Genomic DNA, 231,799 nt, shown 5'->3' on the forward strand with positions numbered 1-231,799 from the left:
CTCATGGGGATTAAAAATGTCCCCACAAGGACAAGGATTTCGGATATTGTCATCTTTGTGTGGACATTTTATCTTCATAACTAATCTGGACCACCCACACACACACACACACGTTTATTTGTGTGTGTTTATTTGCTCTAAAGGTATACACATATACAGTAGCTACATAATAAGTCCATTCCATCCATAAGGGACAAATATAGTGGAAGACAACTTACCTGATACAAACAACTTGTTTACCTTATACAAATAGATCAATCCCTTACCTTACCTCTGACCACATGAAGATGCTCTTCATCACACCGATGGCCAGATAGCCAAGAGCACAAAGGATGGGTAGGCTTACTCAACCTGAAACTAGGAACACTTTCATTCATAGCATTGAATTCTCAAGGCTAAACTGAGAAGTACAAATGCATTTTTTTTCTTCTTATGAGTTGTTTGTAAAAATACAACAAGCAGAAAAGAAGCAAGTTTAATGTTTTGTTTGTGGAAAAAGCTGCACATCTTGCTTCTTAAATTGTTCTCCATTCTTTTCACTTTCATCTACTTCCATTCTTCTCCTCTATTGTCAGTTGACAAATGTTTTTCTTGCATAGAAACACACACCACTGAAAATGACCCTTATAATTCTGGCTGTCAACGAAACACATTTCTCAAGAGCTATGTCCTTCAACCAGGCATGTGAAATTTTCACAGCATTTAAAAGATGCTCGCAAGGAATAACTCACACAATCCTTCTCATATGCTTCCTCAATTGTGCAAACCATCCTCTTACAAATATATACATCCTCCACTGAATCATTCACCTTTATACAAAGTCCCCACTGTGGTGAAAATCAAGCTTTAAATGTTGTTTATATGTCTATGTGGTGTTTTTAATATGCTTTAAGACAAACCGAGTCAACACCATTTCTGAGTATAGTCCTTAAAACTGCAGTGAACCAAAGACAGTCTCAAAAACACGGTTTGAAAGCGCTGGTGTTTCTGATGTCACAAACTACCTTGTAACCAATTATGTCAACGTGATCGTCAACGATTGGATCTCTGAGCTGGTGTGAGTGAGTGGAGGCGGGGCTAATTTGCATATTCATAGAACTGTGTATACTAAATGAGGCAGGGGTGTAGAGTTACATTCAAGCTGTTGTAAGGCATGATGCACAATTTTTTTTGAAAATGTGTCATTTTGGTGATCAAAGATGAGTCTTAAGGGATTATTGATTACAGGAAGACTTTAAATGTCGCTTTGGTTGTCCATATTGGATGAAGATATCAGTAAGATCGAATGCTAAACTTTTAGCAGCAAGGCAGAGAGCTAATCCATGGAGGTAAAGTCCTGCTCTGCCAGATCATTCTCTTTTCAATTTGGTGTTTAAAGGTGCAAACATGTGATAATTTGTCTTGGAAGGAAATCTCTAAATGTGTCAAGCGGTTTCACCTCCTTCCTGCTCATATTTGCACGGTATGATGGGAGGTTTAGCTTCCTGCCTGGGATGCCTTGCTCTTTATTGGCCACATGGTGACTGAAACAACCACTCAGAAAATAATAATAATAATGCAGCAAACGAAATAACTTCATCTAGAAAATTACAGCAGCTTCACTTTACATGTTTAGCAAATAATTACAGGTAATTCACGGTGGTTAGATATTCATTACCAGATATGTGCTATAAATAAAACGTAAGCCAGAGCAGCATGGTTCTTTTGGAGAGTTGCTGCCAACTGTGAATATTGGCTGTGTTCTGTCAGTCATGCCTGTGAGAGGTGCCAGTGAATTCTGGGTTTGTGTTAGAGAGGGCGATTGAGCATAAAACACTCACCTAAAAGCACACAGGAATAAAACAACAATCACTCAGGTCACTGAGACAGCCTTGAATGTAGTTTCTTAAGTGGGTGGCTTCTGTAAAGCTTTTGGATGGAGGCTAGAAAAGAGAACAAGCATCAGAAACACAGTTTATACTGCGGAAGACTTTAAGATAAAGGTCTTAACTTATTAAACTAGTAAATATTTTGAGAATAAAGTCAAAATGATGAGAATAAACTTAATACTGCTTTTTACTTAAGTATTATATTATCAAAGTTTATATTTTGAAATATTTATTAAGATTTAACTTCAATCTGGCCATTTTGATTATATTACAAAATTGCAACTAACATCTCATAAGGTTAAGACTTTATTCTAATAAAAGGCCCGTTTTAGTCAATTTGTTCAGTCAAATTTTATTTTAATTTTTTATAATTTGAATACCTAATTCTGTTACTGGGCTATACAGTTAAACCTTATGAATTATGGACGGCATAAATCAGAAAGGTCGCCATGCAGGGGGACTTTTGTCAAGCTTCCCTTGACAACAAATACTGAGGGATAGTCTTGCTAAAAGCCTGTCTGTTCATACAGTAGTAGGAAGCATTTTTTTCTCCTCCTCGAATTGTTAGATTTTTCAAAAGACTTAATTAGAGTCTAGTCATTCATCTGCTTTAAAAGGATTTTGTGTATTTAGCTGAAGCCAACTTTTGGGATTCTGGTAGATCTGACAAAGTCCAACATTTAATCACAGAATTATTTTTAGACTAATTACTGGTTTTCTCCCGTTTAGACAAAAATCCACTTTCCAGATGATCATTTATCCACCTTCTGCTATTTCTTTGAATCTGTTCAGTTCTGGGCAGGTGCATTTCCCTTTCTCTCGTCCATTCCTCCTGCCCCCTACGCTGATTTGAAAGTCTGTCCTGGCCTTTGGGGGATCCAGCGATTTGACCATATTTTATTTATCTTTTTTTTTTTTTTTTTTTTTTGTAAAAGCTAATATTCAGCAGCTGTGATCTATAGCAGAATTACAATTTTCAGGGTCAAGTAAGATTCTGATATGGCGAGGGATGCGTACAATTGCTGTTAGAAAAAAAAAAAAAAAAAAAAAGAAAAGAAAAGCAGAAAGGAAAGAAAAGAGGTAAGGGGAAAAAACACGAGCTTGTCTTTAAAAATAAATGAGAAAATCGGTAATCCCAGAGTCACTGCATGGGAAAAAAGAAAATCAATACTTCTCTCAATTCACCTGGGCCATCCAGAATCCTTGAAACGAACAAAAGTTGTGAAATTTGTTGCCAATACCATACATCTTTCTCAGAACATCTTTAAAAATAAACTAGCTGGTGAGAGAGGTGGGTGAGTGTGTATTTACACATCAGGATATGATGTGTTTGCGTTCCACACAACAACAGTTTCTAATTGGGTGCAGAGTCAGTTTTTAACCTTCTCGTTTCTGAAGCAGCCGTTGGTCAACTCTCTGGTCATCTTTCCTCTTCTGATGCAGGGGCAGGCGAGCATGGAAGAGAAGAGGGACATCATACAGATTCTGTAACCTTTGAACCATCTATTCAATTGACCCTGTATGCCAACCTGCAGGGACCCCCATGCATGAATCTGCCTCCATTTCCTGCCCTGGGAGAAAACCGCCAGACCAGCGCTACCATTGGATGCATGCTCATGAATATTTAATATATTCCCCCAGCTAAGGAGGAGGTATCGCCGAGGGGGACTGAGAGACAGACATGGGGGGGCCCACCGCCATGCCCTTTTCCAGGCATCGCGTCAAGACAATGAAACACACACACACACACACACACACACACACACACACACACACGCCTCTCCCCACCCGGGTGTTTACAGAGTACCATCACACACAAGCTTCATCCACAGAATCCAGTGCTCCCCCCTTCAGTCCGGGCCATCTACATACGGATGTGCTAAGCGATACCCCCCCCCCCCCCCAGTTCATTAGTGTGCTCTTCAGTAGCCTGTCATAGAGGATGTGCTCCATCAAAGCTGATTGACTCTCGTTTTCCAGAGAGATGTCGCAGGGTATCACCGCTCGCTCAGATCTCCTGCTATGGGGAACATGAATGGCAGGCTGCCTTTTGAAGACAGTGATTTTCCACTGATGCCTCCCAGTTGGAAATTTAGAATCTTGTCTGGTAAGACACCATATGCAAAGTAAGTCATGCCATGCAACCCAACAGTCAGGCCAAGGCACCCATCACATAATAACTGATCTCTTTCTCTACTTCTTTCATACACTTTCATAGTCCATTGTCTGTCTGTCTGTATAGTGTTTACATACCACAATATATACACACTATATATTTATATGGTTAGGTAGCCTATATAGCAATTTCGACATACTATATGTAAATTAGCCTATCTGTCTCTATATCTACACCCATCTAAATATATAAACGATGTTTATATCCATCACAATATATGCATATACTATACCTATATTTATACAGTCTATCAAAATAAATACATATATCTATCTATCTATCTTGAGAAAAAATATTTAGGCCCTTCATAGATCTGTAACGTTTAAATTTTGTTCACTTTATTTAAACATTTTTGATAAGGAGAAATATGTATTATTTATATTTAATAAGTCTAGCATAAAATATTTAAATAGTGACATCTTTGACATTTATTTAAGTTTGATCAAATCAATTTAGTTAGATTTGGAAAAGGGGAGTGCCTTCTGTGCTATCTATCTATTGTATCTATCGATCTATGTCTATCTATCTATCTATCTATCTATCTATCTATCTATCTATCTGCCTATATATCTTTCTATCTTTCTATCTATCTATCTACCTGTCTGTCTTTCTATCTATCTACCTGTCTGTCGATATATCTATCTGTTGATCTATCTATCTGTCTGTCTATCTAGCCAGCCATCCATCAACCATCGAGTGACTACAATCAGCTATTATATAACAATTTTAACATACTATACTATATACAGTGCTATGCATAAGTTTAGACACCCATGTTAAAGTTGACTAAAAAGAGGAATAAAAAATCATATTTTGGAAACTGAACTTAATGCCTTAATTTAAAAAATTTGGAAAAATCCAACCTTTAAGGACACCAATTTTCTTTGTGAATGAATAATGTATCGTAAATAAATAAATGTTCTTCCTTAAAATACAGGGTGCATAAGTTTGGACACCCCTATGTTAAATTCCCATAGAGGCAGGCAGATTTTTATTTTTAAGTATTTATTTTTATTTATTTTTTAGGATACTATGCATCCTGATAAAGTTCCCTTGGCCTTTGGAATTAAAATAGCCCCACATCATCACATAGCCTTCACCATACCTAGAGATTGGCATGGGGTACTTTCCATAAGATCATCTCTCAATGCAAATCAAACTAGCTATTAGGCTAACTGAAATAAAACCATGCCAATCTCTAGGTATGGTGAAGGCTATGTGATGATGTGGGGCTATTTTAATTCCAAAGGCCAAGGGAATTTTATCAGGATGCATAGTATCCTGGATCCATGAAGTAACTGGCCTTTAAAAATAAAAATCTGCCTGCCTCTATGGGAATTTAACATAGGGGTGTCCAAACTTATGCACCCTGTATTTTAAGGAAGAACATTTATTTATTTACGATACATTATTCATTCACAAAGAAAATTGGTGTCCTTAAAGGTTGGATTTTTCCTAATTTTTTAAATTAAGGCATTAAGTTCAGTTTCCAAAAGATGATTTTTTATTCCTCTTTTTAGTCAACTTTAGTATGGGTGTCTAAACTTATGCATAGCACTGTATTATATACTAGTAATTATTTATCTATCTATACGTCCATCACAGTATATGTATATACTGTGTAGATATACAGTGTCTATCTATCTGAGTGACTAACTTGCTAAAAAAATCCAGCATTGCTGGTCACCAGCATAAGGCATAATTTGCATGTTCGGACCACCATGTGATGCTGGTTTGTTGTCACCACCATGGGGAGAATATATTCAAATATATACATACACTATATATCTATATGTTTGTTTTCCAGTATTTATGTTCTAGAAACTTCTCTAAAAAGAAGCTTTTAAGTGAGAGTAGGTCAGTGTAGCAGAAGTGCAGGGTGGAGGTGAGGGTTTAGATTATGTGATATAGGTCAGGCCTGCTCCTTTTTTTTTAGGGTGTAACTTCTGCCTTCACACACATACTTACACTACAGCAGCACAGAGGAGACAAAGGGAGAGAGTGAGTAGCACATGGCTAGTGGTTTGACTCTGATTAAAAGTAAAATATACTGTGATTCTTCTCCATTCGTCCACAAGGATCCTTTAAGACATCAGCCAGTGAACTGGGCTCAAAAGACAAAATGTCAAGAAAAGTGTTCAACACTACATGCCTAATGAAAGCAATGACATGCTGCATGGTGAAATGCAATACTGCTTTAATGACAGTGTTAAAACTAGACAAACATGTATAAATAGTGTTTTATGTAGAAAAGTAATCACCATTTGAACAAATATAAGATTATTCACATATAAGCAGTCAGAGGGTCCTGATCATTGCTAGGCCTCCGGTCTGGAGCAAACATCCACATGTAAAGTCACACCCACTGACACACAATAGTCCACAGTGCAAACAGTATCAGATCCGTGGTTCCCACTGATGGGTATTCACTCACATAATGGGACACACCAGAAGAAAACATAATTGATGGATGTCATGTCACATCAACTGCATTCATTATTCACAGGAGAATGAGGATATTGTCATGTGCATTTGTGCAACAAGTTTGTACAATTGCACACAGTTACCCAGATAATAAATTAAAATAATAATAAAAAGGAAATCTATTATCCCACTGTGCTTAACAAGAGAGGCCAAAGATCTTCCTATAGTAGCGCGCACACACACACACACACACACACACACACACACACACACACACACACACACACACACTTGGATTATCTATAGGGTGAAATATTATCCCTGGATGTGTGAACGAGTAAAAATAGAGAGAGATGCAGTTTAAATGTGGACCTCCTATCATGCTCTCCAGCAACTCAGAAAAAGTGCAGTCAGCAAACACTGGTGATCATTTCTGCACGCTGCATCTGCTAATGTGACATCAGTTTTAGTGTCAATTTAAACACACTAAAATTCAAATTTGAATTACTCTTTCACTAAGCCCACCTTGAAACTTACTGAAAAAAACGTACTCAGCCATTGTTGCCGTTCACCATATTACTAGACTTATTCATGCAAGTCCATGGATGTTCTGGGTGCTTTGATAGTTAGATGATTTTAAGAAAATAAAGAAATTACTCAAATATGATAAAACTTTGTTGCAAAGAACTTTATATTTACTTTTATTTTACACTGATTCACAGATTCACAGCCTTTTAAAGTCACAATACTGTATAATTGAAGGAGTTTTTTTTTTTATCACTTTGAGCACATTTTACAGAACATAAAAATTAACTGTTCACATAAATCTCCAATTCTTTCCCATGGAATGTTTTATAAAGCTCCTCTGACTTAGCAACCGTTGTCAAGGGTTACTCAAGGGAGCTTACAGGGTTACTCAAAATAAATCACGATGATGCTTAATGCAGATACACTGAACAAAATTATGAAAACCGAAAACCAGTCAGTATCTGGTGTGACCACCATTTGCCTCAAGCAGTGCAACACATCTCCTTCGCATAGAGTTGATCAGGTTGTTGATTGTGGCCTGTGGAAAGTTGGTCCACTCCTCTTCAATGGCTCCGGAAGTTGCTGGATATTGGCAGGACCTGGAACACGCTGTCGTATACGCCGATCCAGAGCATCCCAAACATGCTCAATGGGTGACATGTCCGGTGAGTATGCTGGCCATTCAAGAACTGGGATGTTTACAGCTTCCAGGAATTGTGTACAGATCCTTGCAACATGGGGCCGTGCATAATCATGTTGCAACATGAGGTGATGGTCGTGGATGAACGGCACAGCAATGGGCCTCAGGATCTAAGGATCACGGTATCTCTGTGCATTCAAAGTGCCATCAATAAAATGCACCGGTGTTCGTTGTCCATAACATACGCCTGCCCATACCATAACCTCACCGACACCATGGGCCACTTGATCCACAACTTTGACATCAACAAACCACTTACCCACATGACACTATACACGCTGTCTGCCATCTGCCCTATACAGTGAAAACCAGGATTCATCTGTGAAGAGAACACCTCTCCATGCAGAGCATGCAGATGAGCTTCCCTGAGACGGTTTCTGACAGTTTGTGCAGAAATTCTTTGGTTATGCAAACCGATTGTTGCAGCAGTTGTCCGAGTGGCTGGTCTCAGACGATCTTGGAGGTGCTGTGAAGATGCTGGATGTGGAGGTCCTGGGCTGGGGTGTGGTTACACGTGGTCTGCGGTTGTGAGGCTGGTTGGATATACTGCCAAATTCTCTGAAACGCCTTTGGAGACGGCTTATGGTAGAGAAATGAACATTCAATTCACGGGCAACAGCTCTGGTGGACATTCCTGCAGTCCGCATGCCAATTGCACGATCCCTCAAAACTTGCGACATCTGTGGCATTGTGCTGTGTGATAAAACTGCACATTTTAGAGTGGCCTTTTATTGTGGCCAGCCTAAGGCACACCTGTGCCAATAATCATGCTGTCTAATCAGCATCTTGATATGCCACACCTGTGAGGTGGATGGATTATCTCGGCAAAGGAGAAGTGCTCACTAACACAGATTTAGACAGATTTTGAACAATATTTGAGAGAAATAGGCCTTTTGTGTACATACAAAAAGTCTTAGATCTTTGAGTTCAGCTCATGAAAAATGGGGGCAAAAACAAAAGTGTTGCGTTTATAATTTTGTTCAGTGTATATATATGTGTGTGTGTGCTTATACATATATATACATATATATATACATACATACAATGGTAGTCAGAATTGATGGCACCCCTGATAAATATGATAAAAAATGGCTGTAAAAAATAAATCTGCATTGTTTATCCTTTTGATCTTTCATTCAAAAAATTCACAAAAATCTAACCTTTCATTGAAGTAAAAGAATTGAAAGTGGGGGGTAAATAACATTATAAAATAAATGTTTTTCTCCAAAACATGCTGGACAGAATTGTTGGTACCCTGTTATTAAATACTTTTTGCAACCTCCTTTTGCCAAGATAACAGATCTGAGTCTTCTCCTATAATGCCTGATGAGTTTGGAGAACATCTGACAAGAGATCAGAGACCATTACTTCACACAGAATCTCTCCAGATCCTTCAGATTCACAAGTTCATGTTGGTGCTTCTTCTGTTCAGTTCACTCCACTCATCAGGTCAGGGAACTGGGACGGTCATGGCAGAAGCTTCATTTTGTGCTCAGTTACCCATTTTTGTGTTGATTTTGATGTTTGTTTTGGACCGTTGTCCTGATGGAAGATCCATCCACGGCCCATTATAAGATTTCTAGCAGAAGGCGTCAGGTTTTGATTTTTTATCTGTTGGTATTTGCTAGAATCCATAATACCATGTATCTGAACAAGATGTCCAGGACCTCCAGCAAATAAATAGGCCCACAACATATAAGATCTAGCAGTATATTTAACCGTAGGCATGGGGTACTCTTCATCCCTGTTTGCACCAAACACATCTGGTGGGCTTGCTGCCAAAAAGCCCTTTTTTTTGTTTCATCTGACCACAGAATCCGGTCCCCTCTGAAGATCCAGTCGTGTCTAAAAACTGAATATGCTGGAGTTTATTTTTGGAGGAGCGAGGAGGATTTTTCTTGAAACCCTCCCAAACAACATGTGGGGATGTAGGGGTTGTTTGATCATTTTTTTTAGGCTTTCTGACCCCCAAGACTCAACTAATCTCTGCAATTCTCCATCTGTGATCCTTGGAGAGTCTTTGGCCACTCAAACTTTCCTCCTCACCGTCCATTAAGACAATATAGACACACGTCCTCTTCCTGGCAGATTCGTAACATCTTTAGTTGATTGGAACTTCTTAATTATTGCCCTGATGGTCAAAATGGGGATTTTCAATTCTTTAGCTATTTTCTTACAGCCACTTTCTATTTTGTGAAGCTCAACTATCTTTTGCTGCACATTATAACTATATTCTTTGGTTTTACTCATTGTGATGGATGATTAAGGGAATTTGGCCTTTGTGCTTCCTCATATTTAAACTCCTGTGAAACAAGAAGTCATAGCTGGACAATTTCATGTTCCTAGTCACCCTGGTGTGCTAAATAAAGGTAAATATTAATGAGAATATCCTTCAGAGATATTTTTCTTATAAAAAATTCTAGGGGTATCAATAATTGTGGCCAACGTGTTTTGGAGAAAAACATTTATTTCGTAATGTTATTTACCCCCCAATTTCAATTCTTTTACTTCAATGAAAGGTTACATTTTTGCGAATTTTTTGAAGGAAAGATCAAAAGGATAAACAATGCAGGTTTATTTTTTTACAACCATTTTTGTTTATATTTACCAGGGGTGCCATTAATTCTGACCACCACTATATATATATATATATATATATATCCTGCATCTATCCAGCAAGATGTCTGTAAATAAAGAGCAAGCGCCCATCTCTGCCATGACCGCAGTGGGTCTTTCCTGCCTCTTCGTAGCCTGTTCTGTGATAGGAGCTAATCAGAGTCTCTTTCTCACTAAAGGCCTGCTAGCTGAAGTCACTTAGCAGGGTTAACGTCAGGCATAATGAAATATTAAAGTCTGTCTGTAACTGCCACTATTGTTGCCCCTCGGAATAAGATATAACCCATTTTTGACAAGTTTTCATCCTCCTCACATAGAAGACACTACACGCAAACCAAATCAGCTACAGAGAACAGGGTAATGAATAATCTATTTCATATTCCAAAGGCACCCGCTGCTTGGAGAAGGAGAGAGAGAGAGAGAGAGAGAGAGAGAGAGAGAGAGAGAGAGAGAGAGAGAGAGAGAGAGAGAGAGAGAGAGAGAGAGAGAGAGAGAGAGAGAAAGGAGGGAAGGAGACAGGGAGACATAGAGGGTGAAAAAGAATGAAAAGAAAGGAAGAGAAAAAAAAGAAGGGAAAAAATAGATGCAGCAGATGATACCGCCAGCCAGCCGAAGGCGTCACGTGACACCTCTAATGTTTAAATAATAAAAAAGGGGATATAAACAAATCATTAGCCCCCCCGAAGGTTGTTTAATGCAATTTCTTAATGAACATAATAGCCACAACTAATAATGAAAGAAAATAAAAACATCTAAATGGGCCCCAACTTATCGTCAGCGCTCAATTATTTCCTTGTCAAGTTGTTATGATTTAATGAGCCCCAGTGGGACTGACGGCTGTCAGTCAGCTCTGACTTTTTGACACCATTACAACTTCAAATAGAGCCGCAGCCACGCTGCTTTTCCACCAGCCACACGCTGCTGAGAGGATCTGACAGGCCCAAGTAGAGAGAGAGAGAGAGAGAGAGCGAGAGACAGATAACGCACACACAGACACTGAGCCAGCAAAAGACACCAATACACATCCAAGTCATTACATGTACAGCCGACTGATGTCTCGCATACACACTCGCAGGTGTGGGAAACACGCATGTGAGGAAAACAAGGACAAACAAATCTCATTGCTATCGTACTTAAACGCACACTCTCTTTCTCTTCGCCATTTGATGCAAAACCCAATCACAGAGGTCATTATCTGATGAGGTTTGTTAAACTGGCGGGATTCAGCTCCCCCTCATCCTTTCTCTTCCTTCCTCAACTTAATGATAACTCTCAATAGGTTGGCCCCACATGGGACACGCGGAGCCGCACTATTTTGTTGGCCATTAATTTGGCGCTTTGAAGCCATAGCTGTGAAGTAGAGGCAGAGAAAACCCCCCACCAGGCTGCTTCCAAAATAAGACAATCCACCGGCCTGAAACAGAATATCAAATGCCGTCTGCCTGTCTGTCTGACAGTCCATCTGTCTGTCCGCCAGGCACCTCGATTGGCAGAGGTGTGTGCGCATGCGTCACGTGTGGCAGGGCTGTTGAGCTTGAGGTGATAGGAAGAGCTGTGGCACGTGTGTTAAAACCTAGTTCCAAAACCTAGTGAGTTGCCTACGTAGGCATCATCACAGGAGCGCTCCCCGTGTGAAGGCCAAGAGATGAAGGCCTAATAATATGCTGCCTTTTAAGACACCTTCTTTGCCCAAATTTTAAGGCAGCATAATTTGTGGGGAAAAAAGAATTCACAGAATGCAATGTGACAACTCTGAAAAAAACAAATTTAAAAAAAATAAAACTAAGATGCAGGACGAACTAAGAAAAATGTCCATTATATAGCTGATTCAACACCAAAAACAGCTGTACTTCATTTTACCTAATGTTTTTTTTTTAAAGATTTAATTTTGGCCGTTTTATTAGGATAAGACAGTAGCTAGACAGGAAGTGAGGTGGGAGAGAGAGAGAGAGAGAGAGGGGGGGGGATGGGATCGGGAAAGGTCCACGAGCCGGGACTCGAACTTGGGTCACCCGAAGCACAACGGCGCTACATGCACTTGCCCACGAGGCTATCGGCGCCTTCACAAACATCGATTATTTATCCTTCGCATTGTAATTAGATGCTAATAGCGAACTTTAAAAAACTATTTATTAAAAAAGGACAAATAAAATGAAATGTTGATAAACATAATATAAAAATATATACAATATATAACAATATACATAAAAATATAAATATAAAATTGATTATTTGACTTTATGTTTAACACATTATGCCATTAGCTTCACAACATGCTAACAGCTAACTCTTCAAAGTCGACATGAAATGGAAGTTGAGAAATGGCTTCTTGAACAAGACGTCGGACGGGACTTGATGTTGTTCGACTGCATCGATTCACTAAAAGCGTTTGACTCATTTGCAACATGTATTCGAAAATGTTTACCTTTAGCTTGACAGCAAACTCTTTCAAATAAATATTTTTTGTAGTCTGTTCAAAGTTGCTGACAATGTAAAGGGTCCCAAATCAGTTATTTATGAGGTATAATTTCAGCTAGTGATGCTGCTTTGGACGTCAGCTGCCTATGTAGGCATTAGACATCAAGGGAACTCACTGCGTTTTGGAACTGAGCCGGAGTGTATGGCGATACACACATAAATATATAAAAGTACACAAACTGGAATCCTCACATAAATAACAAACTAACTGAAATGAACTATTAGCACATAGTTATCTTTACCTTCTTTCTTCTACCCTAATACGCAAACAGCAGGTGAAAGCCTGGAGCAGACTCCCAAATTTCGCATATTTCCATACTGATGCTTGCTAGTTGGTCTTCCTATAGGAATAATGAAGTACATTTGCAACATTGCACAGTAGAGACAAATGATGTGATTTTAATGTCAAACATTGATGGCTAAAACAAATTCCAGATAAATTGAAAGAAAGATACAGCGAAAAATACAGTACAATTCATCTGAAATGACAAATAAATACAGGAAATACATTTCTTATTAGTACGACTGACTACGGTTACTATCATGCTGTCAGATTTGATTAGTAAAGGTAAGAGTGGACATGGATATTTTCTTGTTCAAAGCAGTCCTGCTGGTTTAACTAAACACATGCGAGGTCTTTGCTGACCTTAGAGGAACAGCGTGAGAAGCTACTAATCCTGGATGAAGGGGGACTGAGAGACGGGCGTGTGACCTTTGGGCTGTGTGTAGTGTGTGATTCTGCACCGTGTGCTAAATGGTACTGCTCCGGGGGCCTTGCCTTGTGTACGGCTCACACACACACACACACACATATACCTGATGGATAGGAATTTCCAGTACCTTTTGGCTCTCATGCCCTTTTCCCGTCTACAAAACCCCCCAAAACTAAACATTAAACAGCAGGTTATGACATAGGTTGATGTTCGTCTTCCTGTTCTTCATCCATCTGATGTTCTCATCATGGTCCTTGTGTCCACACATCCGTGCCGGGTTTCTCTCTGGGTCGGTAAGTTTAAAAAGTAATGGACGCAGCATAAATATAAGGAGAGAGAGGGTAGACACGGTCCCGCTCCGCTCGAGAGCAGCGAGGAGAGGCCCCCTGTCACTGCCCACCAGGAATGATTCATGTGAACAATTTGTCCTAATTACTCCAGCCCAACACTTTTGTCACTATTAATCTTACACACACGCTCGTACACACTCACACATGCACGCATAGGGCCAGTCAGTGGAGATCAGTGCCCTCGCAAATTGAAATAGATGGCCAAGACGATGGTGAGGAGGATGATGGCCCCCAGGATGAAGACCAGGACACGATTCTGAATGATCCTGTGGGTGAGGAGAGGGAGAGATGGAGAGAAAGAGAAGACAAGAGAAAGAGATTTTATGTTAAGGACATTAATCGAGACAGTAGTAAAACCTACGATTTAACATCTTCACACAAAATAACATGCATGTGATCGAGTACATGCCTCGCATCAAAAATGAATAATTTTTTTTCTGACTGAACTCAAACAGATTTCACTTCAGTCAGATCGGTCTAAAAAAAACAAACACATACTATTGTGCAAAACATGTCACAACGGCATGACAACTTTGCCTTTTTCCTCACCATCTGTCTGCAGACACGCTCAGAGCATTTATTTCTCTCTAAAAAGTAAAAAGTGTAGCTTGTGGCATTCCTCCAGCTAATAAAATTCACATATTTACTGAAGGAATTCTCCATAAAACTCACTTTCCTATTATCACATGACCAAACAAAAAAGGCAATCAGTGCCTGAAAGACTCCATAGATTCACTCAGTAATTCACAAAGTTCTACAAATCAGTTGCATATTTATTTATTAAACATATTATGCCCAATTTAATTGTGATTTCAAGTATAATTCACAATAACAGAAAAAGAGTAACAACAAAAATACAGTAAAAACAGTAACATTGTGAAATATTATTGCAATTAAAATAACGGTTTTCTATTTTGATATACTTTAAAATGTAGTTTATTCCTGTGATGCCAAAGCTGAATTTTCAGCAGCATTACTCCAGTCTTCAGTGTCACATGATCCTTAAGAAATCATTATAAAATGCTGATCTGCTGCTCAAGAAAACATTTCTTCATTTCATACACTTTACCATCCATATCATATCATACAGCAGAATTTTCCCCCAAAAAAGAAAATGCTGAAAAATGTCTGTTTGCTCAGAACTGAGAAAAACAAACTGTTTGAAAAGTGACAAAGTGGGTGTGTGGATGAGTACAGTGAGGGTGAGAGCAGGAGTTGAGACCCTGGGATGATCTCTCGGGGTGAGTTTTTGTCTCCAGTGTCATTCCTGATAAATGACAGAATTATCCCATGTGCTGACATGTGGAGAGAGCAGGACCACTGTCCACTCCTATAAGCAGGAGATGAATAACTCACACACACCCATTCATCACCACTGCAGCCGAGCAGCACTCTTCCCCATCCAAACACACACACCTCTCACAGATACAGAGATGTACAGTAAAGAAAGCAAAATAGCATTACAATCCACACCTCAATGCTGCTGCACAAAACTGACTAGTATTCATGCGTTTATGCTCCGATATGTTTATTTTGATACGATAAACCATCAGAGGCTTTTTTCACTGCACTGACGAAAGGTGAGCTCTGATTGGATGCTAGGCTGGCATAATTCATAATTGGGAGTGCATGCTTGACGGAGGACATTAATCAGAGCATGTTTAGCAAGGCCAGATCTCCCACATGTCTCTTTAAGTAACATTCATTATTTACACTGGCTACACACACACACGTTAGGTTTTGGTATCTTAGTGGGGAATTTCCATAGACAATGTTTTTTTATACAGTACAAACTGTATATTCTATCCCCTAACCCTATCCCTAAACCCACACCCAACACACACACACACACACACACACACACACACACACACACACACACACACACACACACACACACACACACACACACACACACACACACACACACACAAACAAACTCCAAGCAAGAGGACAGACTGTTCATGATGTTCAGAGATGTGCTGGTGCCTAAAGGGACAGGAAACAGCCGTGGGAGAGGGACGAATGGGAATTCTTGGGTCTGTTTAAAGAATGTGTGTTAAAAGATGGTAGGGCTGATTCTGTGCTCAGTGCTACTTGAGGTAAGCTTATGTCAAGATCATGTGACCCTTACGTATTTTCCAATTCCTGTTAATCAATATTAAGATAAAGTACACTATTCAGAAGTTTCAGGTCAGTACATTTAAATAATAATAATAATAATAATAATAATAATAATAATAATAATAATAATGTTTTCAGCAAGGAAACATTAAATTGATCAAAAGTGACTACAAAGACATTTGTCATGCTACAAAATATTTCAATTTCAAATAAATGCTGTTCTTTTGAACTTCTATTCATCAAAGAATCCTGAAATAAATGTGTCATGGTTTCCACAAAAATATTAAGCAGCATTATTACTTTTAACATAGATGATAATAAGAAATGTTTCTTGAACAGCAAATCAGCATATTAAAATGATTACTGAAGGATCATGTGACACTAAAGACTGAAGTAATGATGCTAAAAATTAAGCTTTGCCATCACAGGAATAAAATACATTTTAAAACATATTAAAATATAAAAAGTTATTTTGATCAAACAAATTGAGCCTTGGTGAGCATTAAATACTTCTTCCAAAAACATTAAAAAGTCTAACAGACTACAAACTTTGTATATAAATAGATGAACATTACTGTCTTTTGACAAATTGTTACCATGATTTTAAAATCAATAAGCCAATTGAAGCTGTTCTGCACAATGATTCTACCCTGGTAAAAAGGGTTTAGGCAGGATCGTCATTTAATGTGTATTTTAACACACAACCTCAAGAAAATTCATGGACTCATAAATCAATTTCTACTAACCTTAATTTTCTGACCAAAACCTCAGCTGTAGATTTTTGACTGAAGTGCAAGAGATTAAATACAGTGTGTGTGTGTGAGAGGATCAGGGGCCAGGCTGAGCTGTTAGCAGTAATGTAGATTAATCTGCCTTTGGTAAGGCTGCTCTGACAGGCCCTTGAGGGTGGGCGGAGAGGCCCCGGGCAGCCCCACATCCAGAGCGAGTGAGTGAGTGGCCCAGTCATCACAGAGAGCAGCCACGCTTCCTTCACTTCAACAACACCAGGCCTAAAAACACTCTGAAAAAAGCACTGGAAAGTGCACACATCTATTCACTGAGTACCGTTGTAATTTGAGGAACATGTTTGGGGAAGTAATTCATCCTGTCATGTACGAGAGCTCAAATACTCACTGATGGAGGGGAACTTTTGTCTGTAAACTTTAAAATCTTGCCTTATGGCAGTCCCTTTCAACTTCAACTAAATATAACCACAAATGGATTTCAAAGAACAGAAGAACCGAAACACTATTTGTACACCTTTTGCACCTCTCTCAGAACCAGTCTGCATACTTGAGAGCCAAATGATGATGTAACTGACTGTTACTAATTTTTTTTATTACTGTTACTTATTTATTTTTCTCATTACACTGTATATTTGAATAACTTGAGTACTGGACTAATGCTGCTGAAAATTCAACTTTGCCATCACAGGAATAAATTACATTTTAAAATTAATAAAAATAGAAAACAGCTATTTTAAACTAATAATATTTCATAATATTACTGTTTTTATTGTATTGTTATTGTATCAGATTGAAAGCTGATTCTCATAAAACTGTATTTTCTGCTTGCTTTTTTCAAGGTAAATTTAGGTGTCTTTCCAAAAAAAGGACACTTGAAGACTCCAAAATGACACCAAATAACCAAGTGATATAAGGAATCCATATAATTCATAAATTTATGCACACACCAAAGCACCCATGAAAAAACAAATAAACAAAAAAAGAAACATTCACAGTGTATATTATGTGTTCAGTGCAACAGAAGTCAAGTTGCGATACCGAACAGGACCACATGGAGATGGCAAAAAAAAAAAAAAAAAAATTAAAATCAACCACCTTGACCTGACTGCATATACCTACTACAGTATATCATCTATTCAGAAATACTAAACACAGCAACATGACACATGGCACATGACAAATCAAAACATCATCCTGAATGTGTGTGGAAACAATGTGAATGTACTGAAATATGTCTGTGCATACCGTAGATACAATGTGCGATCACTGCATCAAGTGCGCACACACAGTTTGTTTGCGCATCAATATAAAGGACGCGTGCTTACTGTACGTCACTGCTATCGTCTTTACCATGATTACAATCCTCATCCATCAAAACTTTACTAGCAAGACGCTGGTTTGCTTTATCCAGTCGAGAAACGTAGTTTCCGTATCATCTGGCCATACAGCTGTTTTACAGCGAAACATGCACTGAAGTGAATAATTCACTGAAAATTATGGACTGCAAACATAGAAGTATAAAAAAAATTCTAAAGAATATCAATTTCTGCCCAGAGTTACAGGTGCTTGAGCCATTGTATATGTTCAGTGTGATAACCTCCAGACTTATATAATACAATATAATTAATATAATATAATATAATATAATAAAAACTATTGTTTAAAATGTTTGCAGTACATTTAATGGGTTGGAGTGATATTTTTCCTCCCTCAAATTTGGAAACGGACCAGATTGGAAACTACAACTGGAAAAGGAGCAATGGATACTTCTGTGACTAATCTATGGTTCCTCTACCTCTAGTCTCACCTGGGATGAATCACATTAAGGGGAGGACAGAGACAGAGAGAGCAGAAGAAAAGGTTATATCTGTTGCCTGTTTGATGGAGGTTCTATCCCATGCTGAACCATGTCTGGACAGAACAGAGCAGGACCCATCAAACCGCATCCATCCTCTCTGTCAAACACATGACAGAGGGCTGGAGGAGACCTGTTCATGTTGTCACAGCTCATAGCTCAGGGTAAACCTTCTTTTACATGTTCACTTTTTCTGTCTCTCTCTAGCTTAGGTCGGAAAAAAGAACCAGGGGCTCAATAATGCACATGTAAAATCAAATAAATAAAGGTTTCTTCAATGTAGCATATAAAGTAAAAATCATAACATTAAAACTTCACTGACTCACAACCATGCTCAACTAATATTAAATATTAAACACTTCAAGTACTCACACTTGTTAAATTGTTAGCATGATCTCATGTACCAATAGAAATTTATTATGTCTAGTTGGGCCAGAGATAAGACTCTACGCAGTTCAATTCCCATGCTGGAATAAATGAATTTATGTTTTTTAATGAACCAAGTCAAACTGTAACTCTGGTAGATCACATTTGGTTTTATTTCATTGACTTGATTAAACTCACTCAGCAAAACCTATTCACACACTACTACTGCAAAATATTACCTAAAAAAGGTAAAAACTATAGTAATTTAAGTATATTAACAATCATAAATTAAAGAACACGAACATTTCAGTTTGGGATCGGTTAAAAATTTTTGTTTTTGAAAGAAGTCTCAGCTAACCAAGACTGCATACAGAATTACAGTATAAAAAAATACAGTATAAACCGTAATATTGTGAAATTCCTACAATTTTCTTTTTTTAATGTATTTCAAAATGTATTTTTTTATGTCACGCTGAAGCTGAATTTTCAGCAGCCAATACTCCAGTCTTCAGTGTCACATGATCCTTCAGAAATCAGTCTAATATGCTAATAATTTGGTGCTCAATAAATATTTCTTATTATTTTCAATATTGAAAACAGTATGCTTAATATTTTTGTGGAAACCTTGATACATTTTTTCAGGATTCTTTGACGAATAGAAAGAATAGCATTTACAGAAGTAGTTTTTTTGTAACAATGTAAAAGTGTTTACAATCACTTTTGATTCATTTAAAGCATGCTTGCTGAATAAAAATATTATATTATTTTCTTTAAAAAAACATACTTTTGAACAGTAGCGTATAACTTTACATGTATAACGTGAAGACAAGGATCCACAGCATCTGTCCCAAATACAGTACTTATTTAATAAATAAGGTATGCACAGACATTTATTTTATTACTATAAAAAATCTATAAATTAAAAGTTTTTCCTGTTTAAGAATAATTAAAAAGTTGGATAAAAGTCACGTTATGTCAGCAATAATCAACAGACCCCCCCCCCATTTACATTTTTTATTTAATTATTTATTTAAATTTTATAAAAGATGATCAAACCACCTAATTATGTTTGTGTTTTTTATGGTGGTGTCTGGAACCCTCAAACCCCTCTTCAATTGAAGACCCTTCAGTTGAGAATCTCTGTCTTAAGCACACTGTGACTTTCTCAGTGTGAAGCTCACAAGCTGAACATTATACGTAAGCAGGCACTGCCAAAATAACTCCTTCCAAAAGCAGCAGACAAAATTAAACTGAGTCAATTGGGTTAAAAACATAAGTCTAACCTCAGAAGCACAACGCCAAAGAATGAACGACTGTGTGTGTGTGTGTGTGTGTGTGTGTATGTGAGTGTGTGTGAGAGAGAGAGAGAGAGAGAGAGGGAGAGAGAGAGCGAGAGAGAGAGCGAGAGAGAGAGAAAGAAGGAGAGCGAGTTCAAGCTACGAAAAGCCCATTTATCAGTGGAGGTGGTAGAGGAGACAGAGACAGATGAAAATAATGAGGAGTTTTCTGTCAGGAAAGATTTACAAAATCGTACCCGCGTTATTAAAATTTAAAACCTTTTTCCCCTTCTTTCCCACTATTTTTTTTCTCTCTCTCGTACACTCTCAGTTCCCCTTATTAGTAGCCCTAATGAGGGCAGTGGTACACCTCTACGCCTGTGTGTGTGGGGGGAGGTGGGTGATGGAAGTTTACCCCATTTGAACACCACCACCACCCAAGCACCACACACACACAAACACACACATATATTCATAAACACACACACCCTTTCACAATCATCCCAAAACAAAACATCCCCCAGCAAACTCTCATAACACCACAAACTGAAAACAAACACATATACAGTCTAAAACCTGCATTTTTGTCATTTAAACCTCTTAATAAACAGCAAGTTTTAGAAGTCTGAAACAATTAAAACAGTGCAACGTAATATGAAATAAAAATACTACATATTCTAGTCACTAATCATATAAGCAAATTTGTGACTAACTTTCATAAATTTGAGTGTTCATTTACTTTTGAAGCCGATAAAAGGAATAGCTGACTGTGAGTGGTCTGTATTTTCTTTTTTCTTTCTTTTTTTAACCATATCATGTATTGTACTGCACTGGAGCCAGACAGAAGCAAAAGAAGTGAAAGTGGGAGGAGAGTCAGCAGGATCAATGTGTTCACTAATGGTCTGACTGATGGACATGATTCTCTACGTGTGTTGGTACGGTGAGGAAGGCCTGTGGAACTGATCCTGTGTTAAGAGTGTGTGATCACACTCTAACAAAGATAAATGTTTTAGCAGGGCTTCTCAGCTGCCTTACTGTACATGTCAAAGCGGCCTTTAAACCACCTTACCTGTCAATAGCTCAGAGCTTTAGATGTAATAAAGACAGGCAATAGCGTTCTTTTGTAGTCGCTTTCAGAGTGACGTAGAGAGTCAGCATTAGCAACTGTGATGGAGCTAGCAGCTGTCAGTGAGAACTGGACTGAAGGGTGATTTTGAGATTTATGCCAATGGTACAATTATGTTTTGACCAATTAAATTCATTTGCCAAAATGTTGCCATCTTAACATTGAGACATTGGCCAATAACTGTACTCACAACCTGGCAAGTTTTCCAATAATCTTATTAATTTTTTTAGTAAATAGTGTAAAAGTTAAGTTACAAAACATACCGGACACATCTGTTCTCTAAACATCAGCATCAGGCTATTGACAACCTATTTAAAAAATGTCATGTTCAGTACATGGGAAGAGCATGAACAGGAGGGACTTTACAAGACTTTTAAGGCTTAATCAAACACACACACACACACACACACGCATACAAGAACGCCAGAAAAAAAAAAACTGCATTTAATTGCATGTAATTGACTTAAAAAGTCCCCAGCACTGTGTAATTTCCAAAAGAAAAACAGTAGTTTGCCCTCCAGAGCATTCTGAAACGCATATACACACCCACACACACACCATGGCTACTTTAACAGGGCTGAAGTGTATAATAGAGCCGTTAAATAGGGTTTTATTAGCGTGATTATGGGGTGGTGGAGCTTGCTACAGTACTCTTATCATCTGGAGCTGGACTCAGGAGCCGCTCCAATCAGTGAGGTCTGACTGTCCTATCACGCACCGTTGTGTAGATTCAGGAAGAATATCACTGAACTTTGGTTGGCACAGATGAATCTTGAGATGTTGCCAGTGCTGCGACTGTGAATGCCTCCTAATGATTTCACTCCATATCCCCCTTTCTCGCTGTCATCATGTCTATCATCAGAACGACATGCCGCCTGTGCAACCCACTCATGGAGAAGTCTGCTTCTTAACATGGATCAACAAACTAAGACGAGTGTAAAAGGTTATAAAGGGAATTGCTGAAGAGAGAGCACCAACACACAGGCATGAATATTGTACACATACACACAGGCTGAGACTGGCAAATCACACGGCCCCGTTCAACTCGTAGCGCTCCAACTCTGAAAGACAAACGAGCTCCTGCACATTTGGAGCAGCCCATGTGTCGGTAAGCTGTCTTTATGAGCTACACACACACATACATAACGAACACTTCTACGCCACACACTCATGTATTTTTTATTGCCCAGCTAACAATCTGACTAGAAACCTAGACTGGGATTTTAGACCCCTACAGGAGGAAAGAGGGAGGGATGGAGAGTGAGACTAGGAGAGAGGGAGTAAAACAGAAGATGAGTTCAGAATCAGGTGCTATTTAAAAAGGTTGAGACCGAGAAACGGAGAAACACTTAGTTGGCACTACTTCCTGGAACCTCTTTTGCTCGCAAAAGATTCCAGCAGCTGTAGCCTGCTGTCGTGGAGTGTCCAAGCGAGATTCCCTGCTCCCTCTAATTTTCCAGGAGCCCGGGACCTAACTGGCACTCTGCCAACTTAGTAGCACTCTCTTGATTTCTGTTTGAAAATCTAGTGAGTTGCCTATACGTAAACAGTACTTTAAGGCATTGTAGTTGAATTCCAACATGAAAGATGCCTCAATATGGACAACCTCATTTCAAACTCACAAAATATGTCGACATATATCGATCTAACATCGTTTTAAAAGGTAATGAATCGATTGTATCGATACTAGGAAATAACGCATTGGATTTAAGCACGTCAGACTTTATAAGGATGTTTTTTTCTTAGCACTTTTAAAGATAAAGGCGTTAAACGTTACTCGATTCAGTCTGCCTATCTGTGACGTGATCGCCATGCGTGACGCGCCAGCAGCAGCGCAAAGACAACAAGCAGCGCAAAGTCTCTCACCTCAGAAAAACGGACTTTCCTGTCCTATACTGCAGTAGCGCGCACTCTTCAATTGCACGCGCAAATGCGGCAGCGTGCGCTGCAGGCTTATATCGTTTCACTATATATAAAGCACAAAATAAACTACAAGCATGCAACGTCGTTACGTTTTAAATTAGAAAAAAACGTGTTGTCCAGATTCAGTAATTGATACCTGATTCCCTTTCAAGAATTTTTGGCTAAAAAGTCACTGAATCGATTTCAAGTCACTGAATCGTTTTGGATCGTATCGTTCTAAATGAACCAATATCGTCCTTGAATCGTATCGACAACCACGAATCGCGATACGAATCGAATCGTTGTTAAAATGAATCGTTACACCCCTAATATATATATATAGTCAGAATTCTTGGCACCCTTGGTAAATCCTTTTGATCTTTTATTAAAAAAATTACAAAAATTTACTCTTCAACTCCACTACTATTACTGTGATTGTCTTAAATTTCCTCTATTTATACCTATATCACTAAAATATCCCATTACTTACCAATGTACCTGCATACACCACTATATCAATATCTATATATAGCTGTTTTCTCTCTTTGTTTTTGTTTTGTTTTTCTCTCTCCTGTATGTATATGTGTGTCATTGATTTCTTGCCTTGTGTAAGCTACTGTTTTGTTAATTTGCAAAAAAAAAAAAAAAAAAAAATCTAACCTTTTATTGAAGTAAAATAATTGAAAATAGGAAAACAAATGTGTTAAATGTTATATTATATAATTTAAAATATATAAAAAATACAAAAGTTATTTTGAAATTGCATTTCATAATATTACTGTTTTCCTGTATTTTTGATTCAATTAATGCAGCCTTATATTTAATGCAGCCTTATATTTAATGCAGCCTTATATTTGTGTTTGCTTTTCCATTTTTTTGATTATCACAATACTGTATTATTAACTTACCAACATGTTATTGTCAAACTCCACTGAAATTGAAAGTCAAGACTTTGTTATATAGCTGCCTATATAGTGTCTGCCAAAGAAGTCTAGGTAGGCAGCTCACTAGGTTTTGGACCAGAATTTCTTTCTTCTTCAGCTCTTTCATTCTGGCTTTTTTTTACATTTTTTTTTTTAATACTTTATCTCACCACTATCTCTTATTCTATAAAACTCTGGAATCTCTCAATTTCATCATTCCTCACTTATTTATGCCTTTCCTTTTCTTTTTCTCTATCTCTGGTTAGAAGGAGGATGTTGATGTCAAAACGAGGTAGCGGATTAGTGCATATCTCAGGAACTTTCTCAAGGAGGGCATGCCTGTTCTCCACCACAGCCAATAACAAGGCAGTAAATATTATGTCTGAGTTTATGTCATGGGTAAATGTGCTGAGGCAGCAGTCAGCGTACCACTACTAATCCTGATTTCCCAGCACCCAATGCAGGAAACTTCAGAGAAAACAGAAACCCTCACTTGGCTGCTCAAAGTTCTCCCAGAACCGTTGCACAGGTAGGTGTGCCTATTTGAAATAACTGGGAATTTTGAGGTTGTGATAGATATACTGTATAAGCATTGCATTAAAATGTTTTTCCTTTAGGCTGTCGGGGCCTAACCTTTTCGTGAACTCAGCACAGGACACGCCACTGGTGAGGTTCAATGGACCAAACCACAAGCAAACAAGGTTTCAACAGGCTATAGATTGTATCTGTACTTGGAGACATATCACTAATTCCTGCTTTTGAAGACTTCCAATCTTTGACATCCCAACATCCTAACTGCACATTACTCTGTAATTTTTCTAGCTAGTCACTAAAATGTAAGTCTTTTTAGAGGCGCTTACAGAAACATGAGATAAAGACACCCAGGTAAAGCAACACTGTCTTTAACTCCTGACGTCCTCCTTTAACTCCCTATGCTCTGACCTACAGTACAAGGCTGAGCAGGATATTGAGACTTACTCGCAGTGTAATACGATCCCTCAGCAGCGCTCCAGGTTGACTGTGAATACAACGGCATTTATAAAAGCGAGATAAATTACTTTCACACAATTTGGGCGCGCTGCTAAGATTTCCGACAGAAAAGGTGGCTGCATTCCTTGAGGGAAGCAGCTGGGGATTGTATTTCCAGGCTTGTTGAAAGGGTGTAACACTAACCATGGAACCATGGGCCTCCAAAACTATGATGCTCATAAATTTTTATTGTTTGTTCAGTATTGAAATCTCATTAGAACTCATAAATCAGTGGTCTGTGTTGGCTGGTGACTTTCATGGAGAGCAGAGGAAAAAGGAAACGAAAGAATGGTTGAAGTTCTGGACGCTCTGTGTTAGGCGGGTCTGACCCGAGGCCATAGTTTGTAACATCTCAGTGTTGTGTTACACTAACAAAATCTAGTTATGAAGAGACAGATAAATAGAGCAAATTTCTAGAAGAAAAATGTGAGGCTACACAATTTAATATTTTATGGACCAAAATTTTCTGGCATTACTCAAAGTAAATTCCATAAAACACTCCAAGTTGTTACTGTTTCCCCCCCAAAAAGTCTAGAGACATGCTCTTTCCTTTTAATAACAAGCAACTTTACATAACATCATGCCGACATGTTTAGTTTAGCTAGAAGCCAAAGTAATAATCTCCACTCCCTCTAGTACATCCATTCACCCTGTGTTATTCTCTACAAGACCAGTGATACACATACCGCAGCAAGGCGATCATTTACAGCACGGATGTAATAAACAAATATTTATTTTATGGCTGACAAAGTTAACATGTAAATGTGATAAATGATATACGTTTAAATATGTTAACACCCTTTTTTAATATGACATCCCATCTGTTCTATTTGATTTCCAAAAACTAATTGGAAGCTGACAGCACCTGATCAGAGTGCACACACACAAAGTCCATAGTGAAGCACTTGTTTATCCACAAATGATGGAGAACTGACGAAAACACATTAGGGCTCAAATATTAGACTATGGACCTTTTTTGCTTGCGATATTTCACCAATGTGACTGCACCTTAATAAATAAAGTTTTTTTTTTCAAATCTATAGTATTTGTTTTTATGCGAATGAGACGAGTACAGAGTGCTGTTGAAACTGTTGTTAAGTGTCATCCACACAAACCAACAAACATAATTACATGTAGGCCTATTAATTGGTTATCTATTTTTTTTTTTTAAATCACTGTTTTAAACGGAAAAAATGCTAATTTCTGAAAATATATTATGATACAAACTCAAATACAAAAAAATCTTGCACGCTGCTGCAGCCTTGATCTCAAATTGCTACTGATTTGATACTGAGAATCAGTTTCAATACGAAGCCTGAAGTGACTAAAATTCACACTAACAGGAAATCTGTACAATGTAAAAGACATAACCACGGCACTACATGTCTTCAGAGAAGGCCATCATATGTGTGGCCAAAGATTGAGTGGAACTTGAAAAGACAAGGATACAATCAGGATAGGTTGGGGGGATATAGAGATGGTTATGCTTTTGAGAGGGAGCCTTTCAAATTCCTATCCAGAGGATAAAAGCTCTCAGAAAACAGCACTTAATCAGCTCAGTGCTTCAGCTGTCCTTGCCATGCTGTGTCACGGGAGTCACAGAGAGGAGCATCGAGTGTCCAAGATGACTCTGAAACAAAAACGGGGAGAGCGAGGGAGAGTGAAGAGTAGACCTTTCCAGCACCTTCTCAAATAAACACAAACTTCAGCCTTGAAGCTGTTGTTGTGTTCCACTTCTATCCTCAGGTGATTCTGGCTGCAAGAGGGTGAGGTTGCACTAATGGAAATATGGGAAAAATAATATTAATAGGAAAAGCAAAGCCCATGACTTATGCCGCTGCAAGGTCGACTCAAAAGACAAATGGAGGGAGGCCTGACATTTGGAGATTGCCATGGATCGAAACATTAAAGATAAATGACATTTTTACATTTTCTGAATAAAATGAGAGTGGTGCCATTATGCTATATAGGTTGCCATAGTGTTGCTATGAAGTTGTGGGCATTAGAATGTTACTATGGAGTTTTGGGTGGTTAGTTCAAGACAGGTCCTAACTTTTTAAAGTCAGTTAAATAAAAAGGTAGATCAGTCTAACTTGAATCAGAAAAGTATATGACTGATTATCCCTTGAAAAAATTCTAGTTGGTCAAATTAGTTCTTAAGACTTAACATAGTGGCTAAGTTTATGCAATTGGCCACAGCTGGTCTGTACGATAGTTTTGGTGCTAGTTATGGTCTATAGGATTTTCCAGGAGGAAATTTTGAAGTCTTCCTGAGAAGTTCATAATTATGATGTCAGGAGCTTTCAAATCACTTTGGTTAAAGCGAAATGGCAAATACTTTTTCAACAAAAATAAATAAATAAATAAAGCACTTTATTTTTGTAACTCTACTTCTACAAATTGATGAACAAAGAATGCACATAATTTAAATCAATTTATGAATAAATAAATAAACAATTTATTATGTTCTATCATAATTGTACAATTATATTGTATTTTGTACTGAAATGTCAATGTTATAGTAAATAAAATAAAATAGTATTTTCATACATTTCAACAAATTTACAGTCAACTAGAGCCACTGCATCCATCCTGTTTTTTCACTGACACAGCAATGAAAAACCCAAGTTTCCCCCTTATAATTATGGCATTGTGGTGGCATTAATGTGCGTTTAACTGTGCCATCTTTCAAACTTGACTTAAATGCACCATTGGTTTCATAATTTAAAAAAAAATAATTTTAATCATTCAGGAGAAGATTTTGTGCTTATAGCCTGCATCATCCTCTCTTCTAGAAGCTCTATAAAATGTGCATTTCACAGACAAACGCTGAGGTTATAATGTTCAGAAACAGTGTTCAAAATAAATTAACCACTCAAGTTCGTCAGCCTTAGGACAAACTTTTTCAGGAGTGGAAAAAACAGTGACAACACACTACCAGGCCTCGCCAACTTTTTTGCGGATTACGTGGGCAGAGATTATTTAAATGAGGAACATTATGACTTCATAAGATCCGGAAAAAGTTGTAGTTCTTGAAAAGTGGATTCTGTTAAACAAAATATCTCCTTTTGGAGTGGACCATGAGCTTTGTAACCCTGCAGATCTTTTTTTATGCTCAAACAGCAACATTACACACTAAATACAGTTGAAAAAGTGAAAAAGCATAATAAAACCCCTTTAAAAAAAAAAAACTTGCTTTTTTTTGTAGAAAAGGTACATCGCCATCTTGCTCCGGCTTAAGTGATTTGAGCTCACCTGACAACATAATTGCGACTTCCCAACTCATAATACAAACTCAAGTAGTGATACTGGAATAAAAAATTCCAGTGGTGAGAATGACTGATCTTTAAACTCAGTCTGCTGTCAAATAAACTGCCCATTTCTACACCGGTTCAACACCAGCTCATGCTGCGGAGAATCTTCCTCACAAGCTCCTGCAGCAGAGCTTCAGAAACCACAGTGTCATCCGACATCTTTCCACTTGACACTACAACAGGGGGTTTAGTCACTTTAAATAATCCATGCCGTTCCATTAAAATTGCAGACCCTTCTCTTCCTCTTACAAAACGTGTAGAAGAAACTCGTCCCTGGACTGGAGCAGACTACCGGAGAAAGAGAGAGGCAGAGAGAGAGGGAGAGGAAACGAAGGAAAGAGCACCTGGGGATGGACAGAGGGCTCGATGAGAAGGGGGTTCCTGAGTGACACTAATTCACTCATGATGACTTGCCGCTCTCCCCCCGCAGTACTGATTGAAGCGCAGGCCATCGGTTTGGTGCAATAACAGCGCTATTGACTTGTTGCACCGGCTCCATTTGGTTATTGCCCTGGAGGCTCCGATCAATAGACTCAGCACTAAATCTGACTAATCAGGCCCTGCAGCCTCCAAGGGTCAGGCTGAGGAAAACTCCAGAAAATCTATGCCACGAAAGAGGAAAAGAGGTAGAGAGAGAGAGAGACAGAAGAAAACACAGGAGGGGTTGAGAGAGTCCTCTAAGCTCACTGACAGCTGTGTGAATTAATTGACGAGGATTGCTGTTCTGCTATAAAACTCCTGAGCGGGAGATGGAGAGGTGGGCGGCGTGCGCGCTGAGCTGTCAAAGTGCGCCTAGTCTTCCAGTTCCTGTGACCCGACAGGTTACAGGTCAGGGGGCGCCCGTGCTGCCGAGGGACTGCACCGCAAACTAGTGTCAAGGAGGAAATCCATATCTGTGAAAAAATATGGATGTGCTTGAAACTGATTGTACTTCTTATGTAAACGAGAAGCATATTAATCATGTTCACGCAAAAAAAAGCAAAGATGAACCCGCTTGTCAATGTTTGTGGTCCCCGCTCTGTGAGCCTGTCTTTTTTTCTTCTTCTTCTCAGCTTAAGCAAGTCTGCTCTGTGATAGAATGGCTCTCTTTCCATAAACATACAGCCAGCATATCATAGTGGGACACTATGGAAAATTTATAAGGGAATGAAAATCAATAATTTATACCAAAGTCAAGCACTAGGGTTTTTTTTCCCTCCTCCGCGGCTGGTTCTGAGTGTGTGTGAGTGTATCCACATAGTGAGGGGAAGAAAAGAAGAGCAGAGGTCTGAATCTCAATGCTTTGAGAGAGAGAAAGGGAATGGAGGGCTGTGACAGACAGTCCCCCTTTTCAGCACCTTCTCTCTGAAACAAACACCAACTTCAGCCTTGTTTGTGCAGTTGTTGTTTTTTCACTTCTCTCTCTTTTTTTCTGTCATTTTCTCAGTGCCCTGCTGTCCAGGATCTTTTAGCTTACATGGGCATTTTCCTTTCTGCACACATCTACTCCCTGTAGTATCTTAGGCAGACTGAAGAGGAGAAGAACACACATGCACACACCTAAAACCAATACAAAAACACGCAGCATTCCCCTACATTGTGATTTGCACTGTTCTTAAGTACAGGCTGGACCTAGTCAACTGGTTCTACCACTTTACAATACATTAATTATGTATGCAGTAGTCATAGATCACTTTATATGTGGTAAATATTAAAAAAGAAAAGTAAAACTAAAATAATTAAAAAACAAAAGCAGAAAATTACAAAACAAAACATTAAAGATCAATAAATTATTTACATGACTTTACAATTCTGGATGACTATGAAATTAAATATTTTAGATATTAGAGTTGCACATTTTAATGTATATAAACTACAACATTTTAATTACTTTAATTTACATAAATTCATGATTTCTATGGATAAATCGTCACCCATCATGTACTGTATGGAGCACCTGAAGAACATGGCAGCTTATGGGCTCTTTCCCTCCCCAAATCAATTCAGATTCAGCTAATGGACACAAATCATCCAAACGCGGATCAGGAAATTTCAGGAGGTCATGTGGGACCATACTGGGCGGGGCATATGAGCTACTCAATGAACACCTCCAACTCAATGCTAGAAATGGCACAGGATCAGAGAAAGGCTTGGACGTATTCCTCGGGAACATACAGCACGCAAATAATTGTGATGCTGAAGGCAAACTGATTGCACATCCAAACACAACTGCGAGGTCATCATCTTTTTTCTCCAGGGGTTCACTGACCGTCCTATATTGCAATTATTCCTTGGCAGCTGTGGGCTCTGTGGATCCCCTCTGTTCTGCTGGCTTAAAGAATACTGTTTAGTTCCATTACAACTTGTGCCCTGTGATCAAACACACCCACGGCTCTCAGGTCACACAGGGGCTAAGAAATGGCTGCTAACAATGCAGCATTTAAAGCATCACACATATGCAAAGTGCCTTTTACACATGGGAGAGAGAGGCAGAGCTTGCATAAGAGAGTAATGGAGGGAGAGAGAGAGAGACTGACTACGGTAGCTTTACACTTCAGCAGGCATGTTTGTCAGATGTGATCAGCTGTTTCCTGCCATGCTCCCTCCTCTCCTGAAGACGGCATCCATCCATCTATCCATCCATCCATCCATCCATCCATCCATCCACCAGGATCTATTTTATGTGTAGTGAATAAAATACTGCCTAAAATACTGGCCATCCTTTTAAATCGCTCTCTAAGTCCACACACGGTCAAGTTCATCCGTGACCCTTCACCCCTGTACGAACCACGGCTCAACCCTGCTGTTTGCTCTCAAGCAGCCAAAGAATTCCAAACCCACAGGGCTTAGACAGTGCTTTTTCCCTCCAACACACAAGTAAAAATGCCTGAGTAACCAACAGGTACATATACTACCTCGCTGCTCTCTGCCAAATGCACAGATGCCCCATTTAGTGAGAGGGTCTGAAAGAGAAGAAAAAGAAAAGAAAAAGGGGGATGCAGACTGGCTAAGAGGGGTTTCTTTCCCTCTCCACTGCTTGGTTAACCAACTGACCTGCAGTCAAAGGAGCCTTTGTGAGCGCACTCTGGCGGTCGGCCAATCAGATCCTCGAGCTTGTCTGTCTCCAGGCGGGAAATGGTGCCCCTGGTATGCGGCGAGAAGCAGAATGCACAGACAGACAGGCCGGCTGCCGGCAGGCCCTCTCTCTTTCTTTCTTTCTCCCTCTGTCTCAAAAATGCCCAACCTCACTTCACTGAGGGGAAAATTACCTGACTGGCCCCTAGCCAGAGGACCCGCCTGCCCCAGCACCACTTATTTATTTAATAGTGTACCTCTGCCCTTGCCTCTCCATGCCCTGACACCTACTGTCTGCCAGCTACAACACATGCACACACACTCCCTGGATCCCCGAAAAAGCTTTTAAAAGTCCAAAGAGCTTCATAAAGCAAGGTGTGAAACCCACCTAGCAGCCTGAACCCAGAGGTCAGAGGGTGCTCACTGTTACCCTCTTTCCACCCAAATGGTGCTGGTGCTTGAGCCGGAGTCAACTGACTACATTACTACATAACCTGCTCACAAACAAGCATGCATGCATGTAACTTTTGATTTACATATAATCATTTAGCAGGCACATTTATCCAAAGGGACTTACAAATGAGAAACACCACAAGCAATTTATCATAGAAGAGCCAACAATATTGGAAGTACTGCAACGGGAAGTTTCATGAGTAACCCAGAGTGGAACAGAAGTACATATACAGTGGGGAGAACAAGTATTTGATACACTGCCGATTTCGCAGGTTTTTCTACTTACAAAGCATGTAGAGGTCTGTAATTTTTATCATAGGTACACTTGAACTGTGAGAGACGGAATCTAAAACAAGAATCCAGAAAATCACATTGTATGATTTTTAAATAATTAATTTGCATTTTATTGCATGACATAAGTATATGATCACCTACCAACCAGTAAGAATTCCGGCTCTCACAGACCTGTTAGTTTTTCTTTAAGAAGCCCTCCTGTTCTCCACTCATTACCTGTATTAACTGCACCTGTTTGAACTCGTTACCTGTATAAAAGACACCTGTCCACACACTCCAACCTCTCCACAATGGCCGAGACCAGAGAGCTGTGTAAGGACATCAGGGATAAAATTGTAGACCTGCACAAGGCTGGGATGGGTTACAGGACAATAGCCAAGCAGCTTGGTGAGAATGCAACAACTGTTGGTGCAATTATTAGAAAATGGAAGAAGTTCAAGATGACGGTCATTCAATCACCCTCGGTCTGGGGCACCATGCAAGATCTCACCTCGTGGGGCATCAATGATCATGAGGAAGGTGAGGGATCAGCCCAGAACTACACGGCAGGACCTGGTCAATGACCTGAAGAGAGCTGGGACCACAGTCTCAATGAAAACCATTAGTAACACACTACGCCGTCATGGATTAAAATCCTGCAGCACACGCAAGGTCCCCCTGCTCAAGCCAGCGCATGTCCAGGCCCGTCTGAAGTTTGCAAATGACCATCTGAATGATCCAGAGGAGGAATGGGAGAAGATCATGTGGTCTGATGAGACAAAAATAGAGCTTTTTGGTCTAAACTCCACTCGCCGTGTTTGCAGGAAGAAGAAGGATGAGTACAACCCCAAGAACACCATCCCAACCGTGAAGCATGGAGGTGGAAACATCATTCTTTGGGGATGCTTTTCTGCAAAGGGGACAGGACGACTGCACCGTAATGAGGGGAGGATGGATGGGGCCATGTATCGCGAGATCTTGGCCAACAACCTCCTTCCCTCAGTAAGAGCATTGAAGATGGGTCGTGGCTGGGTCTTCCAGCATGACAACGACCCGAAACACACAGCCAGGGCAACTAAGGAGTGGCTCCGTAAGAAGCATCTCAAGGTCCTGGAGTGGCCTAGCCAGTCTCCAGACCTGAACCCAATAGAAAATCTTTGGAGGGAGCTCAAAGTCCGTATTGCCCAGCGACAGCCCCGAAACCTGAAGGATCTGAAGAAGGTCTGTATGGAGGAGTGGGCCAAAATCCCTGCTGCAGTGTGTGCAAACCTGGTCAAGAACTACAGGAAACGTATGATTAATTGCAAACAAAGGTTTCTGTACCAAAAATCAAGATCTGCTTTTCTGATGTATCAAATACTTATGTCATGCAATAAAATGCAAATTAATTACTTAAAAATCATACAATGTGATTTTCTGGATTTTTATTTTAGATTCCTTCACTCACAGTTGAAGAGTACCTATGATAAAAATTACAGACTTCTATATGCTTTGTAAGTGGCAGTGTATCAAAATCTTTTTTCAAAATAGGCAGTGTATCAAATACTTATTCTCCCCACTGTACATGCATAAAAATGTATATATTATATATATATATATATATATATATATATATATATATATATATATATATATATATATATATACACACACACACACACACATATTAATTAAAAAAAATTAATGGATTAATTTTAATAAATGATCATTCTAACAATAATAATTCTGCAAATGAGTAGCTGATTATCTCTTCAACAATCCAAAGCACAAACTGCCACAAATGAAACTGAAAGTAAGTCGCAGACACTCAACACTCATCTTCATTAAAAGTATTGTGACTAAATTATCTTACCAGTGCTGATGCCGCTCTCTCTCCTATTGTGGTCTTTGAGCTTGAAATTAGCTGATGATAAAGTATATAATGATAATTATCTGAAATAAAATGTAATAAATCAGACAGCTATCCGATCAGTAAAAACACATGAAGTGGCCAGGTGTAAACAGGACCTAGAACATGGCACAGAAAATGATCAAAATTAGTCTGAAAACCTGATAAACCAGATGAGAGAGGAACAGAACTAGACAGGGATCAGATGAAGGTGTGAGGTCTGTTTACAGACTGATGGTGTCAATCTCCCCCACACTGTCTGTTCATAGTTTACCTGGTATTTCACACTCTCTCACACACACACACAGGCCTTATACTAGAATAAGACAGAACACATCAAATTCTGTTATAAAACATGTAGAGCGGGGAAACGGGCCCATTTTCTCCTCTCTACATCTCTCACTCTTTGTCATTCTTTCTCTTTATATTTATCATTCACTCTATTTCTGTCTGTGGCCAGACTGTTTCTCACAGTTATCAGTTGTCAGCTTTCTGGCTTGACATTTATGAGTGTACGGCTGCCCCTAAGCAATGCCATTTAAACACTTGCACACACGCACACAATCCCAAATCTTGGGTTACATGATAAATATTATGTTTATTATATATTTATTATATTATATATATTATATCATTATTATGATTATAGAACACAACAACAAGATTCCGGAAGTAAAAACCCTATTAGTTTTCTTCATAAAGAAATGAATTGGTAAGATTGACTCAAAAATGCAGTAAAAACGGCAAAAAGTACTGTAAAAATATAAATTTCTTCCAAAAAAATAATAAAAAAATCGTATTATCCCCAAACGTTTGAACGGTAGTGTACTTCTGTAGAAGTCAGTGTTATTTTCACTTTATTTTTAAGTGTTTAATTGCCATATTTGAAGTAAAGAACTACACAGCCTATAATCCTGAATAGAGATCCACCAATCAGAGTAGCTGTTGTTTCCAGTGCAAAAGAAATTGTGCCAAAAGAGCTCAGCAGTGACTGCCCACTCCTATCAAAATGCAGATGATCCCTGTACAATCTTAAACTATTTAAATATTTGAATATTAATCAATTTTTATATACAAATTTTACAATACAAACCCTTTTACAATAAACAACAAAAAAAAGCTGTTTTCCCCCCATATTTCCATATACATTGTTTCTTTAAATCAAAGTTTGATTTAACAAACAAGCATTTCAGAGCTTGTTTATTTTAAGGTTTCATTGAAGTATTTTTTTTTTTAAATAAATAAATAAATAAATACAATTTTATAAAATAATAAAATATGCAAACAATATTTCAGAAACCAAGGCTGCTAAAAAAGTGGGCAGTCAATGTTGGGCTCTATATGGTAATTAATGTATCATTAACAGGATTAGTTCACTTTCAAAAGAAATGTTGCTGGTAATTTACTCACCCCGATGTCATCCAAGATATCCATGTCTTTCTTTCTTCAGTCGAAAAGAAATTAATGTTTTTGAGGAAAACATTCCAGGATTTTTCTACACAGAATGGCAACCAACTTCAATGGCAACCAACTATTCCAATGTTCAAAAAAGGTTCAAATGTCCGTCTCAATGCAGCTTCAAAGTCTCTACACGATCCCAGTCGAGAAATAAGGGTCTTATATAGCAAAACGATCGGTCATTTTCTAAAAAAAAAAAAAGAAAAAGAAAAAGAAATATATATATATATATATATATATATATATATATATATATATATATATATATATATATATATATATATATATATATATATATACATATATATATACACTCACCTAAAGGATTATTAGGAACACCACACTAATACTGTGTTTGACCCCCTTTCGCCTTCAGAACTGCCTTAATTCTACGTGGCATTGATTCAACAAGGTGCTGAAAGCATTCTTTAGAAATGTTGGCCCATATTGATAGGATAGCATCTTGCAGTTGATGGAGATTTGTGGGATGCACATCCAGGGCATGAAGCTCCCGTTCCACCACATCCCAAAGATGCTCTATTGGGTTGAGATCTGGTGACTGTGGGGGCCATTATTTTAGTACAGTGTACTCATTGTCATGTTCAAGAAACCAATTTGAAATGATTCGAGCTTTGTGACATGGTGCATTATCCTGCTGGAAGTAGCCATCAGAGGATGGGTACATGGTGGTCATAAAGGGATGGACATGGTCAGAAACAATGCTCAGGTAGGCCGTGGCATTTAAACGATGCCCAATTGGCACTAAGGGGCCTAAAGTGTGCCAAGAAAACATCCCCCACACCATTACACCACCACCACCAGCCTGCACAGTGGTAACAAGGCATGATGGATCCATGTTCTCATTCTGTTTACGCCAAATTCTGACTCTACCATCTGAATGTCTCAACAGAAATCGAGACTCATCAGACCAGGCAACATTTTTCCAGTATTCAGCTGTCCAATTTTGGTGAGCTCGTGCAAATTGTAGCCTCTTTTTCCTATTTGTAGTGGAGATGAGTGGTACCCGGTGGGGTCTTCTGCTGTTGTAGCCCATCCGCCTCAAGATTGTGCGTGTTGTGGCTTCACAAATGCTTTGCTGCATACCTCGGTTGTAACGAGTGGTTATTTCAGTCAAAGTTGCTCTTCTATCAGCTTGAATCAGTCGGCCCATTCTCCTCTGACCTCTAGCATCAACAAGGCATTTTCGCCCACAGGACTGCCGCATACTGGATGTTTTTCCCTTTTCACACCATTCTTTGTAAACCCTAGAAATGGTTGTGCGTGAAAATCCCAGTAACTGAGCAGATTGTGAAATACTCAGACCGGCCCGTCTGGCACCAACAACCATGCCACGCCGCTCAAAATTGCTTAAATCACCTTTCTTTCCCATTCTGACATTCAGTTTGGAGTTCAGGAGATTGCCTTGACCAGGACCACACCCCTAAATGCATTGAAGCAACTGCCATGTGATTGGTTGATTAGATAATTGCATTAATGAGAAATTGAACAGGTGTTCCTAATAATCCTTTAGGTGAGTATATATATATATATATATATATATATATATATATATATATATATATATATATATATATACTTTTAAACCACAAATGCCCGTCTTGTACCATCTCTGAGATACGCCACGTATTACGTCATCACGTTGAAAAGATCACGGAAATTTTTTTAAATAATAATAATAATAAACTAAAACAAAGATGTCGGACGATTTTGAAGTTGGAGGAGAAAATGAGATGACATTTTTCGCCCTTCCCTACCTTTTTGAACTGGAGTACACAGACAAATAACTTAGATAGATGACGTGATGCGTGACCTTTCCAACGTGATGATGCAATGCCTGGCGCATCTCAGAGATGGTACACGACGAGCATTTGTGGTTAAAAAGTGTGTATATATATATATATATATATATATTTATTTGTTTTTAATTTAAAAAAAATTTTTTTTAGAAAATGACCGATCGTTTCGCAAGATACGACCCTTATTTCTCGACTGGGATCGTGTAGAGACTTTGAAGCTGCATTGAGACGGACATTTGAACCATATTTGAACATTGGTATAGTTGGTTGCAATTGAAGTCCATTCTGTGTAGAAAAATCCTGGAATTTTTTTTCTCAAAAACCTTAATTTCTTTTTGACTGAAGAAAGACATGAGTAAATTATCAGCAACATTTTTTTTGAACTAATCCTTTAAGGCAGCATTTGTTTGCAGAGCACTGACATCCCAGATAACTAAAGCAGATTGTGGCAAATTCTATTATTGACCAATCAGAAGGAGAATACATGCAAGGAACGATCTGAGCGGTTAACCTTGGGAGCTCAGGAGGGGGTAATACACCTCAACACACTTTCGTCTGCCAAAATCGCCCTCATCCTTATCTGATCTTTCATTTGGGTTAAGTACCTCAATGCCTGACTTCCCACGCAAGCAGCAAGAGTTAGAAGTAAGTTTGATGGGAGGGCAGACCGAGTGAATTCGGCTTACACATGGAGTTGGAGCTGCATATTTTGCCTGTGTGGCAGGCTGCTGGTTTAGTTAAAGACTATAGTTAAAACGGCCATGGAGGAGAGCATGGCTCAGTGAGAAAAGGCAGAGCACAAGCAGAGTGTCTCTATTTAGGCTCTTAGCCACAGTGGGCATTTAATAAGAGAGAATGTTATGTTTTGGGAAATCTAATTTGAGGCTCTTGTTTGTTTTCCTGGCTTTATTTTGAAAAAGCAGACCTTTTTTTTTTTACGCCTCCCGCTCTAGAGACGAGACGAGACCGATCGTCATGAGTTTCTAACAGCAAGTCTTTATGAAGTAAAGCCCTGAGAATCTTTTAGCGTTCAATAAAATACACTTTTCTGAGTCCTATATTAAATTAGGGACATAATTAATTGCAAGGTTATTTTCCATGTCAGCAAAGCATATGTACGTATACGGTTATATTCAGATTTTCCACGAAAATATTAGCCACCATCCTCTGCCTAATTGAGACTTATTCCCTTTGGGGAGGAAGAGGAGGTCGCTGGGCGTTAATTAATCCTGGTTTTTAAAAGTAAATGACATTCATTAGCAGGGACCGGAGCCAAATAAGACTATTTACATGCCGATAATCTGGACGGTTCCTCTGCTGTTTCTTTAATGTTACGGAACTACCTCTGCGGAGAGGATGAGAACAATCACGCCCCCTTTTCCTGTCTTCACTTTTACAACAATTAAAAGAGAGCGAACAGATGGAGCCGTGGCCGTGCGAGCACGTTAAGATGCCCTTCATCTTCTCCTTATTTTCCATTACCGCTGCTAAAGACTTGCGTTATACACTCAAGTATATAAACACACGAAGATAAAGCCAATCCCAATGATGCTAGTGATAAATTACCGAACAGATACGGCAAAAACAGTCAAGGTAACTACGCAAATTAAACGAATAATGCATTGAGGCACAATAAACAGCCATGTCTTGTTCGAAAACCCATTTTTATCCTCATGACAAAACATTTCCAGAATGACAGAAAGGTCTTTGTATGACCTCTTGCTCTTGTTCACACACACATACACATCGCCCACACACAGACGGTTAACAATGAATTTGTTAAGACTGCCTAAGCTTCTGCAAGGAGCAGGGAATTAAATAACAGTGGATTTATTGTGCATCGGCCATCTACTAACATTGGTGCTGGCCACCTAATCAAGACATCGGATCCTTTTCTGAGAATTTAAACTAAAAGTATGAAACAAACAGCCGATGGGAGGAGAGTTTGAGTCCAATTTGAATTAACCTCTCTCAATTGTCTTCTGCTGTAACACGTTCCTCCGGATTTTATTTTCACTAGCACGGCTACCAAGGGCAGAGGTTAAACCTTTAAATGCATAATTCTCAGAAACTAAGCGTTCTGGTGGTTGAAGTTGGTAGTGAGAAGTTGTTTTGTATTGATGTACACCGACCAGATGGTGACGTAGACTTCTTACCTGTGCTTCATTTGTATGTATGATTAATGCCCTGGGTTAATCTTGGCTCCTATAGATGGCTTGTTTCCGGGCTACGATCAAACAGTGCGCTGACAGGCTTTTCAGGAAAGAGCGAAAGAGACGGGCCTGATCAGCCTCTCTCTCTTTCTCTGTCAGTCTGAGAGAGTCAGCTCTGACAGTGTCAGAGGTAGTTTCAAAGACAGGGCCGCCTCATGTCAGGCCGCCACAAAGAGAGATAAAACACGAGCCGACATGCGCTTCGTTTAGGTCCATTCATTAAGCTTTTATGTACAAAACCTCCAGTGTGAATGGATATGGAAGTGAAGCTGAAGATGCCATTTTTCTTACTTCCTTTCAGTGAATTAAAGGGTTATAGATCAGGTGATCTGACTGAGGATATGACTGAGCAGGACATTGTGGGACCACTGCAAACACAGTGTATAATATTCATGAATTCTGACTATGATCTGCAGTATGTTTCTTACTCTTTCCATTCTGGTTCTCTTGAAATTCTCTGTGCTAATATCAATCCTTCAATCAATGTACCAGAATGAGCTGATTGTAAAGAGCAGTTTAGATTTAAGAATGAAACAATTAAGATACACTGCACAAATGCTCAATGCGTATGTACTCACCAATGCCGAGCTGATGGTTGTAGATCTATTGAAAAATGGCTCTCTGGTTTTATGGCACTGTATGTCATAAGAGGATGACCTTGTTTGAAAAAAGCCCTTTTCTTATGAGTCTAGTTTTCCTTGTGGATGTCAGGTAAACTAATTTTATTTACAGATACTTTTTGTGATTTTGATCCTGCCTGAATCCAATCTGTGTTTTTTTTTTCCTCACAAATTAAAATTGTAATGTTTTATTTTTTAATGTATTTAGACAAAATAGTATTGAATTTGAATACTGTCCATAACATGGAAATTATTGGCTTATCGGCATTGTAGTATCAATGCATCCCTAACATATACAAGCCTTGTTTTTTTCAGTGGATTTAGATTTTTTTTGATGCACATACAGTGGGGAGAACAAGTATTTGATACACTGCCGATTTTGCAGGTTTTCCCACTTACAAAGCATGTAGAAGTCTGTCATTTTTATCATAGGTACTCTTCAACTGTGAGTGACAGAATCTAAAACAAAAATCCAGAAAATCAGGAGGTCCTCTTAAAGAAAAACTAACAGGTCTGTGAGAGCCGGAATTCTTACTGGTTGGTAGGTGATCAAATACTGATGTCATGCAATAAAATGCAAATTAATTATTTAAAAATCATACAATGTGATTTTCTGGATTTTTGTTTTAGATTCCGTCTCTCACAGTTGAAGTGTACCTATGATAAAAATTACAGACCTCTACATGCCTTTGTAAGTAGGAAAACCTGCAAAATCGGCAGTGTATCAAATACTTGTTCTCCCCACTGTATCTAGTCAAAAGACACTCCCACTTTAGTCCAAACTAGATCCCATCTGAATCAGTAAACGAAATCACAGCTTTCCTCTGTAAACCCTAACTGCCATTTGGAAAACTAACACCATCCAGATACACACTAATAAAATGCTAAATGTGTGTCAGTCCTGTGTGACCTCGGGCTTCTAGTTGTGTTAGGCAATTGGTCACAGCCCGTGAAAACTAAGATGGTGGCCATTGTTTCACCTGCCACTGATCTTTGTCTCACTAAGTACAATGATTAAGGAATCAAACCTGTGGGAATAAGACAAAAGGATGCGCAGAGAGACAGGAAAATGTGTCTAGGCCCACATCAGCCCCCAGGGTAGGGTGCGGGGTGCGAGACGGAGAGAGCCCGACTGGTGGCTATTTTCGATCCAACAAATGGGGGATCGGGTGACGGCTACCGATGGCCCCACCACCTCAATTCCAGCCCAGAGCACCCTGGTATCTCCTCCCATAGATCCACTTACAGGGCCCACACAAAAGAGCCACACAAAAACCCAGCCAAGCTCAGGTGAGAGAAAACTTGGCCGGGTCATTGAGTTACTTGTTTTCAATACACCCTCTTCCAGGCTGGTGTGCGTTTACAAGCACTTACTCTGGATACTCGATGAGAGACGTAGTGGCTAAGTAGCATTAGATGAGCAGCACGCAGCTATAGCCATGGATACCTTACAAGACTTACAATAGTTAAAGTTTTGAGTGACACTGATGACATTGGTCATGATACTCATGCTGTTTCTCTTCCCTGTACAGGTTTAGCTGGATTTTGCAGAGTAAAATCCTCCCTGCACTGATAAAAATGGGTGCGCATCATCCAACCTGACCTCTTAGCTTTCAAATCGATCTACTTATCAGCCAGATCAAAGACGCTCGCCGCTGATGTACATTTAACCTTACCCAGGTCCTCCCAGATCATGTCTAAATATTAATGATAATAAAGTCTCACACCCTTCCTGTGTCAGCCAATTACACCACGTATTGATCTGCGAATCTCTTGGCCAATTAAAACGCAGCCGTCGTAATGCGTTTAGGCACTTCAAAGGAAAGCGCCATTGATTTGTTTCTGGATCTTAGTGTTTACCGTTAGCAGAAGGGGGAAAAGGAGAAAACATTTTATTCAGCAGGTTGGAGAGGAAGTACTCAGACCCAGATGCAAGTTCGGCTCAATATGGTCACTCCTTCCAGCTGGCTTAAAAAGCACCCAGTCCCGACCACCAACACATCAAACAGCGCTAGAAAGATGAGGCTGAACAATCCACGCACTTTACATAATAAGGGCTACAGGGCTTTCTAAGGGCTAAATTGAAGAATTTCAATAAAATACGGCACAATAAATATCCAGCGCATTAATAATACAGCCTCTGATGCAATGAAGTGCACGTTGCATCACTGCAAACAGCTTTTTGGCCTGGATCAATGAAAGAAAATGATTTGGTGTCCTTAATATATTAATTATATTATATTATATTAATTTAAAAAAATAAACAAATTTAAGTTTTAATATATTTTATATATAATAAATATAAATGTATTAATATATTTTATTAATATTATATTTTAATTATATTATATAATTCATTACATATTACATATATAAATTAAAAAAATACATTTGTCATTAAATACTACAAATATTACTGCTTTTTATGACAAATTGCTTTTGATGTTCCTTATTTGAATGTCGCTTTGAATAAAAGCATCTCTTAAATTAATAAATGTTAAATAATAATAAGTTATAAAATTATGAAAAAAAGTTATGAAAATGCAAGGCTGAAGGTTTTACCATGGACATCAAACTTCTAGTCTGGTCTTCTGACCCTTTAACTCAAATCAGCACCAGCAGTCAACTTGAACAAGCAGAACACACATTTATTACCACGGCCTGCAGCCTCATGTAAACACTAATAGCGCCGGGGGCCAACAACATTTCTCTCCTTGGGATCACATCAACAGTCAAGAGGGAGGTGGCATTAGAAATCCCCAGTGTAAATTTTGTGTGGAGATCAGAGCAGAATATTCATCTTGAGAAGAAAACGGAAAAGAGACTGAAGTATTAAAAAAAGAGTTAGAAAACTGTTGAAAGCTAATGACCACAGATTAAACGCTGAATGACTTTATGAGCACAAAGGTTAATCTCCATATGGGTTGTGTGTCATCCATTTCTTTGGAGGAAGGCCATTAACTGAATAGATCATTAAAATACATTCCGAACAAGAAAAAAAAAACTTTCTTTTAAAGAGCCCTTGGAATCACTTGACTACCACAGTTTTCACTTCTGTGTAATTTCCACTTTTCACAGTACTATAGATGTCAAAGCTAATAGACGTGGACTAAAAACTACAAAAGGCCAATTAAAAAAAATACCTTGATACATGTATATCAGAGCTTTACTCGCGGGATGGTCTGAAGATGCAAAACAATGGCACGTGTCTTTGGCCATTATGTGCTGGACTAGGAGTCTCTCACTGTTGCGGGCTTGCAGTGGACCAGTCCTCACTGCTGTCTTTGTACTGGTCTGTGAGGAAGGGTCATCACAAAGACCTCGTTGAGAGGACACAATACAGCACAACTCAGCGCTGTAGCCCTGGCCTGCTCATCTTCCAGGCACAGCTAGAGCAAGCCTATTCAACTGAGGAGAGACCCTGGCCCCAGAAAGATAAACCTCACAATGAAGCCACATCAAAACAAAACAACTGAAGACACAACGACAAGAAAGAAAACGACTTGAGAGCGAAGGAACAATGTGAATAGGAACCTTGAGGGTTTTAGTTACAATATACCAATGTGGGAAAATAGGAGGGCAAAATTCCATAGAGTAAATAAATGAAGCCTTCAAGTGGGTAATAGAAGTGCTGATTGGTGAAGATGGGTCAGCACTTCCAGGGTCAGAACTATAATGAGGTGGCCAGAGTGAAGGGATGTGAAGGGAGCATGCTAACACTCACTCAAGCCATTGATTGATTTACGGGCAGAAGACAATGTGAGCCACTCTCACTCTCTGGATGGGAGTCTAGTGCGAAAATGACCAAAATACATACTCAAGCATTGACTAAAAGAAAAGCACACAGTGAAAGCAAAATAAACCGATGGAATATGTGCAAGAAGTGTATTACAAAACATATTGTACATACGACGCAAATACTCATGTTAAGACTTTTTAATCAAACAAATGTGCTCCTTAGAAGTTTAAAGTAAATATGAAAAATTCACATTCAAATTCAATTCCTAAATTTGAATTGAGTTACCAAACAGGATGCAGAATTGCATTTAAAGTGCCAATTATGCTATTTCAAAAGGTTCCTAATTTTGTTTTAGAGGTCTCCTACAATTGATTTACATGTATCCAAGGCCAAAAAAACACTTTAATTTTCTCATAATATACATCGCAGTGTGACCTCTTTTCTCACAGTGTCTGAAATGGTTCAATAAAGAATTAAGTCTCTCTAAACCCCTCCTTTCAGAGAGCCTACTCTGATCTCATTGGCCAGACGGCCCAGTCTGTTGCAATTAGTCTATCACTTACAGTGCATGTCGGAAACATTTCAGCTCTGGAGGCTTCCTCGGAGCTGGTATACACAGAGTGATATAAACAGTAACGTTGGCATTATGCAATTTTTTTTACAAAACCTACGTAGGTTTGTGCAGGAAGTAAGGCTGGAATTACTGACGGCTTGTTTGAGGCAGTTCAGAATCAGTTCTTTTCACACAAACACACACACACACACACACACACAGATGGATAGATTGATAGATGGATAGACAGAAAGAAGCCGTTTTTTTCTGGAAGAACATGTATTTAGAAATAAATAGGGTCTACTCTATTCTGTTTGGACTGATGTGATAGAACATTAAGGCAGGACAAAGCGTCTCAGACTTTAGATACTCGCATTACACTGTTTGTTCTCGGGATGTCTCGCTTTTGCTCTGCTTCATGCGCTACCAAAAACTATAATGAAAGATCTGTGAAAGGAAAGCAGTGTTTAAGATGGTTTATGTGAAGCCTAAAATGCTTGACCACAGGGCAGTTTTAGACAGGACTTTACGCATCCACATCTTATTAAATAAAGCTTAAGTCTGCCAGCGAGGTTTGCTTAAAATGCAAGCACAGAACCTCCGTGTGTCTGCCGTTCAAGCAAGCAAACAGTCTGGCAACATCACAAAAATGTCTCCGGAAAGTGCCCGCTCACATGCGTGTGATAAGCAGGTATGTACTCAGGTCAGCTGAGGTTTGGGATTTGAACCCCATCAGCAAATAGGCTGGGAAAGTGACACGAGCCTGCCAGGCCAATGGGGATAAAGTCCTGACAACCTCCTCATAACGTTAGCCCTGGCGCCATCACCGCTGACTCTTCCTGAGCACTGGCTAGCAGACAGGAAGCATCATCGTAACCAAACAAACAGTGAAATACACAAACGGACTGACCGGGTCACCAGAGAACTTCTGGATGGATATGCATGTGAACATGAACAAACAGAAATTTCAACTCACCCCATAATGTACTGAACACACACACAAGTTTGGTTCACCATATTGGTGAGGACATTGCATAGTCTTCCAACGATTTTGTATAAGGTTAATGACATTTTCTATTGCCTAACCCAACCCAACCCATACCCATAAACCTACCTATCACAGAAATGTGCAAAACACTATTGAAATAAAAACATGTTTTGGCCAACTTATAAGCCTTTTTGACTAGTGAGGACCAGCACACACACACACACACACACACACACTTAGGCAATGGAAGACTATTTGAAAGAGAGAGAGAGAGAGAGAGAGAGAGAGAGAGAGAGAGAGAGAGAGAGAGAGAGAGAGAGAGAGAGAGAGAGAGAGAGAGAGAGAGAGAGAGAGAGAGAGATACATGAGATACATGCTGGCACCTGAATTGGGGAGGATATTTAATTACAGAGCTCTTGTGAATGAAGACCATTCCTTCGAGAATGTGCGAGCTTGCGTGTTACTGGCCATGTCAACGTAATTACGCTTAGCCTCTGAATTTAGGAGAGGATGGAACAGAATGTTTGTATGACCTCACTCACTGTCAACAAATGTCAGTGTCCAATCCAGCTATTACTCTAGTCATTACAATCACTAAATAAGTTAAAACTCAACCACATCAGCTGATATGAAGCTTACAACTTTCACACTATATGTACATGTTAGTAATGCCCAGAAAATGTGAAAATTCTGCATTCTCTTGTGTCACTGTCCAAGTCAATACAAACTTAAAATTTGTTCCATCCCTATTCAAACCCAGTTTTCAGGAGTGAAACAGGATAAAAAAGGGCAGGTTTTTACCCATTGAAAACTGACTGGACCTTGAAATGTTCCATACAATTTTTTGAATTATTTTACTTATTACAACATTTGTGACCCTGCCTGTGAAAACTCAGCTAAAGTCATTTTTTTGTGATTCAGTGTTTTTTACATAAAATCATCCTACACAATGTAAAGAACATTCTGTGAAAATATAACCTTGATATCTTTAAAATTGACTGAGTAAGGCCATGTCAAAGATTTGCTAAAATTAGGCCTCAGAAAATCATATTTTTGAGAAATTCCAATTTAAAGATAAGTTATTTTTTTAAAACTGCAACACATTTGATCCATAGTTATCCTGCATATGTGACTTATAACACATTAAAGTTGAGATTCTCCCCTTTTTAGTGATATATGACACATCAGTGGAAAAATTCTTAAAGTTTTGTAAAACAGATCTATTTATTATGATGTACATGTCCAAAAAGCTAAAAGCATAAAAACATTGAAAACGAATGGGGGTACCACAAGAGCTTGATCATAGCAACAATTACCATGTCAATTCAGTGGAATGATTTGTATAACTTTATTAGTAAAATGAAATATCAGTGAAATGTCAATAATATATCAATTAAATAACATACCATTTCTCTTTCTCTGAAATTATCATTCTCTTACTGGCCCACGGTGTAACATTGAGTAAATCTGGAGTAAAAAAAAAAAAAAAAAAAAAAAATTTCAAGGGATAGTTTACCCAAAAACTACAATTCTGCCATAATTTACTCACCCTGATGTTGTTCCAAACCTGTATGAGTTTCTTTTTTCTGCTGAACAAAAAATAAGATATTTTAAAGAATGTTTGTAACCAGACAGTTGACGGCACCCATTGACTTCCATAGGTGCCGCCAACTGTCTGGTTACCAACATTCTTTAAAATATCTTATTTTTTGTTAAACAGAAGCAATAAACTTATACAGGATTGGAATAACATGAGGGTGAGTATGAGTATGAGTAAATCATTTTTGGGTGAACTATCCCTTTAACAGGTCAGTCTCAAACTTTGTACACATTCTAAAATTGTCTAGATGCAAAATAAAATCCTGAGTGACAGCAACTCTCCCTCCTTGAAAAATAAAGAACACTTTCCCCCATTGAAATACTTGCAGTTGCAAGAGAAACTGATTTTCAGTTTCACATCTGGACTTCCAGCATTCGAAGCAAATTCTTCTTGCTGGTGTTCCCACTTCATGTTCGCCAGACAAATAGCTTGGGGTTCAATCACCAAAACTGGCTTGTCCTCCTCCTCATGTTGGTCACTGCCTGAAAAAGCAAAGATCATTTTTTTTCCAATTCAAAGCAAGATACCTAAAAACATGATTGTGTAACATGCAAGAATGGGAAGTGGGTTTAATTCCACATTTAAAATGGATAAATGAAGCATTTTATATGAAAATATCAGAAAATATTTTTTTAGTTTAGTCAGACTGGGTCTGATTAATTGAGGGGAGGGCATAGGAACAAGAAACAGCCTATAGGTGGTAGGCAGACTTCAATTCAGAGTGTAATGAAACAAATAAACATCATGCCATAAACGTAATTAATTTAAACTGACTAAATCCCAATCAACAAATGTAATAAACATTTAAATCCACTATTTTTGCATCACAGATATGTGTTAGCATTACATTGGCTGGACACTAACAGTATACATTTACATATTTAGCATAAAAAAATAATAACAAAAACTTACCGTCAAATTCCTCGTCAGTTTCGTCAAAGAAGTGTCCTGTTCATCATCACAATCATCCTCCAGAAAATAATCCGCAATAAAACCGGTTAAATCATAATTTGGGTTCAATTCCACCGAGATTAATATCAAGCAAGCTGTTTAAGCAAGCAGCTATTTTCCGTTCCTGCTCATACTTCGGTGTCGCCGGCAAAGCCATGGCCATGTCAGATGTCAAAACAACGTTACCATCATCCAGCAAATAACACGTAGCAGGCCAAAATTGTCCTTAAAATAAGTTTAATATTATTGGCAGCATACTAAGCTACAAAACAAATAAGCAGTTCTTAAAATATTGGCTATGACAAGAAAAAATCACCACAGACATCTAAACCCGCGGCTTAAATCTCTCTCTTTTTTGCATTGTGTTGACCTGATTACCGGCGCTCGCGGATTGATATTAAAGTCTGTTTTTACTCTTTCTAATAGAAAATACACAGAAAAGAAGTTCCTGAACCGATTGATATACGAATCAGCAGTGTTGTTGCGCGAAATAAACCCAGAGACGACTGAAATCAATGTTTAGGAAGCCCACTTCCGTTTTTTTTTTTGCGCAAAAGTATAACGTAGTGTCAATAAAATCATTAATTTCAGTATTTATCATGTTATAAATGAAAATGTAAGTATTGCATCTCAAAACCATTGGTATAATCTATCATTTACAGCAATAAACACACATGGACTATTTTTGACATTTTTATGGCTATGACTACTTTGTTGTCATAGCCATTTTTATGGCTATGACTACGCTCGTTAACTCATAATTCGATTCTGCGACTTTAGCCAGGGTTTCACAGGCGGGGTCACATTTAATAAACTAGATGTATGTTTATAAATAAATTATTTTAAATAAATTATTAAAATAATAAATATTTACTATTTACTTTTGTTCATTGTTAATACCCAATATTAAATAAATGTAAGTTTAATGTAATGTTTGTTCATAATATATTAACTTAATTTTATTAACTAAAAATATGTAGAAATTATTATTAACCTAGAATAATAAATGATGCAAAATGATTACTCATTGTTAGTTCATGATAGGTAATGTATTAACTAATGTTAAAAATCTGAATCTTACTGTGAAGTGTTACACATTTGCACCAATGAATCGTGCAAGGAACACGTTTTAATAAAGTAAATAGGGTTCATTTGGATTTCATGTTGACTTTGAGCTTACTTTATTTTGCTCAATCCAAAATCATATTAGGAGTCAAGCTTGAGTAAATCAAGTCAATAATACCCAATCACAAAATAATCTGGATTAAAGACAGAAGCATTTAGTAAATCCCTGTGGAGGATCTTGCAAAAGAGACTATTCAATTTGGGAGTTTTGGGAGAGAGGTGCGATCCAGAAAGACAGGTAGCGACAGGGTGCTGTTGACCCTGGAGGTGCAAACAAACGTGGGTGTTGCCGGGGGAGGCTGCCAGCTCGAGAACGAGCGAGCGAGCTCTGCTGACAAAGTGGAGAAAGGAGGAGAGCAGTGGATTGAGGAGCTCCAGCTGGCATAAGGCCTGGTGTAGCACCAGGACCGGCCGCCTCTCCAACCCAGACGCACAGCCAAGGGCCAGCACGCACTGCCAGCTGGGAAGATACCCTACTGTGGAGCGCTGTACTCCAAACAAACAAAAGCAAACAGACCACAGACCTGTCATTAGCCTGTACCAGCATACGACGCCTGTAATTACAACTGACTCAGGATCTGTACACATTCAGCGCACATTGAGACAAGCAGAAAGCAAAAATTTGTGATTTTCATGGGCAATAAAAGTTGAATTGAGCAACTCTAAACTCGACAGGGTTAATTTTTTCTGTGAATCAAGCTTAACAAAGATAAAGATAAGAAAGTTGCCCAAACTTTTTCATGCTAGAAAAAGCATGAAACCTCCTATAGAAGTACAGTCCATCTTGAAAATGATTAAAAATATAAAATTAAATATAAAATTTAATATATTATATATATCATTACATATATAAAATTTAATATATTATATATATCATTACATATTAAAACGACTAGTTTTATGTTTCCAAGTGGGCTGCTAACAAACCAAATAAAACTTTTTAGCTAGTTCCTGTGAAACAGCCTGTGCTATAAAGCTTTAGTGTCTGTGTGGACCACTTTACCATAATCCAATAGTATTAGGAGGACATTTTTCAGTGGTCATGCATGAACAATTTGCAGGGTAAAAAACGTCTAATGAATGAGTCATTTAGAGATGTTGTATCATTCATGAGTCCAGGAGGAAAGATATTACCTAGAATGCACCCGGCCTTCCCTTAGCATTTCCTTTTCAAGAGCAGGGAAAAGGTCAGAAAGCTTTAGAAATGTCCTGGAAACAACTGATTGTATCAGCAACTAAATCAACTTATCAAACATGCCTGAGTTCAGGTATTTCATCAAATCTCCTCAATACATTAAAATGGAGATCAGCACAGGGAAGAATGAAAGAAAACCATTACCAAAGACCGCCTGACCCATCAAATGCACTTCTCTGCCAGTACAAAATAACTACGGGGACGTCAAACTTCAGAAGTCATTCAAACTGAACATCAGTGGTACAGCTTGTACAAGCTGTAACAACACACTCCAAGTCACCATCAACACGCTGCCTCATAGAGATGTTGAAAGCATCCTTGCTTTAGTTCTGCCAAAGACAAAAAGACAGGTTTTGGAGACAAAGATGACTCGTAAGAGCAATACGCTGTCAGTCAAAGACAGTGAAGTCGTTTTTTTAAAGCTGCCATTAGGTAATTATGCAACAAAAGCCGAACAACAGCCTTAATGAGCGTATGAGGTGAGCCATAAAGTCCTTACATGCCTCAGGGCCTTCAGCGTGAGCTCTCTCGCTCTCTCCAAAACAAAACACATGCATACAAACATTCACACGCAAAACCTGTCACCCACTGACACTGAGATTTTGATCAATTCACTTATTAATTTAAACACAAAAACATTAATTGGACCAGTGAAGGAAGTTGGGGGAGGGATGTGGGGGGAAGAGAAAATATGAAAGACAATATAACAAAGAGAAGTCTGAAAGCTTGTGCAGGGAAGACATTAAGTATATGTATGCAGCTTTCTCACGGAGACTAAATGTTAAGAGTCACTAGCCATGCTTGTTCACCTTTACCTTGACTTCTTCCTACTGTTCATTTCAAGAACAATACATGCACGGGGGATGGGGATGGGATATAGTGCCAGCACAAAAAATTTAAGACAAAATAACCAATAGTTAAAAAAATAAATAAAACAAATATGGGATCAGATCAGATCAGCCATTTTATGTAACTGACAAAAGTTGCCCAATTTACCAGAATTCATAAGCAACATTGTGAATATCATGATGATTTATATTTGGTCTTTGTTTCCACCGGATGTTTAATAGCCAAAATAGTGTCTCTGATTAGTAGAAAATTACCAAATAATTTCCACAAATCAATTCAAACCGTCAAACTATTCAAACTCTGTGTGTGTGTGTGTGTGTGTGTGTGTGTGTGTGTGTGTGTGTGTGTGTATACGTACATATACATATACACTCATCTAAAGGATTATTAGGAACACCTGTTCAATTTCTCATTAATGCAATTATCTAATCAACCAATCACATGGCAGTTGCTTCAATGCATTTAGGGGTGTGGTCCTGGTCAAGACAATCTCCTGAACTCCAAACTGAATGTCAGAATGGGAATGAAAGGTGATTTAAGCAATTTTGATCTGAGTATTTCAAATTCGGACTGAGTATTTCACAATCTGCTCAGTTACTGGGATTTTCACGCACAACCATTTCTAGGGTTTACAAAGAATGGTGTGAAAAGGGAAAAACATCCAGTATGCGGCAGTCCTGTGGGCGAAAATGCCTTGTTGATGCTAGAGGTCAGAGGAGAATGGGCCGACTGATTCAAGCTGATAGAAGAGCAACTTTGACTGAAATAACCACTCATTACAACCGAGGTATGCAGCAAAGCATTTGTGAAGCCACAACACGCACAACCTTGAGGCGGATGGGCTACAACAGCAGAAGACCCCACCGGGTACCACTCATCTCCACTACAAATAGGAAAAAGAGTCTACAATTTGCACAAGCTCACCAAAATTGGACAGTGTAAGACTGGAAAAATGTTTCCTGGTCTGATGAGTCTCGATTTCTGTTGAGACATTCAGATGGTAGAGTCAGAATTTGGCGTAAACAGAATGAGAACATGGATCCATCATGCCTTGTTACCACTGTGCAGGCTGGTGGTGGTGGTGTAATGGTCTGGGGGATGTTTTCTTGGCACACTTTAGGCCCCTTAGTGCCAATTGGGCATCGTTTAAATGCCACGGCCTACCTGAGCATTGTTTCTGACCATGTCCATCCCTTTATGACCACCATGTACCCATCCTCTGATGGCTACTTCCAGCAGGATAATGCACCATGTCACAAAGCTCGAATCATTTCAAATTGGTTTCTTGAACATGACAATGAGTTCACTGTACTAAAATGGCCCCCACAGTCACCAGATCTCAACCCAATAGAGCATCTTTGGGATGTGGTGGAACGGGAGCTTCGTGCCCTGGATGTGCATCCCACAAATCTCCATCAACTGCAAGATGCTATCCTATCAATATGGGCCAACATTTCTAAAGAATGCTTTCAGCACCTTGTTGAATCAATGCCACGTAGAATTAAGGCAGTTCTGAAGGCGAAAGGGGGTCAAACACAGTATTAGTATGGTGTTCCTAATAATCCTTTAGGTGAGTGTATATATGTATATAATGTATTAAATTACATTTAAATTAAATTAAATGACTTAAATTACATATGTATATATATATATACAAATGTATTAAATTTATAATATATAGTACATACACTGAACAAAATTATAAAAGCAACACTTTTGTTTTTGCCCCCATTTTTCATGAGCTGAACTTTTTCTATGTACACAAAAGGCCTATATCTCTCAAATATTGATCACAAATCGGTCTAAATCTGTGTTAGTGAGCACTTCTCTTTTGCTGAGATAATCCGAAAACCAGTCAGTATCTGGTGTGACCACCATTTGCCTCAAGCAGTGCAACACATCTCCTTCGCATAGAGTTGATCAGGTTGTTGATTGTGGCCTGTGGAACTGTGGAATGTTGGTCCAATCCTCTTCAATGGCTCCGGAAGTTGCTGGATATTGGCAGGACCTGGAACACGCTGTCGTATCCGCCAATCCAGAGCATCCCAAACATGCTTAATGGGTGACATGTCCGGTGAGTATGCTGGCCATGCAAGAACTGGGATGTTTCGATCCACAACGTTTACACCAGCAAGCCGCTCACCCACACGACGCCATAAAAGGTGTCTGCCATCTGCCCTGCAAAGTGAAAACCGGGATTCATCCGTGAAGAGAACACCTCTCCAAAGTGCCAGACGCCATCGAATGTGAGCATTTGCCCACTCAAGTCGGTTACGACGACGAACTGCAGTCAGGTCAAGACCCCAATGAGGACGACGAGCATGCAGATGAGCTTCCCTGAGACGGTTTCTGACAGTTTGTGCAGAAATTCTTTGGTTAATGCAAACCGATTGTTGCAGCAGTTGTCCAGGTGGCTGGTCTCAGACGATCTTGGAGGTGCTGTGAAGATGCTGGATGTGGAGGTCCTGGGCTGGGGTGTGGTTACACGAGGTCTGCTTTTGTGAGGCTGGTTGGATGTACTGCCAAATTCTCTGAAACACCTTTGGAGATGGCTTATGGTAGACAAATGAACATTCAATTCACGGGCAACAGCTCTGGTGTACATTCCTGCACTCAGCATGCCAATTGCACGATCCCTCAAAACTTGCGACATCTGTGGCATTGTACTGTGTGATAAAACTGCACATTTTAGAGTGGCCTTTTATTGTGGCCAGCCTAAGGCACACCTGTGCCAATAATCATGCTGTCTAATCAGCATCTTGATATGCCACACCTGTGAGGTGGATGGATTATCTCGGCAAAGGGAAGTGCTCACTAACACAGATTTAGACAGATTTGTGAACAATAAGAGAAATTGGCCTTTTGTATACATAGAAAAAGTCTTAGATCTTTGAGTTCAGCTCATGAAAAATGGGGGCAAAAACAAAAGTGTTGCGTTTATAATTTTGTTCAGTGTATATATATATATATATATATATATATATATATATATATATATATATATACACACACACACACACACACACACACACACACACACATATATATATATATATATATACATACAGTCGTGCTCAGAATTAATCCTACCCCTGGTAAATATGATCAAAAAATGGCTGTAAAAAAGAAATCTACATCGTTTATCCTTTTGATCTTTCATTAAAAAAATTGGCCAAAATCTAACCTTTCATCGAAGTAAAAGAATTGGAAGTGGGGGGGGGGGGGTCACATTATGAAATAAATGTTTTTCTCCAAAACACGTTGGCCACAATTATTGATACCCCTAGAATTTTTTATGAATAAAATATCTCTGAAGTATATTCCCATTAATATTTAACTTTTTTTAGCACACCAGGGTGACTAGGAACATGAAATTATCCAGCTATTACTTCTTGTTTCACAGGAGTTTATATATGAGGAAACAAAAAGGTCAAATTCCCTTAATCATCCATCACAATGAGTAAAACCAAAGAATATAGTTCTGATGTGCAGCAAAAGATGTAAGAAAATAGCTAAAGAATTGAAAATCCCCATTTTGACCATCAGGGCAATAATTAAGAAGTTATAATCAACTAAAGATGTTACGAATCTGCCAGGAAGAGGACGTGTGTCTATATTGTCTTAATGCACGGTGAGGAGGAAAGTTTGAGTGGCCAAAGACTCTTCAACAATCACAGATGGAGAATTGCAGAGATTAGTTGAGTCTTGGGGTCAGAAAGCCTATTTAAAAAAAAAAAAAATCCCTACATCCCCACACGTTGTTTGGGAGGTTTTCAAGAAAAATGCTCCTCGCTCATCCAAAAACAAACTCCAGCATATACAGTTGTCAGACACGACTGGAACTTCAAACGGCACAGGTTTCTGTGGTCAGAAGAAACTAAAAAAATAGCTTTTTGGCAGCAAACACGCTAGATGGGTTTGGTGCACACAAGGATAAAAAGTACCCCATGTGTATTTAATATACTAAATATATTATTAATATATTAAATTTAATATACCATTGGATCTTTAATGTTGTGGGCATGTTTTTCTGCTGGAGGTCCTGGACTTCTTATTCAGATACATGGCATCGTGGATTCTATCAAATATCAACAGATAAAAAATCAACACCTGACGCCTTCTGCTAGAAATCTTATAATGGGCTGTGGTTGGATCTTCCATCAGGACAACGATACAAAAAACAAACATCAAAATCAACACAAAAATGTGTTAGGGAGCACAAAATGAAGCTTCTGCCATGACCGTCCCAGTTCCCTGACCTGATGAGTGGAGTGAACTGAAGAGAAGACGCACCAACATGGATCTGGGAATCTGAAGGATCTGGAGAGATTCTGTCTGGAGGAATGATCTCTGATCTCTTGTCAGATGTTCTCCAAGCTCATCAGGCATTATAGAAGAAGACTCAGAGCAGTTATCTTGGCAAAAGGAGATTGCAAAAAGGTATTTAATAAAAGGGTATCAATAATTGTGGCCAATGTGTTTTGGAGAAAAACATTTATTTCATAATGTGATTTCCCCCCCACTTTCAATTCTTTTACTTAAATGAAAGGTTAGGATTTTGCCAATTTTTTGAATGAAAGATCAAAAGGATAAACGATGCAGATTTATTTTTTACAACCATTTTTGATCATATTTACCAGGGGTATGATTAATTCTGAGCACAACTGTGTGTATATATATATATATATATATATAGTTCCTGTATTAAACATTTATAGTTCCTGTATTAAACATTTAAAATCAAATTGGCAAAAATAGCCGCGATGATGGTTCTTTTGATTGAAGAAAATTTGCCATTTTAGAGGATTGAATAGATCTATATATATTGATGTCATCAATAAGCCGAAAAATTCTGAGATCCAGGCAAACGGCAGCCAACGGCAGTCAAAATGCCACACAAAAATGTGTATATTAATACCAAACAGCTGTTTAACTGTTCGAAAATATTTGATGGATGCTCAAATTCACCCCAAAAACACACACGCATAATGCTTCAGTTTCACTAGACCAGACAGAAAATATGCACCCTCTTACCATGTATCAGAACAGAAAACACAACAGAGGGCAAAAAAGTTGGTCGCCATGACGAATGTCACTGTCAATCAAAAAGTTCCAGAGGAAGTTTCCATTGAAGGTAGGTAGGTGATGTCTGTCTCCTTCCCCGCAGGACAATCACAGGGCCCTGTGCAGCGACAGCCGCCCGACACCAGATCAAACGGCACACTGCCCTTGGAATGACACTGCAGCCACTTCAAGGGGGACGTAGTCACTGATCTCAGAACAGCGCAGCTAACACCCTGACGAGCGATACCTTTACGAGGTCGGAAACGACAGAGGAGGAGAAGCCCGTCACTCCAATGTCATACACAGTGACCCCACTGAGTTTAATAATTGGAAAAGTGGAAAAGATCGACTGACGTAAAGATGTAAAAGGCAGGATTAATTCAAGGGTAAAATACCAATTGTTCTGAAGCATTCAGTCACCACAGCATCGTAAAAAAAAAATCATAACCAATATGGTAATGTTACTTACTACACTTTTAATCTCTGAGGGTCTGTGGACTAATATATCAGTTATGTACATACAGCTATAAAATATAATTTAACTGTTATTACAATGTATGGTTAAAAGAAATATGATTTAATCACTTATGTATGTTTTTAAAAGTTTAAAAAGCAGATAATATAATATATTCCATTTCATGTACATTTTTAAATATATATATATATAATATAAATGTAATGTATTAAATTAATTAAATATAATTATTTTAAAATATATATTTAGATGACACAAATATCTGGGTGAGGGGTCCTTATGCCAGAAAAGATTGATTCCTGTCCTATATCATTATGTCCTACCTTAAAATGGAGGCTAAATAGATGCTGCTAGCTTTAGTATGGTGGAAAGGATATATACACATGCATATTTTCTCTCTTTCAGAATGATGTAGCCCTAGTGTAAAAACTCATCACTTAGCATGTCAGTCCTGAGTTTGTTTGCAGCTCAAACATGTGTGTGTTTTCCAAAGCAGGCAATCAGCACACACTAATAGGAGTGGGAGAGACAGAGTTTAAGTGTCACTGTTATCCATGATGCTCTCAGCAGTGGGTAATGAGGCTGAGGTGTGTGTGTGTGCGTGTGTGTGTATGCGTGTGTGTGTGTGTGTGTGTGTGTGCCTCAGGGGTTTATCCAGAGGCCTGTCAACTTTCCGGCAGCCTGCTACACATACACTAACAAACTCTTCATTTAGATGCTCATGAAACTTTACAGCTTTACACATTGATGGTATATGCACAAATATACACACACTATGGAGCCATCAGTACTCATTATTGAATATAAAAGTCGCATGAACAACATGCAGGGAAAGTCTCTTCCCATGAAACTTGTCTTAAACGAAAACATAAATCTGACAAGATACTGACATTGTGACCATGGTCGACTCATGGTAATGACAAGGTTGATAAATACCCCAATACAATGGTATTTTATTTCAAATATTTTTAACTAGTTATTTATTTGTGAAAAAACTACTATAACCTTTATAATGTTACAAAAGATTTCTATTCCATATAAATGCTGTTGAGCTTTCTACTCCCAAAAAAATTATATATATATCAAAACAGAAAACTGTTATTTTTAAGTTGTAATAATATTTCACAATACTAATGTAAATACTGTATTTTTGAGATGAGGTTCATGTGCCTGGAGCTAACACAGTCTAAGTCAGTTTTAGTCTGTGCGCACACACACACACACACACACACATTCGTACAGTGCCATTTGACTAAAACTGACTAAGACTGTTAGCTCCAGACATCTGAACTGAAATGTTGTGACACACAAGATGCTCAGAGTATCTGCTGTCCAAAATAAACCTGACAAGCAGCATTCCTGAAGGGTACAAAACACCCCAGCGTCTAAAAGGCCTTTGCGAGAGCTGTGACCAGGAGAGAAACAAGATACTCAGTTATAGCAGTAAATCTTGCAGATGCGCGTCACCACGCTCCATGATACGTATAAACACACTCATCAATGCCACTTCACTTTAATTCAGTCGAGGCACTCCACAATTGACTGAAACAAGAAAATTATAAAGGATACTGTATTTTAAGTGAATGGGGTTGAGGTCAGGAGTTTGTTCAGTGCAGTTCAAAACTGGGCTTTGTGCAGGCTAGTCAAGTTCTTCCACACCAGACTCAGTAAATAATTTCTTTATGGACATCAATTTGCGTACAGGGGCATGGTCATGTGGAGCAGAAACGGGATCTCCCCGAACTGTTGCCAAAAAACTGGAAGCACAGAATTTTCTTGAATGTCATTGCATGAAGCTGCAGTGCCATCTTTACTGGAATTCAGAGGCCTAGCAAACACCAAGACAACCCCACATGACTATACCAACAAACAACTGGTACTGTGACAGTTAGCACTCTCATGGCATCAGCCAAACCAACATTTATGGAGGTGAAGCATGGTTTTGGAGCTATGGAGTTCGCCACAGCTGCTCAGAAAGGAAATCAGAGAAATGCTGGGAAGAGAGCACCCCCGAGGAGGGGCCTGCCGCTCTGGAGACAGTTACCAATGGAAATTGCTCCAAATTTTGAACTTTGGCTCGTTCAAGATCTCATGCCACTGAAAAAACTCAATGGGGAGGGGAAAATGACTGATCACAGAATCAAAAACAGCTAAACAGATGCACTAAGCACCTTTTGATTCTCAACACGTGACTTTAAGTGTATAGAAGAGAACATCAGGATTATTATAAAGGTTAGTTTGTAGAGTAATGCCTCACCTTGACAGTTGGTAAATTTAGACGGAGCGAAATTACGACTTCGCTTCTGAACAATCTTTGTTCTTCCTTCAGTCTATATCAGCCGTTCATTATGATTTTGACAACAGACCTTGATGTCAAAGAATTTCGTACTCGCACAAAACTATACGGCGAAGTGCGTGTAGGAGTTTGTTTGCGAGGATGTGTGGGAGAAAGAGAGCCGTGCCCCCGTCACTTCTCCACCCTGCTCTCTCGGCTCCAGCATCTTAACGAGGCTTTTCCCCTCGCTTTGCAGAACGAGGGAGAAGCCAAATAAATAAAAGAATAAAAGGCGAGCGAGAAGAGGGAAAACACACACTGAACTATAATTTGTTATATCTTTCAGCTCCAATTAAAAATAATATCAAATCTTTTTGTTCAACTTCATAACAAGACTTCAAGAGGGCCCCCATGACTCTTTCTATTTGCATCCCTCAACAGCCCACTGGTGCTCCTGAATCACATTAATTATATGACCTACATAGCACATCGTTAATATTCCAAGCTGGGAGAGGGACTGGGAGCCAATACGGTGGAAGTCTAAATTTGGAGATCTTCAGGACATCAGAGCTCCCGCTTTTCTGGGGTTTGCGCTTTGATCTCCTCCCTCTTGACATTGTTTGCAAATGTCTGTTTAATGGGACTGGCAAACACCAGAATACAGCCACATTCTGTTTTTTTTTTCGTTCTCCCACCACAATCCCTCCCCTTTTTTTCTCGTCTGCTATCACGCCGTGCCGATGACGACTCTTGGAACGTAGAAACAAAGGGAGACAGAGAGGAAAATCAAGGAAGAGAGAGAGGTGACAGTGTAGCTCACCTCTCACAATACCACGTCTACTGATCTAATCGCTGCTGGGATCAGAGCGCTTAGTGACAGAGAAGTGTTACAGCTGTTCGGAATGTACAAAGTCGGAGCTACTCTGCTTTACAAGTAATGTGTTATGAATATGAATATTTCATAAAGAGGTGGTGGGGGGGGGGGGGGGCATGCAAGGCACTCCCGTTGTTTGCACATTAACGCACAACACCCGAAGTAAGCGGCCGTGTTCGCGCCCAGAGACGTGAAAAACCTGATGTCTTAATCAGTGTCCAGCTGTACTATGGGCTCCTTCAGAAGATCGAGGCCTGGCTCCTCTAAGCTCGGCCATGAATATGGAGCTGTTCTGGGCTGCGGGGCTTGGTTATGTTTTCTGTCTGATATTTCTGCCCCATTCCCATTTCAAAGGGAGGTCCACCCAGGGGTTTGACTTTTTGATCTGCTTGGCGACTGACTCGACCACCTGCATGCGGTATCAGGCCCCTGGTCTCCGTGGAAGGCCAGGAAGGCTGGAGCAGGAGCTCTGCGCTGGGCACTGATCCCAACACTACCCCTTCTCTCTTGCTTTCTTGCTCTCTGTCCACATCTTTACCCATACTCCAGCTCTGAAGCCGTAAGGATGCCATCACAGCCATTTTGAGGTGAAATGCCGTGTCACACTAAGTCTTCACAAAAATTAAGATTATAAAATAAAACAATATCACTCTTTACACCTGCCCTTAACATGCGTTTTAAAGGGATAGTTCATCCAAAATGAATTTTGTCATAATTTACTCATTTACTTCAAACCAATAAGACTTTATTTCTTCTGTGGAACATACAAGAAGATATTTTGAGACATTTCTAGTTTTTTTTAAAGTTTTTTTATCCATACAATGCAAGTCAAAACTGTTGTTACAAACATTTTTCCTCTTCTTCTATGTTCCATAGAAGAAAGGTTCAAGATGCACTATGATCAGATCACAACATGAAAGACAAAACATACTGAGCTCTTGTAACTTGTCCATGCAATTTAAATCAACAATATCCAATTAACAAATTATTTAACTGGATTACACTTTGAAGTCTTGTTCCTCTAATTTCCCTCCCTAAAAAGAGTGCTTTAAAACTTTTTCTCTGCTTAACTGAAGGAAAATGAAATGCAAGAAATCATTGTTTTAAATGTTTTTAAACTTCAGTAAAAGACAAAGTTTGAGTTAACACAACTTCTAATGTAATATGTAAATTGCATTTTACATGAGCAGGTGTAATTGGAACGCTATCTGATCACACTGGAATTAAGGTGTAAACAGGCCTATGAAGGAAAGTTCACCTAAAAGTCAATATTCCATTATCATTTACTCACCTTCATGTCATTCTAAACCTGCATAATATTCTATCTTCTGTGGAGCACAAAAGGACATATTGAAGAACACTGGTGTCCAAACAACACTGGAACCCCGTCAAATTTAATTTTATGGACAAAACAGAAACAAAAAAACGCTGAGATGTTTTTCAATATACCAAAAGAAAGTCATACAGGTTTGGTACAAAATATGGCTGAGTAAATTATGACAGAATGCTCTTTTTTGTGTGAACTATCCCTTTAAAAATCACTACAGGTGAAGCCATCAGGAAGCTGCTCTAGTCTTGTTAATACATACTCTTCCAAAACAAACCTACCAAACTAATTCCAACTGTTAGTTTGCAAGTATAAGAACTTCTCATGCAAGGTCACATTGCTCACGCATGCTTCAGCCCTCTTCCCAAGCTACTTTGAAGACTCGATTGAATCCAGTGGCTTGTGTATTAAACAATCCGCAATCAAGGCAAATGTTTTAATTGGTGTGATTATTCTTTAATAATATTATGATTTCTTTAAGCAGGCATTGCCATTAAAAGTTAATGAGATGAGTATGACCATGACAATATAATTAAAACCCTCAGGAGTTTCTGAAGCTGGCCATTAATAATTTAGAGCGAGTTGGAGCACGAGACGGCCCAGCTCAGTAGTCTGCTCAGGGAGAAAGAGAGAGAGAGCGACGAGATGACTGGGAGAGTAATACTGCTTTGCCCATCATGATGTGAGTTTACTTTGATTAAGAGCTGAATTACCAGACTATCAGAGATGTGTCACTTTTAAATCCCTCTGTTAGAAACCTTTTGGGATACGCATCTCTTATTTGATACCAGTGTATTATAAACAGATTCGTTTGAACTCTGGAAAGTCGGGATGAAAACGAGCTGAGCTCAAAATGCACGCAGCGTCCTCGGATAGGAAGTATCACAGAGTACACATATTTGGACTGGAGTTGTCCTCACCCACACAGTGCTCTCCACTCAGGGTAAACATCTGGTGCGCGCGGGTCTCTCTGTCTCCATCTTACAACAATATTTATCACAGCGGGCTAATGCTCCGTCCTCAACATACTGCTTAGAGCCTGTGAACCTCACCATGACAAACACAACCTGGAGTAAGTGAGTGTGTGTACAAAGGCCAAAGGAGATAATCAAGTAACGTAGAGCCACAGGGAGTCAAGTTCACCTCTCTTTCATTTAAATTACCCTCACATCTTTACTCGGAGCGAGCATAGAATTAAATCACACTGTACAGTCATTTAAGAAAAATACAAATCCAAACGCCATTGACCCAGAAAAGTGAAAATGCAAGTGCAGATTTTTACATTTTCTGAAGAAAATGAGTGCTGATTGTGCAAAACTTATCACTGCTGTGAAAGATCCTATCCCCCCTCCTCAATGACTTATCAAAAATGTAGACTTGTTCTTGTTTATCAAAAGCTCTTTTCTTAACCAGTTAACATTATGCAAATCTAGCAGGCGAAATTGTTATTTTGCTAAGTGATTGCTAACCAAAAAAGAGAAAGAACTGGAAATGTTCAATTAGATTATTTTTTAACTTCTGTTTATAATTTGTCTAAAATAAATTTTCATGATCAAGAATATTTATAAATACACCGTGAAGTGATTTTGTGTGAAGTGACTAAATCTAAAATTAAAATTATTACAAATATTTGTCATTGAAAGCTAAATAAAATAAAATATAAATATTAGCTGAAAAAGACAAATACTAAAAGTACAAAAACAGAAATAAATAATATGCATTGAAGTTAAATAGAAATATTAAAAATCTTTGTCAAAAAATGACAAAAGACAAAAAAACAAATTACAATTAAAATGAAAACTGAACATAAAAAAACTAAATGAAAATATATAAAAAAAATTATAATAGTTTATAAATAACAAAAAAAAAAAAATGAAATACTGGATTAAAAAAGTAACATGTAGTAGTAATATGTAATATACTGTGCTATTAATCAAATGTCCAAGGGCTAAGCAAGCATGGAATTAAATGAAAGCCAGGAAAATTCATAAAGATGAAAAACAGGCCAGAAAAAAACCTCAAAACATCTATTTGTTGTTTTTGATACTTTTCTGTTGCAAATGGCTTTGAGATGCAACACAAATGTAATATGTATGGGAAGGCTTTATTTACTCTTTTGTCAAGCAGAAAGCTAAAAACAAGTTAGGAAGAGAGATACAGAGAAAGAGTGAGAGTAAAAGAGAGAGAGAAGACAGGAAGAACTGGGGGTGCGGTGGGCCTTCATGCAGAAAGGCAGAGGGCTGAAGGGAGACGGCGCGCATGCAAAAGCTCATAAATCCTGATTTGAGGCGGCCTCGCTGCAGCACTACATTGCTTAAATGCTACGTCTGATTTAGTCTTCCCATTAGGTGACAGCTGAACTTTAACATTAATATGATAACATTGAAATAAGTGCATGTTATTTACTTAGTGGCGGGGCGGGATGGAATAAGAGAGAAACAGAGGGAGGTGGGAAGGAAAGGAGGATGATGAATGATTTCTGGACAGCTTCTGTGACACCGGGCGGCAGCGGCCCCTCTAATGAGACTTGACAAAATGGAGACATATGCAGAAATATTGGTTACAGTCTACGTCTCCGGCATCTTGCTCTCTCTCTGTCTCTCCTCCTCTCCCTCTCGCTCGCCGCACACGTCCTGATTGTCTACGACCACTGAAGCATCTATTTCAATTGGCACTTCCTTCCTGGACCCGGGGTTTTAAATTTAGCTGGTGTCATTTACATATTACTCTTAATCAAAAAAAGAAAAAAGAAACAAAACCTTGCCGTCACGGTTCAGGCAATGGTGCAAAGGCACTTTATAAAGCGGAGATGTGACAGACGTTCAACTGAATTGTGCGTGTGTGTGAAGGAGAGAGATATGAGGCTGGTGGAGAAAACAACAGTAAGTGGAGAGACAGAGAAAGAGAGAGAAGCTGTGCATTTCTTCAGTTATCTCACATCTACCACACAGGGAAAAAAGCCAATATCTCATCAACCTGCTGATATGAATGATGAGTTCTGCTGTTTAAAGCCGATACTACATAGAGACAAAATAGTGGGAGGAACGCTAGACCTGCTTTAGAGCAGATGAGTGCTGAAAAAACCCAACTGCATGATGACTATGCTCACATTGAATCTGTGCCTGTAGAAGCCAGAACTCTGAATCTGAACATCCGTGATTCATTAAATAATATTGTTAAAATGTACTGAAATAAATGAAATATATATATATATAAACTACAACCACACACACACACACACACATATACATATATATATATATATATATATATATATATATATATATATATATATACACACACACACACACACATATACATATATATACATACATATACATACATATACATACACATATATATATATATATACACATATATATATATATATATATATATATATATATATATATATATATATATATATATATATATATATATATATATATATATATATATATATATATATATATATACATATATACATACATACAGCAAAGACTTGGGCATTGTTATCTGTTAAAACTAACTTTATTGAGGGGACAGCGTGTCAGATTGGTAACCCGAAGGTTGCAGGTTCGATTATAAATAACAGCAGGAAATGACTGAAATTACCGAAATGACCCCCAATCGCTCCTCACTAAACATGGCTGCCCACTGCTCCACTGTGTGTCCAAGCCGATGTCAAAGAACTAGCGGTGACGAAAGCTGACTGTGTTGTCGCATCTCGTCGGCTACGTCTCGGCCAAAAAGCTGCGTTTGAACACACCAAAAGGACTAAAGGTGACTGTCAACTAGCATGTGTGTTCTGCCCCTGCGTGTAAGTAAATATCTGTCTATATCAGCAGTCTATTTTCATCATTCAAAAAGGGAAACCGAAACTAGGACTACAGAAATACAAAGCAGCACTCTCTTACCATTTTGAATATCTATCACGCTGATCACTTTTTTCATTCCAGGCGGCTCATGTTATTATAAAAATATTTGTGCATTCAAATGCTCAGGTAAGATGACGTAAAATTATTTCTTTGCTCACTTTCATCACGCTTTTATTCTCTTGTACTGACTCGTTCACTAAGCTGAACAGCAAATCAGAGTTCTCTCTCTCACCGACGATCCGATGCTAATTCAACATGCTGAATTGGCCCAAAAAACCCAGACGGCATCCGACTAGAGCCAATGCTGCGGAACACACAGAAAAAACTAAGCACAAAAATGGCCGATACTCCCTGGCAGCAGACCAGCTTGGTGTGTCCCAGTATGTGACACTGAAGACTGAAGTAATAGCTGCTGAAAATTCAGCATTGCTATCACAAGAATAAATAAAAAGCTTATATAAAAATATTAAATAATTATTATATTTATTTTATTTTACAGTATTTTTGATCAAACAAATGCAGTCTTGATAAGCATAAGAAACTTCTTTTAACAAAAAACTTATAAACCTATAAAAAAAACAAGTATAAAAAAAGTGCAATACTTATAAAAGTTGGGTGTTTGGGGTCATTGGATTTTACTGAATTACTAATTACTCAGAAGACCATTTAGATTCATGCTATGCAACCACAGTGCATAACAATAAGCGTGTTCATTTGTGTGTTCATGCAGTGGATGGTATAGGACCACTGTCAAACACATCCATTGAGAGGTATCAGAAACGGTCCCTACCTTACTCTTACCTTCTCAGCATGCCGGTCAGGATCCGAGAGCTCTTGCCCAAGTTAGCGTCCGTCTCTCTCAGCTGGGAGAAGAAGAGAGAGAAAAAGAGACAATGTCCATGTTAGAAAGGTCATGTTACAGTTGTGCTATAAAAATAGGCTTGAGCCCTATTTGGACAGTAATAGTTTCTCATGTGGATGTCCGTAAAATTAAATTTGCATGGCACCTCAGTGATAAAACTCACGCGTTAGAATGGCGATAAATTCACGGTGGAGGAGCGAGTTTTGTGATTCTACGAACCCGGGAAAGCCCTGCTCACTTGGTCAGTCGCATGATTGTCTGCTGTAAATAAAATGTTGTATGCTTGGAATAATAAGAATAAATTCATATTTCATTTAATAATAGGAAAATAATATCCTATTTATTATTTAATTATTTAAATCTCCTGTTTAAAAATAGGAAGATAGACGCGCTATATTTAAAATGGTTTTTTGTTGTATTTTATCTCAAAATGATGGATGTCGTTTTAAAAATATGGAAATTAGCAGAAATAATTTAAAGGGATCTTATTATGCTTTTTCACTTTTTCAACTTAAGTTGGTGTGTAATGTTGCTGTTTGAGCATAAAAGAGATCTGCAAGGTTACAATGCTCAAAGTCCACTCCAAAGGGAGATATTTTATTTAATAGAATCCACTTTTCAAGAACTACAACGAACGACTCGTTTGGACTACAACGCGATTTTTCTGGATCTTATGAAGTCATAATGTTCCTCATTTAAATGATCCGCGCCCAAATAATACACAAAAAAGGTGTTGATTACTGTTTGAATTACCATAGTTTTCCAACAAATATCACGATTAAATGGTGTATAACACTGTATCTAAAGTGTCTAAGAAAATCTGTGAATGAAATCCATTCTGCATGATCCTCTTGTTTGTTAACATTATTATTATTATTAAGTCTAAATCAGGCCTGCATTGGTTTGGAATTGCCGCTATTTACATCTTAGTGAGTGGAGCTTTCTGTTATGAAGGGGCGGGATATTTCCCGAACACACACTAAGCGGTGTCAATCAAACCACACTGGACCAATCATAGCACACTGGGCCAGATAACCAATCACAGCACATTTCGGAAGGAGGGGCTTCATCGAAACGCGTTTGCCCAGACTGGGGAGAGAGGAGCTATAATAATGCAACAATACGTTAAAAATAATGTGTTTTTTTGCATGAAGCTTGAAAACATATTCGAGTACACCCCAAAAACAAAACCAAGACTTTGTAAAAGGTCATAAAAGACCCCTGTAACCCTCTGAGGTCTGAGCTGTTTTCTGGGTCCTGGAGGTGTTCTGACATGCTCTGACATTTGTGCTTATTTCTGTTACTTGTGACATTTTCATGGCTAAAGTCTAATTACACTGTATTCAGCACAAACTCTGCTACAATAATATATCAGCAGCATGTATGTAAAAGTTTGTAGTTTTGAGATAATGACATTTATGCGTGGTTTGTGAAAATACAAAAAAAAATTCTCACTGAAATAAGGTCATGAAACCCATACTGATTATTTCTTCACAAGACTTTTGAAAATTGTATGACGTAGCCTAGAATATTTGCTCCAAAACTATGTGAAAATCACCCTGACTGCTCATTCAGATAAGACAATATATTGATTTAAAAAATTTACGACGTGTTTTGTGTGAAAAAGCTTTATGCGGGAGCTTTTGACACCTGAGAAAGACAAAGAACCTCCCCTAACGGCCCTATTAGGAGCTATCAGGCCCCTATCATTCTGACCACCCTTGCACAAAGAATGAGGAGATTTAAAAAAGAATGGCTTTTAGATTTTTTAGATTTATTTACAACACAACATAATCCAAAGATACAAAACAAATGACAAAAAAGCACTCATTGAAAACAATTATCCAAAGACAGAGACCTTTGTGCCATTCCTAAAAACATTGTACATACCTTTCATTTCCAAGGTTTTGGATTTTCACTTTACCATGTTCATGTACAAACTCATGTGAATGTTGAAGTTAGCAGGAGTGGCATCTGGGCCCTGAAAGAAAAAAAGAAAAAAAGTGAACAAACTGATATCAAGAGAAACTATAGGCCTGCACGATTTTGGGAATAAATTTGAGATTTTTCTGGTTAAAATTGCTTTTTAAAATTCACAGAATACACACATACACACACACATAAATGTTTCCAACAATATATAATATAATGAACACCAGGTTTGTTGTGCCTTGTAGGCATAGGCTATGCACAGTGCTGCATAAAATAATAATAACAATAACCATATCAGCCTATAAATCTTCCAAAATATTTCAGTAACAACTAAGCTAGAGAAAAATATATTGATTATCATGTTACTTCTAATGTTTCCATTCGTTATGATGATATGAAATGAGATAATAGTAAAAACATGAAGCCGTTTGGTGCTTTTCAAACGCGATCGCGATCCAAATATGATACATTCAAACGCGATCGCGCTCAAATATAAAACATTATGGTTAACTTACCATATACATATCTACATTTGAGCAGATATCCACAAACACAGTAACAGTAAACACGGGTCTAAATATTATAATATTCACCATATATCTAGCAACAGTTCAACTGCAATGTGAAATTTATGCAACAATAACAAACTAATATGTAAGAATTTCTTACCTGTATCTTTCTTGTCTTCAAATCGCATTCTTCTTCTTCTGAGGTAGCCTAAATCCAATGTAAGCTCACGGTGCGCCTTTCAAACTCGACGAAAAGCAGAGACTTGTGAAGTGTTTTGGTGTTTTGTTTCTGAGGTAACGAGCGCTTTCGCGTTCCATGTGGAGATTTGCATGTGAATATCTTTTGCGCGAGTGGGCGTGTTCAAATTAAAAAATAATTAGGAAGCGTTTGAGAAGCTGGACATCTTGTTGGTTTTATACAAATTACTTAAACAGAGAATATTTGTTTTCAGTTTGAATCCGATCATTTAAAAGTGCACACTTAAATGTTTATAAAGGTATATGGCTCATAAATGTGTGACAAGTATTCGCTGAGTTTTGTTTCAGTTTATAGACTTGCTCAAGAAAAAAAAGTTCACCGCGACGGAGAGGCAGAACGCACACCCTGTTTATTTTCTTTATTTTACAAAAGCACAATGTTTTGATTTGATTGTAAGTGGACACCTACAAAAGTAAAAATATCACAGATTCTTTTTTTATATTTCTTTTTTCTGTATGACCATAAATGACGGAGAAATTTAAGTTTATAGTGCTACAATGTGAAGAAAATACGGCAAAACGCGCCGGCGCGTTTGCCGACCTCAGAGGGTTAATACAGGCACTTACTTACATGAGGTAAGCATAAAGCTGCTTGGTTTATATTTTTATGTATATAATTGCTGCCATAACAAATGCCCATTTTAAATGTTTACATGCTTGTCTTCTATTTCTCCTTTGAGCAGTGATGAAACATCATTCTTGTAAATAATTTCCAGCATTTCAGTAATAAAAGTATAGGCTACATCTTTCAAATGCATCCAAATTACAGCGAAGCGCAACTGTGCAGTACTCGGCAGTGGTCAAAAAGGATTTTTAAAACAGAGAACTTTTAACTGATCTCTTCTTGTAAACTCAGTGATGTGGATACGGACAGCAATTAAATTACCACACGACCTTGGTGTTTGTCAAAAAACAATGAGTAATTCAGCCAGGGATTTTTACGTGGGTGGTGGGAGAAAAACACTGACATTCTGGATTCGGGCAGCAATAAAATCACCGACTAACCCCTGTTAATGTTGAAAGTACCTTACAACCCCATGAGAAACAATTACCGTCCAAATAGGGCTTTAGAATGTCTACTTTAGTGAGAGAAGCTACTAAAATTATCTTTCATTCATTTAGTAACTACATTTCCTGTTTGTTGCAACACTTCCTTCCTCTTTTAAATGTGTATATGTTTAATATTCAATATATGGCTCATGTAGCGGGACGCATAAGTAAAAGGCATCCATCTGGAGATGTGTATGTGTGTGTGTTTAGGAATGCTGACATTGCTATGGAAGTAAAGCCAGAGTTCTGGCAGCCGTCAGATACGTGACTCTGGCTAGCCTCCTTGAGAAAGCCTCCTTCTCTGTCCTCACAGTCAGCGGGGACATGTGTATGTGTGCGTGTGTGTGTGTGTGTGTGTGTGTGTATGTTAGCGGGCAGGCTCAGGGACAGATGTGGTTTTAGGCGTGTTTGGGTTCTGGCATCACCAACAGCCCAAGAGCTGCCTGATGTCTCTCTCAACGATGAATCTGTCCCATGAGAGCTCCCTTGGCTTTTCCCAAAATCCCTCTCTGTTTCACTCTCTGGTCAAAGTTGTGACAGCATGAAAACACACGGTGGAGCTCTCCGTGAATTAGGAACCCAAAACAAGACCAACAACAAAAGAGATTACCAGTACAGAAGATCTAGAGCAGAGTCTGATTACAGACTAGCAAATGGTCTTGGTAAGATGATTCCCAGTAGCTTGATTCAATGCCTGAATTTCACTGAATAGAGTTAAGAGTCACAGTCACGCAGGCCTAAACCTAAATAAAGAAAAATACCACAAAAAACTATTGTAGCATAACCAGAAACAGGAATATTGGCCATACATCAAGACATTTTAAAAACCAACATTTACATGAGAGGAAATTTGGTCAATCAAGACTCTAATAATCATTTAATCTTTGTGACTTCTAAAAATATTTTTATGATTCCCGCTCATACGAATAACAAATTTTGGTCTGTTTTAAAATGTCTTGTCAAAGTCTACCAAACCAGGGAGAAAATGCAACACTGTAATGATGTAATCCATGTCTCGGAGTAAAAAATACGGACTACGAAACCTGAAAACAACCTGAAGTAAACATTTATGTCCAACTTATTTTAAAGTTTATCATGCAAAAAAACATTACATTTGACATTCGGAAATGCCAATTTGAACAGAACTCTGGAATACAAATGGCAGTTTGTTCCTAATTGACAATTTTGGGTCCATTTTGAAATGCTAGTATAAGCAAATCAAATTGCAGGACAAAATGATACACTTTTTTAGAAGCCAAACTATGAATTGAATTGAACAACCTGAAGTCAGTGGAATTAGAGTCGTTAGTCTATGGGATTTTTCCACTCATTTTAATGTTAATTCTTATTGTTTGTAACCGTAATAGCACTAATCAAGTAGGTGTGGGATAAGTTATGTGTCAAACTTAAAGTTAGGGTTAGAGGCTTGTTCAAAAGCTTGTTCACTGAGGATGAGCAATAGTAATAGAGCTGCTTGCAAGGCACTAGGTCTCTCTTAGTGTTTGTGTGCGTCTGTTTGAAAGAGACTGAGTGAACTGATTGTTAAGAGACACTCCAAAAACTCTTTCATCTGCCGTTTCCTTCTCTCAAAAAGCAGTTTATTGCTCTTTCCATCTAATGTCTTCTTATCATGCTTTCTTTTCTTTTCTCCTCTCCATTTTTCCTGTCTTTAAAGTGTGAGGGCCAGTCGGGGCTCCAGGGAAGGAGAGCTATTCTCCATAGACAGCAGACCTTTGAAAGGAAATGTTTTATTTCCTTTGAAATGAGCTGCCTGCCCAACTGCCATGTTGTGATCTTTAAGCATCCTTCTTAAGAAGCCATCAGAGAGGCCCCTGACTGAGCTCTCTATACCAGTCTTTAGCAAAGAAAGAGAAAAAAAGAGACAGAGGTAAGACTATGACAGTGGACACGGCAGGGACAAACAAAAAAGGAGGGATGGACTGAGATATGGAAAGGTAATAACGATTATACATGCAGAGGATAAAGTAACAAATAAAGGTTGAAGTAAGGAGGGGGGAGTAAAAATGGGATGAGTATGTAGGGAGAGACATTTGATACCTGGTAGGAGGAGTGACACTCAAAAAAAGCTCGCAACAGCCCTCTATATCATCACCTTTCAAACTAAGTGAACCGATACGGCTGGGTATATATACATATGTGTATATATGTATGTATACTGTATATATGTGTGTGTGTGTGTGTGTGTGTGTGTGTGTGTGTGTGTGTGTTAAATTATGCGTATATAAAATCTAATTCAATTAGATATAATTGAATTGAGACTGAGAAACAAGTTAAATCGAGAAATGATGGATATATTACATTTATTAAATGTTCTGCATATATTAGATAGAGTGGCCACAAAAAGTATTTGGACACTTAAGTCACACATAAAAAAAATATGTATGTCATTGAATAAGATACAGAATAACAAAGTGGCAATTAGGGCTGCACGATTAATCGTATTTTAATCGCGATAACGATATCTGCCTCTCTCGATTCATTTTTAAAAAATCGTCGCGATATTTGCCCGCTCGTTTTTTATCCTGAAAACGCTTTTTTTTTATTAGACATCTGCATTATCTTGCATTGTTAATGTTAACAATTCCCCACTAGCGTTGATGTTTGTGGTTGCCAGATCTAAATAGCTTAAATCTCCCAAATCACCCAAACAGAGCTTTTCTCTTACATTTAATGCCCAGTGTTTTACTTAATCTGTGCAATCTGGCAACCCTGCGCGCGTGCTCTACACTGCGGAAAAAGCACTGATCTCCACAGCGATATTCTGTTTGCATGAAATTGTTATACAGCCAGTCTGTTTCTTCACAAGCCACTTGTGGTGTTTATGTGACTAAATCAGTTTCTAAATGAGTTTCACGGTTCTATTTTTTGAAGTTTAAGTTTTTACCAGTTTTCATAATGTTCATAATCAGTTGAAAACGACAGCCACTGACCGTTTTCAGTGTGAATCAACAAGTATATTACACTATTTTTCTTTGCAGTACAAATTTGCTGAGCGATCTGTACTTTGTCTCATTTGCAACCGAAATGTGTCGCTTAGAAGATCTAATGTGAAGACGCATCACAAGCGCTCATCTAACGTTAAATCATGCCATTTGTATTGACTTGCTGTCTGAGGAAGTTGTCATAGTTGTTTAAATGAAGTCTGATGGTTTGAAATTAACACCCGCCAACCCGCCAAATGCGGCTAAAAATGAACTTTGGCGGGTAAGCCAAATCTGTGCGGATTTTGCGCAAATACTCGTGAGTCATCATGATCTATTAAATACAGTGTATTGCGCAGAATCTGCGCAATTCTGACTTACTTGAACACACACGTCACTACACAACAAATAACGGTGCGCTTGTTCACTTGCATTGAAGCAATAGCGTAGATTAAAAAGCATTTGGTTAACAGAAAAGACATTGATATTTTACAACATCCTACATGTTCTTTGTACTGTATTGATCTGTCCACTTAAAACACATGTTTGGTAAAAAAGATGAGAATGAAAGAGGAAGTGTGGAGATATCTGGATGACAGGATTTTGTTTGAATAAGAAATGAATGTATGAAGTCCAAATTTGAATATAGCCTTATATAAATAAGCTGTGTAATTTCTTTTTTTGGCAAGGAGAATATTAATAAAAATAATTCATTACATTTATATAGAGCTTTTCTCAGCACTCAAATCACTTTACATGGAAGGGGGGAATCTCCTCAAGTAGAAGTTCTGAATGGCCGGTAACTTAAATTTTGTTACCAAAATGGCCGGTGGGTGAAAGTTAATTTCAAACCCGTTTTACATATATATACAGTGAGGAAAATAAGTATTTGAACACCCTGCTATTTTGCAAGTTCTCCCACTTGGAAATCATGGAGGGGTCTGAAATTGTCATCGTAGGTGCATGTCCACTGTGAGAGACATAATCTAAAAAAAAAAATCCAGAAATCACAATATATGATTTTTTAACTATTTATTTGTATGATACAGCTGCAAATAAGTATTTGAACACCTGTCTATCAGCTAGAATTCTGACCCTCAAAGACCTGTTAGTCTGCCTTTAAAATGTCCACCTCCACTCCATTTATTATCCTAAATTAGATGCACCTGTTTGAGGTCGTTAGCTGCATAAAGACACCTGTCCACCCCATACAATCAGTAAGAATCCAACTACTAACATGGCCAAGACCAAAGAGCTGTCCAAAGACACTAGAGACAAAATTGTACACCTCCACAAGGCTGGAAAGGGCTACGGGGAAATTGCCAAGCAGCTTGGTGAAAAAAGGTCCACTGTTGGAGCAATCATTAGAAAATGGAAGAAGCTAAACATGACTGTCAATCTCCCTCGGACTGGGGCTCCATGCAAGATCTCACCTCGTGGGGTCTCAATGATCCTAAGAAAGGTGAGAAATCAGCCCAGAACTACACGGGAGGAGCTGGTCAATGACCTGAAAAGAGCTGGGACCACCGTTTCCAAGGTTACTGTTGGTAATACACTAAGACGTCATGGTTTGAAATCATGCATGGCACGGAAGGTTCCCCTGCTTAAACCAGCACATGTCAAGGCCCGTCTTAAGTTTGCCAATGACCATTTGGATGATCCAGAGGAGTCATGGGAGAAAGTCATGTGGTCAGATGAGACCAAAATAGAACTTTTTGGTCATAATTCCACTAAACGTGTTTGGAGGAAGAAGAATGATGAGTACCATCCCAAGAACACCATCCCTACTGTGAAGCATGGGGGTGGTAGCATCATGCTTTGGGGGTGTTTTTCTGCACATGGGACAGGGCGACTGCACTGTATTAAGGAGAGGATGACCGGGGCCATGTATTGCGAGATTTTGGGGAACAACCTCCTTCCCTCAGTTAGAGCATTGAAGATGGGTCGAGGCTGGGTCTTCCAACATGACAATGACCCGAAGCACACAGCCAGGATAACCAAGGAGTGGCTCTGTAAGAAGCATATCAAGGTTCTGGCGTGGCCTAGCCAGTCTCCAGACCTAAACCCAATAGAGAATCTTTGGAGGGAGCTCAAACTCCGTGTTTCTCAGCGACAGCCCAGAAACCTGACTGATCTAGAGAAGATCTGTGTGGAGGAGTGGGCCAACATCCCTCCTGCAGTGTGTGCAAACCTGGTGAAAAACTACAGGAAATGTTTGACCTCTGTAATTGCAAACAAAGGCTACTGTACCAAATATTAACATTGATTTTCTCAGGTGTTCAAATACTTATTTGCAGCTGTATCATACAAATAAATAGTTAAAAAATCATACATTGTGATTTCTGGATTTTTGTTTTTGTTTTGATTATGTCTCTCACAGTGGACATGCACCTACGATAACAATTTCAGACCCCTCCATGATTTCTAAGTGGGAGAACTTGCAAAATAGCAGGGTGTTCAAATACTTATTTTCCTCACTGTATATATATATAAACCGTTAACTGTCTCTTCTCTTTCTCTGTAGTTTCTCAAATGAGAATAATCGTAATAATTTTGAGCAAAATAATCGTGATTATCAGTTTAATCATTATCGTGCAGCCCTAGTGGCAATTATAAAAAAAAAAAAAAAAATTAATAAATAAAAAAAGATAGCTCAAGCAGACCATTTTAAGAAATGCATTTTACAAAAAAAAAAACACTTTTTAGGTCATACATTTTAAAACTATAGAAATACAGTTATTTTAGGGCACCTATATCTACATAAACTAAAAATCAGCTTTATATCAACTGGAAAGATTACCACAATTTATAAGCTATTTTCATTTATATTATTGCAGTGAAATTCTGTTATTTTTAAATGTGGCTTAAATGTACAAATATTTTTTGTGACCACTATTAAAACATATATCAGGAAAAGTATCTAGTGTCCAGCACAGTCACACATGTAGCTGCGGAAAGACTTTCAGAATTATAGCAGCCGGAAGAACAGAGAACAAACCCTTGTTCTGTCCGGAGGTGTTTGTTGTCCATCTATGCCCGTTTAGACAGTCTTGCATCATGCGTGACCTCACCACATGAGACAGGACAACTACAAAGGCTTCTTATTGGTGCTGTGCTCTGTGTCAAACATTCTGTTCTCTGTACATTCAATCAATCACTCCAGCAGGCCTGCTATGCTAATGCATGAGAGGTGCGATCTGGTGTTAACTGCCTGCACTTGAGTGTGCTCCTGTCCTCTTGTCAAGTGTCTGATCTAGGGCACTTTGTGTCATCCCAAAGAGCCAAGATCTGATCAAGTCAAGTATTTGTAAGCCTGCGTAATTGCTTAGTGAGAAAAGTGTGTGTTTTTGTTCTGTTTGAGTGTAGCCTCCCGAGGACTGTCTCAGGAGTTGTTTGAGTGTGTTTGTGGTTGTAAACTCACCCGGTCGCGGGATCTCTGAATCTTCTCACGGTCGCTGTTCAGGTTGGCAAGGATCTCTTGTCCCACTTGCTCTGTAGAGGATAAGAGGAGGGACAGGGTGAAATAAAAACACAAAATGTTGTTTAGGCCGTCTTAAGATGCAAGCGCATTTACTCCTGATCTTTGATTTTTTCGGGCCATCCGGTCATTTTAATAGGAATCCACACGATCAGGAATCTTGAGTGAGAGCGAAAGATTTCCCTAAGCAGATTTTAATACAGGTTCAAGTTAGCTGCTAACAGAACAGAAAGCTGCCTAGTTTGAAAGTGACTTCTATGTGAGCTGTAATTAATACATAGTAAGACTACTGATAATAGACAGTGGACCTTTTTGTATGGCACTAGTAAAAAACAAAACAAAAAAAAGTGTTTTTTTTTTTTCATTCTGTAAGAAGACTTGCATATAAACTTTGATAGAAACACATTTGGCGAATAAATTCCTAAATTTGTATTTAACACTGCAGGTGAATAGTGTAAAATGTCTGAATAATAGATATTGCCATACTTTCCCCAGTTTATTAAATCACAGTACTTTAAGACAATTGTCTTTTGTATTACAAGTTTTATGAAATGTTTTTTTAAATATGCAAATGATTCATTATGTAATTAAATATGCACTGATCTGCATACATTTCCAGAACAAAAATCTGAACACTGGTTAAAGCCAAGTTCCTTTTGGTGACATTTTCGAGTAATTTGTGTTTAGAGGATTTGGGATATCTTTATATAACTCCATAAATACAAAAATACTAACTAAATACATTCTCCAAATACTGCCAACAGCGCGCTAAAAAAGCAACAACAACATTTTTTTTTTTTTTTATACAAATACAATGATATATAAATCAGGTGAATGTTATATAAACAAAACATTCTGTAAAATCCTTCAGAATATAGAAAGGAATAAAAGTTTGTTGAACATAAGTGCTAATCAAGTAGAGAATTTTTTTTTAAATGGCCTTTAAATATTTGTATTGTAATTGAAATCTACAGATGCAAAGAAATCAAAGATAATACAAATAATCATAAATTTACATTTTGGATGTTTTCTTTCTAGTCCGGGAAACACTTCAAACAGGGCTACACACTCTAACAATGAAGGGGAACCACCAACTGTAAGATAAAACCAATGCTTTAATGAAACTGTGGCAAACGTTTCGGTCACATGAGAACATGTGATGCCATGGAAGCAAAATAGCCCAAATTAGTAAATGTCTTGCCTTTAAAACATTTTTTGACTTTGATCAAGTTAAAGACTTATGAAGGAGGGACATATCAGGATTTCAGAAACTTGAAGTGGGTTCTTTGAAACAAAAAACAGTCAAAAACCATAGCAACCACCTAGCAACACCCATGTAAAAGTCTAGTTACAACCATGATCTCTGATGTCTAGGAATCTCAAACTACATCTCTCCTTCTCACCAATATGCTGACTTAAATATTTTGCATATCCCAGCATGCCGCATCACACCGAGCACGAACAGCACATGCAATATTCAGCTGCTTGCTTATAAACACATTTCATCTGTCACGGACGTACACCCATTTATTCGCTCGCACTTAGATAAACATCTCATACATGGCGTCTGACAAGCCTGTCCATGGTCACTGTCATATTCACATCCCAAGGGTCAAAAAAAAAAAAAAAAACCTGAACAAAACAAAAATCCCACCCTCCCTTCTTCCTGAAAAATCCTTTCCACTATAAGTAGAAACCACATTAGCAGTCTGGAGAGGAAGGGAGTAAAAAAAAAAAAGTGAAGTGAAAAATCTTTGCATGGATCAAAGCTACGCTTTCAAATGCACCAAACAATTGTGAGTAAACAACACACTCATGACTGGATTACGCTACACAGGTGCAGCTCTCAAAGAGTCAGCTTGACGCTCGAGGAACAGAGGAACGGGCCACATCTGCGCTAGCACTAAATATCAGAAAACGAGAAAGACAGACACAAGACGTGGTTACACGCGCGTCTCTTGCCTTCATTAATTTCCAATCAGACTGAGGACAGACTGAAGGATACTCAGATTAGATAGAGCAGTCACAGCGCATGTGACAGATAGGCCAGATTAAAAGAGCGAATAGAGATATTAATAACCATCATAACCATGGACGGTCGTCGAGCCTGAGACACGCTGCCGCCCACCCATGAGTGGAAATCTTGTGTAAAGAAAATTAAGCACCGCTATCTGTCTCTGTCCAGTGCGAAAGGGGCCTTAAACAAATGAATGTGACACGGCCACAATGGCAACAATGCAATACACATGCGCTCAGACACGCTTGCTCATATATCACTTCAGATGATAGATGAGATCGCTGACATGAAGGGGTCTAGCGCAAATGAAACAATCCTGTCAGCACGCTATAATCTAAGCTCAACGAGATACAAATAAACAGGAGGGAGGAAAACGAAGTTGCTATGGACAAAAAGTTGAAAACTTTGATTGAAATATTTCTCTGACGCCTTTGTGTTGTAACTGCTTTCTTGATATCAAGATATTCAGAATCAAGGTCTCCTATTCAAGGCTTGTGAGCTTCTCTATCTCCACTGATTCCAATTGCTGCTATCCACGTAGGTTAAGACTCAGCCTAATGTAAGCGAAGTGAATGCAAATGAATACAAAAGAAATATGAGTGGGGAAATAGAGCAGGTACATAAAAGAATTTCCACAAAATCAAGAAACAGATGGGCTGGCTGACTAACTACATAAAACCGTTCCATGGTGTCTTCCTGTGCCACTAAAAACACGGAATAAAAGCTGTTAAAACCAAACTCTGTATAATGTAATATTCCTGCGGCCAACACACTGTTAAACACATTATGGACTCTGGTTTCTCTTTCCCCTGTGCATGAGCGCAAAGATAAATATTTCTCTTAGTTGTGGGACCGCAAATTGATGTTGCCATTAAGAACGAGCTCCAAAAGCACACACACATACACACAAAAACACACACTGTTGGACGATTAGCTGTGTGTACACCACATCCCACGGGTGAGAGGAACTTTACCAACCCACAATTCCACGGCTCTCTTCCTCTTTTGATATATCGGTTTGTCTCCGTTTATATTTCACTAATAATCTGATCTATCTGTCTCTCTTCTCTATTCGTATATTTGAGACTTAAACAAGAATGTGGCAGAGGTTTGAGCAGAGAGTTTGGCTGGAGAAAAACAAACACTCTGTGAGAAAGGGAAAACAGCATGATTTCCCTTGCTTCCTTTTCTAAGAAGAAAAAAATAGAGCGAAAAATTTCTCACTCGTCATTGTAGACATTCTCGCTGACTTCTCACTTGACATCATAGAGGGATACTATGCCCAAAAATGAAAATTCTCTCATGTTCAAAACCTGGCTAATTTTCTTCTCCAAAACAGAAAAGAAAATATTTGAAGAATTTCAGGTTTTGCCTATAAGAATGAAAGTCTGCGAGGTTAAAAAAACAATGGTTTTCATTGTATGGAAAACAACAACACCAACATATTAATTTTTGGGTGAACTAACCCTTTAACAGTGGCATTAAAAAGGTGTTTTAATTGTTATATACGACAACAAAATACTGACGCCAAGATGCATTACATTTAGATTACAGGTCATCATTATGTGCAATAAAACTATACACATGAAGCGTAGCATGAATTATGGTCATTTATTCTTTTGCAAGCATCACTTTGGATACATGTCTACTTAATGAGGTGCTAATTAATTATCACACGCTTTAATGAGGACGCTGACATTCTGTAAATTGAGGGTGTAGCTGTGAAAAACAGGCATTCGAGAATGAGAAGAAGAAAAAACTAACTAACTAAATAAATAAATAAATAAGTAGACTCCATGCTTACGATCACGGCTTCGTGCTCATAATGATATAAAATATTCTTCCCCGTTTAAGGCCCTATTAACAATTTAAATGACCCTGACGCCAAGCTTTTCCACAGGCCTGCTCTAGTTAAAGATCCAGATCCCCAAGGCCCATTTAACAAGGATATTACTAAAATCTATATCAGCACAATCATTACCGATGGGCTGGTTTTAATGCAGACTTTTTAATTGATTGCTGACCACCACTTGTGGACAAGACCTCTGCTCTAACTGCTTTATATTAGAGTAGGGCTGTGCCAATACTATCATATTTCAAATTATTATTATTCTTTCTCACAATATTATATAAGATTTATGTGGTCATAATTTAATTTCCCACAGTTAAAATGATGAAGTGAAAAATGCAATTCTATCTATGAGACACAGAACTGGACAAATGCCAAGTGAAACATGCAAGAATACAGATGCAAAGGATGGTCATTACAGATTTATGAATGCAACACTATTTTGGACCCCACAACGAAGTCAAGCTAGCATCTGCTTTTAATAAATCACAAATCACAAATAAGAATAATGAATTCAATGTGTCAAAATATCTATTGTATGCATTACAGTACATTGACCTGAGATCAATCTGTGACAAATTAATCAATCTAAATACCAAATTGGCCAAAGTTTAACAAACCTGAACTTGAATAGAGAGCATAACATTACATAGCATTTGTACTGAAAGGCAAAAATCTGCATGCATCTGGCACAGTTTCGATTGCAATCCAATTATAATATTGTGATGCATTGCAATATATTAGTTGTGACATGTACTGTGATGTTCATTACATTTTTAAAGGGGTCATGACATGAGAAACCAATTTTGCCTTGATCTTTTGGTATATAAGAGGTCTTTGTACCATTAAAAAGTCCTGCAAGTTTCATAGCTTAAGATGTCCTCCCCATTATAAACGAACCATTTATTTAATCAAGCTCTAAACACAGCTCGTTCTGGATCCATGGTAAGAAGTGACGTCACGGTGCGAAGTGACGTACCAGCCGTTTGCATATGACCGCCTCCAGCACAAGACAACTACGCTCATTTCGTATCGTTGTCGCGCCACGCGCCTCACAAGTGCTCAGTCGACGGACAGCGAGTGGGTCTATGTACAGGAAAATTACGATGCCACGCAGATTTGCTGTTCCTGGCTATGGACAAACAACATCTTTGAATACGCTGCCGAAAGATCCAGACGTCAGGGAAAAATGGATGCACTTTATTTTTTGCGGACGTCCCAGTCACTGTAGTGTTAATTTAAGCGTTTGTTCTATACATTTTAAGGATGACTGTTTTGAGAACAAATCCCAATATGATGCTGGCTTTGCCAGAAAACTGTTGCTCAAAGATAAGGCCGTGCCGACTATTCTGGGCTCAACAACGACGACGCAAACTGTAAGTAATGTATTTAAAACTTTAAACTACTTTTTAAAATGCAATTTCATTCATTATGAATAATCACAGTGTTTTTACTTAGTTTACTTGCATATTGTTTTCAGAGACCGCCATGTTCAGGCCCCATATCAAAAGATGTTGGCTGTCAAACTGACCAACCCACTCATACATCTGTGGGCACACATAATTGATGCATAGGCACTGACGTTAGCCAATCATAACAGTAGGCGTTAACACTGAACTCTTAAAGGGGAAACACCCCCAAAACAGACTGTTTGAATCAGAGGATGAGAAACAGGGTGGGAAAAGGTCATAAATCACTACATTTTAAAAGTTTTTTGTTAAAAAAACTATAGTAATATTATAATTGCACCTAGGGGACCATAATAATAAAATAAAATAAAACATGTCATGACCCCTTTAAGTATTGGGGGGCTGGGTAAAAATATAAATTTTCGGATTAATCGCAATCATCATTTGAACATCATTCATAAATCATTTGATATTGATTCTTTAAATCCAAAATGATCTTTTACTAACTCAACATGGCATAATTGTAGCCTGGTCCTACCAGACTCTTGTACATTTCATTTGTACAGAGAGTCTGGCCACTCTCCATTGACAAGCGTTAACTTCCTTGAAGGTGGGATCTGCCAAGAGCCACTCTGGATCTTTCACCAATCACTAAGGTTTAGTCGTGACGTAACCCTACAACTCAAACTAGAGCACGACCTCAACGTCATCGTTCTAAGCCACTCCCTCTGTTCGCTGATTCGACCGGTAAAAATTTGGCCCACGAATATACCGCAAACCCAGACGGAGTACTGAAGGAAAATGAAAACTGAGCGGAAGTACGTAGGAGGGTGGAGCCAGGCTAGCATAATTGAGCCATGTATTGCTTTAATTAAAGTTTCCGTAATGTACCAAGTTTACAGGTTCACTGGATTGTTTCCTGCACCACTTTTCAGCAGCCACAGCAAAAGAAAAAAATAAATCATATGACAGTGAGTTTACTAATAAAAAGTATAATGGCAAAATAATGGAAACGTCTTTCTATTGCATTGTCTTTGTGAGCTGCATGAAGAAACAAACATACAACAAGAATCTGTCTAATGAACAAATGACTTATACCAACTAGTTATTTTTAGTGAATCAAAAACAGGTCTAATTCCCGAAATGAATGACACTAATCAATCAGATCTTTTTGGTGACTCTAAAACATACAACATGACCGGTGAATCCCGAATCCCCAAACAATGACTTTTATGATCCGGTTTACAACACTAGATAAGGCAAAGAATGTATTTCTACAAGCAAAATGGACATTATAAATTAAATTAGTCAGAAACGAAACAGACTCGAATCAAAACAGATCAGAAAATCTGTATTGATTACCAGCCTATTGTGATTCAGCACGAGAAGTCTCTAAAACACCTTGACACTCAGTCTTTAATAACTAGCAATTCCACTAGATGTAGTTTATTTATTTTTATCGTCTTTTTGTCTTATTTCTTTTAATTCTGAGTGTATTGCTTCTACATTAATACTTTTCCTTTCACCCCACACCGCCGAAACATTGTGTTAGTGCAGTCAAAGATTCTTTCATCTTCCGGTCTGTCTGTCTTTCCCTTCTGTGACTGACCGTGCCTGTCTGCCTTTGAGCTTGGCCTGCAGGAACATCAAATCACTGAGGACATCTCGGAGGTCCGAATGTCACTCGTTTTCATCCCCTCTTCCTGCCAGCCGTTGGCAGTAAGATGGAGGCAGAACACACCGGGGAAGAAGCGTTTTCCACCTCTTCGTTCCATCGTCCTTATATCTGTCCATCCACCTCCCCTCAGCAGACACGTATAATTGGGCACATCATCAATTTTACAGCAGCTGTTTGAGTGTGAGTCCTATCTGAGTTGTCTGAAGCCCTCTGTCTGTCCCCAGAGCTGAAAGGGTACATGCCCTGACACAGGCTCACTCCCAGGCTCCGGACTGCTTTTTATTACAGAGTTCCAGCCACTTTTTGAAGGTTACCACACACACTTCTATCTGGACACAATCCACAGACACAGCCAAATGAGAGCAAAAGTGCCCATGGGAAGAGTAAAGGCAGGTCCAACACTGACTGTCCCACAAAGACACACACACACAAAGAGCAACGCAGAAACACAGTTCCTTTCTCTTTATTTTAGACAAGTTATTCCCCTATCTGGGAGCAAAGTGCTGACGGCACTTTTATTATTCTTGTTATTTGTTAACAGTATTCAACTGCTGACCCCACCAAACTTGAGCTCTGTTGTAGAATGAAGAAACAATTTCAAAAATGAAAATTCTGTCATTATTTACCAGCCCAAACCCAAATGATTTTCTTTCTTATGTGGAATCTTCGAAAACTGCTGAAATAAATCATCTAGTACATTGACAAGAACTGGCGCAAAAGAACGATACGTTCACTAATCTGTTCCCAAGTTTAGTGGAAGTCTGATTTAAAAACAAATGATTCAGTTCAAATTGTGAATATTATTAAATTTAATAATTATATTTTGTGAGCAATTAAAAATATCTAGCTTATAGATCGGATCACGGAGACAGTTGAATCATTGTAAACAAAAGATTCAGTCCACACTGTGAATCATATCAATAAAATCTACCGTATGGCTTCAGAATACATCAAATATAGTGCACAAGACATATGAACGCTTCTATTATACTTTTTTTGGTGTTTTACATACATAGTCAACATCAACTGAGCCTTTTTAACACCACAACTGAGGTGTTTTAAATACAAATACAGTTAAACTTGGGCCTAGTCTTGTTCAAAACCACGATAAGGACACAAGTAAGTGTTCAACAGCCTCAATAGACAGAGGACTGATGGAATGATATGGATATCAAGAGAATATATTGGTTTCAGAGGAATGAATGAGCAAGATGGAGAGAAATAAGGTAAGGGCCACGGCCTGTCTGCGCAAGAGCAAGCGCTGGGTAATCAGGCCCCATTTCACTGGCCTTTTTTCACTCCACTGGGCTCTGTTTTATTCATTGGCTCAGCCCTGACCCTGCCGCGCTTCTGCTCTGACAAATCACTTCTGATTAAGACAAATCTTTATTAGCCGGCCACTCAACTTTCCCTATTAATCATTATCTTCTCTCTCACTCAGTCTCTCTCTCACACACAGCACATCTCACACACTCTTCTAAAGGCCAGATCACTGCCGATTGTTATGCGTGGAGATGTTAGGGCTTCTTCTGGCTGATAAGACAAAGGTTTAATGGGTATGAATGACCATGCCAGAGGGAGAGCGTGCGCTAATAGAACCATTTGTTTAAGCTGGGGGGGAGGACAGAGAAAATGAACACTGATTTCCCCTCCTACTTCCATTCTTCCAAGATTGAGCTTTGAAAGGGAAGACTCTATCAGTGCCTCTGGAAGGACCGGAGGACAAGGCATGCTGGAGAATGGGTTCAATAGCTGAATGCCCCTATGAACTCAAAAACAAACAAAGATGAGAAACACATTCTAGAAACATCAATAGCGACCCCACTCCTGTATCAGAATATCAGCAGATGGCATGATTCTTCAATTATTAGAACTTTTTGTCCTCTATGAAAAGAAATAAAACAAAGAAAATTAAAGTGGAAAAAGTAATAGCCTATAATAAAAATTAATAAATAAATAAATAAAGTAACTTTATAGAAAAATTGAAAGTTATTATTGTCACTTTAATCACCTATCATTTTTAAGAAAGCTGAAATGTTAAACTTGCCAGAATTGTTCCAATTTGGTAACCAGACTTTTTGACTTCCCTCTATAATTAGTTAAAATTAAGACTCAAACTTATTTGATATTTATATGTAAACATTTAGCTTTTTTGTAAAAAAATTAAATTAAGATTTTTGCATCAGGGTTTATGTTGTGGTGAAAAGTCTCCTCTTTCTTGCAAATGAAGCTTAAGAGGCAGAGTTCCAGCAGTCAAAACAAGACTTTATTGAACAAAGCAACAAAGCCGAGATGACAGCTGCTCTATCTGAATTTGTCTCTGGCCACGGCGCCATTCTTATACATCTGTTATTTCGCAATGGCCATGCAACTTCATATTCTTGTAAGATTCACCCATCCTGTTTCCCACAATTAAGTTTTACTTCTCTCACCTTTCTCTCTAATAGTGGAATCCTGGTGGTCAACCCTTTCTCAGATGCAAGACGTAACATTTTTCAAGGACAATCAACTCTTTCCCAGAGGTTGATGCCTCCAAGTGACATATTTATTTAACACATTTTAATAATGGTTTTGAAATCTTCTTTGGTCTTTCACAGCCATCTGTTGTTTAATGGAAATTCTCTGACTTCTCAAAAACTGCACAGTGGGCGCAAAGACTTTCTCAGATGCATTTGAACTTTGCAATAATTATTTCTCACAGTCATGTAGGCCACAAGGCCTTCAAAACACATCTGACCATATAGTATTCAAACTATTTCTACAATTGTTTTCTATAGGATAAATCAAATATTTCATCATTTGTGAGTAATCATATCTTTATTCCAGCAAATGTGATCATTTTAACATACATTAGTAGCATTTTCAAGATTTTAAGTAGTCAAAAGTACCCATGATTGAAGAATCATCCATAAATTGTCATCAAACTAAGAGAAAAAGGAGACCCATTTCTGTCTTACCTAACACAGCCCAAACAACAGCACTTACAGTAAAACCTATGCTTTTGACACGGTGGGTGGGAAAGGTGGTTAGTTTTTTGTTTTGTTTTTGCAGCAAATTGCTTTAATTTAATCAACTGGCATTACTGAAGCATCCAAATGAAAACTAATAGAGTCTGGGGCAGGTCTTGATTGCCTCGCTTACAAAAGTCCCGGCTGCCCACTGCTTTCAGGTTCCTCAATTAAACAGGCAGAGTTTCCATGGGCCACTGGAGAGCCATACATCTACCGCAGGTCAATCCGCACCCATCAAATTCACTCGTTCACTTCATTCTTTCAGAGCAGGAAATGATTTCTTCGTGCAGATTAGGCCCCAGCTGAGCTGAAATGTGCACCAAACGTGACCGAGCGAAATTAATAAACAGTGGTACACTGTCAGTTGACTTTATTAATATTGATGTATGTGCTGCCACTTTATTTTTTTGCATTTTTTTCCATCTATTTCAGAGCAAAGAGGGCCAGGCCAAAAGATTACTCCTTGTGTACAGTCACTGCTGTTCAAAGAAAGCAAGAAACATGCATTCGTCTTCATATGTCATAATAAACAAGGATCTCATCAGAATACTTCCGTGTGACAATCCATATTTTTAGGCTGACAATGTCACGGATTCAGATGAAAAGGGCGCTATCAAATACAAAATATGGGATGGGAATGGGAAAGATGTGCTGTAGGAGCGTAAAAGAGCAAAACGAGAGAGACAGTGGAAGAAGTGAGAAACAGATAAACGCAAGCTGGCGTTGCTGCTGCAGGGGGAGGTCTGCTCTTATAATCACCTCACTTCCTCCTAATCACATGCTGCACATCATTTACTGAACACCAGCAAACTTCACACCCTGCCAGACTCACCAGCTCCAATGTGTCGGACTGAAAGAAAATCCTGACGTTCTTTTAAACAGTTTAGGAACGTTAATGATCCCATTACTGTTGATTAAAGCCTGTAACGCCTCTAATCAGAAAGTTGACAGGCAGATCAAACAGCCAAACACAAATTTTGCCTTTTAATTATCTGTAAAACACAACACCTCAGGGTGTTCATCCCTGCCTATCTCTGACAAAAACCTCAGTCGAAACGATGCCAAGATCTAACACTTCCTAACAGTTCATTATCCAATAAGAAAAAAAAGCAAACAAAAACCCAACAAGCATTCAGATCTTAAAAGCAATCTTCACAATTAGCAGAGCGCTTGGGGAGCCCTGCAGTCCTGTGTATCGTAGGACTCCAAATTGAAACACCTTAATTATATTTGTCAAAACAATGTGCCGTCACCCTCATTTGCATGTTTTGACAGCCGCCCCCGAGTAGCACTCAAAACTTTAGCACATTTAAACACCTACTGATTTGAGTTTTCACTAGCTCTCTCTTTTTAAACTAATCCACCAATCCATTGAGTTTTGTTTAAATGTTCACTCCTTCCCACAGTAATCCACTCAAAACAATGGGAACGGTGAGACTGAATAATGCCAGGACTCGTTATCTGATAGTACAGATTCATATTAAAGCACTAATCTCAATGCTCTTTCTCTAATAACCCTCTAATAACAATGCTCTTTCAACCTACAGGTGTCAGGTGGGCTTCGATTGGTTCAGCTGAAATAGAAAGTTTCACTGACCTCACGCAATCATTTGTGGTCCAGTATTCTCATTACCTGCTAAGAAAAGTAAGTTGCCACAAAGCACTCACAGGTTATGATTCATGGTAAGTAGCAGAAAAAAATGGTAGTTCACACAAAACAATAAATCTTTCAACATTTACAAGTTGTTCCAAACCTATGTATTTGATTTTTTATGTGGATCATCAAAGATGATGTTTTCAATAATGTTTCAACTCTTTTTTTTGTGCTTTCAATGAAATTCAAAGGAGTAAAACAACATTGGACCCCACTGACTTTCAATGTATGAAAAAAAAAATGGTTTCTTCTCTGACCTATAAAACAAAAAGCAGAGGAGAGACGATGGCGATTTTGCCTGCGAGACAGACTGATCTCTGCGGGACAGCAGAGTTCTCCAAGGATTCGGGGGTCCTCAGTTTGTGCTTCATTATTTAGAACATTTACACAAAGCCATGTCAGGTTTCTTACAAAGACAGCCCTGATTCAGCCAAAACCAAAAGCAAAAATATAGCTCTCTCTCCACTTATATGCTGCTAAATACATCAGCGACATGCCAATGATATGTAAAATATGTATTCTCACAAAACAAACAAAAATTCTCTGGAGAATTAGGACTGTCTGCAGTAATTTGGCTTAAGCAGAAATGGAGGGCGTGAAAGCAAGACATCAAACATGAGTTTGAATCGGAAGCACACGGCGGCACGCTACTTTGTGCTGTTAGGATTCATAGCGCTGACAGAATCTGACAGTTACCAACACTTAGGGATTCTCCCACTCCAGCTTTGAGTTCATTAATACTCATGAGCCAAACAGTTGTCTCATAACACACAGAAAATGCACTGGTTAAACATGTTTACCGATCAGCTTATATAAAGCTGCGATTGAAATGGAACCACTTTTGGGGGAGAAAAAAGCCACTTCAAACTGAGAACCTTTTAAAAATTAGATGAGCAAAGCTTTATGGGAACCTGGGGAGATCGAGACGTAACTCACTTGATGTAAATTGATGGTTTTAAGCAGTGACATTTTTGTTAAACACTTTGGAAACTTCTGTAATGACATTAACACAAGTTTAAGAACTTTAAGAGTAGAAATTACTATTTATGATTTATTTCTACTCTAGTCATAATTACCATACTCCCAATATTTAAGCAACACTATTCAATAACTTTCATTAAAAAGTCATTGGCATATTTCTGTGACTCTTTCTGCAGGCTACAGTGTTTAGCGAGTCGGTGGTGACAAATTAGTCACAGAATCATTCATTCAACCGATTCGTTCAAGACCACATTTCATTCAGAAAATAAAACAAGTGTCTTTGTGAGCGAGTCACTTAATCATTCACTCAAACTTATTCATTTAAAAACACAGATTTTTTTAATCAGGAATGAAACAAGTGATTTTATGAGTGAGTCACTGAATTAAACACTTAACATATTAATTAAAAATACAGCACTACTGTGTATTTCTAGGAGATGCACAACAGATTCTGATTATTTTAGCTGGTGGAGAAAAACAGACAAAATAATTAGCAATTTTATGTTTAAAATGTAAGTTTCGTAGTATTATATGATTGCATGTTGCACTTTTGTAAAAAAAAAAACAATTTCACACCAGCAATCATTCTAGTTTCTGGTAGAAGCTCTTTTTTAGCTTAGAATATCATGGTCTTCACCTGGTTTTGGTGGCGATGGGCATCCAAAAAGTTCTTGTCCTTCTGTTTTTTGCTTGTTTGTTTTTTAAGTACAAGGTTTCTCTGAATTTTTTTCCAATCACAACAGGCGAGGTGTCAGCTTGCCAGAACACTACCGCTTTATCAGGCCAAACACCAGTTTGTCTGTTTCTTTAGGTTAATACCAACACACTTCCCATCTCAAGAGAACGGCAAATAAAAACGCTATTATAAGGAGGAGATGAGGCATGGTGGGAGCGCACAAAAGAGACGCATCATGCGGCTCATTTAACAATGGCCACGGCTAGCCTGATGAAGAGACATTATTGTCAGATGCCAGAGTGAAAATACACAACATAACATCAGCACAGAGGTCTACACAAACTATATTTGTGGGTAGGTTTTAACCATAATAGAAAAACAGACTTGAATCCAAGGAATGTCAAAGCGCCAAGTTATAATCTTTAATCACTTTGTCCTTTATAAAAATAAAAAAAATCATTTTGCACTTCCTGTACTTCTTAAAATACTTACAACATACAATGAGCTGGAAGAACACAAAAAAAAACTTTCATAAGCGGCCGAAGAGTCTGTAAAAATGAAATGAACTCAACTGATTTCCAGTGTGTAGTGGCACAAATATCTTCCTTGTGCACTGACTCCTGAGACTAGACATTTTTTTCTGAATGAGAGTAATCAACCAAATCACAAGTGGTAGGCTATGCACTGCAGCAAACAGTCAAGGTAAAACTGAACAGATGATACTAAAATGCAAGTGAAGACACATTGATAGAACAGGGCTGGGAAAAACAATAAAAAAAAGTTTATAAATATCATTATGTGTGCAATAGAAACCAAAGTTTCTAGGAGCTTTCAAGACTACTTTTTGCTTTTGGAGCCAACAAAACTACAGGGGTGTGTTTTCAATGTGTGTCATGCTTAAAAGCGTTTTGAAGAGCAAAGTTCATCTGAATGTTTGTAGGTGTTTCTTTAACTGAGGGCATTTTTGGTATTTAGAACACTTTCACACTTACTAATTTATAAAAGATAATTCTGTCATTGTTTTTTTTTAACATTAAATGAAATTAATGGCAAATGTCTTTCTATGAGTAATTTACAGCTAGTTTTAATGTATCCTAAATAAATGAAATAATATTTTCATACTTTTGATTTGAAACAAAGCACAACAAAACATATACTGTGCACAAGTGATATTTACTTTGGGCTTTTTCATTGCTTTCATTACGTCTCATATTTCATCTCACGCTCTTCACTGACAATGTTGTCTCCTCGGAAGCCTAGTACACTAATTTGATTTTTAAAACAATTACTTCATGTTTAAATGTTTTCATGTTGTTGAAATGAAGCCACAAATGAGGGACAGACAGTAATTTTGGGGGGAGGGGAAGAAAGAAAAACTACTTTACAAAATAAATACTGAAAAGGTGTATGAATATTTATTTATTTATTTCATTTAAGTTTTTAAAATGTAATTCATATTTATGATAGATTTTCAGTTGAAGATTTAAAGTCTGGGTCTTGGACGAAGGTGAAACATTAAACACTTGAATGATAAATGATGAAAGCATGGTAATAAAGTTTCCAAGTCTGTTTCATTATGATCTTCGGATAAAGTAAAAATGTATAAATTGATAAATAAAGCAATCATAAAAAGTGCCCTAAGTTGAAGAAACACCCATCTATTGTTCCATTTCTATGGATACCAACAGCCTTGGCCGTCTTCATAAGAGAAGCATTACGCTGAAACAATTCAATAGTGTGTTGCAATGCAGTGCAGCGCTGCGGAGGGATCTGCATGGTTTTAAATGCAGTTAAATGCAAGAGCATGCATTGGAGCGAATATCACCCATGCCGAATAAAAGTCGCTGTGTAAAAAAAATCCTAAATTAACTGCAACAGCCCTGGCAAGCCAAGCAACCTCCCTGCCATCTCATCCACTAATGAAGCATATCTAACTTTTTAGACATGGCAGAACTAATTTAATCTAACTTCTGAGAGTGCGGCGCCATCAAATTAATTATTCATAAAGGACAGGATATTATAACTCAATTGTCAACTCTGTCGCTGTCCTTTTCAAATCCCTCTGTCTGCCTCCTTGCTTTTGTCTTCCGTCTTCATCTTTTTCTCACACTTGTACTTTTAATCTATTACAGAGAGTTACACATTGTCATGGTCGCAGTTGAACAAAATAATTTGCTTATGTTTTTTGAAGTTGGTCGGTGGTGGTCGGTGGTTTTATGCAGGAGTGGATCCCCACGGGTGTCTGGGATGTGACTGCGGGGCCAACTCCACCAAAGCACTGAGGCACAATGCGGGTAATAACAAAACGCAAATACCTTTACCACTTACATGAATAATACATGCCATCTAACAGAGCCCACCTTTCCTTTATGTTGCGTGGATCAGTGGGCAGGAAGAAGTGATGAGTTTGGTTCCACTCACAGCAGCCTGTTGCCACACACACACACACTCTCTCTAGTCAGCATGATGGAATGTGACCCCAGCGTGAGTGACGGGAAGAGAAGACGTGGTTTCATCAGGACTTCCCGCAGACATTGCATCTCAAAGCCATAGTACAGGTGTGACACTTGCAGGGCCAGTCGGGACACACACATACACACAAAGAGACTTAATGTGCTACAGCTATATTAAAGATTCAGATTCACACAGAAGTCAGTTTGTAGGTCTTTCAACATGCACATTCTATATACTTCTACACATGTTATTACAACTGAAGGATGCAACTCAAGCTTTACAGTTCTCACACTAAAGTAAACAGTCATCATTTACTCACTCTCATGTCATACAAAACCTGTATGACTTTCTTTCATCCGAGGAATGCAAATTGAGAAGTTGTGAAGAATGTCCTGGCTGCTATTTACCATACAATGAAAGTAAATGGTGTCAAGCCCCAAAAAGAACAACAAAAATAATCTTTTTTTTTTTCTTTTTTTTTCACTTTTTGATGCCACAGACGCAAAATACAATATGATGATCCCTTAGAGGGACTCCCTTTAAAACAAAAGTAGCTATGTATAAAGACCCATTTACAGCTTAAAATGTAAATAATGTAAAAATAAATATCTAATTAATATTTACTTTATATTAAGTTGACTGTCTTTTTTCTACCCACCACAGAAAGTACTGTTAGATGTATAAACCTAAAGAGACGCATAAAACTACAGCTGAAAATAAAGTAAAATAATTTCAAGAACAACTTCAACAAATCTCTTGTGTAGACTCAGAAAAATAAAGTGTACAAGTTGTATGAACTATTTTAATGGTAGTTAACATGGGGTTAAGTAGATGATGACAGAATTTTAATATTTGTGTAAACTATCCCTTTAATTTAGAAAAATGAGAGGAAACTCACAAAAGAACATGCACACAGTCACTGCTGGACACACACACAGTGAGTGACACACAGATCTGCGAGACAACAGCTGTGTGGTCATGTAAGACAGAGGCCCTGCTGTCAGTGATACGCTGCTGTTTATGGACTGACAACAGCCTCACAAACAGAATCCAGTACCAGGACCACAAGCTGCCCCGAACATCGACTAACAAAGACGTGACTGTCTCCAGACTCTGCCTACCAAAACCACACATTGTTCTTCCACTGGATGGAGATATGACTAGAGAGTCAAACAAAAAGTGAATTGGTTGACCACACTACAATTAAAAAACCTGACTTCAGGGTTTTGGTCTTCACTTTAAATGAAATAGTACATATGCTTTCATGCATCATATTCATATCACGGCTCTTTTCATACATCCTTCTCACTTTCCACCTTTTCAGCCTTTATTTATTAATTGGTCTTTTATAGTATAGTGGGAATTGAAGTGTGTAATGTACCAAGGTAGGGGCTCTTTTGTCCTGGAAACCAGTTCTCTCATGTAATTGCTTGGCCTAGCACAAAAACATATCATATAAAGCAACAAGAGAGCACGTTCCATCTACTTTCACTCACAGAGAGAACATTTCTCAAGGTTAATGTAAACAGGTCTCTTTGTATTAGTCTCAGCTCAGAGAAATAAAGAGCTAAAGGGAGTTAAGCAAACTCAAAAGAGACTTTTTTCGCCACATATCAGTATCTACTGAGTGTGTTAAAGTCAAAAAGAAAGTGTTTGACTTCGCGCATAAAGGACGGCCTTCCAATCTGGCAAAGTCTGTAAGCTCATGTTTTCTAGTGGACTGAAAAAGCAGAGTTGCTTCCTATATAACGCATCACTTCAATGATCTTCATTCAGGAAGCAAAACGTATACGTTTGTGTGCATTTCCGGTCCATTAATACATTACCACTACAGGCAAAAACTGCAATTTGATTGTTCTGATTTTGCATTTGTGTGTGCTAGAGCACAATAGTGTGACAGTAAAGGACGTGTGTGTATTACTTGGGGCGGCTGCATTAGCTGTGGTGTGTAACAGCTGATTGTAATTGGTGCTGACGCATGACAGGGCCCTGCTCCCTGCTATGCTGTGACCGTGGCAGGGGCCACTGACAGGGGGCTCACTTAGGGTGAAACAGTGTCCTGGCCTGGGCTGGCATAGTACCCCAACCCCAGGAGAAGTGCCCACCCCTGTCAAGAGACGCCAGTGGGGCTAACGAGGGTGAGGACGTGCTGCTTAAAAATTCCTCCACATCAGGAATTCCATACAGAGATTGTCTACAGCCCTTACGTACACCTGCTAGCCTCAGGGGTCTGTGGCCAAACAAATTAAAATAAAAATAGAAATAAAAATAATAATATATTCTAATGTAATATAATTGATGTGATATAATACACTATAATATAATATAATATAATATAATATAATATAATATAATATAATATAATATAATATAATATAATATAATATAATTAGTGCTGTCTCATTGATTAATCGCATCAAACATAGCAGTTAGTGTTTACATTATACGTGTGTATATATATTATTACATTTATATATATCATATATATGTCTGTGCACGTGCATGTCTGTGGATATGTACATATACACACATATACGTGTGTGTGTGTGTATGTATATATGTATATATGTATATATATATATATATATATATATATATATATATATATATATATATATATATATATATATATATATATATATATATACACACACACACACACACACTCACCTAAAGGATTATTAGGAACACCTGTTCAATTTCTCATTAATGCAATTATCTAATCAACCAATCACATGGCAGTTGCTTCAATGCATTTAGGGGTGTGGTCCTGGTCAAGACAATCTCCTGAACTCCAAACTGAATGTCAGAATGGGAAAGAAAGGTGATTTAAGCAATTTTGAGCGTGGCATGGTTGTTGGTGCCAGACGGGCCGGTCTGAGTATGTCACAATCTGCTCAGTTACTGGGATTTTCACGCACAACCATTTCTAGGGTTTACAAAGAATGGTGTGAAAAGGGAAAAACATCCAGTATGCGGCAGTCCTGTGGGCGAAAATGCCTTGTTGATGCTAGAGGTCAGAGGAGAATGGGCCGACTGATTCAAGCTGATAGAAGAGCAACTTTGACTGAAATAACCACTCGTTACAACAGAGGTATGCAGCAAAGCATTTGTGAAGCCACAACACGCACAACCTTGAGGCGGATGCGCTACAACAGCAGAAGACCCCACCGGGTACCACTCATCTCCACTACAAATAGGAAAAAGAGGCAACAATTTGCACGAGCTCACTAAAATTGGACAGTTGAAGAATGGAAAAATGTTGCCTGGTTTGATGAGTCTCGATTTCTGTTGAGACATTCAGATGGTAGAGTCAGAATTTGGCGTAAACAGAATGAGAACATGGATCCATCATGCCTTGTTACCACTGTGCAGGCTGGTGGTGGTGGTGTAATGGTGTGGGGGATGTTTTCTTGGCACACTTTAGGCCCCTTAGTGCCAATTGGGCATCGTTTAAATGCCATGGCCTACCTGAGCATTGTTTCTGACCATGTCCATCCCTTTATGACCACCATGTACCCATCCTCTGATGGCTACTTCCAGCAGGATAATGCACCATGTCACAAAGCTCGAATCATTTCAAATTGGTTTCTTGAACATGACAATGAGTACACTGAACTAAAATGGCCCCCACAGTCACCAGATCTCAACCCAATAGAGCATCTTTGGGATGTGGTGGAACGGGAGCTTCGTGCCCTGGATGTGCATCCCACAAATCTCCATCAACTGCAAGATGCTATCCTATCAATATGGGCCAACATTTCTAAAGAATGCTTTCAGCACCTTGTTGAATCAATGCCACGTAGAATTAAGGCAGTTCTGAAGGCGAAAGGGGGTCAAACACAGTATTAGTATGGTGTTCCTAATAATCCTTTAGGTGAGTGTATATATATACACACACACACACACACAGACAGAGACATACGTATAATATATATAAATTTAATAAAATACACACACACACATGTACAATATGTAAACAAACTGCCATGCTAGATTCTATTGAATAGCAATGAAGTTTAGGGTCCAATTAGGGTCCTTTAGTTTAGGGTCCAATTCTCACTTTTAACTAGTTGTTTATTAGCATCCATACGAGGATATTGACTGTTTATTAGTACTTATAAAGCACATATTAATTCCTTATTCTGCATGACCATATTCTACATCCCTTAATCCTAACCAATACCTAAACTTTACAACTAGCCTACCTTACTAACTATTAATAAGCAGTAATTAGGAGTTTATTGAGGCAAAGGTTGTAGTTAATAGTTAGTTAATAGTGAGAATTGAACCCTAATCTAAAGTGTGACCAATATAATATAATGTAATATAATGAATAATTGATGATGGGTCTCTGAAAGTAATGCACACCTGAGGTGGTAATGTGGCCTAAACATATTTCAACCATTGTAAATCCTATACAGTCAATACAAAAAGCAAAAGAAAGTATGTTTGATAGGCTAAGGGAGCTAAAACATCTAGCAGCACTGAAGGGATGGTGTTCTTCCTGCCTGTTTGTGAAACATTCATACAGCCGTTACCGATGTGAAATAGATGCTATTACATTCTGAAAGCTCTGTGCTATTCTACTGTGTTGGTTAGCAAGGATATATCTGATCTTAAGAGAACCACAGGGATCCGAAAGCGATCCGAGAAACTGCACACCAATACCAGTGGTACAAATGAAACTTTCCCAAAGTGGAACTACTGAGATGTATAATTAAAAGGGAATGGTGAGAGTCGTGTTTTTCTCCATGCTAAATTAAGCAAAAACTAATAATTCTCCCACCAGGAATGAAGAGCAAGACCAACTCCGGGTCCATAAGACGAGAAAGAAAGCCCATTTGGGAAGATCCGCCTCGCACGGACATTGATACACTACAACTAATTCCAATGTAAATCTCAGATGTCGTTCAAAACATCAAGGTTCAGAGCATCATCGTCCGTCTTCCTCCAAAGCTTAAATTAGCAAAGATTTAAGATCATGGCTGATTTTTTTTTTAAAGATATAAAAAATTGATTAAATGAAGCTGAAGTCGGCTTTAATGAGCCCTGTCGGGACATGCTGAGAGCTTTGAGGAGAAGGAAGTGCCGGAACATCTCCCAGAGCTGCGTCCGCTCTTGGCGTCAGCAACCACAGCAATGCCACAGGCCAAAGTCCAGAGAACACACTCTACCTGGAAACATACACACACTTTCTCTCTGGTGTCATGCATATAGAGTTATTATAGCTTTCAGGCCACTTGCAGATCCACATCAAAAGCCTGTTAAACAGACAAGTCTTTGCTCTCAATGGAGTGAATGATTTGCTGTAATACAGACACCTGAAGACCTGGAACAACCAACTGCACCCAGACTGCTTCCAAGCCCATCACACTCTGTAATGACTGTCATTTGAACTGCAGACATCTGTATTTGTAATCCAAAACAAGATACAGCAAATGCTGATTGCTCTTTCATAGGGCATGATCAATGTTTTATATCAAGGATACGCAAAGTGTGTACAGGGGTCAGGGTACAAAATGACCTGCTTATAGTTATGATACTTGATTTGTAATTAATATTCAAATGTGCAGTAACTAATAACCACTGCTACTACACTACCATAGAAGTTTGGGGTCGGTAAGATTTTTTAAATGTTTTTGAGAGAAGTCTCTTATGTTCACCAAGGTGGCATTTATTTGATTAAAAAATACAGTAAAAACTGTATTTTTACAACTTAAAAGAATTATTTTCTATTTTAACATATTTTAAAATATAATTTATTCCTGCTATGGCAAAGCTGAATTTTCAGCAGCCATTACTCAAGTCTTAAATGTTACATAATCCTTCAGAAATCATTCTAATACGCTGATGCTTTAAGTAATGATTATAAAATAAATTAAAACAATTTTTGTAAATTAATCTGAGTAATTACAATAAAATAATATAACCAATTAAATGTAACTTTTACACTAAAAGAGATGTGGCATATCACTGGAACGCTCCCATTATAATGAACTAGACAGTCTGCACTGCTATACTGTATTTACAGTTGAGCCAGGGCAGAAGGGGATGACGAAAAAAGGTGAAAGACTGGGCCCACAGAAGAAAAAAAAAAAAGGGGGGGGGGGGGGGGTAAGGGTTTGAGACTAGACGAGGTGGGACGGGCCCTCACAGGTAGCCCTGGACCAAAGCCAAGAAGAGGTCTGGCACATTCCTCAGCTACTTTTCCTGTCAACGATTAGCACCTGTCAGAGCCCCCTGTGCCGTCATTTACAAATAGCACAGATTAAAATACCTCGCCCTAATAGCGCACACCAAACATGCTGGCCTCTGTGGCATGACGAGGAAATGCGGGACAGGAGTTGGGGGAAGTGGGAAAACGGGTCAAAAACAGGTAAGGAATGAGATATAGAAAGCTCCAAACAAACATTTATCTTTAGCAACAAATTGAAATATATACAAATAAATATAAATATATAAAATAAAAAATCTTAATTAAATATAGAGAGAAATAAAATAATAAAAAATACAGAGAGATATGATATATAAAATGCACCAAACGGAGGACAAAAGGGCTGTTTTTTTTATATGTCCAGGGAAAAGAAATTTCATTAAAGACTTATTTAAACCATTTATAAAAAAAAAAATGTATAAAATAAAACATTTAATTTTATATTATATCTTATTATATTATATTACATGTGAAAGATTAATTTAATTATATTACATTCATAAACGCACTAGCTGGAAAACGAACCAAAAGTTTGCAAGGCATTATGGCATACATAATAAAGCAAAGGGCTCAAATAGAGAAGGTACATTTCTGTCAACTGGCCCAAAACTTGTGCACATTGGTCGAGTGCATCCTTATTGTTAACCCCTTTATAATCATCCAGAAAAGGGTTCGGTAGAAACCCAGGACGAAAACAGTGCCGTTCAGACATAAGATTATCTGACGTAGTGCGGCACCAGAGCTAAAAATCAAGTTAGCAGAGATGACACAAGATTACACTTCCTCACCATCCCTCCGTCAAACAGAATGACAGACCCCACTATCAAGCCTCCAGCTATCATTACGACAAGCCTGAGAGGAAGACAGCGAAGGGGTGGAGAGAACGAGAGGAAGAAAAAAGAAAAGATCTAAATTGCCACACTACACCGACACACACGGGAAGCATATGCTAAAACTGGCTTAATGAATAAGGTGTGGGAGAGTGTGTGTATGTGACAGAAGTAATGCTAGTTCCCGACACTGAAAAATGACCTGTCTGTCCAGCCCAGGCTTGTGTCTGCCTAGCAACTTGCCACTCAAGAAAACACAGCCTATGACAGTCTGCATCGCCCCTTCATTACAATCACCAGCCCATCTATACTTTAACTGCGCCACGTGTGCATACGCATGTGTCTAGACATAGGATGGGTGTCCTGTTGGCAGATACTGTTGATGGTGCATGTAAACGTAACTAACTATGGACATGTATTCGCAACGAAACGTTTACTCTCAGAAACACTGGGTGACATTAGTCCAAAAGTGTCTCCTATGAGTGATACATATTTATGTCTGAAAAGTTGTATTAGTCTCAGAAGAAAAGGGAAATATCACACAACATGAGTGATCAAACTATTAGGATAAAATAAAATAATTAAAATGAATAAAATAGAAGGCAGGACAACTCATATTTCTTCCTGAAGTCCAGTCCAGACAGTGCTTATCATTTCATTACAAGCTCAATACTGCCAGAGAGAGAGAGAGAGAGAGAGAGAGAGAGAGAGAGAGAGAGAGAGAGAGAGAGAGAGAGAGAGAGAGAGAGAGAGAGAGAGAGAGAGAGAGAGAGAGAGAGAGAGAGAGAGAGAGAGAGAGAGAGAGAGAGAGAGAGAGAGAGAGAGAGAAGCCTGCCCTGACCTGCTGGTTCTGTACATAAACACCTGATTGTTATCAGTGAGACTGTCATGTTCCATCACTCCATTACAGAAAGTGCCTCTAGGACACAAACACTACACACATCATTCATTCATTCATTCATTCACTCCCCCTCTCTCTCCCACCACGCCCTGTCTCCAACAAAACCACACCAGACACTTAATAAACACACTCTGATATACTGTACAATCTGACAGAACAACTCAAAACTCATACGCACCACATACACAGTATTAATAAAAAAAATAAACTTCCCAGCTGACATAACATGTCAAGAAGTTTCAGCATTAGTGTGACGTAATATACTACTGTTCAAAACAATTTCAAATATGCTGTTCTTTTGAAATTTCTAATCATCAAAACATCCTGGAAAAAAATGTACCACAGTTTACACATAAATATTAAGCAGCACCACTGTTTTCATCATTGATGATAATAAGAAATGTTTCTTGAGCACCAAATTAGCATGAGGCAAGACACTGAAGACTGGAGTAATGGCTACAGAAAATTACATTTTAAATTAAATTAACATTAAATTTGTATTAAAATAAAAACAATTATTTTAAACTGTAATCATATTTAAAAATATTACCGTTTTCTTTGTAATTTTAATCAAACAAATGCAGCAGAAGAGACTTATTTTAGAAACATTTAAAAACTCCAAACCTTTGAACGTTACATAATATTTTATTCAATTAAATGACTACTAAAAAAAACAAAAAAAACATTTTAATTTAGTACAGTACCTAGACAGATGTTAGATAAAAAAGAGACATTTTAATTTAGTACAGTACTTGATTAAACAAACTATGTGTATATATATATATATATATATATATATATATATATATATATATATATTAGGAAAATGTAAGATTTATGAATTTCAAATGTTGTTTATGTAGTGTCGACACAAATGGAATAAGTATACTTAAATTTTAAACTGATTGCATGCAATGAAATTAAGTACCAAAATCTTCAAGAACTGTTTCTCAAACTAACTAACTAAACTTGGCTCAGAACTATTCGAAATTAACAAGAAATAACATTGACTCTATACTTTAAACATGTTCCTGACATGACTCTTCTCCAGAATGATCCATCAATGTACATTAGAGAAAATAATATTTCCTGTGTACACACATTTTACAGTAAAATCCACCTTTTTTTTTTGGTCAAGAAAACACTCAAAATGCATTTTAAAAATGACAAAAGGACAGCACAGACACATGCACCTGTATATTTAGCCACCTCCATATTCAGCTTTAAAATGTCCCCACCTAGTGGCGGGAGGACTAACATTACCATGAAATGGCAAAAACAGACATTCACACAAAGACCTCTACAACAATGAAAACACCTTTGACATTATTCATAACAAGCATAACCATGATGATCAGCACTATAATGTATAATACATATCAGAGCCTCCCACTTCACACACACACACACACACACATACATATGCACATGTACATAGCCAGATGTATATATATGCGTTGGACTGAGGTATATGTACGGTAAAAAGATAAGTGTGACCCTTGCAGCTGCTCTCCAGGGCATAAATAAACATGCCGGTGCTGGGCACCCCTCTAATCACAGGCCCCGAATCAAATTTATTCCACCATTAATATTTTAGCACACAGCCATGTGAGAGAGCATGAATGATTAATTTAGACATCACCTCTGTCACAATGTGTTACCCATCTGGCCCCTGATCCACCTTTGAGAATACTAAACAAAGACTTTTTTGAGTTTTGGCATTAATGTCTAGCTGTGGGGGACTGACATTTTGGGAATGTATATTCATCTCCCCTTCCATTGCAAAATATATACATGAATAAGTAGAATAATATCCCCAACAAGAAATGATACCACTTCTGACGATCCTTATCAATAACATCATCGGTGGATGCTATTCCAAAGAAAAAAACCATCTGTCTGTAAAGATTTATTGAAATGTAATAATTTGCTCCGCCTTTAAAAACTTATTGCCTGATCAAGCTCGCTTAAAGTCACCAATCAAATCAAAATTGACAATTCTTATTCTTTTATGGAGTATTGCAGTATTTATTATAAAAGTCATTATTAAAAAAAAAAAATTTATGTGCCCTCATAATCTTTAATTAAAATAACTTCCCTTCCCTTGTAGATTCAAGGAGAATAGCATTAAGAACAGGAAATGATACTCCTTCTGTTGATCGTGATCATGGCTTTTAATTAACAGATGAGGATCTGTTGCCTCAGATTTTGACATTTATGCTACTAAGCACTGTCCAAAATCCTGTCCAAAAGTTACCATCACACCGTTGCAGCTCCTGGCTGTACGCCGTGTCCTTGGAAAACTCTCTCGGTGTGAGACACACACACACACACACAGACACACACACACACACACACACACACACAGACACACACACCTCAACAGGCACTGATTTGGGTCCTGCTTGTCTAGTAAGCAGAGATCACAGATAACATAGAAACACAATCATGCCACCCCTGCCATCTCAAGGGCCTGAGGGTTTGGGCAACACCGGGTGTGTGTGTGTGTGTGTGTGTGTGTGTGTGTGTGTGTGTGTGTGTGTGTGTGTGTGTGTGTGTGTGTGTGTGTGTGTGTGGTACCTGTCGAGACAGAAGCCGTCATGAGAGGCGGAGGAAAGTGTCACTGTAGTGACGTGTTGGCATGTGCCCTCGGGTGCTTTTAAGTTGGTTGTCATTTTGTTATTCCTTTCAGTCTCTTGGCCCATTATCGAAATAAATAACAAAAAAAAATTAGTCATGTCATTCAGAGCCGAGAAAGATGGAGGAAATCATTGACACTTGTCACAAACACACCTCACGTCTGCGCCTCCTCGACAGCCCTCTCTGGAGACCGCTAGCTTAGCTTTAGCCTCCCTGGGGTATAACAGTGAGGCCTATCATCTCCCAGAGGCGGTTATATCATGAGGTTAAGCTCAAACGCCCTTGAATTTCAACCCGGAAAATGATGCAACGGTCTGGCAGGAAGTAAATTATTTTCATAAAAGTCTACTACGAACGTCTTCGGAGACATCAACTGTAGACTCTCACACTACTATGTGGGAAACATGAAAATGAAAAAGGCGGAATTGCATGAAAAGAAAATCTACACCGACAATAGAGCACGGCGGGGTCAGGGAGCTAGCGAGAGCCATCCTAGCGGAAATGTGTGGGACCGGGAACAGAGGAAGGCCTAGCGCTTTGCTCTGCCCAAACGGGAACTCGATCGATATGTCATCCGCTACTGCGTTACTGGATGATCTTCTGCCAGGGGTTACCCTCACTCTCTGACAAAGCAGAGGAGGTGGATCCAGAGGAAAGGCCAACAAGGAGGATAAGAGGAGGGGAAAAACTAAAAACTCTATCCGTCTCTCTCTTTTCTTGTCTGCGTGCAGCATCGAGGCTGCGGTAATGGATTTTGACATAGAGCCGGCAGGCCGAAGTGAAAAGAGAGAGCCGAGTGTTCAGTCGATATCTGAGTAGTGCGGATGGGCTAAACCCCTGGCACTCGCACAGGCTGACCAGTGATCATTAGAAAGTCAATGAGTCCTCCAGTGCTTCAAGCCAACTTTCAGAGGGACAGAGCGAGGCGTTAGCCTTGCACGGCCCGCCGCACGGATGCACGGTAAACATACAAACACGCACAACCTGCTGTGTAAGGGCCTGGACGTGCTCACGAACATTAAACACTAAATTCCTAAAACTCTGGTTTATAATGTCCACAAATCAATAGATGAGATTAGGAATGCACTGATATGAAAATTTTGGGGTGAAAAATATTTGAATGCTAGCCATATTCTAAGTCTATACTATTTTGTCTAAATAAATGTAAAATTAAACACAACATAAAAAAACATGTACTATAAAATAAACAACATTAAAAATATAACAAAAAAATAAAATCGATTGTTTTAAATGCTAAAAGTGAATTTAGGCTCCATTATATGTAATATCTCGATAAATGGCCAATAACGATAAATGTTTTGTCTAAATAAATTAAAAAGCAAAAAACTTCAAATGCTACAAGTAAATTTAGGCATCACTTTATACTTATAAAAGGATATACAGTATGAAAAATGTCAATTATTTTGATATATGCTAAAGATAATATATTAAATGATTTGATTGAAATATTCAATATGAACCATTAGTGATACATTTTTAAAAATCTAATATTGTCTGCAACCAATATGGTGATGAAATCAACGCCTGCCTTACATTTTTCTGTTTCACCAGAAATGTCATGTTATGGAAGTAAAATGGGCCGTTTCATGGAAGAACATGGTGGCATAGAGAACAGGTCTTAATTGAACACGTCTTTTACATTATTGAGTATCTCCAGTCCTGCCCTGTGCAGCAGACACAGAGATCCCTGGAGAGATCTGCAGAGCTGCTCTAAGGTCAGATCAGACGTAGCCTTTCACCTGCACCCATGTATATTTAACAGGCTCACTTCCAGAATCTAACTCTCCTTAACTAAACTTATAACGGCAGGCGCTCAACTGCAGAAAACAGCGCTCTGTTTTAATTAGCTTTAAAAAAAAAAAAAAAAAAAAAGCACCTCACAACTTCAAGCACAACAAAGACACTCATCAATCAGAGGGAGCTGCTGCGTTGGGGTTGATTTGCAGAGCGTGTGAGTAGATAGACAGGTGTTTGCATCGTGCTGGATGTGATGTGACTGGAAGATTCTACTCGGTTTTCAACCCTCAGGGCCACCTTAGGTCTCTACCTAGCCTTTCAGCTAATGGGCTGCATAATGGCAAGTTTGACAGAGAAGGAGAGAGAGAGTGTGAGAGAGAGAGAGACAGAGAAAGCTGCATTCACAGGTCTTAGTGAGTGACGTTTATTACCCGACTACTGTTGAGCTCTACGACTACAACCTTCTCCATCCTGGCCTTCTATCGTGATCTATTCAACACAGACTCCCAATTCAAGACTTTGGGGGGAATGGGCACCATGTTAGGAAGAGGCTCTATTTGATGAGATTAAAGTATTATGTCCACAGGTCAGTCTTACGCACTCTCAAATCTGTCATGATGTTTACTGAACGTTTCCCTCATCTGTGAGCCTGGCTTGGCCTTATGTGGTTAGTTTAAACAGAGCTCACTCTGGAGTGATAAAGTAAATATGCCAAGACTATCACGCCTGATCACAAAGACCCAAAGGGCAAATAAGAGGCTTCTGCTGGTAGAGTAACCATATGCAAAGATCACTGGAGCTGAAAGATGAACCTTTGGCAATTGGGATCATTTGTGGGCGGTTGGATCAACATAATATGGTAGCAACAGGGCAGGAAGGATGTTAGTTTTTACCTTTTATTTTGCAGATGTAGAAACATTCCCTTGTACAGCCTTCTGTCATTTTACCTCCATAATGTGACATTTTCCAAGAAAAACAAAATTCAACCAGCATGTAAAACGAGACTTGATTTTATCCATTGGGAATTGATTGGATGTGAAAAGTGAGAAATCAATAAACTGAATGAGAGTTTGCAGGTGTTTGTGAAGAACTAATGCACTGTGAATGACATAATAAAATAAAAATAACAATACAATATGAAACAATATAAACATATAGCTAATAGTTATAGGCATGAACATTAATACATTTATTGCTAAATATTCAACAGATGATAATACATCTGTCTATATATAATGCATATTAGATACCCTTTTGAATTTTATTCTAAGCGATGTCACACATTTTTAGGCCTAAACATTTTTTTGTCACATACAGCAAACATCTCCTCACTATCCGCTAGCTGCCTGTCCCCTGAACACACTATAAAAAAACGCGGTCTCTGTAGACAGCCCAGGCTCCACAAACGGCAAGAAAAACAAACTGGGCCAACCTGCACCACGAAACATAACAAACAGCGTTCCAGCCAATAACCGACAAGAATGATTTGGGGGTGGGGGTTAGTGCGCGTGCACATGAAGGGGGGTGTGGGGAGTGGAGGAGAGAGAAGCATGAAGAGGGAAGTTAGCTAGAGGAGAGATGTCCTTGACAAAGACAATGACTACCATTAGAATTATATTCTCTTGAATTTTGATATGGCCGACACACGACCAAAGAGACGACGTTCCGATGAACAAATAGCAAAGAAGAGGGAAAAAGGAGAAGGAATGCGCGAAGTCCTGAATTTACATCGGAAAAGACCGGAAGGGAGGGCAAGGGGAGAGAATGAGGAAGAGGGAGGGTCGAGCTAGCCTCCGTTTTGTTTGACAATACTTCGAACGTCAACAAGAAGTGACGTCACCAAACAACGCTTAGAGCACCTATAAATAAATAATGATAATGTAATATATCACATTTTAGGTGTTTTACCAACATTCAAATGTTTGGGATTAGTAAGTTATTGAAAAAAACTAAAATTATTACTTTTATTAAGCAAGGACATTTTAAATTGATCAAAAGTTACAGTAAAGAGATTTTAACTGTATTTTTGAACAAATAAATGCAGCCTTGGTGAGCCTATGAAACTTTAAAAAACATTTGTAAAAAATCTTACTGATCCAATCTTTGTTGACGTCACCCAACAACGCTTAGAGCACCTATAAATAAATAATGATAATGTAATATATCACGTTTTAGGTGTTTTACCAACATTCAAATGTTTGGGATAAGTAAGTTATTGAAAAAAACTAAAATTATTACTTTTATTAAGCAAGGACATTTTAAATTGATCAAAAGTTACAGTAAAGAGATTTTAACTGTATTTTTGAACAAATAAATGCAGCCTTGGTGAGCCTATGAAACTTTAAAAAACATTTGTAAAAAATCTTACTGATCCAATCTTTTAAACACACTAATTTTGAGAGACGTCATTCATTACGTCATTCACGATGCTTCATGGGATTGGGTTGTTTCGGGTGAGCTCTTTCAACCTAATGTAATTTTCTGGCTAGTGAGTCTTTCTCTTCAGGATTCATTCTTCACCTAGACTTTGGCCATTAAATGCAATTTTTTAAAATAAGAATTTGAACCGAACTTAAGCATATACAACAATGCGTCAATTTAGATTTCATGTTAACAATCCAGTTGAAAAAAAATCATTGTGTGTTTGCATGTGTTTTCATGTATGTGTGTGCAAATGAATGTATTATCATGTATGTCTGTGCATGTGTTCTCTCATGTGCGGGCAGTGTTTGTAATCGAGGCTGATTCAGGTTGGGGAGGGTGGAGCATCCAGCTCTGCTGCTAACAAGGGGATTCAGACTTATTGAGGCCCCACTGATGCCGCACCATCGCTTTGAAGGGATTATTAACACATTTTGATTACTGTGGTCCAGTTGTCACAGAAAATATAACCTCCATCAGACTATGAAACAGACAGCCTTTCTGCCCTCTTTTTTCATCTCTTACCTACTCTCAGCCCAGCCTGGCCCACTCAAAGCAATTCACTAATTACCACAGCAGCCATCTTAAAACCACACTAATGCTGTATTAGCTTGATGGAGAAGCTAGTTAGCCCCTCTCGTGAAAAAGCCACAGTTATTTTCACACACAGGATCAAATCAATGACATTGTTCACGGACCGCTGCACAAAGAGATGGAAATAATGACTTCACTATTTTCCATTTTTAATAATCTAGAAACTAATCAGGAGTAATGCAGAGACGTTTTTACACATCACATATGTATATAATGACTGCATTATAACTCAACAAGCTTCAAAAGATTCCATCAGAATCAAATCACTTTATAAGATTGCACAAGCATCAGCGAGATTACCCCCTAAGATGACTCTACCAGCTTTATAATGGCTCCATAAGATGACTCCCAAAAGCCGGGGACACACTTAACGACTAGCTGAAACATTCTAAGACTGAACTGAACACACTTACAGACTTTTCAACGACTGGAGCAGATTTTAAACACCGACTGAACGCAACTTTCTCTGACTTGGCGCATTTGGGCATGATCAGTCGTAAGTATCAAATTACAATCATAATCGGCCTTACAGTCGTTAAGTGTGTCCCCGGCTTAAGATGACTCCCTAAGATGACTCCACATAACTTCACAAAACGACTCAATACAAGATAGCTCACCAAGTTGACTAATTAAAATTACACTCTATTAGATCTCCACAAGCTTCAAATGACTCCATAACAAATACAAGATGGCTCATCGAGTTTACTCATCAAAATGACTCCCTAAGATGCCTCCACAAGCTTTAAATTACTCCATATAAGACAACTCACCAAGTTGACTTCACAAAATGCCTCCATAAGCTTCATTACTCCATAAGATGACTCCATATTAGTTGACTCAACAAAATGATTCCCTAAGATGACTTCACAAGTTTCACATGACTCCATATGAGATGACTGCCTAAGATGACTCCACAAGCTTCAGAGGATAAGTTTAAAAAGGTTTAAGACTCCATATTTTAAATCCATATATGATTATTTACCTTAATGGCTCACCTAAATAACTCCACAAGCTTCAAATGGCTAAATAAGATGGCTTTATATAAGATGACACCCTTAGATGACTCCCTATAGGATTCCACAAACTTCAGGTTCACAAAGTAACTACAAGGGCTTCAAATTACTCCACTTTACATGAAATGAAGAAAGGCTACGGGTGCTTAGTAAATTGAGCAATGAGACTCTCTCCATGTAAAGAGAACAGCATGAACTGAACCATTACAAGGCTGATAGGATACATGAGTAATCAACAAAGCAATGTATGATACTCTTAATTTGGATCACTAACAGTTAACATTAAGACTGAAAGTCTATGGATATTTCCAGATAAAAGACAAATCAGCTGTTTGATACCTTTCACATAATGTAGAAGCAGCAGATTATTGTATTATTCATAACATCCTTTAAAAAATACGCTTTACTATGCAGTTGCAGTTTTTCAAAAGTAAAACAGATGGTATGCTTATGTACCAATGCACCATCTTTTCATGTGACATCCTTTAAAAAAACTCTTCCTAATCAAACCATGTTAAAAGAACGCAACACCCTAGACAGTCTCAGTCATAAGAATAATGATAATAAGAGCAACATAAAACAAAATCTAAGTAAAAGTGACTTGTCTGAACGCACTGTATTGTGTCTAATATAAGTGAAAAAGAATTGCAAGTGTGACTGTTCACTAAATATCTGTGAAACATATCCCTGTAAACATAAGAGGATGAGAGAGAAACAGAGTGTGTGAAGTGTGCAGATGATCTGTGGCTGGCTAAGTAGCACAAATCAAAGGGCAGGATGGGCCGGAGTTAAGTAGGACAGGGCAGGAGCGCTGGGAGGGAGGGAGGGAGGGAGGAAGTTAAAGGAGGGTGAGCGAGATAGAGACAGACTGGGAGAGAGGAAGAGAGATGGACATAAACGTGGTGATCAGGTGTGAGTTCTGAAGAGGTAGCTTCTGTTCACTGTACTCCTCCAGGACAGGCAGGGCCCAGACGGACAGAGCGGTGTTTGGCCCAAATATATCCAGGTGGCCCAGGATGCTAAAGCCACTTCAGATAGATCACATTATCTCTACGTCTCTCTCTCCATCCTCTCATTTTAAGACAGGATTTAGCCAAACATGTTGCACTAAAAAGCATTTAGTCTAGTGTGCATTTGAAGAAGTAATAAGAATCTTGGGAATATTTTGAAATGATTTTATGATACAACACATACACACAGTACTTTAATTTGTCTGTCATTTTGCGGTCTCAAGACTCTTTCCTGCCTTTTTTTATCTGAGTCGATCATGAAAAGAAGCTGACAATCTCTGGCAGGCTGAGGACTTGGATTGCGTTTTTTCATGTGTAATCGAAATGAGTATGCAGCAGCAGATGGCACTGGGTGTTTCGTGTGAGATTTTTCAGAAATCACCTCACCATGGTCAATGCGGTTATGCATGGCAACTCAGCCTTATGGGTTTTTGTTGATGAAAAGAAGTTAGCTGAACACTGCGAAAAAATCTATACCATGAAAACAACCTTAAAATGCCTCACAAAATCTCACAACCTAAACTAAAATATGAAAAGAAATTTTTCGAGATCAGTTTAAAAACAATAAAAAATAATAACAAAAATAAAGAAACATTTATATATACATGAAAATTAACTTCTTTGTTCAAAAAATCTTAATTAATTGGACATTAAAAAGAAATGATCTAGAAATGTATATCTATATATATAATATTTTCATTATAATTGATTATATATTTTTCATATATACACAGTATATATAACAGTAAAAATGATATTATAATATACAATTATAATAAAATACAAAACAATATAATATCTTTTCAATCTTTCATTAAGAGTTCATTAAGGAAAGACTTCAAGCAAATCTTTTTCTTTTTTCTTTTTTTTCATGCATTGGGCAATTTTTGGTTTTTGGGCTCTTTGGCTTTTCATAATGTGTTGTTTCAGACTAGTGGAAAGAAAGAAAAAATCCAAAATACACATTTAAGTGTTTATTTTATACACTTTATCTTTTTGTGTCAGTAGATTAAAGAATTGTGAACCTGGCTTTGTCCGAAAAATAGTTTTTTAAACGAGTGCATATTTAATTAGATAATGCCTCATTTACATATTTAAACATTCCATTTCAGAAAACTTGTAATACAAAAAAGGTTTGCAATTCTTAATGTAATCAATCAACTGGGTAAGTATAGTGATATCTAATAGCTTTTTTTTTACCCTATTCACCTGAGCAGTCTTGCATTAAAAGTGTGTACAAAATCAGCGCAATAATCTCTAGTAGTAGATATTGCACTTGTGCATTATAGATTTATTTTATAGATTGGAATGGATCTATCTACTAAATAAACCATTACACAAAAAAAAAAAAAAAAAAAAAAAAGGTTAATAACTCTATGAAGACTCCTGACACATCTAGCAAAGGGTGAAGGAATAATACCAATGTATGAAAATTCATCCATCTCTAATTTAAAGATGTAAAGAGTTTCATAAAGATGAAGCAAAAAATGTTAGGATGTCATTTTTCAGCTGCATTCCTTCAATAATAGACCATACCTACATTTATTAGATCAACTTAAATTCAGCATGTATTCATAAGCATTTCAATTAGAATTCAGAGCTTAACGAAAGTACTTGAACGATCTTTATTAAATGATACTTAAAAATTACTAAAAGATTCCTACACAACAAAAATTATTTCCCTTGATCCTATTTTCAATATGATTATGACTTGGAGTCAAGGCATCAAACCACTTAAGCATTTGCTCACAGGCAAAGACTCAAAGTAAATTAACCCTGACTATGTTGTATCATCCTATTTAAAAGAATTCAGTATCAAATATGGACACAGTGACAAAAAAGAGGGTGGAGATATTTACAAACGAATGTGAAACTTTTCAAAGAGTATCAACATCTTGTTAAATTCAAATTGACATCAGGTGATGTGACAAATCCAGTCGTGTCTTTTTAAGGGGTGAATAATAATAGCTGAAATATCATGCTGCTGATGTTCAGTATCGCCCCTACACACAGATCTGAAAATACTGATGCTCTCAGCAGGGATTCAGCACTGCACACAAACACACTCGTTCTCGCTTGCTCTCTGTCTCGAACACACACACACACACATAAAAACACTGTGCTAAATAAATAAAACTCAAATGAGCTCCTAGAGTTGTGAGCAAAGCTTTTCTTTTCAGGAACTTTCAGCACCAGGAGAAACATCCAAAGACTCGAGCAGCGAGAGCTGAGTGGTGGAGGCCTCTTGTCCCCCAGTGTGGAGACGATTCTTTCAGCTCGTCCTTTTTACGGTGGCTCAAGGGCGCAGCCTATCTGCCAAACTGTAGACTGCAGCCTACACTCTCCTGCCTTTTATCATATTTATCAAATTCCAGATTCATTTATGTGACAGGCAAACTGCACAAGACAAGTCACAGCAACATCAACAAAAATAAGTTTTTAGGTGCAATATTGACCTATATATTTTAAAAAGAAACATAATTGTTATAATACGTACAAAATGAAATAATCAGACGGGGTGTGCAGTAATTAAATACATTGAGCACCCTAGGTGGCAGCGATATTGCCCCTTAAAAAGAGTCTGCCTCAATAAAAGTCTTGCAAACTATTATTAAATATGTCAGGACGATGGCAGCAGGATTTCCTCCACAACGCAAAATGGGGTATGCGGCAGCCCCCCCCTCGTTGTACTTGCCCGGCTCCCTCCCCAGACAAAAGTGAAGCTGTCCCACTGACTGACAGATGGAGCCCCCAGCTGACAGATCGGGCGATGCGTTTCATGTTCAGTGGGCGTCCTGAGCCCGCGGCCGCACAGGCCCAGGGCGCGGCCCGCCGAGGAGGAAGCCACTTTGAGGGACGGTGTGACACAAGCAGCCGCAGAGGGACAGACGGACAGCGCTAATGATGGCCTTTTTTTATACGCACTGCAAACTGTGAGGTGGTCAGCATTGAGATGCGCTAAGCGCACATTGAGCCATATTTAATCTGAAAACAAATAAGATTATCTGTGCTGGGTTAACTATCCAAAACAAAGCAGGTCCAGCAGCTGTTCGAACTTATGATGATGAAGCCAGTATTGTTATTAACAGCTATTAAGTTGTTAATAAAAAGTATAGACTGACTGTTTTAAGATTGGCAGAAAAATACACTGTTGCTCAATATGAAAAAGGTGTTTGATCAAAATGTTTCAAAATATTGTGATATTTTTTATTTTTTTTAAATAAAAACATATTTCAACTTTAAGTCAGACTGTTGCTATAAATATTTGATTGCCACAACAGAATGCAGGACTTTTTCTATTGTTTCCACTGCTCAAAAATAAAAGAAACAATAATTGTAATAAATGATATTTAAAATTATATTTAAATGTGATTTATACTTAATAAATTATATTAATATAATAATGACACTTTTAATAAATAAAAATATAAATTATATACAAATTTAATAAATGAAATAATACTATTATAAAGAAATTAAAATAATTCAGAAATATAATAAACCTAAATTTTGACTTTCAAATCTTAACGCACTTTTTGAAAAATCTGTATTGCTCAGTAAAAGCCAAACAGTTTTTGTTTTAATTTTTTTTTTTTTTTTTTAAGTCTCTAATGTGAGTTTTTGGCTTCTAAACAAAGCTGCATCTAAACAAACTTTTACATTTTTACCATAATGACTAAAATCCAAATGCTTAACATAGTTAGAATAATTTATCAGGGTTAGAAGAAATATCCACAAAACCAAAACACGTTTTTAATAAAAAAGCAGTACTCTGAGTAGGACTGTGAGTAGGACTGTTTCTGGTCCGATGCACTGAGAGACATAAATAAAGCGAGAACAAACAAAACTGGAAGCACAAGTGAAGCCTAAAACGCTGCCCTTATGTACCCACTCCGCCTGTGTTTTCAGAGCTCAGTCTGACTAGTTTCCTCTCTTAATCTCAGCCACCCAACTCTCTGCGACTCCTTAGTGAATTACGCTCGCTTTTCAACTGCCATCAATCTGCTGTCATCAGCGTGTCACTCCCATCACACAATTACCGTTTATGATCCTCATTCCGCAGTGACAAGGTACTGCCACTCTCTCTCTCCCCCCTCTCCACTTTTCCTTTTACTTCATTTCACTTTTTCTCTCTGCTTTTTGATATTGCGGCGCCTCAGATGTGCCAGCTCTTTAAAGCGGCCGATGAGGAAGCGCCCATGGGGGTCCTGGGTATTCGCTTTTGTCTTCCATTTCCTTCCAAAACAGTTTTATTTAACGCCATCCAGCTCGAGTGCCCTCTTTCACTCTCTCTCCGTCAACCAAAGGTCAATGAAAGACTGTTTGTGTGTGTCTGATATAAATAGACACATATGATCTGAAATTAAAATGTTTTTGTCTCTCTCTCTCTCTCTCTCTCGCTCTCTACCTTTCTGACAAGTTACTTCAAATACATTTTGCGGCATTAATGATAAAAAAAATAATTATGAAACAATAAAATGAGACATTAATAAAATAAGACTGGTCACATTTTACATCACAGTGCTCAGTCCATTTCAGTAGTGAATAGTAAATACAGCAATGTACTTAATCTGAGAATAATAATAATACTAATAATAATTAAATAAAATAGTTATGACCTGTAATTGCCTCTTTACATATTTTTTTTTCTTTTTACACATTAATACGTGTTTTACTCTTTCATGCGTTTCAATCCAACAAATTAAACTTAAGTTTGAACTCAATCCTGAGGATACTGTGGATTTTGATGCATTTAGCTGGTGGCAAGTGTTGCTGGAGAGGCTTATTCATAATATGCAAGTGGAAAGCTTGCCTCTCGTTCTGTCACTCAATAGTTTATCTAGAAAAACGGATCTGCTCCCCATCACCCAATGGAAAAAACCTCTCAAAACACGTTAGGTGACTCAACAGTCAATGATCGCAACTTAACATGAGCAAATATCATAATACCGATTGGAAGTCGACACCTGCACTCTCTATCGGCAATCCCGGAGACAGATAGATGCGAACACAAACACACCGGCTATAGTCAAGTTTGTTGGTTCAGCTCTTGCATTAAGAGCCTGGCTTTGCCATTGTGAAAGTTCGGCCCTTTGTCTAGACGTGCTGAAATCAGTGAGTGCACCTCGGCCACCGCAATTCAAGCGTAAACACTTTTGTGTGTCTCCATATAATACTGTTGCTCACAGACCCCAAAATCCTTGGAACAGCTGAGGCTTTCGGTGTCAAAGATAATGGCGATTTATTGCAATGTGAGGCTTTTTTTTCAGCCCCCCCCAAACAACCCCTCCCTCCTCCCTCGCTCAAACCGATTAAAATTAAGCCGTAAACATGTGAGGACAGAATTAGCACATTTAGCGAGCCTCCTCTCCCACATCCCATTTTCGCTCCGGAGCGGCTGATCCCTGCAGCCGAACGCGGGTGCAATTTTAATGACGGGGACCGTTTTTGAAGTCCAGATGAAAAAAGCGCCGCTTGCCGTTTGTGGCGGCGCTAGATACGGCGAGGCCGGGTCCGGCGTGATTGGGGGGGAGCGACACAAACTTGGACTCTGGGCTCTTCGATAGTATCGGTGTCATTTTCCTCTCCACGATAAGACGCCTCGCTGACAAGGCCCGATTAGGAGAGAAAAAAAAAATCATTATTACATCGCCTTTCATCCGCCGGGGGGTTTCGCGATAAACAGCTCACCCGTAGGTAGATTTACGGAGTCGAAAACCTTATATTGCACTCACACACCCCATCACTTACATACATATTTCTTTGAATCAATGTTTAACAAGAGGTTTACATTGTGTATTCATATTTAATAAGCTCTAACATAAGTTCAAACTTCTAAAGTACAGGCCTAAGTTGTAGCCAAAAAACCATACATTTTCGATGAGAAAATGCCCTCATTACAACACAAAAACCCACCATTGTCTTTAGAAAACCCACTCTAGCTAAGTTCTCCTTTCTGCATATCTGCAAACTCTGCTATTGAAATATTTAACTCTTGTGGCTCTGCTCCATGAATCAAACAATTATCAAATAACGGCATATTCTTTTTGAAACACAATACGGCATTCAGATTTCAGCAAACTACAAAAACCCAAGTTATTTGGTATGCTATACCTCGAGGAAATCCACTTCACCAAATTGTCCTCATTAAAGAGAGAACAGTAGCGATGTGCTGAAACTTTAAACAAGACTATACAATGACGGAAATCAAGTGGAACAGCCACGCTGAGATAAATAATGAAAGGCAATGAAACAATTACTTATAGAGGAAATATTACTTGTACAGCAAATGAAATATAGTTTGATAAAAAATACTGATATCTTATTTAGAATTTACCCAGCATAAAACCGCTCTAAATTAATTTTTCATTATTATTATTATTATTATATAACTTTGTATAATATAACTAAATATTCTAAATATATTATTTTATATTAAAAGATTATTCAAAAGATTACTTAACAATAACAGTAACTTTTCAGTACATTATTGAACGCAGTCAATTTCATTTAGACTTTTTTCATTCATTTACCTAAATTTACCCAGCATAAAACAGCTCTAAATGAATGTATTATTGTTGTTATTATTATTATTATTATACACACTAATAATACTACATATTCTAAATATATTTGTGAGGTTCATTCAACATATTTAACAATAACGGAATATTTTCAGTACAATATTAAACATTCAATTTTTCCAGACATTTGCTATCATTATTATTATAACATAATTTTATGTTATATAACTAAATATTATATTATTTTAGAGATTCTTAAAAAAATATTATTTAAAATTAAAACAACTTTTCAATAAATAACCAAATCCATTCAATTCCATGTTGACATTTTACATTAATTTAGACATTTTAAATACATTGGTGGAATAGTTATTATTGTTATAGTTATTACTATTATAATTGATACTTAATAATAACAACTAATTAAAAATGTCTAAATTAAGTGTTTGAGAAGAAAAGGTCATGGCAACACAAAGAAAAAAAAGGAAATTCCATTCAAAGTTATCAGTTTCATAAAATGGCAGAAAACAACCAGAAAGTCTGGAGGAGAGGGATGAAGGAAAGAAAATGAAAGAATGATGATAACATGGAGGAGAAAGAAAAAGAGCTAGAGAGAGTGAAACGGAGAGACGGAGACAATCGCGCGTGTGTTACTGGGACACTCTAACACCCATGGACTGACACAGCATGTCTTAAAGCCGTGCTCACACTCAAAAGGAGCAGCGTTTCTTCATGTTTACAAAACATATTTATTTATTTCTTCATTCGATCATTTATTTCATTATTTATTTCTATCGGGGGCACGCTCGGCTTCTCCGCAAAGCCTTCGACGACAATGACGACTCTCCCACCTCGTATGCTCTTTTAATACCACTGCAGAAAAAAAAAAAAATCAAACCACTCTCGAACAAATTGATGTACTCTTTAATACAGTCGTCACATCATCACAGGGTCTTTGCGTCGTCTGTCTTGGTGACAACTGCAGGGTTGCTTAGCTTAGCCGCCATGGCTACTGCTTTGTTGGTCGCTTCAATGATTTATCACAAAAAAAAGAAAAAGAGAGGAAAAAAAGGAAGGAGAGAGAGAAAGAAAAGAAGGGCCTCTCGATTGAGTCATTGGCACCTTTGATTGACAAGGCCTAATCAGCTTATCTGGGTGCTAATAAAGATGATGGCCTGCAGAGACACTCTCTACCTGGCTCTGCGTGAACTTTGGGCCCTGGTGAGGGCCCCAGGGGCCAGGCCCCGACCCACTCTGCTTATCTAAACACTGCTGAAATCAATCCCTAATGAGCTGGTTTCATTTTGCCCCATCGATCCGCCGCCACAGCGGCTGCTGCGTATTCAAGGGCCACCGCTCTGCTCCTTACGGACAGTGTTTCTCTCGGCTTGTTTGTTTATATCGGACACTCTAACTAAAATTCATTATGATTAATTAATAGATTTTGAGGTCATTCCATAAACTGCCTGTGATTAAATTGTTTTCTTAGGGGGGGGGGAAATGAGACTAAATATTCTGAAATCCTTTAACAATCCCAAATATGAGAGCAAACAACAAAATTACACCCCTAGGTATTTTATTTTCCACCATACAAAAACTCTTTTGCCCACTTCCTTGGCTTGTATAAACAGCCGGGCACTTCTTTGATTAGGGTTTATTTAATGCTCATGGGCTCTGGGACATCTCTGATTTAAATGCCTTTAAATTGGCTGCTTTGCTCCCTCCTACTGTACTCCAGGCTCTCTTCAGGCCGGCGTGCCTCTGGTTCAGGCAGCTTTAAAGTGGGTGCCCTCTCCTAATGAAGACCCATACTTTATTTATGAGACAAACAGTTTGGTAAAAAGCTCTGCATGTCCAGAGAGCACTCTCAATATCTCTCAGAGGGCCTGGAGTGCTCCTGACACGCTGCTGCTGCTGGACTGAACACATCACACACTAAATCACCCTTAAAAATCACACAAACACAGTCTCCTTACTGACAAGGTCAAAACAATCTGATTCCAAATAATCTGATTTAAATACAAAAATTCACAATGTGGAGGATATGCAGTATTTTACTAAAATCCCAGTAGATTTTTCCAAAAAATTCTAAGAATTCAGTCTACGACAAATTTGACAAATCATCATTGATGAAAAACAAATAATTTGGTTAATACGAAATGCAGGTTTGAAATGTTTCAATCCTAAATATATTCTTCTAGTGAAATTTTTAAATATGAATGACAAATGAACAGAAATTACAAATCAAAGATAAAACAATTTAATCTAAACAATATTGTGTATTATTGGAACAAAGAATTGAACTAGATTAAACCAGTAGTGAAAAAATTATTGAAGTAAATTTGACTGTAACTGTAGAGTAAGTAATATAGTCATTTGCTATTTATGTACCATTTGCAAGCATACTGATATTATTTTTACTATGCTATTTTATTTATATATATATATATATATATATATATATATATATATATATACACACATATGTTCAAATGTATTGTGTGTGTGTTTGTGTAACATTTAAATACATTTTATATATATTATTTTATACTTAAAGTAAAATAATATAGTACAATATAAATATATGTATATATATAGTGTAGAAAGTATACACACAAAGTATACACAGACAATACATTATAGTAAAAGCAACAAAAAAAAATTGTACTAAATAAACAAATCTAAACCAAATCTAAAATATTTTAAACAATATTTAATTATATTACTATTTTATAAAATAGAAAACCTATAAAAAAATACCATTTTATTATTAGCAATTATATAATCATTTATTTTCTATAATATTTAGAATTTTTATTTTGTTTTGTTACAGAATAGCAGATACCCGTATGCGCTCGATAGCCAGCGCTGTAGCAGGTGTGGTTTGCCGCTCGAGTGAATTTTAACACACGGTTTATAAACTGGCTGATCTGCCTCAGTGTGACACAGGGAGCGAGGGTCACCGCCACAACCCAAACAAAGCGCATCTATCCCTGTAGCTCCTCAACAGCCACCGAAGCAGGTCCGTGTTTACCGCGACTCCGTGCATTTCCCGCACAGTTGCTGTGCCCAAATCCCAAAAGTATAAGGTTTGTCCTTCTTGGGCCACTTCAGTTTAGGACTACCTGCCGCTACACTTTTAAGATGCAGGTGTGTGTGTACGCGAGTGTTGGGGTGGTCGGTGGGGTACGGGGGTCAGGGATTAGGATCACAGGAGTGAGAGCACAGGCCGAGTTGTGCTTTAACGCGGTTAGAGAAAGGCTGAGTAAACAGACATTGTTCTGCGCTTGCGGCTCCCACACTGAGCAGTGGGGCATTGTAACGGGTCTCAGAGGCAGAAGCCGTCCTTGATGGGGGAAAAACTCCTCTCACAGGGAGTCTGATCCCACCGTTGGAGTGTATGGGCTTCTGCTTTGGTTCCTACTAGAAAGCAGGCAATTGAATTGGGCAGACATTAGTAAAAAAATATGTCTGAATAGCAGAAAAACAAAAGGCCTTCATTCGATGAAATGAAAATATATATATAAAAAATTATGCAGGGAAAGAAAATACCAAGCACGGGCTTGAGAGGATCCAAAATAAATGAAACTAAATTTTTCAGCAGAGGATGCAGATTGCATTTATGAATTTGTGAGTTGTTCTTGCGAGACATCAAAAGCCAGTGGTCTGCGCAACCCTTTCTTGATTTGAATTATTAACTGTGTCGACGTGGCGCACGAACCACCCTACCATTATAGTGTAAATTAACAAACTTTTCAAAACTAAGGCAGAAGCCAAAGAAAGCCAGTAGCTTCTTGAAGAACGAGCTTTGATATGTCTCTGAGGAATACACTCTGCTTCAACAACACGTTGACAGTCAGGCTAAAAAAGAAAAAAAAAGATGCCTGCTGATTTAATCTATTTCAGATCTAAATTAGTTCATTTTCTTGTATTTAAAGATGAAAACTATTCTTCAGACAGGTGTGAATCGGGTGACGTTGAGGGTGCTTTATTTAGAAATCAGTTTATTAAAAGATATGGCTTTATTTAGCTCTAAGAATTGCAGGACGGTGGAGGCAGGCTGTTGTTGTTTATTCTAGTCGACACGCCATCATTTGGTACCCATATTAAAATCTCTCTCTCTCTCTCTCTCTCTCTCTCTCTCACACACACACACACAGGTAGGTGAATGGAAATAAGGCAGTGTGTTTTGTGTGAGTCTAACAGCACTGCGGCTGCTGCTCTACACCTTTCTCTCCCTTGCTTCTCTTTGATGTGCTCCTGAAAATGTCACCAGTCGTCAAGGCGGTTTTTTTTTCAGCTCTCTCTCTTTTTAGCACGCATACGAGCGAGACAATTTACTGTCGCTCACCCCCCTACCCAGAATGCCTACCGGTTTCTACTGCTATCTGGTAGCCAGCTTCCAGCCTCCGAGATGACCTTTCCAGCCTCTCTGTGTTGTCCAACAGATGTGCTCTCTGAAAACAGACCACAGACAGAAAGAAAACAATGAGAGTGATTGAGAAGAATAGGACATTATTTACAGAGACATTTTTCAACATAATAATAGGCACACTAAGACAAAAGGGAATAGACTAATATACTAGAATAAATTTAACCTATACATTGATTCAAGAACGTCTAATTACGAGTTGCGTTTTTCATAACAAATTGGACTGATCTTCGTGCAAATTCTAAAGCAAAAAAGGACGGAGTTCCAATCTAACACCTTTCCTTTCTTTTTAATTGAGACTTCCTTTTCGCAGTGGATTTGTTCTGAAGGTGTTGCCAGATCTCATTAGCTCATATTTAGAACCAGGGCAAAGATTAGCATGGGAGGGATGGCTAATTGAGCTGCAATATATTTTCAAATGCTGCTTCAGATTACACAGTATCTGTTAGTCTGATAAGTTCAGGATGCCACCATGAACCTCTTTACACTAGGTTTTTTTTTGTTGTTATGTATGCTGACAACACTTGATGGTTTCTCTAAAGTGCAGTTTTGGATGTTTTAGGTGTCACCCTAAATAATACAAACCAATGAGGCATGTAAACTTTTTTTAAAGAAAGGTTGGTATGCCTTGTGTTGAGTTGCAGATGTAAAGTCAGAAGTCAATAAATGTAAGATGAAAATAGACACCATGGCCAAGCGATAGACGCAATAAATATTGCACAACATAAACAGCATTTATACGTCCTTCGAATGAAGTGGTCTCAGATGTGTTATCTTTTGATAACATAAAATAACATAGTATTAAAATACAGTAAAATAGTAATAGTGTGAAATACTATTACAGTTTAAAATAAACATTTTCTATTTTAATATAGAAAATATTAAATAAATAATATATTTGTAGGTTTAATTTATTCCTGTGACAGTAAAGCTGAATTTTCAGCATCATTACTCCAGTCTTCAGTGTCACATGATCCTTCAGAAATCATTCTAATATGCTAATTTCTTAATATTATCACAGTTGAAAACAGTTGTGCTGCTTAATAATTTTTTGTGAAAAGTGTGATAAATTTTTTACAGTATTCTTTGATGAATATAAATTTCAAAAGAACAGCATTTATTTGAAATGGAAATCTTTTTAACATTATAAATGCCTTTACTGTCACTTTTGATCAATTTAATGCTCCCTGCTGAATAGAAGTCATAAAAAAATAAAATACTGTCGAAAAACTTAAAAATCTTACTGACCCCAAACTTTGAACTGTAGTATATGCGCACACCCACACACACACACACAATACATCACTAGAAATTATATTTTATGTAGAAAGAAATCTCATACATATATAAATATACAAGTGCTAAAAATAACCTACAGTGGGGTCCAGAAGTTCACTTGTGAAAATGCTTTTATTTTGCATTTTCCTAACTTAATTTAAGGTTTGTCATTACTAATTCATTTTCAGAATATCTGTTTTTGGTTTGTTCCCTTTTTTCTTAAAACCTGATGATTTTGACCTGACCTGAATTTGAGAATGATCCAAAGAGCATCTTGTGCTTCAATAGAAGAACATCAACCTTCAGTACAAAGAAGTTCATTGTCAAAAATCTATACTTATTTCATTACGGACTTAAAAATTGTTTAGAATTTGCAATATTTCGAATTCATTTCATACCAAATCTTTGTTTAAAAGTTGGCACATTCAGCTTTCTTAAAACTTTGAAGTCTCAACTCAAACTTTTGAACCCCACTGTAGACAGTGAAAACAGGGCTATGAATCATCCACCACAATTCACACACTCCCATTTTCTGATAAGCCATATAATTGACTATGAACACTAAATTAGACCACTGCATTTCCATTTTTAAATACATAACAGAGAGAGGTAACTATATTTCAAAAGGATGGTAACCTTTATTCCCATTTACATGCACAGAAAGAATAAAGGCAGGGGGAAAAAAAGAGAGAAACGAGTTTCCAGTTCTAGTTAAGCTGTCAAAATATGTAGCTGCTAATCACTCCAAGGAAATGAAATGAAAAATAGACGACATTCCACTTTTCAAAGTTTGACAATCACAGAGAAGGGAGAGAGGAAAAAAAAAAAAAAAGAATCTGAACTTTTTTTTTCTTCACCTCCTCTCAGTTGACAGATGTCATTTAAAATAGCTGAAATACTTTTTAATAGTTTAAGGGAGGGGGTGTTAGTGTGAGATAGAGGGAGGAGAGAGAGAGAGAGAGAGAGAGAGAGAGAGAGAGAGAGAGAGAGAGAGAGAGAGAGAGAGAGAGAGAGAGAGAGAGAGAGAGAGAGAGAGAGAGAGAGAGAGAAAGAGGAGAGAACGGGGGTGGGAGTGCGTATGGGGAAAAGGGAGCCATCTCTGCCTAATGAGCCCCTCTGGATCAGCTGAGATGGAGGGGACGTATTGACATGCACCGCTTAAACTAATACACCTAGACCAGGGATGTGCCTGTGTGCCTGGAAGCACAAGGCAGCCGGGGATACTGACAGAGTAGCTCGCTCCCCCGTCTTCAAAGAGCTCAAGTGATTAGTATGTTATCATTACCATTCGAAACGTGATTTCCTATTCCCTCTCGGCAAAGGTGACACGTCTCGGGGAGACGGCCAGCAGACTCGCGCGCCGGAAAGCCACTTCAAAGCTTTTTCTTGAATTTGTCTCCCTCGCTCATTCTCACTCTCTCAGTCGGTCTATATTTCCGAGGGGTGAGGTGTGGGTGTGGGGGGGGGGGGTTGATGTCTATTGTGCATGAGGGTGACACACACCGGGGTAACAACGAAGGTGGCCACGTACTGTAGGTGCAGGGACGACAACAACGTGACAACAACGTGACAACGACGACTTCCTGAAAATGTAAATGATTTACCTATCAAAACGAATTACCTCTCTCTGCGAATTTGTTTTGGATAAAGGGCCGACATATGGATCCAAAATGCATCCGCAAGGAGATCTTTATGAGTAGCAAAGCACCTTAGACATAGCATATCAGTTCAGATATTTAAAACAAAAAGCCCTGGATGCATATCACTCACTCTCATAGACCAAACTGACCTGAATAAAAGAAACCCGAAATAATTCATTTATTCACTATTAGAGCAGCATGACTGTCAAAATTGTCTCTCTTTTTTGGTCTTATGGAGTTCAACAGAAGCTTCTTTTAAAGAGGGCATGATAAATATTGGTGCGCCAGCGACCGCCTCTGCGCGCGCCCCTTCTCATTTGTGCCAAAGCATGTATGCCTTTTTATCTGACACCTACTTTTTCAACAAAGACGTTCTTAGATACTATAAACGAGGTTTTTTTTTTTGTTGCATTTTTTTAGTTTTTTTTTCTTTCTTCACCATTTTTTTTCCCTTTCGTGAAGAACCACACTTCAGTTGTAAGTTATTAACGTGGAACCCAGGAACAATGCGAATGCGACTCAAAAGAATTGTCTTCCCTTCTCTCTCCCCTTTTTTCAATATCAAACACGAGCGCTTACAATCGCAATTTTCAAAAGTTTTGATGATTCCTTATTATTTCAAATGGGGAGGGGGGGGGGTAGAGTCAAAGTGAATAATGATGACAGCTATGATTCAGACTGACTATGTGATCTTCTCCACCGTTTGTTTGGGACTTGTAAGAAAAGGAATTACAAGTGTCAAACAGCTGTGAATAAGGGTGCTAAATATTTAAACATGTTTTCCAGCTGAGGAAAAGTACAGTTTTAAAAAGCAGGCTAAATGTGTATAAGCTACACAGGCTTTGATTTAAATTCAGTAAAATGGGAGAACGAAAAAATGTGATTTAAAAGCTACGCATTATGGGGTAAAAACAAGGGCGGTTGAACCCACTAAAGGTATCTTCTGACCCAAGGCTGAAAAAATGCTATACTCCCATTTTGTCTGGTCATGTGGGAAAAAACAATAACAAAAAAAAAGGAGAAACACACAAGTCAAGGTAGAACTGTGAGGGGCTGTAAATTATAAATGCAGGGTGGTGGTGTGGCTCTACAGATGGTATTATTCAGCAATAGGAAGTGAAGAAATCTAAACAATATACTGATGTTCAGACAAACACAGACACAGGAGTCTATAGAAAGATCCTCCAAACCAGAGGCACTGCTGAATTTCTTCTCTTATGTGAAAGGATTTTCTAGCATGACACTGCCTGCTCTGGATTGTTTACTTAAATGTTTCTGGTAGAGCTTCAAGATGGGGAAGAGTAAAGAGAATTATCAGCTACTTTAGATCATTATTCTTGGATTTGTGTGGGTTTTTTTTTTACAGTACATAACAGGATGACACATACTTACAGTAGTAATGAATTAGTAAAATGATGCAAGTGTCATTTTATTTTCGTAAGATGACAGAAGAGAAGATAAGGTTTTTCATTTTTCCCATCCATAAATATTTAATGCATCTTTACAAATTCTTCAAGATAGAAAGGATTAGAAATTTGCATTGTAAACAGCGTTATCTTCAAAGATAAGCAATAATTTACTAAACAACATCTTTACAAAGGCAGGCAGAAGCATGATGCAGTGCTATCCAGTCCTCCACTGAGAGGAGGCTTCCTTTATGAATGAAGATCTTCAGATATTGCAGTCTGTGTGTGTCTGCATGTGTCTATGAATAGGGGAATCCCAAGTCCAAACAACAAAACACACACAGACACACACAACCCTAGACAGGAGATGAAGATACCAGCAAGCAAATACACACACACACAAGTGCACGCAGATCGAGACGACAGCCTTTTTGCCGTAATCCACATATATGCTCACTTCCAAGTCGGATGAATGCTACAAATACAAAAAGACATTACAAATTGTCCCCTTATCTCAAACTAAAAGGCAGGCTATTGTATTCTCATCCGCTGAGTGGGGGAAACGTCTTTGGGCTGCTTCCTAACGTTGCACAAAGAGAACTCCGCAGTTGGCTGTAAATTCACAATTCTGTTATATTTAGAGCCATGTGTGCTAATAACATACCAGCAGAAGCCAAAAAGAAAAGTGATAAAGACTGAAATATAGGCTAGTTCATTTTATATGTGGTAAATGAAACAATTTAGAAGTTAAAAGAAGAGTTAAACAGGTAAATAAAGTTCGGTATGCCTGCTGTATACTACTTAAGTGAACAAATTACTACTTATTTTCAATATTGATATGTTGGTGAATGATTAATCAGTCTTAAGATGCTCTACAAAACAAAGGTGATCTAAATTTACAAATAGGATAAATTAGCATATAGCATATCGTTCTAAAGTTTGGGGTCAGTAAGACTTTAATATTTTTTTAAATAAGTATCTTATGCTGAGCAAGACTTCATTTATTTGATCAAAAATAAAGTAGAATTAGTAATATTGTGAATATAGCTGTTTTCTATTTTAAAATGTAATTTATTCCTGCAATGGCAATGCTGACTTTTTTATTTTGCTGAATATTCTTTAGTTTCAAATGATACTTCAGAAACCGTTCATCTTAATTTGGTGCTCAAATAACATTTTTTATTATTATCAATATTAAAAACTTATGCTGCTTAATTTTTGTTTCAGGATTCTTTGGTTAAATCTTTTGTAGCATTTTAAATCACTTTTGATCAATTTAATGCATCCTTGCTGATTAAAGTATACATTTCTTTAAAAATTTATATTTTTAGTGTTTTATTTTAAAAAAAACGTAGAATTTAATATTGGCCACAAGATGCATCTTTGTGTTCAAAAACAGTGCAATGAAACAGTGAAAAATTATACTTTTTAACTTGACATTTCAAAATAAATCAGTGTTTATGATATGAGGTGAAACATCAGTAACAGCAAAATAATTATTTTACAAAATATCTCAGCATTCTAATGAAAACACTGCTACTAAAATATCAAAGTTTACAAAATAAAATTTTAACTAGTAATCAACTAATGTTGAACTAATAGTTGTCCATCACTAAAAGAGAATAAACGCTTATACCGGTCTTTTTATTAAAACAGAATTCTCGTTGCATGTTTTGACAAGCTGATAAAATCTTTTAAGGTTTGGTGTGAAACAGCTTTGATTCAGTTCCTCGTAGAGCAGCATGTAAAAATGAGCCTCATTTTGAGCTCAATCAAAAGAGACTCAAAAATCTGATTACGCCTTCTTTATTCTGACGAAGCGGGAAAATGAATGGAGGATCTGCTGGAAAAAGAGGGAACCAAAATGGGAAGGAAGAGCAGCACTTACCTCTTCACGTAACTTTATCAGCTGCCACATGAAGGCACAAAATAGAGGGACGGAGAGGGAGGGAGAAAAAGAGTGAGAGAGATAGATAAAAAGCCGAGACATGGCAGGAAGCAGATCAGTCATGCGGCTGGGTACAGAATTAACCTTGACGATTTATCTGTTTGCATGTTTAGCATTTAGAAATCACAGACAAACACATTAAAAGAAGCTAAACACGAGACTCATGCCGACTTATTTGAACAAACAAAGATCAAGTTCTCGTGCTGTCACATTAAACAAAGAGACTGGGAATGGATTTCTCAACTCACGACGTCTAAACTATCATCATCAAGGAAGAGGGGGAAAGAAACAGTCACATCACAGCACTTGATATGGCATAAGGGGGGAAAAAACACTAGCGTATCAGTCGGTACAGTAGGATAATACAGATTGCGTACAGTAAGAATGGAAGCTTTGAGGATTTAGGCTCAACAACAACTCTGCAGGATTCCTACTTGTGGGTTAAGAAACAGAAAGTGACACCAAGCAATGCTCCCTTTTTATTATTACAGGATGTGCCTATCACTTCTGACTCGCTATCAATGTCAAGTGTATTATGCATTAGGCCCAGGAGGGTTGAATGTATATACATAAACAAAGCCAAGATGTTGCATATCATTTATGGCAACAACCCATTATGGAACAAAAAAAGAAAATCATGGGTAATTTATTTTTGATAAAAGGGAATCTCATATTAAAACTAGTAAAACAGAGAATGCGTGTCTTGCCATGCACTTAGTGGCCCTTGAACGGTCTCTGAAAGAGGCTAACATAATTTAAACTTAAGTATATTAAGCATTTAAAGCAGCTATTCATTACAGCCTCTTTATTTAACACAAGCATTCTCTGCAAAAGGTGAGTTGCTTATCAGCCTATATTCAGAAGACGAGGGGAAGGACAAGTTTCTTAATTTGTCAGCCGTTGCAGGTGATTTTTTAATCTCCATTTCTTGCCAGAGATTAAAGGTTAGCAGATCTAAGGGGAAGCTCTGGGCCATTATTAAAGGCCTCTCATCTCTTTTTGTGTGCGCTGGTCATTTTGAATTTCGCAATTTTTAAATCATTCGCTATCATTTCAGAAAAGAGACAGAACTTGGATCATAAATTATAAACCTAATGCCTGACTCAAAAGGCTGAATCTATGGGCGTGATGTTAAACTGTGGTGGTGATGGTGGCCGCTGTAGCTTGCAGCGAAGCTATGCTTGCAGCTCAATGTGAAGAACGTCAGTAAATCTAGGATGAAAGGTTTCTGATATAACAAAGCACCTTTTGCAACAAACAAACAAAACAAAACAAAATAATGAAATTAAATTGAGGAATGAGGACTTAACTAAATGTGGTGTGCATAAGAATTTAACTTAATTGTACACCAACTAAAAATAAATCACTTTGTTTTTTTTTTGCAATTGTATGTTGTATTGTACAGCACTTTGGTCTGCAAGTGCAGTTGTAAAGTGCTTTATAAAAAAATGAAAATTAAATTAGGTTAAATATTTGTAAACTGAGGTCATTTTATTTAACAGTTTAAAAATAAAAACTGGTATAAACATGTAAGAAATAAAATATAATAACATATTAAAAAATAAAATATATAAATATGAGATACAAAATAATTGTATTACAAAATTATTAAATAATTGGGGTTGTGTGCAAAAAGAATAAAAGTTATATTACAGACATCCTAACAACACCATGAGCATGCTATATTAAAAATCAAAAGATAAAAAAAAAAGAAGAAATGATGAATCTACAATATTTAGTAGAAAAAATTTAAGTTCAGAATCACAAAGGATATACAACCAGACACGAAAAATAAGTAAGGCCAAATTGCAGCTCCGAGCTGGTGATTTTCGAGGTAGCTTCCTTACGTCGCCTGCATTATTCAAAAGGCCAAAGTTTGTGAATACACTATAGAAGTGGCTATTTGGGTTTGCTGTGAGCCCACCCGAGCTAAACACAACCCTGCAGACCGTCTCAATGAACACCAAACAAACCTTGTTCTATCATATTTGTGCTGCTTGGACGATTGCGAGCCCTCGCCGAGGATTTACCAAGAGAATCAGGAAGATTTTAAGCTTGCTGTTGTTCTTTCAAGCCACGTTTTTTCCGCTTTAAACCAAACCGGACAACCAGTCTTTTGTTGCTTTACCTGAACTCGCAAGCATTTTTTCGAGGAAACGTCGATGAAAAGCTGAAAGAAATTTTCCAAAATTGTTTAATTATGTTGTGATGAGTTCATTCCTTCGTTTTTTTTTTTCATGTGGTTGTTATTCAAAACTGCACTGCTGCAATTTTTCTGTTATGATAATCAGCGGATTTTCAAACAAAGATTTTTTTTTTCCCAATACGGAACTCGATACAAGTGGTAATCTGCTTCCTTTGTAGCCTGTAAAATCTGGTCCACGCCGGCTCAAACCTGCCCAATCTCTCGTGGCCATGCCTTCTGCTGTGTCTGAAATCGAAACTATTCCGCAGAGTATTCGTGTGCGAAAAAATGTGTGTGCGCTCTCACAAGTACGTGTGTGGTAAAAATGTGTGCGTTTCGGGTGGAAAGGGTAGGGGGAGGGATGTTGAAGAAAAAAGTGCAACGGTAGACCACCACATTATTAAAAAAAAAAGAGCGATAGCGCCAATTCGGTCTCTGTCCGCATACAGATAACGAATAAATGCCGAACTCTATTAAACCGTCCTTTAGCTATTATCGCAGGGCCAACACGCTATTTTCAGAACTTATGACGGCTCCCTATTTACTTAGCTATAAATCCTCGCCATGTAACGAACAGATTTGTGACTGGTAATGATCTGCTCAGCCAGGGCTATATGAAATGAGCCTGACCTCTTTTAGATCGTAAGGAATTAAATTGACCGACTCACCCCAGTCCCCCCCCCCCCAACCCCACATCTCTTCCCCTCCACTCTATCGGTCCTGTCTCGCTCGATAAAAAAAAAACCCTGAAGTTCCGACCACTCCACTCACAGCAAGTCTTGTGTTAGGATCCCGAGTTTAATGCAGTATTTTTTTTTTTTTTAAATGGAAATTAAGTTCAACACCTGAGGTCTGATTGGAAAGAGAAAACTGGTTCTTCTTCTCCCATAAGGAAATGTTTATGCATATTTAAAATGCATGTGTAAAACTGATACAGAACAAAAATGACTATGAGATCATATTTTCCTATTTCATGGAAAATGGGATAAAACATTTATACATATTACTCTACTAGAAGTTTTTTGCAAAATTAGAAAATGGATAAAAAAATAAATAAATGTGTTTATAAAATAAAATAATATATATTTATTATCTCTCTCTCTCTCTCTCTCTATGTGTGTGTGTGTGTGTAGTACAAATTGCAAATGTATTCAAATATTTATATATACATACATACATGCATTGCTCATCCTCATGCCCTCTTGTGCTTATTGTTTGTGTCTTTGTGTGAAAAGAGGATTTTGATAGTGTAGGAGAGACAGAGAGTGAGAAGCTTGAATGTGTCTAAGGCAATAAATATAACAACATCCCAAAGCACTTCATCCATTTACCAGATCAATGGCTGCAATCTAACATATATGTATCTGTTTTTATTGTCTCTAATGTCTTGTTATTAGGCAAATTATCTTTAAGTGTTTTGAGAATTGCTAATATGAAAAGGAATAAGCAACTTCAGGAACTGAAATATAATCCTTTTAAACTATTGTCCTATTGTTCAAACACCACAAAAGTGAATAAAGTATGAAAGCCCGCATCTTAAAAATCCATATCAAATGAGCTTTTGTGCCTTCCATGACAATTCATAATTATTTTTGATAAAAGGAGCTGTCATTGAATGCAGCTTGAATAACAACTCAAGTAATATGGTTTGTCATAAACTGATTTTACAAAAGCAAGAAGGGAGTCAATAAAAAAAAAAGCAAACGCGAGTTATAATTTTCTTTCCTTTGGCAAGAATTTGATAAAACCATCAATGTCTAGCTGTGGGTTTGACAGCTCGAGGGACACTTCTACTACTAACTTCGTATGAAGTGTCACACTCATTTTTGTGTCCCACTAATTTGGTGAGAATATGCATATCAATTACCCATCACGGCTAGAGCTACATATGTTTGTAAGATGTGTGGTGCAAAGTTCATCTGTGAAATGCTAATAAGGGGGAAATGACAAAAAAAAAAAAAACCTTAACAGTTACAGATGATGAATGTCTGTACGCTTGTGGATTGGTGTCTGTGTTGACATGTGGCACATTCGATAAATATAGCAAGATAATTAAATGCAGTAATTATTCAAAGGATCTTATTGTGGGGTCCTATTTTTAAGAAGGTGATAAAACTGTATCCTAAATGTTAAATGCTCACTCTAGAGTATACACACACAAAAAAAAGTATATATATATATATATATATATATATATATATATATATATATATATATATACACACACACACACATATACATATACATATACATATACACACTATATATATATATATATATATATATATATATATATATATATGTGTGTGATATCTGAGGATATATCCATTTTAACAAATAACTTATTTTTTATATCCTTAATAATACCAACCATCATTCCTTATATTATTATTTATATCGTTTTTCCACAGTGACACTCTCTGTTTAAGGATCTTCTAAAACAGCAGGTTTTTTTTGTTTGTTTTTTTTTGGGGATGGGGGGGTTCGTTTTTAGAAGAATAAGTGCTTGTGCGGATGGTGAACAGCTGGGAGAAAGCGGGAATTTACCCCAATCTGGTACTGCCCAGACGCTGGTTAGTGCCTGAAGCCCATTCAGCACTGGGCAGCTTTGCATTAAACAGTGTTGCTTCTGCATGACTGGGTGCCAATGCCTGCCTCTCTCTGCCCCTCGTGGCCCTGACCCGTCCTCACCCCGAGCAGCCACCCACACTGGGAAAGCACAGCCCCTGATTAACACCCTACCTGACTCTCCGAGGAGCTCGCATCATCCCCCAGGAGCTCGTTCCGCACCTCATCACTGTAGGCAATACGTGACCTTTTCTGCAATGGAAACAGGTTGAGAGAGGAAAAAGAGAGAAAGTGAAGAGACAGAGAAGGAAAAAGAAGTGGGGCAAGGGGAGAAAGACAGAAAAAACAAGCTTTAGTTCATTTGACATGAAAAAAAAAAAATCACACATTTCTAAAGCACGAGAGCCCCCTGTTGGATCAACAAATGAAACAAAAATACAGGTGATATACTGGAGCGAGTGTGTGTGTGCGCGCGTGCATGTTGAGGAGAGAGAAGAAGCGAGTGTGTGTAATCTAGTTTGTGTAGACACTGTGGCTTGAGTGAACCACAGCCCTCAGATACAATGGCAAAAGCCCCCCTTTCACTTAAATAAATAAAAAGTGTAGAATAGCAGACCATAGTACAAGACAGAGGCAGGGAGCGTATTAGGAAAGTATCAGTTGTCAGAGGGAAATGTGTTCTGGGGGCTGTCACTGCTGTCAGTCCTGTTCTCTGGCTAACCCTGTGATAATACCAAGCCAGGGAGCTAGACAGAGAATAATTCATCACCCAGGTCGACGCGATTGGCGTGCCATCAGATTTGGGCTCGTTCCCCCGTCTCTCCTCCGCTACGCAGTTGGGAGAAAGAACGCCGTGTCCAAAAAAGAAAACACACACACGCACACACTCAACACTTCAGAGCGTGCCACCTCCGATTCAGCAAGTGCAGAAGCAGAGTATGGCATGTTTACAAACACACCCGACCTCTTCAAATACCCTCCAAACTAAACACACACTGGTGGTGCGGCGGAGAAAAAAAAAACACACTGAGATGGCGTTTACCAAGAGCCCTTTGCTTCCCTCTGTTCGCTCTTCCTGCAGGCTGGCACTCTTCGGGAGGATGAGAGCAGGGAAAGGTGCAGGCGATCCACGGGGAAACTAAACAGCAAAATAACTGCTATCCAAGAACTGCTATCATTTTGTGATGCAATGCTGTGTCACAATTTCTTGCAGAGGAAGCGGTCAAATCCTGGAGGATATGACATGAAAATATATAAAAAATTAAAAGTGGAGTTTGTTTAGCGAGTTTTTATCAGACTCAACAATTTCTGAACATTTTAACTTTTGAAAATGTTTAGTAATGAATCTGCACCATGCTAAATTTTTTAAAAACTGAACGCAACATTCGTGATATTTTGATCACTAGACCATAAACAAAAGTAGACAATATAAAGCGGAAATGTAGCAAATTGGGATATCTAGAAAGGAAGCGAGGAAAGTGAAGCTGACAGATCTTTCGGTTCTAAAAGTGGGGTTTGTTTAGTGGGTTTTATCAGAGTCTAAAATTTCTGATCATTTTAAATTCTGAAAATGTATAGTAATGAATTTGCACCATGCTAAATTTTTATAACTGAATGCAGCATTCGTAATATTTTGATCACAAACAAAAGTAGTTAATATAAAGCAAAAAGGAAGCAAGGGAAGGGAAACTGACAGATCTTTTGGTTTCAAAATAAATACGTGTCGTGTCATATCTCGTGTCACTTCTGATTTAACCGATAAGCAATCGTTTGCATTTGTGTGCACATTATTTCACAAACGAGCACCACAAACAGAGCGCGTCTTCTGACGAGGAAAAAAAAAAAAAAAAACACACCCACATGTTCCATCTTAGTCGAGTTTCATCTTAAAGAACAGCAGAGGAACTTTGGGGAATGTCGGCATGTTCATAATTGAAAACGGAAGCCTTGGAGATGCCTTCATTTGAATGCACACACTATCGTCTTCAAACCCTATTTTTGTTTCATTCTTCTTCTTCTAAATAGCTGTTTGTTGTAGCTGAGAGCATCAACCACTTTCACGATGTAACCTTTGAGTGCTTCTCGCACAAAAAGAATGGCAAATGCAGCCTTAAGTCTTCGAAGGGGAAAACTAGTCATAGAAACAAAGCGAGACGCCTCTCCCAGCCCGTTTACACCATTTTGCAACTCCCCCTGCAGTAAAACAAGCCTCACACTGATTATTCTCCCTTCATCTGCTGCTATAGCACAGCAGCTGGGCAATATTGACTGCTTAACCCTAGGAAATACTTTGATTGGTACTTTGCATTGGATCTGAGCAGAGTTATAGGTTATTAGAATTATTTATTTTCCCACTTATCTCCTACATACTCATCTCATATATGCCATGCATTAATAAAGTGGAGCTATTTATTTAGATCATTGGGGTATTGCATATTTAATCATGACCCATGATGACCTAAAATGGATTAGAATGATGTGAATGAAAGTTACATAAAATTAAGTTCTTGCTTTTTAAAAAATAAAAAAGAAGAAATAATCAATGGATTTTAATGTTCATACATAGTTCAGCTAGAGCACTCAAATATAAAACCTGCACTAAAACATAAAAACCCAGAGAGAAGGCTTTGTAATCGTAAGAATGAAGATGGCTTATTGCTACTGAAAAAAAAGGCAAAATCTTTTTAAAATCTGTTTGAAAGGTCTTTCTCTTGTCACTTGTTTTAATCTTGGGTGAGAATTTGCTTCTATTCCCAGAAGCATAGGGAAAAGGTACAAAGATCCGTCTTAACTTTATGCAAAGTGGTCTGACTGCCTTTTAGAACAGACATGTCTCATCAAACCAGAGACGAGGGTTTTAGTGTCCTGTCAAAAATGTGTGTTATAAGACTGTTGACATGATGCACAATGCAAAAAAATATAATTGCATATGCATCATGCATGCTAAATATTTATATCAGCCATGCAAATTATCATATAGTGTCTGTGAAATAAGAATGAAATGAACAAAACTGCAGCAGATGTCACATAAATTTATTTAAACCATCCATAAAACTGGTTTCTGTAGTAACATTATGATTAATGTTAAGCGCAGGAAAAAGTAAGAGAATGAAAAATATTTCAAAATGTTAGAAATAATTACCCTAAAATATCTTATTATAAATCAACCGCTATCTCTTATTGTTCATCATTAATATTGCATTATTTTTTTCACCACACTGCTCACTGACAGCAAACGGCAACACAAGGACGCAAATAATAATGGAACCTGAACTGCAGCAAAAGTAAACAGTTCATTAGATAGGCATTAAAAGGCATAAAAATACCCAGGGGCAGAGTTTAATGAGAGGCCCTGAAGTGACACTGCCAAAGCTTTTTCCTCCACTTTTCCACTCGGAAACCACACGGCTGGTGGCAAACCGTGAAGAGTAATTAATGATATTTAATTTATAAAGTGTGTTTCATTAAGTATTTCTCACCAGTGGGAAAACGTCTGGCCAGTTATGATTTCGAATTAATGGGACTTTAGTCAAACACAATGTGGCTGCCTCAAATTGCCATTTAACCTTTTTCTTTCTGGAGCTAATAATCTGCTGAAAATGTTTAAGGGGAATTGACGATTGAAGTGTGTGTGTGGGGGGGGCTAAGAAAGAAGAAAAATATTCACCTCATACTGATGATTTGTGTAACAAAACATCACATCTATAAAGCAGATAAGAAAAAGACTATGACTAACAATGAATGGCATTTAATACATAGCAATATTTAATATGATTGTTATTAAGGCATTGTGTGCATGTATCATGTGTGTTTTGTGTGGTTAAGCTGTGTTCTGCAACAGCGGTCAAAGCGTCATGTGTTTTTATGAGTGCATCTGGTCTATAGTAAAGTGCTGTATTGGTTGAAGAAAGCAAAGACCTTTTCAAGCAGGCTCCAGTATCACAACAGTCTTAAATAATGCATCTCATCCTAGCAGGGGTCTAACACCATCCGCAAGCAGAAAGAATACTATTCACACAAGCACAGGAAGCTACACATCCATCCGCACACACATAATCTTGCTGTTCTCTTTTAACATCTAGAAAATAAATTGTAGGAGATTGTGCAATTAAGTGAGCACTTTTTTTTGTCCACTTGATACGATATCAGATAAAGGCACAAAGTAATGACGGTCGCAGGAGGGTCTTTATGCCTCTGTGATACATTTTTTAGCCTTTGGTAACATCAAATCGGTCGTACGGCTGATAGATGGACAGATGCGTTTGGTTTTGCGTGCGTCAGTGTGACATTTACGTTAGTCGCTTGTGGTAAAAATCGCAGGAGCTGTGCACAACACATGGACTGATATCAGCATGGTGTCTCTCATTAGCACACAGGTTACTGGTGTGTGCCTTTAATTCACTGAGCACTGTGTATGAAATAAAAACAAACCAACCATGAAGGAAAATTCAGGAACAAATGGAGGCCACGGAGATAACAATCACATGAATATGGTATTGTGATATACTAATGTAGAGTGAAATATTGCTCTTTGTACTTAAAATTAAAAAAAAGAAAAAATCTGACTTTTAAATAATATTTATAATTATAATTTATTATTTGCAATATAACAATTATAAATATAAAATTAATATTTATATTTATAATGTAATATTTTTAACAAAATATTTACAATTACAATCATCACATGAATATGCTATTTTGATATACTAACGCAAAGTGAAATGTTGCTCTGTGCTTGCATTTTATAAAAAAGAAAATAATTAGACTTAAATAATAATTATAATTGATAATATTGTAATTATAGATATTATCAATTATAACATTACGTCTAATTATTTTCTTTTTTATAAAATGTAAGCACAGAGCAACATTTCACTCTGCGTATGTCACAATAGCATATTCATGTGATTGTAATTGTAAATATTTTGTATTTTGTATATTTTGTAAATATCACATTAACATTATTCATTTTATAATTAAAATGTATTAAATGTATAATTAAGTAAATAATATTAACTTATTTTATATATTAACATTACTGTTATTATAATTACTATTATGTATTATAAATTTAGATGTTTAATATTTGTAAAATATTATATTACAAATTAGTGTACTTTTTAAAAAATATACATAAAATGACAAATTCAAAAAATTATTTAAAAAAAAAACTAATTTGTCATGGAAAATCTCATATACATATATATATATATATATATATATATATATATTGAAACATAAGGGAAAAAAGAGAGGCCGATATAATAAAATATAATAAAAAAAAAAAAAAAAAAAAAAGATGCCAAAAAATGGCATGAAAAAGTTTCTACATAATATAAATATGCTGTATCCAATACAGCCTTGGATATTTCTGTCAATGTCATGTTCGAAACACCAAGTGCAGTCAATAAACCTAACGACTCTGCCCACATACAGAGAGCGAGGGAAAAAACGATTGCAAGTGAACTCTCAACAAAAGAGCAAATTCAAGCTGCTTTGATTGAAGAAACGGCATATACTTCTTGAAGGCCGGGGAGTCGCTGCGAATGGTTATTTCTTTAAGGCATAAGCGCCGATTAAACCCAATATTAAAATATGGAAGCAGTTCTAATGAAAAATCAAAGCCCGTTTCTCTGGCAGCCGAGCTTTTTCTCACATTAATGCTGGGTTGGGAGCAGGGCCGGTGCGGGCACTAGCAGAGCAGACCCCGGCTAGGCAAGAGTGGAGAAATCAATAGAGAAGAGCCGGTGGGGAGGGAGACTGCCAGAGCTGGCAGGGCCGGGCCGGCTCCCATCACAGCACTCTCCTCTGGCGTGCAGTGGGGAATGAAACGGGCCTCCCTGGGTCAGCACCAGAGAAAAGGTGAGATTAGAGGAAATGGAGGAGGGATTTCTGAGGCACAGGATACCTGGCGAGCCAGGGACCAATCGCCCATTAGCCTGTGGCTACCTACATATGGTTCACTGAACCCTGCACAGAAAATAACTATTTTTTTTCTTGTCTTTCTTCACCTCCCCCGATCCATCTTTCTCACTCCATCTAACTCTCTCCTTCTGGAAAAAAAAAGTGATATGTTTTTTTTTTTGTTTTTTTTTATATTCTGACCTAAGTTCATGCCATATTTAGCATCTGATGTCTGTTGTGAGTGTTTCTTCTAAGAACACTCCGATGCAACCAGTCATAAAGAAAAAAGCTGAGCTTATATGCTATTATTGTGTGCGAATACACACGGGAATGAATGGCTACACAGTGAATAACGCCTTGCTCGGTCTCTCCCTCTTCTCCTCGCAACGCGACTATTGTCTGGGATGAATGCTCAAATCATTAGCATAAAAATACCCAAACACACAGCAGCTTAACCACATCATTAATTCTATACATGAATGTATATTTGTCACTGCCCTATGTGCACCAAATTCAAATGGAGATTTAAACAAAGGCCTCATCCACAGTCATAATGAAGTGCAGTCCTGTGAAATCAACTGCAACCATTCATTACAATAGAGCTCAAGACGGAAGTTCAAGACAAGATATTTATCCCGTGGCCTCTGCTAATCCTTTCTGTATATATATCTCTGTCGGAAAAGAGATGATCTCTAAACTCAGTTACACATTATTTTTATTGTGTGTGTGTGGTAATTGATAAATATATTTAAATATAATTATACGACTGACTAATTTAACAAAGTAATAATATTATAATTATATAATAGATTGAATTAAATTAAATAGTAAAAATATATCTAGCTGATATAATTGCTTAATGCATTTCAAATAAATATGTTTTAAAATAGAATCAACTTAACAAAATAACACTGAATAATATTATAATAAAATACGATTTAAACAATCATTTAAAATAAAAGTACAATAAAATAAATTACTTCTACAAATAACTTTAAGAAATAAAAATAATTCTTAGAGCAGAACAAGTTTACCCTGCATTATGTAGGAAGAAATTCATTTAAAATGCGAATATCAAAAATATAAGCTTGGACAAAAATCTAAGATTATTTAATCAAACATTTAAATGCAAGGAAAAAGCAAAGACTTAAAAATGGTTTGCTACCTAGACCTACTCTCTCTTTAAGCTCTATGTTTTAAAAAGTGTGATGGATGTGACGTTATATTTCAGATTTGCCTCATTTTAATCAATTACAAAAAGCTAATTTCTACCACAGGCTTTCACCATAATTTTCAACCACTATAATTCCAGTCAAAATGCTCCCTAAAAAAAAAAAAAGGAACTCTCTCATCCTCATTACAGAGAAAAACCTAGCAATAATTTACAGATTTCATATATGCACTGTAAATATATCACTCCATTAAAAGGGAGGACGAATTGATGTCTATGGAGTCTGAGATGTCAAAGTTTTGTCACTCTCTCTCTTTGGTGCGTGCGTTTAGGGGGGGGGGGGGGGGGCAATGATTCATAATACATTTCATAAATACTTCATGATTTTTCATACTTAAGCTGGCCTGGCAAATCAAAAAAATGTTGTCACCCCTTTTCGTCCCTCATGTCAGTTCATCATTTTCTGGGGGTGTCACATGTCACTTTCACTTTACAGGAGCGATAGGAACGGGCCGAGAGAGGAGACAGCTCTGCTGTGTCTGATTTTCTAGCCACTCTCATACAGACACACAGACACATGGAGTAGTTTGTCTTGGACTGAAAAACTACCTGATCTGTGTCACGGGTAACTATGAAGACAAATAGGATAATCATTAACTCAGTTCAAATAAACGATACACAACCAAAAACATAGCAAAATAATCAACACATTACACAAATATTCATACTTGTATGAAGATTTGTAGCTACATTTTATCCACAAAATGCTGCAATTACCACAAAAAAATAAAAGTATTAAAAAAAAACTAAATAGTTTTTTAGAAATAAAAGTTACTCTTACATACAATTCAATTGTAATACTATTTTTATGTTATCCTGAATGCAGTCATGGACCTAAATAGTTTTCGTATTTTTCTATAATTAAAAGAATATTAATTCAGAAATCATCTAAAAATGTCCAAATATTACGCTGTAAAATTAGGCTTTCATATACACTCGGCCAGATCTAGTTTTCTAGCTTGAGAGAAAACCTCCACTTCTTATTAAGAACATGGGCTCTTCATTCCCAGCCATGGAGGCTTGATTTTCTCCCTCGAGTGACACAGTCCTTCACCTCATCACCGTCCCATCACTGCGATTAGAGCACGCGCCACAGCGCTGATCTCTGCAAAGCCACACAATCCCATCTCAGAGTACCAACCAATCCGCAAGACGCCCCGCGTAAAACAACTCCATAATAAAAGACACGTTCAAAAGATTGATTTAGTCCCTTCTTAAATCGGTACCATCTCAGAAAAAGAATCCCATCAATCCGTGAGATTTCCATAATAAACACAGAAGGTTTGTAATCAGGCTGGCTATACTCAAATGACACAACTGTTCTAATCTGCATTACCTTCTTAGTGCCGTGAAACAATCAGACAACAATCAAGAGTTTTTCAGAGTGCATATTCAGCTCTAATTTAAGGCGATTAAAAGTGTCGAACATCCGGGTCAAGTATGTCTGTCATGCTTCTCTTTTGTGGAAGCTGCTGTAATTGATGACTTGGTTGGTTTGACAAGAACTCGAAGAAACAAGTTTTCTGTTTTGATTCAGAGAGATTCAAAAGGCTTATTTGGAAAGCATGTGTGTGTAAAACTTGATATAGCGCACTAAAGGCTGCAACAAGTCTACAGATGAGAAGAGCTTGACGATTAAAAGTTAACTTGGGGAAGTGCAGCAAAGTTTTTTTTGAAGTCAGTGGATTTCATCAAGATGATTGACAAACCTGTTTTCAGTTTACTTATCCGACAAACCCCTGAAGGGATTTAACAAACTCCAACAAAGTTTTGCAGAATCTGTGACCTGAACCTTGACCAGTAATTTTGTCATTTAAAATTGCCAGTTGACAAATCGCTAAAAAGACTTTTTGCTAAATGTCACAGATCATTCAAAGACATCCATTTACCCTTGTGAGACAATTTAAAAAATAAACAAATAACAAAGCTGCCCACAATCTGACATTTTTAACAACTAGGGCAAATTTACCATTGGAAAACTAGATCACATTGAACAATTTCACATGTAAACTTATCAGACTGCTTAAGCTTAATAATGCCTTAAATAAACGTGATTAAACTCACGGTAATGTTCATGTTTTTGAGTTATTGGTCATAGTATAAATCCCTAAACCTTACAAAATACTTTTGTGGTCAGCCATAAAAGAGAAAAATTATTAAATAGATGCAATTATGCAGAATTATTAAATATATGCAATGTCTGTCTGAGTACAGAGCTTCAATTTCACTAAAAGATGTTCAATACAATTCACTATTTCATTATTAACCTTAATATTAATTTTATTTCTTTAAGATCATCCGTGCTTTCTTCACAATACACCTGATAAACCATCTGAACTGATTCAAGGCAAACTCATGATAATCAAACATCTCATAATTATGTCATTACTAATTTATTCCAAAAATTATTTTAAAAAACATACCATTTATATCGAATCATCCATAATAAATCATGGGTTTAACAACCATTGTCCATAAAAATCAGAATGATTTTAGACTCACATTTTCTCTATATCTAGAAAATACAAATGCAAAAAGCATTGTATGAAATAAAGCCTAACAAAGTGTTATGATATACAAATGTAGGCACAACCTTATTACTATTAAACTCAAACATAAAAAATAGCTAAATAGCTAAAAGGAATAATAATAATAATCATTTGTCATCACATTTTTTTATAAAATATCTAAAATAACAGCACATTCATAAATTATTATGCAAATGTGATGCCAGCTGCTAAAAAAACTATTAGTCTCAGAAGTCAGTTCATTAAAAGAGCACAGTTCATAAAGATTAAAACACTATAGTGCTGAGACCAAAGCACAACGCTTGAGTTGGAGTCTTGTGAAAGGTGTAGAAAGGTGGGAGAGACCCGTACTCAAGCAAGACCCCATCTTGCCCTTTAAATGAGCAAACAAGTACCCCCCATCAACCAGGATATTCACAGTGTTTAATCTCAGAGTTCCTCAAAGGAAAGAAGTAAAAAAGAAACCGATGGTCTACCTATATCTAGGAAAACGGCTTTGATTAGCAATTGCCTAAAAGCAGTGATGAGCAACGATCTCTTCCTGATACCTTGAACAATGTCGCCATCTATCTTTCATAGAAGGAAATGAGCCAGAACCAGGAAATGAGCCTGATAATGCAGTTTAGCTAGTTTATCATCTCTTTATTGATCAATGAGACAACCAATTTTTCTATATTAAAATACATCTAGCTTTGTATAAACAAGAATGTTATGTAAGCCCATCACCCATAATTCCTTTATTCAATATTTTCTATATATACAGTGTTGAATAAAAGTGGGGGGAATCAATGTAGAGATAAGAAATCAATTATTACTTTTTTTTAATAAAATATTTAACACTTACTGTTTGATACAAATAAAACAACAAAAAATAAATGTGGAACCCGTAAGGCCTTATATAGACTGATATATCAAGGAATAGAACAAAAAATGTTCCACTTGCTTTGAAGATATTTTTTTTCCTTATTAATTACGCCTCCATTACTTTTTGACCAAACAAAAGCATCGCTAAGAGGCACTGACATTTACTTTTGGCTTTTACGGCCCGTGACTGACTTTCGGCCTAACACAAATAAGCTTTAACTTATTGTTTTGTGAGCATTTAGCACTTTTGCCTTTTTGCTAATATAAGGCCTCTGCGGGGGTTCTCGGCTTTAAGACCCTGCGCCCCCATTATCAAAATGAAGCCATCATGAAGCGAGCATACCTTCGGGATGTCCTTCTGATATCTGCCTACTTTCTCTTAAAAAAATGGCAGGGTTAAGAGGTCGGCCGGTCCCCGTCTGCCGCCGAACAGGAGGCTTAGTCTGGCGAGTGGGATGGAGCGAAGACTTCAAACCGCGGGGTGAACGGGTGAGTGCGAGCGGGGGTAAAGAGAGAGAAGCTCCAGGGAGGCCAGAAGAGGGGAAGGGCAAGACAAGGCCTTGATTTCCCGTGGAAGCACAACAAAGCCTCTGCTTTTTTAGAGAGAGCAGCGATGGCCCTCTCCCTGACACCTCTTAGAAGTGTGCGTGTGTGCTCACGTTGCGTGGCAGAGAGGATAAGCCATCCACGCTAAAGCATTTGGCACTTCTGAGGAGCCAGCTGAATCTCCCAGCTTTAGGACAAGTTTCTGGGGTTTGCTATCACCGGCGGCTTCAGGGGGATCTGTTCTTCAAATGCACATAAACTTAAAGAACCAAGGAGAAAATGGCTTTCAATCAGGACAATTATCTCATTCATATATAAATAGACTAAACCAGAAGTTTAGGACATACATTACTTACTGTTTTCATTAATATAACATTCTCCATTTCATTATAATTACTATTGAGCCCAATGAATTTTAATTTCTTGAATTATCTACAAAAAGTAAAATATTTGATCTTTTAGTTTCCAAATTACTGAGTCTGGAAAGCATAAAAAACAAACGACGGCTTAAATGTTAACAGCAACCAACATCTTGCATATCCATGATTAGTTAGCATAGAAATATATCTAAAAAAAAAAAAATGAGGTGAAAGGCAAAGGAATGCAACCATGAACGGTGCACTAAACCCTTTCACAGCGGGTGTTAATTGCATGATAATTAAGCACGGCAACAGTCAAGAGGGAGAAGCTAAAGATTAATCATCGGCCAATTAAATGCCCACGGTGAGGAACGTGAGGCCCCTCGGAGACGAGAGATCTCCACTGTGATCTGAGCTATCAGCACAGCGGCACAACATCAGATCACTGGCAAAAGATCCTTTTCAAAACTCTCCTCATTTATGTCAGCCTTTCTGGAATCGTTGTGGATGCCGTAGCCATCTGGTAATTGATATCAAGAGCACCTTGAGTTAGGTGCAGGTGCTGAGTTTGAAAGAAATGATGAAGTGAATTCGCTGCGTGCTGAGACTTCATATGGTGGCATAAGCGAATGGAGTGGATTGCAAAGAGAACAAGGCTAGAGGTACTGAAATGCCATAAAACCATTGTTTAATACCATTGTGATATTTAAAAAACACACATATACATATACGGGTGAGTATATGTACTCACCCGTATATGTATACCCGGGTATATATTATATTTACTTAAATATTTATAAAAAACATATATAGCCTATTATCTTCATGTGGAAGGACAATCATTGTTATCCTTCCACATGAAGATAATAGGCCTAAGATAATACTAGCCTATTATCTTCATGTGGAAGGATAACAATGATTGTGCTAGCATTTTAAAAGAGACGAATAATATATGTGTGTGTGTGTGTGTGTGTGTGTGTGTGTGTGTGTGTGTGTGTGTGTGTGTGTGTGTGTGTGTGTGTGTGTGTGTGTGTGTGAGATCCTGGACCACAAAACCAGTCACATAGGTACATTTTTTTTTAAATTGAGATTTATACATCAGCTGAAAGCTGAATAAATAAGCCTTCCATTAATGTATGGTTTGTTAGGATAGGAGACAACTATTTGAAAATCTGGAATTGAGGGTGCAAAAAAATCTAAACATTGAGAAAATGGCCTTTAAATTTGTCCATTTATGTTCGCGATTGTGCTGCATTCAATGACAAAAATAAATGTTTTATATATTTGTGGTAGGAAATTTACAAAATATCTTCATGGAACATGATCTTTACTCAATAAAAAGAAAAAAGCATAAAAGAAAAATCGATAATTTTGACCCATACAATGTATTGTTGGCTATTGCCACAAGTATACCCGTGCTACTTATGACTGGTTTTGTGATCCAGGGTCACATATAGTCTCTATTAAAAAGTTAGCACAATCATTGTTATCCTTCCACATGAAGATAATATATATTTATAATATAAATATTTATTTGATAAATATTTAAGTAAATATACAAGTATATATAACAATTCAAAATAACTGTTTTCTATTTTTAATATATTTTAAAATGTAATGTATTCCTGTGATGCAAAGCTGAATTTTCAGCATCATTACTCCAGTCTTCAGTGTCACGGTCCTTCAGAAAGCATTCTAATATGATGATTTGCCGCTCAAGAAACTTTTATTATTATTATCAATGTTGAAAACAGTTATACAATTTTTTTTCAGAATTCTTTGATTAATATAAAGTAAAAAAATATATATATATTTATCTATTAATAGCATTTCTCTCTTTTTTTGGGGGGGGGGGGGATAAAAGAAGTCAATACTTTTATTCAGCAAGGATGCATTAAATTGATCATAAGTTACAGTAAAGACATTTATAATGTTACAAAAGATTCTATTTCAAAACAATGAAATAGAACTTTGTATTCAACAAAGAATCCTAAAACAACTGTTTTCAACATTAATAATAATAATAATGAATGTTTTTTAGCATCAAATCAGTATATTAGAATGATTTCTGAAGGATCATATGACACTGAAGACTGGAGTAATGATGCTGAAAATTCAGCTTTGCATCACAGGAATAAATTGTATTTTAAAATATATTCAAATAGAAAACAATTATTTTAAATTGTCATAATATTTACAAATATTACTGGGGTTTTTTATCAAATAAATGCAGCCTTGGTGAGAATAAGAGACTTCTTTTAAATACATTAAAAATCGTACTGATCCCAAAATTTTTAACGGCAGTGTATATATATATCACGTAAATATAGGTCATATTTTATGTTAAGGTGACATAGTTACATGCACAATTAAAAGTAACTAAGCCTAATCCAAATCCTAATCTTAACCCTACAGTAAGTGCATGTAGCTAATTAATATTGCACAGTACTTATTTGTGTAATTACACAGTAACAACATCACCTTAAAATAAAATGTAACCTAAATATGTATTTATATTATCACTGAAACGCAAAAAGATTTACCAGAAACAGGGAATGTAGGGAACAATAACTCTTGCAAGAGAAAACGGTAAGGGCGGCACCTCATATTACAAACATTAAAAGATCAATGTTTGTTTAGTGTGTTCAGTATATCCTCTCCTAACAGTGTGAAGTAAATGTGACCACCTCAGTGAAACCAAAAAGAAGTGTTTTTGAATAAGACTATCATGGTATGGGGGTATTTATTTATTTGTTTATTTTTTAACGCCATGTTAGCAGCAAGGCTATAATCATTGTATGGGGGTAAGAAAGACAAGCATTGTGATGTAAAACAAACAAAGGAAAAATTTGGCTTCAGAGTAAAAGCACCTCGCTAAGGTTTGATGTGTGTGGGGAAGATTCTTCATGGTCAGGTAGAGTTATGAATAACTAAACAAGGACATCTGGAGAAAAATACAGCTCTGCTCTCCTTGGCTCAAGTGGTAGTTGCAAAAAATACACTTTGAATTAACCACAGTGGAAATGCCAATAACCTTCAGTGGTTTTAAAGTTTAAGGACTAAACTTCCAACCACGTGTACGTTTGTGTGCTTATGTGAAGAAGAACACGGCCATTGAAAGTATTCACGCAAAAAGCATGATGTTTTTTGTTTTTTGTTTAAAGATGTTTTTAATACTCACAAAATCTTTCTCAAGTTTCTCCATCTCTTGCTTGTAGCTCTTCAGACGGCTGTTGTACATGCCTCGGCTCTGAATCGGGATCTCTCGAACCTCAAGGTCCATCTGCTCGAGCTAGAAACACCAATTAAATTCAGTGTAAACAAGCAAACCATTTCACATATGATATATGATACTAAAACAATTCAACTGTCTCGCTAGTTTACTGTCAACCAGAGGTAGTGCAGAGGCATCGATTCAGGCACCCGGCAAATCAAGTCATGTTAGGAGGTGCCGCTTCATTAAAACCTCTGGCGCGGTTGAGCTCTGACAACTACGACATGTGTCCGTGTCACATGTGAGCAAACCGGCGTGCACAAAAAGGCCCCGCTGATTTACACTGTCCAATCAACATGACATGATGGGACAATTTACATGCGACACACATCCCTTCTTTCGGCACCTGCCACGGCGCCTTCCCCCAATAATGGCGTGAAATGTGTCGCGCGGTGTCACTTAAAAGAGCATTATGTGGATGTGATCACACCGTTAGCATTGAGCAGCCTTCAGCCAGATGAAGAGTGTCTCATGTCACCGGCGACATTGCAGGTGTTGTTTATGCAGGGGGGAAATTTTTCCAAATTCATTATTTAGAAAACGAGTGAGTGAAAATTACTGATCAAAGACCCACCAACTCTCTGACTTCTTCAAGCTGTTTGTCGACATTTAGAACCAGCTGTGTCTTCTCCTCTGAAAGAGAAAAAGAGGAAAACATATTGATCAGTGGATGGAGGAGCTGTGCTTCATGACAACAGCCCGACTCCCCCGCAACAACAAGGGAGCAAATAAAAACAAGCCTGCATTTGAAGATATATTTACACATTCTCAACGCACAAAGATCCATATTTGATGTGTCTTATTTTTCCATGTGTAAACGCCTTTGTTAGTTTGTGAAGGAGCGCAGAGACGCCTCTTGGCAACTCAAAAGAGGAGAAAGATGTCAGCTCCACCAAACTCTGCCATTCTGCCACCCACTCAGAATGACTACAATGAGGTTGTATTGGTTTTTATCCACTGGTACGAGCCAGGCCAAAATATAGAGCATGACTGAATTTCCCTTTCGTAATTTGGAAATGAAATACATACATTGTATCTAACTCTCCACGCAAGTCCACAAAGCTTTTTCCAAAATAAGAGATAATCTTGTGGGTTTACCACAGGAAATGTTATCAATGATGACAATATTATAGCCTAAATCTAGGCCTATACTACTTTGTAGTGTTGCGATGCTCCATTTTCAGATCGTCCTATCGTCAGCCTGTGAGATCGGCGATACACGATATTATCATGAGGGGGCGGGGCTTACTTATTTGATTATTAACTTGCTTATTGACTCATTAATTTGCTTGTTTTATTACTTTGTTTTATATATGAGAATATTTTTCTATTTTGCTAGCAAAGGTGGAGTGTTTATTAATAGGCTAAATCAGGTTATTTCCCGGTATAGTGAGGTAAAAAAAAAGATCCTAATCATTTTTGAATCTTTCAACATGTCAGCGGGAAATTTACGGACACACATTATCCTCTCACGCCGTTACAGATGCAGCATTTTGACTACTTCTGCACGAGATGAGAACACATTTTAATAATTCCTTGGGTCAAGAAAGAGTCGGAGTTTGTGATATATGTCCTCCTACCAGTGCTCTCTCTGTCTGGATGCACTTCACATATGCGCACTTCAATAAGCCCAAAGAACGCGGGTTAATGTGTTTTAAATGCTGGGAGAAATCAGAGTAAGGCGCAAAATTCTATCAATCGGTGTTTAAGTTTAAGTCAATCAGTTTATACTTAAACTTATGACTTGACTCCGATAAAGGAAAACGGGTTAATGCGTTTAGATGACCACATGCATTGTCAGTTTATTCAGCATAATCAGGTTAAGAACGTGCATGTAAACGCGCTCATTCCCTGAAAGTGAAAGCAGAAATGGACTGAGCTTTCGGCATCTGTCGCTGCATTACCGTCGCATTCTCTTAGAGACGACGATGGATATAACGGTATAGCAACTATCTTAATTTACTGGCTTAATATTTCTCTTGTGGACTAATGACAGTGAAAAAAATAGAAGAATATTTCTTGTTAAACAAGTGTTTGAAGCTGCTTTTGATTTTCACAGATGGCAGAGTTGTGCTGTATTTGTGAACTAAATACTGTTATTAGGCCTATGTCATTTTAGTGATATTATTATTATTAATATTTTGTAATTGTATTGTTTTTAGTGTTATTAGTTATTATATATATGTTTTGTTAATCTGCTATGGATACAAAATGCTGACAAACAATGCCGTTTTCATCTTGGATCTAAATGATGCGTCTGTTAAAACAAGCACTCTTGACAATTTGTGAATGGATCACTTTGCAATTCAATTTTGATGTGGGATGTAGCAGAGTCCTGCACGGGTCCGATTTTGTAAATCCGCACCCGCCCGTACCCGCAGTGCTTAAAACCGCACCCGACCCGTTTTCCGACAGCAGCACTAATTAAAATCCGCACCCGACCCGCTTAAAATAGAACCGACACCCGACCCGCACCCGAAATAAAATAAGTTTAGCCAATCACATTATAGACACAGGTCATACAGAAGTTATTACACGAAGCTGTAAAAAGGCCGGTAGGCCTACATGAAAAACATGGCTAACGTTACCACAAAACTGAGTAACGTTAGCCTTATCACAATTTACCAATCGAACAGACGCGGCTACAACACTATATCTGCCACGCAATTTCGTCTAGCCTACATCTGACAATTTTGGGTTCAAACCTACTGTCTATGGTTCAAACTCGCCCTGCTGCACACCACACATACTTAACAGTGTTAAATTTGAAAAATACTGTTCGATAGAACTGATTGGTTTGTTACCACAGTCCCTGCGTGCTTCCTCGGCGATGAAGTTGCACGTTTGCGGCTATCCAACACGAAAATGCATGCAGCAAATAAGCCTTTCACAATATTTTCTTCAGATAGGCTAACTCCAAATTTCTCCCACACACTGGACTAGATTTCTGATGACGTATTGTCGACAACTTTACAATCTCCACTACACTAGTAGCTAGCTATTCTTTTCTTCAACTCCTCAGCATCTCGTCGACTGCAAGCAGATCGCGCGCGCGGTTATGATGAATTTTTAAAAGTGAAAGTAGCCTTGGTAACGTTATAGATTCCTGGGAGGGCGTGGCGCGTGGGCACAAATAAACTGATGTGGATTTTAAATTATTTTATCAACTTGAAATACAGGAATATTTTTGTAGATGTGTTCCTAAAAATATGCATATATTTTTACGTTTGCATGTGATTATTTTAAACCCGTGTTTAGACCCGTGTTTCCCCTGTGTCCGACCCGACCCGACCCGCACCCGTATCCGACACAGTTGGATATTTTTCACCCGTTTGAGCAAAATTTGCGGGTCACCCGCGGGTACCCGAACCCGTGCAGGACTCTAGAATGTAGTTTTTTAGTCTTTTAAAAACATTTTCTTAGGAGTCCTCATACGCGCGTGTTGGTGATGTCGCAAATGTTAGGATATGTGGTGATGTCATAATGAATTTAGGCAAGGCAAATTAATTGTAGTTGCTAATATTAATTTAATAACAATACTAGCTTTATAATAATAATAATAATAATAATAATTTAATACATTAATAGTAAAACGAGCCAATTATCGTATTGATATCGTCAAAGCAATCAGCAATATCTCTATCGCCGATACACAATAGTCTATTGGCACAACCCTACCACTTTGTTAAAAATACCCAAATGAAACACATTAAAACCTATATAAACCACTTTTATGCTACAAGCAATTTTAGGCACCACAGCATTATAATGTCCATAATTTAATTGAAAACAATAATAAAAAAATATTAAAAAAAAAAAAACACTGACAGTAAACATTTACAATTTTACAATTTCAATTAAACTTTCTATTTATCAAAGAATAGCCTAAAATAAAAGACACCTAATAAAAGACACCAAAATTAAAGAATTAACTGAACCATTTTTAAATAAAAATCACAATTAATATAATCATGTGACAAACTTTTGCATGAAGATATAGTCCCTATTAGTAGGCTACATCATGTTTTTTAGTACAGCTGTCTTGACCAGTTAGAATCCAGAACCAAAACAATCCTTTCATTATATGAATTTTGTAACAGAAGCACACAATAAATAAATAATATCACAACATCTACTGATCAAACAAGACCAGTGAAGCACATCAAACCATGTCAAGCAATAGCACTAATCATGAAGAAAAACATCAAGCGATATCAAAACGGAAATCTGTCAATAAGCTGCAAACTAAAGTGAACTTCTGTTTTGCCCTTTGGCTTTCCAATGTCGTTTGGTGGTCATCAATCCATTTTTAAAATCTGTGTGCAACCTCACAGCCCACACAGTGTAAACAGCCAGGGGCGATTCTCTACAAGGTGAGCAAACACTAGGGCCTCTATTCACCCCTGGCATAGGGCAGGTTGAAATATATATCTCACTATTGCAGGTGCATGGGGCAATATCACAAGGTCAGGTGCTCTTTGGGCAAAGCGATGCACTGAGAAAAGTTCGACCTGTAGATGCATCTTTGCATCTTCACTCAATTATTCATTGCGTGATTGACAGCTCATTCTCTTTGTGCAAATCTACCTAAAAAAAAACAAAACAAAAAAAAACACGCATTTATGTTTAATGGAGCAAGGCCTTGCATTATTTTCAAATTCATGTTTCACAACTACAAGTTTTGCGCTGTTCAACAAAACAAAAATTCTTGGAGATTCTCAAGTGAATAAATGCAGTCGGCTTGAGCAAAACAAAAATGGCCAAGGGCATTACATCCGTCAACTGGTCTTTATCAATGTTTCTACACATGTGACACTGTACAATGAGAACAACAGCATAAGCCACTTTGTTGATGGCTGCCATTGTTGGTCACAAACAAATTTGTGTACCTATAGGAAAGAGAAAAGCGTTTTTTATTGGCATAATTGAGATTTGAATTCAAGAGCCGAACTCCTCTGGCAACAGTGAGGAAGGTTTGGCGATCACTAATGAGCATGCATTGTTTATGGCTTTGTTCATATTCAGTGGACTTATTTAAATATATTTAGCAGCTGGTGGTGGGCCGGTCTGATGACACAGTGTTTGTGTCTGCCAAGCTCTGAAGAAGCAATTTAAGCTTCAACAATTCACCACATTACACATTCTCATTCTTTTCAATATGCTTAAATAATGCAAAGAAAAGCCAATTGCGTCTGCAATTGTTTGACAGTGCTCACCGAAAGGAGCGCTGCTGTATGATTCTGAATAAGTGATTAATCCTTCATACCTTTTGTTCACGTACAATAGAAGCACTGAGGGACTGCATCAGGTTATTATGAGACAGACCTCTGAGGTTTAACAGTGACTAAAAGCAATCATTTACATTAAAAGTCACCGGAGGGTATTAAAGTAACCTTTCATTGCACTGACTTTTAGTTTCAATCCAGCAAAGTCAGAACAAGATCTTGTAGAATTAATTTTATTTATGTACTGAAACTGAAATGCATTTCTGACGTTCACAATGTGAGAAAAACAAAAAGTTATATCAAGTATTTCCAGAAGATAGACCATATCTAGCAATAACACTCTTTTGCTGCACTGAAGTTCAAAAAGGGTCAAAGAGGCAAACAAGTCACAGGACACAAGGAATGAACCCAAGCAAACATTGACATTTCTCTCTGTCATATAAGGCTCATTATCAGACATCTCTGATTTCAAACATTCATAGATTTTCTTTATTTAAAGGTACAGTACGTAACTTTTTTTGTTCAAAATTAACAAAAGTCAATACATCATCAATTCCTTCATCCAAAACATGTTTTTATCTTACCCTGATTCACTAATGGTAAGCCTATTGTAAGTGTTTATATTTTAGACCTATATTGGGATGGCGTTCGCAGGAAACTGAGTACATAACTCGCCTGTGCATGTCTTATCATATCCATAAATAGAGAAAAGTTGCTCAGGTTACTTTGATGTGTGTATGTTGTGGGAGTGGCATAGGTTAGTTGTCACAACAAGTGAGAAAGATTGACATGGAGCAGCAAAATCTTGAGCCTCCGGAGAATCAGCCGTCTTAAGCCTGGAACACACCAAGCCGACGGCCGGCCGTCGGGCAGTTTCCGTGCGTCGGCCGACTAAATCTTCTCAGTGTGTTCCGCACCGTCGGCTGAAATTGGTCCTCGTCTGCTTTGTAACGGCCGATTCGACATGTTGAATCGGCGTCGGGCTGTCGGCGAAAGAGGGAACTCTGATTGGCTTTTCAGCTTAGTGAATGAGGCAGTGCACGAGAATATAGCAAAACAGCGAGCAAAGAAGTCAAAACGGTACAGATAGACACTGTTCTAATGATATGTCATCTTACCTGAGTGTTCCTTGGCGCATATTTTAATATTAACACGAGAGGAGTGGAATAAAGAAAGTGTTTAGCAGGATTGATATTCAAAATGGTAAGCACGCACTGCTTTGTTTACGGTGTGTGTATCTGCAGCCGGCAGCGTCGGTTTCCCTTTTTGAATGACGAATATAGACGAATATATCTGCAGAAATAGACAGTTGTCTCATTTACACGCAGGCGCAGAACGCGCATTCTAGCTGACTGACAGTCGGCAGTAGTTCTCTTGGTGTGTTCAGGTGCCGCTTTTAACCCCGACGCGAGGCGACAACACAGACGGCTTTCCTCAGCGCTAGTTCGTCGGCGTCGGCTTGGTGTGTTCCAGGCTTTAAGCCGACGAGGACCAATTTCAGCCGATGGTGCGGAACACACTAAGAAGATTTAGTCGGCCGACGCACGGAAACTGCCCGACGGCCGACCGTCGGCTTGGTGTGTTCCAGGCTTTAGAAAACTGCCAAACAGAGGAGAGTCTACTAGCAAAAAAAGAACGTGACAGAGCTCGTAATGGTGACCTCTAGTCATTTGTAATAATTGCAGAGGTTGTCTGTGATATTAATCCATAGACAGTATAAGAAGTGGACAGAGCCATCTCATTGGAACTCAATTGAGACAAGTGAAGCCCATTTTTAGCGATTTTTTAGCACTTCCGTTCCTGACGCGCAGACTCAAACCGACTCAAACTAAGCTTGATGACGTAAGCAACCTGTCTGACAGATGTAGGCCTAAATCTTCTAGTAGCTGTGCGTGCAAACTGCCAACTTTAATCTTGCAGAGACGGCGCGCTTGAGCAAAGAGTTCTTTGGCGTGAGTAAGCAGGAGTAAGTATTCTGATTAATTATTTTGTATAGTATTTATTTTAAAATGTAAAGCCAGGGCTTCTCCCTTGACGTCCCCCCGATTGCCTGCGAGCTTCTCCTCCTATCTGTACGGTAATTTCTCTACTGTGCGACAGAGAGTCGAGTGGTTATGATGCAAATGCAATCGTTAGCCAATTTTTACAAAAACTGTTTCTACGGGGCCATAATGTAACATAGAAGGTAATGGAGCCCTTTATACATTGTCGTGTTTCTTTAGAAATAAATAATGGACAAATGGAGTCTTTAAACGCCTCAGATGTAAAGTTATTCGCTGTCAAAGTGACGCCAAAATGAATGGGAGTCAATGGAATGCTAACAAGATGGCGGGACGCGGCCGGCTTCAACTTCCGGTCGATGGATTACCCGCCTGTATAGAGCTGGTAAGTCCCGCCCCTTCCGCTAACCCCACTGGACCTCTAGGTTGAAAAATCGTCAATGCAAGTGAATGGGAGAAAATAATTATTTTCTGGTCCCGTTTGAATTTTGCCATGAATGTGACATATGTTGTCTGTGAATTTTTAATATAATGTTTCGTGTAAAGAATGCTACAATTTAGCTGGTAGAAGTTTGATACGGTTAGACTTTGTGTGAGAGCACTTTGTGGACTACAACTCTTCGCTGCTTTCGACGCGAATCTGAAGAAAGAACAGCCCATTTGGTTTGAATGGTGACATTTGGGTACAAAACACACAGGCATCTCGATCTGTCTCCATAGATTATCGCAGCATTAGCACCGTGATTTGACAAGTGGAGGGAAATGTGTTATGGGGTGACGTCACATAGGCGACATGTAGTCTTTCTCGTTATGTCTTTTCCACAACTGCTAGCCAAAGAATCGTACAATATACGGTCAAACTCGTAACATGAAACATTATATAAAAAATTCACATAGGCCTACAACATATGTTCACATTCATGGCACAATTCAAACGGGACCAGAAAATAATTATTTTCTCCCATTCACTTGCATTGACGATTTTTCAACCTAGAGGTCCACTTGGGGTTTTACGGATGGGCGGGACTTACCAGCTCTATTATTCCCGTGCGAATTGGCCATGTCTGTAATTTGTAAAGTAAAAATCCCCCCGCAAATGACCTACCATATTTCGCCGAACACAGAGGTCCTGTCATAAGGTCCTGTCATAATATTAGCAGCTACTAGTCCCGTGCGAATCGACATCTCTGTGGTTAGGCGGGGTCGTATATAATTTTTTCAAGGTTTTTGTTTCCTGTGCGCCTTTTAGTCCATCTTTCGCAAAGAATGGAGGCTGCGTTGGAGTGTTTTGATATTATTTTAGGTGCTGTGTCATATCGCTATAACGTTAGATCTCAGTTCAATATTTCGTGTCCCGTAATTATTTCTGAGGTAAAAAAAAAAAAAATGTGTAAACTGTACGTTATACAATTAAAATACATTATCCCTTAAATGTCACCAATAATAGTCTTGTTTGAACTTGTTCGTTCGTCTTGCTACGAACTTTTCTTCGCGGAGGCTTTGCGTTAACGTTAGTTATAAAGTGTAAAATATTTCTACTCAAAACAATATTTTGTGTCCAATTATTTCCCAAAAGTATTTTGCTATTGAGGTAAAGGGTAACGTAAATGTAACGTTACCTTGCGTTTGATATACAATAGGGAGATGGTCACGAAGATGATTTGAAGTGTTTCCTCTTTTGCAGCGACATTCTTTTAGCATGTTCTGTAGACTGGGTGACCATTGGTCACCCAGTCTGACCATCATCTGAAAAGTTTCCCTCGGGACTTTTGTAAAAGACTTAATATGACCACCACACCTCTAGAAGGCTATAATCTAAAAATCCCAATAATCTCCCGAGCTCTTTCACTGCCTTCCGCCATTTATTCTCGAACAAAAAACAACATTACATGCGCGCGCCTGTGTCAGACCAGAGCCGTTAACGATATTAACGGCTGTGTCAGACTTGCATGGACATGATTTACCGCGAGTTTTCAAAATCACGATAATCAAAATTTAATTACATTTTAAACTATAATACTAACCGTCAGGATATTTTATCTTGGTTTAGCGTGAAAAAGGTAATAGTTTTATCCCTAGCTAATAGTAAGTAGTTTTATAGGATAATCTCTCTCTCTTTATAGTTATGAGAAAGAGCCATATTCATCTGCACAGTCACGCAGACCCGAAACACACAAAAAAGACAATGTTACAAAATATGTTAAATTTGAATCATGTAAAATACTGTAAAAATACATGCAAGCTAAATGTTAGCACTGGTTATGAAAAAAACAAACAGACTGGCCTGAAAAAAAAGAGGCGGTTTCTTTGTCAACAAATGTTTTAAACAAGCAAGAATGTGTCTCAAGAACAAGGAAACAAGAATAATGAATTTGGAAATATCAAAGAAAGAATATAGCAAAGTCATATTCATGGCAATATTTGTGTTGACTATATGAGAATTAGAGTCCTTTATTTAAGGACTGGGAGTGGCGCAGATATAAAAAAGGAGCATGAAACATTTTCCTTCCCTTACAGACATGTTTGATGCTATTTTAAGGTTATTTTTAGATCCTCTGAGCTTTCTCTCACCTATCCAACATCACATTAATATCATAGCATTGTTTCCATGGAAACACATTTGTCTGAGTTGAGAAATTAAAAGCACAAAGACTGGTAAAGTGGCAGTAGACTTATGACAACTCACAATCCTAAAGGGTCCCAGATAAGGTCAATTTTAACATATGTGATGAAACAGCCCATAGACAACTTGACATAAACCTAGACCTAGTCTGTGACCTCCATGGTGGTACTGCAGGGGGACCACCAATTATTGTTTGGTTATAGAACTGAGTTTAAATTTTTCAAATTAAACAAGTTTGGAATAATTTATATATTTTTTGTATATATTTGAAAGACGTCTCAAAATATTCTGCATTAATTGGATTAAAGAAATACTGTAAAAAAAACTTATATTGTAAAATATTAAAATTTAAAAATTTTATTTTAACATATTTTAAAATGTAATTTATTCCTGTGATGGCAAAGCTGAATTTTCAGCATCATTAGTCCAGTCTTCAGTGTCACATGATCTTTCATAAATCAGTATGATATGCTGATTTGCTGCTCAAGAAACATTTCTTATTATTACCAATGTGGAAATGTGTTTTTGCTGCTTAATATTTTTGTGGAAACCATAATACACTACCATTCAAAAGTTTGGGGTCAAGTAAGATTTAAGCCTATATTGATTTTTTTTAAGTGACTGTATATAATGGTTGAAAAAATCTATTTCAAACAAATGCTGTTAATTGAACTTTCTATTAATCAAAAATTTCACAAAAATATAAATAACAAAAACAGTGCCAAATCAGCATATTAGAATCATTAAGTTCAGCTAAATGTTTAATTGTTCCTCCCACATTAAAATGTACTACGTACAATTAAAATGTAATGCAAAAGAATATGACTGAATTTACATTTCTAATTAAAGTATGTGAAAAATGCACAAAGTAAATAAGTTTGTAGATTAAATTTGATATTAAAAGGTGTGTGAGAAAGCCAGGATTAAAATCCAACACTCCATCTCTCAATCCTTAGCCTAAAAAAGACTCTTGGAAACAAGTGTTTCCAAGTTTTTAGGTCTGACAAAACTTCTTGTTGTTGTTGTTGTGTGACGTTCATCACAGCAGCTCGGGAATAATGGCATTTTTATGTTTAGTCTATTTTACAATACAAAATGATTACCAACCCAACAAAATGAGAGCTGTCTGCCTGTCAGTCTCAATCATAATGATGTCAACAACACAAACAGGGTGTCAAAGTAGGACCTTGCATCTCTGTCTCACTGTAGACTGTGTACTTCATAATGCAGAAACTAGGATTCTTCACTACTTTAGCCAAAAATGTCAACTCCAAGATCTGTTCTAACATGTTAAGATCCTTGTCACCCAAATCCTGAATCTTTAGGCATCACTGAAGATTCATCTGACACTAGATATCTGACACCATGACCCTCATGAAACCATAGCTCATTGACAATCGATATGGGACGTTTCTAAATAATATACCAACCTGACACAACAGCATCGAGAATTAATCACTGAATGAGTTGTTTATGGCGTTTTGTGACATGAATGTCTTGCTATTAGCTAATTTAACAGCCACTTACCACCGGCTAGCTTAGGTATTCGTCCAACTTTGTTAGTTATTTCCGCGGTGAGGGTGCCAAAGTCCTGCTCGTACGCTTCAAAATCCGAAGACATGTTGTATTTTTGTTTTTAAAAGATTAAAAGATGGATGAACTGTGCTGCGCTACACACTGTTGCTTGCGTCTGCTTCTTATTGACGTCTGCGTCACTTCCGGGTGGTGTCACGGGAATTTGTTCACGATCTCTTCCTGTAAATGGTTCCGTTGTGGTGTCAATCGCGCGTGTAACTGCATTATCTTCCTCGTTGAATTATGTTTTAATTATTTTAAAAACGATTCAGTCTCTAACACTGTTACAGGCGTTAAATAGCAAGTTCAAATTTGCAGCGTGACTGCCGGTTTTTCTTGGACACTGATCGCACGAGGAAATGTCGAGGTATGAGTTAACGATTCATTTTTCATTTTCAAAACAATCTGTTCAGTAATCAAAGATTTAAAAATACATATTGTCGCCGTCGTAATGAAACATATCACACATCATCTATGTCTCTATTAGTAACCATGGCCTTTTGCAAAGTATGTGTCATTGATTAAGGTCTGATATCTGTTTTTGGTAATAAAGCTAATTTCTACATTTAGACGATATTTTCTATATATTTGTCTATATTTTACTGCAATATAATGAATTCAATTGAGTGGACTTAGATCAGAATCAGGTTGACTTTTTAACGGGATATTAAGTAATCGATCTCTACCGATTCAGTTCACTCAGTCCGACACTCAGTAACTGGATAAAGTTTCTTCTGGTGTTGGGAAGTTAAAATCTTTTTCGTTAACACAGTGTCATTGTTACGTTACATGTAGTAACTATAGTAATAACTTTAAATTATGCGTAATTACATGCAACTAACTAACCCTAAACCAAACCCTTATCTTAACCCTATAGTAACCCTATATAATAAGTAGTTAGTTACTTAATATTACTCAGTACTTAAATGTATAATTACAGTGTAACAAAGATGCCTTAAACTAAAGTGTAACCTCTTTTTCTTTTATTTGTTTGCTTGCTTAACCACAATCTATAATGAAAAATCAGAGGCCGTAAGTTTAACCTTAATGATGTAGGCTAATACAGACAGTAGTAGCATAGAAGCACATCTTTGGGTGTGACATAGGAAAACAAGGTGTGAAGCCCTTGAAGCAAAATAACTGACATGATGTAACATTAACCATTGCATTCTCTTTATAGTCCTGATTTTTTTTTACCCCTGCTGTATGTTATAATGACATTAGTAAACAGACTGGGCTTAGTATTTTGATGTAGAGATAGTGAGGTAGAACACAAATGGATGAGCGTAGTATAATTGCTTTTTTTGTGATGTGTAGGCAACTGGCATAGCCTTTTTGTATGTAAAAAAAAAAAGAATTAAAAGTATTTTTAATATGAACGATTTCACATTTGATTTTCACATTGCATTTGAATAAAACAATGGATACAGTGATAAGTATGGAAGTTTCAACATAATGTATATTCAGTGACAAAGTGGGCACAGTGTTGTCATTAAAATGTTGTTTAAGTTGTAGAATAACATAAGCATATTTTAAGATAGATAGATAGATAGATAGATAGACAATCAGGTAGATAGATAGATAGATAGATAGATAGATAGATAGATAGATAGATAGATCGACCGACAGGTATATAGATAGAGACAGATGTATAGATATAGATAGATAGATCGACCGACAGGTATATAGATAGAGACAGATGTATAGATATAGATAGATAGATCGACCAACAGGTATATATATAGATAGATAGATAGATCGACCGACAGGTATATAGATAGAGACAGATGTATAGATATAGAGAGATAGATCGACTGACAGGTATATAGATAGAGACAGATAGATATATAGAGACAGATAGATAGACAGACAGACAGACCAATATTTGGTTTGAACTATGGTTACAATGGTAAAATTTAGTGTAAGGTGAGTCTTCCTCTTCCATAATTAATTTCTTCGCCTGCCTTCTCTTCAGATGGATGGCTTGGCTTTAGCTCAAGGATAGGGTGATCAGGGGATTAGTACGGAAGGATGCCACACGCTGACCGAGTCTGGAACTCTAGGAAACGGCTGGTGACAGGTGACGTAGCCGATCAATGGTTGTTTCGGAGGAGACAGAAAAGATGCCCTTTGACCTCTTTAAATCACTGCAGTAAACCAAGACAGCACGCCTGACTACTTCACAGCTGTTAAATTGAGGACCTTAAAGACACTAAAATCCAACAAAAAAATGAATATTCTGTCTGCTATAATTGTGTTTGAGAACCTCCATGAGGTCAAAAGGCTTTTCCACTGGGGTCCGATCATCGCTCTGACGGTCATTGGCATGTGCTCCACCATGGCCATACTAGACTCCATAATCTGGTACTGGCCACTGGACACCACTGGAGGCAGCATTAACTTCATCATGCTCATTAACTGGACTGTCCTCATTCTGTACAACTACTTTAATGCCATGTTTGTCGGCCCTGGTTACATTCCTCTGGGGTGGAAACCGGTAAGTCTATTTTGGGGGGTTTTCAGAAGATTACATTTTTTTACTCACCAAGGCTGCATGTATTTGATTAAAAAATACAGTAAACAGTAATATTGTGAAATATTATTACAATTTAAAATAAACTTTTCCTATGTTGATATATTTTAAAATGTCAAAATAGCAGATTTTTTTTGCATCATTACTCCAGTCTTCTTCAGTGTCACATGATACTTCAGTAATCATTCTAATAAGCTAATTCTGGTGCTCAAGGACCATTTCTTATTATTATCAATGTTAAAAACGGTTGTGCTGCTTAATATTTTTTGGGAAAATTGAATGTGTTCTTGATGATCTTTCAAAAAAAAATATATATATATTACTGACGCCAAAATTTTAAAGGGTTAGTTCACCCAAAAATGAAAATTCTGTCAATAATTACTCACCCTCATGTTGTTCCAACCCCGTAAGACTTTCGTTCATCTTCAGAACACAAATTAAGATATTTTTGATGAAATCTGAGAGCTGTCTCACTCATTCATAGGCTGCTAGGTAATTTCATTCTGCCGGCCCAGAAAAGTTGAGATGGTCCTCAATGCAGAACATAAAATCCAGGGGGAGGAGTCGGATCTAGATCCAACTCCTCCCACCTTACATACCTAAACCTACCAATCTCCACCCCCTGATCCCTAAACCCACCCTACCCATCTCCACCCCTAAACCTACCAATCTCCACCCCTTATATAAGATCCGACTCCTCCCCCCGGATCTTGTGTACTGCATTGAGGTGCTACTGGAAAAGTTAGTAAACACATCGTTAAAATAGTCAGAGTGACTACAGTGGCTCAACCACACACACAGAAGAAAATTAATAGTTGAATAAAGTCGTTATTTTTATTTTTATTTTGCGCACAAAAAGTATTCTCGTCACTTGATAAACTTAAGGTTGAGCCACTGTAGTCACTTGGACTATTTTAACGGTGTCTTTACTAACTTTTCTGGGCCGGCAGAATGAAATTACATAGAAGCCTATGAAGGAGTGAGACAGCTCTCAGATTTAATCAAAAATATCTTAATTTGTGTTCCGAAGATGAACGAAAGTCTTACGGGGTTGGAACAACATGAGGGTGAGTAATTACTGACAGAATTTTCATTTTTGGGTGAACTAACCCTTTAACAATAGTGTATGCAAAGATTTTAAAGCATGTGCTTGTATGATATGGTCTTGTTTTCTGAAGGTTTCTGAAATCAGCATGTCTAATATGACTTATGTTGTTGTCTGTGTTTTCTAACAGGAGAATCAACAAGAAATAATGTACTTACAGTTCTGTAAATTGTGCCAAGGCTATAAAGCCCCAAGGTCACATCACTGTCGCAAGTGTAACAGGTAGATTTGTCTAAAAAAAACTGACTGGTTTCTTTTAATATGGATGCATTTTTGGTTGAAGTGTGTCATATTTATTATATATATTTTAAACCAATGGCTCAATCAATGGTGTGAGTTTGGTGCGGGAGGGACTAATAGTTGTCGAGGGGGGTGTATTTGAGAAACATTATTGTTTTGTTTTTTTTGTTGTTTTTTTCTGACATAAATTACATACTTCAGCTTTAAAGGGACAGTTCACCTAAAAATTGAAAGTTCTGTCATCATTTACTCACCCTCATGTTGTTCCACACTTGCATGACTTTCTTCTGTTGTTGTTGTTGTTGTTGGTCCATACAATGAAAGTCAATTGTGTCCAATGTTGTTTGGACCGTAACATTCTCGAAAATATTCATACAGGTTTGGAACATCATGAGGGTGAGTAAATAATGACTGTTTATGGGACTGAAATTTCATTTTTGGGTGAACTATCCATTGAAGGACTCATTTATGTTGTGCTTTTTTGACCAAATGAAATTTGTGCTTTATTCAAATTCATATTTAACATAAAAATGGCTCCTTCCCTCAGGTGTGTGATGAAGATGGATCATCATTGTCCCTGGATCAACAACTGCTGTGGTCAATTGAATCATGCGTACTTCACCAGTTTCCTCTTGCTCGCTCCACTGGGCTGCATGCATGCCGCACTAATATTTATCATGACTACGTACTCTCAACTTTATGATCGGGTAAGAGTTTTTTCACATTGTTCTTCTTATTTTTGATGTAATCCATTCTATTAACAATCAATAGCTGTAGCATGGACACGAACGTATGTAAATATATTACCTAGGCTAAAGCAGGATGGATTCTGATTGGTTGTCGATGTTTTTATGCTTAAATGTCTGGAAAAAAGTAATTCTAACAATATTGGTTCTCTGTGCCATTATTGTTATAGTTGTGGTATAGATTCTGCTATTTTTTTATTTTTTGAACTAGGCTATATCTTAAGCTTTATTGTTAAATGTATCATTCTCAGTGTGAATGGGCCTTAAAGGAATGGTTAACTTAAAATTTTTAATTCTGTCATCATTTACTCACCCTCAAGTTGATATTTTGAAGATATTTTGAAGATTGTCGTTAACCAGACAGCTGATGGACACCATTGACTTCCATAGTAGGAAAAAAAATACTATAGAAGTCAATGGGCTCCATCAACTGTTTGGTTACCGACACTCTTCAAAATATCTTCTTTTGTGTTCAGCAGAAGAAAGAAATTCATACAGGTTTGAAACAAATTGAGAGTAAGTAAATTTTGACAGAATTTTAATTTTTAAGTGAACTATTCCTTTAAAACTCGGACTGAGTATTTTTTACATGTGATTGTTGTGATGATGTTCTGGCCCATTTTCTTGGATTTAGATCTCATTTGGTTGGAGCTCAGTGAAGATAGACATGAGCGCTGCTCGGCACATCCACCATCCCATCATGCCTTTCAGCATTGCGGCATTTGCAGCCACTCTTTTTGCACTGGGACTGGCGCTGGGAACCACTATTGCTGTTGGGATGTTGTTTTTTATTCAGGTAGGTAATAATTTTTATGGATATATTGAATGGGCTGCACGTCCTTCCCTCACATTCTTATTTTCTTTCCCACCAAGCTAACAAAGGTCTATTTTTTTAGAGGATATTTCTCATATAAGTTCAATTTGATCAGCAATTTTCTCTTTTTCTTTTAGATGAAGGTGATTCTTCGAAACAAAACCTCAATAGAAGCATGGATTGAGGAGAAAGTAAGCTTGTATACAGTATGCTTATCTGCTAAATGAGGTGAACTAATCCAATATCCCTCGTTTAATCCAACACTCTTTCAGTAGTTCTCTTTTAAAGACTTCCCTGAACTATGAGCGCCTGGTGTCATCAACATCTACTTAATGACACAAAGAGGTGCTGATAGTCTTTGACCATAATCTAGACCGCTGGAAAGCAATAAACACGTCTGCTCAATATAGACTATTGGTCTGAATTTTTGCCAGCCTGTCACATGATCCTTCAGAAATCTAATATGCTGATTTGGTGCTCAAGAAACATTTTTTATTATTATCAATGTTTAAAACAGTTGTGCTGCTTAATATTTTTGTGGAAACCATGCTACATTTTTTTTGAGTAAGGTTCAAAGGAACCACATTTGAAATACTTTTTTGTAACAATGTAAAAGTCTTGATTTTTTCATGCATCTTTGCTGAATAAAAGTATATTTCTTTTAAGAAATAAAAAAAGAAAGAAAATCTTACAGACCACACTTTTGAATGGTAGTGTAGTTTTTTTAAATCATTCAGAGATTGTGTTTAAATAATTGTCTATGTAAATTAATGACTTTCTAAAAACATTCAGGTAATAAAATGTTCAAACAAACTCTTTATTAAAAAATCACCGGACTACTTAAAAAGAACTACATAAAAATTCTGAAATGTACTTGAAATGAAAAATATATGCTGTATTTCTTTAGGTTTGGGGAATATATATATATTTGATCATGTAATTTTTACCTTTTCCCACAATTTTAATCTCCTTTCATCGTTTTTTCAGTTCACTTAAATGCAAAAATTAAGATTTTAGATATTAAAATTCATAAGGTAATAATAATTACAAAATAATAAAATAAAATAGCCTAATGCTAAACATAAAGTTTTTAGTTGAGTTAAGCATGTAGCACAAATATATTTCATGTTGACTTCTCAAATGCACATGTAGGAACATTCAAACTGTGTATTAATTGGTTCTTTGTGACTATATGATACCTTATGGAAGTATAGGACATAAGATTAATAAGTCCATAGTGTTACCACCTCTGAATTCAGCAGGTCCTGTGGGTTTATTACATTAAAGCAAGAATATCTGTGTTCCCAGGCCAAAGACAGAATCCAATACTACCAAACAGGTGAAGACTTCATTTTTCCCTATGACCTGGGCAGCCGATGGGAGAACTTCAAGCAGGTGTTCACATGGTCTGGTACCCCCATGGGAGATGGAATCGAATGGCCTGTGCATGAGAAGTGTAACCAGTATACTCTAACCGTATGTGCTCAACATACTCAGTCATTCTTTAGGTATTAATACAATCAAATACAGCTCTATAGCTCAGTTTGTAATGATAATTCTGTTTATTCTTTATTCAGATTGAGCAGCTGAAGCAAAAACATGATAAACGTCAGAGGAGTGTGAGTATTGCCGTAATCACTTTCAAACACAAGAGGGCAGCATTTACTACAGGACCGAAGTAATGATGACTGTCTGATTTGCAGGTTGAGTACAGAGTGGTGGAGGACTACAACGGAGCTTGTTGCCCTTTGGGAAAGGGACTAAACACTTTCTTTAGGACACCTTGTACAGAGGAACCCAGAATCAAACTCATAAAGGGGGAGACCATCTTTGCTACAAGAGGAACCAAGTGAGCCATCATTTATAGTTATTTTAATGGTCCATATCTTCCAGTGAGGACAGTTGAAATATATATGTTAAAGGGATAGTTCACCCAAAAAATTACTCACCCTCATGTCGTTCCAACCCTGTAAGACTTTCGTTCATCTTCGGAACACAAAATAATATATTTTTGATGAAATCTGAGAGCTTTCTGTCCCTCCCTAGACAACTACACGACTAACACTTTGATACTTCAAAAAGTTCATAAAGAGATCATAAAACTAATCCATATGAATTGAGTGGATAAATCCAAATTATCTGAACAGACTCGGTTGCTTTATATAATGAACAGATTTAAAGCTCAAGCATATTCATTTTGACGTGCGAGAACCAATGAGGTTCACTCTCGTGTGTTACGCAGCAACCAATGAGATTTGTTCTCACGCATTAAGCAGGTTAGGATGATCTTCTGTTTATGTTTGCTGATTGATGATTTATATGTAAATAAAAACCTAAATTCAATCTGTTCTTCATATGAAGCGATCATGTCTCTTCAGAAAATTTGGACTAAACCACTCAATTCAAATGGATTAGCTTTATGATCTCTTTATGAACTTGTTGAAGTGTCAAAGTTGTAGTTGCGTAGCTGTCAACGGAGGGACAGAAAGCTTTCAGATTTTATCAAAAATATCTTCATTTGTGTTCGGAAGATGAACGAAAGTCTTACAGGTTTGGAACGGTGTGAGGGTGAGTAATTAATGACAGAACTTTCATTTTTTGGGTGAACTAACCCTTTAACTGTTTATCACACATGCTATTAGACCAGCATGTTATAATATTTTTTGGCAGTTTTTAATTACATTTTTATAATATAATATTATTCAGCATGGATGCATTTTATTGATCTAAAGTGACAGTAAAGACATTTGTGATGTAAAAAATGTATATTTCAAATAAATGTTATTTATCAAAAAATCTTGGAAAATCATGGTTTCCACCAAAATATTTAGCAGCATGACTGTTTTCAACTTTGATCGTTTTCTAAATGTTTCTTGAGCAGCAAATCAGCATATTAGATTGATTTCTGAAAGATCATGTGACACTGAAGGCTGCTGAAAATTCAGCTTTGCATCACAGGAATAAATAACATTTTACAATATATTTTAAATTGAAAAAAAATTCACAATACTTAAAATTCACAACACTTAACATACATTTGTCACAGTTTTTATTAATGTTTGTTAACGTTAGTTAATAACAATGCAACTGTTCATTATTAGTTTATGTAAACTTGGGTCCATTAAATAATATTAACAGATATGGCATTTGATTTTAATAATTTATTAGTAAATGTTGGGATTAACATGAACTAAGATTAATAAATGCTTTAGAAGTATTTTTCATTGTTAGTTCATGTTAATGTTAACAAATGAATCCTTTTTGTAAAGTGTTATTGAGACTTTTTACAAAAACATTCACAAACTGTACAGTATATTGATAAATATGCTGTTGTTAATCAACAGGTGGTGGATGTATGGGGACAAAGTTCTGAATGAGGAACAGGCTAAAGGTAAAGTTTCAAAATGTTTCCAAAATTTTGTTACATGATCAGTAATTAAATGTGATTCATAAGTTTCATATGTGAAATCATATCTCTCCCTGTAGCTGGAGATCGCATTAGAGGATGGTTTCCACGCCGATGTGTCGAGAAGTGTCTCTATGACTCAGCGAATAATTTGACAAGTGAAGAAAAGAAAGAGCAATGATACAGAATTGTTCATTTCGCTGCTCGCTTTGGACCTAATATTAGGGCCTAAACCCTGCTGAGATGCAAATATCTTTCTGATTCTTTTGTAAAGCTGTTCAATGTCACCAGCGCTAAGTGTTGAAGCAAATTAATACTGAGACCCCAAAGTTTTTAACTCGTGTAACTTAACATTTTATTTCAAAAGAACAACTGCCAGAGATACTGGCAAATGAGAAAGAAATTAGTTTGTTTTTTTTTGTTTTTTTTATGGAATTGGGGCATATGGCAGCATTTTCTTTAAAGGGGGTTATTAAGATGTTTACTTGAGACTTATTTCTTCTTGCCTTTCTCTTTCGCTTGCTCTTGTACGTTGATGCTCGCACTGATTATGCAAAGCCTTTTTTCCAGCTGTAACAAGGTCTCTGTCATGCAAATTATCCAAGTTGTTTATATAGTTAAAATAATTTTATTTTTATTTTTGATGGCTTTTTTTGTATGTCAACCTCGCTGCAGTTTTCAGAAACAAATAAACAACCATGATCTGTACAATAATTTCTTCATTTTATTTCCTTCGTATTTTTAACGGAAAACAACAACAAAATAAGTTTCTACTCCACAAAGCACCTATATGTAAAAATAATTGTTTGTTTCATTGGCATATATTAACGTTTTCACATTTTCTTCATTTGTAAAAAATAAATTAACATTCTTTGATATTCATTAAATCTTGTAAGGCTGTTTGTACATTTGTTTTATAATAATATATCCAGACAAAGCATGTATTTCTTTTTGACAGACAATGAAAGTATCACAAGCACATATTATAGAGAAGGTTGATGCAGTGCAATGCAAATAAAATATTTTAATCTTTGAGCAAATATAAAAACATAACACAAACAGCACTCATAAATATGTGAACCCGGGTTACACCGCAGGATATCCCCAGCTTTTTTTAGTGCATGTTAGCATAAAGACTCTCAATCTGAACTTTGAAGAATTTAATGAGATCTGCCCGTTTGGCTTTCAGTGTTGGAGTGAGAAGACCGTTTTCTATAGTGAACATGTCGGGATGCAGGTACAGGTCTTTTACCTTGAAGAAAAGAGAACAAACCAATATTAGCCATGTGGCTTTCTTTTAATTTAATGGGGAAAAAATGCATAAAAAGACATTCCACAGTCTATTTTCCACGATAATTTTATGCTAAAAGTGTCTTGAACATTTATAGTTGCTAATAATAGCCTAATGAATCATAAAAGTGCTTACTTGTTCAAAAGACTTCAGCCCAGCTCCACGTCCCAGCTTGTTGAGGTCAGAGATGATTGCTTTCTTGAGTTCCTATAAAAAGATGAAGTGTATTGAGCACTTGCTGTATGTACATGTTTAAACGTATAATGTAAATATTTTGGAAGTGTTGCACAAGTAAGCTAGCAGAAATCTTTTAGATTGAATCTTTTGCAATCTTGTATGTATTTTCAAAGGTAAAGTATGTAACTTCACAAAGCATACCTGATTTTTACATAGCTCCTCTAGTGAACCTTTCACTCCCAGTTTTTCTGCAAAACCTGGCAATATTTCAGGGTCTGGCACCACTATGGCCACCAAAGAGGACTGGACACATTAAATGAATTATATTAGGCTACATAATACTAAAAAATGAAAGATCAGCCATTTTTATCATCAGAAAAAGCAAGGAATTGATATTAATGTTACCTGTAAACTGTCACCATGCACAAACACTTGGGCGACTGGAGCACTTCGAATGTAAACGTTTTCAATTTTTTCCGGTGCAATGTATTCGCCTTGGGCCAGTTTGAAGATATTCTTCTTCCTGTCAATTATCTTCAACACTCCACTCTGGTAAGGTGAACACAAAAAAAAATAACTTCCACATTAAAATGACATCTTTTTACTCTTTCTTACAAACACACATTCAAAGGTTAGGAATCAGTAAGATTTCTTAAGGTTTTTGAAAGAAGTCTCAACAAGCCTGCATTTATTTGATATAAAAATAAAAAAATCGTAATATTATGAAATATTAATTCAATTTTAAATAATTGATTTCAGTATTCAGTCACATGACCCTTCGGAAATCATTCTTAAATGCTGATTTGGTGCACAAAAACATTTCTTATTATTATCATCAATGTTGAAAACAGTTGTGTTGTTTAATGTTTTGTGGAAACTTGTTAAATACTTCATGGATTCTTTTATAAAAAGAATGTTTCAACAAACAGCATTATTTTGAAATTGAAATCTTTTGTAACATTTTGAATGTCTTCACTGTCACTTCTGATCAATTTAATGCATAATTGCTGAATAAAATTGCTTACTGACCCCAAACTTTTGAACAGTTGTGTTTATTAATGTATTTTAGAGAAAATCGGAGTCATTAATTATTTCTTTGAGTTTACTGGCATGATATTATTTCAAATTAAATGCAATAAGATAAAGACTCTTCTTTCAATTTAAAATGCATCAATGCATCACTGCCTTTACACATTGGATATGTTTACCTGACTAATGAAGTAGAGGGACTAGTGGTCATAAGGGCTATTTGACAGCATGAAGCTAAAGATTATGTACATATTGTATTCAGCTTTGCATTTTGTGATTTTGGCTACCTGCTGATATCATAACATAATAGGTCTATACATTCCCATCCTTCCAAGTTGCATTATTTAAAGGGGTCATGACATGAGAAATCAAATTTGCCTTGATCTTTTAGCACAAAAGAGGTATTTGTACCATTAAAACACTCTGCAAGTTTCATCTTAAAATGTCCTCCTCATTATAAACAAAGCATATATTTGAGCTCTTCAAGGAACATATTAAAATAATTTTAAAATGACCCCCTTAAGAAAGAGATTCCTAAAAAGTAACAATATAAAAGATAAATATCATCATATCTCCTTCTAAAAGAGGGATCTCACAGGCAGCCATTTGCCGATATCTCCAGTGTGCAGCCATCCATCGCTGTCCAAGGCCTCTGCTGTCTTTTCTGGGTCATTGAGATATCCGCGGAACACATTCTTCCCTTTGACGCAAACCTGAAACGAAATACCAAAGCTATGAGAGGTTTTAATTACATATTGGTTTATGATTTATAAAATGGTGTTCCATTACCTCTCCTTCACCGTTGGATGTGAAGTAATTCATTTCCTCAACGTCAACCAGTTTGACAATATTACATGGAATAGGAACTCCAACATGCCCTGAAATCAATCGTATGAAATCGAAATCAGTGCTCAGGGATGTTTGATGAAAAAAATAAAATAAATCAGTCACAGGAACCCACCAGTATTCCAATCTCCTGGTATGGTGAAAGAGCAGGCCGCAGTGCATTCAGTCTGGCCGTATGCCTCAAATATCTGGAAGCAGGCCAGGAATAAAGGGGTCAGAACTGGGTCACTGTGACACCAGATCAATACACACATACACCCTTCTTTGACAGTGCCCATGTTTGGTACGTACAAGGTAAAGCACAACTGCATCATGTTCTCTTTTATTACCATAGAGAATTCAAGCTAAAACAGAAGTCATATATTCATTGGCTTTTGGTGTCATACTCCCATTTCTTCCTTTCTTACCTGGCACCCGAGGCTTGCCCGAAGAAAAGTGAGAACAGATGGAGAAATGGGAGCGGCCCCCGTCACCATCACCCTCACGCGGCCCCCTAGAGACTCCTGCAGAAAATATGTCAGATGTTTTCAGAACCATTCCTCACAGGAGCACCACTCTTCCTCAATACATTCAAAAACCCTCCCAACTAGTCTGTGGGGATACCTACCTGCACTTTGTGAAAGATGAGTTTGTCCCATATGCTGTCATTCCTGATAATGCCCTGCTTGACCTCTGCAGATTTCCTCTCAATGGCAAAGTTCAGAAGCCATTTCTTAAATGGAGTCTTGGCCCCACTCTGAACCTGAGAAGGCAGCAGAAAGTGAACAATTTAAACTTTTAGAGAATTTTATTAAAAAGCATATACCCCAAACTTTTAAGTTTTAAACCTTGGTGGGTAACGCATGTACGCATCCAACATGTTTGCGCTACGTAGGTTAATGAAACCTCAAATTGTGTTGACAGTAAAAACTATCTCTTTAATATAAGTGTGAGTTTAAGACAATGCAATAAATGATAAGCTACAGAACATTTTGTTGATTGGCTGGTTTATTTTACTGCTGTGTCCACACTTCTTTTATTAGTCCATAATCTGAGTACTGCAAGGTAATCACCTTTATATTTGACCTTAAATTATAATAAATGAGACATCAGCATTTAGTAACACATACATATATTTAGTTAGTTACTCAATACCTTAAAAGGGTGATGAACTAAGAAATAAAATTTTCCTTGAGCTTTTGACATATAAGAGATCATCATACTATAATAATATCCTGTAAGTTTCAGAACTGAAAACTACCTTGTTAGTCCAATAAAAGCTTTTATAGACATCAGGCTCAGCAAACGACTCGTTTTTCAAAGTGGGGAACTATGACGTCAAAGAGGATAAAACACCGCCTCCACAAAAGAAGATCAACGCCTACTTCAACACGGCCTGTTTAGCCCCGCCCACCGATTCGCCCAAACATAGGACGACATGATGATTGCTAAACCGGATCGAGCTACTTCCAAGCAATAAACATGCTGTTTACTAAATTTATTGTGCGTGCCTGTTTGTGGAAGAAGACAGTCTGCATAAGCTTCCTTCGGATTCCAGCATAGTTAAACTTTATTAAATCAGTCAATCACAATTTCCCGACGGATCTGCCAGCAACATGTAAGTAACCATGTGTATTCTAATGCCTGATCTGCGATCAGTGATTTCTGATGTGTAATTATTCAAGTTCAGATATCTTTCTCTTAAAATCGTTCAATACTGTTTATGCATCAGTGACTAAACGATCAACTTCACATAATTTCTCGTAGTATTATGAAAATAATATTTTTTAAACTGTTATTAAATTATATACAGAAAGCGATCAAAGAACGATCCCCTTCCATTCGCCCAAGCTGTCAATCAAACAGCACAGCGCGAGCCGCGAGAGCTTAAGCTCTATATTAAGATATATCTGGACACTTACCAAACTCGTGATGAAATAATGACACTGTTACACTACACAACGAAGCTCTTACTGTGTATTCACATCGTGTTTGCATTGTGATTTGGTGTAAGCATTTGTGAGAGTGCAAAAATTGCGTTGCAATGATAAGATCTTTATTCACGCGATCAACAGACTGTCTGTCATCTGCTCAGTCAGTGCTCATCATGCTGCAACCTTAATGCGATGTAATAGATTTAAATATAATGCTTTAAACGATACTTTTCACGATTTGTTAATCTTGATAGCTGTAATAGTAAAAACGTAGTAAAAGTTTTCGAGAGAGTTCATGTAATACTAGCTATTTCATATGCAAGCATGTCAGCCAATCACAACAGTGGGCGTTTGCGCTGCAGTCTCACAGCAGACACGCCCCTTAAAACGGAGCGTTCAAACCTGAGGCTGAAATCAGGCTTGGAAAAATGGCTTTTATTTATATCTTATGACAATTTTTGATGTAAAAATCATACTAACATTATAAGGGCACCCCAGGCAACATTATAAAATAATAAAACAATCCAGTTCATGACCCCTTTAAATTAGAATAAAAATAAGTTAATATTAAATAACATTTTAGACTAAATATGCTCAATTACTATTTCAGCTCTTTCAACCAAAATACTTTTTTTTTTTAAAGTCATAGCAGAATCAACCGTCAAGCATCTCAGAGCAACGCTGAGTTGCTGAATTGGTTGAATGAGCAATTCATTGACTCACTCATAAAGAATATAATAGTTTCATTCCTGGATTAATCAGTGTTTTCAATGATAAAGTTACTTTTCACCATCTACTGGTATGTAACCTGCAAAAAGAGCCACTAAAAAACTCTTGTCTAAGTCTTATCTTCATCATTACATACACACGATTGAGTGTATGGATTGGGGCCCATCTATAAAACATTATACCAGTCCATGTAAATTTGGCAATGTAGCTTTATGTAGCTTCAAACCTTGTCATAAACACGATTCAGAAGACGTGGAACCACTGGGAATACAGTGGGCTGCAGAGCTTTCATGTCGTCTGGTAGAAGTCTGATATCACCTTGGAAAAACCCAACTCTTCCCCCTACACTGTACAGCACTGTCTGATACACATAGACAAGAACAAGCAAGCATGACTTCAGTGTTCTTCTTCTGCAAAAGAAATCCATCTATGTGATTTATAAAAGATTCTAGTACATGACATAGAAAATTTGAAAGTTCTTCAACAATGCTTCATCAAAGATGACTGTGAGAGTCAGCTATGAAAGAGCGGCTTACCTGTACAACTCTTTCAAACATGTGCGCCAGCGGCAAAAACGAGATGGACACGTCGGATGGAACAGGAACAAAAACGCTCTGAAGAAACATGGGTATGGCATCCAACATTAAAAATCTACACTCCCATAGAGACTAAAAATCATATAGCCACCACTGTATACAGCACCTCAAAGGTCCTAACCACGCCGGCTGCATCTGATACCACATTTTCATGGGTTAGCATGGCTCCCTTTGGATCCCCTGAAGCAGAGAATGCATAATTAAAGCTCATACACTTAGAACTCACCACAATATTTACTAGTGGTGGAACAACACTGACTTCACAGACATAAATGTGGCCTGTTGTGTTTTGTGGTCATGAAGAAGAATAGAAGTGATTGCATCACACTTACCTGTGGTTCCACTGGTAAAGCAAATTATACTTAGGTCTTCTGGCTTTGGTGGCTGGAAAAAAAAATTCAAAGCACACTGAGTTTGTCAAATACATTAATAAATACTATTTACCAAGTTCATAATTAACCCATTACTCACAACAGGCCTGCAATGGTTGTTCTTTCCCAAGGCCTAAAAAAGCACAAATGGTTTTAAAAATATATTGTGTTCTGGGACATTGAAAGATATCAGAGCCTTTAATATTTAGTTTTATTGTTTTATTATTTATACTGATCAGAGAGTGCTGTCAGTGTACCTCTACATCTTTCAGAGACAGGATGTCCACACCACTCTTAGAGCCTCTATCAATCAATGCGGCATCATAGGGGTCCAAGAGGATGATGGTTTTCAAAACATCTGTGAGGTTTTTCTCACAGTTTTCTAGCAGCGTTTCTGCTTTATCCTGCTTATCACATATCACTGTGGATATCTTTGCTGCAGAGAGAAAGAGATTACTTATCAAGGTCCAATGTAGCATACAATTACTGTGGCATTAAATACAAAAAAATACCTGAAATTAAACATGTTAAATGAGGATGTTATAGGTATATGGTAAAGATATTACACTACCGTTCAAAAGTTTGGGTTCAGTAAGTTCAGATGTTGTTAAGAAATTAATACTCTTGTTCAGCAAAGATGGATTTATTCTATCAAAAGTGACAGGAAATTTATTTATAATGTTACAAAAGATTAAAAAAACATGTAAATGCTCTTCTTTTGAACTTTGTATTCATCAAAGAATCCTGAAAGCACAACTGTTTTCAACATTGATAATGCTGAAATGTTTCTTGAGCGCAAAATCAGCATATTAGAATGATTTCAGAAGGATCATGTGACACTGAAGGCTGCTGAAAATCTTTGCCATCACAGGAATAAATATATTAAAACAAAAATACATGATATTACTGTCACGTGAGGATGCAATAATCGCATGACAATGAAGTATAAACAAAAGCAGTCTTTGATAAATGCATATAGGAACATGAAGGAGAATACAAGGTATCAAAATCATAGAAAATACAACCACATAAAAACATAGACGACACTGAACAAAGAGCTCGGAGAATACACAGGTTTATCAACATAACATGAAACAGGTGCGTAACTTAAACTGAATTTTTTTCACGTACAGACAACAACGTTGTTAAAGCGATCCCCATTCAAAGGGATCAGTTGAAATGACTAAAACCGCTGTATTATCCATGCCAGGCCAGTAGTTGGTGACAAATTTGCAGTTTTGTTGTTTACACAGAGAAGATAATGGTCTCATTTTCAAAAACTTGCACTTTAAAACCTGTTTTCAAAAGTTCACGTTTTCAGGCCCCCAAACGCTGTTGTCGTGTAAATTAATGGCAAAAATGCATAAAAAGTTTTCCATTTTTTGTTGAAAATGGTGTTGTGTAAACGGCCCATAAACACAGATAAATTGAACATAACTAAAATATAATTCTGACAATTACTGATTTTATTGTATTTTTAATCAAATGAATGCAACCTTGGTGAGCATAAGAGACTTCATCATACCCACTACAAACTGTGGAACGGTACTGTATTTGTAGCAATACTATAGCAATATTCTTAATTAATGATAAATTTAAGGTTGACAATTGTAATCTGCAACTGGCACCAAACAGAACGACAAAGGTTTTCCCCCAAACTGTTGACATGTTGATATTGTCACGTTGTCAGATTATTGAAACAAACACAGCAAAGTTATAATCGCTCTGCTCCACAGTGCCACAGAATTCTCAAGAAATCAACCTACAAAACGCTTACATTTGTCTCTGCTTATTAAACTTTCTATTTCATTAGAGAAATAGAAAACAATTTATATAATTATGTAAAGGTAAACAAAGCAGCTTGAACTCTGGGTAGAAAAAGCAAGGTCACTAAGTTCACTAAAAAAAAAGTCTTTATCGGAAGGATTATAAATCAGCGGTTCAGCAGGTGTGATCCTTAAAGCTGCTTTGACCAACACCTCTAATGAAGCATGCAAGCAAGCAGGCTTAAGTACCTCTATTAATGATGAACACAAGAGCCTCAGGTCCCAAGGTGTCGTAAAGAGGCACTGCCACCATGGAATAGGTATAGCAGGCCAGCTCTGAGATAATCCACTGAAAAGAAAGAGGGAAGAGAGGTTAGTATATGTACAGTACACTGGGAGTGTCACTAGTGCATTAGCATATACAGTGTATAGCCTTGTTTTACTGACTGTTAATTATGTTTTATGTTGTTTATTGCATAAATGAAAATAAACAAACCTTATCTTATGCAGTTTTACCTTTCAGTTGAATTTATCTTGTTTTAAGAGGGTTAGATATTTTTAAAGTGAAAATAAGACAATAATACTGATGTCTTGCAGTATGATATAATGCACATTTTGATTGATATTTAGACTCATTATGTCACCTCTGGCCGGTTCTGGGCGAAGATGCCAATAAATGATTCTTGTGATGGCTTTTGGCCACGGTGGAGAAGTCCAGACCCCAAGAACTCAGCTCTGTCTGAAACCTGAGACAATCAGAGGCAAGGATTGGAACAAAGACCTGAGTTGTCCTCCCTCATTAATTGTGAGCAAATAGATTCTGTTTGTGGCTGGTACAAATACCTGTTTGTATTTAAGCCACTGATAAGGTTGCCCCTTCTTTCTGTACCCCAAGCATGGTCCATTTCCTACATGGTCAAGATGAAATGTCACACAGACCATGTTAACAGAACACAGATCATGTTAAAGTGAGTGGATGTCCGATTAGATGCACCGGGGATGTGAACTATAACATGTATAGCTATCTTGAACGTAGTACTTAATTTCATTTCTAAAGAAAGAATATCAATATTCTGTGATGCTGTAAATTTTTACCCTTATGACCTCTTACCTGAGACACGTAGTCCTCTTTGAAAAACCTCATATAGAGTTTTGGCATCCTCATACAAGAACGAGATCAAGTTGTCATCTTTCAAAAGTGCTGTTTTTCTAGCACCATTCTGTAAATAAAAATGGCCAGATATCAAACCATTGAAATGCTACTATAAAAGACATATAGGATGTACTTACACGACAACGATGTACTAAAAACAGACGATAACGTTGTCAAAACGATCCCCCTTCACACTGATCTGTGAAAATGACTAAAATTTGCATGCCAGGCCAGTAGTTGGCGATGCCACTTTGTCAAGAAACACCCCGCGAACACATAATACGCATACATGAACATGTAATAGGCATGTGCATGACGTCCCTGTTTTCACAAATTTTCAAAAGCGTGTAAGGCGTGTAAAAGAACGGCCAAAACGCATAACAAGTTTTCAGCTGAAAATGGTGTCATGTAAACATTCCCTAAAAATCATAAATAAAAACATACAAAATCAGACACAAGAACCTCATGAAGAGATACAGGACACATATTGTACAGTACACATAGCCTACCATTGTCACATTCTCACTTGGTTTCTGTTCATAGGACTCTTATTTTGTATGTTCTTGTTTCCTGTTTTTAGTTCCCATTTCCTTTCGTACCTTGGTTCTCATGTGCTAGTTTGTTTCCATAGTTACAGATTACGTTCACCTGTTTCTAGTTTAGTTCCTCATTATGTCTGTTTATTTACTCAGTGAAGGATAAAAACATCAGATCCGTTTTCGTTTGATGGTCCAGAGCCCACGCCTGACATGGACTCTCAATTAGTGTAAATTTCCCGGAGACACATCTAGCCTGTTGCCATATCTGTCCTCCTTTGTCTCCGCTGGTCCAGCCCAGTCTCCTAGTTCCTTCATCTCCTCTGGTTCCACCCAGCTCCCTGGTTCTGCCCCTCCATCGGCTCCATTGGTTCCCTGGCTCCGCCTCTCCACTGTGCCAGTTTTCGCTGGCTTCATTTGAGCCTCCAGCTTCACCATGCGATCATGGTCTCCTGGTCATCCCATCCCACTGTGGGCTCTTGGCCACAGATCAGTCCTTATGACCCTCCAGTTCCACTACAGTCTTTCGACCCCATAACTCCGCCTTGGCCCTTCGACCTGTCTGCTTCACTGTGGCTCATCATTCCATCAGGCTTCACCATGGACTACCGGGGTCCCTCGTTCCTCCGGCTCCACCTTGGTCTTTTGACCCGCTGGCTCCACCACGGACTTCCAGGCCTTTGGCTGTGACCGGGCCCTCCACCCCTCCAACTCCACCAGGGTCCATCCTCCCTGGCTTCACCTTGTCCCTCAATCCCACCAGCTCCACCTCGGTCTTCTGAGCCCCTGGCTCAACCTTGGTCCTCTAATCCTCTGGCTCCACCTTAGTCCTCCGAGCCTGCACCGTCATCCTGGTTCTCAATCCCTCTGGTTCCACCTTGTTCTCCAGGCTTTTCCATGGCTTTTTCTCTTGGCTTCCAGTGCACATTCCAAATACTGATCTTATTAAAAAGTCACACCTGAATGCTAATGCTTTAACTACTTTTACATGTGCTGCTTTATTCACAAAACTACACTGGTACAGTTACAGTTGGACTAAATAATTTACGAGATGTTTAAAAAAAAATTATTGATTTATAATATATTATATTTGTACAAACGGCTTTGCGTGTGTGGCCCCTTTAAGACTGGTTGCCCTTTTAATTGATGCCGCAAAGTGTTTTGTGAGGAAGAAAGCGAGCCGATCCAAGAGTGTTATATGTGTGCGTGCATCCTATAAAACCACACACAAACATATGCTTCAGTAAAGACATCAAAGGAAAGAACTGTGGTTGACTGAGTTCCTGGGTTCTGATAGGCCCATCCAGGGCGAGTGTTGCTTATCCTACAGTCCTTAAGAGATAACATTCAAATTTCCAATTCCAAACCCAACAATATTGCTTTAAAACTGCATATTAACGTTCAACTGACAAATGAATGCACTCACCGCTACGCCCACAGTCTGCTGGTTGAGGTCTGTAGGTGGCTGCAGTGGTTTCGGCCTGGTGTTGAGATGGACCAGGGCTACAGCTGCGAGGCTGAACAGAAACACCAGTCCTGAAGTGGACAGCGGGGTAAAAAGGAACTCCAACAAGAACTGCATAATGTACTGGGTCTGTTGGAGCAGCTGAAAAAAATAAAACAGTTTTGAAAATAATATATGGAGGAATAATATGGAGGGGCTGTTTCACATAACACATCATTTACTTCTATGTGATCATATTTACAGTAGTGGAATTTACAGGAAATTCAAGGTCCCTGTTATCACATTAGCACTGTTTTGATGCTGTGCTGATTAGAAGATATTGATGAAGACAAATCGGTTTGTTCAAAGGTTGAAGAGCACGGTACAGTCCAATTGACAGAACTACTAAAGTGTCTGGCTGTTAAAGAAAATTATGACGAATGCTTATTTTGAAAAGCAGTGAAATTCCTTCTTAACATCCCCCAGGTGCTGTTTCTCTAGTATTCGACATGGCCTCCAGTTACACACATGGCTATTATAATAATGCTATTGGATTTAGTACATTATCTACCTAGCCATGCATTTATGGAGGCCAAAGTCTAGCAATGGTTATATAATCTTTTCCGGTCTCAAGAGCATCAACTATCCTTTTTAAAAGGTACAAAGAAATTTTATTTATAGATATATCCACCCTTCTTATTAAGAGTATGCTCTGAGATTTCAACAATCAAAGTCTGGTTTTGGTTTTTGAGCATGGCTCGCAAACTCAAACCTATGTTAAGAGTTATTTTATTCATCAGAACTCTGATGGCTACAATACCTACTTATATGTTAAATACAAAAACATCCCTATTAGTTTTAAACATGCATTACAATAAATGCACATTTATATCAGTACATCAAAAACATAAACTGCTCAGTGTTATGTGTCATAATATGTTTACATGTGTTGGTATATGGATATAAAATTCAACAAATAAAGACGGAAGCTCAGGCTTTTTAGAAGCAAGTACCTGGGTAACCTGCAGGAGTCCGGTGTGTCCGTCAGGTGATGGAACTGGAGGAAAAAGTCCTGAGAGACAGTCCCTTGCACAGGTTTGCTAAAGCCACAAGAAGACTGAGGAGAAAGGCATGGTCTCAGGTCCAATAAAACAAGCGCATGTGTGACCTTTGAACCAATTGCTGCTATCTGTTCCCTGATAATACAAATGACTGAACAAAAACAGAATCGTGGCTATACAATAAAATCCTGTGAAGAAAATGTGCGTTGCACAAGATTCACAAGTCTGTTCTTTAATGTCTGCATGCTGAGAAGCACATGCAAATATGAAACTACACAGTGCTAGTATGAAAGGTGGACTATGACATTTGCCTTTGCTGGTCAGTGTGACATTGAATTGCATGCAGTGTAAAAGGTGCAAACTTCAGGTAGACATATTGTTGCTAAGATCCATTTGCCATTCACCAGATTTTCAGTGGAATAAATATTTGTCTCTGGTAGTTTGCCGTTACATTTTGCTGACTCAACCCATCATTTACAACTTTGCAGGTTAAGGTGACCATCAGGCAGGCCACTTGGACCCTTAAACCCTTGTTAGCAAGGGTCTACCCATGTCCCACTTCCTATTAACACCTTTCAGCCTCAGTAAAGCATGACACAACATGACCTTATGAACACACACTGTTTTCTTGCCTCATTTGCCTCAGCATCATTATCACCGCAGTTTAGGAAGAACGTCCCAGCTGAACTTTGACATTCGACTGTAATGACAGATAATGCGAGCACCTTTGGATTTTGTAATCTGTTCTGATAATAGACAATGAAATGAAATAAATGAAAGCCGCCAAGGCCTCTGCGGATTTGAGTCTTGCCGACTGAAGTCTAATTTAGGTCAAAGTTGAAGGAAAATGAACAGATCATGCAATACCTCTCTCCGCTTTCCATATTCAGTACATTACATCTTACTCATCATACGTAAACATTAAGGACTGCATTTTTAAAACCTGTTAAAAAATATTTAATTAGGCTACCTTTTGCTTTAATGGCAGTCATACTAGTGAAAATTGGCTGAGAACTTGCACTATAGGTGATAAGTGCTCTTTCTCCAGAGAAACCCTTGATTAGAATTAATTTCCCCAGGGAAGACAGAGTCCGTTTAAATCTCCCTGTATGTCTGAAAGCCGATCAATTTGACTGAGTTTTATGCAGGTAGGATGTCAGATGTAAGTGGAACCACGCAATGGTGGGCGCTGATTTTTGTTTCTTTTTCAGCTATTACAAACTCTGTTATTTGCAACAAAGCAACCCAGTATAAGCTTACGGTTGGGCTCCAAGCTCCTCGGAACATTTCCTACCCTTTCAGTTTGCTTAGGTTGGGGTCTGCAATGCAGATAGCCATAGACAAGATCAACGCAAATCCCTCTCTCAGTGGAAATTTCACCTTTGACTTCGTATACATGGACACAGACTGTAACGCAAAAATTTCACTTCGGGCTTTCATCGATCAAGTAATGGAACAAAATGTCTCAGCGCTATTTGGCCCACCCTGTCCTGAGGAAGCTGAAGTAAGTGTCTTCATTATTTTGCCATTTGGAAATATTAATTAATTTTATTATTAAAGTGTGATTATTATTATTAGTAGCCTATTAGTAGTAGTAGTATTTTTAGCTATTATTATTATTATTATTATAAAGTTTTTTTTAAATCAGGTTTAAGACCCCCACACCTTCCAAGTATATTTTTTCATACAAATGTTTGTGTTTTCAAACGTTAGTGCTAAATGTTAGATTAAATTAGTTGGTTTTCACCTATCTCCAAATACGTTCATGAACAGTCACGTTCCCCAGAGAAGGTGATTTCACCAAGTACAACATGTTCCTGGATTAACATGTTCTTTGATCCTGGAACAACATTCCACTCAGCCATCAGATTTGAGGGACAAGTTTACAGTTTATGTCAAGTTTAGGCACTTCTACATCAGTCTAATTCAGTGTATCAGCATCAGTGTAAATCATTTCCTTCTTATTTAAGAGATAAGTTATGGGTAGGGTTAGGTTTAGGGACCGGTGTTGTGCCGAATATCGACCCCCTGCCAAATTATAACCCCCCTCGTTGAAGTCAGCACCTGACTGCTTAATCCTAAACCCCACCCCCGAATCCTAACCCCTCCCCAACAACTAATCCTAAACCTACCAATGCTAGGGGGGTAATAATTTGGTTGGAACTACATTTTTTAACAAAACTACGGAGCCCATTAGGGGACATGTTAATGGAAAAAATGAGATGAGAGAAAAAAAATATGCTTTTGCGTTCACTAGTTTTGCGTTCTTCAGAAACCATGTAGCCTAAGCTCTCCACCAAAGAATAAAAAGTTAAAAAGCTAATTGACTTTTTATCTCACAATTCTGACTTTTTTAATTGTGGGTTATAGTTAGAATTGCGTGATATAAATTCAGAATTGCGTGTCACAAAGTCAGAATTGCAAGGTTTTTTTTTTTCGTTATAACACGCAATTGCGACTTTATATCATGCAATTGTGAGGAAAAAAGTCAGAACTGCGAGATAAACATTTTTAAATAAAAACTTTTAAATTGTTTTATTCCATGGCAGAAACAAGCTTCTATACGAAACACTTTACTTTCACTCGAAAAACCTTTGCGTTTGCTCAAAAACTTTTGTGAAGTCAACTTTGTAAAGTTAATGTTCAACAAGCAGTTCGTCGAGGTTAAAAAAACAAAAATATTTAGCCACAAAAACATATTTCTACATTAAAAGTTTTCTACAATAAATGTCCGTAAAGATGCTTTGAAACCATATACACAGATTAATTGAATTTAACCAGACTTTTAAAATTCCTTAAAAACTGAGAAATTCCTAATTGTCCCAATCCCTTAGAATTATACAATATGTATGTAAACATATAAATATATAAATATATGTAGGCCTTTAAAAAGACAAAATGTAACATTTTTAATGTAAAGGTAGGAAAGGCTAGCTTTGAAATCATAAGATCCTACCCTCCCTTCCCAAAGCCACGCCCCCTCCAAAAACACATGAATGCACATAGCCAGAGCAGAGTCTGCAAAGCATCACGAGAGACGGCATTAAATTACCCCATGGCTCAAATCACATAACATTACAATAATAATTAATGTAAACAACTTACAGAGCTCTGACTTGTACTTGACTACTGCAGATTTATTCCCGCACTAATAGTGTTGCCATATAAACGCGTAAATCCGAGTCTGAGAACCTCCGGGTAGAACGTCACAGGTTGCCATCTTGTTATTACAGTTACGACATGGTGTGAACGCAGCATAAGCTCGATGTTTTGGTTCAGGATGAACTGTAAAAGGTGTTGTTTGTTTGCGGCGCTCAGTGAATGTCTGACCACAGCTCTGCAAGCCTCATGGAACATGCTGATGACGTGTGATGTCTTCGCGATCAGGTGCGCGGAGGTATGGAAATGCAGGCAGGTTGGACATGAATGCAATGATTGGATGATATTTTTCTGGTCTTGAGACTTCCACAGAAGATATATGTACTTTTTTTAATATTTAGACAATTTATATTATTGATTGCTATCAGGATGTTCAGAGAGTTTCAACCAGTAACAAAAAGTGTTTATGAAAAATATAACCCTACCTTTCATATAACGTTTTTGCTTATGTCCTCTAGGTCACTGGGCTCATAGCATCCACATGGAACATTCCCATGTTCGGCTTTGTTGGCCAGACACCAAAAATGGATAACATTCAGGTGTATGATACCTATATAAAAATTGTACCTCCCCTTAAAAGGATTGGAGAAATCCTCCTTAAAACACTGGAATTTTTTGGATGGAAGCATGTTGGTATGATTGGGGGTTGTGCGGATACAAACACATGGGACAATGTTGATGCTCTTTGGAAGTCTGTGGAAAAGCAACTCAAGGCCGAAGTAACAGTGACAGCTGGCATCAAGTTTGATACCAGTGACCCAGAACTTTCACAGAGAAACCTGCAAATCATCTCCAAGGTTGCAAGAGGTAAGTCAATAGTAATCCTTATCTTTCAGCTCTTACAATATCTGGGTGGAGTTTACACAGTCAAAACGTGTAAGATCACAAAATATATTGCCCTTATGCCCTCATGGCTTGTTAAAGCTATTAGTTGGCATAAGATGAGTGATATTAACCTGCAGTTTAACTGTTATTATATCAAAGTCCTTGATAAATGTGCATTGTTCTCAAGCCCCATTCCCTATTGTGCAGGATATGTTGGGCATCCCTTTGATTTCAAGATCTGTTGTGTGATTACAATGTACAGCTTCTGCATATGCATAACGGCACTGAAAGTAAGCAGGGTCCGAAATTAACTTTTTGGCTCACCTGCCACGGGGACTGGTAGATGAAAAAATCCACCAGCCAAGCATATTTTTTACCGGCCAAAATAATAAACAGCCTTTTTTTTTTTGTCACATTGTCACATTCATTTCAGTACATTTAATTGAGATAATAAGGTATTATGTTGAATATAAACGTAAAAAAATTGTCCAGAGCAAAATTTGAAATGTATAAAAATAAAAAATCTATATATTGATCAAAATGAGAGAAATATATGAAATATTACTATCATTGGGGTGAAATAAAAAAAAAAATTGTCAGTTTTGTTACCTGACTCATGTGGAAGGGAAGGCAGAACATAGCCTACTCGGTTACTTGCGTAACCTCGGTTCCCTGAGAGATAAGGGAACGAGTATTGCGTTGCAAACGCTATGAGAAAACTCCTTTTCGTGAGAAAAAACGGCCATGGTGTGTAAAGCAGAAGCAGCCTGGCCAGCGGCGGAGTATGCACGATCCGCGAGTGCTGAAGACGTTCTGCGCGGCTTAGATGGGTGTGCGGCCTTTGCTCTCCGCTTCTTCCAGTGGCGGGAGCTTCACATATCCTTTTTCCTCAGCGCCGTCAACAGAACAGATGAGAGCGCGTGCGCGCTGAATATTTCATATTTTGGTATGAACATTCACCCGCCAATGTGGCGGATAGCCTTTTGAGATTTACTCGCCAAACGGAAAATCTACCCGCATTTGGCGCTTGGCGGGTGTTAATTTCGGACCCTGAAAGTAAGGCTTTAAGAATAAATAATGTTTCTATGAGGTTATAAGATGTAACTGTGATTCCGTTCATTCTAGTGGTGGTTGTGCTCGCCAATGCTGAAGACTCCACGTCTCTAATGCTAGAAGCTCAGAAACAAAACCTGATGAATGGAGAGTATGTTTTCCTTCTCGTTCAGCAGTTTGAGGTCAGTGGCAAAGTGGTGAGTAATTGGGTATTCGCTGAATAATGTATTAATGCTTAAACCAAAAAAAAACTTTAGCTAACGTTCTGGCAATGTTCTCTCAAGGTTATGAACAAACATTCTTCCTGTAACGTTAATAAAACGTTTGTTCAAAGTTATCTTTAATAATGTTCTCAAAACGTTAGCACAAAAACATTATCTAAACATCATTCATGGAAAGTTTTTTAATTTTTTTTTTTTTTTTTTAAATGTTAGGCCTACTTATTGTTTCAGAAGAACGTTCAAGAACATTCAGAGAACATTCAAAAGTAACGTTCCCATAAAGTTTTCACATAACCAAGAAAAAACGTATTTAAAAAAACTGGATGTTTTTAACATTCAAAGAACATTCAACGTTTTTGTAACTTAGTGGCAATGTTAGCAAAAGTTCTTTTTGGCTGGGTAAACAAAACAAAAAAAGATCACTAAAGGTCAACGAACTGAATATTTATTTCTGGCGTGTTTTGGTCGACAAGGTATGTATTGATACTGAAATTGAATTTCAAAAATGAATATCTTGATAAATATTCAATGGAGTAAAATAAGCAAACTATTAGATCTGTGCCTATAGAGAGTATTTTGATGTCACTAAAATGAATAAAATAGAGTATGTAATTCAGACATATATTATATGTCTGAACCTAAACAGTGTTTATTTGTCCATTTGACACTTTTTGTTGGTGTTAATTCATATGAAAGTCATAGGGCCCTATTTTAACGATTAAAGCGCACAGCGCAAGTGCACTTAAGGCTTGTCCGAATCCGCTTTTGCTAGTTTAACACCGAGAAAAATGGTCGGCATGCCCGGCGCATGATTTAAAAGGGTTGTCCCTATTTTCTAATGGGTGTGTTTTGGGCGTAACGTGCAATAAACCAATCAGTCTCATCTCCCATTCCCTTCAAAAGCCAGTTGCGCTCGCATCATGGTGGATTCGCTATTTACATGGCGGAATTTGCAAGCGGAAAAACTAAACGCTTCTCTAGCGAGGAAACGGATCTGCTTGTGCACGAGGTTAAAGCGTGCGAGCAGACCATCTAGGACAATGTGTACGTGCTTTGTGGACCCACATAGGCGCATATTACTAACACGCTCTTTAAATAACAAAATAAACATTGCGAACGCCATTGACCAACTGAAACCTGGTCTAAAGTCAATGGCGCAGTCTATTTCAATTGCCTCAAAATAGCAACACGCCAACACAATGCACCCGCACAAATGAGCGCAAATGCATTTGCTATTTAAACAACGTGGTGCAGGATGTGAAAATGATTACTGCGTCGGGCTGAAACTAGCAAAAAACACTTGCCGCGTACGCGCCTGGTGCCACATTGCGCCAGATGTATGATAGGGCCCTTAGACTACTGTAAGTCATTTGAATCTGAATCAGATTGTGACAGTTCTCTTTAACCTACCCTCACCTACTCTCACTTTTTCCCCCATTAGGACAACCTGTGGAAGTCTGCCTTGGGTGACAGAAATAAAACAATGCTGAAGGCTTTTGACATGGTGTTTGTACTCGCTCAGAAATCCTATGAAGGGTATGACTACTATGACTTTTTCGAGCAGGCTTATGAGAGATTGAAACGGGCTCCTTTTTATAGCAACCTGTCCTCAGAAAAAGAGGTGAGAATATTTTATGAAAAAAAAAAATTCACCAGTAATTTAATCACATTTTAATTCATTGTATTCTGTATTTCATTTAGGTAAGCTCATATGCTGCCTATTTACATGACGCTGTTCTACTTTATGCCATGGGCCTTAAAGAAGCCTTTAAAAGTGGTAAAGATATCCGTCATGGACGAGAGATTCTCCAGAATCTCAGGGACAGGACCACCATTAGGTTTTATGGTAATTCTGTCACACATTCAATTTTGTACAGCCTCTTATTTTTCATATATTAATTGTAAATAACCTAAATAACTTTTTTTCAACAGGGGCTTCAGGTCTGGTTCATTTTGATGAATATGGAGAGAGGAACCTTGACTATTCAGTATATGACCTGCAACAAACAGAAAATATCATAAAATTTGTTTCTGTTTTGGACTTTGACAGTCAAACAAAAACGATCAAGTAAGACCAAAATATTCTAAATGATAGCATTACTGATGCTCAACACTGAACCTTTGACTCTATGGAAAATGTTTTGCAGACCCACATCAAGGTTTTCTAACATAGTTTGGAAAAATGGAAAACCTCCACCAGATAATCCAGCGTGTGGTTTCGATAATGAGCTCTGTGAATGGTTAGAAAATGGTAAATAGGCATTGCTAGATTTCTATGCACCTAAGTAGTCTTTTTATGTATTTGAAATGACATCATGTCTTGTCACTCGATTCCAGAGGTATCTCTTCTGGTTCTGCTGGTGGCTTTGCCTGTGCTAGGAGTGGCAGCAGTGGCTTTCATCACTTTGTTGACTCTACAGAAGATTCGTCTACAATCCCGCCTGGTAGAGTCCAACTGGTGGCTTATCGACTACAGCGACATAACTATACTTAGAGAACCCAAAGTAAGATGACATAACTTGTCATTTCAGTTTATTTTATTTTTTGTTTCTCTTTTTTTTTTTTTTTTTTTTTTTTTTACTGCATTTAAGTTTTTATTTTATTTTAAAGGTGCAGTAAGCAATTTCTGTGAATTGCGAATCAGACCAATCATCACAACACTCTCGTAGCCAATCAGCAATAGTCATAATCATCGGCAATCATGCCAGCGGCCCCGTGCCGTTCTCTCACTTTTGGTCATTTCTATTTTATTTTAGTTCATTTTACAATGAAAATGTGTTTCAGTTTACTAAAAGTTTTTTTTATTCTGTTTATTTCAGTTAAGGAAAGTGTTTAAATTTTATTTTTTTTACAATAATAGGCTAATATTGCACCCATCTACACTAGCACCAAACCAGCTAGCAATTTTAACCATCAATGTAGATGTAAAATCTGAATGTGGCATAAACCAGCCTTGACCACCATACTGGTCTAACCAGCTCTAAGCTGGTGTTTTTTTTTTAATGCTTATCAACATGCAAATATACTGTACAAACAGTAAACTAAATGAATACCAGCATATTATTAATGAATGATCATTAACACAATAAAGAGTACTATTGTGGGTTTTACAGGGAATACAATCATTGTCTGTAAATACAACACCAAGCAAATGTGGAAGTGGTGGCTCTCAGTCCATTCACTCATACAGCTATAGTGCTAAAGAAACCATCTACACAACTATTGGACTCTTTCAGGTACAAATTCTGAATCGCATGTTAAAACATAATTTAACAATCCAAATTATTACATCTTACACACTCTCTTTGTTTATGTTGCAGGGAAACGAGGTGGGCATAAAGTATTTGACGAATCAAATCCTTACTGATGTCAAGAAACCATCTGTCATCGCAGAGTTCAATATGGTAAATATTTTCAGAGATTCCATTTTAACAGGTCACAGGCACTTTGCTAATACTCTAATACTTGTGTTTATTCCTGCTGTAGCTGAAAGAACTGAAACACGAGAACCTGGTACAGTTCTTTGGTGTGTGTATTGAGCCACCAAATGTCTGTATCATCATGCAGTACTGCAAGAAAGGAAGCTTGAAGGTGTGTATACAGTAGGGTTTATTTGTTATTCTTTATTCGGATCCCCATTAGCTTCCACAGAGTGGGAACTATTCCATTAAAAACAATTATAGGAACCAATTCTAGCATGTCTATTCCTCTGCCACCGTGGGTGATTGGGATTGCCCCAATTGACTGGGGATCCGAAACATTGTACTAAAATACTCAGATCAAATACTTGTAAGTGAATTGAAAACACAACTCCCGAACAAATCACGCTTATCACTGCACATACTGTGCAATTCATTTGCCAAACAATTCCTATGATTTGGTTCTTTTGAGTAATTCAAACATATACAGCTTATATCTAACTGTGAAACTTAATTACTGATTGTTCATACTAATATGCACATTATATTACCACATTTATTGTTTAGTTGCCACGGATGTGTCATGTAGTTGAATCCAAATGGAGATTTGTGACACAGAATGATCAATAAAAGAAGGAAATTTAATAAAAACAGACCAATCAAACATTACACACACATCATAACCTTTAATGACAAACACAGAACTGAGGAAACTGAGGGCTTAAATACATTGAGAATGATAATTGAATTAATGGAAACAAGGAACAGGAGTGCACTAATGAGAAACCAAAGTAACAAACAAGGGCTCTGGCAAAGACCGTGACAAAGAAAATAACTAGAAACTAAATAACACATGAACGAGAAAGTCCGGCGTAAAACCTGTGCCATTGTGTTTGCGGATAGTTGCAAATGAGCGGGACTATATATTGTATTGCATTTATGCTGCCTCTAAAATACAGTGAAAATCTGTAAAGAAACAGAATTGTTTTAAACATTTATTATTGAAATGTCATTGCTTATCACCAGTTTGCATGACTAATTAGAAAGTTTGAAACATATATAACATGTCCACATCATCAGACTCTTAGTATATCTGTTATTCTGCTTTTGAAACATCAGGATGTTCTTTGGAACAGTGAAATTGAGTTGGACTGGATGTTCAAATTGTCCTTTGCCTATGACATTGTTAATGTGAGTATGTTGTTTCACTGTTATGTCCTTCATTGCATTATATTATTTAGATTTCTATTTTATTTATAACAACAATGTGCATATCCACTAGGAAAGTTGATTTGGAACAAGACTGGTCTGCTTTTCTATTACTGTGAGACCTTTTATTGTTGTACGTTCTCTACAGGGTATGGAGTACATACATAAGAGCAGTCTGAAGTCTCATGGAAATCTGAGGCCCAGTACGTGCTTGGTGGACAGCAGGTTGCAGATTAAACTCTCTGGCTTTGGCCTGTGGGAGTTCAAACATGGCAGCAAACAAAGACTGATCTCACTGGAAAATCCAATGTATGAAGAGATGTACTGGACTGCTCCTGAGTTTTTGAGAGAAGTCTACTACCCTTTCAACGGCAGCCAGAAAGGAGATGTCTTTAGCTTTGCCATAATCATGCGAGAGCTGATGTACAGTTCAGAGGTGGGCCCATACCATGACGTTCACCTGGAACCAAAAGGTAATGCTTGTGTTGTACAGTATTTCTTATCCCTATAATGTGAAATCTTTAAATCATCATTGTATCGCATTTCGCCCCCACAAAATTAAAACAACAGAGCTATGATCATAAAACTAAGTATTTAAATATCATCTTACTAAGACATATTATTGGGAGATATAGAGTGACATCTGATATTTACAGTATATTAATTTTATTGAAGTAGTCTGCTATACTGTTATAAAGATCTCATTGATTTATATTACACACTGTAAGAATTTCAGCTTACTTTTGACCATACAAATATCAGCAATTGTTGCTCAGTTTTTTTTTTTTTTTTAGTTTAAAAAAAAAGTTTTTTTTTTTTTTTTTTTTTTTTAATTTAAATTTAAAAAACACCAACGCGTATCGGCCCACTGGCCTTCATCAGGGTGTGATGAAGGCCAGTGGGCCGATACGCGTTGGTGTTTTTTAAATTTTTTAGCCCTCTATTAAAGACTTTTGTATTACTTTTTGTATCCACTGAGTGCCTGGACTTGGATTTTTTCCTAAGTTTTTTTCAATTATTACCCTTCCAAGAGCACCGGAGGATACAAGGGATTTCAGCAGCGCTCCAGTTCCCTTTTGTTCAATCACACCATAATTCTTTAGATTTTTTTAAAATATTGTTTTCTAAAGGTTCAGGTCCATTTCAAAATGCTTTGATTTTTCTGATTATTATTTCATATAATTACAGGGCCAACTGAATTAAGTTGGGCTTCTCAGTTTGTGTGTTGTATTACATTCATTAGAGATTATCAAGCAGTTAAGGACCCCTATGAGTGAGGAGCCCCTTCGACCAACCTTGTCTGCTGACATCTGTGATGAACGTCTCATTCCCTTGTTAAAAGCCTGCTGGAGTGAGAACCCAGACCACAGACCCACATTCACCAGTGTCAGGAGACAACTGCGTGAGGCATGTCCTGAAAGGTGAACGTCTTATAGCTGTCTGACCAATGATCCTGACACTCCTAAATGTATTTAGTGTTATTTATTCTAAGCTGTTTTATTAATTTCCAGCCATACCAATATCCTGGACAACATGGTGAGCAAACTCGAGAAATACGCAAATCACCTGGAGGAAGTAGTGGAGGAGAGAACCAATCAGCTCACAGCAGAGAAAAGCAGAGCTGATAAGCTTCTATCTAGCATGCTGCCAAAGTAAACAAACTGTTATAGCGTCATTGGGACAATGACATTTTGCTAATGTGTTTTTCATTACTCTTTCTATCAGCTTGCAAAAATTGCCACCAAAGCAGAGTTACATACTAGATGGTTATATTTTATATGGGTAGACATGAAAACATTTTAAAATGGTATAATTATGTATTCTTAAAAGAAAGTATTATTTTTATTCATATAATATAAAATCTTACACTGTTAAAAAAAAAAAATGTGAAATTACAGTATAGTCCAGGTTAATATTTACATTACTTTCACAGTAATTTCACAGTACAACTTCTCTTGTAGGCTATCTAACTGCACTCGTGGTTGCGTTATATTATTACGATCTCCTGCGAGTTCCGGTAGACTTTTGTGATTAAAAACTGTTTATTTATTCTCCTTCGTCGTGCGATCATTGCAACCTGTACCGTACGTGACATCATAACAAATGTTTTCATTGTCACACTTTTGAAAATTCGGATAAGATCCCAAGCATGCATTGATTTCACAGTAAATTTCTGACTACAGTCATTTATTGTAAAATAATACTCTTTAATCCTGTCAATTCCTGGTGAGTTTTTAGCTATTATTAATTGGGAGACCCTATGAAAGTTTTATAGTTTTAAAAATTGATCACACCACAGAACCATTTAAAATGTGAGGATATGTAAAGATTATGTTTCCTCCCATCCCATCCCATTTTTTTCCCCCCATCACCATGTCCCACTCCGTACACTTTCTCCTATACATTCATATACATTTCGACCTCAAATCTCAGTGTTGATAAAAACTCATTGACATGTTATGCGTAATACTAGTATTTTCAGTGATGGCAGTCTGTTCTTACAGGTATATTGCTGATCAGCTAATGGCTGGGAAATCAGTGGAGCCTAGAGCTTATGACATGGTGACCATCTTTTTCTCTGACATTGTGGGTTTCACCACCATGTGCTCCATTAGCTCAGCTCTGGAGGTGGTCACCCTCCTCAATGACCTCTACAGTCTTTTTGATGAGATCATCAAGCTTTATGATGTCTACAAGGTAAGTGAATCAAACTCACCTCGGAATGCAGCAACTGTGCCCGTTCATGTCCTGCACAGGGGCTGGTATGGCTGTCAAAATTTTCAGATTGAATGCAGAATTCTGTCAATATTTTGTTCCTCATTATTTATCATTTTCATGAGTTTCAGACATGCCGTGTAAATAAATACAACCAGATTTACAGTATAATGTGATGTAAATGGATGAAGGACTTAATGAATGCTATTGATTCATGATAAATTAATGAACAATTATTTTCTGTCTGTTTTTCAATTTTCTGGTAGGTGGAGACCATAGGGGATGCATATATGGTGGCCAGTGGGCTGCCTATCAGTAACGGTAATCTTCATGCTGAGGAAATCTCTACTATGGCACTCCACTTCCTCTTTGCCCTGAAAAGGTTCAAAATTAGGCATCTACCTAATGAGAAACTGGCCCTACGAATTGGGATCAATTCTGGTATGCAAGTATACTGTACTATAAGTGTATTGTGGGCTATACATGTTGTAAGAGATGATAAATGATACTAAAAAAAAATCTTCTGTCCCTTGCACATACAGGCCCAGTGGTTGCTGGAGTCGTGGGTAATACAATGCCTCGCTACTGTTTATTTGGAGATACAGTAAACACGGCTTCTAGGATGGAGAGCAACAGTCTTCGTAAGGACTTTTCTTAATATTATTTTTTGCAACTATTGTCGTGGAAAAGTATTCTCCGCTTTGCAAGAAATCACTCGAGTCACAGAGTTCCAGATGCCAAAGCTTAGATTTTATTGGTGGAGACAACAAAGCCGAGATGCCAGCAGAACATCTAACCATCTCATGCAAACTCCATATCATTGTAGCATTTGGTGATTGGTACAGTCTGCTAGTTGTTTTTGCTCAGAGCTACTGAAGTGAGAAACACAGTGCACTCTATAACCTGAGGCCTTTTCTTAGGCCTTCTGAGTCTTACATTGTGTTTAATAAAAATATGCTTTAAGAAATATACTAAACTCAGTTACCTAGCTAACAAAAATATGGTCAAAAAACATTTAGCTAACATTTATGTTCTAAAAAAATTATGTTCTCTGGAACGTTTATGCGAACGTTAAATGAACGTTCCATTTTAGCATTCACTGAACCTTCTGAAACAATTAGTAACCTTAAAAAATGTTAGACGAACATCCAACTAAACGTCTCAGATTAACGTTCACTAAACATTCTATTTGTTCATAACTTTGAGAGAACCTTGCCAGAACATTAGCCAAAGTTCTGAGAATGTTCTCTGTTAGCTGGTTATAGACTATATTTAACCCATTTAATTAGTCTGCATTTATATTTTTCTGTAAAACAAATATTTTGAAATACTTTGTTTAATTTAATTATGCGAGGTCAATTCTTGCTTTTTTCCTTTACAGCACTGAGAATCCACACCTCTCAAAGCACTGCTGATATTCTCCTCAAGAATGGAAGTTTTGAACTGGAGGAGAGGGGCTGTATTGAAATAAAGGTTTGTAAAATGCCACTCTTTATACAGTCCAAAAGTCTGAGATCACACTAAAATCTGCTATATTTTTTTCCATTTATACCTGCATGATGTAGGGTTGTGAACAGTGCAAAAAAAAAAAAAGTCATGTTAAGACAAATTGATATTAATATAGATCTCAGACTTATAAACAGTGTCTACTGTCATGCCATATCTGTGCATCTAATCAGATCTCTGATGTGTTTTCTAGGGAAAGGGAACACAGAAAACCTTCTGGTTGACAGGCAAATCTGGATTCAGGTTTCCAGACGTTGGCCAGGACTATGATGCAAGTCCTAAATCTGGAACAGATGTAAGTATCAAGCCACTTATGGTTATTTTATTTACAGTGTTAGGTGTTTGGTCATGACACAAAGTGAAAGGAAATGCTATATGGAGACCTGACACACTGTATATGGACAGTCTTGCACTGTCATGTCTAAACAGGAGAAACCCAAAACAACTTCAGCAAATGATGGAGATTTTAAAGACAGAAGAGCAATCCAGCGGACCCCAGCCATGGCTAAAACGACAGAAATGCACACACTTACTGTACCCGATATATAATTTGACTGTGATTTTGTATGTTCTTGGATATTAGGACATTACAACAAATATTGTTGAAACTTTTAAAATTTTATTTGAAAAGTTTTCTTTTTAAGTTATCAATGTCAAGACAACATCTTTTAAAAGGATTTAATTACTAAAAATATTTTTTCACATATAATGCAGGATAAAAACAAGAATGTTTCAACGTCTGTTACACTAAAGATTACCAACTGATAGTACCTCCTTCAGATATTGTTTTCTTGTTCTACGAATATTCATGTAAGGAAAAAACAAGTAAAAACTGTAAAAAAAAAAAAAAAAAGAAAAAGATGCGAGTGAACATTTAAGGAATGTGTCGATACACTCCCTGAGACACGTATGGTGTGTGGGTGCATGCATGTCTATATTTAAGTATTTGTATGTAATTGTATAAGTGCAAAGGCATGTTTCATTGCATTTGAGTGACCCAGATTTGGCCTCTTTACAAACTGAAGTATCCTAAAAATTCATTCAGTAGAAATATGGACAGCAGACACAGAATTGGGCCTGTAAAACAGCAAGGAAAAGGGAGATCTTTAGCGTTATAAAGTTAAAAGTGACTTATGTTTTATAAGATAATTTAAAAATCTGATTTTTTAATGAGTTTAAATGCAGGTGTAAAACTGTGGTGTACCTTAAAACAAAATATCCATATATGAAAATCATTCATGTGTCTGCACTGCATTGATTGACTTACCTGCAAGATGGACAAAACTGGAAGAGTGTTGTGCTGTACACAGAGAGTTATGTGGTTTTAAAACAAATGTTCTTGAATATCAAACTTGAAACGTGCAGAAGAAAAAATTATAAATACCTCTGACTTGAAACTCCATGGTCAGGATCCCTCCATTTGGATCAGGTTCAAATTCAGTGCTTCTTGATGTACATGGAGTCTTGGATAGTTAAGAAGAGTCTTAGTGGAGCTGGTAATCTATTTAAAACTACAATAGCATTAAGTTGACACTGATACTCACCGGCTGACAGAACAGCTTCTCCCCGTCACATACTTGGACCTCACAGTGGAGCCACACGGTGGACACTTTCTCTAGCCGCTGGAAGCGGAACGAATTGAACTTGAACATGGACCGACTGTCTTTGGCATTTTCAAATATGGTGACTGTGTTGTCTAAGGAGCAACTGTTAACCAGGAGCATAATATATTACCCTGTGAGCAGTATTGAATCACACTGACACACATTATACCCAATATGTTTGAATTGACAATAAAATCTTACCTGTTCTGAATTAAAGTCCACCTTTTCCTGTCTGTTGAATATGGAGTAGGTGTTGCCCAGCAATTTGTTATTACAACTTTGAATCTATAAACATTAAAGAGAGAGTCTTTTTAACTGACTACGTGAATCTGTGTATTTGATCAAATGTAGACTGTCTTCTTTTGAGCAACTCGCCTGTTACTCAGTCCTTTTGCTTCAATGCCAATGAACACCTCTGATCCAATCTCGGATGTGTCAATCACATACGGTGCATCTTTTGCATAGAGGAACTTCGAGTTCTACAAACCACAAAATTCACCCAAAGTAAAATTATACACAGTTAACATTTGGGAGGAATATATATATTAATGTATTATATATATTATGACTCCACTTTATATATTATTATTACTGAAAAATCCATCGTTTTTTTTTTTTTTTTTTTGTAGTTCACTACACAAACAAACCAACAAATTTGACCTTTATACAAAATGTCAAATAAAATGGTGAGTTAATTTCCCATTTGTAGCCTACTTTCTTCATCACTGGACACTTTTGAGAAAAGCTGAAGTACTCACTGTGAAGACGTTCATAGACAACTGAGACTTAAAAGAACCTAAACTCCCGTTGTTGACATAAACTGTTGCCACTCTGGAAGAAGCAGAGGGTTTAGTAAAGACGCTGCAAGTCAAGGGTCAGAATGCACAGGCTCCATGAAATCTACACCTGCTGGACTTGACATCAGTGTAACGGGGTCTACCTTTGGCTAAACACGGCATTGTTGACCAGATAAGCCGCTTTATAAGTGCAACTGAACGTGTAGTTGACAGGCTGGTTCCGGACAGTGAGAGAGGAGTCGTTGGATACAATTGAGTTGTAGAATATGTACCGTGGGTCTTTGCCTCCTACATACTAAAAGGAAGGTAGATACATTTTAGCGCTATTTTGAATGAAATAACAATTCGAATTTATCAAACCAATCAAACATCTCACCTCAGACATGGTGCCGCAGTATGAGTGATTCTTAGGAGTGAGGTCTGGGATGGTAAAACGATAGAAGCCCGGAGTGTTAATTCCAGTGTAGCACACGCCGCCCAGGGACAGTTGACTAATCTCCCATCCATATGGACATTCTGGCACATTTGCAATGATGGCATTGGGAAAACATGACACCATCACGTAATCTGAAACAGATGACAAATTGGTCTGTCAGGCTTATCTAGCCGATTAAATCATGCTAACCACAAATACACGGCCCTTTGATCCACACTGAGAGGAAATGTTTCAAATTTGATGCTTATTTTTCATTTACCAGCTTTCTGAGGTGCACAGGCCCACGTCATGGGGAGGAGAATCAAGAGAACACCAACAGCTGCCATTTCCTAACGCTGGACAAAGAGAATTGCACTGTTACATTTACATAAAATATCTTTAGACATGATACAAGTTCACTCATGACTCATTTTCTGATCATTTTCAAGGCAAAGGCACCATAATATTTGAATTATACTTAATATTTGTACCATACCAATGCAGAGTCCAGAAGAAGTGTTGGCTCAGGTCTCTAGCAGAAGGTTTGCATGGTTCCTGTGTGGTTCTTCTGCAGTTAAATGATGATAAATCCTAAAAGCAGAGTTCATTGAAGACAGCACAAAAGCTGCTTTATAGGTCCACAGGTAGGCAGTAACCCCCCTTGCTTCTTTGGTCAGCCAGTCTGGTGAGGCCTTTTGGTGATAGCATTGTGAAGCAAAGCACAAAAGCTCTCTGTCCTGGCCAGACATTGACTTTTAAATGATCAACGTCTCAAGGGGAAGACCATTCTCAGCCATCTCCCAGTAATGTTTCAGCCCTTTACATGCATTTCTGATATAAACTTGGTGGTCTCATGGTTTCATTCTCACCTGCAACTTTTGGGTTCTACTCAAAAATCTAATAGAAATGGGCATCTTTTTAGGGAGTTTGAAAAGCTTCCAATTTAGACTCACTCCAGGTTATGTAATACTTAGTGGATTGTCATTAGTAGTTATCTAATGCACCCAGTCGTGCCAGACGCCTCTTAATGAAACACAGTGTCATTAAGGTCAGTCTCATTGTGCTAAGCCAAAACAGATCCAAGAGTAATACAGCTGTGCACAATCTTCATGCTCTTTATCTTGAGGGAAAGGACTCGCTAAAGGAATCATTAACCCTTAAATGCATGAATGTTTTGGTAATCATTATTACATATTCGGGTCTTTAGCGACCCGGATCTATATCTAACATGGATGGATCTCTACCTGTTGCGATAATATAAAACTCTCCTGATATTAGAGTAATTATTACAGAAGAACTTAATTAAACCTTTTTGAGCTTGGAAAGGTTCAGTTTGAGCAGATGTTTTATACCATTGCATCTGGCTCATAATTGTGATCTTTCTTGAAACTATCATTTTCAACATCTTCAAAATCAATATTTTGATCGCTGACAGCTTTTTCACCAGATCCACCATCACGTGACAGTGACACTAATATTTGATTGTGTTCAGTATACTCGGTCTGCAGTAAATCACTGAGCCATTTCAAGTTTTTCTGATGATACTTCCTATTCTTTTGTTTTTTGCCTGCGGTGACAATGAGTGAAACGTCACTTCATCATTGTGTATCAGACATTGTCATCTTGTGGAATAAAGGTGAATTGCACTTATTCAGTCATCAAAGATTCAATTATTGTTGTGCAGAAAAAATATACTTACACTGTTACACACCTTGGGTCGTTAACTTTGCGACCCTATACAATTTTTACCAAAAAAAATGAATGGGAAAACAGGAATTATTTTATTTTTTATTTTTTTCCCTTGTTATATTTAATGAATTGATTGAAGAATACTAAGAAGGTTGATGTCTAACTTTAAAAAATGAATGAGGAGGGGTAGTGAATGACGTCCCGGGTCACTAAAGACCTGAGGTATGCATTTTAGGGTTAAGATTCCAAGAAAGTTCCAAATGTCAAGAATGGAACATTTTCTTTTTGTAGAGTGCAAAATAGAAGCAAAATGTCATAACAACAACGAAACTTTGTAGTATAGACAGCCCCAACCCTTTTCAGGAAGTTACAATGCAGTGTAGGTCAGGAAACAAGCTTTTTCCGGAACCACATGAGTCAGATGGTGGCAAGAGCACTTAGATTCGCGATATACCACCCAAGTTGTCACCTATATGAACTGGTACTGTCACACTCCACGAAAACATCACACTGGGGAACAAGCACACAAAGGGCCTTTAAGATTTCCGTGATCAAACATACGAGAAAGAATGTATGGATGGGGCCCATATAGATCAAGATGGCCTCTGGATAAGGTAAGAAGCCTGAAGACAAGCACACAAAATCTGATAGTCAAAGGATGTGCCATTCACAGAGATTGTGTTTCAGCCTCTAAGGAAAGCAGGGCACTTAGAGAAGCAGCATTTATCCACAGACAGTGTGTCTCCTTCAATTTTAGGACTGGAGAGTATCCCCGTTTAGCCTTTCTTCATGTGTATGAATCACGATTCTCACGGATACAGGGTCAGCCAGTTTAGTTTGATCGCAGTGATGTCAAAAGGTTTAACACAATTAAAACTTAATCTCTGTGTGGCTGACAGATGTGTTTCAAACCCCATGAGGCACAGTGTTTAATTATAAAGAACAAAATTATGGCTCATTGTGCTCTGCTCTATTTTAATATTAATAATACTTGTATTATTTTATACAATGACCAAAACTTGTTTTGAACTAAAAATATAATTCAAACAACAATTTATATGTATCTGTTAAGCAAAGTTGTAAAAAAATATTATGAATTGCTCTGAGAGAATATATCTAGAATATTTGATTTAAGGATGTTTAGAAAAAAATAAACATTCTTATAACAGCACTATGTAAAATAATAAGAATTATATGGAATACTATAGTGAATATATCTTATATTTTTTCTTGCCAACTTATTTATTTATTTGTACTTTTTACTAATTATCTTACATAGGCCTAGTTATGGTTATTAAGGTTATTCATTTCATTTATCTTGGTGGTTTCTTTTTTTTTTTACTGAAAAAGAGCATATTAGGCCTTGATCATAACCAACTATTTTTTAATTTTAGAAAAAAAATAAATAAAATTTATCAATAACTGTTTTTATAAGATCAAAACATACACAGAGACAAAATTAGCAAATTACAACTGCTAATGTAAAACGATCAGGTGCAGATAGCAAAGGAACAGATATCCCACGTGATAAAATTATAGAACAGGCTACTTTCTCTTGTGGTCATTACCATGTCAATGAAAGCGACCACTGGGATACATTAGAGTGCAATGCCTGAGAGGAAACTATGGCAGATGCAAATCAACTCTGAGGCCCAGAGCCCAGGGACAGCTAGCGTTACAGCTGACTATGAAGAGCCTTCCAGGTGTTCAAGCTGTTCAGGTATCCCGAGACTTCATTGTATTACGTAATATCGGGTGAAGCAATGTTAAATATTTGTGCTATCTTTCATTCATTGTGAGGCTTCAAGAGACGATCACCTGCAAGGCACTCATTCTTGATGGCCTTTCATCGTGGCCTTTAGAGCAATGCAAATTGCTGTAGCCCCATTTGCAGAGGCACTTTCATCTACTCTCTGTCCCAAGAACTACTTCACTTAAAAATACCAAAAACAATTTTAACCAGAAACAAAAGTAGTGTTTGCTATTGGTCATAGGGATCGGGATTTGAATAAACTATTAAACTTTGGTGCTTAATTATTTACATTGAATGAGTTACCCAAATCATCAGAATATATAGGGGTTGGCTCTAAATTTGAACAAATAGGTAACCACCTTGAAAAGGTTCTTAACAGGAAGCCCACCAGGTGGCATCAGTAAACTACCACGAAGGCTTTAAGATGACTTTAAACAGACAGTACACCCAAAAATGAAAATTCTTTCATAATTTGCTCACCTTCAAATTGTTCTAAACCTGTATGAGTCCAAAAATAAAATATTTTGAAGAGTGTGGGTAACCAAACAGTTGCTGGTCCCCATTGACTTTCATTCAAATAAATTCTATGGAAGTTAGTGGAGACCGGGAACGGTTACCAACATTCTTCAAAATATCCTTTGTGTTCAACAGAACAAAAAACTCATACTTGAGGGTGAGTAAATTATGACAGAATGTTTATTTTTGGGTAAACTATCCCTTTAAAATGAAACAAGCATTAAAAAAAACTGTAAGGAAGCCTAATTTTTAAAGTGTGATTTCTAGACCTGGAAAAGTCACGTATAAATAATTATAACTCCATGCATGGGCATTTATATAATACAAATATTTTATTGGGTAGGAATTGTGAGTAAAAAATATTTGAAAAAAAAAGTGACTCCTGTCCTATTCTTCACAGTCAAAAGTCAAAAGAGGCTAGATAAATATCTATATTCTGGTTGATAGATATGACTTGGACCTCTTTAAGTCTAAGGGATTTTAATTTGATAAAAGTCCTTGGTATTTGTAAGAGAGACTTCCACATGGGATATTTATTGTCCAGTGACAAGAAGTTGTCCTTGAAACCCAAACTCTTTTCCAAAGAATAAGTGTTGGTATACACACTAGCATAATTAAAGAGGAACGTGTCCAGAATATATATCCAAATGTTCTTGTTCCTTTGAGAATACACAATTAAGACCCAGCAGGATGTCTGGACAAGACTTAAAAAGACTGCGAGACATCAACACTGAATTCAGATTAGTAAGGTGAATTTCATGCAAATAGTTTTCTTTAGAAGTTCTACCATGGAGCTTAATCGTTATCTAAAGATCAAGTATAGGCTATACAAGGTTTAATTTAATGTGCAGCAATCATCTGCTAGATGGAATAATCCACACTAAAGCATTATTTTTTAAAGGGGACCTATTATGCCCCTTTTTACAAGATGTAATATAAGTCTCAGGCATCCCAAAAATGTGTTTTTGAAGTTTCAGCTCAACAGATCATTTATTATACCATGTTGTAAATGCCCATTTTGAGTGGAAGGAAAAACTTGCCGTTTTCGTGCATGTATCTTTAAAAGTGCTCTAAGCGATGTCACACGTTTTTTAGGCCAAAACATTTTTTGTCACAACCAGCAAACATCTCCTCACTATCCGCTAGCTGCCTGTCCCCTGAACACACTGTAAAAAAACGCGGTCTCTGTAGACAGCCCAGGCTCCACAAACGGCAAGGAAAACAAACTGGCCCAACCTGCACCACGAAACATAACAAACAGCGTTCCAGCCAATAACCGACAAGAATGATTTGGGGGTGGGGGTTAGTGCGCGTGCACATGAAGGGGGGTGTGGGGAGTGGAGGAGAGAGAAGCATGAAGAGGGAAGTTAGCTAGAGGAGAGATGTCCTAACAACAACTAACGTTAAAATTGAATATTCTTGAGAATTTTGATATGGATGACACACGACCAAAGAGACGACGTTCCGATGAACAAATAACAAAGAATAGGGAAAAGGAGAAGGAACGCGAAGTCCCGAATTTACATTGGAAAAGCGTTCAAAAGGTAGCGAGAACTCCGCCGCAGAAGGGCTTCCAATCCGACATTCAGGTGGCTCTGTTTTTGCTGGACAGGGGGCTAAATCCAGTTCATGACTGTTTCAAGAAGCACGGAGGGGGAGGGGGAGGGGGAGGGGGAGGGGGAGGGGAGGTCAAGCTAGCCTCCGTTTTGTTTGACAATACTTCGAACATCAACAAGAAGTGAAGTCACCCAAAATCGCTTAGAGCACCTTTAAATGCAAATGAGCTTCTGCTCCCCACCCCGCTTTCCAGAAGAGGGCGGACCCTGTACAGCTTGTGCCTCCCATACTCTGCCAAAAACTAAAACATCTGTTTAGTTTTGACTATCATCTCTATTGTGATAACGCTCATGTGACTTTCCAGTTCTTCGTCATCATGAAAGTTTATTATCTGCGTGTGTTTTAAAGCCATATCAGTCTAAACTTCTGATGGTTTTCTGAGCGCACACATCCGAATCACGCGCACAGAGAGCTGGATGTCAGACGGCGCATCCCATGAGTATTAAACTAAGATCTTATTACGCTTAAACTGTCAAACACACACAAGATTATGTCAAAAACACACAAAGTTCACATTAACTTTGTTGGTTATGTCTGTGAGCGTATACAGTAGGGAAAGAAATCGCATATGTCAGTTAACTACCTGGCAAGATCCTTGATTAGTTTACTGGGTTTCGTTGTTGGAGAACGACATTCTTGCCCGCCAGCCAGTACTTGTGACGTCATGTGCAAAGTATGAATAGCTCTGTGTGTGTATTAAAGTGAAAGCAGCGTATACATTACCTACTGCTATATGTGCTGTTAATATGAATCAAACAACAAAAGAAAAACAGAAAATCACTTACTGCTCTTGATTGAATAGCCTAACTTTTGCAGCTTTAATAAGAATACATTTCTTACTTGAATGCTGGTGTTAAATGCTCTGGCGAGGAGATAAACATAGCGGACTGTGTACAACTGTGTACAACATAGCGGGCAGGGTCTATGCTAACAGTCGTGGGCGGGGCCTAAGCATTTTGTGACGTCACATATGGTAGAATCAAGGCAAATGGCTTGTTCTGAGACACTGCTTGCTTATGATTTATGGGGATTAAAAAAGAGGTGTGGGTGGATTTTTACCATTATAGAGTGGTTGTACACACACTGCTGACACACATTCGTTCAAAACACTGATCTATATAATGACTGGGTAGCTCATGACATCATAAACAGTGAAGCCACGAGCCGCCATATTGGTATTCCCTTGTGAGCTCATGCATTCTATTGGCCCTGTACCAAATGGCACACTTCATATGCACTTTCGGTCTTGTGGACTTACAATGGCTGCCGCGTGCACGTGTCCGTTAAGTCCGTGAGACCATAGGGTGTCCCATTTGTCATTTTAGGCCTCAGAGGGTTGCTCGCGAGCGCCCCCTTTGCGGTCGATATGCGCCCTCGATGCGCACTTTTGCCAAGTCCGCAGCAGACTACTTCCCGACAGTCAAAGCGGCATGACGTCACGAAAGTGCGGACTCGTAGGAAGACCACGAGTGCTTAGGGTACCATTTGGGACAGGGCCATTGAATCAATAGGAAATTTTATGATTTGAGAAAGTCTACCTGTACATTCTTGCAACGCAAACATCTAAGCATTTAAATGGGTATTTGTTTAAAGTCGGACATTTTTCCTGCTTATTAAAAATTGCCATTTAACAGTCATTATATAGATCAGTGGTTCAAACACCATGTGTATTTTGCATAATAGGTCCCCTTTAAAAAAATAATGATGTGCACAGATAAATAATTTATAGGCTAATAAACACCGCAATATTCCATAAAAACATATCCATATCGATTTTGATTTCATGGTGATTTAAAAAAAAATAGTATCACAACCTCATTAGCTGTGTCTTAACTTTTCAAACCTTCTATCTAACTGCGACCCTTAGCGGCTCTATGAAGAATTACACCACTGCCATGACAGTGTAGGGCAGGCGGAATAAACTCAGCTGTCATGATCTCAGTGTAGTGCTGCCTGCCGGTTGGTAGTGGGCAGTTTCAAGGACGACAGCAGGTTCACGGTACGCTAAAGAGGGCAATTTCAACAGCGATGGCGCATCAAAGGCATATTCTTGAGGTAAAACTTTGCTCTTTACATACCACGCTTTGTCTTTGGATTTCGCTCAGTTTAATGCTCAATGAATGAGGGTGGGCGCAGGGGTAGTTAGCAAGCTAGCATCAGGGAAAGGGGTTGCTCACTGAGTAAACCGATGCAGCGAACACCGGCAAAACCACATAACTTTAAATCCAGATGAAAATATATGAGGATTTGGTGTTGATCGCATACGTAACAGAAAGCATTGTGTATCTTAAATAAATTTCACATAAAAATCCCCAACAACTGCTTTAATTAAAGCACACTGTAAACCGATGCAGTGGTTGGATATGCAGATTGCACTGCTTTCAGGATGAAACGCCCTGACGGTGCAGCATGCGCTCAAGCGATCAGATTATTGTTGGCAATTTGCTCGAGCTCAATGTGGTTTGACAAAGACTCAGTCAAAGATGGTCAGGCTAGCATGCAGCTACAGTAGCGCGAGTCTTGACCGCAGGATCGCAGGCGCGCGCATTCCTTTTAAAGGTGCGAATAGGGTTTAAAACAGGCCTTGAAACTCTTACAAATTAATTATTTTTTAAACATGATCATCGAAAGGCGCTTAACCTTCAGAAGCTGTTAATGGTCAACCTCAGGAGGTCAAACTAAATATTATATTGAGCTGTTTTATCTATTTATTTTGAATAGGGTTTGCCATTTTATGTTTAAAATGATATGTATTTATTTTATATGTCGATAAAATGCATACAACTGAAAAATTAAATAAAATCAAAATGGTAACAAAGCTTAAATTAAAGTGCTTAGACTAATGAAACCTGAACAAAATGATTTGTAGTTAGTGGGTCAGGTCAAAATCACAATTTAGATTGCTAATAGTTTATTAAACTTATCTGTCAGATGTCATAACATAACATAACATAACAGATGTCATAACATCATGACATTGTCCCTCTAATGTCACCACACTCCAAGGTCTTGCATATTGACACTGGACCGTTATATTGACATTTGGTCTTCCCAGTCTTTTAATTGATTACTTTTTTATGAGCTGGTACAAGACTATAAATACAGTTTATTTCCTCCATGGAGCATTCATTTGAAATGTGATGTGTAAAGTCCCTCCCATGAAAGGATTCAGGACACGTATAACTAAAAAAGCTAAATAACAATTTAGTGGCATATTATGTAAGTATGGTTATTGTTTACTAATTTAAATAAATTACATTTAATTAGTTTAACCCAGTTTAATTAGGGTTAAACTATTGGAGATAATTTCCTTCCTTAAAGGAATAGTTCACTTCAAAATGAAAATTCTGTCATCATTTACTCAACCAGACAGTTGATGGACCCCATTGACTTCCATAATATAGGGATACATTATGGGATACATTAACTGTCTAGTTACCGACATTCTTCAAAATATCTGCTTTTGTGTTCAGCAGAACAGAAGAAATAAATTCATACAGGTTTGAAACAACTTGTGGGTGAGTAAATGATGACAGAATTTTAATTTTTTAGTGAACTAATCCTTTAAATTGATATATTATTTTGTTTAACTTCAAGTCGGCATGAGATAAATTCATCCATTTGTTTTATAAATGCATGATATGGGTCTTATTGTGAACAATCCATGCAAATGTTAATTTTTATTTTATTTTTTAAATTACTTCATAATGTTAAATCAGTCATGACTGTTTAAAAGTCATAATCCTCTGGTAAAAACACCAGACTTCTCTCTGTTGACTTACGGAACAATAAGGAAGGTATTTTTCTGTAATAGCTGATCCTTCCTGCTTGTTATTAAATTCTAGTCTTTTTGACTACAGATTGACAGATTAATATTTCGTAAGCTTCCGAATTATATAGGTTTTCACGGAGTATGTTGTTATGATTCAAATGATTTCAATACAATGTTTGATTATCATTGCCTTGTTCAGACGAACAGATTGCGAGACAGATTAACCCACTGGCCCGCATTGCTGGTGGATTTACTCATTAAATTCAATTATGTTTGAAAGCTAGTGGCAGCTACTCTGGCTTACAGGACCATTGACATGGAGAGTGTGTGTTTGTTGACAGTTAGGTGCCCAATTTTTTTACTCCATCACCAAACTTTACAAGAAAATGCTCTAATCTATATGGAAAACAAGCTGCATTGCTCAAATTTGCCACATAGTAGATGACCTTAGATGTTGTGAAGCCAGTAAGGACTGCTTTAAACATTTTGTAGATCAAACAGGATTTTTCCAGACGGGGCCCATTCAGCAACTTTTTTTTAAGTTTCGCAGCCAATCGAGGGCTATTTTTCACTTTGTGTCTCTGAACAGGTCTCCTTTCTGCGAGCTTTGACATCTTGCCAGGCTCTCTCAGAAAAACGCGGTCTTCTCTTCTCCTTTTATTCAGTGTTCTGGTCGCCTATTGGTGTGGTTCACATCAGACAATGCAGGCAGGGCTTCCAGGGTTCAATGAACTCTCGTTTAGCAGCTGCGGTGTGGCTCGCTGTGCACTCTCTCTCTCTCTCTCTCTCTCTCTCTCTCTCTCTCTCTCTCTCTCTCTCTCTCTCTCTCTCTCTCTCTCTGTTTTCTCCCCAGGCCCGTTCAGCATGTGCTCTGCGTCTTGCTTGGGGTTGTTATTCATTGTGGAAGAGAGATTATCCCATCTTTCCCCCCTTTCCTCTTGCCAGCTTGGTTTGCTCCAGTCATTCATTCAAAGACCCACTCATCTGATGACCCACTTCTACCTTAATGAGAGCATGTGATTGAGTGATGTTAATTACATTACAGTCAGTGAAGAACTGGGCAAATGTGATTAATGTATACTATGATTTGCCTTTTTAACACTTACTTAGTTTTCAAGCAGTTCGGAACCAATTTTGTGGTTCATTCACATGTTTTAGAGGGGGTTATCTTTAATGTACAGATGAGATGCACAATATATACATTTCATATTGGTTATTGATTGATATTAAGTTTATTGGTAACCGTCTATATTGGATATTTAATTGTGCATGGCATTGCACCATTTTTACATTCAGATTACTTTGCCGTCATCTAATTCTCACTTAAAATTAATCTTTAAAAACACTAGTAATTTACTAAAGCTGTTAAATCTTATCTTTAGCAAATCTCAAAATGAAAATCAATTTTTCATTTAGTAGCCTACATTACAATGTTGTGATGCCTAAATTCCCTTGTATCACTTAAAACAATTTATTTAAATTATTAGTGTTTTATTTTTAATTTAATATTAACCATTTATTGATTTTCAGCAATAACATTAAAATAATTGACTTACTGATATCTGTCCAAATTTTTGCTATTGTGATGGGCTCTTTTGATTTGGGCCAAGCAAACATGCAGCTAAAAACATCTAGAAACCATATGGCAAACACGTGTAACACCTAGGCCTATGCATTGCAACTGCAAGTTTTATGACGTGTAATGAAATGTGAAAATTTAGTTGTAAATTTGATCCAATACCTCATTGAGATCTGCATGTATTCATAATGAGCATGCATAGCATTGCTATTGTAGCCATTGCTGTTTTGACCCATTGCATTACAACAATAATCAAAACAAAACAAACCCTTAATCCCATTCTTTACGCATGACGCACAAGAGAATCAAGAAAAACATGCCAGTGCCTCTGTGTTCGACCAATGGACTAAACGGTCCCGCTGTGGCTTCTGTAATGCCCTTGTTAGCTGCTGATGGGGTGTTTTTGAAGAAGTGCAGTCACTGGGGAAATAAGAAGAACCCATAATAATAGAGACAACTGTAAACTGTGTGGAGGAAGTGAAACTCAGCACCTTTGAAGATCATGCCATTTTTTGACGATTGATGCACTTCCTCCACATGCCAGTACCAAATGTTGATTGCAAAGATTACCATATGAGAGGTTCAAATAGTTTTTAGTCCATTTGTTATGAGTGAGATGTTTCTTGATGCACTGAACATGTGCAGATATCACATGTGTTTTTTTTAAAGGGTACATTCTGCACCCGTAAGTTGGCACAAGCTTTTTTTTTCCACAGCTCGTCTTCCATAAATAAGCACCGTTCCAGTTTACCTCTGACCTGGACAGCTGCTATATTGTATGCTTCAACAGCCCAATTTTTTATTACCTGTTTTTCCACAGGCGGGAGGCCGTAGCCCTTTAACATGACACTGGAAAGTGGACTCTCTTATCCACTGGTTAACAAACCAACCGATAAGAACAGATGTATATAGCAGCGGGTCACCCAGGACGTTATGATAGAGATGCAGAGGTAATAAGAGTGGATGTGTCCTCATCGCACGTGTGCTCTCTGTTTGGCAACCATGAGGTTATTTCAGCTGAGGTGTCTCATGTGCTTTGAGCTGTTGTCAACACTGTCGGTTTTCTTTACCCCTGGGCGGTGAAGCATGAAGGCTGAGCCATGATGAATTTGTCAGCAATCAAACTTTGCTTGTCTTGCCTTTCTTCCTCAAATCTTTGTCAAAATGATCAGCTCACCTGAAACCACCTCAGCAGGTTTGGTGAGCCTTATTTGTTCGCTGTGATTGGGTGGAAAGGATCATTCGACATTCCTGTTATTCAACTGCAGCTGAGCTGGAGGTTGCATGCAGAATAGATGCCACAATGGTCTCGCATTCTGTCTTTCTGTGGAATATTTTGCCGGCTGCAGGAATCTATTGTGAAAAGCTGTAATCAGAGCTCGCCTGTGCTATGACCTACAGCACAGAGGGCGGCAATGGACTGCCTCTCATTCTCTGTTTTTCTTTCCCTCCTACAGTTTTGTTGTTGATGTTTGGCTTGAAGAGACGGGATGGATGTCCGCATGGTTCTGGGGGGTCCAGATAACATTCTACTGGCCAATAATCCCGACGCAGGAAGTGGCTGTCTGAAGCATCCCTGTGAGGACCAGGTAAGCATGGAGAAAACTAGCGCATACCAAGGCAAGAATTACTAGCCATGTTTCCATTCAAAAGTTTAAGGGTTGCGAAATCCAAATAGAAAAAGGTGGAAGGGAATATAGCTGTAGTGTTATTTCTTTTATGTATATATTCTTGCAGCGTTTATTAATCTAGCTTTATGTTTATATCTGCTTTTATGAATAAATGGTTTTATGTTGTATAAATTAGCATTAGTTAATAATTGAATATGAACTAACATGAATCAACAATGAACAATGGTATATTTATAAATTAACGTTAATCTATTATATAGAGAATAAATGCTGTAAAATAATCCTTGTTAGTAGAGGTGGGAATTGGCAAAAATGTGACGATTCGATAGTATTGCAATATTTGGGCCACGATTCAATATTATTGCGATTCTTAACATATTGCGATACAGCAAGTATTGCAATTCGATTCTGCGAAATATTGCGATTCATGTCCCCCATATTATTCAAAGGCATTACAAAAAATTTGGAAAATAAGACTGCTCAACTCACTTCAAATGTCACATTTAATTCTGTGAACATTATCTTCTACGTAATTATTAGGACGTAATTATTCTCTGAATAGGAGACTTCTCACATGAATGGTGAGCTCCCAGCACATAACTTAAAATTATTTAAATACAATAGAGTAACATAAAGCAGACATAATAGAGTAACAGAAACCTGAGAATAATCATAAATAAGAGCAACTTAGAGCTTCAATCAAATTGAGAATAATAAACAAAAATGTGTACTGCTAGAGTCCAGTCCAGTTAGCTGCAAGGTCATCAACCAAAATTCATTTGGGAATATACTATTTGCTTTTAGATGAAAACCGAAATTTACCCACACTTTTGATTTGAAAGAAGACGGACCGGCGTGTGCAACCGGTTGTGATGGTGTAGCCATTTTCATTTGAATTTGCTGTTGAATGCACGACAACAAAGCACCGCAACAAGCGCCACCTTGTGAATGTAATACGCAAATGTAAATTATCAGAGTAAACTCTGAGAAAACCAATGGAGAAAACCAGAAAGTAAAACAGATCATTTTATAATTAAATATTGCAATACTTTGCTTGCGCTACTGTATCGAAATATCGCGATACTGAACAGAATCGTTTCCCCCCCCCCCCCACTACTTGTTAGTTCATAATGCTAATGCACCTAATGCATTAACTAATGTAAACAAATTGTAAAGCATTACCATTTACTAAGAATAACTTCTAGTTGTACCACTGATCTTACGTACCATTAACACTGTATTTCTCATGTAGGACAGAAGCTCCAGCCCGTCTTTCCTTCATTCTGTGTCCACCACGTGGAAGGAGGGTCTGCTGAACAGAAAGAGACCATTTGTTGGAAGATGCTGTCACTCGTGCACACCCCAGAGTCAGGTTAGCTTGTTGAAGCTTTTGGCATATTCACCAAATGCACATTTATGTTCTGCATGTTGACTTACTACATTTATGTGTTGCAGGAGAGGCTGTTCAATCCCAGCATTCCTTCTCTAGGGCTCCGTAATGTGATTTACATTAATGAAACGCACACAAGGTAAACATCAACCACTGTTTGCCATAGGCCTGATGGCTCTGAATGCTAGAGATGAGTGCGATTGCAATTTTCTTGGCCGATTCCAATGTACGAATTTTTTTGTAAGTGTGACCTGCTGATACCGATTTTTGCCAATTTCGATTTTCTTTCAAAGAACTATAATTGACAGCATATACAAACAAAAAACAACTTTTCGTAAATGCTAAATTTTATTTTCATTGATAACAAGTAAAAAGACAGTAGAAAAATAAGAACAAATACATTTCAAACAACAGCACAAATAAATGCTATAGAATAAAGAGAGATATGAAATAAACACGGCTTTTAAGTTTTTCAGGTGGTGATAGTATATTTAGGTAAGAAATACTACAGAAATTAAAGTAATCAAATGTAAAATAACTCTGGATAGTCTTCATTGTACAAATTAAAAACAGATTAACCCTTACAATTAGTTATACAAGTTATTCAGTCAAGAGCAGAGAGTGATTTTGTCTTTTGTTCTTTTATTAACATGACAGAGAGAAGCAGGAATATTAGGCTGCTGTCACTTTAAGAATTTATTCACGGATCCAATATACCGTTACACAACTTGCATTATCTTTCTCAACTAATTAGGTTGCAAAACTGACTGTGCGAAACCTGCAGGAATTAGTCAAACCGGAGTGAATGAGACAAGTGAGTGAAAGCGGGTGTGCGTCACTTCGCCGTCTGAGAGAAGAGAGCGAGAACGCACAGCTGATGTTATTGCCTGTGTTGCCGGAAAAGACCGTGAGACTGACCGGCTGGTCACCGGTCCGGGTCGGTCATGTGGAAAATCGTCCAATTCCGGTCCCTGACCGGTCGAACGGTGCATCTCTACTGAATACATGACCACTTCCCTCCTTGATCACTGGAATACACACTGCACATTGCTTAGTTATACACCTATCTGTTTAGTATAATTCATTAACATAGTTTAGTTTATGATGCGTCATTAATACCATAGTTGGTCAGATGTAGTTTTCCAGCAAACAACCCGCCCTGTGTTTACATTCAAGCGTCAAATGGAAGGTTGTAGGTCTCTGTGAGGAGTGGAAAGTCAGGAAATAAATTATTAACACTGTTTGTCAGGCGATATTTTGTACCTAGATCACATGACAGGGACCAAACGTGGTCTGAGCTGGTACTGCCAATCATGGGAGGAAATGGACAGTCCGTAATACTGCAGGAATAATTTAATATTGTCTATCAGCAGTTATTGAAATTAAATGAATGGTTCTCCCAAACAGCTCAAATATCACACAACAAAACTTCATAAAGAACTACTAAAAAAGGATCTATTTTCATGTTCTACGGAAGGAACGACATTTTTTGTGTGAACTATTCTTTTATTGACCATGTCAATGATCAAGTCTATTAGATTCTTCAAGGCCTTAAGGGATAGTTCACTTTGAAATTAAATTTTGGTATGTTTTAGCTTACCTCAAGGGCATCCAAGATGTAGGTGTCTTTTTTTCCGCAGTAGTTTCAATTTTGATATTTTTAGGTCAAACCGTTCTTGTCTCTCAGTCAGATAATGCAGGTCTATGGTCACTGTCTCAAAGAGCATGAACAGAGTCCAAATTAAAACAACTCCCCATCGTCCAAATTAAACAATTCCCCATCGTAAGTACACATTGATGGCCTAAGACACGAAACGAGCGGTTTGTGTGAGAAAACGAACAGTATTTATATCGTTTTTACCTTTTGTACACAGCCACGTCCAAGTGATCTGAGGGCGTGGGCGCTTCCTATTGTGTGACGTGTGCACAGACTGGTGCATAGATATATACAATAGATGTCGCCTCGTTCCAATGAACTGCCGTAGCCAAGGCGGCATCTATTGTATATATCTATGCACCAGTCTGCACACGACACACACCAGGATGCGCTCGCGCCCTCAGATCACTTGGACGTGGCTGTGTACAAAAGGTAAAAACGATATAAATACTGTTAGTTTTCTCACACAAACCGCTCGTTTCGTGTCTTAGGCCATCAATGTGTACTTACGATGGGGAATTGTTTAATTTGGACGATGGGGAATTGTTTTAATTTGGACTCTGTTCATGCTCTTTGAGACAGTGACCATAGACCTGCATTATATGACTGACAGACAAGAACGGTTTGACCTAAAAATATCAAAATTGAAACTACTGCGGAAAAAAAGACACCTACATCTTGGATGCCCTTGAGGTAAGCTAAAACATACCAAAATTTAATTTCAAAGTGAACTATCCCTTTAATACTCTTATCCATAGACTACTATTTTGTATTTGTATAATGCAGGCACAGAGGTTGGCTTGCACGGAGGCTGAGTTATGTGCTGTTTGTCTTGGAGAGAGACGTCCGGAAGGACATGTTTGCTCGCAACGTGGTGGAGAACGTGCTTAACAACAGCAGGTACCAAGTGTTTATTAAAAAGCGAGGAGCAAATACAATGAAAAGGGCTGTTTCTAAGCAGCCGAAATGCATCTTATCATCCAGATTCACTGTAAGTGTAATTGCTATAGGCTGGAATGTGCTATCGTGGAGGTAGCGTCCGAGGGTGATGTCGATGCAGAGTCTGAAGTGGATCCCAAAGCTGTCAGTAAAGTTAAACGGAAGGCCAGAGGATTCCTGCAGGAAATGGTTGCCAACATCTCACCTGCCTTCATCAGGTGCAGCTTTCACGTAATGTTTAATGAGTGATAATGCTAAATGCAAATGTACAGTTTTTTTAAAATAACAATTTTATTAATGTTATAATGGAATTTAATATAATGTAATCAAATACCGTTCAAAATGTTAAATGTTTTTGAAAGAAGTTTCTTATGTCTTATCCAAGGCTACACTTTATTTGATCAAAAATCTATTGTGAAATATTATTAATATAACTGTTTTAATATATTTTAAAATATAATTTATTCCTGTGATGGCAGTCTGAATTTTTTAGCAGCCATTACTCCAGTATCCTTCAGAAATCATCCAGATCTTCACTCTTTCCTCTGTCTCTTTTAGATTAACAGGATGGGTGTTGTTGAAACTGTTTAATGGATTCTTCTGGAGCATTCAGATTCATAAAGGTCAGCTGGAGATGGTGAAGAAAGCATCATCTGAGGTCAGACATCAGCACAAACTTTTCCCGCTCAGCATTTCTTCTTATCTGCACTACCACACATACAGTAGAAACTCCCAAAACAGCCACAGATAAAACCATCAGTTGACAAATTTGCATATTACATCAAGATACACAGTTCAGTAGCAAACAGCAAGTCTATCCACCTCCTTTTTATGTATATTTAATATATTATAATGGCTGGACAATTACAAATGTTGTCTTGAAGTATAACCAACATTTTACTCTGTGCCTTCTAGTACAACGCTCCCCTGGTCTTCCTTCCTGTTCACAAGTCCCACATCGACTACCTGCTCATCACCTTCATTCTGTTCTGTCACAACATCAAAGCCCCTCACATCGCTGCTGGCAACAACCTCAGCATCCCCATTTTAAGGTACTAAGTCATAATGATTGTTTTTTCAACAATAGACAGTTAAACTGAAATGTGAATATGACGTGTGTATGGATTGTTCTCCCTCAGCACACTAATACGCAAACTTGGAGGATTCTTTATTCGTCGAAAACTGGATGAAACTTTAGACGGAAAGAAGGATGTGTTATACAGATCACTGTTACATGCAGTAAGTTCTCAGAAACGTCAAATCATCTTATTCGCATGTTGGTGTTAAAGGGATACTCCACTTTTTTTGGAAATAGGCTCATTTTACAACTCCCCCAGAGTTAAACAGTTGAGTTTTACCGTTTTCGAATCCATTCAGCCGAGTTTCTGATATTTAGAAGAATATCAGTAACCAGACAGTTTCTGGTCTCATTGACTTCCATAGTATATTTTTTTTCCTACTATGGAAGTCAATGAGACCAGAAACTGTCTGGTTACTGACATTCTTCTAAATATCAGAAACTCGGCTGAATGGATTCGAAAACGGTAAAACTCAACTGTTTAACTCTGGGTGAGTTGTAAAATGAGCCTATTTCCAAAAAAAGTGGAGTATCCCTTTAAGACCGTTGTTTCAAAGCAGATTCATAGAAAATTGTCCCTAAATGTCTTAACGCCCACAGGGAAAAGCCATAGCTGGCAATGGAAATCACCGAAGATTTTAGGTAGTGAAGGGGGAAAAAACCTTGAGAGATTGTCATGAGTATGTTTAGAGTCAGTAAGATATTTTTTAAATTTATTATTTTAAATAAACTCTGTTTAACTCTTTAACTTTTCTATTCATCAAAGAATCCTGAAAAACTTAAATGTGTCACGGTTTCCACAAAAATATGACATAGGCTCATATCAGCACCAAATTAGACTGATTTCTGAAGCATCATGTGACACTGAAGACTGAAGTAATGATGCTGAAAATTCAGCTTTGCCATTACATGAATACATAATTTCAAATATATTAAAATAAGCAAATGGATATTTTAAATTGAATAATATTTTACAATAGTACTGTTTTTGTATTTTTTTTAACCAAATGAATGCAGCCATGGTTCGCATAAGAGACCATTTAAATTGTTACTAACCCTAAAAAAAAAAAAAAAAGCCTAAGAAAAAGCCTATACTACTTGTATATTATACTGTATATATCATATATAACCCAGTACTTATTTACTGAATATTAATCTCTGGTACTTTCTAAGAGAAAATTCCTTAGTGTCTCGGTTTGTCTTTTTAAAAAAAGCAGTTGTCTGCTTGTGGTTCTTATTTGTAAAAAGCTGTAGGATATTATCTTGTGAGCGATGGGAAACCGGAGCAGCTGTAAAAAGGTCTGCTCCAGTGCTTAAGTTAAAATGACACAGGGACTGTCATTGCAGTGACTGTGGAAAGGCTTGTGATTTCGAGGTGACTGTCACAGGATGCTGATGGATTACTCATGCATTATTCATGCTGTCTCCTGTTGTGCACCACGTTACCACAATGGACTGCTTTAATTACAGGGAATTTGGAAAGAAAGGGTCATGGATCTTAGAGATTGTAATAGTCTTTGGAGATATTTAATGCATCAACATTTATTGTTGTGTGGATCATTCTTCTGTTTCCCACTCATTTTCAGTACACAGAGGAATTGTTGCGGCAGCAGCAGTTTCTGGAGGTGTATTTAGAGGGCACGCGCTCTCGCAGCGGGAAGCCGTCTCCAGCACGTGCCGGCATGCTCTCCATCGTGGTTGACACACTCTGTGTCAGCAGCATCCCTGATGTTCTGATTGTGCCTGTTGGTATCTCATATGACCGCATTATTGAGGGAAACTACAACAGCGAGCAGCTGGTAGGGATCACTGTAGTTAAATTCTCCTTTTAGTTAACAAATATTGGTTAGTTTTTTTTTTTTTTGTACCATCAACACCTTCCTCTCTTTGTTTTATAGAATACCAACTACTGTACATTTAAGACTATATGTAAATGTAATTTAAAAAGTAAACTGTGTCGTATTTGAATTAAGAGCTATGGCAGAAGCCAAGATTTTCAGTGAATGTTGTCTTTATTTAAAAAATCTGTTAGTCTATCCATCTAACAAATGGTTGTTGTTATTAAAATTTGTAAAATACAAAGGGGGGGAGCATATTTATAAATATAAAAAATATTTTTAGGATTATTTTTAATTTAGTGTTCAAAGTTAAAGCTGCAGTCTGTAATTTTTTTTGGTTAAAAATGATCCAAAATAAATTGAGCAAGTACATAACCAGCCAGTGTTCAAAACTATTTACTTGCCTTAGCTTGATAAAAAAACGGTAAGCTTGGAATAATGTTTTTAATTCCAGTGGTACTGGTGGATTTCCACGGGAAATTCAAGCATGTCTTTGCGTCATTACATCACATCTGTACACATAAAGAAGGAGTCTCGGCTAGTAGGCTATATTGCGTGTGAGGATGTTGGAGGTGGAGATTTATAGCCTTTTCTCACAGCACTATAACAGATATAATTAAACGTATCAATTTGATGGCGGATCCAGAAAGGTTCAAACGACAATCACCAGTGACATCTAGAGATTCACCCGTTGTAAAATGCAAAAGACTTCGGACTTCGGAGTGACTACAGAAAAAAAGAGACTACAACCAGGCCCATGCGAAAACAAAGATGAATATCGGAAGGAATGAAGTCAAGCAATGCTGATGTTGTTAACATTAACAATTTGAGAACAAAGTATAATTTGCGCAGTTTGACGTGATATGATAAGCGATCGTTAGATTTAATCAGCTCAATTTACTGCAATGTTTTTTTCCCCTTAGTTGGTCAGAACAAAAGTGGATGTTACTTCTTCAGATGACATTTTCCGGTGAAAATTCTTATGTTGGTCATACTTCCAAAAGTAGAATCTGTGATTCCGAATGACAGTATCCACACCGGCGCGGTGACTGACAGCCACACATTCTCCTCAAAACATTAATTAATCTGCGCTGTGCCATGCCGAGGCACAACCCACGTAAAGTTGATAATTCCGCGAATAACTGCAATTGCAGATTTCGAACAGAGATGGCGACAAAGACGAAAAACTACGGACTGCAGCTTTAAATATTCCAAATATAACTGTTATAATCTCAATATATTGTGCAACCCTAGTCTACATAATACTACACTAAAATATTTTTTGTACTTAAATCTTTTTTTGAACTACCCTCACTTCAGGGCAAACCTAAGAAGAATGAGAGTCTGTGGGGTGTGGCCTGCGGAGTGTTCAGAATGCTCCGGAAGAACTACGGCTGTGTGCGTGTGGATTTCACTCAGCCCTTCTCCCTGAAGGTTAGAGCAGCTCATCTGCTACTTATTTCTCTGTTTGGCCGAATACATTGCAGATCTCTCCCCTAATGCCTGGATCTTGCTTCTCTGACGCTTTAGGAGTACCTGGACACGCAGCGCAGTCGGCATCTCCAGGCCTCTCTCACGCTGGAGCAGATCCTTCTCCCCACCATCATCGCTGCACAGTACGGCCTTTAGACTGCTAGCCACCAACATAATCATGTGGACTGCTGTTTATTATTGGTATGTAGAAAGATGTGTGTGGCTAATGGGATTGTGTTCAATTATATTTTTCTGTGCAGACCTGATCAGGCTGTTTTTAATGGAGAAGATGAGGATCATCTGAATTCTAGAGACATGTCAGATGAACCCTGGAGGAGGCAGGTCATCAATAACCTGGCCAAGCACGTTCTCTTCAGTAAGGGCAATCTAAAGACCATGATGCATAAACAGTTTCTTGGGCAGTGGGGAATTTTTCAAGCACTGAGGGTGGCGGATTGGGCAAAATTGATGTTTATGTGGGATCAGCAGATTTATAATGAAAAATAGCAGTACTGCTCATCTATCAATTGCCTGGAAAACCTGCTTTTATATCATGGTCTACAGAATCACTGACATTCAAAATCTGAAAACATGGGCTCATTGTTCAGAACAAGAAGCTACAAAAATCTTTTTCTAATATAACTGGCAAATAATACCAACACTATATATATCCTCAAATAAATCACCATGAACTATATACATAGTTATCGTCATCAAAAGCCCAATAAGAGCAAAATGTTTTGTAGAAAAATATATATACACATTACAGATATACACCATCAATATGTCCACAATGTTGCAGATACATGCACTGCAATGAAGCTAATAGTCAATACCCTATAACCCATATTTATAAAAAACAGCTAAAATCCTGTGATTCGTTCATACCATAGGGTTCAACTGAAGACAGTTCAATTATCCAAAAAGCTTCTCTTCTCAAGAGCTGTTTAATTATGTTACCAATAAACTCAATACCAATAAACCTAAGGGAGGCAGCAGAACTATGGTTCTTCTCTGTATAATGTTTAGCAATGGCATAGTCAAGGTTATTGTTTGCGCAATGAGCACATCTACCACATCTATAATTCCCATAGACTTGTTGAGCTCGTTTCTGTTTTAAAAGAAGCAGAAATATTAGAGATATGGTGGTTAGTTCTATGTACCAGGAACCCACACAGACAAACTGGCTTTCTCAACAAGTCTATGGGAATTATAGATGTGGTAGATGTGCTCATTGCGCCAACACTATAGACACTAAAACATTCAGTCACCCACATTCCTGACGAAAACATAACATCAAAGAATTTATAAATTGTCTATCGATCCATGTCATTTATGTGCATTTATGTGCCCTTGTGGCCTTATGTATGTTGGGCAAACAAAAAGAAACCTTAAGCTGAGAATTGCAGAACATAAGGCTGCTATCAGAAACAATAACCTTGACTATGCCATTGCTAAACATTATACAGAGAAGAACCATAGTTCTGCTGCCTCCTTTAGGTTTATTGGTATTGAGAGGGTATTCCCAAACCCTAGAGGAGGTAACATAATTAAACAGCTCTTGAGAAGAGAAGCTTTTTGGATAATTGAACTGTCTTCAGTTCATGAACGATGAACGAATCACAGGATTTTAGCTGTTTTTTTAATAAATATAAATATAAATTTTTATAAATATTTTGATGACTAATTATATAGCTGATGGTGATTTATTTGAGGAGGTGAACTACATTTTCTTAACTGGGTGGGAATGTGTTGGATATTGGCATTTAAATATTATGACTTTAAGAACAACTGATCATGTGACTCAAGGTAATTAAGAGACGCCTATGATATATGATATATATACATGATATATTTATATATAAATATATATATGACAAAAATAAGACCAATCTTATATTATTATTTATATATAAAATTATATTTATTTAGATTTATTATTTAGATTTTTGGGTGAAATATGGCCCGGACACATTATGCATACTGCACCTGACAGTTTTTGTAGGTTACTGCTGGTCAGTCCTCACCATGGTGGCATGTTGTTCTTGGCCAATCACATTCCTCTGTGTTTTAACGCCCCCTGTTGGTGCTGTGTTTTTTTTTTTTTGTTTTTTTTGAGGACAGGACACCAGAGTATCGGCACTCTGAGGTGGAATTGCAGCTTGCTTTTGAATGTTTAATATAGACTGTCATGAACCCAGTTTTCTGCTCTAAAGTCACACTGTTTTTCCCTCGTACAGCATTTCTCAGGGACCTTCAAATTTTTTTCAGCACACGGACAATGTCATGGAGTTTGTAGATCATGCAGTTATGAATTTAAATAGTGTCCCTTCATCAGAGCATTTAAAGGTGAAGTCAAGCGTGTAATTTCTGTGGAAATGACTTACATGTGGACTGTTTTGCCACAGTGTTTACGGACACTTTTCTGGAAAGTTAACCTATGAATAGATATAGTTATGTCTCTACATATTAAGCCTGGATTTTAACATTGAACAAAAATTACACTTCACCCTTAAGGGTCAGTCTCTGATTGATCGGCATCTCCTCCAGTTTGTTTCAGTTAAAGCACTTTCACTGTCAATCATTTTGATCGCTGCCTTCTATGTTTCCCACAGCCGCCTGCAAGTCCTCAGCAATCATGTCCACTCACATCGTGGCCTGTCTGCTCCTGTATCGGCACAGACAGGTAAGTACCGTCCTCACTTCCCAAACAGCACGCACAATGGCAACCCTTCCTTCTTTGGCTTGGTTTTATTGGTTCATAACCATTGTATCAAATGGTTGCATTGGGCAGGGTGTACTGCTATCTAAACTGGTGGAGGATTTCTTCAATATGAAGGAAGAGATCTTGTCACGGGACTTCGACCTGGGTTTTTCTGGGAACTCGGAGGACGTGGTCATGCACGCGCTCAGCCTTCTGGGAAACTGTGTGAACGTCACCAGCACCAACAGAAACACGGAGTTCATCATCGCCCCTAACTACACTGTGCCCGCACTCTTTGAGCTCAATTTCTACAGCAACGGCCTTTTCCATGTCTTCATTGCAGATGCCATTATAGGTAAAAGATCTGAGATGCCACATGTCATAATTCATTTGCCACTCTAGGGTCTGTTTTTGATTCTGTGTGCAAATATTGTGAAGTTTTACTGGTATTTGCATCAGCTACTGAGGTTTTGGTGTTATGACGACCCTAATACAAATATTGTGCACACACACTTTGGATGCATACCGAATTTTATGATACTTGGCTAAGGATGTCAAAACAGATGTAGCAATGATCTAAACTGTTTGTATGTGTGCTAGCTTGCAGCGCGCTGGCCCTGCTGAGAGAGCAATCTGCAACTTCACTGAATGAGCAGAATTCTTCATCCACGCTGCTCAGTCAGGAGAGACTGATCCGCAGAGCTGCAGGCCTCTCCCACTTTCTGTCCAATGAGGTGGCAGTAGCGCTGGTATGCACTCACATCACTGTTACAGAAGTAGCACCACCATCTAGTGGTTGAATATAGTATCAAAATAAATTTTAAATGTGACTCGAAACTTTTGACTACATAAATCAACATTAAAAATGTACAATTTAAGTGAAATTCATTACAAAAAAATGATTTTATTTTCATGATTTAATGAAAATAATTATTTTCACTATAGACTAAAATAGGTTATTGTACTGTATAGGCTAGTAGTGTATAATCACACTTTAACTAGGGATTTGCTTGAGTTAAATTTTTGGTACTTTCAAACTTTCTTGTCCTTGATCTGTACTATGTTATGTTACAGGGATGTTCTTAATTGCGTTGTTCAAATTAAAGGGTTGATTCACCCAAAAAATCTGTCATTAATTTCTCACCCTAATGTTGTTCCATCCAAACCCATAAGACCTTCGTTCATATTTGTCACATTATTTTGATAATTGGCCAAAAAATAAATCTGTTAAATCTGATTCTGTTGCATAGAGCTGAATGAAGAATAATATATTGATATATAAATGAAAATATTGACACTTAAAAAAGTTCATAAAGAGATCGCAAAACTAATCCATATGAATTTAGTGGTTTATTCAAAATTTTCCAAAAGATCGTTTTATATGACGAACAGATTTAATTTAGGCTTTTATTCACATAGAAACATTGATCTGCGAACTTAAACAGAACCTCAACCGAACCTTCTTGACCCACGAGAACAAACCTTAAGCTCATTGGTTCTTGTGGAAGCTCAAACGTGATGTATAACACATGAGAATGAACCTCATGCTTGAGCTTCCGTTTACCATATCTGATGTGTGCATTGATAAATGTTTGAATGTGAATAAAAGCCTAAATTAAATCTGTTCGTCATGGAAAATTTGGAATAAACCACTCAATTCATTCAAGTTCAATTCAATTCAAGTTTCAGTTGTGTAGCTGTCTATGGAGGCACAGAAAGCTCAGAGATTTCATCGAAAATACCTTCATTTGTGTTCATAAGATGAGCGAAAGTCTTGCGGGTTTGGAACGACATGAGCAATTTATGACAATTTTCATTTTTGTGTGAACCTTTACCAACATTGATAGCTCAGGGACAGCCCCTTAAAAGTGTACACATGTGACCTTGGTTACTAGCCCACATATTATATTGATCACTAGCCCACATTTTATATATAACTAAGCTGAGAAGAACCTCTAAAGAAAACCTCTAAAGAAAAACAGAGTGGTATTCTTCTACACGGAGAATATCACAAAACCCTTTCGAGAAATGGAAATTTGACCCCAAAACCAAAGAGGAGGGAAAATTTTATTTTGCATAAAGAAAATGTAATCTACTAAGACCGCTTCACCGAATGGTTCTATGTATCACTACACAACACCCCTAGCAACCACTATTAGCAACTTAAACATATGTTTGATCTCACTGATATTGTTCATTGAAGCTTATAGAGTAGAGTATTGTGAGAGATCGAGTAAGCGAGTTCACCTGCATTTATAGTAGATATAGCATTTTCCTTCAGGTCAGTCCTATATTCAGGGTTGCCAGATTGGGCGGTTTTGCAATCTATTTTGCGGGCAAAAATGGGATTGGGCGGGTGGAAAAAAATTGGGCTGGTTTCGGATCAGTTCGGCGGGTTTTTGTTGCCGAAACACCGGCACTTCAGATCCTTCTTCCTGCGACCCAATGTTCAGCAGGCAGCAGTCTCACTCACACACACACACACACACACACACTACAACTCTGGCTGACGTTCCCTCTAACCTCACAACACACCTCCCACTACCTTAAAGTGACGCATGCCAGCACCACCGTGGGGTTTTCAAACTTAGCTACATGTCTGTGGTTTCATGACACTCTCTCTGGGTCAGCGGCAGCGCCAACACAGATTTGAATGTTGCGATATGATTTTGTCAAAGGTTTAATAGACAGACAAAATGGATCGATCGCATGGGTGTTTGAATCGAGATCACAGTCTTTTAAAGATGAATGGTGCAGCTCTGTAACGACACATTTCACCCTCTATTGAAACGAAAGTGGCTGACTTCTGTCAACCTCATCTATAAGCAAGGGCAAAAATAAAACAATTTAATTTGAATTAATATCTGTAATATTCTGTTTTTAAAAAATCGATTTTAAAATCATTAAAAAAAATCGCGATACCTATGTGAATCGATTTTTTTTCTCCCAGCCCTAATATGCATGTTTCATGTTGCCATTTGAAATAACTGAAATGTTAAAGTGGGTTATTTTTTATGTCCATATATCCACTCAATGTTTTTAATGTTACTGAATGCTTTTGTTCCAAGTGACTTTTATTGACAATAAACAGACTCATCGATAGCCTAAGATGATCGCATTATTTTCCGTAATTGTAGAATAGTCTGACTGAGGTCAGTAGCCTACTTTTGCGTTCATTTGATTGAATATTGTTTCTAAAATCGGATAGGCTAAGTCGAAAAATGGGTCATTTTAAAGCTTGTTAATGATTTCAATGTGTTTAAACGAGAAACAAGCCACAAAAAAAAATTGGGCGGTTTTTTGTGCATTCTCGCGGTTTTTGACGAGGTTTTGGGCTGGAAAACCTTGCTGGCACCTGGCAACCCTGCCTATATTCATAATAAAAGAATCCATTTGAATGTCTGCTGCGATATCTTATCCTTTTAACAGTTAAAGGGTTTTCCCATGGCCTAGTCATTTGTCAGTTGCATCTTGCTTTTCAGTGTTCACAAGTTTGAGTCCTTTCAATGTAAAAGTCTTCATTACTGACTGACTCACTCATAAAGACTCCCGCTTGACATCATGCCTAACAATGGCCTTCAGCTGTGACTTATTCACGATACAGCACAGCCTGTCGTACCTTATTGCTTATATATATATATATATATATATATATATATATATACTTGTATACAAATGTATATACATTTTATTCACATTCCAGTAATGAAAATTGTGGGGTAAAATGTGCTTAGTTTATATATACACACAAGCAAGATTACTAATTCATGTTTAAGAAATACAAATGTTATTCATTGAAGTGTATTTATGTTGTCTTCACTTTCTATAGCCTTGTCAGACTTTGTACCAGGTCTTCCATGATGCAATCACCAGGTTAATTCAGTATGGTGTGCTTACTGTAGCTGAGGTGAGCTTTGTCAACTCCAATGTCTTGTTGCTTATTTATCTTTTCTTTTTTTATTATTATTTAAAGCTACAGTACTTAATGGAAAAATGCCATCACAGACCATATAATGTTTGAATGATGCTGTGAGATTTCTGTAAATTCCTTGAGTATCCACGTTGATGGCTTATTTCTAATCTTTTTTTCTGTTAAATTTGAGATTTAATATTTTGCTATTGGCTTATTCTAATTACCAATTCATTATCGACTTTATCAATCAGTGAAAGTACATGTACCAGATAGGTTTTCTTTTTTGGGAAATACAACACATCCAATAATATTAGTTCATAATATTAATAGTATTTGTGAGTCAATCATTAATTAACAATAAGAATTCAATAATTGACTAAAATTCATCTTTGTGTTCAGGAGGACCAGGAGGAGTTGAGCCCGTCTGAGGAGCCTTGGCCCAAGAAGTTTCCAGAGACTCTTTCTTGGCGAAGTGATGAAGAAGATGAAGACAGTGACTTTGGAGATGAACAGAGAGACCGTTACCTAAAGGTAAATATAATACTGCAGGGACCAAAACATTGTTAGAAATAACATGACTAACACCCAGAATAAGAAGAGTGAAATGAAAGTTAATTGTTTGGCTAGAGTAACATCACTCACAGAAAACAAAACCATGAAAACCATGATCTTAAGTTTGCTAAAAAATAAATAAAAAAATCCACTCCTTAATTCCTTTTAAATAAATAAATAATAAAAATTTCACTCAAATCAAGAGATTAGTAGTTTAAGGGGAAATTTCTTACCTGGAAGAGTTGCTTAAAGGCACAGTGTGTAAGTTTCGCCACTAGAGGTCGCTTATTCAAATCAATAACAAAGGTGTAGCTTGATTACTTAATTTCACATTGGAATGAAACATCCACAAGTGCTTAATTACTACTTATACAGGTCGCTTTATTTGACGAATTAAAATTGTGGGGTAATGCAGCGCTGTTTTACTTGGCCAAACAATCATAGTAAAAATACATTAGAGTGTGTTGAAAGTTATGTTATAACGTTACTCTGTGCTTTCGCTCTGTGGCTGGTATGAGACATTTGTTGCAATCTAGATCGAAATTAGAATTTTATCTTAATAAAAGCTGAATGCTAAATGGCATGTAGTTAATTTTAAAATGTATTGTATGGTGGAGAAAATGCTGTATTACCATTGCTACAAATAAAACTGAAAATGAGATTCAAACAATAAGACTAAATGTGTTGGGCTATATAAGAATGATTAGTTTTCTGTCGATAAAGATATCCTAACAGTTGCTCACCTGTCTAATAAAACGCATAATATATTAAAGCGTCTTTAGTGTTTCCATGGTTTCTACGGAAGTTAAACCAGAAATCAGAGTAGGGCTGTCACTTTTGTGAAAAAATCCTGTTCGATTTTTGAGACATATGTGTTCATACAATCATCGATTGTAAAATCGATTTTCCATGTCTAAAGACGTTTCCATTTTAAACGGCAAATATGGGCATTGACATTTAACCCATGATTTACTCACCCTCAAGCCGTTCGAGATGCATATGTCAATCATTTTTCAGACAAACACATTTTCAGTTATTTTAGAAAATGTCTTAGATCTTTCAGTGGTTATAATGTGAAGCTATGGGGTCCACCTCCTTCAAGTCCCAAAATGTGCATGTTGTTCTACGTCACAACGCTTCCTACGCTACGTCCTACGTCATACGCCAGCATCCATCTCTGTGAACGCGCGTCGACCGCTACCGGAAGCAAGATATTTTCATTTATAAAGTTTTAAATATGTATATTTTTACGACAAAACCGCACGGATTACCCTCAGAAGGCCTTCGTTTATCCCCCTGTAGCCGGATGGATTACTTTTGTGAAGGATGCATGCACATTTTGGGACTTGAAGGAGGTGGACCCCATAGCTTCACATTATAACCACTGAAAGATCTAAGACATTTTCTAAAATAACTGAAAATGTGTTCGTCTGAAAAATGATTGACATATGCATCTCGAACGGCTTGAGGGTGAGTAAATCATGGGTTAAATATCATTTTTGGCCGAACTATCCCTTTAAGACAAATAGAACAAAAGCTTTTTGACCTATTTATTTAGCCTATTGGAGCAAAGAATGAGATCATTCTCCACAAAATACCAAAGTATGACGATTTATGAAAGTGTCTATATTTCAGGTATTTTAAAAATTTCCCCTGTAGAACAGTGCACCACTATAAATAAAAAGTTGATGCATGGTTTCATAACTCTTTTGAAATCCCCTCATTAAACATTTTAGAAGAAATATATGCCATAACATGTTATTAAACCCCACTGTGCTGTTTTTTATTTTATGTTAGGTGAGCCCATCAGCTGAGCACCAGGAATTTTATACTTTTCTGCAGAGGATTCTCACTCCAGTGCTGGAGGCCTACAGTTGTGCCGCTATCTTTGTACACAACCTGAGTTCGCCCATGTCAGAGAGAGAGTACACATATCAGCTTTTCAAGTATCTGCTAACGCGCACAGAGAGAGGAGTGGCTGCATATGGTAAGCCACTTTCAGTTCCAATGTGCTCTACTTGTTTCTCCACTACCACCGTAGAGGAAATTAAAGACATTTCCCCCCCACTTAAATCTTTCCGTGCCTTGGCATCAATCATTTTTATAAATGCTATTTTTAAACATTTTCTTGTTGTTCTCTTTTCTTGCATCATGGTTCCAATCTGATTGTTTAAGCTCTTTGTGCTAGAATCTTGTATGAAGGGTGCTCTATAAAATGAATGTATTAATATTGATGACATTGATGGGAATGTATTTATTTGTTTGTTTGTATGTTTTTAGGAGAGAGTGCCACACACTGCCTCGTAAAGAACACAGTGAGAACATTTAAAGAGCTGGGGGTGAGAGAGCCGTCCTCTAGCATTTACTGCTTACTCACAGATCTAAACCACTGACATGCAAAATATTAGAACTGGACTCAATGTGCCATGTTGACGCTCTTATTGCATGCCTATTTAATGCGTTTGAATGGTAGATTATCAGTGAATAACACAAAGCTATCGTATGACTTCAAAAACTGCAAAAGTATGAACTACTTTTATCATACTATGTGGTTTTTGAAGAGTAACATGATACATACATCTTTTGGGTTTCCTGGGATGAAAAAAAAAAGTGAGGGTCAGTAAATGATTTTGAACTAATAACCCTTTAATGTTACTCTTGCAAAGCAATGGTGCATTTAAATTCATTCATTTATCTTTAAATGTTTTAAAAGCCATTTTCTGTATTTAAAATGTTGTGAATGTAGGCCTGTTTTGCAAAACAATGTAGACCTTCAATATTCTTTCATTTTTCCTGTTTTTTCTTCACTTTAATCAATATTTAACAACCCTGAAAGTGAAAATCAAAACTGAGAAACATTTATTTTCCCCCACCCACTAAGTTTTTTGTTATTCAATGTTTAATATATAGATATTAAAAATGTTTTTGTTAATTAAAATAAAGCTGAAATAAAATCATATTCAATGAAAATTAGAAATTAAAATTGTAATAATTTTAAATATATTTTAATGTAAAATTTAAATGACTAAAACTAAAATCAGGCTAAATAGAAATATTGAAATATAAAAATGACAAGCACATAAAATTACTAAAACTATAGTTAAAACTGAAAATATAAAAAGAAAGCTAATTCAGAATATTAATAAATACTACAATAGTTTATAAGGAATGCGAAAATAACACGCACAGCTTTTAAAATGATTGACTATTATGATTTACTTTTTTTTTATAAAAACATTTAACTCAATTTTTGATTTCAAGTTGAATTATAAAACAGTACAATTTTAAGATTAGCCATTTATCAGTTTATCAGATGTGGTGTATATCTAAAAGACAGAAATGAGAGAATAAAAGACAGAAAGAAAAAGACAAAGAAAGAGAGAACCAATGGTCTAAATGATTTAAAACAAGAAAATAAATTGAATGTGCACTTGCTATTCTTTTCCTGTCCTATTCTCCCCCACCCCCCACCCCTGTCTGAAGTACTACTTGTGCAAGCAGTTAACTAATGCTATTTGTGATTCACAGGTGCTTAAAGAAAGACGAGAAGGTGGTGTGTGCAGTCTGGAGCTGAGCAGTTCTTTCTTACCTCAGGCCAACAGGAACAAACTCCTGCAGTACATTCTGGGTTTCAGTCTGCTGTGACATCAACGCAGCTGTGCTGCTCTCCACCCCACTCAAGGGCTTTTTACTGGCTTATCATGACTGTCAAAGGTGCTACTCTAAGGAAAGCTTTACCTGGAAGTGCCTTCACCAAACGCCTCATACTAGACTTATAAGTTTGTCTTCCCTTCACTATAAAACCACTTATGCAGTCTTCAATACACCAGTAGTTCTGTCAGCCCTCTCGTTTACTAGAAGCTTCCACACACACACACACACACAATACTGTACCAGTTCTGCCAGTGAAAGCCCTTGTTTTTGAGCTAAATCAGGGGTCTTTATAGCTCTGAATGTTAATATGGACTCAGACAGTTTGGTTTTAGTTTTTAACTTAGATCAGTACATGAATGTCACTTTCAGTTTTAGCAAATTTCCATCATCGGGATGACGGCTAGTGTATGGAAATCTTTAAAAAAGGGCATTTCATTTTTCTTTTTAACCACTTGTTCTGTCAGAGCATGTAAAGAAATTGTCATTCTCTGTACTTTATCTTAAGGCAGAGAACAGAAAGTGTATATTATCTGTTAATAGCAACCACGAGAAAAGGAAATAGTGACTCATTCTGCAAATCGTGCAGCAAACTTCTAAATAGTTACTGAGAAATCTGAGCCAGAAATCGTGTCGGTTAGGTCATGTTTACTCACCATTGGACGTCAATGACAAATAGTTAGTTACAGCTATAATATTGTGTAATACAACAAACAGTAGATTCATGTAATGGTTTTAGCAGGCCTGGAGGATCTTGAGGCCATCGACTAGGCGGGGAACGTTACTGGAGACAGAGCTTGAATGCTTCTACTTGGCTGACCATCACTAGATCTAATTTGTAATATTTGGAGGAGGTTCTGTTGCTACCAAGAATTTTTATTCCCTCCTCAGTTAATGGTATATTTTATTTTGGAGTTAAGATCTTCGGCAGCAAGTCTACTGTAGCGTGTGTGCATGTGTGCAATATGTCTGTAGTATGTGAATTAAACTGTATTTATGCCACAGATCTGTCTCAAAGCACAAAATAACCATAATTCAGATAAAGGCATGTTGCCTTAATAACCACTTACTCAACAAGTGCAATATTGTGTTGGCTGTTGTATGAATCGAAAGGTAAACGTTGAGGATACCCTGTACGGTCCCAAAACTACAATTGTAATACAGTCTTTATTAGCTGCTGTTTCAAAACCCTTTTCTGCTGATTTATCATTTCCAGCTTAGTTTGTCATGTGTTTCGCATTATCCCGAATATGATCGCATGCTTGTTATGACAAGTCGTTGAAGAGAACTCCTTTGTGCGTCAGCCTGTAGATGTTGCTACGCAATGGACCTGTTTTTACTGTGAAAGAATGTAGTTGGCAGACATACACACATTACGTAGGCTACTGGGAGACTTTGAAATAAGATCCGGGGTTCCCATGCTCATGGAAAAATCTGGAAGTGTCAAGGTATTTCAAGGCTGTGAGTTCCAGGGCTTGGAAAATCGTGGAATTTTACATCAGTGCATATAAATTTATTAAATTAAATGTAAATGCTCAGTTGTAACATGTAAAAATCCTTATCCAGTAATCCTCAACTACAGGAAAAGTCAGTTAAATTGGTCAAAAGTTGTGAAAATCCTGATAATAGAATATAGAAGCTAATGTGTCACGTGAGAACTGCTCAAAATGCTGAATATATAATGGGTTTGAAGCGATATTGAAAATGTTTTTGAGATAATTGAATAAAAGCTGTGAAGGTTAGTTACATTTTAAAATGAAAAAGCATATTGTTTATTATACGCAAGGCATTTTTGGACAAAATAGTTGCTCTGTCTGTCAGTATGGCCTCAAACAATAAGGTTAAAATGGCAATACAACGGCTCTTCTGAATGGAATAATAGCTTACTACTTATTAAATATTGCGCAGTATATACTGGATACTAACTACCTATTAATCATTTGGATTTATTCCACATTTTAAAACTGACCATCAGATTGCATAATAAATTTAAAAAATATTTTCAATTTTTAATCATTGTAAAGGCAGTCTAATCAAATAAACCCAGAAATGTAAAAAAAAAATCACAGATGATATTATTTACCATTCATTTGAAACGTATTGTAAATGCATTGCATTGTGAGATGTAGTGCTCCACGCCATAAGCTCTCCTATATGATGCTCAATAGGTCATCTGGCTATTCTATGCATACTATAGTGCAGCAATAGTAGGCCTTACAGTAGTAGTAGGCCTAACAGTGCTATTCTGAATATAGCCAATGTTTTTGAGTCAAGGGAGGCAGAATAGATCAAGTATGTGATTCCTAACTCTTCTCTACGGTGTGTGAATGTGTTCAATTAGCACTGAAGATTGTATTTTTGAAACTGAAATGACTATAAACAGCCACATGCATTAATCTCTCCCAGACAGCAATAAGACATTTATCATAAGTCCCCCGTCCATTAACGCTGTTGTCATATTACTCTCAGTCTCAACCCAACTGGATTGTTGGTAATTGCTCAATTTATCAAGAGATCCCATTTGTGCTGTGAACAATATAGATTTGAGGTGTTATTTTAAACCAGTCCCAGTCACATTTAATGTTCTGATATCAATAATGTGTTTGTTTTCCTCAACATTTTTAAATCAGCTTTGTATATAATTTAGTTTCTATCCCACAGTTGTCTTGTGGGATAGGTGAGTTTACTAAATCAAACTCTGTTTGGTTGTCTTTTGGTTAACCTCTGGCGATTCTTAACAAAACGCTGTAAATCTGCAGACAGAATGCTGTTTATGAATGCCTTTATTCTGTTCAACAATTTTGTAATTTGGCATGTTTTCTGAGTGATGTGTCATTTAGTGCAAGGTTTCCCAAACTGGGGTTTATGAGTTGTCCAAAAGCTAATGAAATCATATAAATGTAAAAAAATAAATAAAAGAAATCATTTAAAAAATAAGTACAGAATTAAAAAAAAAAAAAGAAAATGTTTGGGAATCCCTGTTTTAGTGCATAATGTTGGAGGGGAACAATAACATTGAGGTCATGCTCATTTTTCTGTGAAGCATTTTCATGCACTGTTATGCACTATGAAATAAATGAATGTTAACAAATAGGAAACTTAATTTTCTATGTCTGAGTAAAGTTACTTTGGATGATTTAATGCACAGACTTCACCGTAACTAAATGTTGTCATCACACAATAATGTGCGGTGTAGATGCCATTGTTTTTTTTTTCTTAACATCTGACAGAAATTTCACATCTAAAGGCCCAAATTCTTCATTTTCAGCGTTGCACTCCGTCTCGCGCACAGTTGAGTGCGCTTCAAAGTATACTCTTTTGTCCGTGAGTGCGGAAAGACGCGTTCGGCGCGTGTGCACTGTCTAGTGGACTTTGTTTTAGTCCACTAGTTTTAGTCTAGTGGAATTGTTTTCAAGCGCCCAAGTCGCCCGCACATGCGCTGTTCTGACTAGCACATCGTCCTCGCGTACACAAAAAAAAGGGCTGCACGCGGACTCACCTGATAACGAAAATAGGGCTTGGCGACATCACGCGGACCAACGTGGAACGCGGATGGCCAAAATGTACTTTGGGATTTATTGTCATATATTATTAGTTGGAAACCACAATATGCATACAAGAATACCATTTATAGTCCTCATATACTCATACTTCAATTATTGTCATTATTATCCCCAGTCTCGCTCGTTTCTCAATATCAGTGCTGCGTAAAAAAAAGGTTTAATAAGGCAGCATAAACTGATATGCTGGATTTAGTGGTCTCGTTGGCTATCAAGTCTCCCAGACTGACGTGCTGGTAAACTCCTAAAAACCCTCCAAAACCAGCCAGGCTAGGAGACCAGCTAAGACCTGCAAGCTAATTTAAGCTTCTTTTTTTTTCTTCCAGCAATGAAAGATAAACATGTATCGTTAGGCATCTTTATATAA

The 231,799-nt window shown here is 37.6% G+C and overlaps 6 protein-coding genes across 16 annotated transcripts; 3 read left to right on the forward strand and 3 right to left on the reverse strand.

Annotated features, from left to right (window-relative positions):
- Positions 1 to 12,777: 12,777 nt before the first annotated feature.
- On the reverse strand, positions 12,778 to 157,591 carry vti1a (vesicle transport through interaction with t-SNAREs 1A). Of its 8 annotated transcripts, none has more exons than XM_079851618.1 (9): positions 157,394 to 157,585; positions 146,593 to 146,651; positions 145,926 to 146,036; positions 131,484 to 131,561; positions 126,497 to 126,517; positions 120,225 to 120,309; positions 76,159 to 76,229; positions 65,986 to 66,047; positions 13,163 to 14,119 (listed from the first exon to the last, which is right to left on the reverse strand). In XM_079851618.1, the coding sequence occupies exons 1-9, from the start codon at positions 157,485 to 157,487 to the stop codon at positions 14,026 to 14,028; spliced, it is 675 nt and encodes a 224-aa protein (XP_079707744.1). In that variant the 5' UTR covers positions 157,488 to 157,585; the 3' UTR covers positions 13,163 to 14,025. The 8 variants fall into 8 exon arrangements, with proteins under 8 accessions (XP_079707745.1, XP_079707744.1, XP_079707748.1 ...); XM_079851622.1 differs by having other exon boundaries at positions 65,975 to 66,047; XM_079851620.1 differs by lacking the exon at positions 13,163 to 14,119 and adding an exon at positions 24,134 to 26,831.
- Positions 157,592 to 157,598: 7 nt separating this feature from the next.
- zdhhc6 (zDHHC palmitoyltransferase 6) lies at positions 157,599 to 167,169 on the forward strand. The gene is made up of 11 exons (XM_079851617.1): positions 157,599 to 157,808; positions 159,417 to 159,938; positions 161,210 to 161,301; positions 161,867 to 162,026; positions 162,700 to 162,861; positions 163,017 to 163,070; positions 164,188 to 164,355; positions 164,457 to 164,498; positions 164,583 to 164,728; positions 166,224 to 166,270; positions 166,366 to 167,169. Exons 2-11 carry the CDS (start codon positions 159,672 to 159,674, stop codon positions 166,464 to 166,466), a joined length of 1,239 nt encoding a protein of 412 aa, XP_079707743.1. The 5' UTR covers positions 157,599 to 157,808; positions 159,417 to 159,671; the 3' UTR covers positions 166,467 to 167,169.
- Positions 166,993 to 179,219, reverse strand: acsl5 (acyl-CoA synthetase long chain family member 5). Its single transcript, XM_079851616.1, has 21 exons — positions 179,150 to 179,219; positions 178,119 to 178,298; positions 176,115 to 176,223; positions 175,847 to 175,911; positions 175,648 to 175,749; positions 175,253 to 175,352; positions 173,495 to 173,673; positions 173,338 to 173,370; positions 173,199 to 173,250; positions 172,973 to 173,046; positions 172,807 to 172,884; positions 172,497 to 172,631; positions 170,236 to 170,370; positions 170,036 to 170,131; positions 169,744 to 169,816; positions 169,572 to 169,660; positions 169,379 to 169,495; positions 168,159 to 168,302; positions 167,955 to 168,056; positions 167,712 to 167,783; positions 166,993 to 167,537 (listed from the first exon to the last, which is right to left on the reverse strand). Exons 2-21 carry the CDS (start codon positions 178,272 to 178,274, stop codon positions 167,400 to 167,402), a joined length of 2,049 nt encoding a protein of 682 aa, XP_079707742.1. The 5' UTR covers positions 178,275 to 178,298; positions 179,150 to 179,219; the 3' UTR covers positions 166,993 to 167,399.
- Positions 179,220 to 180,350: 1,131 nt separating this feature from the next.
- gucy2g (guanylate cyclase 2g) lies at positions 180,351 to 193,853 on the forward strand (the record flags this gene model as incomplete). Its single annotated transcript, XM_079850893.1, has 21 exons — positions 180,351 to 180,701; positions 182,815 to 183,163; positions 184,307 to 184,431; positions 185,897 to 186,076; positions 186,157 to 186,301; positions 186,388 to 186,523; positions 186,603 to 186,706; positions 186,793 to 186,959; positions 187,569 to 187,691; positions 187,776 to 187,859; positions 187,942 to 188,046; positions 188,994 to 189,065; positions 189,232 to 189,556; positions 190,327 to 190,504; positions 190,595 to 190,735; positions 191,588 to 191,780; positions 192,065 to 192,239; positions 192,341 to 192,439; positions 193,180 to 193,271; positions 193,498 to 193,599; positions 193,710 to 193,853. The coding sequence occupies 21 exons, from the start codon at positions 180,351 to 180,353 to the stop codon at positions 193,851 to 193,853; spliced, it is 3,390 nt and encodes a 1,129-aa protein (XP_079707019.1).
- On the reverse strand, positions 192,529 to 196,829 carry tectb (tectorin beta). Its single transcript, XM_079851493.1, has 11 exons — positions 196,617 to 196,829; positions 196,401 to 196,476; positions 196,082 to 196,272; positions 195,849 to 196,000; positions 195,667 to 195,739; positions 195,284 to 195,387; positions 195,110 to 195,193; positions 194,849 to 195,011; positions 194,689 to 194,767; positions 194,572 to 194,604; positions 192,529 to 194,381 (listed from the first exon to the last, which is right to left on the reverse strand). The coding sequence occupies exons 2-11, from the start codon at positions 196,465 to 196,467 to the stop codon at positions 194,317 to 194,319; spliced, it is 1,011 nt and encodes a 336-aa protein (XP_079707619.1). The 5' UTR covers positions 196,468 to 196,476; positions 196,617 to 196,829; the 3' UTR covers positions 192,529 to 194,316.
- Positions 196,830 to 203,595: 6,766 nt separating this feature from the next.
- On the forward strand, positions 203,596 to 228,937 carry gpam (glycerol-3-phosphate acyltransferase, mitochondrial). Of its 4 annotated transcripts, none has more exons than XM_079851440.1 (21): positions 203,596 to 203,750; positions 208,504 to 208,635; positions 209,930 to 210,049; positions 210,133 to 210,206; positions 212,511 to 212,624; positions 212,735 to 212,881; positions 213,222 to 213,321; positions 213,579 to 213,715; positions 213,803 to 213,902; positions 215,328 to 215,540; positions 216,900 to 217,013; positions 217,110 to 217,195; positions 217,313 to 217,428; positions 219,668 to 219,738; positions 219,847 to 220,111; positions 220,357 to 220,505; positions 223,586 to 223,663; positions 224,069 to 224,200; positions 226,019 to 226,208; positions 226,502 to 226,560; positions 227,750 to 228,937. In XM_079851440.1, exons 2-21 carry the CDS (start codon positions 208,537 to 208,539, stop codon positions 227,864 to 227,866), a joined length of 2,481 nt encoding a protein of 826 aa, XP_079707566.1. In that variant the 5' UTR covers positions 203,596 to 203,750; positions 208,504 to 208,536; the 3' UTR covers positions 227,867 to 228,937. The 4 variants fall into 4 exon arrangements, with proteins under 4 accessions (XP_079707566.1, XP_079707569.1, XP_079707568.1 ...); XM_079851443.1 differs by lacking the exon at positions 203,596 to 203,750 and adding an exon at positions 204,857 to 204,914; XM_079851442.1 differs by lacking the exon at positions 203,596 to 203,750 and adding an exon at positions 207,861 to 207,996.
- The last annotated feature ends 2,862 nt before the right edge of the window (positions 228,938 to 231,799 follow it).

Source organism: Squalius cephalus, assembly GCF_949319135.1.
Source record: "Squalius cephalus genome assembly, chromosome: 19".
Classification (NCBI taxonomy): Eukaryota; Metazoa; Chordata; class Actinopteri; order Cypriniformes; family Leuciscidae; genus Squalius; species Squalius cephalus.

What these genes read in the sequence shown, in the direction of transcription:
- vti1a (XM_079851618.1), bottom strand. Translation starts at nt 157,487, where the DNA reads ATGTCTTCGGATTTTGAAGCGTACGAGCAGGACTTTGGCACCCTCACC. An exon ending in CGAGCTCCTCGGAGAGTCAG is followed by an intron (nt 126,518 to 131,483) that starts GTAGGGTGTTAA and finishes TTCATGTGGCAG; the next exon opens with CTGATAAAGTTACGTGAAGA. An exon ending in CCAGATAGCAGTAGAAACCG is followed by an intron (nt 76,230 to 120,224) that starts GTAGGCATTCTG and finishes TATCCTCTACAG; the next exon opens with AGCAAGTGGGACAAGAGATC.
- zdhhc6 (XM_079851617.1), top strand. Translation starts at nt 159,672, where the DNA reads ATGAATATTCTGTCTGCTATAATTGTGTTTGAGAACCTCCATGAGGTC. An exon ending in AAGCATGGATTGAGGAGAAA is followed by an intron (nt 163,071 to 164,187) that starts GTAAGCTTGTAT and finishes CTGTGTTCCCAG; the next exon opens with GCCAAAGACAGAATCCAATA. An exon ending in GAATGAGGAACAGGCTAAAG is followed by an intron (nt 166,271 to 166,365) that starts GTAAAGTTTCAA and finishes CTCTCCCTGTAG; the next exon opens with CTGGAGATCGCATTAGAGGA.
- acsl5 (XM_079851616.1), bottom strand. Translation starts at nt 178,274, where the DNA reads ATGCAGTTCTTGTTGGAGTTCCTTTTTACCCCGCTGTCCACTTCAGGA. An exon ending in TGCATGGTGACAGTTTACAG is followed by an intron (nt 168,057 to 168,158) that starts GTAACATTAATA and finishes TAATGTGTCCAG; the next exon opens with TCCTCTTTGGTGGCCATAGT. An exon ending in GGCTGAAGTCTTTTGAACAA is followed by an intron (nt 167,538 to 167,711) that starts GTAAGCACTTTT and finishes CTTTTCTTCAAG; the next exon opens with GTAAAAGACCTGTACCTGCA.
- tectb (XM_079851493.1), bottom strand. Translation starts at nt 196,467, where the DNA reads ATGGCAGCTGTTGGTGTTCTCTTGATTCTCCTCCCCATGACGTGGGCC. An exon ending in CTGTGCACCTCAGAAAGCTG is followed by an intron (nt 196,273 to 196,400) that starts GTAAATGAAAAA and finishes CATCTGTTTCAG; the next exon opens with ATTACGTGATGGTGTCATGT. An exon ending in AGAAGCTGTTCTGTCAGCCG is followed by an intron (nt 194,768 to 194,848) that starts GTGAGTATCAGT and finishes TAACTATCCAAG; the next exon opens with ACTCCATGTACATCAAGAAG.
- gpam (XM_079851440.1), top strand. Translation starts at nt 208,537, where the DNA reads ATGGATGTCCGCATGGTTCTGGGGGGTCCAGATAACATTCTACTGGCC. An exon ending in TGAAGAAAGCATCATCTGAG is followed by an intron (nt 213,322 to 213,578) that starts GTCAGACATCAG and finishes TGTGCCTTCTAG; the next exon opens with TACAACGCTCCCCTGGTCTT. An exon ending in CTCAGCATCCCCATTTTAAG is followed by an intron (nt 213,716 to 213,802) that starts GTACTAAGTCAT and finishes GTTCTCCCTCAG; the next exon opens with CACACTAATACGCAAACTTG.